Genomic DNA, 288,358 nt, shown 5'->3' with positions numbered 1-288,358 from the left:
TTCTCCTCCCACCTGCCTGGCCACACCTTCTTCATCTATTCCTCTCTGGCTTTTACTTCTCTTCAGCTTTTCCTTTAAATGTCAAGGTGCCTCTGGGCTCAAATCTTGAGGCCCTTTCTCTTCTATGTACACATGATGTTCCAGGATGATTAGTTACATCGATTTATACACCATCAAGAGGCTCTTCCCACTTAATGTCAGCAACTCTTACATGAAAACCCAGAACAAAAATGCCAACCAGGAGGCTCTTACCCATTATTTTCTTTTTTTTTAATTGTTGTTCAATTACAATTGTCCCCAGTTTTCCCCCATTACTCTCCCCCTTCCTACCTACCTCCCACTTCCCACATTCAATCCTTCTCCCTGCTGTTGTCTTTGTCCATGGGTCCTTTACACATGTTCTTTGACTTAACCCTTCCTCTTCTTTGCCCCATTATCACCCCCTTCCCATCTGGTTACTGTCAATTTGTTCTTTATTCCCATGTCTCTGGTTTTATTTTGCTTGCTTGTTTGTTTTGTTGATTAAGTTCCACTTATAAGTGAGATCATATGATATTTGTCTTTCACTACCTGGCTTATATCACTTAGCATAACACTCCCCAGTTCCATCCATGCTGTCACAAAGGATAGGAGTTCCTTCTTTCTTTCTGCTGCATAGTATTCCATTGTGTGAATGTACAACAGTTTTGTGATCTACTCATGTACTTGTGGGCACTTAGGCTGTTTTCAGCACTTGGCTATTGTAAATAGCACTGCTATGAACATTGGGGTGCAAAGATTCATTTGAATTGGTGTTCCAGGATTCTTAGGTTATAATCCCAACAGTGGAAATTGCTGGGTCAAAAGGCAGTTCCATTCTTAGTTTTCTGAGGAAATTCCATAGCAATTACTTTAAATAGAAAAAATACATTACATATCAATCTCAAACCCACAATTAACTTTCAAAGACACAATAAATTGATTATATCCCATTAATAAACTATCATGTTAAGATGCAAAATGTTTACACAGTGCCTCCTGATTCACAAACCATTAAAAATGTTGTTAACAGGTCCTTGCCTTGTCTTCAGTAGCATGACCTCTCTACAGTCTAAGTAACATACTCTACAAGTGAGGTATCCATTCGTTAACACTCAGAAAATTTCTAAATGCTTACCTGTGTGTATGTGTCTATCTCCCAGAGCCTTTCCTGTACCTCTGACATATCCCTACACTTGACTTAAATGTCCAACTACTCATGCTCTTGCTCCCCCTTCTGTCTCTTCCTTACACACAAAAATGCACACACAAGCCTACCTCTCTACTAGTCTTCCCGTTTTTAGCCAAAGTCACTACCACCATCCAAGATGTTTGAAGCAAATATTCTAGCTATATGATTCCTGATCCTCTTTTCCATCTACTGCCAATATCTAATCTATCAGTAAATCCTGTCTACTGTATTTGCAAAACACATCCCACATAAATCCCACTCTCTCTGCACTAGAACGTTATAATCTACATAGGGCCCAGCAACGGTTTTTGCCAGGCGGGGTTCCGAGGAAAGTCTCCAGACTTCTCTCCCTGTGTCACTCTTGCTCCTCAGCCACCTGTTTTCTATGAAGCCACCAGGGAATATAATCTACTTAGAACATTGCAAAAGCTTACCATTTTCCATAGGATAAAATATACACATTCCAAAATCTGAGTGGTATAGGAAGAGGTCCTGAGGTCTGTTCTCTCTGCATCTACATTCACCCACTAAAGGCCCCCAGAGGTGCTGCACCTTCCAAGAACCCCAAGACCCCATAGAACATACTGCGAAAACTCCTGATTTTTAAAATGTAATTAAAATGTTTAAAAATTATGATAAAAATAATAACATTTCCAACATCAAAACTATAAAGCAGAGGACCTCCAGCCAAGATGGAGGCATAGATAGATATACAGTGCCTCTTTGCACAACCAAAAGAAGGTCCACAACAAATTAAAAAACAAACAACCAACCAGAACTGACAGAAAATTGAACTGTATGGAAGTCCGACAATCAAGGAGTTAAAGAAGAAACATTCATTCAGACTGGTAGGAGGGGCGGAGATGGGCAGCCGGGGCTGAGAGGACTCACCGCAAGGCAGCAGTTAGAGGACTTGTGTGGGAGAGGCAGCAGCTGGCAGAGCAGGCGGTCCTACATTCACAAGTGGATAAACCTGGAAGAACAACTGGGGAGTGAGATAAAACTTGCAACCCAGGGTTCTGGCACAGGGAAATAAGGACTCAAAACCTCTGACTGAAAATACCTGTGGGGGTTGAGTTAGCAGGAGAAACCTTCCAGCCTCACAGGAGAGTTTGTTGGAGAGACCCACAGGGTTCTAGAATGCACACAAACCCAACCACACAGGGAATCAGCACTAGAAGGGCCCAAGTTGCTTGTGGGTAAAGGAGGAAGTGACTGAAAACCAGCAGAGAGGGAAACAAGTAGCACTGTTCCCTCTGAGAACCCTCTCCCACATACAGCATCACAGCATAGCAATCTAGGTTGCCCTGCCCTGGTGACTACTTAAGGCTTCACATAATAGGCACATCAAGACAAAGATTGGCCCAAATGAAAGAACAGATCAAAGCTCCAGAAAAAATACAACTAAGCAATGAAGAGATAGCCAACCTATCAGATGCATGGTTTAAAAGACTGTTAGTCAGGATGCTCACAGAATTGGCTGAGTACGGTCACAAAATATAGGGAAAAGTGAAGGCTATGAAAAGTGAAATAAAGGAAAATGTGCAGGGTACCAACAGCAACAATAAACTGGGACTCAAATCAACAGCTTGAACCAGAAGGAAGAAACATTTAACCACAACAGAAAGAAGGAACAATTCAAAACAGAAAGAATTCAAAAAAATTAGGACAGGCTTAGGAACCTCCAGGACAACTTTAAATGTTCCAACATCTGAATCACTGGGGTGCCAGAAGGAGAAGAAGAAGAGCAACAAATCGAAAACTTATTTGAACAAACAGTGAAGGAGAACTTCCTCAATCTGGCAAAGGAAATAGACTTCCAGGAAGTCCAGGAAGCTCAGATAGTCCTAAAGAAGTTGAACCCAAGGAATCATACATTAAGGCACATCATAATTACTTTACCCAATATTAAAGAGGAGAGAATCTTAAAAGCAGCAAGTTACCTACAAAGGAGTTCCCATATGACTATCAGCTGATTTCTCAGAAGAGACCTTGAAGGCAAGAAGGGGCTGGCAAGAAGTATTCCAAGTCATGAAACATAAGGACCTATATCCAAGATTACTCTATCCAGCAAAGCTATCATTTAGAATGGAAGGTCAGATAAAGTGACCTTCCCAGATAAGGTCAAGTTAAAAGAGTTCCTCATCACCAAGCCCTTATTATGTGAAATGTTAAAGGGACTTATCTAAGAAAAAGAAGAAAATCAAAACTATGAACAGTAAAAAAAACAAAAACAGAAACAAACTAAGCAAACAACTAGAACAGGAACAGAATCACAGAAATGGAGATCATATGACGGGTTATCAGCAGGGAAGGGGAGAATGGGGGAAAAGGTACAAGGAATAAGAAGCATAAATAGTAGGTATAAAATAGATAGGGGGAAGTTAAGAATAGTATAGGAAATGTAGAAGTCAAAGAATTTATATTAATGAGATGGACTTCTGGCCAAGATGGAGGTGTAGGTGGAAACACTGTGCTTCCTTGCACAACCAAAATTAAGGACAACAAAGATTTAGAAACAAAAGCCAGGTCAGACAGAAAATTGAATTGTATGGAACTCCAACAACCATTCATCCAGACTGGTAAGAGGGGCGGAGTCGGTGGCTGGTGGAGAGTGGTCAAGGCAGAAAAAAATGTTGGGTGGTAGACCTGGGTGTGCAGGCAGTGCAGGGCTAGAAGTCCCTGGGTGCAGGGAGGAAACGAGCAGACACAGTGAGGCACACAAGGCTGCTGGCTGATTGTGGTCACACATTGGTGTGCAGATAAACCAGGCAAAAATGGGCAGCAAGACAGACTGTGCAACCCAGGGCCCCAGCACCGGGAAATAAAACCTAAAAGTACCGATTGAAAACACTTGCAGGAGTTCAGGTACTGGGAGGGACTCCCAGCAGCACAGGAGAGTTCGTTGGAGAGACCCATAGGGCCCAAGAATGTACACAAGCCCACCCACCTTGGAACAAGCACCAGAAGTGCCAAATTTGCTTGTGGGAAGTGGTGGAAGGGACTGAAATACGAGGGGAGAAACTGCCATTGCCCCTCTCTGACCCCGCCCCCACATATAGCATCACAACCCAGCAACTGGGTTGCCCCACCCTGGTGAACACCTAAGGCTTCACCCCTTATACATAGTAGGCGTGGCCAGACCAAAAAATTATGGCTCAAACAGAAGAACAAATCAAAGCCCCAGAGCGAGCACTTTTAAGCAACCAAGAGATAGCCAACCTATTAGATGTATAGTTCAAAACAATGGTGATCAGGATGCTCAAAGAACTGGTTGATTTTGGTCGCAAATTAAATGAAAAAATGAGGGCTACACTAAATGAAATGAAGGAAAATGTATAGGGAACCAATAGTGATAGAAAGGAAACTGGGATGCAGATCAATGGAGTGGACCTGAAGGAAGAAAGAAAGAACCAACCAGAAAAGAATGAAGAAACAAGAATTCAAAAAAAAAAAATGAAGAGAGGCTTAGGAACCTCCAGGACATCTTTAAACGTTCCAACGCCTGAATTATAGGGGTACCAGAAGAGGAAGAGGAAGAGCAACAAGTGGAAAACTTATTTGAACAAATAATAAAGGAGAACTTCCCCAATCTGGCAAAAGAAATAGACTTCCAGGAAGTTCAGGAAGCTCAGAGTCCCAAAGAAGTTGGACCCAAGGAGGAACACACCAAGGCACACCATAATTACATTACTCAAGATTAAAATGAAGGAGAGAATCCTAGGAGCACCAAGAGGTAAGGAGACGGTAACCTACAAAGGAGTTCCCATCCGACTGTCAGCCGATTTCTCAAGAGACCTTGCAGGCAAGAAGAGGCTGGAAAGAAGTATTCAAAGTCATGAAACACAAGGACCTACATCCAAGGTTACTCTATCCAGCAAAGCTTTCATTTAGAATGGAAGGTCAGATAAAGTGCTTCCCAGATAAGGTCAAGTTAAAGTAGTTCATCATCAGCAAACCCTTATTATATGAAATGTTAAAGGGACTTATCTAAGAAAAAGAAGATAAAAATGTATAATAAAATGACAGCAAACTCACAATTATTAACAACCACACCTAAAACAAAAACAAACTAAGCAAACAACTAGAGCTGGAACAGAACCACAGAAATGAAGATCACATGGAGGGTTAGCCACAGGGGAGTGGGAGGAGGAGACAGAGGGGAGAAGGTACAGAGAAAAAGTAGCATAGACGGTGGGGAGAAAATAGACAGGGGAATAGCAAGAGTAGTGTGGGAAATGTAGAAGCTAAAGAATTATGACACATGGACATGAACTAAAGGGGGGGATGTGGGTGGGAGGGGGTGTGCAGAGTGCAGGGGAATGAAGGGGAGGAAATGGGACAACTGTAATGGTATAATCAATAAAATATATTATTTTTAAAGATTTTATTTATTTATCTTTGGAGGGGAAGGGAAGGAGAGAGGGAGAGAATATCAATGTATGGTTGCCTCTCGTGGGTCCTCTGCTAGGAACTGGCCTGCAACCCAGGCATGTGCCCTGACTGGGAATTAAACTATGATCCTTTGGTTCGCAGGCCCACACTCAATCCACTGAGCTACACCAACCAGGGCCAACGAAATATATTATTTTTAAAAAGAACATATATGTACAACCCATGGATATGAAGTAAGAGTGGGAATATGGGTAGGATAAAGGGTACAGGACAGAGGGGAATAAAGGGAGGAAAATGGGACAACTGTAATAGCCTAATCGATAAAATGTTTTTGAAAAACTGTAAAATACACTTGACTAAATCTAAAAAGAGGTATTTAAGAACTTCATAGAGAATATTGTTAAATTTAGGCAAATTTTAAAAAAGTTAAATGGAGACAGACAACATGATCACAGGTTAAAAGATCAAAAATGATGCCGGCATCAGCTCTCCCTAAATGAAGCTATATTTTAAAGGTAATTACAATGAAAATATCAACACGTTGTTTAAAAAATTTTTAAATTGATCTTAAAATCAATAGGAAACCTTGTCAGCAAGATAACTAAGATGATTTTGAAAAAGAAGGAGGAAGAGGACTTAGCACACAAATATCAGTGTGTTCATACCAGTACCACTATTAAAATACGAGGACAGAGGGAATGGCTAAATACTCAGTGTCTCTGAGCCCAGACACAGGCACAAAAGCACAGTGCATATGTGTGCATGTGTGACTGGGCACACGACAGGTAGCTGATCACCAATATTTAACAGATCATGGAACATGTTTTTTGTTTTTGTTTACCTATCAGCTAATTGACTAGCTAAAAAATAAATAGGAGAACATTACAATTCTGTTTATTTTGTCTCATCTCTACCACCCATACACTTTAAATGTCCTTCTTTAGAAGAAGGAGAACAAAATATCTAGGCAAGAGTAGAGCAGGCAGAAATTATAAGGGTAAAGACTAACTAAGAATAACTGCATATAGTTAGACTTGAGGGCTGCATGACTGGCTTTCAACTCCTCAAGGTGACTGTGGAGCTAGTCTGAAGCAGCACCTGGTTCCACGGAGGTTCCACAGACGAGGAGGTCGATGGAGGTCAGTTTTGTCTCAGTCAGTGTAGACAGCACTTTGTCGTAGCTGGAGGCCACATGGAGTTGTGGCAATAAGGGTTTGGAGTCAGAAAGAGCCAGGTTCACGTCACTGAGACTTGACCGTTTTGTCATTGAATTTAGAATGCAGCAAAACACAGCAATAAGAAGTATGGATTCTGGATCCTACTGTCTGTCTTCGAAACCATTCTGTAGCTCTAGGACCTTGAGTGAGTTGTTTAATTTCTCTGAGCCTCGGTTTCATCATCCATAAAATGGAGAAAATAAGAGTACCTACCTCATAAGGTGTTTGGAAAGATTAAATGGCCTCATATATCTAAAGCATATAGGAGAGCCCCTGGCCCACAGGAAGCCTTGAAAGTGGTAATAGTAACAGCAGCAGAACCTATTTTAAAGTGCTATGATGAGGGGTAAATTAAATGACATATAGCAAGCTTTGGGCACAGTGCCTAAAACATCCACAATGCCCTATAAAGCTTATTTTCTTTCTTCCCCTTAAGTTGTCTGCAGAAAGAACAAATGTCCCTCCAGAGGTGGTGAGTTCCCCATCAACAGAAGTGTTAAAGAAACAGTTGGTTAATCACATCTCCAGAATGTTACAGTGAAGTGTTTGAAACTAGGTAGAGACCAGGATTAGGCAATTCCTGAGCTCCCCTTCAAATTAGAGATTCCATGATTAAGTCGGAAACTTTTGGAAAGTCTGTCAAAGGGGAACTGTGGGTAACCCAAACTTTCCTGAAATTTCCAGCTCATTTTCCAGGATAAATGCAGCCCCCATCTCCCTACACAGCACACCAAATATTAACACACACACACGCACAAACACACGCATGTACACAGAGGCATCATTCATATGTTGTAACATGAATCTTTTCACCACAATGACCACAGTTGTCAGTGAAAGAAATACTCTTGTTCAGTCCAATGCACTTGGGTAGCCCAAATAAACAATAGTATAATACCCTGCATTTATCCAGCACCCTTTGGGGCAAGAGCTCACACTTTATACATATTTCTCGTTTATCATGGCCACATTCCTGGGAGACAGGCTGCCCCTCAGAGAGGCAATGGCCTTGGGCTTCTGCTTTCAAGCCTGGCTGGTGGAGAGTTGTTGCTTGCGGCATGTAAGACGTGCAGTACTTAAATGTCCTCCAGCCTTCTTGGGCCTGGCTAAGTGGCCTTTCATGACAGAGTTCTGAAGCCGTCTTGGGAGCCACACCACCTCTGGTCTCAGCTGTTTCTCATCACCGCTGGGAGTTCTATCACGTGGGTTAAAAACAGTCAGGCTCTCCTCAGAATCCTTGTGATGTGTTTCAGCAAGAGCGCCCCCTTGAGTGTGCTACAGTATCTGGACCAGCTCCAGAGCAATCTGCAGAAAGTTGGAGGGTTCTGTGAACTCCGGCTTGTGCCACTTCCTAGCTATGTGACCTTAGGGAAATTAATTAACTTTTCTTAGCTATCTGACCTAGAAAACAGGTCCTGTAAGACATGATTTGCTAGGCTACTATGACACTAACATGGAATAAAGCATGTAAAGTCCTGTGGGTCTGCGGTGAAACTTGAATTTAAAGTATCTATTATTTTATAGGCATCATCTTGCCTCTGGGTTACTGAGCTCACTGTTTCTACCCACCCAGTGTTATGGGCTGAACTGTGTTATCCCTAAATGTATGGGCTGAAATCCTAACACCCAGGACCTCAGAATGTGGCTATATACTTGTAGATGGGGTCTTGAAAGAAGTCATTAAGTTAAAATGAGGTCATTAGGGTAGGTCTTAATCTGATATGGCTGGTGTCCTTATGAGAAGAGAAGACTAGAACCCAGACACACACAGAGGGACAAACATGTGAGCATCCAGGGAAAAGATAACTGTCTATTGTGCAAACCGACAAGACAGGCCTCAGAAGAAATCAACCGTACCAACACCTTGATCTCCGACTTCTGACCTCCAGAACTATGGGACAATTTCTGTTGTTTAATCCACTCTGCCTGGGGTACTTTGCTATGGAAGCCCACACAGACTAATATATCCAGTTTGAGTCTACAACCATTAGCCCCAAACCTCAGGTCATAAGATCCCTTTGAAAGAGGAGGTAAATAATGTTCCAAGGTTCAGGAGGACATTTAAGGAAACAGAAGCTATTATTGTACACAGGAAACCCATTGGATAAGCCCCTTGGCAAGAAAGGAAAATCAAAGCCGAAAGATCACCAGATTTGAGTCAGAGGTCAGAGCGAGTCCCATCTCTACCAGGGTTTAGCTGTAGAAACTTTGATAGTCGTTTATCTCTACATGTTTTGATTTTGCTCAGGTAAATTCACCTATTTCCCACACCAGAACATATTTAACCACCTGGACCAAGTTAGTAACCTTTGCACATTCTGGGCATACCCCAGTTACTGGTTTGTTCTAGACAAATCATAAGTGTTCCTCAGATGTGTAGAACCGGCAGATTCTATTTGGAGTTATTCTTTTTAAAATTTTATTTAGTTATTTTTCAAGTACAGTTTTCTATTTCTCCCATCCAAGCCCACCCCGCCCCATGTGGAGTTATTCTTAATCCTTCACTTTTGAGTTAGATGAAGAGACAAATGTACATTCTGATGAATGTCGCTGTTATTACAGAAAAATAGATGCCATGGAATCACAATGAATGAAACATGAATGTTGGCATTTTCTACTCAGATGTCTTACAGGGAAGTAGACAATAAATAATGTTTTATTGAATAGCCAAATCTCATCATACCTGTTCTACATAGTTGGTGTAAAATGAATGTTGAATTGCATGATGTATGTAATTCTTGAGATACATTTTAGGTAAAAATAATTATTTCTGAAGGTAAAACAATATGTTTATGGATAATTAATAATAATCAACCTCACTAATCATACCCCCAAAACCATTGCTACCCTAACGACATCCATCTGTGTCAAGAGATCCTAAAACTACTCAAATTTTGTTCCTGTTCTACTTTTCTTTGCAAAGTACCCTCTGCTCTAACTTAGACAATGTATGAGTCTTTATGTTTTTCCTTAAGGTATCTATGTGACATTTCTTGTGTTGCTGTTTTCTTATTATAGTCAATTTCCTATCACATAATTTGTTAACTACTTTGTGAGTTTTAAGAATTGATTCATATGTTTTAACTGCTATGGGTTTCTGAGATGGAAATCCCAAAAAAATGGTTATGTTGTTATTTTGTCTTGACTCAATAAAAAATTGTCGGAAAAAAAGCACTCTTAGAGGGCACTTTTATGCCTTTGGAACCTCCTCACAAATGTACACACCAGCCTCATACAGTGGAAAGGTCTTGAGTTTGATACTCAAGGGGCTCCGGGTCCACATCCCACCCCGGCTACTGGGGCACTAAAGGGACTTGGGGCTGTTACTTTACATCCTCCCACTCAGTTCCCATTTTCTTAATTGGTTAGATGGAAAGGTCGTAGAATCAACCTCACAGAGCCCCTGTGGATGTAAAACTGCTGGCAAGGACGACTGTGAGGGTGGGGATTCTGTGGCTGATGAGGGTGGGTAACCCCCTCTCCACTCAAAAGCAGATCCATTCAGAGGAAACTGAAGGATGTTACTTAGCAGTCATGTTTCTCCCCACTAGACACAAGAGCAGTGACTGTCTGATTAAGTCCCTACCATACACATTAAGCACTCACAATACACTAGAGATAGTGGCTGCTCTCGGAACTTTGTAATTCAGCTGAGAAGAAGGCTTAGCAACTGGGCAGTATCTTCAAAGTTGTGTCAACTGTTCTAGGTAATGGGGTCCAAGCAGCAGCAAATAAAAATGGAAATACACACACGATGTACCCCTGCAGAGCTTACAGTTCAGTGGGGAGACAGACATGCACAGGGTAAATAGGTGAATGGAGAGCAAGTCCAGTGATGATGGGTGCTAAGGTGATAAAGTGAACAGGGTGCTGGGTATGGGTCATGGGTTGTCATTTTCTCTGGATTAGCCAGAGGTGCCACCAGAAAGATAGCATTTGTGTAAATATGTGCAGGAAACAATACGTCTTTAATCATATGTCACTTTCTCAGTGACAAGTTATAACAAGGGACAAATGCTGTAAGACACCACCAACAGTCTGAAGTCATACCAGGGAGCCTGGCAGGGGGTGTGTGCTCCCTTAACAGTGCCTAGGTGACGTTTCTTCATCTTCACCTGGAGAACAGCCAGTCTTTACAGGACCTGTCCTCTGTGCTCATCCAGTGGCCAGTACCACTGCGAATTAACAGTAACAAAGGTCTCTGAAGATTTGTGCCCATTTCATGGCCAAAAGACTACTACCTGAAACATTCGGTAGGCACAATTAGGGAGATAACATTGAATACATCAAGGCAATCCTTTTATATCATCACCATTGTAGTTACATGCAGATAAATACATCTGCATATAATTTGTTGGGAGATGAGGAGCCTGAAGAGATTTTGATGACCACCTAGCACAGTCGATCTCTCCAGGGGAAGTGAGCTGAGCGCTCACTGCAAAAGAGCTTAGATCAGCGCTCGGAAGCCAAGCACTATCTCTATGTTTCTCTCCGGAGAAAGTCCAGTGGCTTAGAAATCCCAATCTATAATACACCCAATCCTAGAGGGGAAAACATGAGACATGCTGGACTTCAGTGTCCCTCTTCCTTCCTTCCGCAGGGCCCAGGCCTGCAGGTTGGCCAGCTGTCTCTCTTGGGCCAGGAGGAGTGCGAGAAAGAACGAGTTATAAGAAATTTCCCCCTAGGGTTGGGTGGCCTGTGCAGGCTGGGCTCTCCACACAGCACGGCTGTGGTTTCTGCTAGCTCTGAAGATTGCCAGAATGCTCGCAGGGATTAAAAACAGGAACTCCAATGATCCACATAAACGGTATTTTCCTAATGGTAATATTCCGCGCATTTAAAGGACACAAGTCCTTGGATTGTGCAGGGAAACAGGACCTCTCCTGGTTCTTCCTTTCACGTCAATAACTCCACTCTGTGAGGCCTATGTCATCTTTTTTAATACCCACTCAGCCTGTGACATGTCAGCTTAGGCAGTTTGGGTGCTGAGAGTTTTGCCTTTACTGCCTGCCCCCAAGTGTGTGGGGCCATTCCATGTGTGACTGAACACCAGAAGAGTTTCAAAGATGCGGAGATAAATTTCTGATTAGTTGCAATATGTGTCCCAGTCTGAGAACTGTGTGTGCTGCGCTGCATACGGACAGTTCACTGGGAGTCTAGACAGCAGACATCCTGCAGGGCACTCTGGCAGATGCGTAAAGTGGAAAAACTTTGCTCCCTGCCCGCTGGCAGCTGAGCATCTAGCATGCAATTCAGATCAGAATAATTAGTTCTCCGATAGGAATAAAAGCCAGCAGAAAATTTCTGAAGGCCAGTTTGTATCAATGATCAAGAGCTTTTTAAAATATCCTTATACTATTAGAAATTTGTCCTATAGAAATTATTAGAGCTATATGTATAAACATATTCTTTGTACCACTATTCACATTATGGGAAAAAATGGGGGAAATTTTAAAATACTCAATTATAGGGAATAAGAAATAAATTTTAATGCAGCAATAACATGGATAATTACCCAGCCATTAAAAAATATGCTCTTCAAGACTGTCCAACATCAAAAAATTACTTACATGGTAAAGATGTGATATGAAAAAAATCAGGATACAAAATTATACATATATAGTAAGATTTCAGAATTTTGTCCTGACAAGTGTGTGCCTATACATTTATTGGAAATGACAGCAGGTATCCCTGGCTGGTGTCATCAGTGACATTCACTTGACTTTTGCATGGAAACGTTCTTTTACACTCAGTACTAAGCATCCTGTTATATCACATTATGCCACATCATCCATAGTGATGTCAGTCAGGGTTGGCATACTATGGCCCATGGTCCAAACCCACCCACCTTCTCTTTGGTAAACAAAGATTTATTGGAGTACAGTCATGCACATTTGTTTACATAGTGTCTATAACTGCTTTTGCACAACAGTAGAAGTTGAGTAACAGGGACAGAGATCACTCAGCCCTCAAAGCCTAAAACATTTCCTATATGGCCCTTATTTAAAGACTTTGCTGATCCCTGGTATAAATGTAAACCACTGATTCTCAGTAAGGGGGAGTTCACCCCCTAGGAATCATTTGTCAGTGTCTGGATATGTTTCTGGGCATCACAACTGGGAATGTCGGTGGTGCTATTGGCATCCAGTGGGCAGGAACCAGTGATGCTCCCCAATGCCCTGCAATGCACAACACAGCTCTACACAGTGAAGAACTGTCCATCTCAAAATGCCAGCAGGCCTGTGCCCCAGCAAATCTCATGGAGACATAGAGTTAACCACTCTAGTGTTCCTGCCAGATGACAGATTTGACCAGCCCATGCCTTTTGAGATCCTTTCATGAGATGAACATGTCATCTTTGTGGATGACAACTTAACTTCATTCTTTGTCATCCCTGTGCCTTTTTAAAAGATGTTTTGCTCATGCTTGTTGCCACTCCCTAAAGAGAGTTCTTTCTGACCTGAGAAAATCAAGTAACTTTGGGAATAGGGGATCACCGGAAATAAAACATTACTACTATAATGCATATACTCCTGTCTATACACTTAAAAAAGATAGAGTAAGCAACTATTTTAAAGATTGGAGATTCCTTTGAATGTGTTTGAGTCCCCGTCTTGTTCTAAAGAAACCTAAAACATATATTTTTAAAAGAGCACAGGGAAGCTAAAGCAATTGCTGGTGTATCAGCTCAGTCACTGTTGAAAAGGCAATATTCTATCTATTAGACTCAGTGCTCTTAATTTAAGATAGAAAAAATGGTTAATGTGAGTTGATAATTATGGATGCCAAACCTGGAAGAAAGTGATTATAAGTTCTGTTGGAGTCCAGCTCTTTCTACTTTTGTCTCCTAAGGACTATTCTGTATTTTGGATAATGTGCATGCAACCATCTCAGTCTCAATCTCCAAGAGCTGGCCAATCTTCTGGGAGATGGATTGAGTGCAAATCTGAAACAACTAAGACTACAGTAAGCAAGAGTTTCTTCACTAACACTCAGTACCTTCTGGTTCAAGGAGATCATAAGCCATGATGGTCTGGGGGAAGGCCCACAGCCACCACGCTCTGAGCTCTGTGCCCAAGGTAAGCCCAAGCGCAACACACACAATGCCCTCCTTTGCACAACAAAGATCATGACAACCATATTCATAGATTTGTGTGAAGAGACAATGACGTTTAGTTCGGTACATGGTAAGTTGTACGTGCTATGTAAGTATTAGCTATCTTTTATTGTTTTTCCTCTTAATGCTCGAAATGATTCTTGGGGGCAGCGTGACCAAATTTTTCCATGTATAATGTGCTGCTGTGTATAGTGTGCACCTGGGTTTGGGCTCAAACTTTCAGAAAAAATAATCTTCTATTTTAATTTTTAATTTAATTTTTATTTATTTATGTTTAGATACTTGTTGTTTGTATTATAAAGGAATCTCAGTATTTATTTTTGGACACATTATGGTACAAGAAATTTTGTGTAACAAATAATTACAAACATATGAACAGATACAAGGTATTTCAGGTACTATCCATGTATAATGCGCATCTTTATTTTTTCCTCAATTTTTTTGGCAAAAGTGCACATTGTACAGGGCAAAACACGGTACTAAACCAATATTTAAAATGCAGACACGGAGACCCTAAGAATTTAAGCAGCTTTCTAGGCTTCTCAGAGCTGATAAGCAATGAGGCCGACATGCTGATATTACCAGAATAGTTGCGGTGGCCCAACAAGATCGCCACCCTTGACGGACCGCTCACGGCATCACGTAGGCTTCCTTACCTCTCGTGTTTGACAGCTCGCCCATCCACGCACCCCTCTCTCGTCCACCTGTCAAAACCAAAATGGCAGCCTGGCCCATGGTGATCCCAATCCAGCGTGGCAGTCTTATGTTCTTAAAGTCTGCCCTGAGTTGAAATCATTTCACTCTTCGTGCCTTGCCCTCATTTCAAAGGCTTCGAAGGCCCCCATTTTTGGGTTACAAAAACAGTCCTAAAGAACAACTTCTGCCAAATCGCAAGTAATTGAGCAAATTATGCTTCCTAATCACCCATCTCTCTTTGCATCTCAGCCGTCAAACCCCTTCTCCTGACGTGCTTCGGGGGCCCCCAAGCTTTCCAGCCTCTTCTCTGGTGTCATTCTAATTGGCACTAATAGCTTCACCAAAATTCAGGCATCAAAAAGGTCCCACCAATCAGTTTATCCTTTGACCCTGAGCGCTGGCTTCTCCGTCAAGTTCAGGCATTGCTAATCCACCTAGCTGTTCCTTAGAACAGCTCTTTTTATCTGCACCTTTTCTTCTTCCACTAAGAGCTAAAATGATGACCAGCTGCATTCATTAAAGTGTCCCTGCCCCTCAGTGACCCATAAACCTGCCATGTGGGCCTGCGTCTGTGACTCCTCACGGCCCTTTGCAGTTTGTCTTCCCTTAGCATGACCTGCAAAGAGGAGAGGCATCCCCTGGGGCACCCTCCCCCCACCCCAGCCCTTTCTTCCTCACACCTGGAAGGTGAAAAGCCAGGCTCCTTTGCAGAGCCCTCAATTTCATCACCTTTGTTCCTGTCCCAGGGTGAAAGATCAGACAGGTGACAAGAGTGAGGTCACAGCCAGGGCTGTCAGAAAGTAGAAAACAGGGGACCTCAGAGGGGATGAGACCTAAGAGGATTTTTTTGTGTTGTGCCTGTTCAAACTAATCCTCTCAAAGCCATACCATAAACAAAGTGTCCTCTTTTTTGGAAAAAGAAAGGCGGTGAACACCTGAAAGGTATTTATGACTCCACCATTCTCTCCCTCAGCGCCATCAGCCTTCTCACGTGTCTGGAACACCCTTGTCTTCTCCCTCCAAGCTCAGAGCAGACCCAGGTCTTTGCCAGGAACAGGGAAGCATTTTCATCCCCCTGGACTCTCGCTGTAATGTCTGGCATCCTTTCTGAGAAACACTGCATGGTGGGATGCCTGAAAAGAGTACTTGTCTTTGTAATATTAATCCTTTGCAGTAAACCTTTGAGGTAAGGGAGGTGTTTTGACTTCCAACAGACATAATGAGTCACTGGCATCCCGTGTCCTGGGAGAGTTATTGGCAGCTCATGAACTGGAAAGACAATGAGAGGAATCAGGGTCTGAGCTGAAGCCCAGATGGCAGCCCCCTAATTTTGTCCGCACAATTGTGGAAGCAATTTTCCCGCTGGTTCTTCAAAAAGAAGAAAACTTGTAGTCAGATAAGATAGGTAAAAGGTGTGGAAGGTGTTCAAGGAAAAAGAAGACAGTGAGAAATGACAGGGAAATTCCTGGAGATCCTCCATGCCCACCCCACTGTGTCCCTGGAAAGAAGAAATATCGGGAAGTGGCGGTATTTAACTTTAGACTCAGAAAAGACTGGATTATCCACCTAATTTCACCACTGACTTGGGCGAATTGCAGAAATCTTCTGTGTGGCTTCTCTTCTCTGTCAACAGGCACTGACATCCTCTTAAACATGGCACTGAGATCTGTATGAGCCCATGTGAGGTTGTATTTAATTCCTTTCTCAAAACAGGCTCAAAGATGAGTACTCTTACAATCATCTTTCCATCACCCATGACATAACGGAATTGTACAGAAGCTAAAAAATGTCGCTAACCTGGTAGAGTAAGGTGTGGCCCTCTGCAGATAGACACTGTCACTCAAATCACTGCGAGCCCCTCTCTCTGCCTCCCAGCCTCTGAAGGTAAATCAGATAAAGGGGCTGAAAGAAGTAGAGAAGCTCCTGGGAATCAGCATTTGTTCTTTGATGTGAGGTCTCCACCTCTTTCCCGTATACTCTCTGCCTGCTTCACCCCTACTACTCTGAGCATGTCTTCCCTACGTAGCCTTTTATTAAAAGCCAAACTCTGAACTGGGATCCAGCTGATTCCTGGGAGGCTAGTACTGGCTATGAACTCAATTTTTATCTTTCCTTCTCAAGATACTTCTGCTTTATTTTTATTATTTCTAAGATTTTATTTATTGATTTTTAGAGAGAGGGGAAGGGAGGAGAGAGGGAAACATCAATGTGCCAGAGAAACATTGATTGCTTCCTGCACACCCCCAACTGGGGCTGGCCTACAACTCAACCATGTGCTCTGACTGGGAATTGAACTGGCAACCTTCTAGTTTATGGTACAACACCCATCCCACTGAGCCACACCAATCAGGGCAGTAGTTCTACTTTAATAGATAAGAGTTGAGACATTTATCCACAGAACTAGGTTAAAAATTAACCTATCTAATTGGAATGATTTAACTAATCTGATTAGATCCTCCAAACATTTCTTGAGAATGAACAGAAACCTGAGCATGACTCCTAAAGGCAAGGAACATACAGTCCAGTAGGGGCATGAGGCCTTCACAATAATCCACACACAGGTACAGACAGGTGAAAGCACTCACCTTAGAGAACAGAGAAATGGTAGATGGGAGTCCGAGGTAGGGAGACATGTAGAGAGGTTGTTCCTATAAATCAGGAAAGAGATGAAGCAATAGTAGTAGCGATGGGGTGTGGTGGAGTGATTTGAGAAATAATGAGAACTTGAATGTCAGGGAGAGAGAGTGAGAAGAAAGGCAGGGAGGGACAATGGATGCCACAAGGTGCTGGTTTACTAAACTGGACTCCCCGAGGTTAGGGCAAGGTTGAAGCTGCATTTGGGGCAAGGTGGAGACAGAGATGGCATGGAAGAAAGATGACATGGTGAGTGTGGCATGAGTCTGAGCAGTCACAGTGGGGTGTCTGGCCGCAGTGAGACATCTTAGTTTGGAGCTCCGGAGGAGGGTTGGGTTGAAGACAGAATAAGGGACCCATTAACAAACATGACTATTATTGGTTTGGCCCTTATAAACCCATTTGCTGGCACTTTCTAGGAATTAGCTGTCTGTTTTTGTGTACAGACTGGCTCCAAGGAATGGTTAACAAGAGGGCTTGTCAAACAAAGTGCTTTGCAAAATGAAGGTGCCATAGCAATGCTGGCAGAGCACCCCACTGTTGACAAGGACAGTTACATAAGCCTCCATGCTGGGGAGCCGCGTGCTAAGTCGGCTTTTCCCTGCTAAGTGCAAATCCCCTGAGGACTTCCTAGACAAAGCACATCATCCTGCTTGACATTCCACCGAAGACTTTTAGCAAATAGCAGTGCAATTGCCAAGTTGAGCTGTGACAGCCTCACTGAACTTGCTGGATTCTTGCTTGCCTTTTCTGCCAACTGTTCTTTTCTATAAATGCCTTAGCTTTATAAAATAATAAAGCTGGAACATCAGTAACAGTGATGCCTCATATCTGTGCTTACCATCTTCTAGGGCCTGTGCTCCACACTTAATGTGAGTTATCTGATTTAATCCTCACGAAAAAAACTAAAGGAAGTTGAAGTATCAGTAAGCTATTGCCACCACCATGCTGCGTAACAAATCACCCCAGAACTCAGTGACTTAAAACCATGTTCATTTATCATCCCATATCATTAGGTCAGCTGGGTTGCCTCTGTTGCTCTAGGCTGAGCTCCTCCGGGAAGTTCCCCACTCACTGCAGGTCTGGGATCAACTGCTGCATCATCTCCACAGTGCGTCCAGGCTGGAGGAACAGCAGGAACAGGTTCCCAGGATTAATGCCAGGCTTGGAACTGGACATTGGCCAGTGCACATAACATGCCCAAACTTCTGCCCACCATGCTACAGAAAAGAAGGGTCAAGAATTGGGGCCAGCCATTTCATCTGCCACAACTGACTGCCTTGATTTCTCCCATTTTACAGGTAAAGAATTCTGTGTATAGAAATGTTATGCTTAGTGCTTCATCCTTTCATTTATTCATTCATCTCCTTACTTTGTTTCTTTTATTAGAAACTATAATGTTCCAGGTAATATTGCCAAACTGCCAAGCCAGAAGTCCATGACACAGTCCCTGTCTTCAGGGCCCCCACAGTGCGTGGAGTGGGAGAGGCAAACTTGCAGGCTGATCACTGCAGCCCGGGGCAGCAGCTTCTCCAGCACGAGTCTTCACAGATGCTAGAGGGGAAAGGATAACTCCCTCTGCCTGGGAGATCTGGGAGGAGGAGGTGATGGAGATGCTGTCAGGACTGGGTCTTCGAGGAAGAAGAGCTATTTTTGGATAAAAGATGAAAATAAATAAGAGGTAAGCAAAGTATGTGTCCCATAATAAGGGGTCTAAGCAAATGAGAATCCATGGAGGTATAAGCAGAGGGACAGTGTTCTTGGTGCAGTGTAGTCTGAACTGGAGGAACAGCAGTGTAAGAAAGAGGGAGACAGTTAACAACAGCATAATGAAGTGAAGTTTCAACGAAGACACCAACTTTAGCACAAGGGCACACAGAGGAGTGGGCATGCAAACCCACACAACACAGGCGCACACAAATACACAGAGACACACATGGAAACACATGCATACACACAACCACAGACACACACTCGTGCACATCCACATGCACACACACTGGCCAACACTCTCAGCACAGATATTTTTGGAAGGAGAAGTGAATAAAAAAAACATGGAAGCAATTTTAGCCACTTTCTCTAATAGCTCACCTGATGGCCCTGTGGGATAGGATTTCAGCAGGGTGCCATACACAGTGAAATGCCCCCATGACCTTTGCCACTTGTCTCTTTCTCAGGTGTGTTTAACTCATCCACAGAAGCTTTCCTTACCCTCATCTCTGAATTCAGATTGGCAACTCTACTACCCCGAAGTGGTTGTGTCAAAAGGGTCATGCAGACTTTGGAGGCTGATGTGTCACTGTGAGGCACCCCATCAGGACACTGGGCCCAGCACTCATGAGTCCCAAATGTCAGTGTCGGGAGTCACAGCATTGGACAAGAGCAGAATGCACAACACCTAACTTTTCTGAGTGTGTCCTATGGGCCATGCGGGGTCCTCAGCATTTCACCTACATCATCCCAAACATTTCTTACAAACTCAGAAAATAGAAAAAAATCCAAAAGACAAAGTTTCAAATGCCTTTCCCCACCCCCACTCCAACCCCTGAAAAATAGCTACTGGCTACTAAGCATCCAATTGTGTCTGATTCTAAAGCCCCCAAAACTTTCACCAGACCAGACCATTCCCTCAGGCACCCTTTTTCTGAGCCTGAGTGTTTTGGTAAGCAGGAGTTTCACAGAAAACCAGGAGCTGCACAGAACCTGGCTTTGACTCTGCTTCATCACAGGTTTCATGAAGAGCCTGGGCACATTCCTAACTTCTATGCACTTCAGCTTCCTTCTATCTGAAGCAGAGGTCATTAGAGCCACCTTGGAGGTTACTGTGAGGACTAAATGAAGGGACATACAATAAATGTCCTCTGATTGGAGCAAGGCAAGCTGATTTGTGATTTGTGTGCACGGTCATTTACTCATGGATCTGTGCAAAGATGTGTGTGGATCAGGGGAAGTCTAGCTTCAGCCCTAATCCCAGGGGAGTTCGGGGATGTAAACTGTACCACAGAGTCTTTCCTGCCTTGAGGTAAGAAAGCAATTCTTTTGCATCCCTGCCACAACCAATCAGTATCCACTGGATGCTGAGCAAGAAGGGCTTAACACCCAGCCTCCTTTGGGCAACATGGCTTCAGTCACTGAAGGGTCATCACCCAGAGAAGGTTGCAGGTGTACACCATGAGCTGAAGCACCTATAGCATCTGGAAGATGAGCACACTAACCAATCTGGCTAAAGGGATCCTAGGGTACCAGGTAGGGTACCAAGAGCATCTGTTACAATCCACTCCTTGCAGCATCCCATTTGTTAAGTCTCACATCAGGTTCATTTCAACATGCCCCAGTAAACTCCGTGATTTGGTTGGACATCATATCTGGTGGTATGTGCCCCACAGTGAAACACAGAGAAGAAAGAGTGTAGTACAACAAAGTGATGTGACACTGTGACCCTGAGGTCAGTGCCTCTGGTTTCCAATATACTGGCCTCAAAATTGTGTTGCTCTCTTGCCTGCTCCATAACCTCAGCAACCTACTTTAAAGAGTGTGTTTTTTAGCCCTGGCTGGTATAGCTCAGTGGATTAAGTGGGGGCCTGTGAAGCGAAAGGTTGCTGGTTCCATTCCCAGTCAGGGCACATGCCTGGGTTGCAGGCCAGGTTCCCAGTAGGGGACACATGAGAGGCAACCACACATTGATGTTTCACTCCTACTCTTTCTCCTTCCCTTCCCCCCTCTCTAAAAATAAGTAAATAAAATAATTTTTTAAAAAAAGAGTGTGTTTTTTCATCTGTGGAATGAGGATATTAATTGTAGTGAGTTGAAGTATCCACCTGGAACCTGAGAATGTGAGCTTATTTGAGATGAGCATCTTTCAAATGTAATTAAATAAGGATCTGTGGGTGAAATCATCTTGGATTAGGGTGGCCCTAAAACAAATAATGACTGTCCTTTAAGACTCAGAGGAGGAAAAGACACTGAGATGCACCAGAGAAAGTATATGTGGAGATTAGAGTCCAACCACAGAGCCAGGAGTACCAGTGATCGCTGGCAGCCACCATCGGCATCTGGGAGAGAGACTCCGAACATCTTCTCCCTTGGGGCCTCCAGAAGGAACCAGCACTGCTAACACCAGGATTTTGGCCTTCTGACCTCCACAACTCTGAAATGATAAGTTTCTCTGTTTTAAAGCACCAGTGCATGATGGAACCAGTTACAGTAGGGAACTAATACAAGAACCATGTGAGATGGATGTGAGGATTAAATTAGTTAATGGAAGTCAAGTAAGTAAGACAGAGACTGGAGCATAGTAGTAATGTTTAAAGTGTTGGCTTTTATTGTAACCAATACAACTGTATGCAGACCAATACACCTAGCGGTTGTTAAATATTATTTATTGCCGACTGTGTAAGTCTATCGTACAACCAGAGTAGATTTGGGAACCCACACAAAATTTCAATCAGAAGGATGGTGCGCATAGACTTGGACTTGGAGGAATACTTCCAGCCTAACCAAGTCTCACAGTAGATCAAGCACAATGCTGTCCTCTTACAGCCGCTCACTGAATAAAGAGTCCTTCGAACAGAATTCTGAAAGTCCTCAGTTTAAATTCAGTTCCTTGACTAGAGAAGCAAGGTTCATGAGGGTCTGGGATGTCTCTATGGATATTCCCTGAAATAGAGTAGATTTAAGTATTTTGCTTTACTCTTTCCAAGAATGAAAGTCTGCACTGACTGCATGGGCAATGCCAAGCAAAAATACATTCTTGATAAACCAGCGTTTCCACGGTTTGACATTCTGCTCTTTGCGTGGTGGATTCTTGCAGAGATGGGAGGCTGAAGGAGGAGGAATTTTTGCAAAAAGGTTGAGGGAAATAAAGGTTTCCCTAGGACAGGATTCCTGCTTTAAAAAAAAATCCACCAAACAGCAATGCCCTTACCCTGTTTCTGAAGTGCTAGAGATTATTTAGGTAAACTCAGTTATTGGCAGTAATGAAGGTCTCAATTCAAAAACCTCTTTTGGGGAAAGTGATTCAGAGTGAGAAGTGCAATGTTTGATTTCTTCTCACTGTGAAATCCGGATTTTGCACGCCTATAATGTTCCCTTCTCGGGAAGCCTGGCAGGGCCCACACTGAAGTCCAGCCCCACCGGGCCTAATGCTGTGTCCTGTCATTTCGGGGTACTCCCCCCCACCTCTTCCTTCACCCGCCTTTCTCCCCTCAAGCTTTGCCTTTTAAGATGAATTGAAGGATTCTTCTTACCCTAGGATTTAGAGTCTCTTAATTCTGTTTTTGGATGTGTCCAGAGGCACTAGACCTTTTTTATTTTATTTTAATTTGTGTTTACCAAACCTGTATCGTGCACTCCATCGGGCAGTGGGCTCCTCTGGGCTCTTTCCAGAAAATTAAAAACATAAATTAAATATAAATGGCCAAAGCCACAGAACAAGCAAGACCTTCTTAGTGTCCACAGAGAGGAATTCTATTACCACCACTTGCTTTAGAGAAGAGGGAAGTTACCTGTAATTCTTGTTCTCTTGAAGGTGTGTATTTTATAATAGGCCCCCATTCACTACCCTACCTTCCCTGAGGAGTTCTTAGTTGCTTGATTTTTTTGGCTACAGAAGAACTGGCAGTGAGGGGTTAGCACATTCTTATGACCCCTGGGGTAGATACATTGCAGTTCTAGCAAGTGTTTATACTCTCTTTAACTGTGTTTCTGGATTTTAATTTTGCCTCGAGCTGTATGTTAAAAGAAGCCCTCTCTGATGAGAATAACACTAAGTTTAGGTAAAAATGCTTCTCTCAGGATGCCATGTCTTTATTAACAGAAATCCCCTATCCCCTTTAAAATAATTACAATAAAACATGTAAAGGAAATGTGGACATTTTTAAGACCCCAGGCTTCATCAGGTTTCTTCTCTATGATCTTGAACTTGAACCATGCAGTGTAATACATGTAAAGGTAACAGCTCAGCCTCTCTCTCTTCCCAAGACTAAAAACTTCTTGAAGCAGGAGTACCAATTCATTTCAACCCACTTGGCACCTCCTATTGATGGATAGTGGCTGGCTGTTGAGGAGGAGTCCAGGCCAGGTGCAGACACAGCAGGGAAGAGTGGAGTGATTGATTAATGATGTCTGCTTTGGTGGACGAGGAGGAAGTAGCCACACATGCGCCATGGACTTGCCATTTCTGGTAAGGACTGTGGCTTATTCATCTTTGTATCCCTGTGCCTAGCATGGTGCCTGACTCAGAGGGGTGCTCCATAAATATTTGTTGTACTGAATTGAACTAAACTTTCCACCCAATTCCATCTTTCTCTGAGTCAGAAGGACTGTGGTGATCAAGCCATCATCTGTGGGCAGGAAGCAACAGTGGTGAGATGTCCCCCTAAAGGCAGAGTTCTTAGGGAGCCAATAGTTCCAGGGACCCTATAATCTGTTCAATTACTCTGCCACAGACCAGCGTCCTTCTACTATATGAGACTTCCATGACTGTCAGCTCTTTGCTGTTGCCCTATTACCTCCCAAAGGAAAGAAATCACAGTCTCCATGTGCCCAGCTATAGTGGCGACCTGCTGGAACACATCTCTCGGTACCCCAACATGGCCCCACCTTGGTATGTGAACCCCTGACAACCAGGACTCTTTGGCAGATATGATCTACCCATTGGGACACACCCCTGCACTCATTATCCCACCTCCAACCTTGGGATGGCCTTTGTACCCTGTGCTTAAAACCAACTGCAAAGCTAACTGCAAAAGCACCCAATTTCTGAGCCCATCCAACAGCTCTTTTTTCTCCTAACTCCTCCCACCCCCATCCCCTCCACCATCACGTTTCCCTGACATTATTTCATGTATCCAATACCCTCACAATGGCACAATCTCCACCACATTTGGTGCCCCAGTGAAGTCAATTACAGTGGTACCTTGGTACTTGTCATTAATGCATCTGGAACTTGTGACAAGTGCTGAAACTGAGGAGTACCAAACTGTTCCCAAGCTACCTACCATGAGACTGATGCATTGACCTCTGTTTCATCACAAGAGAGGGACACCAATTGGTGAGCAAGCACTGAGTGCTGAAACATATTTTTGTCGTCAAAATGCAATGAGTCCAGGGTTTGACGAGTTCTGAAGATGACAAGTACTGAGGTATGACTGTATATATGTGGAGCTGAGAAGTCCTGGCTTAAGGATTTTTTCCAGTTTTACTGAAACATAATTAGCATGCATTGCTGCATAAGTTTAAGGCATACGGTACGATGCTTTGATTTACATGTTGTGAAATGATGACCACAATAGGTGTAGCTAACATCCATCATGTCATATAGGTACAATAAAAAGAAAAAAATTTAAATTTCTTTTTGTAATGAGAACTCTTAGGATATACATGCTTAATAACTTTCCCATGTATCATACAGCAGTTTTAACTATATCAACATACTGTACATTATATTCCCCAGTACTAACTTATCAGGTAGCTAGAAGGTTATATATCTATTCTTCCAACTATATTAATGGATCCTCACCACCATGCTTTTATTTTATATATGAGGCTACTGAAGTTGAGAGATGTTCATCCATTTGCCCATAAACAGATTCCCCACAAGTTATGACCCATAAGTCTTGGTCTCAGGCCTTCAACCCAGCCCCCATTCCATAGCACCAGTGTCCCCTTCCATGGTTGTCTCAGGGGAAGGTCAAAAATAGGGTCCTCCCCAACTGGGTGGGACTGTTCTCACTGGTGACTTTCTTTCCTGCTGCACTGATGTGACAGCAGTCACATGTGGAGTGTAGGACTCCACAGAGTTCCTGCCATCAGCACATCCTTTTCCACACTGAGCTCCTGTCCCCAGTCCCCTTCTAGAGGGGCAATTGAGGGGTCATCACATCACTAGGTCACAGGCAGGCTCGGCATGTCTGCCTCTGCAAACACACACCCAAACAAGCACCAGGAGAAGGACACCTCTGCCCACCCTGGTGTGAAGTGTTTGTGGGAAGAAAAGTAAATGTATCTGCCATGAGGAGGCAAGCTTTAGCTGTACCAGTTGGAGCAATGCTGGCCTTTTTCAAAGGCACTAATAGCCTAACACTTGGGCTTCTCAGCAGCTACTCAAAAACGGATATGAAGAGATGGCTTCTGAGAGGGACTGTCTAGAAGAAAGTTGCCCAACTTCACAAGAAGGGGAGATTACTCTCCAGCTACTTTTTACAAGATGATCTCTCCATTCTCCCTCTCCAAGCTTCCAGGCAGAGAGTATGATCTTCCCCTTGTCTTCTGTGGTTCCACATCAGAGTTCGAAGGACAGAGATTTCTTGGTCATCATGCAACAAAACCCCATTCAAACTTGCTTCACTTCACAAGAGCTGGGAGGTTGTTGGGATCATTGGACAAATAACAGTGATATTTGATGAGAAAATAAGAGCAGAAAATGAATGTAACTGGATCTCATAAACTGCTGAGGTCAGTATGAGGAAAATTTTAAGGATTGAGAACCCCGCTCTCTCCATCTTCCTCATTCTGTCGTCATATAGTTTGTCGCTATTGTTTGTGATTTTAAAATCTCTGCTTCTTGATCCTTGAACTATTCATCTCTCTCTGTCTACAGCTTATACATGACCATGAGGAAGGCACCCCTAGCTTACACATCCCACCAGTTAAGATATTCCATAGAGGTTGGCTAGAGTCATTGTGACTTATACAACGTTCACAGTTGAAAGAAATTGACAGACCCAGTGTTACTTCCCCATGGAATCCTCATCTACAGAGAAAGGAGATCAAAGACCACATACATGACAGTAGGAGTCAGCCCTGTGAGTGGGAGGTGGACACTTGTCATGGCACAGTCATTGGCTGTTGGCAACCTCAAAGATCTTAAAGATGTTTAGATAAAGCATCATATAACTTCAGAGCACAAAGGGGCTTCAGAAGCCTATCAGCCACCAGTAATGTCTCAAAAACTTACAAAGACCTAGCAAAGGGAGAGCCTCTTTGCCATAAAATGAGAAAATTAAGCCTGAGAGAGGCTTAAACTTTCTCGAGGTTATACTTTCTGGATAAAAAGCCATGAAAATTAAACCCGCCACCTTTCTTCCAGGAGTGCTTGCAGAGAATCTGCTACCTGGCTGAATGTTTCACTGCTTAATTTCTAGCCCTCACACTGCAGGCCTATAATTCTCATTTGCCAACACAGAGTAGAGCCATCCCTTTGGGAAGACACACACTTGTGAAATCACAGGGACTAATGAAATACAAGAGGATACTCTTCTTCAAGATGCCCCACCATAATTCACATCAGAATTCCCAGGTAGCCTGAATGCATAGTGCCTGCTTATAAGACTTACATAGAAAAAGAGATGATCAAGTACAAGACATCAGAATAGGGACATTTCACGTGTAATTCTAATATTTTAGCTTGTGTGGCAGCAGTACTCTTAACCATCTACCTAATTAGGATGGACCTGTTTCTAAGTCCTGTTAGGCTGTGTCTGGGGACCCGGGCATCCTCTATTCAGTGCATGTCTTGGAAAGGCATCATCTTTATGGCCCTCCTCCTTTTCCTCAGTTTGTGCTAAGCCCTCCACTTTCTGATTGCTATATTCTGTTAGGTTAAGCCCTTTAATCAGTGCTTGTGCCTGCCTAGGATCTAATCTGTCTTTTCAAAAACAATGTTTCATATCTCACTTCTGACCCATTTGTCTCTCCACTGTACGACCACCCTCCGAAGGAAGTCCAGATCCTGGGGTGTGCTTCATTCTCGCTGCCCATACCTACCACCAATGCCCAGCTATCCCTATTTAAAATGCAACTGAAAATTAAAGCCATTACAGAAGCTTTCCAAATGGGCAAATATTTGCCTCAATTATTCTATTTACAATTCCAAAAATATTTCTTCTGTTGAAGTCTGTGTACCAGAAGTGGCTCCAAAACCATTTTTAAGGGAGTTTTGACATCAATGAAACGTTATGCTGGCAGGACGAGTGAAGTGCTTGATTAATAAAGAGTCTCAGTGTTTTCAAACACATATTCCAAGCAGCCTCATTTGAAGAAAACCACAAGCGGAGAATGCTTTGCTGCTCACAGTCACAAGGGGGTTGTGTATTTCATTCCCGCTTACACAGTCCGCTTACTTTGGAGCTTGGGTAGGAAAGAAACATAGCCAGCAGAAATAGGGCTACATTCAGTGACCCTGCCCTTCCACCCACTGGCCTGATGGGAGAACATTTTTACCCCTCTTTGCTACTGTTTTCTTAGTTTTTAACCTTTTAGTACTTAATTCTCTAAAAGACCATCTTGAGAAAAGAGAGGGAGATAGCTGTTTAGGAACTCATTGTGCTGGCAGTTGGGGATCAGGAGATTCCTAATTTCAGAATTTCCAGGCGGCGCTGTTGGCATACTGTACAGAAACGTAATTGAGCATGTTCATGTTAATTACTTTGAAGTGCTTTCCTCTTTTCCAGTGCTTTACAAAAACACAGCAACTTAAATTGGGTCATTATTTCATATGTCCAAGATTCTACTCAGCTACTTAAGGTAGCCATGAAAATGCAATCAGAGAATTAATGAAAACTGAGTTTCTCTCCTCCTTAATAATGGCAAAAAAGCTAATTAAAAAATAAAAAGTTTAAATGAAAGAATATATTGGGAGTGTAATGACTAAAACAGGAGATTATAATAAATTTAAAAGCACAAAATATCTTTATTTTTTAAAGGCTGCATTACTGCTTAATCCCATTTGTGTGGACCTTGTTTTTCATGTCATTAATTAACAGGTTAAAAATGGCTAAAACAAAATGAAATACAAATTTAATTTTTTCACTGATTATCCAACATGCAGATTTAAATGGAGGAGGATTGACTAAATGCTCACTAACTCCCTTCTACTTTAAAATGCTATCATTCTGATATTTCTTACTAAACTTATTGGAATATGTCAGTTAATGAGATCATATAGGCCCCAAGTGCACATTTGTATGATACATGGTCTGTACATCACATTGTATGCTCACCACTCAAACTATCTCCTGTCACCACGTTTTTGTCTTCCTTCACCTTTTGCTGCCCCCTCAGCCACTCTCCTCTGATAATCACTGTGCTACTGTCCATGTCTAGGAATTGTGAAGATTTTTTAGTCAAAAGAATCATAGCTAATCCACCATTTCTCTATGTATATATCTCTATCTTACAAAACCACAGGGCACTAACATATTCCTCCAGAACCCTCCCAACATGCAGGATCTTGGTTCTTGATCGCCTGTCATTCTGCTTATCATGTCTAGACTACATTCTACTTTGCTTGATTCTGATCTTCTTTATTATATTTAATGCTGATACTCAATGTCATATTTCTGACTCTGATTTTAGTGTTTCTCCTTGACTATCATTTTGATTCTATTGCAGGCTTTTTTGATTCCCAGCAACCTACCAGATCTACAGCATCCACCCCAAATTCTGAAACCTCCTAACTTAACTCGATTGCTCTCACCTTGCCTTTTCTTCTCTGATCATCCTGATCTCATCCAAACTACAAATTTGACACATTCTCCCCAGTTTTACACAATTCCAAGTCTCTTCTTCTCAAATGTTCTTCCCATTTTATATCTTAACAATTTTATGCTAGTAGTTTTGTACACCTTGATAAAATGCATGTTTTTCTGGATAAAAATGTAAATTATCAAAACTTACACAAGAAGATTTAGAAAGTCTAAAGTGCCCAATAACCATTGGATAGTGGGAGTGGGAAATTGTAAAACACATTACTTGCAAAAAGCCTTCAATTTCAGGTAGTTTTATGTCCCTTTGCTTTCAAGGTAAAGTTACATATTATTTATACATCCTTTAAACTAAGTATAAAGAGAATCATTGCTAAATTTATTAAGCTAAACCAGAATAAGTATGATATAAAAACAGGAAAATGGGGGAAAAGATCAAAGTATAGGTACTGTCACTTCTAAATGTGATGCCAAATCCTTATAAAATTCCAGCAAATTTAGCTCAGAGCCCATAATAACATAACATTGTCAAGTATAGATTTCATGACCTTCCAGAAAAAGACATTTTAGTAAGCCAGGAATAAAAGGATGCTTCCTGAATATAATTTCCACCAACCAACCAAGAGCTTTCTCTTAAATATCAAACAAAAACCAAACCACAGTACCACCATTATGTGAATTTGTTCTAATGACCTACAAACTAAGAACTTAAATGATGTGTATATGTTCTGACACCAAAGTCTGAGCTTCTATATGATGTTTAGCCCTCAGAGGTGTCCATTTCTGGTTCTCAACTACTCAGCATCCTTCCCCACTTCTAACAGTAAATGCTTCGATTTTCCTTTAGAAAACCTCTCTCCTATCATACGCAATCCTGATGGGCATATCAATCCAGCTGCCCTGCCATCTTCCTGGTCAGGAAGTAGACATGCAGTCAGTCAATCAGAATCCCCTACCTTCTCTCTCTCTCTACCTCCCTCCAAGTCTGCAGAATTGGATCTTTAATAGAATGACCAATTGTGGTTAAATGTTTCAAACTGATTCACCCTGAAGTGTGTGGTCTCGGGAGCCTACGCTTTAATTCCTAGAGCTTGCTTATTCTTGTTCTTTGTAAGGCCTCATTTTAATGTGTCCTTTCAATTTTTGAGTCACCTTCAAATTCTTTAAAGAAATATCTTTTAAAAAACATTGGGCTAAAATGAACCAATGTATGTCCCATCCCTTGCAAAGAACATCAGCTGGTATATCTGTACTTCCAAACAACTAAGCTAGAACTCTGGGCTCATCTTTCTTTCCTTAACCCTCATAACCCCCCAGTCACCATATCCTGTGGGGTTTACTTACATGGTACACTTCATCTTCTTTTCTTTGCCTCTTCCCTTTCTGCTGCTGCCTTAGCTTAAAGCATCACTACTTGCTGCCTGAACTATTACGAGGGCTTCTAACCTGCATCTTTACCTGCTACAGTCTCTTCCTGCCTGATCCATCCCACCAACCATTGTCAGATTATTATTATTATGCTAGGAATATCTTTGATGATGTGACTACTCCATCCCAAATCCTTGACCTAGTTCACATATCAAACACAATGAAGTTCAAAATCCAAAAAGCAATTTGACAATTCTGAGCATACACATCTAACCTTAAACCTTCCTTTCCTTCCTGACATTTTACTCAAGTCAAATGAAATAATTGGTTCTTCTCTTCAAGACCCTATGCATTCATGTTCTTCAGCCTAAGCAAACTATCCTTTCTTTTCTCCATATCTTGCCACCCTCAGGCAGACAAATCTTACTTATATTTAAAAAACAGCTATAATCACCAGTTCCTTTGAAAATCTACCCAAAGAACTGAGAATCTCATCTGCTTCTTCTGCATACCAGTGCTTCACCCCTACCTATCTTGGCGCTCCTAGAGCTTTCTACCTGTTTCATTTAAATCTAAAAATGTTTTATCTTTCTGTCTAGACATAGGCTATGCCATGTGTCCTTTTTTTCAGGACAAGTAGGATAGGAAAAGTGGATGATTAAGCAGGAATGGGTGGCTAGAGCCAGACCAAGATATTTCCTAAACCCAGCTCATTAAACCTGGGAAGATAGATAGGGCGTGGTCACCGAGAATATTTCTGAGAAGGTACTGTATGCATGAAGTCTTCTTTGAGCATCGACCTCCATTTGCGAATTGTGTGGTCACAGCCCAGTGGCCAATGTGGTCAGCTGAAAGCACGCCCATGGCCACACATGTGTAACAAACTGCCAGGGATGAATGACAGCGGCGCCATTGTTGAAAGAAGCTAAATAGAAAGTGTTCATCATTCTTGAGACTTACACTTCTAAGCCTGCTTTGTTTTTTTTTTTTTTAGTGGATGACATATTTCAAACCTCCAAAAGGCCTTAATATCAAAGCTTCTAGAGAACAGTAGATTAGACACAGGGAGAACTCAGGCTTTAGAATCAGACAAACCTCAGTTGAACAACCTGTCCACCATATATTAGTAACGTGACTTATCGGTCTCTTCCTCTAACCATAAAATGGGTATAAACATAGTAACCAGGAAGTACCATTCTGAGCAACAAATGAGATCATGCATGTGGGGTGCATACCACAGTGCTTAGCAGTTTTATGTGTTTGTGTCAATAGGTGTCTTGCTACCAGACATATATTTAATCTCAACTTCTTTTTTTTATTGTGAGGTAAAGAGAATTTTGAAAAAAAATCATATCCAACTAGGATATGTTGGATAGCAGGCTAAGTGTATAATACATCAACATGTTATATTATATAAAATTAATATGTTATAAATATACTTTTTAAAATTATTTTATAGATGAGCAATAGGCTCAGAGATTAGGTAAATTGATCAAGCCCACATACCTACTAGACCATGGAACCAGATCATGGCCTGTCCATTCCAAATTCTGTTTTCTTAACCATTATATTTTATTCTTCCCACCTTAAAAAGTTTTCTCAGAAAGCCCTCTCAGAAGCCTACCAAACAGTCCCCTAGGAGTCCTCACATCTCAAATCAAAATCATGTGTTCCTTTCCCCATTTCTCCATGAGAAGTGCCCTTCAGGCCCTTGTGTGATGCTGTATGGCCAGGCCCCACCAGTCAGTTGTTGGTCCTCACCCTCCTCGACATTCAGCACTGGGCACCCTGCTCCCCATGTACCTATTTGCTCTGTTGTCTGCAGTGACACACACTCTGGCTCCTATGCCTCGCGGTAGAGCCAGGCATATCATATTTTCACAAGCCCAGTCCTAAGGTTGCACTGAAAGGAATATTGACCTGGAAGACTACAGAGCTGGTCCTTATTCTTACTTGATCCCTGAGCCCCTGAGTGGTTTTGGGCAACCTCCTCATTTCCTCCATGCCTCAATTTGCTCACTTCCAAATAAGGGAGATGGTCCAGAGAGTCTAAATTAGCTCCCACAGTCTATAATTCCAAGTTCATAAAAAGGACATTGAGAGGGAGAAATCTTGGCTGTCTGCCTTCGGGAAAAAATAATTAAGATATCACTTTGCAAAAGGAGTAAGTGAATTTCAACAGCATCGTGCCTGTCTCTGCCTGGAGCTGGCTGCCTCTCCAGGCTTGGGCTCCCTTTTGGACATTATAAATTATCCAAGGACATAGGCTAATTGACATAGTTGAGAGGAGTGGGACACAAACAGTCCCAGACTTGGAGAGGGAGACCTCTGCGGGGAGGTTAATAGAGCTGGAACAGCGCAGGCTTGAGGAAGGGCCGCTGAAGGGAGCCATCATTCTGCCGACACATCCATAAAAAGATATTGTGAGAAGGGCAAGGATCAGTCTTCTTATTAATCAGCAAGGGCAGAATGAGAATTAACAAGCTGTAAGCTGCAATGAGGAATATCAGGGAAAATGTTAGACCACTGGGAGCAGTTAGGCAATGGAACAGACTGCTAAGAGAAGCCATGAAATCACTCTAATTGGGGACATTCAAGGCAAAAAGCAGATACACATCTGTCACACAGGAGGGAACTCCGGAGAGAAAGTGAGGAGGTAGACTCCACAAACTTCAATGACCTCGGTGGAACCAGATGTCAACTGTAATAGCGGAGCACCGTCTGAGGTCCAGTGTGAAGCTGGAGGATGTGAGATGAGTGATGGGAGACAGGATGGAGATCAACATGGAGTGAGCATAATGGTTGAGACCGTGTTTTTGGAATTTTCATGAACTGGGTTCAAGCCTTGCAGAGTTTCCTTCTGAGATCCCATTTCTTCAGCTAAAAAATGGGGACCAAGATGACCATCTTGTAAAGGCTGTCATAAGGGTTAAATAAGGCCACTTAGCACACCATCAGGCATGTAGGAGATTCTAGGCAAATGATGTTTATGATGAAAGTAGGAGCTTGCTGGGACAGGAAGTGAGGAGAGGGCAGGCTCAGTCCCCAGCTTGCTCTAGTGGTTGGTCCTTGAACTCTGAGAAGGACAGGGACTCAGTGTCCGGAACTGGTGACACTCAACCACTGACTACATCTTTCTTGCAGAGGGTGTCAGTGTTAGGAGAAAGTCATTGTGAGGTTTGATGGGGACATATATGGAAAAGGTAGAATGCTTTTCTGAACTACCCATCTGTTGGGGACCTGGCTCCAGAACCTAGGAAAGAAGTTTGGTCTCACCCAAAGGACAGTGATTTTCTTCCTGTAACAGATGTTCTTGGTGCTTCGCAGCCCACTGCTGAGGTCACCAGAATGGTGGACAGATCTGCATGAACTTACACTCATGTTACAACAAAGTCCCACTTCTCAAGCCAATCTTTTCATTGTCTGCCTTAGGAAGGGCCTTTGCTAAAACTATGGTATCAGTAAACCTGTGCAAAAGTACATCCCAGAAGGGAAGATTTGTTAATGCCCCATAAGTAACCCTCAGACAACAGAAGATACAAAGCAATAAATAAGTACTTTGGGCAGAAATTCTTTGGGCAGAAATTCTGGGGTGCACTGACTCTCCAGAGGTCCTCATAGAAACAGTTCCCACTGTCTACATCAGAAACACTGCCCCTGTCAGCATTTTTTCCTGTTCTGACTCAGTCTCCCCACATTCACATTCCTGCTACCTGAGATTGCTTCCCAAATAAACTACTTGCACTCAAATCCCCGGGTCAGACTGTGCTTTGAAGGGAACCAGAATTAAGACAATATCTGGAGGGGACAATAATTCAAAAGATCATAATCTAGAGGCAGTCTTCAGCAGAACTTTATATATTAGGACTTGCCTTAATGATTACTCTAGAGGAAGTATGTGTCCATGACATTTAATTTGGACATACGTTGCCATCTATTTTTTATTAAGCATTGTCCCCTCAGATATGCCTTCATCCTCTCACAAGGCTAAAAGAAAAAATTAAAAAATTTAAATGTCTTCCATCTTTTTTTTTCATATTTTCCTGAACGTTTAATTACTATTTTTCTGGCCCAATCCACTGGGGCATCTGCCATCAAAAATATAAAGAGTATTTTAACTCAGAACTAGTTCTTGTTGAATTCCTCTCTGCTTCATGTGTATATATGTATTATCTTCCTCAGGAATACAAACAGAGATCATAGACACACACAACACACTACATCTTTCATTTAATTGGTTAGACTTGTGTGTTATGGTTGATCCTAGCTGCAAGGGAGGCAGAAAATTTATTTATTTGTTCATCCTTCTAGAATGGAGACAAGCTAAAAGGAGTAAAGACTGGGTATTTAATTAGTCAGTGAAAAAGATTTCCTATAGCTTGTCTTTTCAGATAAAAATTCTAATCCAAGGTTTTGCATAAATCAAAGGAGAAATTAAGTGTTATACAAGGAAACTGTTACCCATTAGGGATAATTCAAAACTCCCACACATATGAAAGTACAGAAATAATAATCATCACTTGTTTATTACTGTATACTGATACTGGAGATATAAAAATATAGTATTATATTCCCTCGTGGATCTCCCAGTGTATTAGATACATAAGGAAATTTCAGCCTATAGTATAAACAAACCAGTGTAGTACAGTGTGGACAATGCAGTGACTGTGGTGTGCACACATGCTGGGAGCAGGGAATTGGTGAGGGCGAACCCAACCCACTTCTCTTGATGGTTTTCTTGATTCCAAGAAATCTCCATGGGAGAGATGTACAAGGCCTTAATAGGTAAGTTTGCACTATAGATTGCTTGTTTCTATTGCTTAGTGTAGAAAGAAACCATTGCAGTTATAAGCAAGAGAATGGGATAATATGACCTACTGTTTAAAAAGAGCGTTCTGTTGGTTATGTGAAGAAAGAATGATTGGAGCACGGTAGTAGGGAAACTGGCTTCCAGGGCTCTGCAGTTGGTTGGGAGAGAAAGAAAGGTGGCAGGGTTTGGGGATGGAGCTTTGGAAAGAGTTAAAAGTGACTAAATTCAGAATATATTTTAGAGTCACTAAATACTTCTCAAATCAATGTAAATTAGAAGGAAGATAGAAAACAAGACACCTATTTTGTTTTTCAGCCAGAGTAACGGGAAACATGTATGCTTCAGGTACTAAGATAGAGAAGACTGCAAAAACATATTGGTCAGAAGGGAAAGTCTCTTTTGCTCATGGTAAGTGTGAGTTGCCCAGCAGTTAATGGAGGTGGGTTGTGAAGTAGTCTCATGCTCCGGGGAAAATCTGGAGCCCACGGAGAAGTACTGTCACTTCCTACATAAGAACTTCCATGATGCCTCCAGCCCTAGGTCTGATCTATAGTGCTCCTCACTGGGCTTCTTTCAAATGTCCAGCATGGCTCTTATTCAACTCTGCCATAGTTCTCTTTATCTGCCTTTCTCACCTGTCTGTAAACTTGTTGAGTTCAGTGACCACATTTTATTCATTTTGGCATTTCCATCACAGGATCAAGCATATAATAAGAGTGTCACCATATTTTTAGTAGTAAAAATATTTTTTTAAGAACAAATAAGCATCCCAGTCAAGTAGGAAAAGCACAGATGACTATAATCACCACCCACATCATCTGTATTTTACTAACGTTGAATGTGACAGGTTGAGAACTCACAATCTATCTTCTCATTTTAAGTATCTTGTTCTTGCCACTGCATAATGTATAATCAGGTCCATAATAAGTACAGAATTGACTACATTGGCTTGTTTTCACGAAGTCTAAAAAGAAGTATCTCATTTATTTAGTAAAATTTTCAGAGGTCTTGGATACGGCAGTATTATACCCATCCCTCGTTGTCGGAGCCAGCTGCCTACAGAAGCTGGCAGGTAAGCTTTATTAATATTTGATTAGGTTGGACTATTGAAGAAATATATGTCAGTACTGGGGGATATTATCACTTCCACTCCATTTTTATTATCATTTTTATTTTCTTAATGTTTAAGAATAAAAGGGCCAATAGCTTGGACTGTCTTTATGCATAACTTAAAAATGAAGCTGGAGTTTAGGCCACAAAATTTGATATATATCCCATATGACTCTTCTAAAAAAGAAATTTAAAATCTCCATATTCAAAATATTATAAAAGATATATTTAATTCAGCCAACTTTATTCAACATGGGATAATATGTTCAGGTAACAAACATTTTCTAAGTCTATATTAGGTGTTTAGGTGTTTATTATATTTCCCTTTTTATTCATATGTACTCTTAAAGCTTTATTATTTATAAGTGTGCTATGATTGTGACCAATAAATTATGTTATTTGCTTGGGATTTTCAAAGTTGTAACTTTACAGTCAACATCAATCTGTAGCCTGTTCCAGTTACACTCATTTGCAGTGATTAATTAACCTTGTAGAAAAGTTGACACCACCACTGGGAATAATTCTTTGTTATTTTTTGCCATGCTTTTTTTTGTATTAAACTACTTATGTTTATATCTCCTGAGGCCATATAATTTAATACTTGGTGATTTCAGAAAAGATTTAATTGGTGGAAAACCTTATATGTTATTGCTAATGTAAGAGGAAGGCTTAGAAAAAGGCAAATTAAGTTTAGAAATTATCATGCCACAGTGTTCAGTAATACCTACCATAACAGTCTGCATTTGTTTTTCAGATTATTTTTTCCCCAAAATAAAATGTAAGCGAACTCCATGGGGGAAAAGTGCTTTTGGGCCCCATACCTGAACAATGTCTGCTACAGAGCACTGTGCAATAAATTCTTTTTTCAATGAATGCCTGGCTCATTTAGTTAAAGGTTGTTTTTACAGTTGGGATGATCTTCCTGCTCTTGAAATTACCATCAGCTGGTCATTGAGGGGAGGTACTGATAGCCAGTTAAATCTGAGAGCACTCTCAAATGAGCAATGCAATTTGCAATTCTTAAAATGCTTTCACTTATTCAAGACTTGCAGAAACTTCATGTAGCAAGAAGAGTGTTCACACCTAAACTGGAAACACGTAGGTTTTATGTGGAACACACCAAGGCTGCATAAAATGACAAAGCTGGAATCTGCATAGGTCTGAATTCAAATTCCTGTTCTCCTCATTGCACCAGCTTTCGGGACTAGAGGATCCCACGGTAGAGTCCATGATCTCCTCTGCAGGATTAATAAACCCTGTTTGGAGGGGAGGGGCCTTGCAGAAGGTATGAAAGAGGTGAAGCTGCAGCAGAATGTTGAAGAATTAACAAACTGGGGAGTGATGGCAGGGAGCAGGGGCATTCTGGGCCCTGAACTGCAACCTGTGCTACTCTTCCAGCATTCTCCATGTCCTCACTCTGTCCTTTTGTCTAGTAGCCCTTACCACTGACCTGATACTACAGTGTATATATGTGTGTTTATTGACCACCTCCCCACTAGCATGCAAAAAGAGGCAGGTACTCTGTGTAAGTTAGTCAGCGCTGGTTCTCAACTCTTAGGAGCACCTCTGGCTCCTCCCAAACACTCAGTGAACACTTGAGGGGTGACTGAACACTGAGTAAAATGCATGTGCAGGGGCGGGGTACATATCACATGTACTTTGGGGAAACAACAAGCCATTCTGTCTACCCACTGGGTTGAAACAATGAGATCCTGATTGATCTTATTAATTTACAGGGAGATTTTTGTATAGTTCATCTTATTGGCACATGGTGAGGAAATCAGAAAAGGAATAGTTCTTAAGGCTGGAAATGAAGGAATTGACCAAGTTTGGGACAGACTTACTTAGCAGTCAAGGTATTTGGATAGATACTGTCATTGAAACATGTAGGTTCTATATGGAGCAAAACCAGTAGTCATGATAGGTTTTAAGTAGATGATGGACATGACCAGATAGACCTGTCTAAGCAGGGGTGTCTAACCTGTGGTCCACAGGCTACATGTGGCTCAGGATGGCTATGTATGTGGCCCACAGCAAAATCATAAATTTATTTAAAATGTTATGAAATTTTCTGTGATTATGCATTGCACTGTATATAAGGTATGGCCCAAGACAACTCTTCTTCTTCCAGTGTGGCCCAGAGACACCAAAAGGTTGGATATGCCTGCTGATGATTCATAGCAAATGGATTCAAAGGAAGAAGACTAGAAGCTGAATGATATCATAGAAGTCACCGCATCACCAGACAAGAGAAGGAATGTGCCAGAACCTGTGGAGGGGGAGGGGCCCTGACTCAGTCCCTCACAGTCTCTGAACTCCACCTGGACTGGACCAACTGGCTCTCTGGGAAGATATCAACTCTCCTTTTCTGCATTTTTCCAACCATGAAAGGACCCAGGATATATTCATTCTCTCACAGCTGAGACAGCTGTTGGCTTTACCTGAAAATGGAAGAGACGTGAAATGGAAGGAAATCGACCAAAACAGCCCAGCGCAGGCTTCTGCTCTGTCCAAAGCCAGGTCATCATTCCCAGGGGCTGGGAGAGCCACAGCCTTTTGAGCTCTGGCCCTTTCTCCACCCTCACCTTTTATTAATGTGCTTTGTCTTAAAAGTTGTTTTTCAACTGGGCTCTAGTTTTATACAAAACTGGTATAGACAGGTTTTTGTTTGTTTTAGAATTTGATACTATTCAGTAGAAAAACAATTGTTGGCATCTAATTATTACCAAAACAATGGCAAAAAAATTCTCTTACCAATAACATTGTTTTTACAGCATCTATTATCTGACTGGATAGCTACATAACTTTTTGTACAAATTAAGACACTTTTAAGAGGAAAAGAAACACTATAATTAGCTGGGGCAACAGGCATAGACCAGGACTGCCCCAGGCAAACCAGGCATACGTTACCCGGGATACAGCCCAAAACTCCTAGTACAGGCACTCTTTCTATTTCTCTCCCTGGGGGTGCATTTTGCAACAACTTTGTTGGGGATACTTCACCAGGAAAGCAGTGTGTAAGTCTAAATGTTCTTTAGTAAGATTTTATCTGCTGTAAACTTTTCTGCACTAAAAGTATTAGCCTTTTGTTCTTTCCAGCTATCAAATTTCCACTTCGTGTTTCTGAATGCCATAATAATGCTAGGAGGTAAACAGGGGTCAAGGTGAATATGTTCATTTTATAGATGAGAATATTGGGGCTCAGAGATATTAGATCAAAAGAGCAATGATGTAAAGTAGAAGGACCCCTAACCTTAAACTCACAAAGCACATCTTTGAGCTCAGGCCTATCACAGTTTACAGCAGCCTCACCCGAACACAAGTGCGGGCCACGAATGCTTGAACCCACGTAAAGCGAGAGTAATGTCCTAGAAACTCCTATAGCAAGCAGTTTAGCAGAATTCGTTTATACCTAGTGAAACAAATAAAAATAAAGCTTGTATTTTATAAGCCTGTCTTATTTTTTAATTTTTGTTTTTTTAGTAAGTCATGTTTATTTTATTTCACAAAAGCATCAGCCCATACCAAATTACATTTTTTAACTAAATTATTTCCTACAGCTTTTGAGAAACAGCAAGCTTTTCAGAGATCGGATAACCACTTCAACATTCTGGGTTTTAACTTCACATTTGAAAGTGAAGTGCCATTCCACCTCACAGTGCTGATGATACACTAAAAATAATAACCATAAGATAATAGCTAACATTTAATATGTCCTGAGAGTAGCAGTCCTTAAAACATGCTCAGTAACAGCCCCAGTGAATGGGAAGAAGCCCGACCAGAGATGGGAGACGAGACTGATCCCAGCCCCAGCCCCCTCCTATCTCCCTTTTCAAAGTAGGTTTGCTTTCCCCTCTCAACACATGAGGTTTGTGCTTTAAGAATGTTGCTAAGGAAAGGTGTTCATTGAAAATAGTGCAAGTTTTCACAAGAGTGTACAAAATGCTTTTGTACTTGTTATCTCATGTCTTCCTCATACCAGTCACGTGGAGTTGGTGTGGGCTCAGGATCTTACATAGGAAAGGAAACGCTGGCCAGCTTGAGTGGAGTCAGGATTTCAGTGGGTATGTGGGGGAGCCAACAGTAGCCCAGGGCTTGGGTCCTGAACCTGGGTTCTTCCTTCGGCCTGGCAACTATTAAAGAAGCCTAAAGTCTCTGCCTATGTTCTTTCCTTCTACTTCTCTTTGTAAAGTCTTGGTTCGTGAAAAGGGCCCTCAAAAAAAAGAGTTAAACCATCTCCAAAAGTACATACTATGCTCCAAAAATATCAAATGTATGCTTTCTAAACAGTAAGATCAGAAACATATCCCCACTTAGGTTTAATGTTGCATGTTATCTGGTAAATTGTGTCCTCTGAAAATTTACAGGTTCAAGTCCTAACACCCAGGACCCCAGAATATAACCAGACTTGGAGAGAGGGTCTTTAAGGAGATAATTAAATGTGGTCACTGAGGTGGGCCCTCATCCAGTACAGCTGGTGGAATTACCAAAAAGGAAAATTAGGACAGACCCCGAAAGAGGCGAATGATGTAAAACCACAGAGAGAAGAAAGATGGCCAAGCTCAAGCCAAGGCGGGAGGCCAGGTCAGAGCCTTCCCTCACAGCCCTGAGAAAGAGCCCATCCCGCGCACATCTTGATGTTGGACCGGACCCTCCAAAACTGTGAGAAAACACATTCTTGTTACGCAAGCCACCTAGTTTGTGGTACCTTGTCACGGCAGACCTAGAAAGGGATGTAGTGAGTGCATCACATCTGGAGCCACAGTGTATGGAAACACTTAGATTATTTTTATGGGTCAGGTAACAAAAACACACCATATTATTGCTTGTCCCATTATACTCGGGAAATGTTCTGCTTGCATTCCAAGGCAAGTGAGTCACAATCTTGAGCTTCTTCTTCTTTTTTTGTTCTTTTAAAACTCTGCATTTCTAGAAGAGTACTGAAGCCAGTGAGCAAGTGTTTTGTGATAATAAGAACAGAGCTCGTCCTCAAGACCAGCAAGTTAACCACATACAGAGGCAGAATGTCTGCAATCTGTAAGACCACTAGAAAGACATCTGTCCTCCTTGTCTGCCTTAATTTTGTTTTATCTGCAAAAGGGAGGACTCAAGAGGATGATCTCTGAGGCAATGTGCTATGAGTCTAAGAGTATTAAATCTGGGGCAAAAAATTCTAAATCCAGCCCTGACTCTGTCACTGTCTACCCATGTGATATCAGGAGATCCCGTAGCCCCTCTGCACTTTTATCTACTCTTCTGTAAAGTGTATATAATGCACTGAAATCATAACATGGCTATGAGGTAGGTCATGGTGATACAATGAAATATTAAAATACCTGGCATGTTGAAGAATCAACATACATATCAGTTTTATTTTCTAAAATGCTAGGCCTGTAAGCAGTTTGATTAGATCAGATAGTATCTCAAAACATGATTTGAACTAACTTCTAGAGAGCAAGCAAGAGTGCATGTATCTAGAAAAACCACTTCAGTTATTGTGTGTTTTATTTCTTACCAAGATATTTTAAAAGGCAAGAACGATGTCTTCTGGACATCACCATGATGTGCCAGAACATGATGTCAGTTAGTGTTGAAATAGGTCGTCATCTCCCCTAATAGCCCTCCTGCTGGCTGGGATGTCTTGGATATGTCAGAAGTGACTGTGCTTAATCCAACTTGCTAGTATTGGCCACCTCCTGTTCTTAGCTAATAACAACCCACTCTTAAGAAAAAGTTTAAAATGATGTTTTCATCAATTATAATATACACATAAAAATTGTCCCCAAATCTTCTGCTACTAGATACGAAGCCAGATGCTTTTAATTACAGATGAACAGATTGAAGGTCCTACAGATTCCCAGTGAAATAAGATCCAAGTAGATTCATAATACTCACAGCTGAGCCTTCGGGACTGTCTGGTAGAGTCGAAGGAGTGTATCTGCAGAAACCACAGTCATCCAGGACAGACTACTCCCTGGAGAAAGATGGAGATGGAGTTGAGTTATAAACTCAGAAAGAGTGAGAAGTTACTGAATAATCCATCAATCACTTGACCAATACTTACTGGGCATCTACCAGATACCCACCACCATGCTCCTAAGAGGGTGGAAGAAACTTACTTTTTTCCCCCCGGTCAAATACAATGAACACATTCATGGCCTCATGTGCAATCTGCTAGAAATAAAGGTGACTGTCACAGGAGTGCTTCCCTTCTGGAATGCACAGAGGGGATGTACAAGTCGTGTTCTATGTACAGGAAGGTCAATAGCAACATAGATGTTAAGCAATACTTTATGAAGAGCAAAGGCAGCGACTGAAAACTCATCCAAGAATCCTGCTGAAGGCCCTCTAGGAGCTCATAGCCAAAGCACAAGACCAAAACTCTAATCACCCAGCCCCAGTGGGATCCAAACTTTGGGATGTTACTTTTCACCGGCAGCAAGTAGAGAGTTTGTAGGAGGTCCAGAGTGTATTTACTTGGTTTTGGAGAAGCAGTGAGAGAAGAAAAGTGAGACAGAGAAACAGAGTAAAAGAATGGCAGAGAAATTTGAGAGGTTGTAGAGGAAGCCTAAAAAGGTTTTTGCTAACTTGAACAATTATTTTAGTTGTTTCTCTCCCATTGCCTGAGAATTAAAAAGGAGAGTCCATGACAGAAAAATAAGGCCTTTCCTCCTGTTCATGGTTGGAGGGAGGAAGGTAGGAGATAGGGAATGAGTTATACAGCTATTATAGTTTGCCAAGTGTAAGGTCCCCAAACAATGCTGATGCTGTAAATGATGGGGTACGTCTGAATGGGATCATGTGAGAAAAAACATTAAGCATGGAGCCTTCAAACAATAGCAGAGCCTCCCTTCGGAAGCCTAGACGACTGAGCCAATGACTATTAATTTACTCAACAAACACTTTTAAGCACCTTTACATATGTTCATTACATTAGACATTGATTTATAGATAGACGCAACCCCTAAATTCAAAAAGCACACACCCTCCAGCCAGGCTATATCCATAGACACACAACTGCAATATAACACGGTAATTGCTGTAAAGAGTAGACCTGCCAGGGATTAGGCAACTATAGAATAAACACCTGCTGAGCCCTTAGCCTGTTTTAAAAGGCTCCACAAAGACAGACCATGTGGATGGAGTCTTTGAAGAGGACAGAGTGCTGACTGAGCAAGTTGACTAAGTGGAAGGGGAGACAGTGACTTGGCCAAAAGGAAGGAAGCAGGGCAGGACATGCCACATCCTGAAAACCACTTACTTGTACATCTGTGGAGCTCCTACCACACTTGGGAATATAAGATCACACAACAGAGAAAGTCTCTGCTCTCATAGAGATTTCACTGTGGTTATGAACCACCGGGAGCTCAGATGAAAAACAAGTTAACAGAAGGTTAACTTGTTAACAGAAGGTGTCTTCAAGTTAACATGAAGAAGAATTTGGCCATGTAAAGACAAGGGTGGGAGTAGAGGAAGAATACACCCAAAAAAGAGAGCAACGAAGACAAACGCTTAAGGACCAGAACCAACCTGGAAGATTCAAGAAGAAGGTCAAAGGCCCACATGGCTGGAGCTTATGAATAGAGGGTGGCACAGAAGGAGAGATGATCAGAGAAACAGGAGTAACAAGATCACATAAGACCCACAAATGTTTGACATGCTGGCAGAGAGTGGAGAAGCTGGAAGAGCAGTCAGGGAGGATAATCATAGAGGGCCAACGAGGCTCTGCTGTGGAACTAGGACTTTCAGTCACTGTCTCAGTCCATTTGGGCAGCTACTCCAAGGTACAATAGACTGGAGGGCTTATAAGGAACAGATTTTTTTCAGTTCAGGAGGCTGCGAAGCCCAAGGTCAAGGCGTCAGCAGGGTCAGGATTTGGCAAGGGCCCATTCCTCATAGGTAGCAGTCTTCTCACTGTAACTTCATGTGGTGGAAGTGGTGAGCAACTGCTTTAGGGTTACTTTAATACAAGCACTCATCTCGTTGAATGATGACTTGCTCTCAGGACCTAATCACCTCCCCAAAGCCCCACCTCTTAATGCCACCACCTTGGAGGGTGGTGGATTTCAACCTCTAAGTTTAACAGGGACATAAGCATTCAATCCATTGCACCCACTGTGATCAGAAACTACTGCAAAGGAACAAGATTGGGGAAAAGTTTTAATTTCAGTTGTGTTAACCATCTGAGTAGACAAAAACACTCTTACCCAAACGCAAAGCAGCCTCTCAACATCTCAACAGTAGACACGTCTGTGAGCGACGTGGACAGCAGATGAGCTCTGGGGTGAAGTATCAATAAATTGTCTATGTGGGCCTGGAACCCAGGCTCCACGGTCATGCAGAGAGAGGCAAATTCACAAGCTGTTTTGTTTTTCCTCCCTTCACAAGCCCCTTGGACACAGAATGTCCTCTGTGAACCAGCCAGGAGAACGCAGTCCAGCTTTGCAGTGCGTGTAATCTGGAAAGCAAGGAAAGAAACATTTAAGCTGTTATTCAAACAAGTTTCATTCCAATTACTACTTTCCTCTCTGTCAAGATCAATTATTCTCACTTTTGACATGGCGGTGGCTCGCCGAGGTGATTGGGGGATCTGCCTCCGTATTTTTCTCCTGCTGTTTTCTTTTCTGGTTGCTTTTGGTTGTGGGTCGTTCTATAGCGTTGTTGATTTTCCCACTGCCGCCAGCGCCACAGAGTTGCTTTTACGTGGCCATAAAATAAAATGAATGTACACAGGAAAGGGGGCCTTGCTCCAAGTCAAGTGCTGGACAGCTTAGCTTAATATGCACTCAGCTTCACAAGCAGAGACCTGTTTACCCTCATTGCTTAAAGACACAGTCCCCGTTTGCTTTGTGACATCCCTTCTGCCAACACTGGGTCCCAGCCAGACGAGAACTGACAGGCCAGGTCCTTTATGCCTTGTGACCCTAGGAAAAACGCTAGTCCCCAGACTTTGATAGGCTAATTGCAGAGGCACACTGAGTTAATGACACCACAGCTGGGAGCCTGTCAGCACCTCTGTGACGCTATCAGCTAGCTGGGGCCATTGAGCCTTCATGACACAGGAGTGAAAAGAAAGATCTTAAGTATTTCCTACTATGTGGCTAGTAGGTTGCATCTGATCAATGTTCATGCAGCCATGTTGGATCCCTTTCTGTTTCATCACCTTGAGTTGCCTTGTGTTATTCTTTGCCCTGTCTTCTGAAAGTCAGGCAGGAATTTCAAAATGATGGCCCAGGTGCATGCTTTTGGTGATCACATTTTCTAAAAATGTATTCAGCTGCAGTTTAAAAACAGTTCTTAAATCACATATTCTTTCCTGTCTGTACCCTGATGAATACCAAGAAATTGAATTTAAAACGGGGTGAGGTGGTCTCAGGAAAGATATGGGAAGAGTCAAAGTGTGAGTTAAAGGTAGCCACACTCTGTTTTTATACTACAGCCAAACTGAATCTATTTCTGTTCTCTTCATATTTTCTGCTTTTTATCACATTCAAGCCTTTGCTCATAGGGTTCTTACATAGTTTTCTTAGTCATTTCTAGCTGCTATAACAAATTACCATAGACTGAGAGGCTTGAATAACAAACAGTTACATCTCCCAGTTCTGGAGGCTGGAAGTCCAAGATCAAGTTGCCAGTAGATCCAGTGTCTGGGGGAAGCCCACCTTCTGCTTTGCAGATGGCACTCTTGTCCTTGTACACTTTCATGACAGGCTACAGAGAGCTCTGGTGTCTTCATCCCCCTATAAAGGCATGAATGTCACTTATGAGGGCTCTACCTCATGACCTAATTACTTCCAAAAGGCCCCACCCCCAAACACCATACATTGGGAATAAGAGCTTCAACATATGAATTTAGGGGAACACAAACATTCAGGTAATAGTATTCTCCTCCATCATCTCAAACTTTATGTCCTTTTCATATACAGAATATATTCATTTCACCTTAAAAATCCCAGAAGTCTTAATTCATACTAGTGTCAAGTGTAAAGTTCAAAGTCTCATCTAAACTCTAAATATCATGTAAAACTGATATGGATGAGACTCCAGGTACTCTTCACCCTGAGGCAAAGTTCCTCTCTAGCTGTGAATCTGTGAAACCAAATAAGTCATATGCTTCCGAAACACAATGGCAGGACAGGCAAGGAACAGGCCTTCCTATTCCAAAAGGGGGAAGCTGGAAGTGAAAGAGAGTGATGAGTCTCAAGTAAGTCCCAAACCTAGCAAAGCGAACTCCATGACATCTTAAGGCTTGAGAATAATCCTCATTGGCTCAATACTCTGTTTTCCAGACCGACTGGGGTGGAGATCCTGCCTCCAGGACTCTGCCAGGTGAAGGTCCCACTTCACAGCCCCATGTAGCCTTCTGACCTGTTGAAATCAAAGTGATGACTCTCCCTTTTGAAATGTTGGAAGCAAATCTCTAACAATATCTGAATGCCTTTTGGGGTCATTCTTCCCTTGTCTTGAAGAATAGTGTAGGTCCATGGTTAAATATCTCTGTGGTGCTGTCCTGTAAAGTCCAAGTGCAAGAGCCTTCCTCAGCTCTTTCCTGTCTCCATCCCCTTCAGCTGAATCTGGTAGTGGCCTTGCCAGGATGGCCGATTAGGTCCCCAGTTCACACTGGCAGTAAAGCTCTTATCAAATGATAGGCCCATTATGTCCTCAGTGTTCTCTTCCAAACATGCTTTCTCATTTTTTTTTTTTTTTGTAATACAGACAGCCTGAGGAGTTTCCAAATATTTGGAGTTCTGGTTCTTTTTTTGGTTAGTAGTTCCATCTTCAATTCATGTCTCTCCTTTTGAATTTCACCAGAGCAGTCAGGAGGAACCAAGCAATTAAATCCTAATTGTACCATTTTCAAGTTCTACCTCCCATAAAACGCAAGAACGTAAACACAACTCAGCCAAAACATTTGCCACTTTACAACAAAGATCACCTTTTCTCCTTCGCCCAGTAGCACGTTCCTCATTTACATCTGAGACTTTGTCAGAATGACCTTTTCCATCCATATTTCTACCAATATTCTGTACGTGATCATTTGTTATTCCTTGAAGAATACATAAACAGAAGACACACAAATGTCTTAGGAAAACAGAAGCCTTCTCTTTACATAGTTCTTCTCTTGCCTTTCTGAGCTCTCCCAGAACCACCTTTAAAAGTTTCTTCATGAAATACTGGCTTTTTCTAGGATACACCTTAAAAGTTTTCCAGCCTTTACCCATCACTCAGTTCCAAAGCCGCTTCCACATGTTTACTATTTGTTATAGCAACACCCCACTCTCAGTACCAATTATTGCCTAGTCTGGTCCAGTTGTTATAACAAATACTAATGACTGATGGGCACAAACAACAAACGTGTATTTCTCGCAGCTTTGGAGACTGGAAGGTCTGAGATCAGGGAGCCAGAAAATTCAGTGTCTGATGAGAGCTCTCTTCCTGGTTTACAGACATTTACCTTGTTTCTGTACTTGCCATAGCAGTGAGACATGATCTCTCCTGAGACTCTTCTTATAAGGGCACCCATCCTATTTACGAAGGCTCCACCCTCATGACCTGATTACCTAGTAAAGGCCCCACCTCCAATACCATTACACTGGGCATTAGAACTTTAACATATGAGTGGTTTTTTTTTTGGGGGGGGGGACATATGTAGTCCATAGCAAAGAAATTAAAAGAATGTCCACAGGTTAGCTAAATTTTTTGTTTTCAAAAGAAGTTTCTTCCTGTACATATGCATATACACACATGTACATATGTATGCATATGCAGGCACATACAGATACATATTTCCTCTCCCACATACTTATTTAGTTTTATTAAATGTTATGGTTGATATCATGAGCTATGGACCATTAACAAACATGGGGATTTATAAAAAATTGAGTATATAATGTAAATGAACATCAAGCTTTTACTATATTAAACAAGCTATTTTCTGAAACTCTTCACTTGCCTAATTTCTTTGTACATCCATGAGTTGGCTGGATTTGAAACAACCACCAGAAATATCATAATGCATTTCAAGCTTAATATTTTAGAATTCTACTAAGAGAATACCTGAGACGCACAGTAACTCAAGGAAGCAAGAAATACAGACCTTTTTTATCTGTTGTACTTTAAGAAATAAAGACACTTAATGTGATCCTCTCTTCTCTGGGTCTTTTGAGGCAGTGATGTTGGCTTTTTTGTTCACTTCCCATCCCTCCATCTAGTACTTAGTGTATAATAACTGCTTAATAATTGCTTAATGTATTATGAAATTATCCCTCAACCAATTCATTGTGAAAGATCACAGCATCCTTTATCATCATAGATGCTCCTACATTTGGGGTTACCAAGCTTACAATGCTCTACTCTGTGTACATAGACACATACAATAATGGGTTCCTTTAGGGATACGCAAACATGTAAATATCATTATTTAAATTTTTAAATTTTTTTGTAAATTGCCAAAATCACTATCATTAGAAAAACAAGGACTCTCTTTGCTATTGTTAGATTTATCATATGGCTTTGAGTTTTTTATGAGTTACAGAAGGACCCCACAGTGGTTTGGTGCTTGCAGGCCCCTGAAGTTCTTATTCTGCCCTTCTCTCCATGCTCTTTTCTCATTAGCTCCTACTTTCTTCACCCTTTGAAATGGAGTTTTTGGACTCTTTTTGCCATCAAAACACCTGACCTGGACTCTTGTGATGCCTACTAAGAGCAGCTTTCACAGTCCAGAAAACTCTCTGTCCAAGCGTGACCATTCGCTCCTTCTGAGATGCCCACTGAGAAACCCAGAAGCTGGAGATTGTCTGATCCCATGTAAGAAGCAGCCCTCCACCCCCAGATGTGTTTATTTTTCCTTTAATCAATTAGTGAAGCAACACAGATTTACAGAAATGATGAGGGCCCTCTCCCAAAGCACCAGAAAAGTAAGGTTAGGGAAATCGAGAGGATCCCCTGGTGAGTCCCTGCAAAGTCTGAGACAGTCCTGGGCTTTCTCAACTCCGAGCTCCATACTCAGCGGCTTACCACACGGCCTTTCCAGTGAACTCTGTCTCATTGATATTGGACATTACAGGAAAAGATAATAACCAGTCTAACTGGCCTCCGTGGCCTGGGAAGGATGAATAAGGGTGTGAGCTGCTGTCTATCCACGTTGCAAGGACAATGAGCCCTGCACTGAAGATCTCAGATTCACAGAATCAAAGAGAGAGAATGGAACAAACCATCTCTATGTTCCCTTTCACTGGTGATTTCTATCCACCGGTGAACAAATCCTATAATTGGACCTTACTACTTTCTAAGGCTGCAACTTCACTTCTTTAATATTTTAATTGCTAGACATATCTTCTAAACTATAGCCAAAGTGAGCTCACATTGTTCATTGGTTTGCCCTGAATAGGTGCATAAGATCTCTTCAAATATTTGAAGATAGACGTTTTACAGTCATCATTCTTCTCTGTGCTACCTAACTCCGTTCCTCACCCTGTTCCAGCCCAGTTGCCACCTCATGGAAACTACTCCAGGTGGCCACTGATGACCTTCCGGGTCATGGAACCTGTGAAGAGGTTTCCTCTCCTTGGCATATCTGACTGGTGTAACTACTCCCTTTGAGGATATCTCTCTGACACAAGTTTTCCCCATTTTCCACCCACTGGGCTACACATGATTAGTCAGCCTCCTGCACTGTTCTTCTCTGCGTTAGTCACCCAGACAGTGCTGACGTTCCTCTGGGTTCCAGCCTCGACCTTGTCCTCTTCCCACTGCACGAGCTGCCCCTCAGCAAGTGCGTTCATGCCTAGGCCTCAACTCTCATGGAAACTCAGGTGATGCCCAACTTTCATTTCCTGTTTGAGCATCATAGGACCATCTGAAAGTCACACAAAAATGATACCCCAGAGTGTTCTCAAACTCAATCGCATGCAAAACTGAAATAACTGCCTTCCTCACAAACATGAATTTCTTTCTCCTCCTGCATTCCTCAAGGTATTCAAAGTCTCTGCCATCTCTCCTCAATGACACAGTGAAAAAGCCTAGAAGTTATCCTTCCCTAAGCCATACATCCAAGTTTTTCAAGCAAAGAAAGAGGAAAAGGGAGGTTTTTAAATCCAAGATTCTTAATTCCCAACCAAATGGCTATATATTTATTTATGTGTATTTCTTTTTTGTGTACTCAGGTAAATATATATAAAAAACAACTTTTCAAGAGCTCTTAGAGAACATTTAGTAGCATGTATGGAGACTAATTTCAGTGACAGATACAATATACATTTTCCCTCCATTCCATTTTATTGTATTTATGTAAGAATAGAGCTTTGATAGAGACTACAATTGGCCGTGAAGTCTATTTCTGTCGAGCAGAGGTGAGGCAACAAGGCAAAGTTCATAGCTGAGGCCAGGCACCGTTTGCCAGCAGCGAGCTTAAACAAGGAGAACTCTGACACTGGCAATAAGGGGGAACCTTTCCATGAATCGCTGCTTTATTGAAACGGTGCCCAGCAGATGCAGTTTAAGTGGAAAGGGAATTTCTGCTGCCGTTTATAGGATTGCGGGGGTCAAATGTCAAGCAGGGCCTTCTTAAAGGGGACTGGAAGAGCTTGCCTCTTCGATGTCAGCCCGCATATTTTCACTTGTGACAGACATTTAGGAATTAAATAATTCTGTTCAGGAAGGCATGATGTCTTTTACAGCCCGCGAGCCCAAGGGGCTGCCAGGGATGTGAACCTCAGAGTTTCCACAGCGTTTCTAAATATTTGCAGAGAGCCATTTCCTGCTGCAAGAATGACAAAAGTCTCGCTTGGAGATTAAACATTTTAGTGCTGGTCAGTTATTTCAGAAGAGTTGTACTTTGTTGAATTCCACAGTCAAATATGCTACAACAGCATTTTGGGCCTGGCAAGCTTGCCCAATCTAGGAAGTTCAAAATCGAGGTTGAATGCTTCACCCTGAGAGCTCGCGGCGAGGGTCGACAGCACAGTGGGCTTGTTACAGAAGAGGCCATTTTCTGGAAGCAAGTCCTGGAAATTGGGCATGAAATCCTCCATTCAGGAGAATACAGCCCGGTATTATCCTAAAGTGAGCATGATTAGGTGAACGCATTCAGATAGAATAACATTTCCTCCCCCACTCAGCCTCTTAACCTTCAGCCGCCTCTCAAATGATTTCATTATTCAGATTTATAAAATTTTACTTATTTGCCTCCTCTTGCTGCCAAAAGTTTGCAAACCGTTGCTAGGCTTTGCGAGATATTCTGAGCATGAATCCTCCAGTGTCTCGTTTTTTACACGAAATATCAAATACATTCACTCCCCAGAAGCGTAATAGAAGCCACCATTGATTAAATGTCTTCCATGTGTCCCACTCAATATGACACATTTTGCAGGCATTATCTTTTTTAATTTTCCTAAGAACTCTGTGAGGCAGGATTTATTTTAAATATTAGTCTAGTCTGCTATAGTCCAAAAAAATTCAAAACACAGATGAAGATGTCATTCAGCTTGTTCTCCAAATGAGTACCTTAAAACTCAGAGTAGTTAAATCACTTTATCAAGGGCACATGACTGAAGAGCAGCAGAAATGGGGATTTTACTCCAATGGATCCAAATCCAAAGGCCATTCTGTTTCCATCAAGCCATCAAAAGGCACTGTGCCCCTCAGCAAAGTGGTGGGTCACCCGCAGTAGAACTGAGGGTGGTAAGGCGGAGCAAGGCACGCAGTGAAGGACCTGCCAGATGGAAAATGCAGAACCAGGAGGGAGAAAATGTCATGAGTCACAGTGGGAATACTATTGGCATTTCTGGATGGGGATACTTTGTCACTGAGCAGGACTGTCCCCACCTTGAAGGATGTTGCTTAACACTGTCGATGGACAGTTAATGCCACTGTCAATGCTATTAATGCCAGTAGCACCCCCTGCGATTGTTACAAACCAAAACACCCTGTGTATTTACAAATGTCTTGTAAGGGGGTGGCACTGCCCACAACCGAGGAAGAGGAAACACAATCCTATAATTATAGATACCATTATTCTCATTTTACAGATAAGGAAACTCTAAGATCAAGTTCATACCTTTGAAATGAAAACTACCAGGGAATGATGCTAAATGTTATTCTCTTAATCCAATGATACCATTGTCCTAATCAGCTTGATATTTCTTTTCTTGCCAAGACCATAGTCTCTAACAGTTTGCAGATACACATGTAGATGATTTGCTTCCTAGAAAAGGACATGAATCTTGTACATTCTCCAGAGCACAGACAGCAAATACAAGGCCCATGGGCTGAATCCAGCCCTCCACCTTGTTTTATCTGGCACGGCACCTTGTTTCTACCCAGTGGCAGCACCAAGCTCTCACTTAACTGTTAAGTTGTAGTTACATTTATACAGTCCTAAAATTACATTTGGCCCTTTGAAGGCAACCAGGAGGCTGATGTAGCCCTGGGTGAAAATAAGGTTGACACCCCTGCTCCAGAGCATCCTTCCCATGTTGGATACTCAAATAATCTGCCTAATAACTTGATTTTTTATTTAATTGATTAAAGATAAAATCCTAATAAAAACAAACCAATCTTTGGACCATTTCTATTTAGGAGTCCAAACAGGAAAGGCTTTGTAAAATAGGTGATCTGGTAAATATAAATTTTATATTCGATATTAATTTAATATTGAGATTTAAGTTAGAAGGGAAAAGTGATCGTCTGGACAATGAGCTAAGATGGAGAACAAAGCAAAGCTCTGATGTTGGAAAGCCCTCAAAAAGTTATCACACCTAGTTCATGCTTCACTGGACCATGGGGTTCATGTTCTTTCCAAGGAGGAGAGTATCTTTTGGCCTCTACAGAGCCCTTGGGTTACACTGAGCAATTGCAGACATCTGCCTCCAACCAGCTTGGCCTCACCTTTATTCATTTTTGCCCTTGCACACAAGTGACAGAAAATGACCATGTCCCATCTTCCAAGTTTCCACCATAACACAATTCTGTTGAGCAGAGAAAACATGAGCTCTCAGTGAACTTATCACAAAGACAAAATCGAAATGTAGATTTTGAAATATGAGCCACATTTCATTAAGGCAAGAATAAGAAGGCTCACACCTTCTCCAGAACATTTAATGTAGACTACAAGCCACACTGCCTATCATCCAACTTTAATTCAGTCCTTAATTATCACCGAGACTGTAACTCCCAGACGTCTCTGCACATCCCTTCTCTGACAAAGTCCAACTCCTTTTTCTTCTCAACTGGCTGGCCTATATGCACCCACCACCACCACCCTAAACACATGATTTGCCCTTCTCTGTCCCACTTTTGCCTAGAATGCAGCTTTTATGTATGGCAGCTTCCAGCACTCCTGCCCCCAACCTCCTGTTGGGTATCTGCATTGGGTGGGCCAAGCAGAAAATCAGAGCATCAGTAGACGGAGCAGTGAGAGCATTTATTCTTCTCTGCAGTGTCTCTACTCCTTCTGGACCACAGTTCCCACAGGTATTTCTCCTGTCATGGGCTGGCTTTCACTGGCCTCCTCAGTTCTGTTTCCTCCACTTATTCCCTCAGACCTAGGGTTGCTAATGATTGCCTACTACTCCTAGTTTCTGGGTGTCTTGACTTCCCTTGCTTGTTCCTTCAACCTAGCCTGTACCTTAAACATGGTTCCCTTTCATTTAAATCTTCAAAGTTGAACCATTTGAGTGGAATTTGTTTTCCTATCAGGACTATGATTAATATGTTCTCCCTCCATTATTCTCTGTCATGCCTTGGCAGTCCCCACCTGCAACCAAGACTATCCTCTGGATCCCCGGCATCTTCCCAGATATTCACGCCATCACCTTATTTAGAGACCCGCCTGACTCTTTCCAAGTTCACTTTTTCTGTAGCATTCTCAAGTGGAGGGTCTCTTATCTCACACCTCATGCAGCTTAGGAGCAGGACTGACAGTCATCACCACATAGTACACACACTCACACACATGCACACACATGCACACACTCACCAGAAGAAAAGGAACCCCTATAGCTTACTAGGCTCACGCCATCTTGTTTTATCTCCATCCTTACAAAGTTGTTGCTGTTGTCTACGTATCTCCAAGTCATTTCTCATTTAATTATTAGGCTTCATAATTACTCACACATACATATTTTACATTGTATGTGTATATATATAAAAGATTATTTTGGTTATTTTTATACTTTCAGTTCTGCATTTGAGAAACACTGGCTCTGTAAAGTAGGTCTTTTCCATACCAAATATCTCATCATTCTATAAAAATTGAGAATTCCGTGGATGCATTTTTTCTGATCATCCCTTATCATTAGTTCATTTTCCAAGTCCCATGCCACTGAATATAAAAGACTGCTATCTCTTAGTAGTTTGTACTTAACTGTTCCATGCCTCAGTTTCCTCATATAGAGAATGAGGAGCTAACACTGCATACCTCATGAGGGTTTTGTGAAGATAAAACCAGATCATCTAAAGAAAGCACTTAGTAGTGTCTGGCATGAAGAAACATGTAAAATACAGTGCTCTTCTTATATTATCAATGTAAATCATGATAATCTCATACTGAATTGACTTAGAGAAAGCACAGTGCAGAGACTGTCATGTGCAGTGTGGGCCTGCAGAGTTCTTCTAAGAAGCTCCCATTATAGGAGAAGAAACACCCCAGTTGGTCATTGAATTGATACCCCATATAAGCTACCCAGAAGGCTTTAGCTAGACTTTTTATTTCATGATCATGACCTTTGACAAAGAATGTCCAAAATGCAAGCAAAGAAGCCAGAAGGAAATAGTTTTGTGGTCAGAATTGGAGTTTAAATAGAAATAAATGATATGCTATTAACGAGGTTCCATCTCTACCTCCAAGCTGCGCATTGGTTTAGCCTCACTGTATCTTCATTTCCAAGTCGACATAACAGCTTAAAAGTCTGGGCTCTGCAATCAAACTGTCAGAGACTGTCTCCTGGACCCACTGCCAAACAACTGTATGACTTGACTCAGTAAACCCTCTAAACCTCAGTTTTTTATATATAAAGTGAGCATGGCAACACACATAGTGGTTGAGAAGATTGCATGGGATATTTATGAAAGGCTTCACCCAGTAGCAGACACATTCAAAGTGCTCGACAAATATTTTGGCTGTCACTGTGATCCATCTCCCTCATGACAACTCTTTGAAACCTGGAGGCCGCTTCTCATTTATCTTAACGAGTCTAGACCCCCAAACATCCAATGCATGGTGAAGGTTCAATGGTAATTTGTTGACTAGCATTCTTGCTGATCACAGAGAACCCAATAAAGTCTTCAGTGTTCATGCGAAATTCAGAAAATCCTTTGGAGTTCATTGGTGTGCTCTTGCTAAAACATGGCTTCCTTGGTAGCAAAAGGGGAAAAGCCCATATTTTCAAAGGTTTCATGGACTGCCAAGGACTGTTATAAAACAATATTTTGATGAGTTATACAGTAAATGAATCAGAAACATATGAGCCTAATTTCCCTGAAAATACACGCGGATTTAAAAATGAAAGGAAAGGAACCTTGGCACACTTTGCTATGCCAAACCCCAAATGTTAGAAAAACATTTTAAGATGTTAGGATGCACAAATTCTAAATGTACCTCAATTCGATCATCCTTCAGTGGCCTGCTCCCACTGTACCTGTTGAATCTGGTGTGCCATACTCATAATGAGGAAAACCTAAAATAAGAAAAAAAAGCATGTTGGCATAAGACAGGGAGCCAGAAGTTCCAAGTCCAAGCCTGGCTTTGCCACTGATTATCTGTGGGACGCTGTGTTAATCACTTAGGCCTCCTGGACTTCAACTCAGGAAAATAGTCCATGACTGGGACACCTCACAGGGGTGCTGGGAGCTGTTGGAATGGAAGTTCAGGAAACAGTGATAAGCCTATGATGACAAGGACCAGACCAAAAAGCAAGAGGAAAACCTCAGGGTGGGACAAGAGTCCAGATGAGCCCAGATGCACTGTCACAGTGAAGCAGGCATGTGCACGATCAGCACAGAGCCAGCTGCAGAGAAACCCTTAGCAAGGCATCCGTGGTGAGTTATCTGAACTACCCTTGTCCATAGGTATCCTCAATTCTCTTGTATCTCCTGCCTTCCACCACAGCTGCAGAGCAAAACCCCACCACGCAGGGGGCTGGATACCTCAGATGCATGGCCCCCAACCTTAGCTAGACCCTCAGGGTTTTTTTCCATTTCTTTGTTTCCCTGTTTTTTTCCATTACATTAACTCAGAACTCATCAGTGAACTGAAACACTTCTACTAAAACCTCTCACTTGCAGTAACTATGGGGCCAAATGTATTAGCTAATCAATATGAATTTTTTTATTTGTGATTTCAAGGTGCTTTATTCTGCTGGAGGATTTATACAAGACAAATAACTAAAAGCAGGGCTGTAAGATATAAACATTAAAGATGTATATCTTAGCCAATTATACTACCATTGACATATACAGGGTGGAAAAGCTAAAGTATTTTGATTTAAGCAACATTTCTGGATATTTTGTCAAACTTTTTTTTCAGAAGAAAAGTAATGCTTCCTTTTTTCCTCTATATTTATTTTTGTCTATATCCACCTGTAGTAGTTAACTATTGTCATGCAACAAATTACCCCACAACTTAGTAGTTTTAAAGGACATGTAGAGTTTCAACTCAGGCGAGGCGCTCCTGAGTGTCTTCACTGGGTGGTGCTGGTGCAGGATAGTCACAATATAAGAGTCATGATGTCACTGGGACTGCAGTCAGGTGTAGTCTTGGGTGGTGGGGTGGGGCAGGGAGGAATCTACTGTCGAGCTCTCTCCCACAACCATTGGGATGTCTCAGTTCTTTGTCAGGCTGGAGGCCTCTCTTTTTCACCCTACAGGCCTCTCCAGAGGTCTCTTGAGTGTTCTCAGGACCTGGCAGCTGGCTTTCTCCAAAATCAGCGGTCACAGAAACAGAAAGGGAGCCACCTGAAAAAGGAGCCTTTTATAAAATAATCATCGAAGCAACATGCCGTCATTTCTTCACATGCTACCGGTCACCAGATCAGCGTTGATGTAATGGAGACCAGGCAACACTAGGGTGCAAGTATCAGGATGTGGGATTGCTGGAGCCGCCTCAAAGTGGCTCCCACCCCACCTGCACTCTCACCCAGCTGGGCGCTCCAGCTACCCCTCTCACCTGAGGTCTTGGCCTCTTTCTCTCAATCATCCCCCACGTTTGCCAAGTATTCCCTTCTCTGTGTCTCTCCTCTCTCAGCCTCAAAGCACACCTGTACTCAACCAGCCACAGGACAAACCTGTGGGGCCTCAAGAAGTTACCACAGCCAAGGCTCCCATTTTTTAAGAGAATAGGCTTACTAACCCACAAGTTTTAAGGCTTATGTCACTTGTTGAAGGCACTAGCTGGGCCACCATGTCTATAAGTGATTGAAGCACGGACTTCAGTCAATGGTAATGTATCAATGGTGGCTCATTAATTTTAACAAATACATCATATTAATGTCATATATTCATAATAGGAAAAAAGTCTCTATGGGAATTGTCTATTATCTTTGTAATGTTTCTGTATATATAAAACTGGGCAAACATTTTTTATAAGCCTTAGGATGTTCACTCTCATTGTAATAAGGGAATCATTTTTCAAATACAAAAATTTTCCAGATATTATGCTGGCAAATGTTTTTAAAAAGTAGAGAAATTCAGTGTTGATTAGAAAAATGGGTATTCACATTCTGAAAGGGTAAATTCAGACAACTCTGTTAGGGAGCACTTTGTATAATGTAACAGTTGAAAGAGGAACTCTCTTTGATTCAGCAACTTCATTTCCAGGTTTTATTCCTATGATGCTTATCACATGAGTGAGAAAATGTACAAGAATACTTCCTGCAACTAAATACTTATCAATATGAGATTAGTTCAGTAAACAGAGCTACACACATTTATCTAACATTATGTAGCCATTTACTTATGCACTTGGAAACATATTCATATCAAAGTTTTTACTAAAAATTTGCAGTGGGGGGCTTAGTGGAGGGAAAAGAGGGGGAAGGGGGGGACATCTGTAATAGTGTGGGCAATAAATTTTTTTAAATTTCCAGAGTAAAGTAGTATTTGTGTAAAGTGGTATTATTCTTTCTGTACAAAGATAGATAGATGATAGATAGATAGATAGATAGATAGATAGATAGATAGATAGATGTTAAAAGTATTAGAATTAGTGAAGAATGTGGTATATAGTATTATTATATTACTATCTTTATATTTTTCCTTTTTAAAATTGATTTTTATGAAGTATTATAAAACTATTTCATAGGTTAAAGGCACATAATTGTTTGTTTGTTTTTGATTTTGGGACTCCTAAGGAGTACCCTCCTGCTCCAAGTTTACCACCTGGGGAAAGAGGGTTCCAGAACCCAACCCCACTCTCTGAGTGTCGCCCTTTGAATCTCAACCAGCTGGTGGGCAAACAAAAATGCTGGCAATGTGAACAAAAGGAAACTGAGGTCTTAAGTGCTTAAACGACGTGACGAAGGCCATTCTATTCCTGAGAAGTGTCATCAGAATCCTAATGCGGACTCGTTTTATTCCAATACTACCTTTATGACCACCCAGCGTAGTTCCAGGAACAGGCAGAAATTGTTCAGATAGCTCCTCGGCCGTGTGCTAGCTGTGTGGATACTGAGCAACTTAAGTAATCTCTCAGCTATTTACCTTTATCATCTGTGAAACTGAGGCAATTATACCCGGTTTGCAAAATCATGTGACATAAAGACAATACTGCCAAAGAGCCTGGCCCAGAGGAGGTGCTTAGCAAACATTTCCTTGATAGACAGATGAGTGACTGTAGGGACAACATATTGTTAGCTAAATAGTATGATGCATAGTTTTGTCAACATATAAGCGAAGGAAGAGCGTCCTAATTATGAAACACGCTTTACAGGCATTTTTCTTCATGAGATACAGGGCAGGACTGTATACCTTTCACTCACTACTAAGTGGTTGTCCCTCTGTCGTTTGATTGCTCCCCAAAATCTTCATTTCTTTTCAAATGTATTTTGTCAACTATTTCTAGAGTTGCTTTTTTCTAGGGAAAAAATATCTTCCTCTACTTGCCAAAATAATAAATATAAATATGGGTAGTTAAAACTAACTTTAAAAAATGGTATTAAAATATTTTACCAATTTTATAACTAAACATAATGCATTAACAATCAGAAAGTTTTGGTATTAGGATTATGTCAGTATATAGTCTAGAAAAATATCTAAACCTAATCTAAAATATCTGAGAAATATCTTAAAAATCTAGAAAGTTCTGAAAGCAATACTACAGCCCAGACATTGATGCCTCTCATCGGCTGATTGAAATTAATATAAATTAAGAAAATACCTAAAATAAGAATTATTTTCTCATGTTTATCCAAGTATCTGCTTATTACATGCGTGTAGAATAGCATAAAGTCAATCTTCACAAATTTAAAAAAGCATGAGAAAATGTACTTTTTAATTCAATAACTGCCTCTGTAAGAAATAAGATTTATTTCTTACAAATGAGTAAACCCTATTCCAAGAAGGAACACAAAGCTGAGATATGAGAAACTGAATTAAAATTCCTCAGCATTTAAACTTCCCTGTGTGCAAGGCTGGATGGGGATGGGCTTGGGGCTCTGTGGTGGGAACCAGTGCTGGGGGTTTATCTGCAACAGTGATGGTTAAAACCCAGGACCTTTATGACCTGCTCAGTGGTAGGTTTACATTGAAGCTGTTATAAATTATTACAGAGGTGAAGCCAAGCCAAACAGTCCAACATAAATATATCTGCAGACACACTGGCTGCTATATATTCTAAACACTGTCGGTAAATGAATAAACAGAGCTTTCTAAATCATTTAAGAAAAATATATTTATTCATAAAATCAATTTTTATTTTTTATTTGAGCCCCTCCATTAAAAAAGACCCACTATATCTTGTTTTCTGGCCTCTGTAAACTTCATGGCCTCCCTTGCCGAGACGATGGCTGGAACGTCTTCCTTCTGTCGGTGACGCGCAAATGTTTTTCAGCTTGGACATTTGACTAACCTCTACCTGTTGAAATTGTTCCACTGCATTACACAAATTAAATAGGTGAGCCCCCCAATTTCAACAGACTGATTTTGCATCTGTGTAAAGGGACAAAGAAGTGTAATGTAACAGTCTGGTTTTCCTAGGGTGTGGGGAAATCAGCAAGATTGCTGGCTTGCCCGTGTGGGTGAATCACAGCCGACCAGAGCAGACCAAATTCTGTGGTCTGGTTTTATTTGCCTAGTCATATAACTCAGGGCTTTAAGTCTGCACATTGTTGACCAAAACATTAATTGTGGCAAAATAGTTTGTGTCTGTACTGAACGAGTAAAACCAGAGTGAGACACATGGAGTGACCATGAATTAGTTAAACAAGGCGGGGATGCTCCTAACCTCTGAAGGTGAAGTCATTGGGAGGTCTGGTGGGGGAGACAGCTCCAGCAGAAATCCGGGGGAGGGGGGAGGAGCAGGCTGGGGGCTGGGGGCTGGGGTCTGGGGACTGCCTGTTAAGGCTGCAGGGATTGGAAGTCAAAACTGTTCTGGTTAATAGTTTTTTTTCTTTGTGCTACCATATTCATCAATGTAATTGTCTTCTTTCTCATCTGAATTTTCTTATCTACTAAACAGAACCAGCTGGCAGTCGCTGACAGCCCACCTTGGGTAAGAATAATTTGCCTTCACTTTTCCCTTCAGTGAGAGGTGGTATCTATGAAAGTTTGATACAAATATTGGGCATGGGAGAAAGCCAAAATCAAAAATATAAAACTGGATGTCATGGGGTAGTTTCTAAGGATAATATGAATAGACACCTACTAAGACAAATGCATCTGAATTTAGCATGAAAGTCTTGGTGTAAAGATGAAGGTTATTGTTACTATTTCTTTTCTTCTGTCTACCCTAAGCATGATTCGGGATGTCCACTTTCAAACAGAAATGCCCTGGTCCCAGTGACATATTATCCTGATAAACATCGGAACATCAACGCACTAGTTTAAGTGCCTGTGAACAAGAGAAGGTTGTCTTTTTTGCAACGGCCCCAGCACTCCAAAGGGTGAACCTATTTACCAGGGCCCTGGTGATCATAACATCTGATTGCGCAGATTATAAAGAGCCCTTGATTGGTGGGAATAAACATATAGACCTCAGAATGTAACCAGCCAGGAGAGATTGTGTTTTAGCAGAAAGCGTTTTGAATTATAAGGGAGCCACTTTTCCTGAATTTGAAATAGAAATGAACATCTCTCTCACCTACAGAGGTTGGGAACAAGCCAGTTGTATTGTACTCGTTTCCTACAGCCACAGCAAAGTACCAAAAACCGGGTGCCTGAAAGTAACCAAATCCATCCCCCTAGCTTCTGGTGATGGTGAGAAATCCTTGGCCTTCCTAGGCTTGCAACTACCGTAGTACAACCCTTCCTCTGTGGTCACGTGGCCAGCGCTGCCTGGTGTGGCTCTGTCCTCCTCTTAGAAGAACACCAGTCACATTGGATGAAGGTCTCACCCTCCTCTGGTGTGATCTCTTCTGAACTAATTACAGTCACAGTGATCCAACTTTCAAATAAGGTTATATTCTGTGATACCAGGGATTAGGACTTCAGTATATCTTCTGATATAATTTAATTACAGCACTAATCTATTCACATAACGTGTTTCTGCCAATCTATAAAAATACTTGAGCCTTAAATGCTCCTTCCCAGTGGTTCTCAAAGTGTGGTCCCAGAGTCTGCAAGGCCCTTTCAAGGGACTTATAAGGCAAAAGCTATTTCAATAAGAGCATTGAGTTATTTGCCTCCTTTACACTTATTTTTTCATGATTGTACAGTGGATTTGCCAAATTCTTTATATGTGCTGATGTCATCACTTATGGCTGACAGGATGTGTGTTTGTGTATTATCATGTTTTCTAGAATTTTCTGATGTTGTAGTTTTAGAGAATAAATGTGTGCATTTTCAGAGATTAACTCAGGTCTTTTTCTCCTTAGTACATCTATTGTGCTCTTATTAACTTTCTTTCTGTATACCTTCTATAACTACTTCAACCCATTATTGTACAAATGTTGTTTGAAATGCCAAAATTTGTCTTGTACCTACAAAAATGCACAGCAAGAAATAAGTATAAACTAAAATGAAAAAGCCACTGAAGCATCCCACGTTGGCTAAAGAAGGCCCCTCAAAAGTTAAGAGCATAATAAAAACTGCAGAGCTGGTATTGCTGAATGCCTGCCGAATGAAAAGCCAGTAAAAGAATTGCAGCTCTCACATTTTCCCATGATGCAGCAACTTGTCAAATTGAAGGTGCAGTTGTGAATGCAAAGACTGAGTTAATATTTCAGCTGCAGAATTGAACCTCAGCTATTTTTTGCCCATTTTACAATTTGCAGGAAAATTTTTTAACTGAAGAAAAAAAAGGCCAGTCTTCCTTAAGAATGAAGCAATGCAAGTTATTAATTGTATTAGATCTCAAGTCTTCATTACAAGCCACGTTTTTATATTTTGTGTGGTGGAGCAAGGAGTGTGCAGAACACACACCTTCAGAGACTCGTGCAAGACAAACCCTTGTGTAGCTGCTTGAATTGCGAGCTTGAACCAGTGGTGTGGTTTTCTTTTTTTTCTACATGAAATGCCACTTTTATTTGAGAGAATGGCTGACAAACTATGTTTATTCAAACGTGGTTATATGACAAACATTTTCTCAGAAGTGAATGAAGTGAGGCAATCGATCTAATCAAGGAAGAAAAATGGCTGGGTCTGCTGTCAATGATAAAATCCCAGCCTAAAAGTGAAAATGAGAATTTTGAAGGCCTTGTAGCCTCCATCTTTAGATGGACAGATTCCCGATACTTAGATTTTTTTTCTGGTGAGACTGGTGGTGATATGTTAAAAAATCCAAATCTTAAATTAATTTAGAATACCTAAATAATTTAATGACCTAATGTTTTTTTTCCAAACCATTACATAATGTTACAAAGTCATATGTGGGTAAAGGATGCATTCAAAGATCAAGACAGACCAATGGATTTTGGTGTAACACAAAATAGAGTCCATCAGTATGGTTTCAGATTACATATTGCAACTGACCTTTTAGAAACTACCCATTTACCAAAGAAAAACACCTGTGATTATTTGAATTGCTAATTACAATGCCCTTTTTTAACTATATACCTATGACCTGTATAAAGCTGGTATTCTACAAATATTTCAACCAAAATAACTTATTACAATGACCAAGTGTAGGAGTAAGTAGGAGAGGAGATGTTTTCTATTAAACCAAACATTAAAAATGTTTTCAGAAATATGAAACAATGACACTTTCTCACTAAACAGATCTTGTTTTCAAATATAGTACTGTTTTCATAAAATTGTGTATGTTAGCATATTATAACTTATTTTTAAATAAACTAATAAACATTTATTTTTTCAGTTTACTTGTGCACATATATAATATAATAAATAAATATAAATAAACCTAAGTAAGTAACATCTCCTTGAGGTCCTCAATATTTTTAATACTAAAAGTAATCCTGAGCCCTGGCTGCTGTGGCTCAGTGGGTGGAGCACTGGCCTGAGAGCTGCAGAGCTGCCAGTTCAGTTCCTGGGCAGAGCACACGCCTGGGTTTTCAGACAGATCCCCAGCTGGGGACGATGGGATCTCACACGTCGATGTCTCTCTCCCTCACTTTCTCCCTGCCTTTCCCCCTCTCTAAAAATAAATAAAAATTTTTTAAAAATAGAGCTTTTGAGTTCAAAAAGTTTCAGAACTCCTGATGTAAACAATCACAGATAATCTTTCTTTACATTTTCCCTTGCTCTTTAAACCCAATTTGCTTTTATTCAGTTTCATATTTTTTATTTCAAAATCATAATTCTAAGCCCCTGCTAGTATAGTCCATCTGTGGGAGAACTACTGTCTCACTCCACAGCAAGTGATAGGTTAGGAGGAAAGGGAAGGTGAGGAACAAAAAGAGAAGAGAGGAGGGGAGGGGAAGGGAGGAATAGGATTTTCTTCCCTCCAAATTTCCCTGAAATCAGAAAACTAACGAGTTAATACCTGGGGAGGTAAGGAGCTTCCAGGACCCAGAACCAGCACTAAAGCAACATCTGTTCTCACCTACTGATGCTGTGCTCTACTTGCTGGGAAATATTTTTAATCATTCTGGCTCATAAAAGTGCTAGAAGGACTAACTAATACCACATGTAAAGGGCTAGCACAGTGCCTGGTGCATAATAAGGATGTTCAGTGAGGGTTAGATATAACTATTATAATAATGACTTCCTCACCCTGCTCCTAACTATCACTGTGTTCCTTGACCTAGCTCTTAAACAATGACTATATTCTGCCCTATCTTTTCACAAGAGGGTATCATCAGTCTGAAACTATGCTAGGAGGACTGAGACAATTCCAGAATATTCAAAAAAATGAGCCTAAACAAAGTGACCAGAGTATATGCATACCTTCTAAGCATTGGCTTTTGTTGGCCTTTGCCCATTGCAAAAGGAAAAAGCAAACTTGCAAAAACATCCTGGAGATACTTCTTGGTATTTGAGCTGAAGACAGAAAATATGAAAAGCCCTGTGTAAAGACCTGTCTCTGGTCAGAGACCTCTGGCCAGCAAAGACTGACCCCAATACCCTTCATAAAGCAAACAAGCCTCAGAAAATCTGGCTGCTTGCTGCCAAAGTGACTCAAATTCCAACAGTAGGAATTTGACTTATTACTAATACAATTTCCTTCGTGAGGAGATGCTGGACACAGAGAATCTCCCAACTAGGGGAATTCGGGTCCCCAATCCTTCCTATTTTACTTAAGCTGTAGGTGTATTTACACAAAAGTCTGGGCAGCATTAAACCGCAGCTAGTCAGAGAGGTCTTGGATGTCCAGGACTAACTCATCCTTCCCCACTTGAAAAGCATCTTTTGGCCCAAGAATTGGCCAAAGGAGTTTCCGGTTCATTTGGAATCCAGGTCTCTAACACAACATGGCTCTTTGCTTTTTCCCCCCCTACCTGTTTAACCAACAAGCAAGCTAAAACATTAAGTATTTTTCCACAGCTCTCCACAAATGCCAAATCCTGCTTCTGCTTACATATAAATGAGGCCTTAACAGTTTACAAAATGTTCTCTTACCAGTTTCTTCACTTCATCTTCACAGGAGCCCTGAAAGGGAGGTAGATGGAGGTTCCAGGTATAAAATGAAAACAACTGAATTTGGAATCAAAACAGCTGAGCTTACAAGTTCAACTGTGCTGTAACTATCTGTGTGATCTTGTATCAGTCCAATTTATGTCAAGCCTGAGACACAATATCTAATACAATAGGGGCTCAGACAAGATAGAGATCCATTTATCTCTCATATAACAGAGTCCAGAAGTAAGTGGTCTGAGGCAAGTGAGGTGACACCTTATATTTTATTGCACCACCATCCTTAACATGTGGCTTTCACTCATGCCTTAAGATGGTTGCTTGGAATTCATGCATGCTGTCCACATTCCAGCCACCAGAAAGAAAGAGAGGATGAAGAAGAAAGGGAAGAGAGGGTGTAAGACACTTGCCCTCCATTGGTTGGAACTTGGTCATGTGACCACACCTAACTGCAAGGGAGTCTGGGAAATGTAGTCTTACTTCAGTCCAAGTTTTCAACTAGAAATCACAAATTATATTGATAAGAAGTAATTTAATAAATGGATTTTGAAGGACAACGCAGTCTCAGCTACAACCCTAAGCTAGTTACATGGATTCTCTGAGCCTTTTTCGTCATCTGAGAAATACATAAAACCTTGCTTCATAGACTGGTTCTTCAGCAAGACTGAGGCATCTGACAGGTCACAGATCACCAGCTTTGGAACAGATGATGCCTAGGTCAGAGACTTTATTCTTATAATATGTGAGCTTCCAAGACACAAAATATGAATTAACCAGGAACCTGGGCAGGAGAATGGAGGTCCCAATGCCAAGCAGAGAGTCAGAAAAAAAAGTATTTATGGATGAGATGAAAATGCAGATAAAAGTAGCACTAAGGAGGTAAAATTAAACCAAAGATAATGTGACAAAGTGGGAAAAAGAAGGATAGAACTAAGTGATTGCGTAGAACTGCAACTATTTAGTAGTATTGATGTTTGTTTACATTGGATGCTTGTTAATAGGAGGGTGTTTCTGGGAGAATCAACCCAGTTTAAAAATGTAGTTTAGTGTAGGCAATGATAAGTATTATATGAGAAGGTCTGCAAAAAGATTTTGTGAAATATATAGTACCACTCAAATGAAATAAATAATAGTAGTATTTTGAAGAATTGAAGCTATCTTCTCACTTTTTTGGGATAGTACCTGCAAAAACCCCAGGTGTCCAAAATGAATATTTCTAATGATGAGAATTATAAGCCATCATAGGCCAGGGACCAAAGACGCCTGCCCCTCTGACTGAGAGCACAGTTTTCAGCTGCCCTCCAGTCCTAGGCAAGAGGATTGGAGCTCTAGACTGCAGATGAGGAGACCTGCTTCTCCTGACCTGGCTCCACTACGAACTAGCTTGGTGACTTTTGGATTTCACTGAGCTAAACTGAGCCTCTGAGTACCTAACCATGAAGTGAAGTGTGCTTGTCTAAGAGATAAAGTTCAGTTCAGATCCTGGATCCACGTATTAAATAAGTGTTAACAGTATAATTTCTACATGTCTCATGCTTTGCTAGAAGCTGATCAGCTATGGTGTAGCACCTAAATACAAAGCAGTATAAGGCTGTGATTAGGAGCATTAAATACAGAGGAAAACTAGAATCCCGGCTCTGCCACTTGTTGGGTGTGTGATTCTGGCCAAGTCACTGAACCTCTCTTGTGCTGCATTTTTCTCATCTCCAAAAGGAGGGTGATAGAAATATGTCATTCATAGGAAGGTTGATGCATGCAAAGTGTTTCTAGAACAGTTCCTGCATGTGCCAAGAATTCAATGTACATTCGCTAGTATTATCATTGATGTTCTTGTGCCATCAAAGCAACTGCCTAGTCTGCCCCTTGTAGTTCTTCTCTTTGGCATCAGCATTTAGATGCTTTGATAGATGCCATTTTGAACAACTACAGTAAGTCAAGCCATAGACAAGGACTTGGAAACCCACTGTGTGTTTCTCACAAATGGCCCCGAAACTGATGCTTTGTCCAAGCTCACATTGCTAACAAATTCTACACCTGAGATCCGAATGAGGCCTCTGTGGCCTTAAAGCTGTGTTCTTTCAAACTTCACCTATTTTATTTTATACATCCCTACCTGATCTTTGCTAATTATTTGTTTATTCCACCTCTGGTTAGAGGCAAAATTCCATGATAAAGGAACTCTGCCTAGTTCACTACTAGTTGTTACCTGCAGGCTAAGGCCCATGTTCTTTAGCACACCATCCAAGGCCTTTGTCATCTGATCCTTGTCTACCTCTCTAATGTTGTCCTTTTTCACTTGCCCTCAATGTGGTCTTGTTGATGTATTCCTTTCCACACTGAACTCTTCACAGCTATTTCAAAGGAGGATTCCCCTCCCATAACCATGTCTCTGACTTGCCCTATATTTTTCTGCCCCTGCTCACTCTTCCTCTGTTTGTGCTATGCAATCACTCAGGCTTCTTCTTTAAGACTCACCCCAAAAAGGGCACATTATGATTCTGAGAAAGAAAGTGCAGTAAGTGAAGGCTTCACTGAGACCCATTCTGATTGGATCTCTATTTATAGCATCTCTTTACTGCAGAATGGGGACAGGGTATGCATTTCCACCCTTTCCTACAAAGTGGAAGCTTTCCTCCAAATTTTCAACTTAAGTTTCATTCTTCAAAATACATTGACTTCAGATTCTGTGCCAAACTTACTTAGAGAGGTTGGCCCTGTGAAGGTTCAGTGTACACTGACCACATTCCTCAATATGTGCGATTATTCCAGTTTCCCAAAGGTAGCCTAGGTACTTACCAAGATCATTTGCTTTTGGAACCAGAGCTATAGATGCGATTGAATTTGGCAATTTGAAGCATACTAAAAAGCAGCTGAAGACCTTCTGCGCATCCTAATTCCTAGCTTGGTTCAGTTTTTTATTTCCTATTCAACTGCTCTTAAAAGCCTGAGTTCAGCTGCAGTGAATCTCTGGGGGCTGAGCTGTATACGTGTGCACATAACTATTATGTTCTAGTTTATGACACATTCACTTCAAATAGCCACATGTACCTGACCTCGTGTCCCTTTGGGGAGAATGGGATAACTGGGTTGTGTATTTGCGTTGTGTCCTGGAAATGAAATAGACAGGAGAAGGCAGTTTTCTCAGTCCTTGAAAAGTATGATTCTTTGAACTCTTGAAGAATGACAATTTTAAAACCCCCACATTAAGGTACCATCTTATCAGAACCCTGGGGAGGATTTTGTGAAAGAAGGTTTGCGTTTTAGTTTAAGGAATATTTGCACCAGCAAGACATATAAATGGATACTTGGTAAATAAAATCTAAGCTTTGTTGGTGCCGTAGGAAGAGCACAAAGATGAAGTTGGAACATAAAGATAAATTCCAGCTGTTACATGCTGTGAAACTTTGAGCAGATATGTTAAACTCCACTAAACCTCAGTTATTTCAGCTGTAAAGTGAGAATAGTAATAATTTTTGATGCCTAGAGGGATTATAATCACTAAAATACAGTATCTATGCTACTTGCCTTGGAAACTCGAGCCTTCGAGATGGCTGAAGATAGAAATATGAGGAGCTATAACAGAGAGAAGAAAGCCGGTACTGTGACCAGCAGACAGTCCAACTAAAGCTGAGTAGCACCCAAGCCCCTGGGTCCAGATCCCTGCTCTGACAGGCCAGTGACCTCATCATGACACTCCCAGAGGCATCGGTTTCAGAGAAACTAACCAAAATGCACAGAAGGTGGAGGTAGGTAACAGAATGCTACTACTGTAGCTGGAAATCTGAGCTTGAACCTTATCTTGAAACTGAGTTGGGAAGGAATATAGCAACTTTTCTAAAAATGTAAGCAGGTCCTTGTTGGCAGTTATTTTAAAACTTCAATTGAATTGTGGATAGGAACTAGAGAAAGCTGAGATCTCTACCAAAGGAAATGGAAAAGTGTATGAGTGGGGGGGGCGGTTAGGGAATAAGTAGAGAATGAGGAAGTGAGATAGCAGAAACAGTAATGCCGAGAATGGTATAGAAGACAAGGATATGTTATATTTAAAGTTATTTTCACTGACATAAAGTGCCATTCCCTCAAAACTTCAGGGAACATTTCCATGCCTACTCTGGCCTTACGTTGTACATTTTTGTGGTTACCAACAAAACAGGTTGAGTTTCCTGGATCAATGGCCTAGAAAAAATAAAGAAACAGTGACAAAATGATCAAAGACAGCGAATTCAAGCCAAAGATGAACCTGAGGATATAAGCGTGACCCCTTAATGCCATGATGAAGAACCCTCAGACATATTAGAAAGAGTATTACACTTTTCCGCCAAGATATAGAAAGGGGGATTGAGATGATTTTATGTAGAGATTAAGGGGTTGATGTAGATTATCACTTTAATGAGAAAAAAATGTTTCCTGGGAATGAGGTTATTTGAAGTCTTCCCGAGGGGCAGATTCCCTCTCTGCTATCACTCTCCTTGGGAATCTAAGTCTTCATTAGAAATTTATGTAGAAACTCAAACTATAGGAATGTAATAATCTTGGAAGATCTCCTCTAAGATAGCTCATGGATTTTTACAATATAAGGATAACCCTGGCAAATTAACAATGGCCCATCCAATTCTGTTCACCAAGGTGCCCTCTCCTCCAGAAAGTGCTGAAATATACTGACCATGTCCTTTTCAGCTTCCTTCTCTCGGGTGTGCCATTTTTATTCACTTGGCACCTTCTCCCTTTTTTCATTTTATTAATACCGTTGTCTATGACTCAACCCTGTCATGCTCATGTAGCCTGGACTCTGCTAGCTTCCACCATTGCTTGGGAACCACTGCTTGGGTAATTGCCACTCTTGCTTTTCAGGCTGCTCCTTTTAGGCCTGGCTAACTTCCTCCAGCACGCGCTGACTTTGTAGTTTAGCCTTTAGAGGGTGATTTTATTTTTCTTGTTCCCAAGTCCTTAGAAGATAACTTGCTATGGCTCTGAGTATGGAAAAGTAGTGTAATGAACTTGGCCCCTTGTTGATGTTTAATAAACATTAATCCCCCCTTTTTGTCTTTAGGGGATAGAAAATCATTGCAATCTATCAGTGAACAAGTATTTAATAAGTGCTGGAAGAGAATAGTAGGTTAATATCAGAGGCTGCCGTGTAAAATATGTTGGCAATGTCAGTTAAGAACTCTTATGTGTTTTACGTAGAAGACTAATAATGTGGATTGTAACTTGGTTCCAGTGGTATTGTTGAGATTGAACGAAAAGATTATTAACTACAATTGTAATGTATTGGTCACGAGAGTTTTTATTCTAAAGTTGTCTGGAAGCTAACATGTATAAACCCATGGAAATAAAGAATTGTCAAAACAGCTCCTGCCACTAATATAATATGTTCCTATGATATGTTTATCTTAATACATCCGTCTCCTGTACTAGTCTGTGAAATCTTTGAAGGCAGGATCTATGTCTAAATAACTTTTTATCACTAGCATCTGGCAGTGCCTGCTATACAATGGTACTCAATAGATGTTTATAGAATGTACAGTGAATACACAACTGATCTCTCTACTTAAGAAATTACCTTGCCAATGGAATAACTATATCCACTTTATCATATTACTATGCAAACTCTCAGGCCTCGGTCTGTATTTCTTATTTCTCTCCAGAGGCTAATATTTCTCCTCTTTGAGTTAGGACATTTTGTAAAGAAATGAGAAAATAAAATTTGGAAGTTGAGGTGGGCTGGAAGGTTTTCTTTGGGGTTTGGGACTTTTTAGTTTGTTTTATTTTGAGAAGACTACTTGGGATTTGAATACTAAAATATGTGCTGCTTATCAAAACAATTGCTCTAAAGTTGGAATGGAAAGAACAAAATAAGCAAAGATAATTGGCTAATAACAGAAGGCTAAGAGACTCAGAGAACCTCTACTTTACTTAGGCTCTTTACGCAGTGCATGTGGACACTGCCTGAGCATCTGTGTCCATAGGAGGAAATGACCACAGACCACCCTCATTAATTCATGAAAGAACTCTAAACAGCTAGCAAAGGACAGAGAATACAAAACAACACTTGGGTTCCCAGGTGGGGAAGATCAGAAGGGACACATGTATATTATGCGTGTACTTGGTGCCAGGTGTTGAGGTTAGGATCACTTCTCATGGCTCAGTTCAATGTTCTAGGAAGACATCATTATGATTCCCATTCTGAAGATACAGAAACTGGTATGTCCACAGTCTCATGCCTAGTTAAGTGGATGAGATGCTTACTTAGGTCTTTCTGGCTCAAAACTTCTGTATCTTTCCACTAAAACTATATTTCTCACATATTCCTGAGTTAAAGGAACATTTGATAAACAGTTTCAGGCCTCCTCCTGAAAATCTTGACTGATTAAGTTTGGGGTAGGGCTTAAGCATGTGAAATTATCACAATCACACCAGGTAGTTTTCAGAAATCAAGCAAGGTTTGGATATTCTCTACAGAGATATCCAAAGTGCCAAAATATCCCAGAATGTCAGAGAAGCTCAAGACAGTCAAGGAGCAAAGAGATTTTAAATATCTCCACCATTATGTCCCTCCCCTTCTATTATTTTGTCTATCTATTTCATTTAATGAACAATGGAAATCTATTCATATGTCAGCTCATCTTAAAGCACACCCTTTAATAGACTGACCCTTCCAAGACTCTCCTGTTCAAAAATTCTGTCATCAACACTAGAGGACACTTAGGCTGGTTGATCTCTAGACTGTTAGAAAGTCTAGGCAAAGAAGAGGGAGTCAAATGACTGCACATCAGAGTAGTTGAAAAGGACCTGGAAGTTCACTTTCCTAACTCTTCCTCCTCATCACTGTCTTGTTGTCTCTCTTTTTCTGTAATGTGTGTGGATAATCCATGAATTCCTATATCTTGACACAAAGCTCTGAAGTGCTTAAGAGTTCTTATTTATAAAGGGGAGGCTTCTAGGACCCTCTCTGTAAATAGGTTACTTTGAAGAAGTCAACTCTGAAGCCTCTGTTTGGGAAACATTTACTTTGATGCATCCCTAATGACAGAGGAAAAGTTATTTACGCCCTGGGGGGCTATGGAAGGAAAACCATAGGGTCCTAAAAAAATCATGAAATTTATTTAAAGTTTCCTATGTTTCTCAAAATGTCATGTGAACTTAGCTTTCTAACTTAAAATGTATCCACATTTGCTTTAATATAAATTTTTTATTTTCTCAGTACATCGAATAAAATTGGACTTCCACATATATATTGCATATGTATACTATATTAAATACATACATTTCTTATCCAAAGACTTTGCCATCCCATGTACAGATAAAGTGCACAGAATTCATCTACCACCATGCATAACACCTTAGGCTAAAGAAGTTTACTAGATTAGTTACCTTTCCCAAGACAAGGTGACCCAAGATGGGAATTCCTTAAATAGGAAGTGAGAAAGAAAATGAATGTGCATACAGGCTGATGCTGAGTGTTAAAGGAAAGCCACCCAATCTATTGACCAGTTAGTTGGAGAAGAGGCATCACTTGGAGTCAGACCCTGCTTCCCATGTCGCTTTCTCCCCATTCTGATCTGGTAGCCAAGCCAAATTTACCTTCCAGGTTATGTGTTGCTTCCACATACCCAGTCACCTCTAATCTTGTATTGACTTCATACAACTAACAAAGCAGATACTGTTACTCTCATTTACCAGGGAAAAAAATGAGGAACAGCCAGGCTAAGACTTCCCAGAATCACACAGATCATTCTAGTATATTTCTATCCTCCCACATTTATTCTATACCAAACAATATCTTAGGGACATTTTTATAAGTATAAGACATATTTAGTAAATTATGGCTGAATTGAATTTATTATCCCAGTTTAACAAGATTGTTAGTGCAAAGCTGAGATTTGCAGCTCAATCAATTCTGCCTTCCAGCCTTCTGGGTCTCGTGGCACTACAAAAGCCCCGGCTGTGTTACAAAATGCTAATGATAATTTGACTCATAATATTTGTGCACCTCCTCACAAACCAGCTTTCAAAGTATAAACACTGGGCTATGCACTGCCCAACTGAAAGAGTTCCTCCTGAGTTATCTCTGAAAAATCAAGAGATTATTTTTTTAAGTTCCAGAGGGCTAGACTGAAGTCAATATTTGTAAATATTAACTACTGTATTTTTTTTATTCTGACTAGTCCAATCTGATAACAAAGACTGCAAATTGGATTGGGGTCTGCGTTACATAAAACTTTCATTTACATGCAATGTGCTTTTTTAGCCAGAGTAGGTGGAGGTAATAGGCACATTTCAGCTACAGGCCTTGCCTCTTTATCATCCATCAGTCAAGGTGAAAAGCTCACTGAAACTCCAGTGAGATTGGATTTAACATAAACTTCCTGAGTTGAATTCCATTATTGCTAAAATAACTAGAAGGAAGTCATTTAAATATTTTCCAGAATGCTGATGTTGGGGCTTATTCAGCTTCGACTAGTAGAACTTTGAAAATAGTTCACCCTCCCTCAAAGTGTCAAGAATTGCTTAAATTTTATTTCTAGAAAGAACATTAAGGAAGTGTTATTTCAATCTTGCTGCTGATAAAAGATGCCCTGATAAACTTTAACTAAATGCTGCTTCAAATAACCAGGAATGGACACCATTACTTCCCAAGGTGCATCCTTCTAGTGTTGGATATAAACTTGCAGTGGAAGATACCAACTACAATGAAGTGAAAAGGAGGTGAGGGCACCCTGCAGCCCCTCCCCCAGAAAACAGATGTTGGTACGTCCCTCATATGCTCCTATAGTGAGGTTGATGTGGTCATGGAGAGACAGTGCACATGTCAAACATCTGTTAGAAATCTCATTCAGTTAAAAGAAAAACATGCAGTAACTTCTTAGTGTATTAAGATGGAAGTTATCAAATGTCCATTTCCAAGACACAGAGGAAAAGAAATATGGTATAGACAGTATTCTTAAGGAGTAATAACTGGTTATATGGAAAAGATTTCAACTTGGAAAAGGGATTAGTATATTACTTTAAGTTTTATGTAACTGATAAAATCGATGTAGTGCAGGAACTGGACATGAGGAAACCATGGGAAAGCCAAAAGTAAAAAGTTGTGTAAACTCATGGTCATTCACTTACCTAATCGCATTTCACTATTTGATATTTATGGAACACCTACTGTGTGCCAGACTCTGGGAGGTACCAGAGAACAGAGATGAATAAAATAGTCTGAGACCAAAGGAATTTGTAAGCTAGCAGATAAGACAAATAAATCAAGGATTCAGGTTTTTGATACTAAGTTTGATAGAAAAGGTTGTGTATGTAGTACCTCCTCCTATATGTATTACGGGATTTGGGCTAGGACTTCTTTGAGTTGCCTTACAGTTCTAAATCTAAAATTCCTAAAGGTCTGTGGGAAACTATATCACTAGTGTGAGGGGTTTTAAAATTCCATTTTAATTAAACACAAATAGCTTTAAAACACCTCTGAACAGCATTCTAGGGGTGAGTGAGAATGGGAAGAAGAGCAGTGTGTAAACTAATACTTTTAAGCACTTAATATTATCAGTCTTTATTATGCTGGGTATTTTACATTCAATATCTAATTTCAGCAAAAGAGAAATCACACTGAGCTAAGTATTATTATATTGATATTAAGGCTGAGAAAACTAAAGCTGAGTGGATTATACTACACACCTGAAATCATATACTAGTAGGTACCTGAGTGAGGTTTAACCCTTCTAAATTCCTAATGAAACTTCCTGCTGTGGCCATTCCCAGGCTTTGAAACCTGCATTTGGACTTCCACTTTTTCTGCATCCCTTGTCCACTTTCATCCGTGGGAACAATGACAATCTGTTTACATCTAATTTAACAAAGCCTTCAGCTCACACTCTAGAAACATATCTGTCAAGTTTTGGTGATACAAAGGTAAATAGGACATGGTTCTTCAAGAAGTTGAAGTGAAGGAGACAAACTATTAACGCAGAAACAGAGACCAGAGAAAATGTGGTGGGACAGACATTTAAATCAGGTGCTATTGTTTGATGAGCCATGACCTCCGTCTGTGATTGGGCAGTACTGCCCTCTCCATCCTCTTCTCTCTTCCCTCTCCCATGAACCCCACACACAGCCACAATGACACTTTCTCAGCTCCTGAACACCTCACGTGGCCTTTCTTCTGAGCCTTTACGTACCTTGTTTTCTCTCTGTATCCCAGTCCCCCTGCCCTCATCATTCCTTCCCATCCCAATGACACCCCGTCGCCTGCTTAACTCTTACTTGTCTTTCAGGGCAGGTCTCAACCTGTGACCTCTCCAGTCTGCAATAGATGCTTGTTTATTCTACCCATATTATCTTGGGCTAGGTATGGGGAAGCCAGATGCAGATAGAGAGAGAAACAGGAGGGAGTTCACAGTTTTGTGGCTCACAATTTCCAGCATGCCCTGCAGGGCACAAGGACAGCATCAAGGTCAGTCAGGAGGCAGAGGAGAAGGGAAACTGCACAAGCACCTGAACTGTGGTTTCTGTGGGCAGGAACAGGCAAGTACAATAAGCAGGCATAGGATTGGCTAGTTTGAAACACTTCAGCAGACTCTGGGCTGCATGGGTTGGCCCTCACTGCCTGGTACTTGACCTGAAGTAGAAGAGGGCAGCTGTATCCTGGCCCAGGGTGAGAGTACTGAGTAACTCAGGTGGTTGTGGGTGTGCACCTCATTAGCTTCTCAAGAAGGGGAACTGACTACCCAGCCAACAGGGCCTCAAAACTGGGTCAAGACAGCACTGAAAAAAAGTGGGAAGAAGGGTTTTCAGGAACTACTATAAAGGGCACATGAAGAAAACCAAGGGGGAGGGTGGAAGCAAGGCAAGGAGGTGGGTTTGGAGGGGGTGAGCGGGTAGGGTGGGGAGAAAATACAGACGACTGTAATTGAACAACAATAAAATAATTTAAATTAAAAAAACATAAAACTCAATTACACTGTGCCATCTCAGACACCGTGGACAACTCCTATCATAAAATGCATACTGTGTTATAGTTCCTTGCTGAGTTTCTTGTCTTAATCTTACTTGACTGTACCAGCTCTATGAAGGCAGGAACAACCCTGGAATTCAGCATTTAGGAGATCCCTGATACAGTCAAAAGAAATAATATTTAAGTCATGTTTGGAAGGATGAATGGGAGTTCCTCAGGATCAGGTGAATTGGGTGGAAAACCTAGAAAAAAGAGGAGGCCAAAGCTCGGAGATGTGCTAGCAAGTGTTCGTTTGGAAATGACAAGTGTTTTTAGGTTTTTAAGGGGTGTTTGAATGAGACTAGAGAAGATAACCTGAGGTCTGAGTAGGAAACACTTTGTGTGATCGGCTAAGGGACCTGGACTCTGTCCCATACAATGGGGAGTCATCAAGCCCCAGCAAAAGGACATGGATGCTCGAATGGTGACACCATAGGTTGCTTCTCAATATAGAAAAAAATTGTTTCTAAAAATCAAACATGGGTGGAGGGGGGCAAAGGGGGAGAAATTGAGACGACTGTAATAGCATGATCAATAAACTGTAATAAAGAATCAAGCCATAAAAGGCCCTGTGTTCTGCTGGCACACTTCTAGGTACACAAACGTCTACCTCTGTGTGCAGCCTCTACCTGCAGTTCGTGGCTGGGCCCATGATGACATACAGGGTTGTGTTGACGAAGCCCAAAACGAGCTACAAAGAAATCCCTCGTCTCTTGTTACCAGTAGATTCCACCTTGTTTTTCACTTTTTTTCCCAGGGTAGCAGGACTAGATGAGACAGAAATCTCTGGAAGTATGGATAATACATATTTCTAAGTAATATGTAATGCCTAATACATAATTGCTAAAGAGTAAAAAATCTGGTCTCTTGGCGAGTTAAATTTATCTAATGACGGTTCAACTATCTTTAAATTACCATTTAATAACTGTCCTGCTCTCTTATTAGGGAAAAACCATACATGGTGTGATACTGTACTATGGTTTATTATTTTTCTTCACATACAGACATGACACCATAACATTAAGAAGCCATGTCTTTGGCCATATTCAAATAAATAAAGTACACTAAAAGCCGCAATCTGTGAAGGATCGCAGGGTTTCCATAAGAAAATGAAAACGTAGATGCAGACATCAGATTTGCTCTGTTCCTTCACGAACCCTCTCCATGTGAGACACAAAGGGCCTTTGTGACGCACATGCTGTGCATCACGAATGGAGAGCCTGGCCAAAGAAAATATACAGTTACCAGAAGAATAAACCCAGGATGAAAATCACAGAGGTAGCATCAATAGACGTCGAATACACCATACGCCCCATCTGGTTAGAATCACATCATCAAAATTAGCGCTGGAGTAGACCTTCCAGGTCATCCCATCCGTCCCGTGCCAACACAACAATCATCTTTTGGACGACTAAGTCCAGGTCAATTTTATATGTCTCAAGAGACAAGAATTCCACAGATTTCATGGGCAAGATATTTCCCATATTTAAAGAGGCAAGTGTAGTCACAGTGCAGACTTTAGTCAGTAAATTAACTGTATGCAGCCTTTGAAACATGAGGGTTGGCTTTTTTAAAGATGTTTTTCCAGGAGAAGACAAGGAGCTTGGCACCCAGAGAATCATAAGTGAGATAGAAGTAAGAATCGCTGTAAGCAGTACCAAGATTTAAGAGAGTCTCAGAAGCAGGTTGAAGAACCTTCTAGAACCAATCCAAAGAAATTCTCTGTCAGTGTCCAAACCCTTTTCCACAGAGGGAACTGGAGTTTTGTGACTGGGGAACCAGCTAAGGTGTTAGAAGAAAAGCTGCTCAGAGTCGTAGGTCCTCCTCATCAATAATGGAGCGGTGGAGGGACAGAGGACAACTGCTTCAGGAGGTGGTGGAGGGACAGAGGACAACTGCTTCAGGAGATGGTGGAGGGACAGAGGACAACTGCATGTGAAGAGAAAGCCTATGTGAAGAGTTGAGAGGTGGAAATCTGAAGGTAGGATGGAAGACATGGCCTACGAAGCCGAGAGTGCACACATAGGGAGATAAGATCTAGTACAAACAGATGAGGATCAGAAGGAATGAGAGGCTCCTAAGTGATGACCTTTAAGAATCCTTTTAAAATTATTTTTAAATAATAAAATCATTTGTTTGAACCATTATGTGGCAGCTCAATATATATGACACCCACATAACAGATAGGAATGCCCACCCTTCTGAGTGAAACAAGAGATGGAATTGGATGAGGAGGAAACGCTGGAACCCTCATGCCCAAATCCACCTATTCCTATGGAGGACCTTGCTGTATTTCTCTGGAACCCCCCGGTATTGGTTTAATTACTAATTCTCGGCCATAGAGTTAATAATCAATTATGTTGCATATTCCATGGTGGGATCTGTCCAAAGAGAGGAGGTATGGTTCTTCAACAAATTCTACCCATGAAACTCAGAGCTCATTCTGTTTCACCCAATATTCTGTAATCTCACACATCTGCATAGCTGAGTGGTCCGTGCGAATTCCACAGTGATATGTGCCTCAGAAGAGCATGTGAAGAAGAGAGAATAGCCAAATTGGAAAACAAAGAGAGGAATTAGAAAAAAGAGGGCAGAATCAGTAACAGGACTATCAGGGATAAAATGGGATGGGATACTGATGGGGTAACCAGCATTGTTGTTTTCTTAAATCAAATGCACATACCATCCTTCTTTCTTGCTCACAGAAATAGGATGTTGTTCGAAGTGATACACCCTCTTCTACCCAGCCTGCTACCCAATTAAACCAGTCATAGTAATTCTATTCTCCTTGCCAGTAATTGACTTGGAAATGGGCATATGATGCCAGTGTGGGCAAAGGTGAGGTCTGGTAGGCCACTTCTGTGAAGAAGCTTCCTGCTCCTACAATGGAGTAGTTGGAGTCAGGTGGTCCCTCTTCTTTTCCTGGATAGTAAGTCTGGAAAAATGGGACAACAGCAGGCATCTTGTGATATGAGGGAATGTACTGAGTGGTAGGTAATGTTGACACCAATAGTCCTCAAGTTCTCGATGTCATGGTTGAATCGCTGAATTACCCAACCTTGGAACTGCCCTACCTCTGGGCTTCTCTTTGTGGGAAATATTCTCTTTATTTTCTTATTGCTTAGTTTGGTTGAGACAGGGTTTATTTTAGTGGCAAGCTAAGCATCCAGTTGATATCAAATGGAAAAAAGAAGCTTTCTAACCCAACTCAGAATCATTATCCCCTTAGGCTTTCCTATATACATTGTTTGGTATCTGTTACTAAATTGAAACCCTCTTAAAGCAGCAGACCAATATTTATTGGTAGGGAAAGACCAAAAATTATGATGAAACAGAAATGGGCTAATTTAGTGAGATGAAGTCAGAATTTCATCATAAAGTTTAAGTGAACAGTTTAAATATTTACACATATTAGACTGACATGACCCAAGTAGGAGAAATTAAAATCTTTGGAGAAACCAAGGAAAATAGATCAATGATGTCTCTGACCTCCTTGAGGGCATGCATTATGTTTTATCTATTGTTGGGTATCTAATCCTTAGCAACATGCCTGGAACATGGTATGTGCTCCATAAATACAAAATTAATTAAATGGAGACCAGAGATATAGTAATTAATATTTATTCTGTCTCATCCAAGTGTTGCTCAGTTGTTTCTGGTATATTTGAGTAGATGAGGCTCAGCTGATAACAGGAAGTAAGTCCAACTACAAGTTGGTGTTAAACATTATCTCAAATGTATCAGAGAATTTCAAGACAAAGACTATTCACTTAAATTAAAACTCATGTCCAGCTTCCTGAAATGGTAATAAGAATAATATTGCATAAATCTCAAACCTATGTGGATGAGTACCATAGCTCACAATGATTTGGCATAGCCTACTTTCTATGGTCTTTCCAACAGTCCTGGGCACAGAGTCTATGATTTCCAGACTCCCTGGCATGGCTAGGCCATGTGACTAAATTTTAGACAGATTGTAGGTGGACATAATCTGTGCCATCTCCATTATCACCCGTTGTCCTACAGGCTGGATGAAGATGCAGTGAAACTCCAGGGAGTGCCAGAGCCACAAGTTGTAAGGTGCCTGGGTCTCTAAATGACTGAAGTGAACAGAGAACACCAACCAGAAGTAACCTTATATAGAGATTAGTTTCATACATATTATGCCACCTCTTTGCTATACATTGATCTGTTATATATTATATATTATTAATCATTTGTTATATACTCTATATTATATGTCTATAGGATCTGTTATATATTATTGACCTGTTGTATATTATGTCATCTCTTTGTTACCACAGTATAGCCTACTTTAAATAATGCAACTTGTACACATCTACTTGGTTTATGAGTATGATACCAGCCTTGTCAAGATCTCAGAATGATAGAGTCATATTTTTTAAACCTGCAATAAAAATAGATATGCTTTGCAGTTCATAATGTCCTGACACACACTAACTTATATGGTCTTCCCCACAACCCCATCAGATAGGCAGAGTAAATATTATTATCCTTATTTCAAAGGTGAGAAAATGATCAATGATCAAAGAGATTAAACAAATGGTCCAAATCTACTGAGTGCTAGATTTAGAATGAAAGCATAAATCTTTTCATCCCAAATCCTTTGCTTTTCTTATTGTAAATATGCTGAATGTCTGCTCCTGTTAAAAACATTTTCTTGATTGATAGCTTTACTGTAGAAATTCCTCCAAGGGATTAGGGATTCTTTTAGAAAATTCAGTTCACTTAAATTCTATGTATAAAATCTAAATATGGAAAGATTTATAATCTCAGAATTTACCAGTGAGGCTGGCTCCCCCACAGGTTATTTTTCTTGGTAGAGTCTCAGTGTCCCAGACTTGGGCAGCCCCTCCAGGGGTTGTAGAGCCTGTTCTTCCCAAATAGAAGCTTCCCTGACCCACTCCTGCACATTGGTCAGACACCCTCTCCTTCGTCACCTCTAGTGATGGAGCACTCATGACTTCAGAATCTTCTCAGTCTGTTGTTAGGGTGACTAACTCCCCCTGGTTTTCCCAGGCCTTTTCTGGTTTTATAGCTGAAAGTCCCACGTCCCAAGCAAACTAGGCTGGTTGGTCAACCAACCATTGTTAAGCAGTAGAAATTATTAAGACCCACTTCAAACTGAAACAAAACCTGCCTTGCTATAACTTCTACCTAGTTTCCTTGTTTTTCCTTTCTTAGTAACTATTATTCAACCAAAATTTGTTTGATGATGATAAATGGGTTTACTTTGGTTTTCTCTACCTACCAAAGCCTGAGGTAAAACTGTATTCCCCAGCAACATCCTACCATAAACCAAAAGATTAAGAGATCATAGACCTAAACTTTTAACTTGGGCTTGACAGATGGAGTCTGATAACACTAGCAACAATCTATATCACCTTAATAAATTATTCTTCCTATAAGTCTATGGTGTGAGCCTTCTGAAATGGTTTTCCTGGTTCCTGAAATTCAGTTTTATAATAGTTTGATGACAATAGAAATAAATATATTCCTATTGTAATCCTTCATGGGTGAACAAAATTTATTAACAATAATTTATTCTTAAACAAATATTAGTTATTTTCTAACTGCGTGCTCTGGGGGGGAAATATATTGTCTTCTAAGGTTTCTGCATTGAGTTTAAACGCCTCTGAGAGTTGAACATTTTTTTTCTTGCTTTTCTTTTTCTTTTCTTTTTTAAATATGAGTGCACCACTTAACTCTTGGTGGGGGAAAGCAGTCTCCACATTACTGGGTACTTAGGGACCACCCAAACCAGGAAATTCATGTTTTATGGGTTTTTCCCCAAATCAAAGCAATGGGGTTATGGTCAACATCATCCTTTCCCTCCCACTGTACTTTCAGAGAGGCGCTTTGGCCTGTAACGTCTAACTATACTGGGTATCTTCAATAAATGAACAGTGATAAATAGCTGATATTAGTAACTAATGTTTATTGAGTTTTACTCTCTCCTAAGTTGTACTAATGAATTTGTGTTACATGTCTTCACAACAGGATAAGTCGAGTTTGATGGTACACATTTTACAGTTAAAAAGCATCAAATCCCAGAGAGGTTTAACATTTTGCAAGGTTGTCACCCAAGGCATTCCTGCCCTTTCCCACCTTAAACCCAAGCCAGGGGATACATGGTAATGTAGGGAGGCATTTTTAATTGCCACAACTGGGATGGTACTATTTACTTCCAGTATGTAGAGTCTGGTAAATGCCACTAAACATTCTACAATGTATAGGGGGGAAACTGTACAACAAAGAATTACATTACCCAAAATGTCAGCAATGTCAAGGTTGAGACCCTAAACTAGTCACAGGCAAACTGAGAATTCAAACCCAAGAACATGATTCCAGAATGCATGATCCATAGCTCCCCTCAAAATATGTTTAATATTATGTTTTCTCAAAATACTAACAATAATAGTAATAGTCTTCAACTCACAGTTTATAGGGTCCAAGTCATGGGACTGAGGACTTCTGGGTAGGCCATGGCAGAGTACCTGCATATATGCACCAGAGGGGCCAGTGAACGAATAGAGCCTGCCTGAGAGAATCTCAGGGGCCCAGTCCCTCATTGCAAGGTGTCAGTACCTAAAAGAATATTTTTAATGTCATCATTGGTTCACATTTTAGTGAGAGAAGCACATTGTAGAGATTGACAATACTAAAATCAAGCAAATCTGTGTGCTTAATAGTAAATTATTTTCCCTGGACATCTTTTGTACAATGAGCTGAGCCTGGTAAGATTATTCAAGTTGTAACTTGAGGTATGCTCCCAGCTTGTCATGGCTTTAGCAAAACCCAGGTCATCAGCTCCAGGCTATGTCCAAGGCAGAGAACAAACCACAGCCTCCTGTCCTGCTCCACTATTCCCCTAGCAGGTGCCAGTCATGTGCTCAGAGGCCCATAGAGAGGTCATGCCTTTCTGGAGCCAAAACAGACCAAGGACAGAGCAATCTTTCAGTGTGGTCCAAGGTCATCCTTTGGACTAGAGCTGACTTGTACAGCTGCAGTCTTGGCCTCTCAGCAGGAGAGGAAATCATGAGGGTCTTGGCAATTGCCCATGCTCAGTTAGTCATGGATCTCAAACGCCCCTTAGCATTTACATTAAGCCAGTAGAGCATTAGGGTAAGGCTCCAATGGGGGTGTAGAAACGAATGCTTGTCTGCTGTGCCAGACATTCAGCTCACATTCATCCCGCAAGTATTTTGTGAGTATCTCATTTCACAGTACACACACTGGTGACACCACCAAGATGCAAAGCCATTATTATGCTCTTGGAACTTTCACTCTATTAGTAAAATAACCCGTGAGACTCTTAAGAAAACAAACACAGTATTCATTTATTCACCAGACACTTGAAAAACATCTACTATGTGCAAAATTCTGAGCTAGATATAAAAAGAAAACATAGCTAAATATATGAGCCATCTCCTCAAAAAGCTCACAATGTAGTGAAAGAAGCAGGCAGATGATATGGTAAGAAGAGAAATGAAAGGCAAAGGTCAAGGGGAGGAAAAGGAAGAGGAGAGGACAGGAGAGGAAAGAAATTCAGATATAAACTCCTTGTTGGTTTACCTAAGAAAAATTACTGAGCTCTCTCAGGCTCAGTTTTCTCATCTGTGAAATAGTCACAATTGTACCTACTTTATAAAAATAAAAAACAAGTTTTTTTAAAGTGCTTGTTCTCAGGTTCAGTGATGCTCCAAAGAGATACCCCTGGCTTCTGCTGTGCCAGCTCTAAAGAATTCCAGGCTGGAAAAGCTCCTCCCATTTTTCCCACTAGGGAAAAGTTCTCCTCCCAACTCAGAAGAGCTATAGGGATCCAGACTCTGAGACCAGGAACTAGAAGAAAAGTGATTTGTCCCAGCCACGAGATAATCAAAAGGCACATGAGGACAGGTACAAAATATGGGCATTAGTTCTCTGGGAGTGCCCCAGTGTGTTCCTTAGGTGACAGGTTTGGAGAACATGTCCTGGGTTGATAGAATGTGGGCAGTGAACACTGTCTTCCTGGCTTTTAATCCTCAGTCCTGTCTGTGCATTATTATCACCTCTAGAGCTTGCCTATAAATGCAGATGCCAAGGCCCCAACCCAGACCAGTGAATCAGAATCTCTGCAGGTAGAGACCAGGAAGTCATATATTGAAAAAGTACTGCAGGTGATTCTGGTGCAAAGCCAGGTGTGAAATTACAGCAGTAGAGACTCGTGGAATTAAAGGGAGAAAAATAAATCATTTCATTTCTAGCTTAGGCTCCACAATATGCAAACATTACTCTAAGAGGACTCATATTTGAGCCTCATGAGAAGAGATCCTCTATTTGATGATAAGATTAGTAACCTATCTATCTATCTGGAGAGTGTAACACACCTATCCTCCCTCCAAGGGGTCCTATCTTGGGAACAGCACTGTTTTTTCTTCTCTTAACTTCCACATCCATTCACACACCAAATCTAGCCCATTGAACTTTTAACATTCTCTATCTTTCTTCTCATTCTCCTCTCTCCATTTATACTGCCTTAGTTCAAGCTGTCATTATCTATTATCGTCTAATTGTAGAAGCTTATTTCCTTATTTGATAAAAAGAAGTGATTAAAATGTTAAGGGGGGGAAAGAGAAAGATGAGAGCTAGCATGTAAAGTAACTACTACACATAAACTTTGTGCTGGAGTCTTCATGTGTCACCTAATTTTTATTCTCCCAACAATCTCATAAGTTCAGTTGTCACCTCAGATGACTCTCTAGAGGATAAGGTGAAATGGTCAATGGCTATTTCCAATGTCACATAGGTAGTAAGTAGCCAAGAAGGTTCTTAAATCCAATGTACTTCCTTCAGCCAAAAGCATTTCAGAGAGTTTCACAACCATTGCCATCCTTCCTAATGAATCATCTACATTCCAACAGCTTTACCTAAATTTCTTTTCCTTGTTCTTTTTGCCTGATGGACACAGAGACCAAGTGTTTTTTGTCATTCATCAATTACACTTTCATACATGTGAAGCCTGAAGACTTCTAATTTTCTAATTAATCAATCACTCATACACTGAATTTGGTTTCCATTGATTGAAAGGCCCCAGATTTCTGGCACGGTCCTTGGCACTGGGAGTGTCAGAAGAGAGAGAGATGACAAGTTCACCACCATTGGGACACTTGAGTCCAATAGAAGCATGACAAATGACAACCAGGCAAATTAGTTAAGTGCATTCTCTGAAGTCAAGTCCTGAACTAAATAGGAAGGCTGTGTGTGAAATGAGGCAATAGTCCAAGAGCCCTCTTAACCAACCAGGCGACCTCTTAGAGAAATAAACAGCACCCTTTTAACCATCCAGACAGGCTCATGGTTGAGCCTATTTATCTGTATCATCTACAAACAATATTTAACTTAATCTAACGCAGAACAGGAGCACAAACATTAAGGTCTGGGTCTGTAACCATTCTTCCAGCACTGCAATGTTTATGGGAACGTTCAAGGCCAAGAATGCGTGAGCTCTCAGCAGACATTGCCATTCTTGCTGGATGCCAGGTTCTCACTTACTCATAAAGCATGTGCTTCAGAAAATCTACATTATCCAGCTGTCCTTCAAGGGGGTGTCAAGTCCAGGGTTTGTTGTTCAGAGCTGAGCTGTGTGTCTTACTAGTTGCATAGTGTTAGGAAAGCCGCTTAGGTCACTCAGTTTCAGTTTGGCCAAAAAGTGAAAATGTGAGTTGAGCTGAATTTCTCAAAAGGGCTCTTTCAGCCTGGCAGCTCAAGAATTTCATTTGGATGAGTTTCCCTAAGAGAGAAGATGGGATCAGTGTTTCTTACCTGGGGAGATGCAGAAGTAGCTGAGAGGACAGAGCATCTTCATCCTCCCTCGATCTCTATGTCACCTGTGTGTGATTGCCACTGTCCCCCAATGCCAGTAAGAGTACATTGGCGCTTAGTGTTTCTTTGGACCATAAATAACTGCCATGTGCTCCTGCCCACTAACCTACCTGCTAGGGATCTCTCTTATGGATGGTACACCAAATTCCCAGGTATTGTACTGTCTGTGGGGCAGTGGGGAAAGGAGGATAGATATTACATAGTACTATGTCAAAACAGGGACCATGGAGTCTACCTCTGACATGCCAAAGAGGAATTTCAAGATAGGGACCAAGCAAGGAAGTGACTTAAATGATTTCCCCCAGTAGGTTTGGGTCTTCACAAACATGTGGGATATCTGCTGGCTTCAACTTCCCACAATTCATACCCTCTTCCTCCGGTAACAGCAACCTGGTTTTTTTCTTCAGGAACCTTTTTTCCCTTACCTACAATACATGTAGTTTTGGAGTGGGAATGTGAGCCAGGCTTCAAACAAACACATGGTGTATTCCCTGAATAAAGTAATTGTTTCAGCAATAGGTGGCCTTGCTGAGGTTTGGAAGAATCAGATTAAGATTGAAGAGAGAATTCTTCCCGTAGGACTACCCACAGCAAAGATAATGTAAGCCTGGAACTGTTGCAAATATCACATGCAAGCTTTAAAAAAAGAGTCAAAACAAAAGAGAGCAGAGCTCAGAGGTGAAGGAAATGGATGCTGATGATACAGCCTGAGTCCTTTGGTTCAGCCATGCCTAGGAGCACTTTCACATTTATGCAAGCCAGTGAAGTCCCTTTTCTGTTTAAGCCAACTTCCACCAGGTTATTACAGTTTGACCAGAGATCCATTGAATGCCAGCACCATGCCTTGCATTTGCTCACTAAAAAATTTCAGTAGGTGGTATGTCAAATTCGATGATCTCTAAAACAGCTGCCACTTCTATCATTCATTGGTATTTTTAAGCTAATGTGTCTAATAAAAGCAACATGGTAGAATGAACAGAAACTGTGAAATCAGACTGACCCGAGTTTGAATCCCAACTTATCCACGGCCTTGTTTCCAAAACCTAGTTATTTAGCCTCTCTGAGATTGCGTGTTTCTATAAGATGGGAGGTAACAATTGCAGATTGTATGTTTCTACAAAATGCAGAGTGATAATATGCCCCTTGAAGAGTCTCTTTCCAGGATTAAACTAAAACACTGAGCACTAAACACATCGCTTACCACATAACATGCAGTCAATGGGTGACTGCTGTCATTACTTTATTAGTTCATAAAACCAGAAGCCACATCTCAGAGTGTCTAATGTGAATGTAATAATGGTACTTCCTTGCAACATCAAAGCTCAATAGAGTTTACAAAATATTTTCTTACCCACTAGCTCATTCCTCCCACTCCCCAAGGCTCAGAAGTAGTGAAATTTGGTATGATAACCCCCTTTCAAAGCTCTTGCAGCCAGTAAGAAACAGAGACAGGACCAAAGTCCCAGCCTTTGGACCTCCAGCTCAGAGCTCTAACTTCCCCACCACACAGCCCACAGGCCTGCTGCCTGAACAGGCATCAGCTCTCAGGGTGTCAAGACTCCCTGAGCTGAGCACGTTACAGACTTACAGACTGATAAAGCTAGCAATGTCCCTGCAGATCCCAGTAATCTGTTTTCCCCCCAAAATTTTCACTCATACCATGTGTGAAAGCATGGGATGGAAGGTAAGAAAGCCCGGGGTTAGAATGCAACAATTTTGGGCTTTGTGACCACAAGCAAGTAAACAAAGTCTTGCTGAGTGGCAGTTTTCTTATCTGTAATATAGGGATCAGGAGACTGTCTACTTCCTCTGCTTATAAAGAGAATTAAATGGGCATCTTCTATAAAGCAATGACCACAACGACCATCACATGACAACCTGTCTGTGAAAGGCATAAATTATCAAATCATTGTCTTGATCATTATTATTATAAACCCACGATTCTGAGCCACCCGGGCTTTCTTCACTCTCACAATCTCTCTGAACTACAAACCACTGAGACTAGAAACTGAATCTCTGTGGACTCTGTACCCCAAAACCAATTCGTACTTACTGACTATCCCAATGAGTGATTGCAATACAAAGGCTTTCATTCAAAGAATTAGCCAAAGGAAAAAATTACATTTTGAGTTCTTACATGGGTTCCTCTCTCTCTCTTCCCTCCAGAATGGTGATATTATATAGTCATTATATCTCAAAACATTTCCCACGATTAAAGTAGAACACATAGGCATAATAAAACCTGCAGACAGCCTCTGCAACAAAACTAAATTATGTTATAACCAGTACCAAAATAGCAATGAGTGCTGCCAGGTCACCTACATCAGCAAGCTATCAAAGGGGCAGAAGCTTGAATTCCACATTCCAGTCTCCTCAAGCAGTTTCTCTTTTTGTGTTTTTTTCCCTCTATCTTTACCACTTTTTCCTTCACATACCTGCTTCAGATTCAGCTGAATCAGGAACAGAGGTGCCAGGCATTGGCCCCATTCTGGAGGATCTGGGCTTTTCTCCCTTGCTTGTGTTCTCCACTTGTGACTTGCATTAAATTCATTTGGGGATGAGGCACAAGAGGCCTTTTTGATTGAACAGTGAAAGCAGCCTATTAGAAATGTGAAATCATAATTTTCAGAGGTTTTGGGACTTTAAAAAAATGTGGACAGCTGTTGGCTAAAGAACTGAGCAAAGTTTAAGTCAGGAAAATACCCTGGGTAATGGAGCCAGAAAGCCTAAATCAGTGGTAAATACTGCTAAGCCATCATTACACACTAAATAGTTATTAGTCATTTCTCTATTTTTTTCACAGAAAGCTTAAGGGTCTGAATTCCAAAGCTTAGACTCCATTCTCTCTCACAAATCAAAAATCCCATTCCCTCCAATAACAGAAACATGCCCAGAGAACATTAAAGGTCAAGCTAAACCCGCAAAAGCAAAGCAGTGAAGATTTCAAAGACCCCAAGTGGAAAAATACAATTAAAAGTCACCAGTTGTTGCTGAACAGGAGAAAAGATTAAGAGTTTGATTTAAGGTCAGGAGCCCAAGGGGCAATGGCAGAGGGAAGCAGGATCCCTGAGCCAAACCATAAGCAAAGTAGCCTGGAAACACTCAGGTTTGGCGGGAGCCGTTCCCTTTCTGGCCCCCTCGTAGGCAAGCAATCGGGTCACAGTGCGGTTGCAACTCTAAGTTGCCCCTGTGGGGCCCATATTGGGCACAGAATGTAAGGACCTGGCTTCCAATGGATAGGCCTGGGCTGTGGACCTGGCTCTATCCCAACTCCACAGGGATTTTCCTGTATTACCCTGCACAAGTCACTCTCCCTGCCCTGCCCGAGTTTTATTTAATTCCTTCTAATAAGGCCAAGATTACCAGTAAGCCTGCATTTCTTAAGCCTGAGGGATGGCAAGAAGGCACCCCGGGACTGTAGGCCCAACTCCACACTATTCACACTTCCTGTTATACTTTTCAGCAGTGCCTGAAATACCACCATTCATTCTATATTTAATATAAGAACATTGTGTGAGTGCCTACTTTAAGCCAGACCCTGTCCTAGGCAGGGTAAGGGTATACAGGACTGAGTCAAACAGACGGATCCTACACAGAGGTTAGTTGAAGGAAAAATTGAATTACATGTACATACATACAAACTGAGAGTTCCTGTTAACTTAGAGAACATGGGAAAGCTTAGAAGTCTGAATGTGAGTTAAGGTCATCAGCAAAGCCACTGAGAAGGTGGTGATTCAGCTAAAACTTGAGTGGTAACTGGGAAGGCCCAGAAGCACACTGTTCTAGGCAGGAGATGAATAGGTCCAGCCTCTAAGCTAGAAAGGAGCTGGGTGTGGTCTGTGATCAAAAAAGAGAAAAAGAAATGGCTTTTCATGTTCTCTGCCCACTTTTTGATTAGAGTGGGGTTTTTTTGTTAGAGTTATATGAATTTCCCAAAAGAGACTCATAGAAAGAGAGACAAAGGGATGGTTGCCAGAGGGGAGGAGGTGGGAGATGGGCAAAAAGGGTGAGGGGGGATATAGAGAATAATGTGATAAGTTAGCACAATGACAGATGCTTCCTAGAATTTGTGGGGTGATCACAGTGTAAGACATAAAAATCTTAATTACTATATTGTACATCAGAAACTAATGTAACTAATATAAGATTGTATACCAACCACACTTAAATTTTTGAAAAACAAGAAGAGTAGGAAAGGAGGTTGCTGTGGATGGAGCAGAGTATGTGAGTGGAAAGGAGTGAAGATGAAGGTTGGAGTTCACCAAGGCGAGGTCACAAGGGACTCAGTAGGCCATGCTAGGGCACTGCATTTTGGTTTGTGCATAATGTGAAGCCATTAAAGGTTGTAAGCAAGAGGGGGGACATCATTTGCTTCATTATTAAAGTGACTCCAACTCCAGAAGTGTAGATAGAATGGTAGAAGGCACAGGAGGAAGCAGAGAGACCAGATACAATGTTTGCTCTCCTCCTTAGACTGTAAGATCCATGAGGACAAAGAATTGTGTCTGGTTTACTGACCAGTAGTGCCCTGATTCCTACATTGTGCCATGAAGTTAGTGAATCAGTTCTCATGAAGAATAATGGCAAAGCCTGACTTGAGAAAAGTCCTGTGTGCAGCATTTAAGAGGAGCTCGCTCAATAAATACTTACCAAATAAATGAAGAAATGAGTGAAGATCACTACACTCAAAAAAATCACAGTCATCTGGGTACAGTGGTGGAAGCAGAGAGTGAGAACAATGCAGAGCAATGCAGATATACTTGAAGGCAGAAAATAAAGGTCTTGACTTCTGGCCAAAATAGAGGCATGGATAGATGCACTATACCTCCTTGCACAACCAAACAAAGGACAACAACAAATTTAAAAATGAAAAACAACCAGAACTGACAGAAAATCAAACTGTATGGAAGTCTGACCACAAAGGAGTTAAAGAAGAAACATTCATCCAGACAAGGAGGAGGGGAAAAGACAGGCAACAGGGAGGAGAGAGGACTCACAGCAAGGCAGTGGCTGGCAGACTGGGTGAGGTGGGGGCTGGTGGAGTGGATGGTCCCACATTTCAATGGAGATAAACTGGGAGGAACAACTGGGTAGTGAGACAGACCTCACCACCCAGGATTCCAGCACAGGGAAATAAAGCCTCCAAACCTCTGATTGAAAAAATCTGTGGGGGTGGAGTGGGAGAAACTCCCAGCCTCACAGGAGAGTTTTTTGGAGAGGTCCACAGGGTCCTAGAATGTACACAAACTTACCCACCCAGGAATCAGCACCAGAAGGGCCCAAGTTGCTTGTGGGTAGAGGAGGAAGTGACTAAAAGCCGACTCAGAGCTGAGCAAGCGACACTGTTGCCTCTTGGACTCCTCCCCACAATGCAGCAACATGGGTTGCCCCGCTGTGGTGATGCCTAAGGTGGGGTGAATACCCTTACTACATAAGAGGTACACTGAGACAAAGAAAACATGGCCCAAATAAAAGAACAGATCAAACTCCAGAAAAAAATACAACTAAGCAATAAATAGCCAACTTATCAGATGCACAGTTCAAAACACTGATCATCAAAATGCTCACAGAATTGATTGAGTATGGTCACAAAATGGAGGAAAATGTGAAGGCTATGAAAAGTAAAATAAAAGAAAATGTACAAGAAACCAACAGTGACAGGAAGGAAATTGGGACTCAAATCAATGGTTTGGACCAGAAGGAAGAAATGAACATTTAACCAGAACAGAATGAAGAGAGAAGAATTCAAAAAAATTAGGACAGGCTTAGGAACCTCCAGGACAACTTTAAATGTTCCAACATCTGAATCACAGAGGTGCCAGAAGGAGGAGGGGAACAGCAAAAAATTGAAAACTTATTTGAACAAATAATGAAGGAGAACTTCCCCAATCTGGTAAACAAAATGGACTTCTAGGAAGTCCAGGAAGCTCAGAGAGTCCCAAAGAAGTTGGACCCAAGGAAGCACACACCAGGTCACATTCTCATTACATTACCCAATATTAAAGAGAAGAAGAGAATCTTAAAAGCAGTGAGAGAAGAGGAGACAGTTACATACAAAGGGGTTCCCATAAAACTATCAGCTATTTATCAAAAGAAACCTTACAGGCAAGAAGGGGCTGGAAAGAAGTATTCACATTCATGAAAGGCAAGGACCTACATCCAAGATTACTCTATGCAGCAAAGCTATCATTTAGAATGGAAAGATAGATAAAGTGCTTTCCAGATAAGGTCAAGTTCAAGGAGTTCACCATCACCAAGCCCTTATTATATGAAATGTTAAAGGCACTTATCTAAGAAAAAGAAGATCAAAACTATGAGCAGTAAAATGACAGCAAACTCACAACTATCAACAATGGAACCTTAAAAAACAAAACAATCTAAGCAAACAATTAGAACAGGAAGAGAATCACAGAAATGGAGATCACATGGAGGGTTATTAGCAGGGAAAAGGGGGTGGGGAATGGGGGGAAAGGTACAGGGAATAAGTAGCATAACTGGTAGGTAGAAAATAGACAGGGTGAGGTTAAGAATAGGAAATACAGAAGCCAAAGAACTTATATGTATGACCCATGGATATGAACTAAGGGGAGGGGAGGATGCAGGTGGGAGGGGGTATGCAGGGTGGAGGTGCATACGGGGGGGGGGGGTGGGACAACTGTAGTAGCATAATCAATAAAATATATTAGAAAGGAAATCAAGGTCTTATAAATAGAACAGAAAGAAAGGGAGTGAGGGAGAAAAGGGGGACAAAGAAGGTCAACACCCTCATTTATGGCTTGAGCAACAAGTTAACGTGGCAAAGGCATTTTCTGGGATTCGACAACTGGGAGAATAGGTAGATTAGATTATTGGCCTGTGGCCTGAATAAAATCCAGCCCAGTCACCCAACACCCATGCATGTTATAATAAATGGGTGCTGTGACTAACTTTTGGGGGTGGTTTGTTATGCAGCATTACTGTGGCCATAGCTGGGTGAGGCAGGAATCACAAGATTCAAAAGAAAATTATGAATTCAATGTTGGCAGGTCTAAATGTCATTGTTTAGGAATTTATACTGCGGTCTCATTAGCGTGGGCATGCTTGATTGAAGTACTGTCCACTGGTGATTGAACTCATTTCCTAGCCCTCCTCCCTTTCCTGAGGTGGGGCTAAAAGTTCTAACCCTTTATAATCACTTGGTTGGTTTTCCTGGCAATAGGTCCTCATTCTGAAGTTAGGTAATAATAAATTGTTTAATATTATTTTAGTAACAATGAGATGAAATGAAAATAAGTAATCCAGCAAAGGAATGGGACTCAGGAAAGAGGGTACAAATGGGGAACAAGGAAATGATTTGTGGGGTTTTTTTTACTTAATACTGACATTCAGTTTTTCCAAGAATGTACATATTTTACTTTTATGGTGCCATCAACCAAGACTGTGAGAAGAGGAGAAAGAACAGGAGTGTGTGTGGAAGGGGTGAATAAAGATTTCGGTTCAAATTTGTTGAGTCCTTTATTTGAAATCTTCAGATCAAACACAAGCTTTTAGTATAATCTCTCTGACAGTGGGATTATAGAAATACACTTACCACACAATGGGGGCTTTAGTGTACTCCCTTTGAAATTTGCATTTTTATTTTGGAAGAAATTTTCCATTCTAAGTTTTTATACTACCTACACTAGGTAGTATATCTACTTCTTTAACTTAAAGAAATTATGTTTAATAAAGCCAAAACACTGGCAAAGTTTCCATTGTTCATCATAAAAATTTTATTGTAATTCGTGTTTTCCAGTGTCTTCTCAAGTGCTTACATTAAGGAAACATTTTGTTCAAAGCATCAGAGCTCTTTGATTGGTAAGTTTCTTATGGTTCTTTAAAGTCATATATCATGAACTTGTCATTCAATTAATAGGCTCCTTCCTAAGAACCTCTTCATAAGCAGAGCAGCATGTGGTGATCCATTGGTCTTAAGCAAGGAAAATGCACAACACAGGGATCAGAATACAGAGCCAAACCTTGGCAGAGACAGAGAGGTCAGGATTAAAGGGGTGCATTTGGTGCTGATTAAAGAGCTGATAAGGCCAGGCTGGGAGAGTAATTGGATTGTTGAGACAGAGAGCAAAGGAAGTGAGATGAGAGATAATGACAAAAAGTCAGGCAATGCTCACATACGAAGATGAAGACTTGAGAAGATTAAAGCACAAAGAAGAAAGTGTAGTCGGAAGGAAAATAATGCAAACTCACTAAACTATGAATTACTTGAAGGCAGAGACTGTCACTACTCACTTGAAATTCTCTAATCTTCCTCTCTTTGGTACCATTACAAATGATCGGTGGAGAGTTATTAAATGAAACAGAAAGAATGCAGAATGGATGAAGAGGTACAGAAAACTTCTACTACATCCCAAAGGAAACAAGTGTAACTGAATAAAATTTGTAAGGTAGGACTATGTGCCCCAGCAGGCAGCAGTGTGGAGCTCTTCCTGCGCCGTGAGTGCTGAAAGGAGGTGTGAGACAATGAACGAGGAAATGAGGTGCAGGCTGGGGTGGCGTGAGGGGAAGAGAAAAGAGGACAGACAGAGGCAAGTCATGAACTTAATTTAGGAGCTTAGCATTTAGATTTCCATTGCTGGCCTCAAATCCAAAAATTACAATTACGTTTTTGCATTATATGAAGTACCATATGCAACCAAATGGCTCCAATACAAAGGCTCAGTGGGGACATTCCCAAGCCCTCTTAGTTTCTAGGGTCACACATCCTTTTAAAGGGTCATAATGCACTGTAGAATCTGTATCAAACTCCACAGTCCCTAGACAGAAATTGCTAGAGGTTTACCGATGTCTTAAGAAAACAACTCTACATTTATGACATTGAGCAGAAACAAGAACTAGGTCTGTTCTTTAGTTTAAGTGAAAGGATTTCGCAGAAACATGAAGTCACTGTTTTCCTTAGGTCATCCCACAGGACATGATGAATTATTAACATGGATATAATCATTTCACCTCCTAGGTGCTAAAGCCTATTTAAGTGTATGCAAGCAAAACCTGATTTCATTTCCCCCAGTTCTCTAAAATCTATGAGTGTGGATCAAGCTACAACCTACATTAACAGCTGAAAAATGGCAGAACAACAGGTCTGCATGAACCACAAACCTATTTTGTACATTTAGTTTCCAAGAGAAATGGGCTGATTTCTGACTATCGGTGAGGGTCCAGAGGATCTTCTGCTGGTCAGAATTCATCAATCTCTGTCTCATCAAGGCAAAGATACTTTCCTTCAGGTATAATTCATTCCCAGCCAGAGAGAATTTTCATAGCCTGCATCCTTCTGTGGGATTCTGTGGTCTCCCACTAGTTCTTGGGATCTATATCCATCTATACTGAGAGAGGCAGAAAGAGAGTGAGAACATCTCCCTTGTTCTTCCAGACTCCGACCATACAATCTTCTCCTTGGGGGAATGGGTATCAAAGCCAAGTGGTTGTCATTATTTGCATTAGCTATATTTTATAAAGTCACCACAAACACTGAAACAGTGAGTACTAAAACATTGCTCCTAGGAGAAATACAGGGTTAGGTTCCTCTGGAGACAGATTTGCATCCACCAATATATAACCTTGTTTAATTTGTGCACCTGTTCAAAGACACCTTATTTCACATATATTGTTGATTTATTAACACTAAATTCACAGCCAACATCCCTCTAACCCATGCCTGAATGAAGCTTGTCTAATACACGTATTTTCTCTGTAAGCCATAGCAGTCTTCTCTAGGAGAACTAGACAGTACTTCAGTGCTGCGCTTGGGGGCTGCTGAACAGCTAAAACAACACAAACAAAAGGTGCAAAAATGCAGTCTAAATAGACCATAAAGATGACCCTGGCTTACAGTCCGGGAGCTGGAACAGGGAGGCGGAGCCCCGCCTTGTCTCACTGCAGCTGGACATGTGTGTGGGAACGGATTTTTCACCACTCTGTGCATGCTCACCAATGACTGTGGACAAATCGTGAGTACTGATTGTGCTGTTACCATAAAATTTAGTGTGTAGGTCAAATTGCAAATACAGAATTTGTGACAATGAAGATTAATTGTAATTACAAAAAAAGGAACAAGCCAGTTCAACCTGCTGTTCAACCACTGCATGCTAGCACTGCCGTACCCTTTTTAGGTCATTACCCCAGGTAATTCTCCCCAGGATGCACCAAGGTGGGCGTGGTGCCCATCCCTGTAGCACAGGCAAGAAAACTACAGAATGAGAGGCCAAAGTGACTTACTGCTTCAGGGTAGCATCAGTATTCAGTCCTCAGCCATGTGACATGAGGTCCACACTCTCTGCTATATCCCCAGATGCAGAGCAAGTCCATGGGTCTTTTCTTCAACCTGGCCCACCCATCAGTGTATCTTCCTAAGTAAAATAGTCATAGTCCTGAGCTTGAATTAATTGGAACACTTCCTGATGGGACAGAATGAGACTAGAGCCAGTCTTCACTCATGTGTGAGGAGGTACACCAATATTATGAGTCTAATTATCATTAGCACTTTCTAACACAGCATGGGCTTTTGTAGAGACATGAGACAGAAGGTGGCAGGAAGAATGGAGCTGCAAATCTCAGCTTTGCATTCACAATCTTCTCACCAAATACAGATGGCAATTATATGTGCAAGGCACTGCTATCCAGGGAATGGTTACCTGGCCTATGAGTTAACCAACAGCTGCAAAAGTGATGAAAGACACTTACTCTGAAACCCCAAGCCCTCATATTCCCTTATTGAAGAGATTCAAGTTCAAGTGTTTTTACCAGTTCCACATCCATGAACACCTGGGGATCTCTGTGCCTTAGTGGTCATATCAGTCCAATGACAGAGGGAGCGACATGGTGCTGGGTGGAAAGGGTATGATCACCCTGACCACGGGGACCATGTCCTCACCACCACCTTCCATTGGACCCCCAAACCCCACTGCTCTAGATGTGGGATAGATAGGATTGCTCCATATCTCGAAATGGGAGCTAAATATTCCGAGAAATCGTGATGTGAGTGGTAAGGAACAAAGGTTAGACTAAAGGTAAGCCTGACCTGGTATTTTTGAACATGAGGGGGTTACGAAGGGATTTTGCATTTAATCCTCACCACATCCCTCCCAGAAAGGCATTACTACCCATATTTTTTGCCTAAGAGACCAAGGCCTTGAGAGGGTCAGTGATTTCCCTCCAGTCGCGGAGCTGATAGGCAGGAGAGCCAGGCCTGGAGTCACTGTTCCTGTGACCTTGGGCAGGATCTTCTTGCTGCCTCTGGACAGGTCAAGAAAAGAAGCAGAGCACCCCTGGCTTGTGGCACAGGACAAGCAAGGGCACGTGGGCCCCAGGCACTGCCACTGTGCCCAACTGCTGACTGCTCTTCGTTCCCTTGGCAGAATTCTCCGGACCCCTGCAAGGTGCCAGGGACAAAGCATACACAGCTTCTGGTGCTGTTGAGACACACTGAGCAAGACCCCTGAACTGAGATGAAAGGCGCAAGGAGAGACAAGGTGTTCGGAGAACAGTAACAGGAAGCCCTTGCTTGGCCTGGGAGTCTAGGCAAAGCTCACTGAGAATGTGACTCTGTGGCTGATCCCTAATGGTGGTGGCAGGAAGCGGCATGCAGGCAGAAGGAGGTAGAGATACAAAAGCCCTAAAGCAGAAAAGATGTTGAAAATCCAAGAAGCTAAAAATCCAGTGAGGGGAAAGAAGTGTGAAGAGGAAGTGGTAGAGATTGTGAGCCGGGACTGCAATAGTAAAGCCAGATGGTGAAGGGCCTCCTACTTCAAGGACCCAAAGGCCTCAGGACAACAGGCCAGCCAGGGGGCCTCCCAGCTGTCAGAGGCCCCCTGGGGGGAGGAAGGCAAGCCCACAAAACTCTTTAATCTCTCCACCCTGGGTCATTTCCTGCAGCTAGATGACTCAGTACAGTTCGCTTCTCCCCTGCGCAGGGCCTGGGTGCCAAGGTTTGGAGCAGGGGCTTGTTTTCCAGGTGCGGTCTCACCAGTGCCACATAAAGGGGGATTATTCCCCTTCCTGAAGCTTGACTCCCTACACAGGCCAGCCCAGCAGAGTCGCTTTCCTCACGGTCAGATCACATTACAAGCTAATATCTAATTTGTAAGCTCTGTATCACACCTTGGTTTCACAGCATTGTGGCCTCCAAGAGAATACTCCCTTCTTCCTCTTTCAAAACCAGCTGAGTGCCCCACGGTGAGAGGCCTGAATTGCTCTCTGACCACCAGGATGGAACTCCATCCCTTAGTTAATCTGTTGGGGGGGGGGGGGTCCTTCGTTTCTTTCTGCCATTACAAAGCTGCAGAGAGTTCAAAATAAAATGGAAAGTGTAATTCACAGACTGGAACTCCCATTCTAATGACAGCTTTCCCACTAACCATCGCTCCTGTCCTCAGTTTCTCCACCTGTAACCCAGACAGATGGCAACCAATTGGCACTCAGATCCCCTTTCAAAGTAACATTCTGTGCTTTGCTGTATGATCAGCGGCCTCTGATTATTGAGAAATTTTGAATCCTAAGAGTTAACATCACTGTAGTTACACTGCTGTATTTTTTAAAAGATTTTATTTATTTATTTTTAGAGAGAGGGGAAGGTAGGGAGAAAGAGAGGGAGAGAAACATCAGTGTATGGTTGCCTCTCATGCACTGCTCCCTGCTGGGGACCTGGCCTGCAACCCAGGCATGTGCCCTGACTGGGAATCTAACCAGGCAACCCTTTGGTTTGCAGGCTGGTGCTCAATCCACTGAGCTACACCATTAGGGTACATTGCTGTATTTTTTAAGTGTCATAATAACTAAGGCATTTCAGAGATGGGGCAGAGGACAGGTAAGAGTAAACAACATTTTTTTTTTTTACAAAATAGCATAATGGTCCAAATTCTCTCCACCCCACGTTCATGCCTGTAACCTGGCCATATGTCCCACTGTGGTCATGCTTTGGGGCAGTGTTATGTTGCTATGATACAAGCAGACTCAAAAACACTTGTATGATTGGGGCAGCTACTCTTGCCTTTTGCTCTATCCATGAGGAAGACATGCCCAGGCCAGCCCACTGGCCCCAGAAAAGAGGAAGGAACAAAGCCAACCTACAGATAGGTGAGCAAAGCTAGCCAAACTACAGACACAGGAGTGAGCCCAGCCTTGGCAGCCAAGCCCATCCTCGACGATCTGATCCCTGCGGATGAGCCAGAAATATTTGTTGTTGCACGCCATTAAGTTTGAGGGTAATTTGTTACACAGCACTATTTTAGCAGCGGATACAAATCCGAACCTACATGATTCACGTTTCTTTAGTCTACAGAAAAAGGGAATCGCCAACTGTCTCAGCCTCACATTCCTCTGTCTTCGTGTGTCCCCCATCCTCCCTCCTGTCTCAGAGAAAGGCATGTCCCCACTCTGAGCTAACACAAACCTTACCTCCTTGCCTTCTTCGTCCCAATCCCCTGTCTTCCCTCCTGCCCCCTGACATCTCCCCACCCATCATTTTATTCCTCAGAAGGGTCAGGGCACCTTAACATCTTTAAGGGAAACTTTTCTTAGAGAGGAGGCATGAGGAGAAGACCCCCTTGTCTGGAATCAGTCGGCTGTAACAACCCATTTTGTTTGGGGGATTTAAAAGAAAAGTGTCCATTCTCTGTAGTCCCCAGAGGAAAAGGAGATGGAGAAACATCCCAGAACTGATCTTGACTGGCTCTCCAGGAAGTGGCTCACACCCTGGAAAGGGGCCCAGGAGGAAAACTGAGTGCAAAGAGCAGCATCTGGGGGCTCAAGGGGCAAATATGGACCCTACTTACTGAGGCTTAGCATGGAGGGAGGAGCAGAGTCCTCCCTTAGAAATCACCACAGCCTCTACCAAATACCTACCCACCCCGCTCATGAGCCAGGCTGTGACAGAAGACAAAAGCCTCAAATATGGCAGAGGAGTTGCCCAGACTTGAACCTCCTGGGCCCACAATTAGCATCTAGAGATTCAACTCAGCAGAAGGGATTCAGCCCTTAAGTAGCTCTCTTTTATAGTAACTATGATTGATTCTTAGTGTGGAACAGTCTAAACAATAAAACCAAATGCATTCACTTTTATTTTTGCTATTCAAATTTAATTTGCTTTCAGAAATGTTAAATATACTTCTAGAACCTTCTTTAAATAACTTAACTTTGTTTTTCTTAGTTTGGGCCCAGGACTAGAGACTAGACCATCAGTATCCAGCTTTTATTTCTCTCCTTGTATTGGAGATCCTGCATATAAAAAATTAGAAATAAGGATACTGGTTTATAAGGGAGATATAGATATCCTGTGAAAGGTAACAGTCGCATAAACATTACATGACATTTATAATATGTAAGTCTATTGTAAATAATTATTTATTAACAGAAAGCATACGGTACGTGTGCATTAAAATGTGAGTGCATTTAAATAAAAGGGTTTCTAGGGGTCAGGCATTAATAGATTATAAACACCATCAGACAAGACACCCTGTCTCCTTTATTTATAACGATATATGCAGCAGTTTTCAGGATATATGCTCAAGTATTTATGCAATAGACAGATGGATAGAAAACGAGTGAATGAAACAGATAATTGAATTCCCACTATGTTCCAGATATGCTTCTAAGCTTAGGAAAATACATTAAATAATAAAAAATAAAACCTATGTCTTGAAAGCCTTCAATCATCCTTGCTCTGATCATTGCACAATTCAAGAATTAGTCTGCTTTGATTCATGTTGGCACAGGATATATATCCTTAGGTCACATGTGTCTTGAACTAGAGCAAAAGTACCTTTATGCCATTTCGACCAAGCCATTTTTGATAGAATGTTCTCCATAATCTATCACTGAGTTTGACCTTGGCATAATCATCTATCTGGGTGATTGCATCTCTCATTAGGGTGGTAGGTCTTTAAGAACTAGGACTACATTCTATTTTCTATCCATGGCATGCAGTAGGTGTTGGATATCCAGCAACTGAGATAAATATTTCAGCAACTGAGGAACTGAAGAAATTCAGCTGGGCTGAGGAGATTGGATCTGGTCCTCCCAGCCCTCAACCTGCCCCCAAAACCTCTCAACAAAATGCTAGATCCTAAATAAATAGATATCCAAATTCATAGAATGACAAATTAGATGAATGAATACCTCTCAAATTTAAATTTTTATTAGAATGGTCTCCCATTTCCGTCTTGATTTTTAAAATACAAAAATGAACAAAAGGGTCATAATCACATTCCTGCTAGACAATTCTTTCAAAATGTGCACACAGTCCTGTTTTTTAGAGTTCTGCACCAGAAAGGGACACTCCAAGGTAAATGTGCTGAGACCTTATAGCTAGGTTACAAACAGGAGGCAGACTGGGGTCTCCCTGGGGAAGGCATCCCTGGGGGCTCCCAACAAAGAGTGCCCCTCTTTCCCACCTGCCTTTCTCAGCAGCTACACATGCAATGAAGATACCGAGCAGAGGGAGAGAAACCAGCTTTATTACTACCAAAGGCCAGGTCTGAGAAATGGGACTTCCTCTCAATACAACCTCACTCACCCAGCCCCAGACCACCACACCAGAGTTGCGTCTCTATACACGAGTATCTATGCCTTGAGTGAGTTCTCTATGCAGAAATCTGGTTTCCCAGAGAGAACGAAGGAGAAAATGGACTGGGCTATGTGTGTTGGGTTTCTCTTTTAGTGATCAGCAGCGCCCTCAGGAGGACAGAGTGAAGCAATATGAGAGGCCAGGGTGTTACTCTCAGAGACATCTGTCCACACGGAAGGACACACACAAAGTGGGAGCAGCCTTCCTACCAATCAGATCTCAGTCCTCGAAGGAGCTGGGCATGGCCAAAGGGTTCACTTCCCACTGCTGAGCAGGGGTGAACTTGAGAACAAGGGTCCATGGGTGATCCAAAGTCAAAACCAGTGAAGAGTTTGTTGACAAGGAGGCTTAAAGCAAGCCCAACACTCTCCCAGATTGTCTATTGCTTCCCAGGCCAGCACTTCTACTCTCCCTTTCTCTCCCCTAAGCCCTGCCCACCATGTATTTCCACCATTTTTACCATCAAAACACTCTGATCTAAGTCATCCCCCCATTCCTTTCACAATCAATTTCACATTTCTGCAGAGTACAGCCATGCCTTTTTTTGTTTTAAGTGGCAGAAGCCCCTTCCTCCTTTTTTGGATATGCATGCATTAAGTGCAGGGCTCAATTTTCATGAACATCCTAATGAGCACTTAATTTACTGCACAGGCACATGGTGAAGAAAGGCGTATATATCTTCTTGTAGAGTTACATGCTGCCAGGACAACGGAAACCAAAAAGCCATTTCCAAACCTCCGTTTCCAAAGCAGCAGGTTGACTTTGATGAAAATACCACACATTGTAAAATGTGGGAGAGAAGGGGAGCTGAGGCCAGCAAAAATATTTTGTTCCCTCAGGTGAGTAAAATCTTAGATTACATGATTTTCATGAGTTCTAGACCGAGCTGGAGGTTATCCTAATTTGAACAAGCCATCATCTCTTCACACTGAAAATTGGCCCTTCATTGGAAAGCTCATGGCAGAACTACTGAGGATCTTTTTCCTTAACTGCCTTCCGGGGTCACATGTTTCAGGAAATCACTTGTGTAAGTTGCTTACATATTATATTAAATTAATTACTGTAATTAATTTAATTATGTATTATATTAAGTTATATTACATACTACACATTGCATTTATATTACATATTGCATATATGTTATATATAACCAAATATATATATAATATATGTTGGTTCTGTTTCCCTAAAGAACCCTAACACATCCATCAAACAAAACATGCGAGTACCTATGGGGTATAAATACCTGCCTCCCTCATCTTTTTCCTTAACATTTTTATTGAGATGTCATTTACACACTCTAAAATTCACTCCTTTAAAGGGTACAATTCAGCAATTTTTTTACTGTATCCTCTGAGTTATGCAACCACTGCCACAGTCCATTAGAATGTTTTTGTCATCCCCCAAGAAAGCATCAAACCCATTAGCAGTCACTCTCGCCCTCCCACTCCCTACCGCCAGCCCCTGGAAACCACTGACTTACCTCTACAGATCTGCCCATTCTGGACATTTCACATAAATGGAAGCACACAAGTGTGGGCTTCCTTGACTGGCTTCCTTCACTTAGGATAATGTTTCCAAGATTCATCCATGTTTTAGAGTTTATCAGTACTTTCCTCCATTTTATTGCTCAATAATATCTCATTGCATGTATAAAATATATTTTGTTTACCTAACTGATGTACAGTTAGGTTGTTTCCACATTTGGGTTATTATCAATAAAGTTGTTACAAATATTTGTGGGCAAGGCTTTGTGTAGATATAAATTTTCATGCCTTTTTCCCATATGCCTGCGAATAGAATTGCTGGGTCATTCTCCCTTATCTTTGAGCAAGAAGGAAAAAAAAAACAAACCATGGGGTGGAAGGAAAAGAGGAGAATTCATATAGTTAGCACAAGACCCACTGGGAATGTCATATGGGAGTATTTTGTTTCCTTTTGCTGCTGTAACAAATCACCACAAACCTAGGAGCTTAAAACAACCCTTTTTTATGTGTAGTTCTGACGTCCAAAGTGGATCAACAGGACTGCATTCTTTCTGGAGGTCCCAGGAAAGAATCTGTTTCCTTGCCTTTTTCGCTCCTTGAGGAAGCATTCTGTCTGACCCATGGCCCCTTCTCCATCTTCAAAGCTAGCACCTCCACATCTCAATCTCTCCCTCCCGCTCCCTCCTCCTCCCCCTCTTTCTTTCTACCCTCTCTGTTTCTGTCCTTGAATATGCTCTCTCTCCTCCCCTCCTCATTATAACCCCGGAATTACACTTGGAGCACCCACGTAATTCAGAATAATCTCCTCATCTCAAGATCTCTGACTTAATCCCATTTGCAAAGTCCCTTTGCCATTTAAAGTGACGTCATCCCAGATTCTTAGGGTTAGGATGTGGATTGTCTTATACCGCCTACCACAGAGAGACTGCCATAAATTGTGTTTCTTCTAATATCAGATACTATGGGGGTAGCATGTCCAGGGCAGTGATATTATAAACTTGAATTATCCACGCATAAAAATTAGAATTAATTTTGGTTTTATAAAATGAGAGAAACATGTTTTGCTATTTTCATTTAGACAAATATAAATCTTAGTGCTATGGAAGTGATTAATTAGAGTGGTTACATTAGTGGAGCCTTGCATTGTATTTCTAGGAGTCAAATCCTAGCCCTTCCATGTATCAGCTAAGTGGCTTTGGAGAGTTATTTAAATCTTTTGTGCCTTAGTTTTTTCATCCGTGCTATGGAGAATATAAAAATATTATTTCATAGACTTGCTTTAAGAATTAAATAAGATAATACCTGAAAAGTGCTTAGAACAGTGCCTGGAATGTAGTGGATATTAATGCATGTTTACTATTGTAAAATCATCAAAAATATTTTTTATTAAGAATCAGTCAGCCTAAAACCCTAGAAAGCACTAAAAGTGCATTTCTATAGGAGAGCTTAAGGGGTTTACCAGGAAAGTCTCCAGTTCTGGTTCTTTATGGAAGACTAGTTGTTTTCAGGTTTACAATTTCCAAGATTCTCTGAGTCAATCCAGCTGTCTCAGTGCTGAAATGTTTGAATATTTCTAGAGATCCTAAGCCCTGTAACAGGAAGTGAGGCTTGAGGCCTTTGTCTAATGTCACCTTGTGACTTTAATCCCACCAAACAGTACAACAGTCATAATCACAATATTATAGTTAACTTTTATTAAGCACCTACTATGTTCCAGGAACTATTCTAAGTATTTAGTAGTAGTAAATTCATTTTAATACTCACTTCAACCCAATGAGGTAGGTAGTAAAGTCCAGTTTATAGAGGAGGAAACTGAGGCCCAGAGTTTAAACATCTCGTTCAATGTTGCACAAGCTGGTAGAGAGCAAATCCAAGAGTCTAAGTCTCATCTCTTGGTGTCAGGTATGTGAATCTTCATACCCAGAAGGCCGTGAACATGGTAGCTGAGACCCAGCCATCTCTGAGGTCAGCCTGCCCATGTTCAAAGTCTGGCTCTGTGACCTGTGAGAGCTGGGTAACCTTAGGCAAACTGCTCAGCTCCTCCTGTCTCACCTGTAAATTGATGTTGGATGTAACATCTACCTCACGAGTCACAGTGAGGGGTAAACGAGACCCCATGTATGACATGGAGCACATCACCTCACCCACAGCACTGACCAGCAGGTGCTTCCATATTGTCATTGGGTTCTTTTGCAATCAATTCTACCTCGTACAGCTCTTCAGTGACATTAATTCTAGCAGCTCTGCTCAGTCACACTCCTGATATTTGCTTACAAACTCAAATTTAGTCCTCATAGACTTTCAGTGCATTTTCTCTCACCCATTCATTTATTAGCTGTCTTATTTCTTTAACGAACTGTTTTGAGCCTCCAGCATCAGCTGGATCCTGCGTGACAGGTTCTCGCATCTAATCCTTATAAACCACCCCCCATGCAAATGATATTACTGTCTCCATTTTTTTTGGATGAAGACATTGAGATTACAAGACACTAGATGACAGTGACAGAAAGTGCCATCCCAGGGTCAGGGAGGTCTTCTCCCGCCCAGCAGAATTCCCACCATCCTGATCTCTATTGGATTGTGGAATCAGCACAGACTGAGCGAACAGTGACCCTGGGTCTCTGCTTTGGCCAATTGCCAGCCATTGACCTCTAGTGGTGTATTTAATCTAAGTCTCAGTTTCCTCAGCTATAAAAGAGAAGTGATGATGTCTATCTTCCAGGTTGTTGTTTGAACAACAATATGTTGACATATCTTTATGGGATTAGGTATTCAACAAAAGGTTACTTTTTGTTGTTATCTATTTATCAATTTTTTGGTAAACTTTAGTCTGTTTTTTTCTTTTGTTGTTGTTGCCATAAGGTTAATTGAGGGGTTTTGGGATTTTTTATGGTTGTCCAAATACAATTTTCTCCATTTTCATCCCACCATGGTCCCCCACACCAACAGTTCCCACCTCCTACCCTGAACCTACCCCCTTTGGTTTTGTCCATATGTCCTTTACACATATTCCTTGATGACCCTTCCTCTATTTCCCCCCACTATCTTTCTTCCCCCTCCCCTCTAGTTACTGTCAGTTTGTTTTTTATTTCAGTGTTTCTGGTTATATTTTGTCTGTTCTTTCTAAAGTAACACTAATATGTTCTTTGTATCAACTGAATTTAGGGAACAATTTTCTTCTAAGCTTTTTTATTTATTTTAATATAAATGCTGAAAAGGTAACCTGGAAAATTTTACACATCTGTTACAACCCCCCTGGGAGTTATCTGGAAGAATGGATTTGACTCCAAAGCAGGTGGCTGGACAAGACATACTGGTCTGCATGAAGGGCTGGACTTCCTTCAAAAGCTCACAAGCTAAGGAAAAAAGTTCAAGGGAACTGTGAGAAAATAATTAATGACTTACAAACACTGCTTCTCATCCTCATGATAAAGTTTCTGTACAGAGCCATAAAGAGATGAATTCCACGTTATAAATTCTCCCTTGAAGGTCAAAGCACCAGTTGCCAATAGGCATGAAGCACAGATTGCACAGAATATCGACCAGGAATCAAAAGAAGTAGGCATTTCATTTTTCATCCACCTAGCACCTGTGTGGGGTGGATGTATTTCCCCCATGCCCAAGTTCACATGTTGAAGCCATAACCCACAGGGTCTCAGAAAGGGATCTTATTTGAGTATAGGGTCTTTGCCGATGTAATTAGTTAAGATGAGGTCATTAGGACAGATGCTAATCCAATAGAACAAGCCGTTTTCGAAGAAGAAAATTTCAACACGGACAAGCATGCAAGGAAAACATCATGTGAAGATGAAGACAGAGACTGGGGTGATGAGTCTACAGGCCAAGGAACAACAAAGATCACTGGCAAACCACCAGAAAAGAGAAAAAAGGCATGGAATGGATTTTTCTCACAGCTGTCAGAAGAACACTGGCAAGCCAGCCAGCACCTTGATCTTGGATGTCAAGCTTTCAGAACTGAGACAATAAATTACTGTTGTCTAACCCGCCCAGTTGTTGGTACCTTGTTATGGCAGCCTTAGCAAAGTAATGCAACAACGCACAGCAGGAATTGTTATTATTCCCACTTTTTTGGAAATGGATGCTTAGAAAGTTTGTTTGTCTCTCCCAAGGAATCACAGCTAGTGGCTGACAAAGTTGGTGGGACAGCTTTATTCCAGTTTCCACGCTCCAGGGCATTGTGGTCTTCCTGTTGCACCTTATTTCTAATCTTCATGAAGAGAAAAGATACCGTTCTTTATAATATTGCACTGGGTAGCTAACAGAAACCAAGCATGGCCTGTGCAATACTCATTCACCTAAACAAAGACTATCGACCTGCTACACTGAGAAATACCACAACACTTTAATAATAATAACAAACATTTAAACTGTACTTAATGGCACTTACTGGTGTGGGCTTAGGCTTTCCCAGGAACTCCCGTGAAGAGATGTTGGCACGCCAGAGGAGGAACACACACAAAGAGGCTGTGGGATCGGATTTGCCAAATGAGGCCATGGGCGTGTGGCCAGGCCAGCACTGCAACCAAAGTCTCCCAGTCCTCCATGTCACCTTCCTACCTTGAACACAGCCTTACCTGCCCCTTCTGCACCTGACGCATCTGCTTCTTACCTGGTAAACAGGAAAGTACTGGGCAGCCAGTCCACCCTGTTAGAAAAAGCACAGCTTTTGGGGTTGAACTCATGTAAGTTCAGTCTGTTACCTTGAGGCAGACACTCAGTCTCTTTAACTGGAAAGTACACTGTTGCCAGGATTAATAAGATAAGCTATTAAAAAAGTGTCCCATAGACAATCCAGCTAAATAAGTTGCATTGCACTATTCAAAAGAATATCTGGCTTAGTTCCAAACTTTCCAATTATTCAAGGTGTTATGTTGGGTTCATTTCACCTTCCTTTGCTCATCTCTTAACTCATGTATACCCAGGTTTTGTGTTGTATCAATTCAATAACCATTTCTAGAGTTTCATTTCTATGCAAATGTAAGAAATTAATCATAAAAAATGTGAAGAGATATAAAAGACCTCCAAATATAGAAGGAATTAAATATGTGCTTAGTGAATAAAAACTACTGTATACAATCCAACCCCCAAGATTAAAAAGAACCTGTCATGATGAACATAAATAAGATAGATTTCACCTAGGTCATATCTACATTGGTGAGAAAAGGAAGACAGAGTCCATTTATTCCAGAAAATTAGCAACCACAACCATCGCTTTGATTAATTAGAATATCTCTGTCTTAGTTTTAATTTTAACTAAAATCTAAAAGTTTTATTTTAAAAAAAACCCTCAGGGCAATTTCTTTTAAGTTAACTGTGAATTTAATTTTAAACCCTCTCATCCCCTCATTCAGTATTACTACAAATAAAACATGCTTTAAACACATGTTCCTATGCAAATATTTTTTATAGAAGCATATATGCATTCGTCTCGAAGGAATTCTAATAAACCTGTTGAAGACCATGTCTAATCTGGGTTTGATATCTGATAACTAGAGATGCTAGAAAGACATATCTCATAGTTTTCCTTTGGAAACCAACCTCCAATGATCATTGAGTGTTCAAAGTCAATACCTATTAATGCTTGTACATATGGTATTAATTCCACATTAATTCTGTCAAAAGTGATATCATAGTTAGAAGTTCCAAATGATGACATCACTAAAACAACTTGGTTTTCATGAGCTTGGGACCAGTCACTGCCAAAATCCAGTTCAATCTATTCATCCGTCTATTCTGACAAGTTCAGTTTAATTAGTTCATGGCCTCATAACGAACAAGAGACTGGCTTTCTGTCCAGTTGCCAGAGCCATTTCTATTCTCTTCAACTTAAGTGCCAAATGCTTACACTGCTTTGCCCAATTTATACCTTTGCCTATAATTACTGGTCCCCAAGGTGTGATTGTCCTTTCTCATAAGAGTTTGTGCAGCTGCCAACATGAAGTTGTAAATAAATTGTAATACCGTTGCTATGAGGTGTAAAAATCCCACAGCTCATATCCAGAGCCTTGTATAATAAACTCAAGTAAACATTCCATTTCCTGCGAATGATTGTGGTCTGTGACTAGATTTAGAAAACAGGGCACTAAGTCATCTTTCTTTAATGAGTCGTTGAAAACAAAGTCGTATCCCATGAAACCAAACCCTGTCCTTGACAAAAACAAATCACTTATTTGTAAAAGACCCTCCAAAGGGGGACCGATTGCTCCGCAGCTCATGATCTGAGTTCCATTTTTGTTGTTGCAGAGTGCTCGAACAATAGCAACCCCACTCTCCCCACAGCATCCATTGCCGATGGAGTCAAGAGGTTGGTTTTCCAACAAGGAACACTGTGTGCTTGCTGTAGGAAGAAAGAATGAGACAAATCAGATGTAGAGGGTCCAGTGTGATGGCTCGCTCTTCTACTTATTGTGACCTGGGTCATTCAAAACCTCTGTGCCTCAATTTCTTCACCAGTAACTGAAGGAGAAAGATGCCTACTTAAATGGGGTTGGTGTGATCATGAAATCAGGTAATTAAATGCAAAGCACCTAGCAGCAGCCCTCTCCAATAGTAGACAGCACAGAAATGGTAGTGTCTTCCTCCTTTTTCATTGGAATAGGCACAAAACCTTCATTTCTTAGTTTCCCAGGGACCAGCCTGCGCCTGCTAAGTGGAAAGAGCTACAACTAAGAAGAAAGGCACTTTTTTTGCCCTTAGCACTGCCCTTCCTAAAACCCTTGATAATGTTTTCTTTTTAAGTTGCCTCACTTGAGAAAAGTGCTCAGAACTGCCTAAATGATATCCTAACTACAAAGTCTAGAAATGTCTAAAATTCATCAAAACTATTAAAATTTCTCATTTTATTCTTGCTCATAAAATGTTTATTGATTATTTTTCTTGCTTAATTCTAACAGAATTTCAAAAAAGTAAATGCTTCCTGTAATATCCTGTAGAACTCAGAGAACCCATGGTTCAACTTTAACATTAAACAAAGCTTACATTTGAATTAATTAGGTCAAGAAGTAATTGAAGGTTAAGGTCATTGTATGCTCAGCAATAGGCCAGATCTTATAGTGGAAATTAAGGTCCATCAAGACTAACAATTCATTCTTGTATGTGGCAAAGACCATGCATGTGGCCAAATATACATGGTTTCTCCAACTACCTATATTTCCCAACCTTCCTTATAGTTAGCTTGGGGCCAGTGGACTAGTTCTGGTCAAGGGACCATAATCAGAAGTGACATATGTATTACCTCTAGTCAAAGGTGGTTGAGAGTCAGTGTCTCCATCTCTCTTGTTTCCAGCTATGGAGACCGTGGGAAACATGTACCAGATGACACTGTCCCAGGTAAGAACTTGATGCCAGTGGGAGATTAAATATTACATATTAACATTAAGTATGTGGGTGTCATTTGGCACCATCTTTTGTGTTAATATTTGTGTCTTTCTGTTAAATCACAGAGAGGTTCAAGAGAGGTTTTCCATAATTTTCCAGTCTTTAGCAGGTACTGCTCTCTCAGTCTCCTAGTGCTCCTTTGGGAATGACCTTGTCTGTTTCATCTGTACTTGAAGCTGGTAATATATAATTTTATTATCAGTAAATGACTACATGTTTAAAACCCAAGGCTGCACTGTGACTAAAGAGAGTGATTATCCTTCCTGCCTTGTGCACACCCTGCACCCTCTTCTTCAACCACCTAACTTAGATAATACAAAGGCTGTCCAGAAAAAGTTTGACCATTGTTAATTTAACAAGAATGGTTTATGCAACATTGATGTAATTCAGCAGCCAAGGACAGTGGACTGGAATTTGCTTGAGTGAACATTGATGACTTCACTGTACTAATCAATGGGGGCAGTAGATGCCACTGAGTGAGCATGTGCCCTGTGTGGCTGTCACATTCAAAATGACTGAGTGAGCAGAACAATGAATCTACATCAACTTTTGCATTAAGCTTGAACATTCCTCCACAGAAACTATTTAAATGATTCAGAAGGCCACAGCTATTCAGAAGGCCCAGCTATGGGCAACTGGTGACTGACAGCTTCTTCAGGACAACACACCCACTCATGCATCAAGTTTGGTGCAGAAGTTTTTGGCAAAACACCAAATTAATCGGGTGACTCAGCCCCCCTCTATCCCAGATTTGATGCCCTGTGACTTCTGGCTTTTCCAAAAACTAAAATCATGTTTGAAAGGGAACAGATTTCAGACCACTGATGAGGTTCAGGAAAATATGATGAGGCGGCTGATGATGATTGGGAGAAGTGTGTGAGATCCCAAGGTGCCTACTCTGAAGGGGACTGAGGAGTCATTGTCCTATGTACAATGTTTCTTGTATCTTGTGTCTTCTTCAATAAATGTCTCTATTTTTCATATTACATGGCTAGATGTAATACAAAAAATTCTAGACAGCCCTTGTATATTCAAAATTTCATGCAAGTATGTCTCCTGTCACTTAAAAAAAAAACTACTCTCCTACTCACGACTCTTCCACACACTTAGCTTTAAGACTCATTCAAGAAAAACCTGAGTCTTATTTGTAGCTACAGTAATGTAGCACTGGGCCCACTATATTGCAGGTACTCAGAAATATGTTTCTAAACAAAACAGAAATCCATGAAAAAAAAGATTTGGGGGTTGTTTGAACAAGAGGTACAAGTCTCAAAGTCTCAAAATTTTTGAGACTTTGAGTCTCAAAGTTTTTCCCAAAAATATATATAAAGTAAAAACTTGAAATGTTAAAAACATTTTAATTCTTTTTTTGATAATGGGGAAAAGATTAGTGTTATTAGATATTATCAATCCAGCCTGTGGAATACTGATGTTCTGTGGACATACTGATTGAGACCAATTGAATTAAACTACCCACAACCACACACTGCAGATAAAAGGGTAAAGTTTGGTAAACTTAACACAAACAAACAAATATGACCATATTACCACAACTCAGACCCAAAGCCCACTCCCGCCAAGGCACCCAGGCAAGAAAAGTAATACCAACCATGTACTAGGACCTCCTAGGATTCAATATCTATAAATCCAGTCTTTCTATTTTTACTTTTATTTTTCAATTATAGTTTACATTCAATATTATTTTGTTTTAGTTTCAGTTGTACAGGATAGTGACTAGACAATCATATACTTTACAAAGCAATCCCCTCAGTATTTCGAGGATATAAATCTCTTCTTTCCAACCACCAAAAAGGCTTTGCAACTTAGACATTATCATTCTTACTTGAGAAACATTTCTTAAAAAAACTAAAGCTTATAATGTGAAATAAATTACCCAGAGGTACAGAGCTAGTGAGTGGAGGAGCTATGATTTAAACTCATGTGTGTTTGATGTAAACCCCGTGTGCTTTCTCCACTACCTCATGTTGCAATAGTTTGGAGAGTAGAAAACTAACACAGAATTTGAAATTATCAAGCACTTGGACAGCGTCTGCACAGAGAGTCAAAAGTGAAATGTTTGGCAAAAATATGTTTTGATAGAATAGCATTTTAGAACCATGATACACAGAAAGATCAAGGAGGCCATTGCCCAGATGTACAGCTGAAGTCTCCAAAGGTTAGAGAGCTAGTTGAAAATCACATTACCCTCAATTTCTTACACACACTTTTACTAAGGTGTTCATTCAATAACTAACCATCAAGAATTTTTGACCAGGTATTCTTCTAGTCACTGGAAACACAGGGATAAAGCAGAAATGATCCCAGCCTTCAGGAATTTTGCAGTCTTTTAAAGTAGACAGGCCCATAAATATATAATGATAATACTGTGTAATATAATGCTCCTAGCAGGGCATTCCTTTGTATATTTCCCTTGGCTACTCTTAATGCCTTTTTAGGCCTCTGTTCTCCCACTTCCCACATCCCAGAGATCCGGGAATATCCAAAGTACTGACAATGTACATACAACCACCCCAAAGTTAGTCTCCTGCATCTAATTAGCCTAGCACTATTACAGTGCAATTTTGTATTATCTACCCTCTTCCTCCCCCTCCTCTTGGTAATTGCCTCTTTTCAAAAGCTTTGTTCCTGTCATAGGAGCCATCAGGTATTTCATGACCCTATCTAGACCTATTTCCTACTACAAATGCTGACTGAGTGTGGGCACCTGACTGAAACCAGGTCAGGAAGCTTCCCCAGGACTTTTGGTCTTGACACCAGAATGTCAATTTTAGCCCTTCTCCTGGGCAAATGATGTGCGATGTAGATTTCAGGAGCCATCAGTACCATGCGGTCCTCTTTTGGAAAAGGCCAATCTATAGGTAGAGTTCTCTATGTTTAATTGTCCAGTTGCCATCACCTGTTAGATATCTCACAGCTACTACAATGCAGTATGTCCAAAGTCAGACCCATACTATTGGCCCCACAATTGGACATTTGCTAGTGTTTATTGTTACAGTGGAATAATACTCTAGCCCACATACTTATGCAAGCCAGAAACTTAGGATTTATCTTAGGCCCCTCCCTTTCCATCAAACCTCATATTTTACCATTACCTGCTCCTACTATAATCATTCCTAAATAGTTCTTCTCTGTGTACACACTTCTCCATATATACCTCCATTAAGTCCAAGCTACATGAAGTTCCTAAATGACATACCTGTAGCTACTGTTTCTCTCCTACAATCTATTCTTCAGGAAGTGGTCATCTTTAATTAGTCCATTTGTGTGGCTAAAACCCTCCATCTTTCCTCATAATCCTTTGAATAAAGCAAAAGTCCTACGACGCTTTGGACTTTGTCTCATGTCACCCTCTTCATCACACTCAAGAGCACCCCTCTCAGTCATGACAGAACCTTTGCAAACGATGCTAACCCCTACTTCTCGGCTCAGTCATCTCTCCCTTGGGGGAATAGCTCTTCCTCCATAACCAGTCAAGTCTCTGGTTGTGAGCTCTTGTAGCACCTTGTATCTTTCAGGGAAGCAGAACAGCCTGTTCTCTGCTCAGGGAACCTTCCACAGCTGCAGTATTCCATTTACCTGTGTGATCGGTCTCCTCCACTAACCTCCCCAAGGTCAAGACCTGGTGGGTAGGGACCACTTTGCTTCCTCTCTCATTGTGTCCCTAGATTTTATCCTAGGGACCCACACAATACACTCCAAAATATATGTGGTATCAATGAACCCAAAATATTATCATGGGACCCTTAATTTATTCTACATTGTTTGTTCTGATGATCATAGAAAATTACAAGTATCAATATTTAAGAGAGCTTGAAAATGAAAACAAAATTTCCTTAAACAAGCCATTCTGTAAAGAGACATCTCTAGTACACTTTTAAAACTCCATGCAGTTCTTCCTCCAAATATTTGCTCTGTGACAATTCCTGATAAATCATGGGCTATTCCACTGAGCAGCAACATCAGGGATCCTCTCATGGATTCTACTCAACAGCCATGTGTGGAGAACCTAGCACTCCAAGCGTGGAGGACTCCAGGATGAATAAGCCTTGGCCCTCATCATCAGGAAATGATGATTATGCTCATAATCAGGGTTGCTCTAGCTGACCACTCCTCTAGGCCCTTCTCTCAGGTACCTGCTCCCATTTCAGCCAGGCTACTCAGCAACAGAAGTTAGAATTAAAAAGCACTGTTGGCAGGGATTCTTCCAGGTGGAATTCACCCAGCACTGGCAGAGTCTTTGTAAAACCAATATATATATATAAAATCTGGGTAATTTCTCCAAGCTTTCCTTAAAAAATAGAATTTTAAAATCATGGGTGAGCTACGTGCTGAATCCATAAGAACTAATATTGAGTTTCATAGACAAAATAAACAGTTCAAGTGACTCCTTATAACAAGTTGGTTGGCAAGGGACAAATGCTTACCTTTGCTATCAGATAAAGTGTGATGGATTAACCCTAACCCTACACCTGACTCACAACCATCTCTAACTACATCTGCACTGATACATATATGGAGGGATGGGTGGGTGAATGTATACAGGTTTTGTTAGGCATCACGGCCACACCAACTACAGGCAGTGCACTGGGAGGAAGGGGCAGAGACTTGGCCAGCAGGGTGCTTGGTGTGGTGAGAAAAGCAATGGACTGAAAGTCTGGACAGTTTCAGCTTAGTCTTGGCTTTGATGCTGATGTGATATGTGTGACCTTGGCAAAGCATTCAACTTCTGCACTCTTTAAGTTCCTCTTCACAAAATGAACAAGTTAAGACTCAGATCTCTAAATCCCTTCCCAGGTTGTACCTTCCAAGGCTTTCGAATCTCGGATACCAGCAATGTTCTGGTTATTCCATAATGAACGTGCCACACAATTCTTAACCCCATTACCAGGTAAAAATATATATGTAACTTGTAAATTTTATATTTTTCTAAAGATTATTCTAAACCAGCTTTGAAGTTGTCAGTGTTATGATACCACAAGGAATGTAGGGGAAAAGCCGAAGTCATGTCTTGGCCAAAAAAAATGCTCCTGATTACTAGACACCCAGCCCAGTATTGATAGTGAATGTGCCTGGGGCCAGAGACCAGGGCAAGTCCCCAAGCTGCCCTTCCATGCCACGGAAAGTCTGCCAGGAAACCACTGCGGAGCAGGCCGCTGATTCTCCATGAAAAGTAAGTGCCCCTCCCTGATAGAAGGGAACAGGTCCTTCCAGTTGGCTGCAAGCATTTCCTTTTCTAAATAGCTCGAAACCGAATTTGATACACAGTTGGTAGATTTTGGGGACAATTCCTGGAGTCCAGAGAATGTTGCCTTGGATAGCTGAAAAGCACTACAGTGAAAAAATCCAGTCTCCTTCCCGCTGGTAAAGGGCACACCTTAAGGCTACTCCGAATGGCCTTGTTTTTTAGGAAATGGTCCTGTCATTCAGGCTGAAGGACATGGCTGAGTGACTAATTATGTTTTCTTTTGCAAACTGCTCCACCAGCCATTATGCAAAAGCCTTAACGAGCTGTTTGGAGAGAGGGCATGCCACATACAGTCTTCTCTATGAAAAACTTCAGGGAGTTGAGTTGGCCAACAGCACCAGCTCCAATGCCATCCTCTCCAATGGGCCTTCACTGATGGAATTAATCTCTCATTCCTAAATATTATCAGCACTCATTGACTGTTCTCTTCATACATTTACATTTTTTAAAAAAACAAATAGTTAAGGGGAGAGAAGTCACGTGGATGTAGTGAGACAGGTCTCTATTCTTTATTTTAAGAGGAAATATGAGTATTATCCCACCACAGACAAAAATAGAAGCAGAACTATATAATCACAAACTGCAAACCTGATTTCAGATACCCTTGGTGGTTACATAAATTGGCAGACTGTTCTGTCACTTTTGAAAACTCCAGAACATGCAGTGTTGTGGTAGGTCCTTAGATCGATGTGGTTACACTGGAGAGGGGGCGGTGTGATGTCTGCCTCCATTTTTATCTTTATTTTAACCTGAAAACTACTTTCACTCTTTTTTTAAAACAGCTTTGTCGAGGCATATTTTAGATGTCTTAAAATCCACCCACTTTATGAGTATAATTCAGTGATTTCTAGTTAATTTACCAAGTGATACCATAAATTTTGTCCTCCAGTTAAATCCCCTGTGCTCAATTATAATCAACCCCATGCCTATCCCTAACCCCAAACAACCACTCATCTATTTCATGTCTCTACACATTTTCCTTTTCTGGACACTTCATATAAACAGAATCACATACTATGTGGTCCCTTGTGTCTGGCTTCTTTCACTTAGCATATCTAGCATAGCATTTTTGAGGTTCATCCATAAAGTAGCACATATCAGTAGCTGGGTGCTTTTTAGTCCACCACATGGAGATACCATATCTTATCTACCAATTCCCCACTTGCAGGGCATTAAGTTGATCCCAGTTTGTGGGCTACTGTGAATGAAGTTGTTATGAACGTTTGCATGCAAACCTGTATGTGGACATTTCCTTGGGGTAGATACCAGGAGTGAAATTTCAGGTCTACCCAATACTTTTATTCCATCTTCCCACACAAATTCATTCACTGGCTATACATGAATATCAGGAAGCCAGTCTGTATGAAAGGAGAATAAATGAGTGAAGGTTACTGTCTTGGGCAAAAAGTAAGGCATGTGCGTGGAAAGACGCGATGTCCTAAGGCGGTATCTCTCTGGAGGAGGGGGCGATGGGTTCAGTAGCAAAAACCCTAAGATTTCTGGATGAAGTAGCACTTGTGCTGAGTCCTTGAAGAGTAAGGCAGATTTGCACAGCCAGACCTTGCTGGTGCCGATCACTCTGTGATGAGTCCCCAGTGTGGAGCTTAGTTATACACCATGTGAGGGAGGCCCCTGGTCCTAATTAGAAGTCAGAGATTATGGGCTCCAGGCCCGACTCTGCCTCTCTCTTAGAGCACATCTAAACTTTCTCAGCCTCAGTTTTCTTCTTTAAAATAAGAATCATTTCTTTCCTCTTGATCCTTTGCTTCACTTACCTCTGACCTGCTACAGGGGAAAGAATTCCTTGAGGTACTGGGTCTGAGTGGGGGGAGGTTTTCTCTAAAAATCCCTAAACAATGTTTGTAGAAAGGCGCTGATATGGGAAATGTCTCAGAGGAAGGGGTCTTCCATGTTTAAGCCATGCCAGTGAGCTGAGCTGCTCTTTCAGAACACCTGCACGTGCCCCAAGGTCTAGACCAGGTTTATCTCTGGGATCTCTGCAGCATCAGTCTCCTCTTGGGTCATTTTAATGTAACCACTCCAGCCTCTCTGATTCTTTAATGTGTCAAGCCCTTGAATCTACAATTTCCTCTGATCCCAGAATCCAGAAATTTAGCTCCTTTTCATTGTTCGTATTTCACCTCTAAAGCCACCTGCTGATGGAGAAACCATGACATCAGCGTCCCAGCAGGAACTGACAAGGGCACTGAACACGTGTTAGCTAGAATTAACTATCACTATTTGTTACAGTACCATCGACACAGTAGCAGTTTGCTAGGGCTACTGTAACAAAGCACCGAACACTAGGAAGCTGAAACTAGGAGATTTATCAGCTCACAATTCTGGAGGGCGGGAATGAGGTGTCAGCCGGGTCGGCCCATGCTGAGGGCTGCAAGGGAAGGACCTGTCTCAGATCTGTCTCTGTGACACATCTTTCCACATCATCTTCCATCCAGGTGCATCCATCTATGAGTTCAAATTTCTGCTTTTTATGAGCTCATCAGTCCTGTCAGATCATGACTCACCACCCTCATGGCCACTTACCCACAACAAACACTGCTATTCAAATTGCTACCAAGTCAGGGTTGTTCCCAAAGGAAATTGTTCCTGGAGGAATGCAAATGGAGATTATCGCTCTAAGCAGAAGCAGCCAATTCCATTAGAGGCCTTGCTACATGGAGGAGGATGACTCATGTATTTGACTGACTTAGCAAACAGAATAAAAACAAAGACACTGAAATAGAGAACAAGTGGGCAGCGAGCGACCAGAGGGGAGAGGGAAGGGAATTTAAGGGGAAAAATGGGGATGGATTTTGAGGAAGAAGTATGAAAGACACAGGGATGAGGACTGGGGGCGGGGGGGAATGGGAGGGAGGTGGGGAGATGGGGCGGGGGGGGGTGTGATGGGAGAAATAAACAAAAAAAATGTACTTGAAAAAAAAATTAAATAGAAATTTAAAAAAAAGAAAGTTCTTGCCTGAGGCCTGTCACTTTCTCAATGCAGCCCCCAGTCCCCCGAGTCTGCCAGACCAAACTGGGGCCTCGGCAAGAAAACAGAACCTGCACAGGCCTCTCTTGTGTACTGTGTGAAGTCAAGAACACATTCAAACTTGAAACTAAGGGGGAAGGCAATGGTAGCACAGTTAATTTAAAGGAAAATCAAACTAAGCTCTTTCTCAAATGCTCGGGTCTGACCTGTACCATCTAAAAGAATTTGTTCTCTTTTTTTTTCTGACCAGTAAATAGAATGCAATTAAAAGAAGATGAGGATTTCGATTTTTTAATAATTAACAGAACCACTGAAGCTTAAATGATTACCTGCTTCCGGCGAGTTAAAAGAAGTGTTCACGTGCGATATTGGACATATCTCAGGGAAGTGTGCATTTTAAGGCTACATGTGGTGAGCCAGGCAGAACAAGACCTATTTGAAAGTCCAAGGAACTGGCAGGGAGATCCGGAGGCTTGGCCAAGATGCACAGGGCACTTAAGCAGGTACATATGGGCTGATCTGTGGACACTGGTCTCCTGACTCCTTGCCCACACCCTATCCCACAGATACTTCTTCGGTGGCCTAAAAAACGTGACAGGAGGGTACCTGGGGGAAAGGGCAGGTGCACCTTGTTTCAATAACAGTCTTTGTCACATCAAATATGTCTGGGCAAAGCCTCTTCTCAGGTCACCCAGGGGGTGAGGTAGGTAAACCTCCAATGCTCAAGCACCTATTACTACAACTCTAGGAATCTGAACAGCACCCTTGACTTTCTTTGCAACTTTCAAGGTTCACTACGTTTTTAAGTGCGTGCGTGGGTGTGCGCGCATGTGTATGCTTTAAATATCAACTAACAGAAAAATGATCATGGGTAAAAACAGTTCACGTAGAAGCCAAGGACAAGGTGAAGGTAATACACTCGATGGCAGTTACCAACCTCTCAGGTCAAAATGCTATCCAAACTTGAACTTCTTTGGCCCAGCAAGTTATAGAACATGTGAAATATCCATATGGAAAATGTGGAGGCATTTTGCAGAAAATTAGGATCTGGGCTCAAGAGAGATGAAAATTTCTTCAGAGCCTCTTGCCAACGCACCTCATCGAGAACACCTGGAAACAGACCAAAGCAGCCTGTCAGGCGGCCTCTGCCAGGGGATGAATTTTTTTACAAAATATGTTTGTCATTTATCTTGGTAATTACAATCCAAGACTGTAGTGCATTATGAACATTAGAAACCTGAAACGTTGGAGAGAAATAAAGAATAGGTTTCTTTTTTTCTAAGGTATATAATTTAAGAGTTGAGTGTCTTAAGATCCAATTTGCCGTGGCATCAAAGGCTGTCCACGTGGAAATGAGGAATCCGTTCCCAGCTCGTTCCAGGCGGAAGCTCAGTGGCTGCAGCATATCCTCAGATCCTTATTTCTTTTCTTCTTCTTCGGTTAGAGTTTTCTAGAAATTGTGCCGGGAGAAAGCTGCATAGCATCGATATTGATTGTAGGAAAGAGAAGGGATTCCAAATCACCTACCACCATATCCCAGCATTTCATCAAGGAAGTCAGTTTGTTTTCCTGAATCTCAGTGCCCCCAGTTAAGCAATCTAATTAGAGGAAAACCACAATTTCACTAGAGGACGGGTGCTGAGCTACGGTAGAAAGAAGCTAGTTCAGGCGGTAACTGCAAATGGAAGAAGAGACCACCACCCCACCCGCAGTGTGGAGCATTAATAGTACACCCCAAACCTCGGGACTGACAGAGGCTGTGCTGGGTGCATCCCCGCCTCGTGACAGCCACACGCGCCTTGGTGCCAATGTGGCCCCAGAAACCCACATGCTGTTCTTTCTGTTTTTGGAAGCAATGCTCTTATTGTTCCTGGATGTGAGACTCATCCCAGCTTCATTATCTCAGGTCAGACTCATCCAACAGTTACCTGTGTCAACAAATATTTATACATATAAATACGCACATTTGCATTGATGGCCTGAAATTTGACTAAATACTGATCAAACAAAGTGTTCAAATAGGGAGACGCTGTCCTGATTCCGAAGCTGAGGCATGTAAGCTTGTAAGTACTATCAGACCAATTTTCACAAGGCTGAAGTAATGAAACGGAAAAGTCCAGCGAGTGCCAGGCAGAGCCCCTGGTGCCGCAGATGTGAAAGGACAGGGTGGCCCTTTGGAAGACCCATCCCTATAGTCTTGCTAGACGACACACATTCTGCTAATGGGAAGGTGACACCTACCCTGGGGTATAGTCCCGAGGAAAGAGTGTTGTGAGGTTCAATGAGAGAGAATATACTGAACTCTTTTGTAGGCCTGGGGTCTGGGTCTCAGGTACAAATTTCTCTCTGTACCTCAGTTTCCACATGAGTAAAATGGGGGTCCCAACAGTTTTTAGTGGTGACACTGTGGTAAAGATTCAATTTAAACACTTCGCACACATGAGGCAGAAAATTATTATTACCAAAAATAAAGAACTTCTATTCACCTCTCCAGAATGGGCTCAGGTGTGCTGTTCTCCAGAAAGCCTTCCCCTAAACAGCCTCGGCAGGCACGACCCATCTCCATCTGTGGTCCTGCATCACCCCCGGCCTGCTATGGGCCAGCACTTGCTGCACTTTGTTGAAATCACCACGGTTGTGTGGGCCTCACCCCTTGCTTCTAACCTCTAGAGAGCAGAAACTGCATTTTATTCATCCTCACATGCTAAGGCTCAGGTGCAGGGCCTAAGACAAAGTAGTTGTTTAGTTACTGAATAAAGAGATCCTCAACACACACACGTTGAAAAAGCAGATATTGGGTCGAAGTGACAATGAATCAAATTGGACTCTACTGAGAAAACTGGAGGGATCCAAAAAGACTGGAATGATCACCTCAGTTCTAAAAGACCCCAGAGTGCCAAGACTGTGGCTGTGTGTTCTTGGCACACCCATTCTTTCCACACTCCACTGCTGCCCCGCCCAAAGAAATAGTAAAAGTAGGGCGTGGTTTCTGTGGTCAAACTAATTTAGAAAATGGATTGAGCCAAAAAGGAGAAAGGACTAATAGATGTGGACGGCAGCGTGGTAATTGTGAGGGGGAGGGGACTCTAAGGGGACTAAATGGTAATGGAAAAAATATAGTAAAAAATTAAAAAATACTAAGTTTCAAGCACATTGTTTTATTTTTATTTGATTTGTTTTTACCATGGGATTTCTCAGCCTAAGAGTCTGCAGAATGTCCCAGAGACATTTGGCCTTGATGCCATTTTGTTGGGAAACTAGCCCTTAAGGACGTGCCCTCTCCTGCAGGGACACACACCTGGGAGTCTGAGCAAGTCAGCAGGACAGCAGCTCTACCAGACACTATACAGATTTCCTGCCCTCAAAATCTAGGCAGGTTCCAAGAAGGAACCAGGGCCACAAGCTAATGCTTTCATAGGCATAATGGGCTAAGAACCATTAATAGTAATACAAGCAACATTGTGTGACCTGGGGGAAGGAAAGCATGCTAATTCCTTATGGAAGAACATGAAGAGTTTCTGTTGGAAGAAGAACAGGGCAAAGGAGCTAACATTTTTTGGCAATTCCTTGATTATTAACAACAGAAATAAGTTATGTTTAACTTGAGGAAAAAGATTTTGGAAATATAGGGAGTAGCACCCCAAATTGAAGGGAAAACTAAACAACCAGACTTTACAAAAAACCAGGACCTATGGTGGTTCCTGGAGATCCAGGAATGGAGTACTAATGACTTAAAGGAACATCATCATTAACAGGAAGGACTCCAAGTATGTTCTGTCTCAGAGTCCTTCTCCCAAGACTCAAATTCCAAGGAGAGAACCTCTAACTGACTGGTCTCACTTTGTTCACATGGCTACCTCTTGGCCGGCAGAGGTAGGTCACCTGAAATGACAGCCTCTTCATGGAGAAATGCAAAGTCCAATTGGAGCTATAACCCAAACAAGGGGGATGGATGTTGAGCAGCAGTCACAATGGCTGGCTGTTACATATGTTCTCCTCTCAGCAACTCTGTGGAGTCCAATGACTCCCATTTGATAAAAAGGAAGCGGGGGGCTCAGCACATCTAAGCAAGCAGCTCAAGAGATTTGAACTGCTGAGAACCCAGCAGTTCTCAGCTGCTGAGAACGTGTTGAGAACCCAACTGCATCACTATGATGATTTGCCCCTGGCAGCAACATCCATGCTTTTTCCACTACAGGCAAATTGAGCTGGGCCTTGAAACGTGCATTGGACTCCAAATGGCAGAGACATGAAGGGGAAGAGAGTGGGCAAGGAGCAAGTCATTTGCTGTGGTATGCATGTGATATTTGCAGCGTCCGCTTCAAGGAGAGAAGCAGTATCCTTTGTAAATGTTACAGCAAGGAAAAAAAACATGCTTGGAGTTTCCTCTGAGACTCGCAAACATTCTACTAAAGGGAAAGCAATCCAAGGCAACATTTGTTTAAATTAAAAATAACAATAAAAAGAAAAACTCGACATCTATTCCCAGCCAAAAGGTCGAGCATTTAATAACATTTAAATTCAGCTTTGATAAAAAAAAATGGATATTGTTTTGGATGGTTATATTTAAGCAATCCTTGTAAGCCTCAGAGGGAACTAAAAATGCCTTAATTGTTTCTTTGCTTTTACATACTCCGTTCTATGGGACCTTAGCTGCATCTGTCATCAAACTGCCAGTATTAAAAAAACACAGTGTGTTTCATACAGAGAAGAACCCCAAATACCTGAAAATACCTCCAAATGTTTGAAGAGCCAACTGAGCACTTTTTAAAAATGTATTTAATTTTTAGTTATACCTGGGTATCTGGGACATACCCTCAGGGCTTTGTTTTGTTTTATTCAAAACATGGCATTTTTTCCATTGAAATCCTCCCTAATTGACCTACTCATGAGGAGGGTAGCTGAGCATCTTCTAAAACACAAGGAGAGTTTATTCCCTGGACATTTTAAAATATAAAATCGTACAACAGGGAATAAAAAAACAGAGGGTATAGTGAATGGAAAGTAACATCTGGGAAACACACCATGCCAATAGAGGCACTAAGCCCCTTCCTTCCTTCCTTCCTTCCTTCCTGCCTTCCTTCCTTCCTTCCTTCCTTCCTTCCTTCCTTCCTTCCTTCCTTCCTTCCTTCCTTCGAAATGAAAATTCACTAAACTTTTCTATTCCAGTATCTCAGTGATTCGAAGGCCAGGACTGGGAGCACAGTGTTACTGCCCATCTCAACCACTAACATTGCCCTTTATAGAGAGGGAGATGGGAACTGGGAAACCATTTGCTGAAAGCCACATAATAATTAAGTGAGGGAACTGAGTATTAAGCCCAACAAAATAAGACACTAAAGTTCTTACCCTTTCAAAAGAGAATATGCATTTTTCTACAAGAGCTATGACCATGGGTCTACATTTCTTCTCCACCCTCATAATCTGCAGGATGAGCACAAAACAAGCGCAATCAGGGCTGTGCCTCTTGGTTTGAATTCCAGCTTTGCCTCAGTCTCTCAGCGACCAAGCTAACCTGTCAACACCGTGATTTAGTCATCATCCCAAGTCACGCCTGTCATAAGAATGCCACAAGCCACTACCTTCCCAGCATGTGGCAATTCCGAACCTCTGGAGGTTTATTCCCAGTCCTTCTCTCCCATTAACCCCAGATGTGTCACGGAGTTTTGCCAATTTCATTTGCAGAACTGTCCAGACTGCAAGCCATCGAGCCTTTCGCTGCGCAAACCCCTCTCCCTGGCTCAGTCCTGCCCTAATGGAGGGCACTTTTTCCCTTCCCTGCCCTGCCTCCCCACCCTCCAGCTCTGAGCATGATTAGGACAGGGCCCAGTCTGCTTTGCGTCTGTGTGCCCCACACCAAGCAGAGCCTGACACAGGGCATCGGCTCAGCAAATGTTGCCTAAATAGAAGAATAAATCAAGGATCGAGCACATTACCTATGATGATAGATGGTTAAACCCTCTGAAAGCAATAGCAGAGCAATGCGGTACAAGCGTATGAGAACGTTATTGACTCTGGCCTTCAACAGGCTTTTCTACTTACATGCCTTTTCTATTTCTGGCTGTTCTCTTTGCTCCAGACACATGTGTTCGTTTCCCTCGAGTTTACCTTTCCCTGCTTCCCTGCTATGTTGGCTCTCTCCTTGTACCTAGAGTGCATCCAAAACTAAAATTGGACATGTGTCCTGTGCACAGACCCTCTCAGCCTGGCCCCAGCTTTCCCATATAAACAATTCTACCCAATAAACCCTAAAGTCAAGGCAAAAATATGCTTACTAGTAGCTTTCCTTAGTAGTTTTTCCTTTGTGGGGTTGATACTTGTGGGTTTCTCACCTGCTAGTTCAGTCACCTCCACCAGAGACTTCTCTGACCTGCCTGTGTTGGTTTCTTCTATTAGGACTCTTAGTGTGGATGGTGTTATCAGTCCTGGCCCTTCAGAAAAAGGGAAGCTGAGCCAGAGGGTACGAGTGGTACTTCAATATAAGGAATTGGTGACAATGGCATTGGCTTAGAAGGGCGAACGGGACATAATGAGACCATCCAGAGGTTAGCAGCGGTGGGAAGCCACTTTCCCAGCTGGGCCACTGGGTCACACAGTGGCGGCTGTGGCACCAGAGGTCAGGTCTGCATCTGCCATCTTGCAGGAGCTGGGCCACGCAGGGAACCATGCCAATAAGGGAGACGCCACCGGCGATGTTTCCAGAAGCATGGGGGAAGGCAGAAAGCCTGGCATTCCCTTCCCCACTACCCATCTCCTGAAAGGGCTCTGCAGGCTGGTTGATGCGGGTGCCTGGCCTTGCAATGTGTGGAGCCTAATCGCTTAGGTGCAAAGCAGACTAGGAAGAGGATGTGCAATGGATCTGAATGAAAACAAGCAGAAAAGAGCCCATGTAGAGCATTGGTGGGTTTGTAGTTACTCACCCCCAGGACAGTGAGGCTCCTTCAGGCAGAAACCATGACTTAGTAACCAAGGATAATGTCTGCAGTGGAGAGGCTTTTTAAAAAGAATATGTTTATGAAGCAACAAGTGTTACAATGTTGTCAGATAATACAAAGGATCTTTCCATCTGTCGCTTGAACTGAACGTGATCCTGTGAAATCCTTAGCACTTGGCTTGCTAACCACAACCTCTCCCCTCCCACTTCCACCCTACTGTCCCTCCTCCCTTTTTAATGTTACCTTCCATGAAAGCAAAACTGGAATTATATTTACTTTAAATATTTTGCATGCATTTTTGTTTGATTACATAGCACTCATTTTGATTATATTATCTTGAGGAAATTGGCTCAAACTGCTAAGGGGATTTCATGCAAGGAAGTCAGGTGTCTGGTGGGATTCGGGAGCTGGGTTATCACATTGGGAAGAGGCAGGGTTGGGGCTGGGGGCTGGACAGCCATCCGGCCCCACTGCCTACCTCTCCTTCTCCGGCATCGGCTCCATCCTCACCTCTGAGTTCCACAACAGCAGGACCTCATGGAGGAGCTTCCTTCTCTCGCTCTGGCTTCCAGGCACCTGAAGAGATTCTAATCTCAGCTTTGATTCTAAAAGTCCTGGAGAAGCTGTAGAGCCATGGATGTGGCAAAGGCATCAGGCCATGTGGTATGCACCTGGCGTTGCTCATGAAAACTATCCCTGGGCAGCTGTTTTGACAAGTTCCCACAGCAGGTCGAAGTTGGAGACTGAAAAGATGTACAGACAGGAGCTGGATAAGTGGGATTTGAGAAGCTCTGCAGCCTGCACCTCCTCTTAGAGAGTCCAGGTGTGCGCTAGCATAGTGGAGCTCTGAGAAGCCCCGCCCATTAATTCAGCACTTGCCTAGTCTGTTGAGCACAGGCAATCTTCTCCTCAGCTCTTTAATGAATGTCTCCCCCAAGTATTTGAGACTCACTGTGCTAAACGTGGTTGGCTCTAGTAGTCTCTCTCACAGCCCCAATTCTGCACTGAATTTCCTCATACCGGTCCTTGAAATCAGCAAGGAGGGTTATCCCCCACCCTCGCCTTTCAGGTTTATATGCATGTTTAAATAATTAGTGTCCTGTCTATTGGATCAGGACAACGACCTGCAATCAAGGTTGAACCCCATGGCAGTGGAGATGTGAGCCGTCCACTAGTCCTCTTGATCCTGAGCCAATTTCTTCACCTCCTGGAGGAGGCCATAGACTTACATCAGAAAATAGAAACTCAGTAAGATAATAGATGCAAAACATCTAGCAAAGTACTTGACGAGCAGGAAGTCTTCAAGAAATAGGAGCTCTGTCCCATTCATCGTCCTAACGTTTGGGGAAGGGTAAGTTCTATCAAAGGAAGAATTGGTTGGGCTCTCTCTCTCTCTCTCTCTCTCTCTCTTCCTTTCCTTCCCTCTCAATATACAATAGATATATACACATCATTTAGAACTTCATTTCATTGAGTTCGAAACCAGCATGTCCTTCCCTTCTCTTCCCTCTTTATCCTCCTTCCTTTTTCTTTCTCTCTCTGATGACCTCTTCTCCCCCATTCTCCTACCCTTTACCTACTTGGCTCTCTCTGTGTTGCCTTCTTTCTCCTTCCCAAGACAGCACTCCTCTAAACTGCAAAACATTTGTGACACGAAAAAGAATGACCACCCATGGAGGGTGATCTTCAGGGACTCTCTACAGAAGATGGGATGAAGAATTCACCAACAGAGCAGAGCCAACCGTAGACGGCATCTGCAGTCCCGGACATTCTGGAGGCTTCCAGGTGAGGTGTCAAAGAGCCAGGAGGATGAGTCTCTGGATCCTTGTGATTTCATACCTGGAGCCACTCAGATGCTCAGAAAATCGGTCTGTCTGTCTCTCTCAGAGCGAGAACATAGCTGCATCTCAGTTGTCAGTTAACAGCTCAATATTCAGACCTTTTCTATGCAATATTATCTTTTTCTCCTCTTCCCTCAGCTTCTTTTTTTCTCATTTTTTAAAAAAGGAAATAGCCTCAGAAATGCTCATGTGTCTGAGTGTCTGTCTAAGAAGTGTCTCAGTATATACCACTAGGTTTATTATTAAAGTCTCTTCTTCTCTCCTTTTCCTTTGTTTTATTATATACAAATTAGCTTTTTAAAATCTGTGAAGAACCTACTACACACAAGGCAATACAATTAAATGTGATCATATTTTTCTTCTGGGCACCTCAAGGTATTTGGTATTAAACTGACAACACAGAAATATGGACAGAAAATCCCTACTTCTGCGGAGCCCGTGTCCCTAGAAAAGAGGAGACAGCCCCACAGACAACCATCTCTTACTGTGGAGAACGTAAATACATGGGCCTTGATTTCTGAAATCATCTGTCAGCACTGTTTCCATTCCCAACAACCACGACATGCTTCCTTTTAAACGGTGTCCTCGTGACAAACATTCCAGCCCTGCTCCACACAACAAGCATTTCTGAGAAGCCCACGTTGTATCTGAGACAGTGTTGGGCTCTTAGGAAAAATGAGTGAAACACAACAGAGGGGGACATATTTCACAAGAGGTCTGGACCCTGAGCCCTCAGAGGAATGAGAGAGCAATCCTGCCTCCTCACCTGTCCATGTTTGTCCCAAAGCTGAGCCGGGGTCCACCGGGTGGAGAGGGGCTGAAGCTCTCAGAGGCAGGCAAACAGCCAGAGGGGCCGAAAGATACCCCATCATCACCCCAGCTGACGAACGTGCTGTTCCTCTGACCTGATGCCCTGTCGTTCCACCGCATGTTCTCTCCGTCCTGTGGTTTACACATGTCCCCAACCCCCCTGAGGTAAGGCCACCTGCAAGCTGACTTGATATACACGCTGTCAATGCAGAAGACTTCATTAAAAGCCACCCCGTGTGTTTCTGCAGGCTCTGCCTGCTCATGTCTCTCAGCTGTGGAGACAGCACATTCCCTGTAAGAGCGGCCCCTTCACCCTGGCTCCTGGGTGGCGGCTGACCCACATTCTCTCACATCAGAGAGTAAATGTCTGTTGTGACAGACTCAGGATCTGGGGCATTTTGTTGTTCATACGGCGACACTGAACCATACAAATCCTACTTCCACAGAAAAATGTTTTATAGTTCTAAAATTTCTACATCATGTTACACATTAAGCTTAACACTAAAAGCTATCACTTCTGTAAGCAGCTGTCATTTTTTCTTTTTTTTCAATTTAAGCCTAAGTCAATGCTTCTATATCAACAACTGTGATTTTCCTGGTTTCTATAAAAAGAAAAGTATCCAAAAGATGCCTTTGAAGAAAGGCCTGTCTTGCACTCCTCTGTTCCACAACAGCTACACAGTTTTCATAAGTGTTGCACAGTTGAAAGATAGTGAGTAGAGACCACATAGTTTGGGGAAAGGCACCAAAAAAGAACTGAGTTCTGGGTCCCGTCAGTTCTGATGCTGAAAATAAGATACTGTGTTACCCAGGTCAAGGCCTCCTTGTCAGACGATGAAGGTGTTGAACAGCAAGTCTCTCAGGTCCTTTCCTTTTATAAAATTACTTTATTTTAGTTCTCTAAGCATATAAAAATACAGTGGACCCTAAGATGCAGAGGATTTTTTCACAGCTGGTTCATCATAGCCCTCTAGTTTCTGGCTCAGTACCGGGCATGGACTCTATATTTGCTAAATGAATGAATGAATGAATGAGTGAGTGGATGAAAGAAACATACTGAACGTTACTGTGAATGTAGTGATGGGCGTGGGTGATACAGAAGCCCACAGAATGGACACCCATCTAACTCAGCCCAGTATCAGAAAAGGCCTTTCACGTCTCCAAACGTTTGCCCCTCCGTCAGGAGCATTCCCAGAGTCCCACCCGAGAAGCAGCTATTTAGGGATTACCAAATATCAGTCCGGTGACATGTGTCCCCTTAAGCACTATATAAAAATGGTTCAGAGAAACTTAAGAGGAGCAGGAGGATAGTAAAGCCCGTGCTTCCATAAATTGGAAATAATGGAGAAAACAGAATTCTTCCAACAACCCCTCTGGAGACATCCCAAGAGATAGAAATTTAAAACGAGGAAAGTTGGGTTTTTTTTTTAAAGTCTGGGTGTGAGGCTTGATCACTCTGCACTGAATAAGGAGCCAGCTCTACCGTGTTTATAAACTGTGCACGTTGTTCTTTTAAAAAGGGCTGGGCAAGGGTCTCCGTCCTGTTTTGGAAATTTAGAATAAGAGATGAACTCCCTATGCCAGTGGTTTCAAGTACCATTATTTGACCATTTCTCTATTTATAACTCGTTCAAACTTATATAGCATATTACATTTAATTAATTGAGTGTTTATGCGTTAAAGAGTTATTTGCTTGTGACTATAGTGAAATTTCCAGGATTTATGACAGGAACATTTTAAACAGCAACATGTGTTTCCCTCCGATTTGTATAGCTTCATTCATTTTAATTTTTCCTGATGTTTTGCCTACCATATTATTAACTTCCCCAAAGCAATGAAATACCAGCTTGTCTTCTCGTGGCAGAGAAATGAGAAGAATAATTATGAACGTGGAAATCCCAGTGAAAACACACTTCTATTGAGAGAGGCGAGTGGTCCAAGAAGGAGGTCCCTGAATTTATGGAGACTGTGAATAAAAAAAAAATACAGCAAACACACAGGAAAACAGACACATTTTTTCATCCAGCATCTTGGATGCTCCCCATGCAGGGGGAAAAATTTTTCATATATATATTATGCTGAACAAGAATTTATTTTCACTGTAAGTTATAAAGTCTGAATAAATCATCAAAGTTTCAAGTGTGTGCCACACATAAACATTTAATCACTGCAAAGTGTTCTTTTCTAAATGTAAGCACAGTGTTTGATTTGTCCCTGGCTCTGGGAGGCACGTGGAGATGTGCTCCTCGCAATGCCTGGCCCCTTGAGACACAGGGTAACGAGGGCAAGGGCAGTGTGGGGCGGACTTCAGTGCTGGTCAGTGCAAAGATGGGGGGCAGCCTGGAAAGTCGATTCCAGCCAGGCTGTAGATCAGCAGTTATTTCACAAAGCGCTGGGCTGACAAGCCCACCACAGTCACTCATGCTTATTGTTCAACCAGGTGTTAGAGGGCCATCCGGGCCCAACCAGGATCTCGTGGAAAAATGAGGGGGGTGGGGAGGGAGGCAGAAGGCAGGGAGGACCAGGGCATGGGGACTGGCTGGGCTGCGAGGCAGCCTTCCCTCCCGTTGGAGACAGTGTTTGGATTGTGATGTCCTAGAGTCCCCATTGTTATTTCTCACAACATCACCGCCTGCTTCTGCACCCCGACCATCTGGGTGGCCGCTCATAAAAGGCAAAGAGAAAGCCCTGATTTCCATTCTTCCCGCAGAAGTGCTCTCTGCCCTCCCACTCTGATGTTTCACTTCTGTTTACATGACCCTTCAGTTGGTCACTAGCTCCCAATGTATCTTCACTAAGAGAAAGTTTAGGCTGGAAAATAACTCCCAGTCTCAGTGCTTCCCCCTAAAATCTGTGCTCCTCAACTTGAAGCTATTCTGATCTGTGTAAATGTGGGAAAAGAGGGGAAATTTGCAAAGTAAAGGTAACTAGCCCAGGGTAGATAGGTCATTCAGATGATGAGATTGGGATAGTGTACATTTTTTAAACAACTTTTTAGAATCATATGACACTTATTGTTAAAACTTTGTAAGTCTCAAAGCAAGATTTGGGGGTTTAAGGAACTCCTGGTTTTCAGTGGTTTATCTTTTATAATCATTTTAACTTATCTTAATTTTTATCTTAACTTTTATAATCATTTTCATTATTAAAAAAACCTCTTTGGAAATGATCCTAATTCACCTTACAATCACCTCATTGTTGGAACCAGTGCCAAAGCTTATGCGTAAGTCCACACCAAGTTCATGATCAAAACTGGCAATCCTGCGGAGGCAGAGGATGGGGCAGCGGTTGACCTCATTGCCACCCTGGCACCAGAGGTCAGAGAAAGAGTGGCAACATTCATCAAAAAAGAAAAATCCACTTTTATTCTAAACTTGATCATGTTCTGGTTTTGAGAAGCAACAGCCAGAGCAGGTCACACTGCAGAATTTCACCAAAAACTTGGAGGATTTTTCCAAAATTTTTATGCTAAGTAAGCAATTTTGCATACTCCAATGTGGTCATACCTAAATGACAAACATCATATTTTAGAGAACAAAATAGATTTTCTGTAATTGAGTATTATTATAAGATTAAAAGTTTGAATTTTTATAGCTTGCCTCCAAAATTTTATGCAAGAATCAGTCTAGTGATAAGCTGAAGATGACCTAGCTCCATGTCCCCATGTCTCAGAAAGCAAGGATCTAGTGAGGATCTCATGTTCCAAGTGTAAAATACCGTGGTGCAGGCAGCCTCTGAAGTGGTTCCCCTCAATGTCCTGCTGGCGTTCATCCTCCTAGGCTGCCTTTGTGTGGAGACTGAGGCTAGGGTCTCACTTCTGTCAACTAGCATGTGGTGAATGGGATGGAAGGTCACCTCCCAGAGTAGGATACAAAAACTATAACTGTCAGCTTGCTCCCCTTTTTTGTGACTTTCATGTTCTCTCTCCCCCCTCCTCTTCATCCTCCCACTCTGTCCCTCCCCCTTTATCTGCCTTTGAGCTCTTACTCTGGGGATGCACACTGCCATCTTTGAGGACTACGATAGATAGAGCCATGTGACAAGAAACTGATGTCTCTGGTGGACAGCCATCAAGACCTACAAACAGGTGTGTGAGCTGGGAAGCAAACCTCTGATCTTCCATCAGTCGCGTCTTGATATGCCTGCAGCCCAGCCAACCTATTGCCTCATCCTGTGAGAACTTCTGAGCCAGCCACACTTCACCCAGTCCACTCACCTGCAGAAGCCACGAGAAAACCAAGGTCCTTTTAAGCTGCTAAACTGGGGGATAATTTGTTATACAGCAACACACAGACAGTATAATAATCCTCTTTGCAACCTTAAGTTTCCCCCAATGTCATTGCTAAGGTATACTCTAAAACTCTAGCTGTTCAAATAAATCATTGATGAAGAACAACTAAAAACCCCAAATCACAGGTCACCTACCCATGGCTCATCGGCACAATCTTCCCCAAAGATGTAGGAAATCAACAAACCTCGGTATTCTTCACTCAGTCCTTCTCCTCTAGCACGCTGCATATAAACTGACTTCTTAGGTTTATTCTTTATTTTCTTTCTCTCCTGTTAGACTATAAGCTCCACTAGGTCAAGGGTTTCACCTTTTTCTTTTTCCATTCATATATCCCAACAACTAAGACCAGTGCCAGTCTCCTAGGAATTGCCCCATGAATGTTTCGTGAATAAATACTTTTGACACAGTTCAATGTAAAATTCAGTTCCCAACCACAAGCCATAAACCACACTGTTCTCCAATCATATCTTCCATCATCCAAAACTTCCCCAGCCCATTAATTCTACCTGGAGTGCCTGTGTCTTAGGTCACATTCCTCAGAAACACACTGTGAGAATGTGTTTGCAAGCACGTTACTAAGGAAGCATGCCCAAGAGAAACCAACGAGAGTGGGGGAAGTGTGACAGTGATGGAGAGGAAAGCCAGACAAGGGTGCGATTTCAGGTGGTCTCAGACAGAGTAACTTCAGCATGGGGAGCTCTTCCTTGTAAATCATGCTCTGAGTTCATCCCAATCCTAGGCAAGATTGTTGAGCTTTTCGACTTCCATAATAATTAGTCATCAACTCAGGGCTGCCCTAGGGAGGTGAACTCCCAGGTACTTCCAGCTGCCTTCAGTGTGGGGAGAGCCAAGGGCAGGCCTCCAAAGAGGAGACACCAGCACAGGCTGGGGAGGTATAGGAGCAATGAAGGTGGGCAAGGGGAGCGAAGAGCCAGCCCTGGGGCTCCAGGGAGATCTGGGAGGAGCCCCTGCAGCCCCCACAATGCCCATATTACTCCAAGATTGTTTTATTGAAATCCTATCCATCCTTTAAATAATTCTTTCTGTGCACACTATGCTAGAACCACACATGCAGCCTTGTTATTTCTCATTAACTTTCCCTTTCCTTCCCTAGATCATAAACCGCCTAAACAGAGATGGTACGTTAGAGGCATTTGTGTTGTAAATATTTCCAATACCATTGACCATCTCTAGACTATAAATTCCATGAAAGTGACGACCAGTGTTTTTTATCACCATATAGCCAGCAACTACGGCAGTGCCTGGTATACAGCAGGCACTGAGATAGTCTGCAGACTCAATACAAGAAGAGTGCCACAGGCTACAAAGTGCTTTCCTACCTATAATTCCACGTATCCTCAGAGAATACAGAGAGGTACGTAGCCTAGTTGTGACCACTTCATTTTTCCAAAAGAGAGACTAAGTGATAAGGATTTCCCAATGATGTGCTGAATCAATAAGCAGGCCCTGAGTGATGTCCCAGAAATAAATCTGATTTCAAATCCAACTTTCTTTCCCCTGAGCTATGCCAGTTGATTTATAAGCATATTGGACATTGAGATCAGTAAATAGACTCAATGTGTCCCAATCTTTTAACAAACCTACCTCAAGGTGATTGACTCACTATAGACCCATAAAAGCACACTTACTGAACACATAAAAGCTAATCAATTAGTGTTTGATCTTATTATATTCAGTCATAAGTAAAATGGAATGGAAATGCTTGGCTTAAATTGAAATAGATTGAGATCATTTACGTTAAGGGAATTCTCATGGTGTCTTTTACTCCCTGACTCCCCATAAGTCTGTGTGAATTTGGGGCTGAGTGTAGAAGTGGAGAGGAAGACTATGGGCAGATGGTGACTCTAAATTGTTGGCTGTGATTCATTAAGCTGTGTCAAGTACCAATAAACAGGTAAGACCTCCAGAACCCCGCATTGGAAAGCCGTCTCAAAGCACGTGGGCCTGCAGCTCTCAGCGGTCTGTTTACCTAGACTCTTCAGCACGGCTCCTCACACCCCTGACAGATCAACTGTCTGCCTCACTGCTCTGTCATTAGACATCAGGCAGGCAAGCCTCCAGACACTCTAGTTTATACTAAGCTGGGAAGGACTGACAGCAACTGCGAAAGCAGGGATGTGCCCATAGGACCTACCACGCACACTGGTGACCCTCTGGCTTAGTGCCCAGCCCAAGTAGGACTCACAAGAGGAGGAAAGCTCCATGGCTCCTCGGAGTCACTGTCAACCAGTGACAGATGAGAGTAAGAGGACAACTAGCCTAACCTCCTTGCCCCTCTGGTGGAACAACTCTGAAGTATATTTGACACTTCCTCCTAGAATTCTCCAAAGGGCATGAGCAGGGCTGCCTGTTGTAATCACCTGTCCAACAGCCTACCCTTCTTGGTTTCCCTGTCTTCCCTGCCTCCTTCCTTCTCCAAAACTGGTGCTCCCAAAATCATCTCCAAAATAAGCTACTCAAATCCTTGTCTCAGGAACTGCTTCTAGGAGAACCCACACCTGGCTTCTGTGACTCCATTCAGCAACATTGGTATTCTTAAAGCAGATAACCAGCTTGACAGCCCAGAGGGACACCAGTAATGAGGGCACTTTTATAAGTATGATAGTCATGTGGGGACCTAAACCGCCACAGCAGCGTCTCTGGTTGGTCACACCATCTCTCCATACAACAGCGGGCTGGCGTGGTGGGAGGAGCACTGGCCCGGGTGTCGGAAACCTGGTTCTCATGTTGTCATCGCCACGGCGGCGCGGCTCAGCCTTGTCATCTGCCCTGATCTCTGTGATCTTCATTTTTCTCATCTGGAAACTCGCAGCCCTGGGTTGTTTGATCCCTGGGGCCCTTTGGGGCTCCCACTCCCCGTGAATCCATGGAAGAGGATGAAGTGCATGGCACCTCTTTAAAGGTATGTTTCACAGGTAATTAATAAACAAGCAAGCTTTTCACACAGCACCAGCTCTAAGAGAGACTGTTTAATTAGGCACACGAGACGTTCCAATCTGTCTAGACAGCCTTCTCTTTTTCCCCAGGATACCTTCGGCCATGCTTGCTCTGACACTGTGACAAGGTGTCCTTTGGCTGCAGACAGCAGTTTTGCTGCATGATAATTCTAATGCCATGGAGTGAGACTTTCTGTAGTTATAATGCAGTTTGTCTTTCCGAGTGAAACTAACTGCAGAGAGTTACCCAAGAAATAGTCAAGAGAGACCGTTTGTACAACCAGAGTCACCAAAAAGTAGCTTCTGGCATAGCCCTTGTGCTACCTCTCCAACATTATTAGTGAGATTTTAAGTTACTACCCCTTTTCCCAACCTTGTCCTTGTGGAGTAAAATAAGCATTGAAAGAAATCTTCCAAGTAATTTAATTGACAGTTTTTTACTCCACCAAAAATAGCAATACACCCTCCCCCATTTCTGACAAAGACCTTAGAGCAGAGAAAGGGATTTCATGACACCAGATTCCTTAATACTCAGACTTGAGTCTTGTTGATAACCCTGGCAAACAGCTAGTGAAGTCCTTGATCTTCCAAGTGCAGTGGGCTTTCAACTTGTGTGGATAACAGTGACAGGCCTCGTCTGGTCTGAGGACTAGGGAAGAAGTACATGAAGTTGCTGCCAGCAGTTGAAGAGAATTTTCAAAGTGCAGCCATTGAATAGACAAGCACAACCCATTGAATGTGATAAAACAGTGCATTTGTGTCTCTTCTGGCCATTTTTCAAGCTTTTTCAGAGAGGGGAGATGAAAAACTGCCAGAAACTATCACTTTTTATTTCACGTGTGGAGTTCTACAGCTATATGAAGTCACGAAACACAATCTCAATTTAGTTCCAGCAAGTGTCTGCCCAAAGCCCTATTCACACTTCCATCGTCATTCAAGGCTGGACTTCTCCTCCCAGCCACCCCCACGAAAGGCCAGGTGGGCAGCTGTCCTTCCAGAAGGCATGTTTGGCCTCAGTCCTCTTGCTCCTACACTCACTAGCAGCTGCCCCACACCTCATAAATGTCAAAGAGGATGGGCTGCTGAGGAGAGAGGACCAGAAAGGGCAGTCTGGCTGGAGTGGGTGGCTTCACGCTCTCTGGACCTGGCAAATGCACAGCACTGAGTCTTTCCTGTGGATTCCTTGGAAGTTGTTTGGAAGCTTCTCTGCTGGCCCCTCCAACGACAACTCAGCTGACATGGGCAATGTCTCCCCTTCAGCGGGCTGGTCTCCAGACCTGAGGCTCCTCAGGGGTGAGGTCCACATCCATTGTGTCATTTGAGTTCAAATACACTTGCAATCAGCCACCTGGGCAGAACTTGAAATGGCTCCAGGACAGCTCTGTCACTGTCTGGTCCATGAAACATGATGTTGTACTTCTTGAAAAAGGGGACCAAAACCTTATCATTTCTCATACAGTTACCCATAAAAAGAGATAATCTGGCATATGAAAAATTATACTAAACAGTCAAAAGGAAGTAATTGTTAAAGGACTACCCTCCTACCATAAACATTTTTTAAAGATTTTACTTATTTATTTTTAGAGAGAGAGGGAGGGAAGGAGAAAGAAAGGAAGAGAGACATCAATGTGTGGTCGCCTCTCACGTGCCCCCTCCTGGGGACCTAGCCCACAACCCGGCCATGTGTCCTGACTGGGTATCGAGCTGGCAACCATTTGGTTTGCAGGCCAGCACTCAATCCACTGAGCTACACCAGCCAGGGCCATAAACTTTTAAAACTTGAAACACATGAGATAATTCAGACACTGAGCAACAGTCAATGGAAGGCTGGGCTGCTTGGGAGAGAAGAGCAGCACATGAGGAACGACTGACACCTGCACAGCTTCCTCCCTGGAAGAACTGTGTGGCCTGCACTGAAGGGAAGGAGCCCACGCAGAGCATCTTCTTGCAGAGCTGAGGGGGCAAAGAAGGAATAAACAGAGAAATAGAATGAGACCCTAAAATAGCCTAAGGGGTCTTCTTGAGCCCCAGGCCAATTAAAGGCTGCATGTTAAAGGGCAATTTTGTAAGGCATGGAATGTTACTTTCCTAGGGCTGCTATAACAAAGATCTTATTTTTAAAAAAAACCTAAATAAAAACCCTACACCTAAAAATAAAATTATAATATCTGAAGTGAAAAAATCAATAGAATGGTTTCATGACAAATTTGATACTTCCAGAGAAAATAGTAGTGACTCAAAGACCGGGCAAGAGAGACGACTCGAACTGAAGCACAAAAAAAGAAGTCTGAAAAATTGAGCTGCTCCTTGGTTGGTCAATGTCAAGTGGTCTAAGAAGTGTATAATTGGGGCCTCCACATGCGCGTGCAAACGCACACACAAACACCAACATGGAAAGAAATGGTAAGTCTATGGGTAAATATAAAATGCTTGTGTTCTTGTTTCTTAACTTATTTAAAAAATAATTGGCTTAAAATAAAAATAGCATATGAACAAGTAAAATGTATAGAAAATAGTAGAAAGGATAGGAAGCACAGAAGGAAATATAATTCTGTAAGGATCTCATGTAAAGAACAGAGTATTAATTCATAGCAGACAAAAAGAAAATAAATATCAAAATGATATATGAAACAATGTAAATAATAATGTAAATGGACTAAAAGCACCAATTAGTTGGCACAAATGCAAGACTGGATTTTTTTAAAAAGAGAAAAAGCAAGATACAAACAAATGCTGTATATTTTTAGATGCACTTTACATTGAGGGACAAGATACATTAAAGAATGAACAAGCACATACATGCCAATATTAATCATAGGAAAGCTAAATGTCTATCTCAATATCAGACAAAATAGTCATCAGGACAGAGCATTATCAGAAATAAAGAGAGATATTTTATTTTATTTATTTATTTTTAAATGAAGACATGGTCAATTCATTATGAAGGAAGAGCAACACTAAATACATATTTACCAAATAAGAAAACTTTATAACACATAAAGCAAAACTGAAAAACTAAAGGAACAAATAGAGAAACATAAAATAATTGCTAGCAATCATAAACACTACTGCATAGGTATTTGGTGCAAAAAGCAGACAAAAACTTAGAAATTATGTAGAAAATCTAAACAACACTATCAAGCCAAATTGGTCTTTTTGGTTATTTACAAATCAATACAAACACCAACTCCAGAATACACATTCTTTTCACCTGTCAATGGAATACTCACCAATACAAAGCGTGTATTAGACTATAAATATTCTCCAATAAATTTGAATGAATTGAAATCATACAGAACATATGCCCTAAATACAACAGAATTAATACAATATACAGATGATGCATCATAGATTTGCATATCTGAAACCTATATAATTTTATTAACCAATGCCACCCTAATAAATTCAATAAAAAATTTAAATAAATAAATACAACATAATTAAAATAATAAATCAATGCCAAAACTGAAAAATCTCTAAATACTTGAAAATTAAGAAACATGCTGCAAATTAACTGGGTCAAAGAAGAAATAGAAAACTAAGTTATAAAATACCTTGAACTGAAAGGTAATGAAGACATATCCAAACACGCATTGGGATGCAACAAAATCACTGCTTAAGGAAAATTTTATAGCCCCATATGCTTGTATTAGAAAAGAATAAAGGTTTAAAGTAAATAATCTAAGCTTCCTCCACAGAAGCTAGAGAAAGAAGAAGGCATTAAATCTGAAGTCAGTAGGAGAAAGAAACAAAATAAATGTAATAGAAAATAAACAAGTGTAGAGAAAACTCAATAAAACCAAACCTTAGTTCTTTAAAAAGTTCAATAATATTGATAAATCTTTACTTAAGCTAATCAGAAAAAAAGAAATAAAACACAAGTTGTCAGTATCTGGAATGAAAGGGGGCATAATACCATAGATCCTACAGGCCCAACAAAAAGTAGAAAATCTATATAGTATATATATTAATTAAGTTGAATCAGTAAATGAAAAGCATACAACAAAGAAAGTTTCAGAGCCAAATGGTGTCATTAGTAAATTCTATCAAGTTAGTAAAAATAATACCAATTTTGCATACTTATTATATGATCCCAGCATAATTATGATCCCAAAGCCATTCAGACATTAAAAGAAAATTAGTGACCTCTATGGCACATGAATATAAATAGAAAACACATTTTTTAAATGTTAGCCACTCAAATCCAGCAATATAGTAAAAGGACAATATATCATGATTAAGAGGAGTTCATCTGAGAAAGCAAGGTTGGTTTACAAATTCAATCCATGTGAAGCTTTTCACTTAGGAATTGGAATACTCATGCTACAGTCAATTAAGTTCTGGCAAAATACACAAAGCTAGTCAATAAGGTAAGAAAGTTTTCAATAACTTGCTCTGAAATAACTAGATACGGGTGGAATGTGTACACCCTTACCTCACACCATACATAAAAAAATAAATCAAAATAGATTATAAAACTAAAAGTAAATGCAAACTATGAACTACAGGAAACTATTTTTATAGCCTCGATGTAGGTAAAGATTTTCCCATTGGAACTCTGAAAGTACCATGTATTTAAAAAAAAAAAGGTAAATTGGACTTCATCAAAATTGGATTTCAATTCATCAAAAAATACCATTAAGAAAATGACTAGATGGGTCACACAATGAAAGAAAATATCGGCATCATAAAATGGACAAAGGGTTGTATCCAGAATATATAAAGAACAACTAAAACTCAAAAAATAAAAAGTCAAGTGAGCTATGTAGAGAGGACCAGGGTGGGTAGAAAGCAATTTGCATAGACATCTCACAAAGAAAGGTATATAACTGGCCAAAAAGTATATGACAAAATGTTCAACATTATTTACCATCAGAAAATGGAAATTAAAACCATATGGAGATACCACCACATACTTACAGAAATGGCTAAAATTTAGAAGACTGAACATACTGTGTTGAAGAGATAAGAAGCAACTGGAATTCTCATACATTGTGGGTGAGCATTGAAAATGGCACAACTGCTTTGGAAAATGATTTGCCAGTTTCTTATAAAGTTAAACATACCTCTGCCTATGTCCATGAATTCCACTTATCTGTATTTACTTAAGAGAAAACTTAGGATCTATGTCCACAAAAATATTTGCCCAAGAGTGTTTACAGTTCTTTATTCACAAAAGACAAAAACTGAAAAAAGAAATACAAATAACTCAACAAAAAACAAATTTCAGAGTATCCATCAACTAAACAAATTTCACTATATTTGTCTAATGAAATACTACTCAGTAATAAAAAGAACTAACTACTAACACAAGCAGCAATATGAACTAAATCTCAAAATGTTGCCCTAAGTGAAAGAACAAGTACAAAAGGCACATACTCTGGGGTTCGATCTACATGAAGGCAAAGCTAAACCAACAATGGAAAAAGAAATCAAAACAGTGGCTGAGTCAGAAGAGCAGGATGTGCAACAGTTAGCTAATGTGGGCATGCAAGAATTTCTAGAGGATGGTGATTCTGTATTTTACTGGGATGTGACATACAGATTATATGCATTTGATAAAACTGAATAAACTGTACACTTAAGATCTTTGCATTTTTTAATATGTTACACCTCAATAAAATATGACATCTTACTAATAAAAAAAAAGTACTAGAGTAATGCAAGTGTTGTAATAGAAATGATTGACAGGGTCAAAAGTGGCACCAAACAGGAAGCCATCAAACTCGATGGGGTAAGTCAAAAAAGTTGGAACCCTGACTGGTGTAGCTCAGTGGATTAAGTGCAAGCCTGCAAACCAAAGGGTTGTTGGTTTGATTCCCAGTCAGAGCACATGCCTAGCTGCAAGTCAGGTCTCCAGTGGGGGGGTGAGCATGAAAGGTAACCACAAATAGATGTCTCTCTCTCTCTCTTTCTCCTTCCCTTCCCCTCTCTCTAAAAATAAATAAATAAAATCTTTTTTTTTAAGTTGGGAAAAAAGAATGAGATCTGGGTCTTAAGTATCAGCAGGAGATTCTGCTAATACACAGTAAACACACCCTAGTCAGAGCAGTTGTTTGGAGTCCCAAAATGTCCTGGTGTGATTCAAGTTTGCAATGCATGAAAAGCAAGGTAGCTAGCTAGTAAACAGCTTGAACACTGAAGCCAACTGACAAAGTTCAATAGGAAAAGACTACTTACTTCAAATGGTTATTGTGAGGAAAGTTTGCTTTAATATACGTTAAACACTTAGAAAAATATCTGGTGCATAGTTAGCACTCACTAAACAAGAACTGTCATCATGACTTACAGTTTCCTGAAGAGAAAGAACTTTGACCATGAGTCTTGAAGGAGAAGATGGTGGTAGGAGTGGAGAACAATGGAGAGGATGGAAGACGGTTGCAACCTTTGATATATTTGGTCTTCATCTACATTTTCTGGCTCACGATCCCAAAGCCCTTGGAATTTCCTAAGTGATGAGAGCAACAAAGTGGTCTTTTGTTATGTTAATGAGGTGACTTTTGGACCCCACCTAAGTATGTGGGCTGCTTGCCAGGAGAAACAAGGCTGTGATTAAAGGGTTGGAACTTCCAGTCAGACCCCCTGACTCCTAGAGAGAGAAGAGGGGCTGGAGATTCAATCAACTGCCAATAGCCAGTGATTTAATAAAGCACACCTATGTCATAAAGCCTCCAAACACCCCCAAAAGCACAGGGTTTGAAGAGCTTCTAGGCTATTGAGCACATGGAGATTTGGAGAAAGTGGTGCTTGGACTGAGTGAGGAAGCTCAGTGACCTATCCCCATACCCAGCCCTGTGCATCTCTCCCACTTGGCTAGTCCATTTGGCTGTTAGCATGTGACCCTGTGACTTCTGCAGTCTGTTTAGCTATCTCACTAAGCTATGTCCTCCAGTCTAATATTGTCATTATTGATCAAAAGGTGGTATTTTGACCCCAATTTGCCTTTTCTTTCATCCTATCTCTCAACCCAGACAGAGAATCCAGAGCAGGGGTAGCAGGAAGCAGTATTTACTGCTCCTCCATGTTTCTTAAACCCCCATACTCCCTCCCAGCTTTCATTACTGTGTAATGGGTTATGAGATTTCTTCTGGATTGCACACCTCAAGCCAAACTTCTTTAAATGTCTAGAAGCCAAAAGATGGCTTCTAGGTAAATGAAGGTAACTTACTTAGAGGCAATGTCTTGTTCTTCTGAACCATTTCTTTCAAACTTTCTTACCCAATCAACTATAACATTCCTCCAGGAATCAGCTAAGCTAGAATTGCCTCTGCCTAGCCTGTCCTGGCCAATATACACAGTTCATTCCAGAGAGAGGAAACTGTCCAAGGCACCATGAGTTTGGAGGAGCTGATACCAAGATGATTCAAACAGAGAGATATTTAAAACAGACTCAACCTCACAGGGCCTTTCTGAGCTTATGCCACTCAAACCTGAACGATGCAATTTCTAATTTGTGTAGCCAGCTGGGAGACTCCCACAACATTACCGTGTCCTATCCTTCCCACCCTGAGAACTTATCCAGTTCTTGTACTGGAAGTAAAGACTACAGCTCCCTCAGTTCAGCTGCTGTTTGATATATTCTCCAAACCCATTCTTCAAGCTCTGCCAAGTTGAGTAAAATATTTCCACCACTGTCTCTGAGGCCATTATAGCCAATAGAGTAGGTCAGATATATATATATAATATATATATAGCCATTACAGCCTCTCTCTCTCTCTCTCTCTATATATATATATAAAATGGCATATATATATATATATGCCATTATAGCCAGTAGAGTAGGTTAGAGTAGAGTATATAACATATATATTATATATATTATTTACATATAATATATATTATATATATTATTTACATATAATATATATAAATAAAACTATATATAGTTTTATTTATATATATATATATATATTAGGCAAAGGTGTGCTGGGAAGGGAAAGGCAGCATCCAATCCAGACCTCAAGCTAAACAAGTGATTTTCTGGTGAGAAAACCTTTGAATGATACATTAAGAATACATAAGGGGTTGCCAGTCAAAAATGAAGAAAAGGAGGTTCCTGTTTGAGAGAATAACAGATACAAGGCAGAGAGGCATTAAATTACAAGGCCTCAAGTTAGTTACATTTGAAAAATATATAAGAAAATTTCATGAGTAGAGAGAACTGTACACATTAGCTTATCCTCTGTCATATGTAGTACTGAAAATGTGATATGAAGTAGTTTGGAAAGACACAGATGAAAAAAAAGATTTACTGATCAATCTAAAAAAGCCTATTGTTTTGTTGGGGCAAGTAATTACCATTTATAAAAATAATATTAAGAGAAACATAAAGAAAAGAAGAACAGGATAACCACACATAATCGAAACTTGAATTATCAGAATACTTTGGAAAATTGGATGATTTTATTAACTGAGATTCTTTTGATGAAATAATTGCCCCTTTTAAGCAATATTCTTGAAGCTTCTTCTTAAAAATTAATACAATCTCCTGTCTTAAATACATAAATCTCTTGCTAGTGCCACCCACTGAGTGAACACAGCTGAAAGGTGAGAAAGCCTGGAAAATAAGTTTTCAGGGGGAAAAAAATGAACAATAGATATGAGAACAAACTGGCGAGTGACCAGCATAACACCAATAAGGTGGGGGCTATTGTTAGCCTCTTAACCCAGATGAAGAAAGTGAGTCACACTGGAATAAAATACTCTGTCCAATAGCACAAGCATCAAACACAAGAGCCCAGGTTCTTACCTATTCTGCCACTCAGATAAGTAATGGAGTTCAATGGGAACATTAATTGAGCTGTGGTGGAGGGTGGGGACCAAAGTAAATACCTGGTTCCAAGAACAGGATTGCAGCTCAGATTTAAACTCAGAAAACTTGCATTCTCAGGAACTATCAAGTAACACAGTACCTGGTATACACAATGTAATAAATTAATCTATTGAATTAATAAATAGTTGATGGGCCTCTTAAATTGAAGAATATCTGGGATGGAGAATAAGTTGCAACCCCAAAACTAAGAGATGACCATCCTTCATCAAAGGGCTCTGTGCCTCTGCCTAAGAAGGAAGATTCTAGGGAGCAACTTATGTTTATCGAGCCCTTGTAGCATCGAGCACAAACATTCTGAGAAGTATCTCATTGATTCCACAATACCTAATGATATGGTAACTATTATTATCCCCATTATACAGATGAGGAAACTAAGGTTCCCAGAGTTAAGTAGTTTGCCCAAGGTCAGCCAGTGATGAGGAGCACCAACATTCAAACTCAAAGTTTTCTAATTCAGCTCAAGTCCTTTTCACCCCAGTTGGGATTAACCAAGGAACTAGGGTAGATAGAGACAGCAGAAGAGAAGGGAGAGGTTGCCCAGTGAAACCACTCACAAAGAACTGAGGAAGCAAGGGGCAGATGAGTGGGGCTAGAGGATGGCAGAAGCCTAGTCATGAAAGATGAAATTATTGGGAGGCCAACAAAAATTCTTTCCAAATTCTTTCTCGGCAAAGTCAATTCCACTTGTACTTTGATCTTTGACCTAGACCCATACAATTAATTCCACATCATATTTCTGCATATTGCTCTCCAAGGAGAATTGAATTTACACTTCCCCCCAATCCAAACCATAACAGTACTTAATTAGGTGATAATTTATGTAGTACTTAGCATGAACTTTTGGCACTTGCTGGAGAAAGCTGTACAAGTGTATACGTGTTATCACCTGACTACATCAAGTAACGGGGCCCAGGCATTGGTGAGGTGTCTTGGGCTTTACAAGGTATCAAATGACTTTTATAACCCTGTAGTACCTGGCTTTCCAGTAGGCAGAACTGTCTCTAGTGTGTATTAATATACTGAATATTATGCCCACATGCACTTAAAACTCTGATTCTGAGCACTTCAAAACAACAAGGAGCCTGGAAAATCGGAGAAACAGATGTTGGATGAATATTAAGCCTTCTCAGGTCCATCAACTTCAGGAAAATGGTTCAACAGAGAGGAATCGTTCAAAGCTACTTAATGGAAAGTAAACAGAACATTCCCTATTGGCAGACATAGTCTATAGTGATAAAGAGGCTCTGAACACTAGGCTCCAACCCTCATGCCCCAGCCTTGTGGATGAGACTGGCCCAGAACTGGCTCTTTCCCAGGAACCCATGAGAGCCTAGCATGTCATGACTGTGTGACCCCAAAACACTGAAGATGCTCATTTGTATAACACAAGTTGTCAAGAGAAGAGAAATCCTAAAAGATGGCAGACGCCTGAAGTTCAGTCAGTGTGCAGTCTTGGGCTCAAGCTGCTGGCAGATAGAACCAAGAAGAGCCTCTTCCAGTTGTCCCTAATTCTCATTATGCTCATGAACAAAAGAAGAAAGAAATTCAAAGGGAAGTTATTTTGTATCCAGGATACTGCATCACATCTGTCTTCTCTCTAAACCAAAATTAACTCAGAAAGAAAGTACAGCCACACACTAGTCCTGGTTTGTTGACTCTGGGAAGAAGGAGATGGAGAAAACATAGAACAAGGTCTGTGTTTCATTCTGAGCACCAACAGGCCTATGACCCTAGCAAACTAGATAAGACATCTCATGTATAAGAACCTAGGATAGAAGGAAATCCACAAAGATGAGTCATGATCCCCATACATGGCTGATAACTGTTCCCAGCAATTGCAGATTACTCCTTAAGTGCATTGCCTTTCTGAGTCAGGTCCAGGATGTTGTCCTTGAGCCCATGTTCTACCTGAGGCCTTGCTCCAAATTCATGGATTGAGCCCTCGATTTGTTTCCTGCAGCTCTGATCCTCTGCAGGTTCTAAAGATTACGGAGTGAGCACTGGTCCTACCCTCTCCGCCCACCCTCATACCCGCTTGGCTGCCTTGCTGAGCCCACCTCATCCCTGCACAGGCTTCTCAGCTTTTTGTTTCTGCAGCCCTTACAGAAGCAGGGCTGTAATCAAAATAAAAGCAAAGAGAAGCTTACGAAATTCAACTATGAGATTAAAATTAAAAATAAACCTTCTTTCCCCTTCCAGATATATCCCAGTCAAAAATAGAAGTAGTATGTTTTCTAGACACTATTCTTACACAAATACTACAAATCCAGCGTGGCTTTAAAATAGGGTTAAAATCAACTTTATAACAGTTTCACAAACCATATGCCTGTTCTTTCTCCAAGAATTATTTTAACATTGAAAATAAGTAAAACATTGCTGTAAGTGCTGAGAGGAAAACATAAATGAATAATAGGTGTTGTCTTTATAGAGTTTATGAGCCAGCATAAGAATTAAGATACAAGTGCTGTAGGTCCCACAAATCTTGAATCATAGATAGTAGGACCTCTGAGCTGGAAGGTTTTGGGAATATAAACCAGGCTAACAGCCCACCTTGCTTCTGCCTGTGCACCTCCAAGGACAGAGGACTCATGACTTGTTATTCAAATCCTTTCATCTCTGAATATCTCTGAATGCTCTGGACCATTTTCACATTAAATTAAAATATATTCATTTGGGACTTCTGCCAATAGCTTTACACTGGAATCTCATAGGAAAATCCAGGAATTCTTTACTAGTAGTGTTGAGCATCAGTTATTTAAAACTGAATATCTCCTCTCCACCCATGTAAAATTCTTGTCTTCTTCAGACATGACATCTCTAATTCCTTGAGGCATTATTATGTTTTTACTTTTGTCTATTCATAATTATTCTGTTCACTTTTCTCTTCTGTTCATCTTGCCTATACTTTTAAGAATATAGAATGATACCAATATATGAGATGTGGTTTAATCATAGAAGACTCAAGTCCTCACCTTTCTTTTCCTAAGTACTATTTTTAGTGGTATAACATTCAATTTTTTTGACAGCCACATCATACACTTAGAGCTCACAGCAAATTTAATCCTGAGTGTCAATGTGATAGCATGAGTCATTTATCTAAATGGTTGGTTTGGGGAAGCAAGCCATTTACCACAAAATAATTTGTGTTGCATTCACTGTTCCAGTTTGTCTTACTAATCCTGGATTCCCATTCTGTCATTCAACCTTCTAATTTAGCATATAGCTTCATTCCGGTCTTGTGAACCTGTGTGTTTAGCAGACTTCCTACTGCTGATATAAATGTTAGGGAGGACTGGGCTAAGGACAGAGCTCTCCATGGTTTACCCTCTCCGTACCACCTGCACCTCCACCATCCTTATACAAGCTACCATCATAGATCAACAAGACTCATGTAAAAGTATGGCTTAACCCTTCTGTCTGCCTTGACCCTTGCTAAACACTACAGCCAGAGAGATTGTGTTAATGCTAACCAGATCATCGACTCTTTAGTTATCAACTTTCTAATGGTCTCCTGTCTCAATTTCAATAAGAGTTGAAGCCCTTTCAGTGGCTGACAAAGTGCACTATTCAATCTCCTCCCACCTCACCTCCTACCACCCTCACCCTCACGCATGCTGCTGAACCAGACTGGGCTCTTTGCTGATCTGCAGACACACCAGGCGAGCTCTGGCCTGGAGGGCTTTGCACTTGCACTTCCTTCTGGTCCTTCCATCAGCTACCCCATGGCTCACTCCCTTACCAGTCAAGTCACTTCAGGGTCAACTGCTCATTATAGACTACCCTGCCAAACCTAAAGCCACTCTGTCCTGGCACACCTCTCCCTGTGCCCTACTTCACTTCCCCCTATAGCCCATATCTCTATCATCTTTGACATAAAATCAAATTCACATATTCTTCATGGTTATTATCATCTATATTAAAATATGGAATATTGAGGTATGTTTTTAGAGTTACCTCTCCAGGTATCCTGTGGCACTTGACATATATAGGCATTCAACACATATTTGCTGAATGAATGAATGAATGATCCTCCAGTGAGATGACATAGTAACTGATTTGAGTTGATAGGATTCAGTATTCATTCGTTTAGGAAGTGGGGAAGTACACTTAAGGTTGGCACGAAGGAGGAGAGTCTCAAAGCAGGGTCTCAAAGCACTTTCTCAGGCTCCAAGTTGCATCTATATTCCTAAGCCATGCAGGTAGCTTGCCTCTCATTAGCTCTCCTATCTTGGCTGAAATGACCACCCTCCACCCTCAGCGCCAACCCATGAAAGCTTCAGACACAGACGTCCATTATGGGCTATCACCAGTACCCCCAAATCCCACCCACAGACTTAGAGCCTAACTTTCTCTCAATGGCCTCATTAACCAGGCAGCACCTTGGAGAAGGCAAATGAAAAGCCTCAGGCAAACTTGTCCTGTGCTTTCACTGAAATTTTATTTGTACATCAATTAAACCATAGACCTAGAACCCCACAAGGAACAAAGGCAGCCTTATTTTCTACGCTTTCAGAAGTAGTGTCAATGGAAGTCTTTGTGCTGTCTCCCCAAAAGGTTTTGGAAGCCTAGAGATGCCACTACACCTCTGAGCCCCCATTAAGAGCTAGAAACTCATTTAACGTGTGAGTTATGAGCAGGAAACCCATAATCAGGCATCTGGGGTTCAAGTCCCAGATTCACCACTGTCTAGAAAGACAATGCAAGACAGGAAGCTCAGTGCCCCTGAACCTTGATATCATCATATAAAATTAGAAGGCAATGATGATAGCTACCTTACAGATGGTTGAAATTATAGGTGATGTTGCCTGGGACATAGCACTCACTGAACACTAGCTAGTACTTTTATGTATTAACTTTAGATTTAATAGCTCCTTTAAAAATGAATATATCCTCTATCTTGGGCACTGGGATGGGTTTGGGAATTACAAAGAAAATGAGTCATTGCTTGTACCCCAAGGAGTTCGGAGTCTAGATGGGTAAATATCAGCCGGGATCTGAGCAGGAAGCAGACGGCATGCTCAGGAGGATTCATGAGTAGCCTTTAAAGTACGGACTATTTACAGAGGTGTGGTCAGGGCTGAAGAAACCAAATGGGATGTTGAAGTATCCAGAGACCAGCAACAGAAAGAAGCTATAACCACACATAGGCCTGAAAAGGAAAGAGAGGGAATGGTGCTACTGGAGTGAGCCCAGCTGAGCTCAGAGCCCTGAAAGAGGGGTGGTCTGACATTGCCAGACGCATGCTGAGTGAGAGAAACCAAGGCATCCACCTCCATCTCTTTCATCTCTCCTGTATTCTCTCTGTACTTACCATTGGCTGAACTCAATCAGAAGGCAGCAAGCAAAGGGGCCTGGGTGGAGCAGCTCTCAGAGCCTACCTTCTGGTGCAGGGAAGAGGGAAAAGAGGTGAGAGTATACAAGTATAGGGAATGGTGAATAACTAGTATGAGGAACAAACCACATTTACTATATACCAGCAGTTGTGCTAATTGCTTTGTATTTATCACCTCTTCTAATCAACAAAACTGGGAGTATGGTATGCGGTTTTTCCACCCTTTTTGTAAGAGGAAGCTGAGAGACTCCAGGAGACCAAATGTCTTTTTTCAAGTCTGTGCTGCCTAGTCTAGTCTTGCTGTTGGTCATAGACTGGCACACTTTCCATCAGGCTTCAGGGTCCCCTTCACATATTCAGCAAATATGTACTGAGTTCTTCAGCAGAGGTGGTAGCACTCCCCACATATCAGATCTTCTCCATGCACATTTCCCCTTGCACAGCTAGCTGTAGCGATAGGCTGGTTATGATCAATGAAACCTAAGTAAAGTTACATGCATCTTTCCAGGTGGGGACCATAAGAAGACCATGCATAAATATTGAGTCTCTCTCTTTCTTCCACTGACATAGCACAAAGGAGGCTATGAATTTCACATCTTATGGCTAGATGTTCAAGCCTCCTTCAGCCCCTGACCATAAGTGACTATGTAGAGAAGCACCTGCTGCTGTCATTCATAGTACATTAACAAAGATAAGAAATAAACTGTTAAGTTACCAAACTGTGGGGGTTGGGCTGTTACTCATAATTTTCTAGTTCTTCTGACTAATACATATGTTGATTTCATGCTGACCTCTTTGTGGATGCAGGGAGGGTAAGGATAAATAATGGTCCCACTGTTCCTGGATTTGCACTCAAGGCCACCTAAAATCTGCACACAACGATGGGTGGATAAGGGAGAGCTTATTCTGCATGGAGCAAAAGGAATAATGGATACAGTGCTTTAGCTGTCCTGAAGGATTAATGGAACTTCATCAGAAGGTAAGGGACAGGGGTGTGTTTTCTGGAGGAGAAATAGCATTGCAAATTCAGCAGCAGACACTTGCAGCATCAGGTGGTGAGAAGTTGAAAGACTCCCCCACCCATGAATGGGATCCGAAAGTATACAAGTTTCTTCTATGATTGGGTCAAGATGACCAAAGCACAGTCTAGAAAGGGAACTGGTAAAATGGGGGAAACTCACAATAAAATAAAATAGAGAAACTAGCTGTTAAAGAGCTGCATCAATCTGAATAGTACAGGAAAACCAAATACCTATGTTTTCTCATCTGGGAATCTAGAAATTAAAGGTGGGACATGAGTGTGTTGACTCCACAAGCTGGTTCAGTGTTTGCTGTCAGCAGCAGCAGTGACAGTGGTGGCCACAGCAGCTTTTCCTTCAGCAGCAAGAACAGAGCCCAGTAGTAACTGAATGCTGATCTGTGTGCTGTGTGTCAGAGTAATTTGTGTGCATTATTACTGATTAGTTTATTTAACAAGCTAGATGCCCAGCACCATTCTAACTGCCTTACAAAGTATTGTCACTCGATCTTCATAAACACCCTAAAAGATAGGTACTTCTTTTTATCACTATTATTACCCCTCTTTTGCAGATGAACAAAGTATGACACAGGGGTTGGATAACCTACCCAAGGCCACACAGCTGGGAAGCAGCAGCTTCCCAGGCAGTGTGACCAGGCAGTGTGACTGCAGGCCCCGGGCTGTCTTCAGAATGCTATTTTCCAGTGTCATTCAGTCTTAAGCTGAGAGGCATTTTATGGTTCTTGTTATTATTATTCTCTCCTTTGACAGGTGAACAAATGGGTCCAGAGAGCAATGCCTCTGCCAGCATGCCATGGCTAGGTTATACCGGAGCCCAGGTATGAGCCAGACCTACAGGCTCCAGGACCCACGCCTTTGTGTGGCCCTTCCAGTGGGTGTTTGTCTTTTGGGGTTTTGAGCAAATTGCACAAAATCTCATGGTCCTAGGTCTACTTCCAAAAGGCTTGGCTTCCTGAAGTGACTGTTTCAGGTCATGACAATTCATGAATCAACAAACGGCCATTGAAGACCTGCTGTACAAGAGTTGCGAGTGAGAAGAATACAGGCTGCAGAATCAGCCGCTCCTGACTCCAGGATCTTTCATTTGGCTCGAAGCAAATCACACCTACATAGTAACACAAGGCCAGTTAGGACAGAGCAGAGGATAGCAGAAAGCAAGGAACTAAATTTCACAAAGGGCTCTGGGATGAGAATAGGAGACTGCATCAGGTCACAGCCCAAGGGAAGGATTTTGACACTTGGAGAAGAGATCATGGGGTCACTTTGGTTCTGAATCCAGGGTAGAAGAGGAATAGGCCAGGACTGGTTGAAATGATGGGGCATAAGAAACACCGTGGGTTTGGAGTTCTCAGAATTCCAAGCAAAGGAATAGCACCATGTTCCGTGATAAGTAAGTCAATCTGTTAAGGAGATAGAGCCTCAATCCAAGGGGACTTGAGATAGACAAGAGTGTGAGGTCACCAAGCTGCTCACAGTCCCTTGGAAACACTGCCTGGTGGAGAATTCACACAGCGTCTGTCATTTGGCCATCAGAGGGGCTTATTGGTAACCAGCACACTGGCCTGAAGGAGCAAGAGGGAAACCGAGGCAAAGAACAGAGTGAGGCTTCGAGGAGAGAGGAATGAGCAAGGAGAAAGAGAGAACTTAGAGCTGAGACAAAGCCCGGTCTATCTGCTTATGATCAACCAACCAAAATTTAACCTTATAAGAAAGTTGCTCTCAAAATTCAAGTTGGTGTTATTGAATTGTTCCATTACCATCAAGACTGTTTTCATTTTCAAGCATGTGTGTGGTCGCCTCACATTGAAGAATTATTCATGGCCAGGGAAAACACCCCCACAATCATTTTCTAGGGCATCTGTGCCCTTGTGCAGGCTGCCACAATGTTTTAATTGAATTGGATTGAATTTCAATGGAAAGGGTAGGAGTAGTACATTTTCAAGAACTAATAATTCTGCAGTTTTGTAGGTGGGGAGTACCTTTTTGGCACAAATAGGCAGAACGCATCTGCATTTCTCTACAGCAGGCATTCTCGTTTGGAACAAGACCAGGACTATCAAAAGTGCATGCTGTTTCTGAGTCCCTCAGAGGACCCTGGAGGAAATGTGCCTACAAAGGGTCCACCTGGAGAGGAGAGGCCCCCCAGGCAAGTTTGCCAGGTGAGGGTCTGTGGGAATAGCAGAAGATGGTGGTTCAGCTTCACTAAGTTTTTGGTCTCCTGGCCAGCTTCTCACTTCATTCCTGGGTCATTCCTTTCTACTGGATCTACCCACTTGCCTAGAGTTGATCACAGAGAGGGTCAAGGCCATGGCCTTCACAGGGCACACAAAGATAATCCCAATGCAGCATCCACCAGCAGAAAGAGTGCAGAGTTCTAGGGGTTTCTGCATTCCTGCCCCATGGAACCTAGAATAAGTCATTTCATGTCTTTGTACCTCGGTTTCTTCTTCTGTGTTATGTCCAGATATCTTCGTAGCTCTGAAATCCTATGATCTAGGGGCTCTCTGTGTGGCATTCAGGTCTCACCACAATTTACCTGCCCCACACTCCAACATCATGTGGCTGCTCCTGCCTTCCCTCTCCCATCCATTGATTTTTTTTCAGTCTTTGTTTGCCACAAACTTCCACTGCACTTTCTAACCTTGAAGTGGGGGTGGAGGGAGATTGCACCATGGTGAGAGCCCTTTAAGTGTTGTCTTGCACAGTAGGGCAGCTCCAGTGCCTAGGAACAACACTGACACTTGGGATTTAAGGATTCACAGGGAGATCTACTCTCTGAGTCAGGGTTTCTTAAACATGGCGTCTGCACCTGCTTGAAGATAATGAAAGCTGAAGTAAAGCCTCTTCCCAAAATGATACACATACAAAACTGATGAGGCATGCCATGCAGCCCCAAACCATGATGTTCAAAGGGCATAGTTGACTGTTACAGGATGCCCAGACCATTCTTATCATCAGAGACGCAGAGACTTTAAACTTGAGGCGAGTGTGGAAGCTAGATATGACAATGTCTCTACTGTGGACACCTGCCATCTGGGGGGGGGGGTCCTGCTTCTGTTTCTTTGGGAATTGGTTTTCCCCTGCTCAGTGTGTTTCTGGAAGGTCTGTTAATTATGTGACTTTAGCTTCCCAGCCCAGCCATGGGAGGCACAGCCAAGATTCATCAATAATGATGGGTCCTGGGGTGAATAAAAGTTGAGCTATGTAGAATAGGATTAGTGGATGGATTTTATAGGTGATGCAGAAGAGAAAGTCACATTTTTTTTTCTCTGTGATTACCATTAGTATGCTTGGACCAATCAACAATGACCTTCACTGCCGTGAGGGAAAGACCGAGTCTGACTGTGGGGTCAGTGCCCAGAAGCAGAGCCAGAAGGTGAAGGGACAGTCTCTCCAATCTCATTGGCACCCCTCAGTGCAGCCATGATATTTCACCTTTGTGACTCTACAATCAGCATCACCTCAATGGTTACTATTTGTTTAAAGTAATTTCAGGGGCTTCTGCTACTTGTAAGCAAAAGAGTCCAGTCTGATATAAGAGCTCTGACCACATTTGGCAGACATGCCTAGTCTGGCAGGGCTGATGCTAGTGTGGTAATGCAAAACCAGAGGAAAAAAAGAAGACAGGCAGAAGTCTGGGTTGACAAAATGACATAACCAGACCACAACCTGATTCACAGGTGCCATGGCAGGTGGGCTGGACAGGAGACTGAGCCAGAAGGGAGGCCCAGCAGCCTTGGCAGAGCCTGAAGGTCTAACCTCACAGTAAAAGCAACAGCCACCGGGTAAGGCATTGGACTTGGGGCTGTCCATGCACCATCTCATTTAATTATTGCCATAAAACTTAAAGCATTATGTGTATGCATATGTCCACTGTGAGGTACATATACCACATATATATATAAAATATTTTATGCAGATATAAATTATATATCCCCATTGTGATGTGTACATTATATATATCATGTGTATGATGTATACTATGTATGATATATATCACAATAGAAGAAGAAGTTTATGTCTGATGGCATTCATTTTTCTTGAGCTGCAGGGCTTGGGGGACATGGTAGCAAGTTGAAGAAAATTGGTGCAGAAACTGAAGCTAACTGCATCTTTCAATGTGGCCCCTGGGCAGACTTAGCTGGGGAAGTACGCTGGACCAAAGAGTGGGGAGAACAAGGCTGGGTGGTAACTGCATACAGTGCTGCCCCCTCCATCCCCTCCTCTGCCAGAACCCACCTAGGCCAAGTGCACAGGGACTCAACAGCAATGTTGGTGCTGCCCTCAGAAAGCTTATAGCTTAGACTATTTGGGCTTCAAGCCCAAACACTTTTATGATGTCTTTTAAATTGTTGTCTTGAATAATTTCTTAATTTTTTAATTGTGTGTCTGGTGTAGAAGGAATTTTATTCACCAGTGTGCCACTGACTGTATGACCCTACATACTTCTCATCATTTCAATAAATGACAAAGGTCCAGAGGGCACAAGTCCTGTGTTGAGCACAACTCCACATCTCCACGGGGCACTACGATGCTTGCGAGGCATTCAGTAGATATTTGCTGGAAGGCGCTAGTTTTTTCCACCCCTCTATTGTAAAAATAGGGCAGGAGAAAATTCTTTTATTGTACTAAATTATTTGTAGCAGTGAGTTTTACTCTAAAGAAATCAACAAACCCCTATTACTCTAGGCCTATGGCCAGGTCTTTAAAATATTTTTGTTATAGTAATATTTTTCTAACTATATTTTCTATATTAAGATTTAACCTTAATTTGTTCATTTACTACAACTCAAGTCAACCAATTATAGGGCTGGAAGGAACCAATCAGAAGGAACACAAGGAATCAGACCATTTACTCTGAAACTGTATGCCTAGATGTAATAGGTACTACACACACTCACACCCACACATACACAAGGTGGAGGTGTGGGAGAACTCAAGACACAAATGTATTACTTGTTCCCCCTGGTGATTCACAATGTGCCTTAACATGTGAAACATGATGAGCAGTCCCAAAGTAAAGGAACTGATCTAACTTTGGTCACTCAGCATTTCCCAGTAAACAGAGATGACAAAAGTTCTGCAGGCAGAACTCAGTTTGGGAAACTCAGACATGGCATATCCTTGTCATTAGAGTGACAGGGAAGCTGGAGACAATGTGGGACAGAGCAACACACACCGCCCTTAAAATTAAATGACCTGACACTGGATTCCCACTCAGCCACTGAGGAGCTACTGTATGATGCAGGCAATAAGAGAGAGCCTGTGTTCTCTCTCAACAAAAACTTCATGGGCACCTACTATGTGTCACACACTGTTTAATCACTTGGGATATATTAGTGGACATAAAAGGACCAATATATCTATAATGAAATAGGAAAAAATACTGGCACCTTAGTGGCTTAAGAGGAGAGTTTTGAAACATCTGTTATATTGTTAGCTCTTAGTAACTATAAGAAATACTTCAATTTTTAAAAGGAGTAATGATTGTATTCTATAGAAGTCAAGCTGGCACTGGTGTCTCCGGACACTTACAGTGCCATAGTGATCTCCCTGGTTTATTGTTCTGTCTCCTAGATCTTTTCTACCAAAAGCTGCAAATCACTGTACCAGTATTCAGTTATTTGGGAAAAAAAGAAGACTTATTACACTTCTTAATGAGCCAAGAGAACATTATAATGAAGAAACGTGATTCAAAGAATGACCTTCAATGAGGAAGAATCTCGGAGATATCAGAGGCAAAGGGAGAAATTCGGAAAAGCAATGTGACTTTAAGGAAGAAAAGATGATAATAACTCTCCAGACTAAACTGTTTTCCTAAACCCCAAAATACTGAAGTTCCAGCTGATGCCCAAACACCTGTACCTCAGTAAAGCTCCTCAAGGACCCAACAATGACTCCAGATCCAACATGTCACTGGCCCTTGAAAACCCTTTCTTCCTTTTACATTCTCCACTGTGTAGATGGAACAGTACACACTGAAACCATTTGCTCCAGAAAACCGGGCCTGCTCTGCGTTCTTTCACATTTGTCCTTCACTGGCACCAGTAACAAAGGAGAATTAAGGTCTGTGGCATGTGAGCCACTTTGGAAAACAGCTTGGTAGTTCCTCAAGATGTCAAACACAGAGTTCACACATGGGAAAGGAAATGAAGACCAAGATGAGAAAAGCAAAGCCTGTTTCTTCAGAGTGTGCAAAGGAGTCAGCCACCATCCTCTGTGTTTTGGCAGAGACTCAAAGGCAGGCAAAGAACTGAGAGAGCTTCATAATGAGAAAGGGAAGATTTCGGAGGCATGCTGATTGGCGCATGTGACATGGGACGGCTGGAGGTGGGACATCCTATATGATTGGTGTGGGTGAATATTTGGCTTCCTCTGGTTGGTCCTATGTTGGGAACCGAGACAAAAATTAGGGAGGCTGTTGGTTATTAATCAAGTCCTGCTTGTTTGGGGTCTATTACTTCAGCAGTTCTTATCAACTTTCTGGATTGTCACTAAGGATAGTAATCTGGCTTCCTGCAAGTCTGACTTACAGCAGGCTGGCTCCCTGGGTTGGGTACCACAGATAAGGAGATGGGATTCCTGAGCGGGTTGTTGCAGGGTGTGGGTCTGGGTTCTGTTGTTATGTGTGATCTGGCTAGTTTCCATTTGTATTTCTAGCCTCTCACACACAACTCAGCAGTTCTACGTATTTACCCAAGAGAAAGTACAATGCAAGTCCACACAAAAACTTGTACTCAAATGTTTATATTAGCATTATTTACAATAGCTAAAATAAAAATGGAAGCAATTTGGATGCCCAGCAACTGATGAATGGACAAAGTATGGTATAGCCATGAATCTGAATATTATTTGGCAATAAAAACAATTGTATTGCTGATAACATGCCATGGTTTGGACAAACTTAGAAAATGTTATGGTGAGTGAAAGAAGCCAGACACAAAAGGCCACATGTTGTGTGATTCCATTTACATGAAATTTCTAGGACAGGAAATCCATGGAAATGAAAATTAGATCAGTGGTTGCCAGGGGCTGGAGAAGAGGGGATGGGGGTGACCACTAAAAATCATGGGGCTTCTTTGGAGTGTGATTAAAATAGGCTGAAATCAGATAGCAGTGAGGGTTGTACAACTCTGTGAAGAGACTAAAAACCACTGAATTGTTCACCTTAAAAGGATGAGTTTTATGGCATCTGATTATTGAGATAAATAAAGTATATTTTATCTCAATAAAGCTGCTATTTTAGAGAATCGGTGACTTATGCATATGCTTCATAGCTTCCAAGGGTCTGTCATTAGCTTTGCCAAGTGTGTAATTAGGTCAAGTGCCCAAAATTCAATAAGCCCATTGCCTCCTGTCCTTGCCTTAGAAGCAGACTAGGTGGAGGAATTATTAGCTGGATTTCAGAAACTGTTTGACTTTTTGCCCCAAGTCCTAGAAATCACTTGTATAGGATAAATAAATAAAGACACAGAAAGTCTTTTAAAGTTAAACAACAGCAACACAGGAACTTAAGAGAAAGAATTCCATTATAAACTGTGATAATTTATCAAGTCCTCAAATTCTTCTAAATAAAGTAATGGGCCTATTAGTGATGCAGAGATAAAAGGATGAGGTCAGAGGCAAAGCCCGCAATCCCCAAATCTGATATTCGTGCTAAAAGCACTTGTGTGCAAAATTGCCGTAAACTTCAAATTAATTCACAGCATTAATTTCCAAGTGTTCTGAGCCAGGCGGAGTCCAAGACACAGACTTTTGTTGGGAGGCTTAGCCAGCTGGACTCAACTCCTTGTTTCATTTTAATTTATTTAAGCTGCCAATATTTTCTTTTAAAGAAAGGGAGAGAGAATTTTGATTAGTTATCTTAAAAAGATTTATTCATCTAAGAAGTTGACATTTTGGCTGTTTGGAATTCTCTGTTCTCACTTCTGGCGGAGTTCTATACTCAAGCTGTGGTAATATTTGCCTGGGGCTAGGGGAGACAGGGACATAGACCATCTTTCAAGAAGATTTTTGGGGGTTACAATGGAAATAAAGTACACAAACCCTCTTCTTCTAGGAGCTTATTGACAAAACAAGAATGAAAATATACCAGAGCAAAACCAAAATAAAATATCCTCAGTATGCTAACAGTAACCATGCAATATATTAACAGATTTAGTATATTGTGATTAGTATAATTATTACTTAAATAATTGTAATTGTTGTTACAATGATAACAGATGACATTAACCTTCATTTATTGAGCACTTACTATGTGTCAGGTACTCTTCTAACACTTTCTAACTGTGGATTCATTTAGCGCATGAAGGATATATTTTATTATTCTCACTGTGCAGATAAGGAAATGAAGGTAAAGTGAGTTTATAACTGGCCAGGGTCATAGACTTAGGAAGTATTTTCCCAATACCTGCAGCAGTTGCCAAAACTCATTTCCGTTTGCTCTGCTTGAGACATTAATTTATGGACACATTAATTGCAATGGGATTTTTGGTTCAAAAGTCAAGCCATTTGCAATTTAGAAGTGGTTTATATAATTAATGGTATTTAATGAGGAATCTCTGAAGCTCTAGAAACTGCAGAGAAAAACCCTAATTTGATTGATGGGCAAATGGGTATCTGGGAGGGGGTGTCCGCATTCATTCATTTGTTCACTTATTTATTCATTTAGATCATTTCTGAGCCCCTAAAATGTACACCAACACAAACAGGCGGAAAATATGATGAAAAGGACATTCCAGTAGGAGAGATTAACTGAATCTTTTAATAACTCCAAACTAATAAAAATAAAAAACTAACACTACCCAGACATTATATATTAAAAGTATGTTAACATGTCATATGTTTATTGCATATAAAGTACTTTAAAATAAGGGGAACCCCAAATGTTTCTTAACTATTTGCTTACAACAGCCAGAACACATTGCAAATTTTCAATGAGTGTGTCAAGTATTAATTCACAGGTTGCACTGAGACCTGTTCCAAGCATATTGCACATTTCAATTCATTCCATCCTCACACCAGCCCAATGACCGGAGTCCTACAATCAAAGCCATGTTACCAGAGAAGAAACTGAGGCACAAAGAGATGAAGCAACTTGCCCAAAGTCACACAACTGGGAATGACAGCACTCTCTGTGGAGCTTCATGTGCTAAAGTGTGATGTCACGTAATGCCATGCGGGTTGATACAAGGTGCAGACAGATGGACCCGCACCCTCCTGAAAGCAGTCAGGAAGGTCTTCCAGGGGGAGGCCATGTCTTGCTTTTCTTTCAAGATGTTTGAGCATCTTTTTCAGATGCCCCTGAACAGACCTGTTGGAGGGAAAATAGGTCAAGGCACACACATCAGACCTTGATGGTCACAAGCTCAGGATTGTAGCCAATCCAGTGTCTCTCCATAGTTTCACCTTAATTAGGAAGGATTTGGGGTGAAGCTTAATCTGTCGTCTCATGTGACATTTTTATCGCCTGCTTAACATTTCAAATGAAACATTTTATTGCATTTGATGTTAGTTAAACACTTAACATGTACTCCTCATGGTTACAATTCGCAATGTGTTCTGACTATATTAAGCAAATATTTAAGAAACATTTGGGCTGTTTTTCCATTTTTAAGTATTTAATCTGTAATAAACATATAGCATGTTAAAAATACATTTCATGTCCAGTATGTGTTAAGTGTTAAGAGTATATTTTTGAACTGCCTTATTTGAGCCCGTCAGACTTTCCATTACAACTCCCTAATTTAAGGGGGTTTTAAAACAGTCATAAAAACCTCTTCATGCTGATATTTTGGGTAAAATATCTCTGCTTTCAGAAGTCTTTTTAGGGGTTTGTTTTTTATTATTAACACGTTTAAAGAAAAATTGACTTTGTAAAATGGGATGTAAAACAAAGATCTTTCTCATAGGACTTGAGTGTGACTCTTCTCTGTGCTTTTAAAATAATCCACATACTAAAGGCACCTTATAGAAAGTCACAGAGCTTACCCCAAAATTTAGGAGAGAAAATAAAACATGGCTGAGGTGAGCACTATCTATGTGTTCCAGACTTTATATTCAAGTTCAGAATGAAAGGTGTGAAATAAGGCTGTGGACACCTCCCTCATGATCCCGGAAAACTTTATAAGCATGTAATGATGCAGCCATGTTAGTTTAGTATATTAGAGTTTACAGGTGGATTCCACATCCCTTCCCTGACCTGCCCTCTGGTATGCTGGGAGGTGACAAGGTCCATGTCATAACTACTCCCATCTTGTAGATAGATGAGCAATGTTTGGGGAGAAGTTGAGTGATTTGTTCTAAGTCACACAGCCAGTTATTAGGGAAACCAGGTTTTACACACAGATCCCTTTGCTTATCACACATTACTTACACCCACAGGTTGCAAGAGTGTGAGCCCATGTGTGACTTGGTGCTTCCATCTAATTATTTTTTTATTCTGGGGAAAATCTTAAGTAAGTAAAATTCAATTCACTGCGATAGCTACGTAACTTAATTTTTCCAATTTTACATGCCATTTTTACAGTCAAAATCACATCAAGAAATGTTTCTCCCCCTGTTCAAGTCATAGCCTGCGACCTAACTGGGCGCCATCGTCCCATTGCACAGCCAATAGTCTTCTAACTAACTACATCCACAAGTGGTCATAAGACTGTATGTATCCATCTCACCCATTTAGTTTATAGATTATCGGAAAGCCAGGGCTTGTCTTACTTGTCTTTGTGCCTTCCTCTACTCTACCCTTAGCAGACCAACAGCTCGCACATTCTAGGGGTTACATACATGTCTGCCCATGGAAGCAATCAACAGAACTTCACAGAGACCACACTGACACCTGTGCTCTTCCATGGAGTATTAGGGATGGAGGCACCTTGTTACCCACCCATCGTTTGCTTGATTCACCAGTTCCCCACAACTACACGATAGAAAGATTCTGTGAACAGAAGAGTTTGGGGAATGCTCCACCCACAGAAAAGAAATGTCATGAGAACTCCCTGAGTGTAGTGCTGGCCTCCGTGGTGCTTCCTCGTTGGAGCAGTTCAACCATGGGAAGTCCCGCCCTGTGGGCCAGGTGGAGACTGGCTCCGTGCAGGGCAGGGTCTGCGTGGTGTCGTCCAGCTCATCCTGGGCTCAGGCTTCTTTGGCCCTCACATTAATGATCCCTCAACTTTTAGCAGCACTTACAGTAGTATTTTGGCTCGTATGTGTCATATTCCTTATTTTTTTTAATTTCTTTGTTCCAAACTTAAATGAGTATGAGAAATGCTATTTATTTTTGGTATCCTTAAGCTTCAACAGAGAAAAAAAGTTGCCTAAAGCCTTCTGCTGTCAATTGCTTTTCTTTCAAACCCATCTTCCTTCCAAGTGTACCAAAAATATCCTCAGGCCTTCAGAGTAATTATATTTATGATCATTCATTTTTTCATTAGTCTAGAGCAAATATTGTGGGAACTCAAGAAAGACGATGGTCCAAAATCAACCTCAGGTTTGGAATTGTAAGAAAGAACCACAGATGAAAATGGAATTGGAATCAAGTGAACCCTGGATACTCTCTCTAATGAGAGCTCTGTACAGGAACCACACATTATACTGTCTCAATACACAACCTTAAGAAGTTAGGAGGGCTGGACCTCCAGTCATACCTAGGAGACCTTAGCTGCAGAGGCAAGGAATGCTTTAGGGCCCAAGAAGAAAAAAAAATATCAAGGGGCATCGACAACAGTGTGGAATGTGGGAATGTTGATTTCCAATTTAGACATAATGTCAAATAGTAAAAATGTCCTAACTTCATTCATTGACTGGAAAAATATTTACCGAGTGCCTGTTATATGCCAAAGCCTATTAAAGACATTATTATAGATGTGGCACAAGCTACAGACAAAACACCCTGCCTTCATGAAGCTTTCCATCTAATGGAAAGAGATACATAATAAGAATTAAAATAGTAAGGTACACGAATGTTAGAAATTCTGCATGCTATGAGAAAAATAAAGCAGAGAAGGGGTATAGAGGACACAGGGTTATTCTACAAGGAGGAGACCACAACTTTAAATGGGTGACTAGAGCCCTGACACATGGCTCAGTTGATTGGGTGTTGACCTGCAAAGTGAAGGGTCATCGGTTTGATTCCTGGTGAGGGCACATGGCAGGTTCAGTCCCAGTAGAGGCAACCAATTCATGTTTCTCTTCTATAACGATGTTTCTCTCCCTCTCTTTCTTCCTCCCTAATTCCCCTCCCCCAAAAAGCCCCAAACAAATAGGTGTCAAGAAGAAAACCAATTGAAGGCATGATGCTTAAATAGGCATTTAGAGGAGACACAGATAACTGAATTAGAAAGCGCTCTGAGAAAGGAGGAGGAAGATACAGATGTCAGCAGAAAAAGTACACTTGACATGCTTGGTAAGTAGAAGGGGGATGTTGTAGCCAGCTCATGCATCATAACAGGTACCATAAACTGGGTGCTTCCAACAATCAAAATAATGACATTCATTTATACTTGAAGACTGTGCTACTAAATTATTTTAATGTCCATTCATTTTAATGGGAAAGTTATGATGCAGTCTATAACAACTCAAGATACCCAAGCCATTTTTACAGATAAAAAAAGAAAACTTGAAAGAAGTACATAAAAATATAATTTAAAATGTTTATATGAGCAATAAGCAGTAATTTGGAAGTAAATAAATGCAGCTATAGTTAACACGCAAAGGATAGCTTACTGGACTCACGGAAGGAGGAAGAGAGGTCACGACAGTGAATGGGGATGGTGGACAAGACCCCGACCAGGGTGCCAGTCTCTAGAAAGTGCGCCCTTCTTGGGGCATTGTTTCCTTCTTAATTTTTCTGTCTTTTAGTGGTGTTATATTCAAACTGCTCTTAAAAATAAACTTACATAGCAGAGGAAAACCTTTAGGGCAAAATAAAGGATAAATTTGAAGTTTCTGAAGAAACACTTGTGAATCGAACATGCACACTGCAGACAGGACTTGCAGAAGGCGTGACCTCCTTCCCACTCACAAACGCTTCATGTTCCTGTAAACAGGAAGCGTGATTCTAATTTTTCTACCTCCCAGTCTCTGCTAGAGACTATTAGATTGAGTCTATTGTTGAGCATGCGTTTGCCTGAAATAGAATGTGGCAATATCACTCCATGTTTGCTTTCTTTGTTTTTAAGTGAAAATTTTTATATAAAAAATGAAGTCATATAGAAAGTGAAATTCTTTATCAAGCTTTTATAGTATAAACACACCAAAGGTGGGACTGAATATCCAGAATCTGATCCCTTCTTGTGCCTCCTCCACTGACACCGTTTTCTGTCACCTGGATTGTCACAGTGGTTTCTGCTCAATACTAGTAACTACATCATGGCCCCCTCTGCTCAGAACCCTCCTCAGGGGGGCCCAAATCACTCCATACACACCAAAGTCCTTATAGTGAGTTGCAAGGCCTGCAAGATTTTGCCTCTGCCATTTCTAAGAGTTCTTCCAACTCCGTCCTCCTTGCTCACACCTCCTGGCCCTGCTGGCTCCCTTGTAGCATTTCAAACACAGTCAGAACACTTGTACCACAGGCCATTGGCATTTGCTGTTGGCATTGGCACTCTTGCTGATGTGCTCATTGCCCAGGTGCCTACATGGCCCATTCCTCATCTTTCTCACCCTTTATTCAAATACCTTTTTAGTGAGGACAACTGCTATGGTCTGAACATTTGTGTCCCCCCAAAAAAACTCATATGTTGAAATGCTAATGCCTCATGTGACAATGTTGTTAGGGGGTGGGGACTTTGAGAGGTGCTTAGGTCATGAGGGTGGAGCCCTCATACATGAGATTAGCACCCTTATAATAGAGACCCCATAGGACTCCTTGACTTTCCTCCAAGACTGCAGGTGCCATTGTAAGGGTCCCTCTCCAGCTTCTGCCAAACCTCACTGTTGCTTGACTGATGTCACCTTTGGTACATGTTGGACACTCAAACCTTTTCCTTCCAAAATTTCTAAAGGAAACTGAAGCAAGCCCTCTCCCTTTTCGGCTTCTCCCTCAGCCTGTCCATGATACGTCAACATGTTCTTCAGTGTGAGTGGAGATTCAGAGGGTGAAGACTGTGGGTGCTCTCAGCAAGCCCCGGGCAGCATCTCCGTCCTCACCGCTGGCTCTTGTCCCCCTGCCAGCACAGGCTTTCCCCTACTGTTTGAAAACTTACATTTTCCTTCTTGCCTTCCCCACACAATGCCTACAGGCAAATAAAGCTCAGATACGCAGACTTGGTTTTTTAATGTAAATGGAAATTTGGGGGATTTTTTAAAAATCTCTCTCCATGAAAAAGTAGGCTGTAAGGACTATTATCTTTCTACTTAGCTTTTTAAAAATATAGTATGAAACTCAAAATTGAGCAATGAATTCTTTGTTTCAGTTGGTAGCCACAATCTCCCCAAAGCAATGAATGGCATTGATTCATTGCCTGGAGGGGATTGCTAGGCAACATAGTTTATGGAGGAGAAAAAATACCTTGTTTTAATATATTTTTGAAAATATTATCCCTGCTACAGGCATAGGAAAGTATACCTGAAAATGGGGAACAACAAAATCCCAGAGAGGCAGACATAGAAAGTTTGAACGATGGCTAATGCCAGTGGGGTGACCGTGGACGATAAAGAAAATACTGAAAATGCAGAAAATACAGAAGGAGGCATATGTAATGGAGGAAAAGTCCGAAAAAGTGGAATTCATAATGCAGTTTGTGGTTTTTTTGATCCCCCCCCAAAAAAACCAGAAACCAGAAATCCCAAAATAATCTGCTCCACTGTAGTATGGAGGGAGCACGGGACACTCTGTGGACGCAAGAAGGTAGAAGAAGGCGCTGTCAGTATAAAATGCATTTCTCCAAGGAACTTGGAGTGCTTGAGAAAGGAGTACAATTATAGAGAATCGGTAATTAAGAAACATCCAAGACCAGATAGAATCTTAGAAATACGGAAACCTCTGGAACCAATGACATCTTTTCCTCTTGCTTGACCGCACAGTTTAGGAATGTCATCACACATGCAATGGGAAAAGTATTTCATCCTCATACCTAGTCTATACAATGTTAACTCTGTATTGTCTCAGCTTATGTTTCATCTTTTAACACGAGTGCTTTGGGGACACATCAGGCCCCTCTAGGACAGCCAACATGGATGGTTCTTGAACCTCTACAGGTACCACAACAGACGTGAGCATAGCACTATGCACTTGAATAGCACTATGCACTTGAACACAAGAAAATTTTTATCTGTGATTGGATTCTTAGTGCCTAGTTGAGTGCTTACCAAATAGAAGATACTTAGTAAATGCTTGATGGAGAAATCACATCCTTTGGAAGTCTATATAAAAAAAAAAGCTTACACACGCTAAAGAAATAAACTCCTAGCACTTCAGTTTTTGAAGAAACTTTAAGATTCATCTGGAGATATCCTGCTACCTAGTTTTGGAGACAAGGAAACTGGTGCTAAGAGTAATTAGCAGATGTGCACAGGATCTCCCAGGAAAGTAGTGACAGAACTGGGACCCACGTCCTTGAGTCTTCTGTTCATGGTCTTTTCCTGCTTTATTTTATTCTAAAATGTAGGTTTGTTATTCAAATATGGCAAGGCCAACAGCTGTGGAGACAGCTGCCCTTGAAAAGACAGTTTGTTCTCCCACAGATTCCCAGAGGAGGGGCAGCCATGGCCTGGGGTTCCCACTGGGAAGCACCTGGACCAGTCTGGAGGCAGAGGCAGAGGAACAGGAAAGACAGGGGATGCAGAGTAAACACGCGTAGGATTGGCTGCTTGGGATCATTTCAGGGGGCTCTTGGATGCAGGGGTGGCCCTAGTTGGCTGGTAACTAGCCTTGTGTTGACTGGGGCAGGATGGTGTGGCCTGGAGTGTGAAGGCCACTTAGGGGAATGGGTTGGAGATACAGGCTTGCGTATGAAAGTTATGTATCCAAGGGAGTTATTTGCTATCTCTAAGAACTTGTTAACCCTGTGAGGGGCAGTCCTTGCAGAGTCAGCGAGGCCCCACATGACAAAGCATCAAAATATGGAAATGAAAAGACAGTCTCAATCTACTTAGCACCCAGAGATCTTAAGTCTTCATTGTGCAAAAAATTTAGCTTGGACTTGGTGGATTTGCCTACCTTCTCTCCAATACCGTGCAAAAAAGTAATTAGAAAAAGGGAGCTCCCACCTGAAGTTCTTAAGGATTCTAGGTCCTCGGAGCTATGAAAAATGGCTTTTGGATCATAATCTAGACAATCTTTTCTGATTATTTATCTAAAACTAAAAGCAGGAAATGATTCATTTGATTTCTGCCAATCCTGGAGTGTTGCCACTTTCAGCTCAGGAAGAGCCGGCTTCCCTTGGCAGTCCTCACTTGTAGGATGATGAATGAAGTTCTATGTTTGGTGCTAGCTAAAATTTTATAGGGTCTAAAAAAGCAATTTATACATGCTTCAGGAGGTGACCATATTTTTTCTTTTTTAGATAGCTCTTAGTCACAGCAGGGCACTCAATATACATATATCACATTGAGAGGTCGTTTTACAGGAGTGAAAGTTTGTTCTGTGTGTTGATAAACACGTTCTTGGCTTCTAAAGCCTTATATATGCTCAGAGTCCAGCAAATAGGCATTACCTGAATTCTGAACTTTCCCAATTATTTTCATGCCTCAAGAACTCATGACCCCCCATGGGATATTGTGCAAAAAAGAAATAGTCAGACTAACAAAACATGTCCTTGGTTCCAAGAGTCACATTGTTATTCACAAACAGGTAAGGCCAGTCTTCTTCTCTTGAAAAGCCCAGGCATGGTTGAATGGTTTTGCCTGCTACCCAACCTGTTGATTAAGTCATCAAGGCTCCAAAAGCCAACTCAAACAACAGTGGCCAAACCAACTACCCACTATTAAGTGATGAGCACTCTAAACACTTGAGCCCACCATGCCTCATTCATATTGAGTTTTGTTGAGAGTTTTCAATTTCTTTTTTTCTGTCATATATATGGTTTGAAAATTCTGAGCAGTGATCTCTTACTCAGTCCAGTAGCAAGACATTATCAGGGTGTCCAACCTGCAGCCCACGGGCTGCATGCAGCCCAGGATGGCTATGTATATGGCCCAACACAAAATTGTAAATTTATAATCTCAAAACATTATGAGATTTTTTGTGATTACATGTCACATTGTATTTAATGTGTGGCCCAAGACAATTCTTCTTCTTCCAGTGTGGCCCAGAGACGCCAAAAGGTTAGACACCCCTGCCTAGATTGTCTCCCTGGCATCTATTGTGACAATGGTTTCATTATGTTTCTTCCCTTTGCTGTTTGCATTCATGCACTGCAAAGTACTGTCAGAGAAGACTGTGGGCAGAGAGTTGAGGGCCACTCTGCCACACACTGGCTGAGAAGCTTCAGAGAAGTCACTTCACCTCTCACAGTTCTCAACTATAATATTAGTAACATAATATTTACCCCTTGTTTAGAAGCATTATGTAATAATATGAGGAAGGCTTATTTTTAGTAAAACTATAATCCATAACACATGTACTTAGAGAAGTATTTTAATGAATGAAAAGGGTTATTAGAAGTTCATCAAACTTATGTACTTTTCTTCTGGACTCCCAACCATTCCCCATTGCTCAGCCCTTCTTAGAGTTCATTGTGGCCATACTACTAATGTATTACTTAAAATAATACTAACTTACAACTAAGTTCTAGATAATCAACTGTGACAGTAAGCGGCATGCTTACTTCCAGGTCTTCCTATAAAAAGTTTCCTCGAAGATCCTCCAGGCTTTCATCCCCAAGCCAACAGAGCCACAAGATAGCAGGGGCCTGGGCCTCTGGATTGTCACTGGGAGAAGAGGCATGCTCAATCAGAAATACCACTTGAACTCTACATGAGGAAAAACTAAAATTTTATTGTGTTAACCTATGGATAGTTAGAGGGTTCTCCATTATTGTACATAACAACACATCAACTACTATATGGTAGCTTTTTAAATGCATGTATGAAATATTTTAAAATGTAGCCAGAATGATATGTTATCAGTATGTCTGCAGGGATGGGATTTCAAGTATATATTCTTATTTTCTTAGTCCTCTGTTTATTTTGGATTTTTCAAATCTTTTCTAAGGAACCTGTATTGATTTAATAACTTAAAAAAAACAAAGTGGAATGCCATAAAGTATAAAAGAAAATGGCCTCCTTAATCTGGTCATATTCTTGGCAGGTATAGTCTCATTTCATATTCAATAAACAAATGTGATATGTACATCTACCTGGTGCCATGCACTGTGCTACCTGCTGAGATACTAAGATTAATAACATGTAATTCCAAGGGGACCTCAGAATACCTGCAGCATGTTAAGGGTCATGGCATGCAGCAATAAAGCCAGGGACTCTGGAAAAACACAGAACGGGGCCTGAACCCAAAGTCATGCAATTCAGACAAGACTTCCCAGGAGGGATGGCTGCCCATAGTTGTAAACAGAATGAGGTGGGAAAAAGCATACGAGGTGGCACAACACTAAGAAATAGCATGATGGATACTGAGCAGTTAGCCCAGCCTAAATTTGTACCCAAAGTTTTTAGACCCACAGTTTGATTTATTTTTTCCACTGTGCTTAGTATAATGTCCAATATATAGTAAGCATATAATTTAAAATGGATATTTCTGCCAAGTGGTTATCCAGGCTCTTGTTCCATTTCACCCCATCTCCAAGCAGCTCTGGACACAGAAAAGTCTTCCTTGTATTAGGCTAACCAAAACCCCAGTTGTACCAGAGAGCAAATTTGCATAAGAGAACAAACTGGTGTCTAAAGAGTTGAGGATTCAAGAGAGTGACACATGGAGAGGGGAATTTAGAACAACGAGCTATACTTGGTTCTTAATTACAAATGACCAATATTTTGCCTTTCACAAGAGATTCCATAAAGAACTGAACCTGAGTGTGTCTGTGTCACCACACATTCGAGACACTCAACAAGGACCTGATGTGTTTATCTCATTATTTCTTCCACAGCTCCTTGGGCTCTGCTTAAGTCAGAAGATCTCAGTGATGCAGATAAGGGGACCAAGATTAGACCAAGACGACTCAGTCAGTCAGTGAAGCAGCCAGGGTCCAAGCCCTGTTTCCCCGCCCTATTCCATGTGCCACCTGAGAGCCTTCCCCCAGGGCACCATACTACTGTTCTATGGGAAACTTCTCCTGACATTGCTGTGCTACCTGGACTATCTGGTTGGAGCAGAAATGAGCAAGCTGCAGGGCCATGGCTGCAAAGCCATTGCTGACAAAGCTTGTCTTCCTCTGGCTTGCTGATTAACAAGGCAACCCTGAACTTCCACTCCAAGGTGAGTGATGGTGGAATTCAGGCACTGCAACAAGGCCAACAGGGAAGGTAAGTTGGGAAAGAAACACAGGGAAAGGCCTCTCGAGGCAAAAGGCCAGTTACAAGAGCCTAGAAAGTGTTCTTCCTACTACAACCATGAAGCAGGGCTTGTTCCTGGCGAGGTCAGAAAGGCCATCTTCATGAGGCTCCTAAAGCATCTCAAATTCAACTTCCAAGGACATGACACTTCCAAGAACCATAACCAGGCCTGGCTGGTCAAGTGGCTCCAGCTGTGAAAGCAGGAGCTGAATGGGGATGGGGAGCCAGGCAGGCTCCATGTTCTTGATGGGCTCTGGCTCCAGTACTTCCTGAACCAGAAGACCTAGTCCCCCTTCTCGCCTTGCCCCGTTCCTCCAATGTGCCCTCCTATTTGGCATAAAACTTCTCTCCATTTCATGGCCCAGCTGTACTTGCTGGCTGGGAAAATTTAGTCAGAGTTAAGAGACATGAGGCTGCCAAGACATTCTAGAAGAAACACCTTCCACACCAAGACTGGAAAGCCCAGAGTGTCTGAGAATGCACAGCTCAGCAATCACCAAGCAAGGCAAGCACTTGTGTCTGTGAGGGTTTTTGTTTTTGTTTTTGTTTTTGCTTAATCCCTTCACCTTTTCCACCCAACCCCTAACACCCCTCCCCTCTGACAGCTGCCAGTCCATTCTCTGTATCTGTGACTCTGTTTTTATTTAGTTTGTCTGTTTATTGTGTTCATTAGATTCCACATATAAGTGAAATCATATGGTATTTGTCTTTCTCTGACTAGCTTATTTCACTCAGCATAATACTCTCCAGGTCTGTCCATTGACACAACAGCATGGTGATTACCAGACGAGAAGGGCAGTGGGAGGCAGTAGAAGAGGCTAAAGGAGGAATAAAGGGTGTTGGAAGGAGACTTGACATGGGGTGGTGAACACACAATACGATATGCAGATGATTATTAAAGAAGAATTACAATTATTTTAAAGCAAGTAAATGGTAGTGGTAAAAAAAGAAGTCTTACTATTTACAATAGGTATTTTATCTAGATTTTTTTAAAAACCTATGACAAAATATAGTATTTTCATTACAACATGTCTGTTTCTTTAAGCACCATATTTTATTTTGCCATAAAAAAGACAAATTCTTGCAAAGTGTGCTTGAGTCCCTAAAGACTTCCATATTCACTATTTTGTTTGATTTTTAATACATAGGCAGGCAAAGCAAGTGTTATTATCTTCATTATATAGGTGAATAAACTGAAGCTGGAAAAAAATAAATGACATGATTTTAATCAATATTCCTTTGTTTTTACAACATGTCATGGCTTGAACTGTGTGCTCCCCAAAAAAGATATGTTGAAGTCCTAACCTCCAGTATATCAGGGTATACCCTTATTTGGAAATAGGCCCCATACAGATGTGATTAGTTAAGATGAGGTCACACTAGAGCATGGTGGGTGCCTAATCCAATAGGACTGGCCTCCTTATAAAAAGAATGCCACGGGACACTCAGGGAGAAGACAGCATATGAAGACCGAGGCAGAGATCAAAGTGATGCTGCCACAGCCGATGAAAGCCTGGAAGGGGCATCATGCCAGCAATGCCTGAGGGCCCTCTCCATTCTTGCCCACACTCGTTATTGTCTGTCTTTGATGCTGGCCATCCTCATGTAAGTAAGGCGGGATCTCATTTTGGTTTTGATTTGCAATTCCCTAATGGCTAATGAGGTTGGGCACCTTTTTATGTCCTTATTGAGTATCTGTGTATCTTCCTGGGAGAAATGTCTACTCAGACCCTTGGCCCATTTTTCAACTTGGTAGTTGTGTTTTTCTTGTTAAGTTCTATAAAGATGTTGAAAATTATCTTCAAGCTGACATGCTATAAATCATTATTTCTATTAAACTAAAATGTGTGTCAAAATCATGATTCGGAAAAAAAAAAAAAAAGAGTTGTGACTTTGCCCTAGAGGCTTCAGAGGGAGGTTGCCCCATCTGGATTTCGGCCTTCTGGCCCCAGAACTGGGAGAGAATGAATGGCGGGGAAGGAGCCAGAGGAGTCGTGGCCACGGAAACGAAGAGGAAGGATTTTCAACCCTGTCAAACATCACAACTTTAGTCGGAGAAGATGAAAACTTGAGAACCTGGCCTTTGCATTGAGGGATTAGGAGTCTGGCAAGGACCTCTGCGAGGGGAGTGTTTTGTGGGGTGAGAAGAGTTTGCCTCATTGGAAGTGACTAAGGGCAAGTGAGATGTAAAGCAGTGGAAACACTCAATGAATGCTGACTCCTCTTCTGAGGAGTCCAGCTTCAAGAGGAAGAGGCGGGGCCATCCACAGGAAAATGAAGAGAAAAGGTGCAGTGGCAGCATCTGAATATGGGTGGAATTTGAACGTTAGTCTAAGGGTGCAGGATTGGAGGGAAGATGTGGAGGGAGACGCAGGGCAGATGGCACTGCTGACCCAGAACTCCCCGGGAGAACATGTGGGAGCCCAGTTTCCAGCAGAGATATAGGGCCAGGACCAAGTTGTGAGCACCTGACCTGGACAATGCAGAAGGGCCCTGTACTTCTTCATCTAAAGCCCCACAGGTGAAGTCTTCAAGTCCTTAATAAATTTATCTTTGATCTTCCATTTCCAAGTAAATAAATGGGCCCCAGAGTCAGGTGGCATCTTGAGGTGAGACCTGACCCCAGTCATTACTCATAGTATAAATGCATGAATGAATAAATTAAAATGCTACTATAGGAAAAGAATAAAAAGAAAAAAAACACTTGAATTATCTCTTTACCACCCTGCACGCAAGCAGGTTTCCAAACAGTTCCATATTCTCAACAATGCCAGAAACTCACTTCGTTTTTAAAGAGGCCAAATTCTCTTTTTCCTGGTAATGCTTTAAAGAATATTTTTAACTAATAAATTATAATGTACATTGGGTTCTTGCACTCATACATTAGATGTTCCATAACTATCCTGAGGTTCTGTTGACAGATTGATTGATCCTGGATTTCCATGGGTCGAGCCCCCTTCCTATCTCTGGAGCCATTGCCTAACCTGCTGCCCCAGGTGGTAGAGAGTGCAGGCTTTCCCCTTCTTGCCCAAAGCAAGGAGAAGAAAGCTCACGTAGCTCAGAAGAGGCCTTCTGCAGCCAAGGACTCTAATCTCCCTGCCCCCTGCTTTGCCCGGCGGACTCCTCCATGAGATCACTAACCTGCCTTCTGTCTGCACTGCTTGAATTATTACTCCCTTTGCAGTGATTTGCGGGAGTGGAGGACATTCATGGACACAGGGGGATTCTCACTTCAAATAAAGCATATCTTCTCTCAATTACAAATGGAAAAAAGGAAGGGGAGCACATGTGTGAGGGAACCTGATGGCAGGGACTCAAGTCTCAGAGTGCCGGCCCCCAGCTCCGGGGATGAGTCATGCATACTGAGCTCAGGAGCTGAACAGACTCCAACACCTTCCCCATGGACAGCCCCTCCATCTTAATGAAAGTCTCCTATGTTCCCAAATTGACAGGGTGAGGGGCCACTCATTAGAGGCGGCCTGGGTGGGTGTGCTGGGCAAGCACAATCCAATTACAGGAACCCCTGTGCCTGAAACGTGATCTGGACCGGCTGGGAAGGCCCCCTGCTGCTGGCACCTGCTTGGACTCCTCTCTTTCCCTTCCTTCCTCCTGCCAGCAGAGCCAAAGAATTAAGCCGTCCCTCCGGCAAGCTTGGCAGTAGGGAGGCCTGCCATGAAGTCACGTCCCACAACCTTCCCAGGGCAGCCCTGGTGTGAGAGCAGCCTCTGGAAGAAACTTCAGCAGTACATTAGTTCTACTGACAGAGAGCCAGGAAATGGGTCAAGGCTACATCAGTTCTTAGATTCATGCCCCTGGCAGTGCTGGCTGCATTCCCTCGTAAGTCAGGTCATCTCAGGGTCCAAGCGGACACTGGAAGGAGTGCTGTGTTTCGTTTAAAATATTGAAGCACCGAGAGGTTGTGTAACTTACCAAAGTCACACAGCAAGTGACTAATGGCCTGAATTCAAACTCAGGTATTTTCCAAAAGCAGGTTCTTTCCAGTTTAGACTAGAGGCTCAGAACCTCACATCCTTAAAGAAGCTTCAGGGATTCCTGAAACAATCAAGCACTTTGTACTGCACCACCCCCTGAGAATTTTTTTAATTACATTTTTAAAATAATTTTTAATATTTTAGTCACAAATAGCACAACTTCTTTATCTATTTTTAATTGAGATTCCTTATCACATTTCCTCCCAAAAAAGTGAATGATATCGCACTGAACTCTGACATCCAGTGCATTTGAAGAAAACAAAGTGAAACATTTGTTTTAAGATCCTTGCACTAACTTAGAATTAGCCACCAATACAGCAAAATATAGGGTCTGGCACAAATAACACCCCTTTTTTATTACAAAATTTTTATTACAAAATCATAAGCATGTAATTCTGTAACATAACAATATCACACTGAAGCATACCATATGACATCTTAAGTGAAATATTCACATTAAAATTATAAATTATTACACCAATATTATTACCCTATGGACCACACTCAAGCAGGTGTTTCTCCTGCTGGACCCTGTATAAGAGCATGATTGGTTAGGGTACAGGAACTGGGAATGTGCCCCACCCAGAAGTATAGGGGGCAGGGTGCCCCCAGCATCCACTCAGGTCAGAGCAGGGTTGGCTCTGAGGTCTCACAGTCTCAGGTAGAAGAGTGGTGCCCTGCCCAAGGTCATACGTCTTCTGCAGGTGCAGCTCCCATCCAACCACTGGCCTGTGCAAGGTCACAGCCACCTTAGCGGGACAGCTTAAAGGGCTAGCCCAGCACCAGACCCCTGAGGGATCTATTCAGACCTTTTTTCCTGCAACTGCATCTCAGCCCGACTTCTTCTGCTCAGTCCTCGACCCCCAAACCCCCTCACACTCCCAGGAAATCATCCACATGAAAACCATGAGTCTCGGTCTATTCCTGAAAACCCCTCCTAAGACAGGTGGGTGCACCTCTGTCACTTGGGACTGTGAGACCTGTCACTGAAGAACTATTCTTAAGTGGAAATAATTTTTACAAGTACAACATACAGTGATTTATATATAGCTAAAAATATGTAGTCAAGTACATTACTTAATAATGTACATCTCTCCATAGATGTGTATAGATATTACAAATGTTCACTTTTCTTTAAATTATCATGTTATAGCCTTCAAATAGATTTGCAAACAGTATTCTAATTTTTAAAGCTGAAAAAATTACTTTTTACTAAAAACAAGCATCATTACCTGGGTAGTGTCTTGTTAGCATCAGAAACCACACCTGAGAAAATGCCGCTCTTCGATCCCTTATTACACCACTGCCAATCACCTGTGGCGCCTGCACAAGGCGACAGGGAGATAAGCTCTATTCCAACGCAGATGGCCCATGTCACTGATAAAGCGTCAACATTCAGAAAGGGAAACATATGGAGAGGGCAGTGGCACTTCTGTCCTTGGAAGGACGAGAGGTATCAAGTCAATGTGACAAGCTGTTAAAACTGAATGGTGGATAATGGGTGTCAGAGTCTCTGTTGGACTAATTTTGTAACTAAAATATGTAATGTTTAAGTGTTTGTATTCACTTCCAAGCAGGATACCAGCACTGGACCAATAGCCATAAAACAGTTACCTGATGGTTGGTCCCACCATTGACATGACACCCATCACCCAAGTCACTAGTCACCTTCTCTTGTCACCTCAGTGTTTTGAAGATTACGGAAAGTGCGGAATCACAAAGTCAGAATTATGAGTTGTCCCAGGGACAGAGATGCAGTCTGTCTCTTATGGCTATTCTTCCTTTCTTCCCTGGGCACAGAAATCCTGAGCATCCCAGGTTACAGACCACCTGCAACAGATGCACGTTCCACCAATCCCATGGCTAAGTGTGGCCCTGGACCACGTTTTGACCAATAAGATGTGTGTAGCTTCCTGCAGGTGTCCCCAGGGTGAAGAGACAGCTCCTTCTCTGTCCTTCCTCTTTCCTGCTGGTTAGAAGGGGAATGTGGTGCTGACGTTGCCTTTGTGGATAACAAAGACCATCCTTTGTGCACCAACCTAGAGACTGGGAAGTGGCAAGATGGACTCCTGGAGCCTGGTCACCCTGGTGCCACCAGCCCCAGCCCCAGTACTCTGCTACCTAAGAAAGACTGGTCTATCCTCATAAAATCTCCAGGTTCAGGAAACTTGAAGTGATCTGTCCCAGGCAGATGAACCCAGTCACAATAAAAACAGTCACTAAAATCCCATCATTTCCAGATAGGGCCACACTTAACTTACTTCTGAGAGATGACATAGCTTTACTTTTAAAACCCCCAAAGAGGTGGAAATTACACAGGCATGCTAAGTAAGGCACTTTACCACCATGAAGTGAACTTTCTTCATGATGCCAACCAATCAGGAGCTCAGGAGGTCATCACACAGTCACAGGAATGATGATTTGCTTGCATCCAGACATACAGAATATAGTAATGCAGACATTAATAAAACTGCTTATATTATCATCTTGATTCATTATTTCTTTTTACTATACAGACCAGTTTTTCACACCAGATCATAAAATGCTTGAGAATATAGCTAGATAACAGGGTTTTATACATGATGAATGTTTAGGAAATATTTTTAGATTACTTATTAAAGTTCTGTTGATATTGTACAGTTCATAATTTAATAAGTAAACCTGAAGGGTTTTTTTTCCATAAATGTCCAGCTCAAAGGATGAAGCAACTGAATCAGGTAATTAAAATTAAAAAATTACTCATTTTCATGAGGAGAAAGACAATGACAGAATTTTAGCAACATTTCAATATCATGGAATCCCTCCTCACTTCTCCCCACCTTTGGCCAGAGAGTAAGAAAAGAAGCAAAATTTAGTCTTCAAGTAAAGATTGCAGACTGAACACACATTTAGCATCACCTTATCTGAAAAGCTTGGTAAAACAACAGTAAAAGAATGTTTCAAGGTATAAATCACCAAGGACAAAGAGAACTGGGAAGGACATAGTAGCCACAGAACATTGGGAGCTGGAGAACAGAAGAATGACTAATAACTGGCTTAGAAGACACCAGATTGCATAGCCAATTTGAACCACATAATGTTCAGGAATTGGCACCCTCAGCACCCATGGAGATGGGCATAAACCTGGAGGTGAAAATGTGTAGGTAGGTTGAAAATCTCTTTACAAAGCCATTGGGTCTCCAAATCCTCTCCACTTCTCCAATTCTGGCAGCAAATGCAGGTTTAGTCTCTCGGAAAGGTTAAGCACAGAGTACATCAGGGGACCAGGGGACACCACACGAAGTGTAAGTTTGATGCACAGAAAGCAAGGTGATGTGAAAGCTTTCGTTCTAGTTATTAGTATCTCCTAAGCTCTCGGGTCTCTACAAGTCAAGCTTTTATTCTTCAGTCAGGACACTAGAAGACAATTCTCCAAGGAATCTGAGAAGCCCAAGAAAAGTTATATAAAGCTACTCATATCAGAGATCCCCAGGCAAAAAAGCCCAGCCATGGCACCTAATACTGAGGACCAGGGCCAGGAGCCCAGCTATAAGTCTCAGACTAACTCCAAAAATTAATGAAGTATCAGATCTCTCAAGAGAGACTCTCCAAGTTGGATGACATGTAGAAATGACTTCAAATTATGCCGGGAAAGTGATTTGCCAACAGTGATGCTTCATTTTATATATAAATCGGGGCCATGTGTTATCAAGATTTTTGGCCAAATACTATTCTGGGTGTTTCTGTGAGGGTGTTGTTGGATGACAGTGACATTTCAATCCGTAGACTAAATGAAGCTTATTGCTTTTCCTAATGTGGGTGGGCTTTATCCAATCAGTTGAAGGCCCAAAGAGAACAAAAGAGCTGACCCTCTGCTGATCAAGAGAAAACTTCCCCACTTTCAGATCTGGACATTGGCTTTTCTTCTACCCTTAGACTCAAATTAAAATGGCTCTTCCTCAGCTGTGAGCCTAATGAACTTCAGGCAAGAACTACATCATTGGCCCTGGCTGGTGTAGCTCAATGGATTGAGTGCAGGCCTGTAAACCAAAGGATTGCGGTTCAATTCCGAGTCAGGGCACATCCCTGGGTTGTGGGCCAGTTCTCATCGGGAGACACACAAGAGGCAACCATACATTGATATTCCTCTCCCTCACTCCTTCCCTTCCCCTCTAAAGATAAGTAAATAAAATCTTTTTTTTAAAGAACTTCATAATTGGCTCTGCTGGTTCTCAGGCTTGGACCAAACCATTGGCTTTCCCAGCTCTCCGGCTTGCCAACTCACCCTAAGGTCTTGGGACTTGCCAACTTTCCTAATTGTGTGAGCCAATTCCTTATAACCAATCTATCTATCTATCTACCTATCTACACATCTTACTGTTTCTCTTCCCCTAGAGAACTCTGACTAATACACCAACTTTGGCAGTGAAATATCAGTGCAGTGTGAATCGAGAATAATGACATGTCAGATACAAAAACAAAACAAAACACCAGTTAACTCTTTTTCTCCCTTTTTCAGAAAACTAGAAAAGCAGGCCCTCTACCACAGACACTGGAAACAGAAACAAAGGAGACTAGGGTGTCCCTAGAATGAGGGACTGGGAGGATCCTAGTGGCAATTCTAGAATGTTACTAGTCTACTAGACTAAAACAAAAGGCTCCAATAGAAATGTCTTCCAGGTGATAAAAATTAAATGCTAAATTTATCTGAGTGTATTGAGAGGGGAATCAGCAAATTGGTAGAGGACTTGGGGAAGAGTTAGTAATAAAGTATATTAACAAACAAAATTAAAAGTTCTGCAGTAGAGTGGAAGTGTTTACAATATGCCGCATTGCTCAAGTATTTTGTTTGAACAAAATTTTGCAGCATTTGAACAAACACTGCATTTTGTTTGAACTAAACTTATTGCCTATATTCAAACTTTTTTTGCCAAGAATAATGGCAATTTCATAGACTTCAACCTGATATAATAGATAATTGTAGGAGGGGATGGTAAAAAGTATACAAGTTGGCCAAGGGGAGACATGAAAAAGAGCTATGTCTTTGTCTTCCATCACAGGAAATCAGTCAGTGAGGTCTAAAACTGACAAATCCAGAAACAGTAGGGTAAGCATGTTGCCTAGACACATGGAGGCAAATGAGTAAAGAAAAAACGAAAATGAGGAGAGCTGTCGTGGGAGTGAGGTCCAGTAGATGGGTGGGGAAGAATGTCACCATTCTTGTCCTATGGGACTATTTGAATATTCAAACTAAATTCCTCGCATAACTGTTGTCAAAATTAAACTTAAAGCCAAAACAACTAAACCAGGAGTCAGGGAAAAATACAAACCCTGTTCTTAATGCTGTAACAAAAACAGTTAGAGCTCTTAGGCTTGGTGGATCCGAGGAGAGTTCAAGTCAACAGACTTCCGGTTGGTCAGAGAATCAACTAGATGAGTTCACATCAATTTTTTCCCATGACACCTTTTTTGAACACTCAAAAGACACCGTGCCTATCAAGAGGCACAGGTGTATACATCCAAGCAGAACTTTTACCAAGAAGTATAGTCTGTGATGGTTAAGAAAATAGTCATAGTTAATAATTAAATCAAAATGAAAACCTGAGCTAGGCTAAACAGTAATGGAGAATGGTAAAGGATCAATAAGAAACAAATCATAATTTTACAAAAGTATATTTTTTCCTGTATATTTTGTTTTAAACTTGTTGTCCTACTTAACTGTATTGTTTGTACTAGTGTTATAATTTCTGTGCTTAGCTCCTCTCATTATTATATTTTAAGAAAAAGCACGAGTGTGGAAATACTCTTATTTATTTCCCCATTGACTGAAATTCTGATACCTCCATGGATTCATATTATAGAACAAAAACTAGTGGCCCACCTAAGAAAAGAGAGTTTTTCCAAATTATACATAAAATGTTCAGCAAAAATAAGTTTTCTCTTGAATAGAATAGCAAATGCAAACCTAAAAAGGATAAAAAATGCTATCAACACAAGAGTGCCTCTGTAAATGCAATATAGTAGTTAATTAATCTACAGGAAGTATTTTCACCTTGAGAAGAATGTTTTCAGGGAAATAGTAGAGGCTGGTGACCAGATGCAGAAAGCTGTGGAATATGTCAGAAATGAGGACTTCTCAATACCAGTTGTAGATAACTCTAAGAAATTTAACTATATGAAATAAACAAAATAAGACAGTAGCAGGAAGACATAGGATCAAGAAAGTTTGTTTTTCTGATTTTATTTAAGATGAATTGCCTTTTGGATATGTTTGAAAACTCATAAAGAAAGATCAGCTAGTGGGAGAAATGAGATTCAAAATCCAGTCCATTTGAGTTCAAGTAGGCCATACTCATAAACTCCACGCCTTTGTACCTCACACATGACAATTACCCCAAAAAGGCATTCAATTTCAGGAGTAAGGAAAAATTAGAAAGAAAGATACCCATACATAGTATTTGTCAAGTATCCAACTAAATCATTTCTAAAAAGCTCGATCTGAAGGAGAGAAAAGTGAGATGAGAACTGATCATCAATGGGAGTAAAAGACAGAACACTGTAGTTGAAAAATAATTAAATTTTTAAATATCAAAAAAAAAAGAACTGATCATAAGTGCACACAAAAGGCTGTAGAGACAAGACAGATATGCAGAGAAATGTTCCTGCCAGCCCTTCAAGCATCCCTGTCTTCATAGCAAGAATGCACATGTGTACTTAACATAGCAGACCCCTTTGGTATAGGTTACATTCCCACAACAAAGGGGAAGTCAGTGCAGACAAAAGCTATTAAGGCATCCAGCGGACTCATTCACTTTTGCGTTTCTGAGCCATTTCTTGGCCTCTGCTGAAGGTGCCCCTGAGACATCTCAACCAACACAATGAAAGGTGAAACTACACACAGCAGGTTTGTTAAACCAGGCTAGCACATTCAGAAGGAAATATCACCCCCAAATAGCATTGCCATTAGCAAACAATATAATATTTATTAAGCACTCAACTGCCTGGAGTACCCTCTTGTAACCAGTAAAGCATTAGGAGTTAAAGGCCATAGGAAACATGAATTTTCCTTTTGTAAATGAAAACAGTGAGTTCTTTATAGTTTTTCATAAGCTGAAGTAGTACATGGTCTCTCAGAGAGTTATCATTTTCCACATCACCTCAACACCGAGTCATGCAAGTCCCCAGGGCCCTCGGGAAATGTCACTCTGATTTTTCTATCCTTCGGGTCTTCCTCCAAATCTAAACACAACTCCTCTTCCAGGTGGTGAAAACAGTTGGAAGTAAGTGATGTTGAGGTTATTCATAGGTGGAAGGTTCTATTTCCAGAACATTTAGAGACAGTAGTCAGCCCTCCCAGCACCTGGGAGGTACCTAATCAACACTGGCTGCAGTTATGAATGAGTACCTGGGTGAACAAATGAATGAATAGCATACCACTGAGAATAGAGTGAGGATGAATGTAGAAGAAAGATAAAATCACAATGGAAATCAGGACATCTGGGTTCCAGCCAGGTCAACTCAGAAGAGTCGAGGAACTTGAACTTGCTTCCTTGTTGCTATCCAACTATACAGGCAGGCCAAATGTGTGCCACACACTCTACTCCCTTGGAGCTTTCGACCCAGGGCTGATGACAGAAGGTGGAAACCTGTTCCAGCTCCCTCATCTACTGGGCTGTGGATACCTCCACCTGGATTCTCCCAGGTACTTTCAAACTTAACCTCCAAAATTAAATTCATTATTGCCCCCTCTTTCTTAATGTTTCCAGTCTTCAGTGTTGGATGCACCACTCACTCACCCATCCCGTCAGAAAATCAGGACTCATTCTTGACCTGCCCCTTCCTCTCCCTCTGTGTTCATTCATTCCGTTCTTTAAATGCTCTTATGCCTTCAGCCAGTCTTTCTCCACCTTCACAACCGGGGACATCAGCTTGTCTTACATGGATTATTGCAGCAAACCCTGCCTTTTTATTCTGCTTCCTGCATTGCTCATTCTACCACCCTCCGCCCACTCTTTCCACTCTACTTCTCACTCCTCCTTCGTTACAGAAGAGGTACTCACCTCTTTGCCAGGTCCTCTGAGGCCAGCCTCCAAGCCTCACCACTGCCCATTGGACTTCACAACTGGTGCTCTAGTAAATACTGCATGGTTTGTTGCTGCTCAGTCCCATAGGGTTTTTGGTTTTTTGCCCAAAAATGTTATTTTCTTTGTTGAAGTACATCCCTCTTCTCCCGGATACATCTCCATTCTTCAGGATTAACAGGATTCATTTTCCTCTGGGAAGATGTCCTTAACCTGCACCCAAGGCTGTACTGGGTTGTCCCTCCTCTATACCCACAGAGCATTTTAAGTATCAAATTGAAATTATCTCTTTCTTCAACCTGACCATAAAATTTGCAAAGCTAGGGGACTGTAAGTGGCTTACTCCAATATCCACAGCATCTATACTAATACACCCAGCACATACTAAGAAGCCAATAAATGTTTCTTCAGCAGAAATAAATGATGTCTGGTCATGTCCTAGAAGTAATGCAGTGCACAGTTAGGGGCTGTGGGGGTTATCCTGTGGGCTTTGGGAAGTAGACAGTATGGTCCAAGCAGTGTTCTAGGATGTCATTTCAGTGGCAGGGAAGAAGTGAGTCTGCCTTAGAGATGGCATTTTATTCTACCTGTTTTTCCTTTTATGACTATTATCTCTGTGTGTAATTTGGTACTTATTTGTCTTTATTGTCTTTTCACTCCTGCCTCCCAGTGGCCAGCAAATCTCATTTCTGTGCACAGACTATCCAATACCCAGCATGATGTCTACGACAATCCATGGGCAAGACTTTAGGGTAGAGAAAAAGGCATGTAAAATTACTCAAGTTTTTAGCTTGGGTAACAGTGGACAGTAAGAGCATTTATGACTGCCTGCAACACATTTTAAAATACATCAAGAAATAATAATATGAATTGATTGATGGATAGACAGAGAGATAAACAGAGGCATGATAAAGGACATGGAGAGAATCATTAATGATAGTGTAGGTGGTAATTACGCTGGCATCCACTGTGAAATTCTCTCAACTTTTCAGTATGTCTATAAATTTTTGTGATAGAGATTTGGGATCAGAAACATATTTATGATAAATATAAACTGTTCTCAAATGGAAATGAAGGATGATGAGAACAAGACCAGGGAATGATTCATTTTCTCTGCTAGTTCTAGAAACAATGCCCACTCATGCACAATCCCAGCTGCCACATCCATAAATATGTCAGTGAACCATGTGTACCTTTATCTGCTTCTGATTCAAATGCTTCATAAGTTAAAACACCCTATTTCCAATCACACTGGTAATCCTGAGTTTATTGTATTCACAAAACAGGGTAGAAAGCATGTCCCTGTTGAATCCTCTTATTATTCTTGAAACAGGAAGTTGAGCTTCCCCACCTGCTAATGAAACGAGAAACCTTCTCCCCACCCCCAAAAGGGCTGAAAAAAAGAGGGGCTTTCAATTAGGAGAACTCTTTTGCAAACCTACAAAATACTTTTCTTCTTTCCTAGTACTTGGCAAGAGCATCAGCTCACCCTAAAAATGCTGAAAATTACCTGGGAAAACTTCACGATTGCTCATTAAGAGAAAAATCACATCAGTTGTAAAAAGAGGTGGTTATGTTTTTGTGTTCCAATCTTCTTGATATTTTCGATTTTTAAGAGCTTTCTTCCAAAAATACAACCTAAGTCAATGTACCTATTCTCCCAGTGCCGAAACATGGGCACTTCTCATAACTTTGCAAAGAGAAGGCGGTTGTTTGCTTGGCCCAAGGTGTACACTGACTCTTTCATGCAAGTACATCTTTCTACTCCTGTGGCCAAGTACTTTTCTGTTATTTCCCTGTGTTTGTTCAAGTGGTGAGGAAATATGAAATGTCACACGTTCTCAGCCGAGACCAGACAGTAATCATCAACATATGGAAGCAGTCGTGGCTCAGAGAGCCAGCGTTCTCCCTGCAGGAGTGCTTCTGCCCCACCCAGGCCACTCATTGGTTACAGACCTGGGTAGGTAAGATGAGGTTACCTGTCGGTTCATCTCCCCACTTTCCACATTATCGTAATCTTTCATGGGCATGCGTCCTAAGCAACTAATTCCAGGCTCCCTCAGAAGTGGCAGTGGGGATCCTTTAGCCGTCCTCTGGAGCAGGGAGGCATCGCTGGGACACCCTGAGTGCCTCAGAAGATGCCCACACTACTTGCAAATGGATGTTTATCAATCCAACAAGCACACATCAAAAGGCTGCTTTGTTCTACATGAGATAGTCCCTTACAATACAATGTACTAATTGCAGCCATGGGAAATATATGTATACTAAGTACAGTGCCATTCAAAAAATTGTCTGACTAACTATATCTGGGGGTTAAATGGAACTATGTCACAAAGGCTTCAAGGAGAGGTGACATTGACTCTGTCCTACATAAGAAGACATCTTTCCCACATATGCTACAGGTGAGGGGCATTCAAAGCTGCAGAACACAGACAGGATGTCTGCCCTAATGAAATATTTCTCAACAGGGAATAGGAAGAATACAAGAGGCCAGTGCTCTTTCTAAAGGGGCTGGGAGGGATGGTGCACAAAGGGGCAGAAGGATAGCGGAGTGAGGCACACAGGGGAGTGAGGAACTGCTCGTTGGGGGAGCCTGGCAGCCCCTTCCTTTGCCCACGCACTTATTAAACCAATATTCAGGCTGAGGCAAAGGCACTAGAAATGCAGGGTTGAACAAGTCTGGTGGGATCAGCCTTCATGAAGTTTATGTTGGACGTTGAGGACAATATTCATCACTGAAAGTCTTCACATTTCATAGAAACGAAGCCCTTATGAAGAAGTTGGTTGCTTCCTTTATTAACAGAACAATTTTGATAGATTTCTTATAGGTGACTGAGACCTTCCAGGCAAGTGGAAGAGGCAGAGTAGCATAGATTAAGGAGTCTGAAAATCCCACCAAGGCTTAAAGTCACTGTCAGGAAAGAGTGAAAACAAAGAGATACTTCCCACATGCTGCTCACATCAAAAGCCGTATGAAATATTTAAACAAATAGAAAATTACAGAAAATAATGACACTTTTGTACCATCACCCAGACTGAACACATCTGAAAATATGCTTCATTGGCTATCACAAAGGCAAATGTTGCAGAGAGAGTTAAAATTCCCTTTATATTTCTCCCTTAGCCTCTTACCCTCAAACCCGCTCCAGATATTCCCACTGCCCTGCTGTTGGCCTTGGTCCTTCTTACCCATTATACAAATAAGAGGTGGATTTATTTATTTTTAAGTAGCATTGCTTTCTGTAGTTTGTGAAATTTAAAATAATATTATCACACTGTATATTCCACTCTGCAACTGACTTTTATGTCAGTTTTAAAATTAACCTTTTGAAACTTTTATAGATTTTATCTATCTACTTTTTAGAGAGGGGAAAGGAAGGAAGAAAGAGAGGAGGAGGCACATCAGTTTGAGAGAGGAACATCGGTTGATTGCTTCTCATACACCTTAGTGGGGGATAGAACCCTCAACCCAGGTATGTGCCCTAACCAGGCATCAAACTGGTGACCTTTGCTTTGTGGGACTATGCCAACCAACTAAGCCACGCTAGTCAGGGTAGGATATTTTTTTATTTTTATTTTTATTTTTAATATATTTTATTTATTATATCATTACAGTTGTTCTATTTCCCCTCTTCATTCCCCTCCACCCTGCACACCCCTCCCCCACTATTCCCCCCTTTAGTTTATGACCACGTGTCTCAAGTTCCTTGGATTCTATATTTCCCATACTATTCTTGCCCTCCCCCTATCTATTTTTTACCTACCATCTATGCTACTTATTTTCTGTACCTTCTCCCCCCTTCTCCTTCTCCCACTCCCCTGTTGCTAACCCTCCATGTGATCTTCATTTCTATGGTTCGCTCCTGATCTAGCTGTCCTCTTAGTTTGCTTTTGTTTTAGGTGTGGTTGTTAATAACTGTGAGTTGGCTGTCCTTTCACTGTTCATCTTTTTTATCTTCTTTTTCTTAGATAGGTCCCTTTAACAGGAAATTCAGGAAGCTCAGAGAGGCCCAAAGAAGTTGGACCTGAGAAGGAACACACCTAGGCACCTCATAATTACATTAGCCAAGACTAAAATGAAGGAGAGAATCCTAGAAGTAGCAAGAGATAAGGGGACAGTCACCTACAAAGGAGTCCCCATCAGACTGTCAGCGGACTTCTCAAAAGAGACCTTACAGGCAAGAAGGGGCTGGGAAGAAGTATTCCAAGTCATGAAATCCAAAGACCTACATCCAAGATTGATCTATCCAGCAAAGCTTTCATTTAGAATGGAAGGGCAGATAAAGTGCTTCTCAGATAAGATCAAATTTAAGGAGTTTATCATCACCAAGCCCTTATTTTTTTATTTTTAAGAGATTTTACTTACTTATTTATTTTTATAGAGAGAGGAAGGGAGTGAGAAAGAAGAGAGAAATATCAATTGGTTGCCTCTTGCACTGCCCCAACTGGGGACATGGCCCACAACCCAGGCATGTGCTCTGACCAGGAATTGAACTAGGGAACTCACAGTTTATGGGATAATACCCAACCCACTGAGCCATACAAAGTCACAGCAAGGAGTGGGATTTTTAAGTGTTATTCGAGACAATAACTCCTACTTTTTTATATTTTCCATTTATCATTTATATTAGGGTTCTCCAGAGAAACAGAACCAATCAAAAATATATAACGATATATGTAAGAAGATATTTATTATAGGAACTGGCTCACATAATTATGAACTCCCGAGATCTGCCACCAGCAAACTGAAGAACCATGGAGGCTAATGGTGTAATTCAGGCCGATGTGAAGGCCTGAGCCCTGGGGAACTGGGGGGGAAAGTCCTGGCCTGCGTCTGAAGGCCGAGAACCAGGAGCACCCCTGTCTGAGGACAGGGGAAGATGGGTGTCTCAACTTAAGAAGAGGGAGAGAAATGGCCCTTCCTCCTCCTCTTTGTTCTATTGCAGCTCTGGGTGGGTTGAGAAAGGCCCACCCACACTGGGGACAGCCTTCTGCTTTACTCAGTTTACCCATTCAAATGCTAATTGCTTCTGGAAACACCTCACAGACACGCTCAGAAATAATGTTTTACCAGCTACCTGGACATTCCTTACCTCGGTCAAGTTGACACATGAAATTAACCATCACATTATTCGATTCTTTATTTGGTCTCATTTTTTGCATTCTCCGAGATGTCTACATTCTTATTTCACTGCTGCTTTACAATATACAAATTATGTTTTTATTCCAGTATTTAATATCAAAATTTCATAATTTTCTAAAAAGTCTATAATTATTCACTAATTTTCCTCCCCATAAACAAGAAAAGAATATCATCATGTTTTAAACCATTCTTTTAAAGCCTAATATTGATCTTCTTTTGTATTATCTAGACATTGTTTTATATTTTTAAGTTATTTTTACCTTTATTGAATATACTATGGTACTTTTTAAATTCTATGTTCCCTATTTTGCTTATATCTATTCCTTCATCCTGGACTTATTTTTCTTAATTTTTTTGAAATACATCCTTCATCGGTACTATCAGTAAAAGCTATGAATGGTAAATGATCTTAATCTTTGTCTGAATTTTTTAAATTTAAGCCTCCCTTTATAATGACAGCTTACTTGGGTATAAAATTATAAATTGACAGTTATTTTCTCTCATCACCTTGGAGATATCATTCCATTGCCAGTAGCATCTATTCTGATCAAGAGAAATTACTGTCAGGACATTTTTCATTATTTTGTTAGTTTACTTCTTTTCTCTGTTACCTTTAAAATTGCTCTTTTTAAACTTTATATTCTTCCATTTTACAATGATAATTTAGATTTAGATTTATGTTTATTTATCTACTTAGTTCTGCTGTCTTTTCTTCAACTCTGGGGAATCCTCAGTCACTAGAGCTTCAAAAATCTCTTCTCTACCATTTTCATAATTTTTATTCCTTTATAGCTCCTTCTGAATTTAGATAAATTACTTAGTATTGTCATCCAGTTTACTAATTGTTTCTCAGCCTTGCCCAGTCTGGGGTATATTCCAGCTGTTGGGTGTTTTAGATTTACGATTATATTTTGATTTTCCAATTTACTTCAGAAAATATTTTTAATGTACACATGTTCTTGGTTCACTAATAGCCTGATTTTGTTCATATTTTCCTCTACGTATCCCTGCTCATCCCTCACATATTTTCTGCGAGTCTTTTTAGATATTCTGAAAATGTGTACAGATTTTGCAGTCCTCCAGTTCCCTGAAACCCAAAGCAGTTTGTTCTCCTTGCCATTTTGAAACATAAATAGGATTTGTGGAGAAATTATGCAAACTTTCCCTGGAAAATAAAAAGATTTCTAAAAAACCCACAGGCAAACTTTTGAAAAGCCAAAATCAACCAGCTCCATTTTACATGGAGAACTTTCTACACCTCACCGTAAAATCATGTGGATGATTAAATCCACTAAAGCTTAAGAAAATCAACCTACCACACTTCACCAAGGAATATTCATACAAACACATGTGTGTATATACATATATATACATATGTGTGTATGTGAATGTCTACAACACATGAACAAGAATAGCATCTTCATGCAACTGAAGAAATAAATTGATGAGTGAGAGAATTTAAAGAATAATTATTTTTAGATAATTGGCACTTACTCTCTAAAAGTAAACACAACTTATATTTTTCCCAACACAACTTGCTCTCAAGACCCTGTGAATTTGAAATACTATCCTTGGAATGCCGCCTTCTATTTTGATTAACCGCCTGAGTCTCTGCACAAATCCCCCCACCTCTGTCTGGCATCCTCTGACTCTTGGCCTGCCTTCATTGCTCGCCTCCATCAGAACAAGTACTGGAATTTTTTCTTCACAGGTCCGGCCTCCATCAACCTGAGAGTCATCGAGGAGCAAGGATCAAGTGTCTTTATCTCTGAAACCCAGCCTAGCCTCATGCTGGATACATGATAGAATGCAATGCAATTCTGATGAATAAATAAATGACTGAGCAAACAAACGAACCAATAGATGGAACCCATGACTAGAACCACTCTGCAACATCTTTTCAATCACAGCATGAAGCAATAAATAACTTCTGCTCTACCAAAAGAGTCCTCTGCTCACACAGTCTAAAAGGGCTTCTGCAAAAGCACTGCTAACTTTCAGTGTGAATGCCATGGTCCTTCCAAAATTAAAATAGGCACCCCTCCCCGGACAAAAATCTCAGCCATTTTACACAAGCAAATAAACACTCGAATGACATGTTTTTCTATTAAAAACTCATGGGCCTTAAATTTCTTTTTAATCACAGGCTTTAGTATTATTACACGTGTTCCATTAACAGGCATATCCAATGAATTCCCTTTCATAAACACTAGTAAGTTCAGTGCAAACCAGCCAGGTGATTAATTTATAATTCTTGACACATTAGGGAGGTGTGTTGGAGGTAAGAGGTAGCAAGCGAGTCCTAGGATGGACTGCCTTTCATGCCAACGCCATGGACACACACAGAGAAGGGCACATGCAGACACCTGAGCCCACGCACACACACACACATGCCACCCATGAACACCCACTGTGCTGAACTGGCATTGGATTTGAACTTGACAGACCAATGCCTGAAGGCAAATAACTGAGCCTAAACTGTTGCAGGTTCCTTTTCCCATAAAAATAATAATAACGAATAAAAATCACTGGAGCTTGGCCAGAGCCTAGTGCAGCATGATTTCTAAATTCAGCATCCTCTTTCCCCACACACATGCTCCCCGCTTGCGGCACCACCTCCTTCACACCTTCTTAGTCAGGTTACTGTACCCGGAGTAAAAGGTCATTCAATATCTCCTTCAATCCCCAACCCCTAAAGCTTTCACCCTAATCCTCAGAGGTGGAGATTTACTCCGCAGGAAGGAAAAGAACTTCACACTGGAACTGAGCAGCCGATAACTTTGCTGTGTGATTTTTAGGAGACTCAGTGCCCCTCTCTGTGCTCCGTGAGTAAATTTCCAAATGAGTCAGTGATGTTGGCTGTGACGGCTTCTTTTCCTTCCCCCCTGTTTTTATGTAGCAGTTTAGATACTGGACTCTGAAGCCAGACGAATAGGGTTCAAATATCAGCCTTTTATTTGTCTGCTAAATAGCGATGATGATTGTTATGATAATAAATACTGTTTCATAGGGTGACAGTGAGTATTAAATGATATATCCTATGCAAATGTGTACAGAAGGGCCTGGAAAGCCCTATATAAAGAATAGCTGGTTTGTACAAATTTAAAAATGACTTCCAAAGTCCATACCACTAACACTTTCTATCTCATTTCTATATTTCAGAATAAGAGTGCAATAAACAAAATTCCAAGAGTTAACATTTATTCCTGGTCTCAGGAAGGGACAGTTGTTCTGCCTAATCCCTAAAAGCTGTGACGCTTGGACCTTGCAGAGCAATTAGGCCTGTGAGTGCTGCCGGCGCAGCTGGGAAGACGAGGACAGGAACGGGAGGAGAGCCACGGTCAGGACTCAAGTGCGCTGGCAACGCCAGGGGAACTCACACAGAGCCTTGGCCACACAGCTGCTGGCAGCATCCAGCCCTCTTCATCTCTCAATTTCATGGTCACCAAAAATCACACATAAAAAGCCCAGTGACTAAATGAATATGGAAACTGAATGGCTTTAAAAACCCCGAGATGTGGTCAGTCTGGGTCACCTGCAAGTCGTGCTGTGGCATCCCAGAAGGATGGAGGGCTGGTCCTGCAACCTTTGCTGGGACGTGGAAAAGGGAAGAAAACATTATTTCAACCTCCGGAGCTTTCGATGCAGAAACCTTCACAGGATCTAAGTCCAGGACAGAAAAACAAACAGAGTTCAAATTACTCAATCTTCCAATATCCTAGTTCAGAAGGAGATTTCCTCCTAAATGAGTCACTGGAAACTGCTCTTTAAAAAGCAGGTATTTATTTTTCTCTTATAAAAGTTTGAATAAATTGCTTAGTAATAACAAGGGAAAAAATAACAGTGATGTAAACTAAGGTGAGAGGATTAAACAGCAGCTGGTAATCCTTGATCTGTGCATTCACCTCCTTCTTTATTCCTCACCTACCCAGAGCACCGTCCCGGGAGCCCACAGTGTCCGCTGAAGAGCTGTGTGTCCTGAGAAATTTCTTAGCCACTCTGGGCCTACGTCACCACATCTTCAATGAGGACATTACGGCCATTTTTCCCTCTGTTTGATGGTTTTAGGCCGTCATGCACCAGCTCCCACCCTCCGTCACTGGGTTTCCAGTGATGTGCTTAACACCCTCACACATCCAGCTTCTCACATGTCTTCCTCAGAATGGCCAAGTGATGCCAGCAGGTGCCCTCAGAAGCAGGCAGATGAGCCAGGGCTCAGTCAAGGTGGAATGAAAAGGGGGGCTGAGAGGATGCCAAGCTGTGACACCACCCTCTGAAAACTACAGCTTACCCATAGGCCTGTAACAGGGTGAACCCTAGTTTAAATCATGGCCTTCGGTGACTAATACTCTATCAATACTAGTTCATCAGCTGGAACACATGTACCACACTAATGTAAGAAGTTAGTATTAGCAAAACTGGAGTGGGGGGTAGAGGTGGTATATGGCAACTTTCTGTACTTTCTGCTTTGTTTATCTGTAAACTTAAAACTTCCCTAAATATAGTTAATCAAAAATTTTTAAATACAGGTATCCCCATCTCTAGTGCACTTAATAAGGTATCTTGTCTTAGTCAGCTGGGGTTTCTATCACAAGTCACCACAGATGGGGGCGCTTTCACAACTTATCTCTCACAGTGCTGGACAATGGAGGTCCAAAATCGGGGTGCACTTGGTCAGGGCCTGGTGCCTGCCCTCTTCCAACTTTTCTTTGTATCCTCGTATGGCCGCCTCTTTGGCCTCTTCTTTTCTGGGCACTAAATCCCTCTATGAGATTCACAATATGATTATCTTTCAAAGCCCCCACCTCCTATACTGTCACATTGAGAGTTAGATTTTTAGCACATGAATTTGGAGGCACAAAAACATTCAGTCCATAACACTATCTTATCCACAATGCTTTTTAAAATTTTTTATTGTTGACATTATTATAGATGTCCCCATTCCCTCCCCATCTTTGCCCACCCTTACCTAGTCCCTGCCCTCCTTCCCTCTGGCCATCACCACACTGTCATCTGTGTCTATGCATCATGTACATATGTTCTTCAGCTAAATCTCACTTCACCTTTTTTTATCCAGTCCCTCCTCCCTTCTGACAGCTGTCAGTCTGTTCCATGTGTCCATGCCTCTCCTATTTTGCTCATCTGTTTATTTTTTTCATTAGATTCCACATATAAGTAAAATCATTTTGTCACTTCCATGTCACTCAGAGCTGTCTGATATAGCATTATTATACTTATATTGATGTTTATCATTGGTCCCCATCCCATTTCTGACATTAGAATGCAGAGTTCCTGTGTCTTTTGTTTACTGATATATTCCCCAGAATTGCCTAATATATGTGTATAACTGACAATCAGTAAACACTTTCTGAATGAAGGAAGGAATGAATGAATGAATGAATGAATGAAGAACTTGAGTAGCCTAACATTCTTTGGCAGATTAAGTGGAAGAAAAAGAACCCAGTGGGGCAGGAAATAACCCTTAATTGCAAAGGAAAAGGGTGGCAAAAGTTTAAGTTGGCGACTACTCTTCCCCCAAAGCTAATCAACTCTCCCTTTCCACACTCCACACCATGAAATCAGCAAGAAGTTAATGGGAAATATCAGTCACCTAAAGCCAACTGAACAGCCAAAGTCAATGGCCAGAGGCACAAATTACCAAAAGATGGCAACTTGGGCAAATTTTGGCCATGTTTCCAGATGAGGATCTGGCAACTGAGATGGTGGTTCCTACCTGCCCTGGATTCCCAGAAACCCGTGCACATGGGGAAGGACAGGAGCGCTGCTGCTGAGAGAAAGCATAGTGCAAGATCACACGTTGAGGGCTTACACGGGAAAGGCAGTGCTCTCAACGCTCAACGTGAATTGACAACTGAGGCATGCAATCCTCACAGCATCCCTGGGAAAGAGAAGCACTGTTACCCGCACTGTAGCTGAGACAATGTCAGATGCTCACCTCACAGCTGTATTTTCTTCCAACACACAAGAAGGGCACGTTTCCCACCACCACTTCCCTTGATTCAAAAAAGGACCCAGTGCCTGGATTCTGGCTGATGGGAGGTGGGCAGAAAGGATGCAGCTACTTTCAGGTGTGGCTCCTCACCTGCATGCACAGTCTTCCACACTCTCCCTCATCAGACAGTGAAGTAAGAGAGTGTAAGTGTGTCAAGCCACTGAGAACTCTCTGCTACAGCAACTGGCATTAATTATGGGCCAATACAACTATTTTGCAGAGAGAAAACTGAGGCACAGCTTTAGGAACTTCCCCAGTTGGCATTGGAGCTAATGTTTAAACTCAGGCAGCCAGTCTGAACCCATGAGCTTAATCCACTCTAAGTGTAGGCTCTGGGAGGTGGAGGGTGGCAGGGGTGCAGGCAAAGTCACTTTATTCAGTGACATTCTCTGACACCAGGGAAGTCACAAAGCCGACATCAGGAAAAGTCTCACACTTCCAAGAACTGTGGGCAGGCAGAGCAAGCAGGTTTTATAGAATGAGGCCGCCCAGGCATTCTGTGTCTACATACAAGGAACATACTTAATTTTGATACAGATGGTATAAGGCATTTTCTGTTCATTAACTGCCTCGATATAAATTTATGGTAAGAATACTTGTCTTGTATTTCATATAGTCCCAGAAGTACTAGGAAAGGGGATTTAAGCCACCCAGCAACACTGCATGAAACTAATTAACTGGCAGAATTCATAAATGCTTACTACATCGTGGTATTACACACAGAAGAAAAGAAGGTGGTAGAAAAGGACAGAGGAAAATGTCTGTGGAAAAACGGAAGTAAACACTGGCTCATACTCAGTCTGTGCCAAGCAGCCGAGAAGGAGTGTCTGTGTACCTAACTCCATTCTGTCATTCTGACAACACCGTGAAAGGTGCATCATTACCCCTACTGTATAGATGAGGAAACTGAGGGTCAGGGAGGCAAGAAACTTCCCAAGAATCTCTAACTCATGTGGAATAGAAAAGAAAAATCAAGATCAGTGTTGACTGATTAGAGTCCAGGCTTTGGCACAACAATCTCTGGCACCACAATGAAGCTGTTTTTAACTGAAACACATTGTGACAGGAAGTAATCTTGTTGGTTATTGGGATGTGTAATTTTTTCCTTGACATCCCATGACAAATGCTATGAGGCAAAATAAATAATAAATACTATGGTATAAAGCCAGTATATCTTATGTTACATGATAAGGAAATATGAAAGAGAAAAGATACTATATATATACATAAATATTTATAAAACAATAAGGAAGAAATGCACACGACAATTACAGTTGTTACCTCTGTGACTGGTCGTGTGGTCATAGCTGGTGTGTATAACTGCCTACTTTCAGGACCCATTCCATTTCCCTCTGCCCTCAGCAAGCCCCTCAGCTGGTCACCTGGTGAAGTGACCTAAACCTTTATTCCTGAAGCGTCCAGGCCATCAGTAGTGCTGCCTTTGGGGCCTTTGTATACCAGACATACTCTTCCCTACCTCCATTGGGGAGTCACAGTCCCTTTTCCCTTTGGTAGTCCAGATCAGTCACTCCGGCCAGCACAGTAATTCCCCCTTTGCCTCTTGATTAAGTTAGAAGGAACCCAAAGTGACTGGGTAGCAGTCTCTGCTTCCTTATCAATGGAGTCACCATTGTGTCTCCCGGTAGAAGCATTTCTCTCTCTGGAACTAAGATGTCTAGGCCAGGAGAACTAAGGGTCATGGGAACAGGAAGCACACATTTTGCCAGTGGGTCACTAGAGGTCATAGTAAGTGGTCCACTCCCATTTCTACCCCTTGATTCCTGGACCCGTGAATCCTGGCTATGGCTGAAACAGCACCATATGTTAGATGCTGATTCAGAAATAGACATCCTGCTGGAGAGCCTTCCAAAGCCCTAAAGATATTGGCACCTTATTGGCACTGCAGTTGTGTCTTCAAAATGCTGTCCTACCACGTTGTCAAACCAGCTTATTCAGGATAGTGAGGTCCATGGTATGGCCAGTGAATTCCATGATCATGGGCCCACTACTCTTTCTTTTGCTTGGAAGTACATCCATTAATCAGAAGTAGTGCCATGTGGAATACTACGGCCGTGATTATGGCATTCTGCAAGTTCAGGAGTGGTTTTTGCAAAAGCATTGAGTGCAGAGAAGGCAAATCTACAGCCAGAGTAAGTGTCTATTCCAGTAAGAACAAAATGCTGTGCCCTCCATGACAAAAGGGGTCCAAGCTCATCAACCCGCCACCAGGAAGCTGGTAATCACCCTGGGCAATGGTACCATGCTAGGAACTCTGTTGTCTCTTCTGCCATCAGATCAGGAACTCAGTGCTGATCACAGCCAGGTCAGCCTTGGTGAATAAAATTGTGTCACCAAGACCAGGCATAACCTCCATCTCTGCCACCATGGCAACATGTTCACGAGTCCACTGGGAGATAAGAAGAGTGACCAGGGAAAGAGGCTGATGGTGTTCATAGAACAGGTCATCTTCACCACTGGTTTATTAAAGTCCTCTGCTGAGGTCACTTTTAGGTGAGCCTTCTTATGGGACATGAACATCTTTACAGTTTTTGCCTAGTCACAGAGGTGTCTCCACAGATATATTCTCCAAGTGCCCTTGTCACCAATTCTTTAATCATGTTCAAACCAAGTCCCTGACCATCACGTCAAACCATTGTCCATAACCCATGCACTGGCATACAGTCACACATCTGGCCCTTTCTCCTTCCAAGCAGGGTGAACCAGAGGGGAGCTGCTCAAAGTCCTGCCCATGGGGAGGACATTCCTTCACCACTCTCTTTCAGGAATGTCCCAGAGAGGGGCTACAGCTGCCTCTGTCCAGGTTTAAGGGCCTGCATATCATCTAGAACCTTCTGGTCCTAGAAGATTTGGTAAACCAAATCTTCTCTTCCTCTGTCCACGGGTCACAGGGAATTCTCTGTGTGGCCACAGGTGCAGGCTAGGAGAGAGAAGGCAGTGTACCGGCATGGGCACCGTGAACTCTGGGCCACTGCTCCCTGAAATAACTGACCTGTGCTTTCAGGGTCTGCTCAGATCCACTCGTGTCTATACCACTTTTGTTGGATGGTGCAGTGTGGGCTGTGCACCCACAAATTTGTGACTTACTGGGTCAGATAACACCCAAATCATGACTGGCAGCTCAGGTTGAATAGTAACTTGGTAGACTATGATTAAGCACTCAGTAGTGAGCCAAGAACTATTTCTCAAAAAGAGAGTAGTTATCTGTGGAAGCAGGGCTTTGCTCCAAAATCCTACAGGCCTGTGCTGTGACTAACCTATAGGGGCCGCCAAAGGCTCCAAACAACCTACAACCTCCCTATCTGCCAGCACTGGAGCTGCCAGATTATACGGACCAAGCGACAGAGCACAGCAGCCCACACCTGCCACAGAGCCTTCTGTTAGTCTGGGCCCCACCCCAAACTAGAAGTTTTTCAGGTCACTTGGTAAATGGACTGGAGGTACACACCCAAATGAGGAATATGTTGCCCCCAGAATTCAAATAGACTCACAGGGCATCGTGCCTATTTTTTCACTGTCAGATGGTGGATCAGCTGCAACAACTTATCTTTTATCTTAGAGGAAATATCTTGAGATGCCCCACACCACCAAATCTCTAGAAATTTCACTGAGATAGAAGGCCAAGAATTTGTGTCAGATTTACTTCCCACTCTCTAACAGCAAATGTCTTGCCAATCAGTCTGGAATAGTAGCTACTTCTTGCTCCCTGGGTCCCATCAGTACAGCATCATCCATACAATGAGCCACTGTGGTATTTGTGGGAGGGAACAGTGATCAAAATGCTGTGAACTAAATGATGACACAGAGCTGGAGAGGTAATACATCCCTGAGGTAGGAAAGTGACAGTGTGTTGCTGGCCTTGACAGCTGAAAGCAAGCTGCTTCTCGTGGTCTTGATTAACAGGCAGTGAGGAAGAAGCACTAGTCAGGTCCATTGCTGCATACCGGACCTCAGGGAATGTGCTAATTTGCTCAGGCAATGAAACCACATCTGGTACAGCAGCTGTGATTGGCATCACCATCTGGTCAAGTTTACGATAATCCACTGTCATTCTACAAGATCCATCTGTCCTCTGCACTGGACAAACAGGTGAGTCAAAGGGGGATTTGGTGGGAACTATCACCCTGCATCTTTCTGGTTCCTGGTGGTGGCACTAATCTGCTCAGTCCCTGTGAAAATTTGGTTATGCTTTTGGTTTGCTATTTTCCTGGATGGAGGCAGTTTCAGTACCTTCCACTTCCTGCCATAATAGCCTTCACTGCACAGGTCATGAGACCCAGGTGGGGATTCCTCCAGTTGCTGAGTTTATCTATTCCAACTGTGCACTCAGAACTGGAGAAATAGCTGGAGGACCCACTGGACCCACTATAAGATGGGTCTGAGCTAAAACCCCATTGGTCTCCTGACCTTCATAGGCCCCTACTCTGACTAGTAAGTCTAGGACAAGTGTCAGTTCAAAGCCTGTGTTCAGTAGTTCCTGAAAGTTCTGATTATTCCTTTTTCCCTGATGTGCACTTATCCTGGTTAAAAGTCACAGCCTTACGGCTGAGGGAAAGACTAACAATATACATTTTGGGTAGTATACTGGGATCCTTCCTCAAGAGGGTTTGGTCCCCCTTTCATCCAAGGGGTTTGGGGTCTGTAAACCAGCTCAAGGCCATGACTTTGTTTTTATGACTCAAGTTCAACTTTTATTCACTTGACCTAGAACTTTTCTGCTTATGCAAATCAAGTAAGAATTTGATGGGCTTCCTACCTCTTTCACTTATATACAGAAGCACCATGATCAAGTTTCCAATGCCATTGGTCTGCTCAAGTCAGAGTACTTTGATTGCTGATTTGACTCTGCTGTCCCTTATGGTGACATAGCTCTTCCAAGATGCCAGGGCTCACCTCACACATTCATATCTTCATGTCCTGGTCAACGCTACATCTTCTGAATCCTCCTGGTAAGGATGAGTAGGTCTTCAATCTCCCTAAGCCTTTGAATTCTTCCACCCACACTGAACAAGCAAGGTCATCATTTCTAACTCGCCCACTATGTACCCCATTTTCATGTCTGTGTTTCATCTAAGCAGCCAACCAAACTGTTAGAGCCCTTCCTAATTCCCTGAGCTACAACACTAAGTACAGAATCTCTGCTTAGTTGGCCCATACCAATACGTCCAGCCTAATCCAGCTTTAGGAACCTTCCACCATGATCCCATACCCTTAACCTCTGTTCCCACACACTCTCCCATGTTTATGTCTATATACCTTAGAAAACTCAAGTCACTGCTTATAAGTGCATCATGCCTCCTTACAGGTAACACTTTGCACCTCAACTTTAGGCCTAGAAACAAAGAGGGGTGTTGGGATGGGTCCTAAGAAGAGCAGCACTGTCTTGCATAGCAACTGCCCCAGGGGAGGCCTTGAGTGGGGGTTTAATGCGCATTGCCTCAGGAAACCTTCCCCTTCAGGTTAGAATGGAGAGGCCCCTCCCACAGGAAATGGACAGGTCACTGCCCCTGGGATGGGGAGGCCTCTTCCACTGACAAAAAATACTCATTAGAATTTAGCACTGTACTACCCTCAGCTTCATCAGGGGCTTCCCACATGTCCCCATCCCAGCTTACAGGACCCCATTCTGTCCCAGTCCATGCTGAGAAGTCAACTTTCCTTTTAATCCAGCTGACTGCAGGATGAGGTCGGGCATTTATTTTTCATAAACCTCAGCCCTGTGACTGCAGGAGTTAAGGGTGTCCTTCACAGCATACACAGAAGCTCTTGAGTCACTCAGCAGCACTGGAGCTGGGAATCTGAATCCCTGGCCTCATCCTTTTCTTTCATCACTTGGTCCAGCAACATTAGGGGCAACTGGCCAACTCCACTGCATTCATGAGTTTTCTACAAATGTTTGAACATATCACATACACGGTCGCCCAGATCCCTGCTTCTTATAAGCAGGTGTTAAGGAGTATCCAATGCAGATGTTTTGCATGTCTCTATTGACAGATCATGCCATGGACTATCAGTGCTTTTTACTGCTGGAAACAGTCATTACCATCTCTCAATCCAATCAGCTTCAAGAGCCAATTCCAGAAATCCAAGAACCAATTCAGAAAATGCATCCTGAACATTCTGTTCCTTGAATCTCTCTTATCTGTATTAGTCAGGGTTCTCCAGAGATTTATTATAAGAAATAGGCTCATATGGTTATGGAGGCTAAGAAGACCAGACCCAGGAGAGCAAATGGTATAGTTTCACTACAAGTCAAATGATCTGAGTACCAGGAGACAAAATGGCGTAAGTTACAGTCCAGGGCCAATTCCAAAGGCAGGAGAACACTGATGTCCCAGATCAAAGACAGACAGAGAGAGAGAATGCCCCCTTACTTTGCCTTTTGTCCTGTTCAAGTTTTCAATGGCTTGGGTGAGAACCCATGCACACTGAGGAGGGCAGTTTGCCTCACTCAGTCTACCAATGCAAATGCTAATTTGAAGGTCTAGAAAAACCTTCACAGACACACCCAGAACAATGTTTAACCAAAAATCTGGACACCCCCTGACTCAGTCAAGTCAAGTCGAGACATAAAATTAACCATCGCAATTCCCGACACATAGCAGAATGTCGAGACATAAAGACATTTGAGGAAGCCTCTGTGACACTCTATACCTTGCTCTCGTGTTCAATACCCACTGACTAGACCCTCTGGTTCCCAATGTACCCTCCCCATGACTTCAAATTTTCTTCTATAATACCTGAGATTTCATCATACGTACAGTTGTCCACAGTTAATGTCCTGAATAGGTTCTGCGACTTTAAGCAAAACAGTATATAATGAGAGCAATTTTACCACAGGCTCATTGGTACAAACAAGGGTTAAGTTCCTACATCAGATTATACCAAATGACAGTAAATGAAATGATGTTATTCAGGGACCTTCTGTACTATGACTGAACCAGAGCAATGTAAGCATAACAAAAGCCACAACTGGTGGGAGCTTTCTATATGCCAATACTGTATTAAAAGTGTTACTGGTTTGTTATCTCATTCATTGTCCCAACAACCTAATTAAGACAGTGTAATAATTAGCCCTCATTTAACAGCTAGGGAAATTGAACCTCAAATATATAAACTAGAATACCAAATACTCTAAAACCCAAGAGTTAATTTCAGAGCCAGCATAGTTAATCTCTCCATTAGGATGTCTCCTAATAAGTCCTCCAGGTGAAGAAAGGGTGAAGGTGGACGCAGAGAGGTCAGCTCCATGGCCAGAATGTTTTATGATTAGACTGTGAGTCTTAGAATAGAAGTGAAAGTTCTAGAGTTGAAGAGTACTAGAAAGAGACCATTCTCCACCTGAAAACAGAGAGATGAGATAGGAAATCCTAGTTCTAATAACAGAGGAAGATATTGAGGCCCTGATGAGGGGTGGAGAGAGGGAGGAATGCAGGAGAGCCCTGCAGAGAGGGCAGTGGTGTTGTCTTCAGCACTGAGCTGGGCAGAAGCAGGAGTCTCCCTGGATGGTTGCTCTCATCAGCAGAACCGGCTGAGTGTTTCCTACCCACTTGTGTCCTTCACTCACGTGGCTACACTACCCACCTGTGGCATGCAGCGTTCTTCTCTGCATTTTGTAGGTGAAGAAACATGAGTTGGTAGGGAAGTTAAGGAACTGTCCGAGATTCAGTGGATAAAAAGTAATTGTTTTAAGCAAGACATTAAATCTTGTATGGTGCTGTTCTGAAGAAAGTGGTGTGAAATTTTGTATTTCAACACCCAAATCTAATGGTTTTTCTCATCTGGGGATTCGGGGCACTGACTTCCATCTCTGAGTGATCAGCTCCCTTGCTGCAGATGGTTGCTGGTGGCCCTGGTGTGGAAGAGCTGCAGAATCCTGGGCTGGGGTCCTGGACAGCATGGGCATCACAGCAGGGACCACAGGGTAGGATGTGCTGGCAACAACCTTGGAAAGCAGTAGGGCAGGGGTGTCAAACTCATTTTCTCCGGGGGCCACAATAGCCTCACAGTTGCCTTCAAAGGGCCAAATATAGAGTTCCTGGTCCCCAGTTAAGGAGTAAGTACATGTATACAGTCCTAAAATCACATTCAGCCCTATGAAGTCAACCATCTCTAACCCCATCATGGGGCCCCACCTCATAACCTCCTCTAATCTGAGTCAACACTCAAAGGCCCCAACTCCTAATCCATCACACTGGACAGCAGAGTGGTAATGTGTGAATCTGAGGCATACAAACATTCAGTCCATAACAGTGGGGACTCTGCAGGGGTCAGAATTCTGGTAACAACAGCAGCACCTCATGTGCAGATGTGTGTATGTGTGTGCTTGTTCACACGTACGCAGTGCTGCTCAGTAAAGAACATTCACGTCCAGTATCTGACTGGGGTGCAAGCTGGGAGGGGCAGGGCAGGAGTTATCATCAAATGTCAGGAAAGAGAGAACAGAGGCTGACTCAGGTGACAGGAGCCACCCGAGGCCTCCCAGATAGAGGATGTATCAGAGTTAAGATGCAAACTCCAGCTAGCTCTTTTTCCCTAGTTCAAAAATACTTTCCCCAGAGCTGGAATCTGAGAAATTGGTGCGAAAAGGGAGAACTGGAAGTGGGGAGGCAGAAATAGGGAGGGAAAGAGGTGCGGGAGAATGTATTTGCAGTTACCGGCTCAGACTCTGGCCACTGATGTCTACCAAGGGGCAGCGTGTTCCTTAAGTGCTTGGGTCAGCTCTAGCCCCGCCCCATCACTATGGGCAGCGCAGCCGCGTTTACAATGCTTAGGATGCTGTGGGGCGGGCACACCGGTTGCCTCAGTGAGACAGCGACGCCCTTTCCCTTTGGATTCTTTTCTTGGTGCTCATCATGAATGATGAAGAAACCAGGATATTCGCAAAGCTCTTGATCCCCAAGGCCAATGCACTTTTCTGAGAGGCAAGGATGGTGGAGTTGGGGGGAAGGGGACCGGTGCAGCCCCACTTCTGATACTGGCTCCTCCACTTCCAGATAAATGGGTAAAGCTGAGTGAGTCTTGGTGTCCTGATCTGGAAAATGGGGGAAGGGGTAAGAGGTGGGAATAAATGAGATAATTCAACCTATGTTTTGTCACGTGTTTGCTGTAGTGCTGGGCACCCCGCTTCCCCGCCAGGTCGCAAGAATCTAGCTGTGCACAGCACAGGCATGAGCACTGTCCTCCTGGAGCTGACCAGGTGGGAAGGTGGGCAGACTGTCCTGTGAGCACGTCCAATAAATGTCACCACTGAAGGAAGGTCAAGGAACCAGCAAAGAAGCATTGAGTTGTTTCCACTCCTTATGCTCCCTCGCCCAGCCTTGCTCTCCTCTTCCTGTTAAGGACAGCTAGAATAAACAAAACGAAAAAGGACAGCAGAATCTCTTTAGATTTCACATTTAGGACAATGAGGAGAACTTAAAGTACTGGCAAAGGCCCATTCGGCCAGCACATAACTCTGCCTTTCGACTTTGTATTTGAGTTAAGAACCCTATGGCCCTCCTTCCTCCACCTCCAACACACAGATTAATGACTAATTCCCCCAAAGGAAAATACCTGTCTGTGAGATGCCACTGTTTCAGCAAAGGGTCAGACGGTGAATATTTTAGGTTCTGTGGACCAAGGGGTGACATTGAGGCTATTGTGGAGGCGCTGATGTCACAAGAGAAAAAAGTATTTTCCCACAAATTTTTTGTTGTTAAAACTCAAAATATCAGGAAAACTTGAACACTTTTTTGGTAATATTTGTGTGAGAAGAATGTAATTCTTTTTCAAGAGATAACATTTGGCGTCACTGGCATTCATAGTTGGTGTTCCCTGTTATTAAATTCAAAACCCATTGCAAACTTTCATCTGTGAGTGCTCATCTATAACGACATTTTAAACATTTCATCTTGGTAAGTGTACTCTTCACCTGATTTGTCTTTTTTAACCATTTAAAAATGTATAAACCATCTTCAGCTCATAGTGCAGGCAAACACAGAGAGGAGGCACCCTGACCCCACTCCCACCCCCACCCCAAAGTTTGCCAACCTCTGCAATGTACCTGCAGGGCCTGTCCTGTCAGCCAGACTCCTAGTCACTGTCACTTCCTGGTCAGAACACTGCCGCTTCCACCCTCAGTTCCAGGAGCTGTTCCTTTCTAAGTAAGTTAATAAGCAGCTTTTTCCATTTAGAAAGAAGGAAGGAAGTGGGGAAAGAGGGAGGAAGGGAGGGAGAGAGGGAGGAAGGAAGGAAGGAAGGAAGGAAGGAAGGAAGGAAGGAAGGAAGGAAGGAAGGAAGGAAGGAAGGAAGGAAGGAAGGAAGATTTTTAAAGGCCTGTGATATTGTAAACACTGTGCTAATTTTATACATACTATTTCATTTAATCCTAATAACCCTACAAAAATGTGTTATTACCCCATTGTATAAATGAGGAAAGTAAAGCTCAGGGATGGTAAACCACTGGCCCCCAGTGAAGCACCAGCAAATGAGTGTCAGGGACCAGCTCCCCACTCAGGCCCCGTTAACTCAGAAGCCAGGTCCTTTCCACCTTTACCTGCTTCCTCGGAACCTGCCAGATCTCCAGCACCAAAGGTAGGCGTCCTCCTGCCTCTGCCCTCGGGTTTGTTGGTTTGTTTGTTTGTTTGTTTGTTTGTTTTGGAGATTTACATCGATAAGGCTGTTTCTGAAAAAGCCATACCTGGGCTCATCCAATATTTTTCTGCAAAACCAGGAGAAAAGGACATTTTCAAGTTCAAGCAGCGTCCTGGCACTGGGAAGTGTTTGAAAAGAAAGGGCTCTTTGTGGCCGGTGTTGCACCATGGACGTAATCTCATTTTCAGCTAATCAATTCATATACAGTAAAAAGCCTAATGTGATCCCTCATTAGCCGAGGGCCATAAAGAAGCTGGTTCCGAGGCCGCACTAAATCCCAAAATGGCTGGCACCTCCTGCTTGGCGATTATCAAATTGGCTGACATTAATCATTTTTAATGGCCAATCTGTGTTTTCTTTATTATTATTTTAGAAAGAAAAAAAGGTGGGGGGGAGCCTTGTCTGATTACTGGTGTAAAAGAAAACAAGCAGGTTTAGTAAAATCTTATTTAGAAAAAAAAACTTGGCGAGAACTCGAGGGGTGGAAGGAGGGAGCTGAATCACTTTGTCGGGTATTTAGCTGTGACCAGCTAAGCAGACCGTCCAGAGGAGGCCTTTCAGCAGAGGCCTGCAGGGGGCGCCCGTCAATGGCCCCTTTATTTGTGAAAGATGGATTATTTTAAATAAATTACAGAGCACTTTCGTTGAATAAACAGCGCCTCTGTGGCTGTGGTGAGCTACACACGCTTAATTGCGACCCAGAAAATCCTGAATGACTCTTGAGCCAAGATCTGGCTCTTCATGTCTCCGATAGGACCTGAGTCTTCAGGACAGGCCCAGACGGTTTCAGGCTGAAAAGCAGTATCATAAAGAAAAAAAATTTAAAAAAAAACAGTGAGCCTCACCGTGAGTATATACTTATGACATTTCAGAAAACCACAGAGATGGAGGATTCCCAAATCTGCACAAGGAGGCCTCAGAAGTGAGGCATCTGCTGTGTCATTTTTATTTGCGTTTGATATGTTAAACGCCCTCCGTGCTTATGGAGTGGAAGCCCATTCAAACATGGCAAACGTTCTTTGACCAAAGCGAGAGGACCCTGACCTGCCTTAGCTCCTCCCCAACACATACCCACCTTTCCCTGTAGACCCGTTTACTGTCCTCTTTTGGGCCAAAAGATGTATTGTGAGAACTGCACCTAAATGGAGATTTTTAAATCCCTTTTTAAGGATCACAGCACAATCTCACCTTGTTTTAGAAACAGGTTAAAGTGATTTATTATGTGAGGACCCAGAGTGACTACAGGCAGGAGTCGGGCTAATGCTGGAAGCAGGAAAGGGCATTTGAGCCCTTTGCAAGCAGCCCAGTCTTGGGCAGGGAGCCTGAATACAAGGGATGATGAAGAGCTCGGGTACAAGCCAGTCAAGTCCACAGAACAGGTACCCTATGTCTTGTGGGAGGCATGGGTATTAATTTCGACAGCCGGTATTACAGAAAGTAAAATGACTCTCATTTGCTAATATCCCCCAAATTGAATTGCAACGAGCAAGCAGCTACCAGTTTGCCTTGATGAACAGCCATCAGGGAAAGAAAAAAAATATGGATATAGTCAAGCCTCACAAAAATCATAGAATCTGGGCTTTCTCTTGAGAATTTCAACACATACTACTTTAATAAGGGACTTACCACCCTCCCCCAAATGTAGCTGTGAAATTCTTCCCCAAAGGTGACACAATTAATTGCATTTGCAGTTAACACAATTAAAGTACAGCTGAAAGCCTGGCTTGCACCTAATAAATCTCAAATGTTAAGAGGGATAATGGAGTTGATAAATCGTTGGCTTGTACCACCTGAGAAAGTACATAAAAGCCCAAGATCGTGGGAAAGGATGAGCAATTAATTAATGATGGACAAGAAATTGGCCCGGCCACCTTAATGTAGATGTCACAACTATTTTGTGACCTCTTCTTATTCAATTTTGCATAGAGTTGTAAAGACTGCTTTAAAGATGTCAAATTTGAACTTGCTGTCAAGTAGCTCCCCCAGGAGATACCTGCCAGCTCCCCACACTCCATATTCCCATCATGAGATCCTAATCTTTCCTCCAAAACTCCATAGGATTCAATAAGTTAATAATAAGACCTATACCAAAAGAACTTATAATAAGGCAGGGAAGTAGGACATATACAAAAGGAAAATGAATTATTCCAAAAAGGTCTCAGTTGGAAAACCTAGCATCTGCAAAATGGGTGTAATCAAGGAAAAGTTACTTAAATTCCCTGAGAATTAGATTCCTCATATAAAAGTGAGGAGAGTACTACCCGATTCAAAATTCATACTGTTAGGCAGAAACAATACAGTGAAATATGCAAGAGTAGGTACACAATAAATATCTGGATTTTTAAAAAAGAGTATGTGCCATAGAGGTAGATGAAAGTGTGTGGGGTCACTGAAACAGAGTCCTGTTCAGAGGTCCAGGGAGCTGGAAATGATGTCGCAACAACAGCTCGCTTCCAGGTCATAGAAGATATCAAAGGCTGAACTGTGGGCTTTGTTCTGAGAGCAAAGAGGAGACTTGGGTGGATTTTGGACTTGACAGTGAGTAGTATTATCACAGGACTGGCATTGTACAGACAGGAAAGGAGACTGTGGAGTGGGTGCAGAGATACAGGTGTTTGTTTGCAATTGTGTGAAGATGAAGGTGAGAACCAGATGGGGTTGCATTTTCAATATGATTAAAAATGAGAGAACAAGAAGCAACAGAAAGCAAAAAACAGAGGAAAGTCAGATCTGAATTTGAAATCAGAGGCCTAGGGGGTTGGGAAAATTCATTTATTCACTCACTTACAGATTGATTTAAAACACATTTAATGAGGACCAATTATTGCCAGATATTGTGCTACAGAAAATAAACAAAGAAGAGCTTGCATTCTAAACAGCCTGATGGTCATACAAATAAATGAACACATCTTAGATCTTATAATCAGGACATACATAACAGCACACGAAGTGAATGAATGCAAGTGTGGTAATGCTGAACTCTGGGAAGTCAGGACGAGCCCCCCGGAAGTAGGTAAGGTGATGTTGGTGCTGGACCTAAGAGTTTCCCCAGATGGAGAAAAAAGGAAGAGCATCCAGGCAGGAGGAACAGCAGGTACGAGAACATGAAGATATATACCTGATTGTTATTTTGGGGAAGTTGGATTTTAAGTTGTAAGTTATACGGTCAGGAAAATGAAGCCGGAGAAGTTAGTGGAGGCTAAATCGTGAAAATTCTTGTGCACCATGACAAACAGTTTAAATTTTATTCCACAACCCACACAGAAGCCAAAAGAAGCTTTCAGTATCCTGAGCAGGCTGCTGTTATCAACACAAATAGGGCCTTCAGATGGAGAACTAATATCAAAAGAAAGATGTTGGTTTTGATTTCGAACATGTTGAATTGGAGGGGCCACCAGGTCACTCACATGGACATGTTCAGTATGTAGTTGTGAAAGTAACTCTAGCCTGTGGGGAAGTAGCCAGGTTGAAAGATGAACCTTGAAGTTGCTTCATAAATGTGACTGGTAAACATGTTGGAATGGCTAAGGTGAGGGGGGAAGATGCAGAGGGAAAAGAAGAAAATCTCAAACTGAATTATGTAAGCCCTATACTCAAGAAGAAGGAAGGCAAGCCAGACGACAAATGGTGTGAAGAGAATCAGCACAACCGAGTGGGAGGGAAGCCCAGGAGGACGGGAAACCAGTGGACTCAGAAAATCAAAGGAGAAAGACAGGGGCTAATAGAAGGAGCTGAAACCACCTACGGTTGGACAGAACCTGCAGGATGCTGAGCTTGGCAGTGGGAGAGACTGCAAAAAAGGGAGCACACCAACTAGAAAACACACTCCTTCCCTCCAAAAACTCAGTATTTATTGAGAAAAGCAAGGTTAGTCTCCTTTTTAAAAAATAACAAGTAATTAAAGACAAGATACAACTCACTCTGTAGTATGTGGTACCTTTCTTAAAAGCTATATAAAATCTGAGAAGGGCAGGTTTTAATATCAGGAAAAGTTCATGGATGAATTTGACTGGCCTTGGCCTTGAAGGACAGGAAAGAACTGACTGGGGAAACAAAATTACAATATACCATTCTATCAGGAGGAAATTCCTGAGCTAAGGCCAAGAGTCAGGAATGTGCGGTGTTTAGAGAGGACAGCTTGGAACCCAAACTGTCGGGTAGAGAGTCTGAATTTGGAAAAAGTAGGAAACAAGATAGGATAGGTTGGAATGGGCTAGACTATGAAGGGCCTTGAAAGTCAGGTAGAGAAATTTGTGTTTGTCGACTCAGCCTTCAGTAGGAGCAGACAGATGAGCACATACCTTTAGTTCCACCCGATCTGAGCCAGTTCATGAGAAGCCATTCATTTACTTGTTCACTAGTCTGTTCAGCAGGTGATGAGCTAGATGCCACAGATGCCAAGACCATGAAGGCTCAAAATATCCGAACAATCACACCATTCTTACATCCACCATAATTTGAGTGTCAAGTGTTAAGACACTGTACCAGGACTCGGGTACAGGCCAGTCTGCCATCAGAAAGATCTCGTCTAACTGAGCTTCTTCTCTGAACATGCCATAGATTTTTATTATAACCAAAACCTGGCTTTACCTTGAGGACACTGCTTCTGATAACCCATCACTGGTGACTCTCCCAAGCTCTCTGGGGCTGGAGTAGGAGGGAGGAAGTGCCCCATCTCTTCCTATTGCCACTTCCAACCATTGTCTCCTCTTCCTCCCTGAAATTCCACTGTCCCCTGGAAACGCAGGCCAATGGCCCACACCACTCAACTGTCTCTTCTCAGCAGTCCTTTGGAGACCCCTGGGACTACTTTCCCATTTCTTTCTGACACTAGCTTCTGGATTACTGTCTCTCTTGCCAGTATTACTGTCATATGTTGGCAGTGATCCTCACAAATGATCCTTCAAATGATCTGTCCCCTCACTTACCTGGCCACTTTCCTTCCAAGAATCTTGTCTTCCGCCACCTCAGTGCACTTGAAAGCCCATCAGAACCAATTACTGTGCTCCTCCCTAATCTCAACCTCAGCTGCCCCCTGTGCTCCTCTCCCACAGCCCTCAGCTCACTTTCTCTGGTGATTCTTCTCTGTCTCCTAGGTTCCCTTCTCATCTGACTTGATTCCACAAACTTTTGCAGGAGCCCTCAACCTCCTTGTTTCTCCTCCACTGTGCTCACCTAGAAAATCCCAAATCTCGATGAGGTTGAATTCTGCTTCTCGACTTGGACACATGAATGAGCTACAGAAAAACACAAGCCATAGTGATGGACCTCACAATAAATGTATGATAGCCATTCTCAAATATGTTTTTAAAGCTTCCTAGCAAGTCTACAACATTTCTGTCTGACATCCATTTCAATCTCCCGGACAACCTACCCTGCCTGCTTCTTGCTTCTGAAATCCCCAAACGCTCTCTCAAATGGTAATCTTGTAAATCAGATATCAGTAAGATTCAAGGTAAGAGTCATCCTGAGGAAAAATTCCTCTCCAGCTGTGAATTTGTGAAAGCAGGAAGGTTATATGCTTCCAAAATACTACAGGAGGACAGATATAGGGGAGAGATTCCCACTCTAAAAGGGAGAAATTGGGAGGAAAAAGGGAATGACAGGTTCCAAGCAAATCTAAAACCTAACAAAACAAATACGTTTTAAGAATAATCCTCTCTGACTCAGTGTTCTGCCTTCTGGACCCACTGAAGTGGTGGTCCCACCTTCAGGACCCACTTGGGCAGTGACCCTACCCTAGTGACTATTAGACAGAGGTCTCACCTCCACAACTCCAGGCAACTGCTGTCTGGCCTGCAGAAACCAAGGAGGCAGCCATGATCATCTGAATCACCCTTGGGACCATCCTTCCCTTGGTTGGAAGAATGAGGCATGGCTGCAGGCCAATAGTGCTTGCTACAGTTCTGTCATGTAGAATCTAAGACATCCAAGAGCCTTGCTTCATTTCACACTGTCTCCCTTCCATTCCCCTTGGCAGTGCTTATGCAGGGGTGGCGAGCCCTGTGGTTCACACCCACGCTAGTCTTTTTATAAATGACTGTTCAGTTCAGCCACATCCTTGGTGTCCTCTGAAATATGGGCAGGCTGAGACTTTCCCAAATCTCTGACTGTGGGTCCTTTTTACTTAACAGTTCCTTCTCCAGCTCCTTCCTCTCCTCTCACATTTTACCATAGCAGTCAGAAGGAGCCAGGCAGCTCCTTCAACACTTTGCTTAGAAACCTCCTTGGCTGAATATCCAATTTCATCTCTTACAAGTCCTGCCTTCCACAGAAATTAGGCATAAACACAATTCAGCCAAGTTCCTTGTCACTTTATAACATGGATCGCTTTTTCCTTGTTATAAACATGTCCAACAACATGTTCTTCACCTCCCTCTAAGATTTCTCCCGAATGGCCTTCATCACCCATGTCCCCACCAACTCTGTTCATGACATTCCTTAAGAAGACGCCAACTTCCTCTGAAATTCTCCTCTTTCCTTTCCAAACCCTCACCAGAATCTTCTTTAATAATCACTGTATGGCAATCTTGAGTTTTTTTAAGCATGCACTTTAAAACTTCTTCAGCTTCTACTCATTACTAAGTTTCGAAGTCACAATTACACTTTCAGGTATTTATACAGCAGCATACACTTCTTGGTACCAATTACTGTCTTAGTCAGCTGAGACTGCTGTAACAAATGCCATAGACTGAATGGTTTATACCACAGACATTTATTTCTCACAGTTCTGGGGGTTGGGAAGTACCAGATCAAGGTGCTGCCAGATTCAGTTTTTGGTGCGGGCTCTCCTCCTGGTTTGTAGACCACCACCTTCTTACTGTTTGTTCACATGGCCTTTTCTTGATGTGTGCATATTGTGCAAGAATCTATCTTCATCTTCTGAGGGTGCGAATCCAGCTCTCATGACCTCATCTAAGGCTAAACACCTCCCCAAAGCACTAGTTTCAAACACCATCGTATTGAGAGTTAGGGCTTCAACATGAATTTGAAAGGGACATAAACATGAAGTATATAATATCTCAGGTCTTATTTCACTGATAAAATAAATGCGATCAAAAAAGAACTTCTACACACCTTGTCCTGATCCATCTGCTGGTATGTGAGCAGATGGATCTGCTGGTATATGAGCCCAAATATTCTGCTTCCTCCACTCTTTACAAGAATGATTTGACTATACTCCTAGCTAAGGTTAGGCTAAGCTTGGGACAATCACCCAGGGCTCTAGTGGTACAGAGCATTTCCTCCAGGAGGTGAGATGGGAAGAACAGGAGGATTTTCAGTGGGGGGAAGAGAGTGCCCACACACAGACATGCTGAGCTTGTTTTGGAAGCTGTGGGGAGTCAGTGTGACTAGAGTGTGTCTGGATAGACAAGCAGGTCTGTGTGGTGAAGAGTGGACATAATCTGGGCAAAATGGGGGATGCACCAGCATCAGAGTCAAACTGCCTTTATTTTAAGCCACAGCTCTCACACGTACAGCTGGCCAGTCTAGCAGTTTTTTCTTCCCTTGAAGAATGGAAGCTGTGTTAGTCTTGGTCACTCAGATTCCTTTATTCCCAACACAGCACTTGGAAATCTAGCAAAAATGTTAAAGAACATAGAATGGTATCTAAAGTAACCACTCTGGGTTGGACCCCTGGTGCCAGCCTTTATGAGCTGCACAACCTGAAGCAAACTATTACTTGTCTAAGCTCTGGTTCTCCCATCCACAAGCAGGACCAACCCTTCATCTATAGGGTTAAAGAATGGAATTGGATAGTCTGTGTAAGATAGTACCACAGTGCCTAACACATAGTAGGTACTATGTGTTAGGCACTATTTATTGATACTATTTATTGATATTGTGTTTTATTTCAGAGCTCTTTAATTATATTTTTTCACCAAGTGATCATCAATCTATTTCCTATAACACAGCTTTTATAAGCCCTACCTCTACAAGTTTTTGGGACAAATGCATTATATGTAAATAAGCTGAGCTTGTCACATAATAGATTCTTTTTCATCCTGCTTTTCCTATCATATTTACAACTTAGCCAAAGAGCAGTGGCTAAATCAGCTGCATGTGGGTGGCAGACTCTTGCTCTGTCCCCTCCATGAAAAACAAACCTCTCCTTTAGGAGGGTCCCCGCTGTTTGCTCTTGCTTTCTTCTTTCCCTTTGCTGTGCTGTCTGAACACTCAGCCTCCAGTAGGGGTCCTGCCTTCAGCTCCACTCCAGACTCTAAGATTACTGTTTTCGTTTCTCCAACTGCTTGGTGACCGGGATGTGGCCCTCAGGGTAAGGGAGCCCGGGAGAGGGTGTGACCAGCGGGGATCCCATTAAAATAAAGAGCAGTCACGCAGGCCAGGCTACTTGGCTCCTTCCCTCCTGGTCTTGCCACCCCACCCCCAAATATGATCATAACAGCACAGAGCTATAAAGTTGCTTTTCATAGCACACATCGCCCAGCTCCCTAACAAGGTCCTGACTGTCAAGAAGAAAAGGAGGACATTGTAAGGAGGGGATTAAAGGAAGGAGTGGTGGGGCAATGAAGAGAGGCAGTGTGGTATAGTGGAGAGGTCCCCAACCTGTAAAGGTCCTGACCCAGTGACTGTTGCTGAATTCTGCAGCCAGCCAGCATACTCTCTGAGTGGAGGGTAGTCCCCCCATCTGGGCCTTGGTTTCTCCACTTGTGAAATGAGGGCCTGGGTCTAGATGGTCTTAATGTGTTTTCCAGCCTTTGGATGCTGGAAAGGGCTGCTTGACACCAAGCAAAAGAGGAGGATGTGAATGCCTGCTCGCTTCACAACCTCAGACATGACTAAGCTTTAAACCAGCCCTGGGATTTGAGCTCTGACATGAAGACACCAAGTCACAAGTCAAGGATTTTGACCCGTAGACATCTGGGCCATCTCAGTCTGCCTTGGCTGTCATTGAAACACTCAGGCTGTTCTGGGGCTTATTCACTGCACAGCACCAGCCCCTCAAAGATGTAAGTAAGCATATGCTAACACAGTGTAGGTGCTTAATAAATATTCATTGAATGAATGAATGAATGAATGAATACATGGAGCAGGTGGAGGCTAGACCCTTTTAGTCATTTATTATTCATTTACTCACTACTTATTGAGTGATTATTATGTGCAAGAACCTGGACATACATTAGAGAACAAACCAGACACAAACTCTGCCCTCCAGGAGTTTACATTCTCATAGGAAGACACAGAAGATATAGGAAAAAATTATAGCTTTGCCATATGGTGGCAAGCACTAGAGGAAATGTAAAGGAGAGCAAGAGGATAGGGAATTAGAAAGGCCAAGGTATCATTTTATATAGTGTGACCATAGTGGAACTCCTAAATAAGGTGGCATTTGAGCAGAGACCTAAAAGAAGTTAAGGAAACCACAGCAACATTTGAAGAAACCACTTGCCAGGTCAAAATGGCAGTAAATGCAAAATCCCTGAGGCAGGAGTCCTCTTGGTGCATTTAAGAAACAGCATGGAGATGTGTGTGGTTGGAGCCCAGTGAGCAAGGGAGGAACCCATAGGTGATGGTGTCAGAGGGCCCCTGGTGGGTGCAGATCATGATGGGAATTTGACTTGAACTCTAAGAAACACTGGCATCCAGGAGGAAGGTTTGGAACCAAGAAGAGGCAGGATGTGATATATTTTAAAAGGTAGAATTTTGCTGTAAGAAGTGGCCAAAGTGAAGCGAAGAGTATCAGAGGGGAGATCAACTAGGGAAATGTGAAATGACAGAGGAAAGAAATGATAGGGACTTCGGCCATCACAGTGAGGCAGGGGTACAAGAATGGAGCAGACTTAGGACACAGATTGAAGACCGGGTCAGTTCAGAGCATCTATTCTGTACAACCCGCCTCTAAAACGTGTTGCTAACATTCTTCTCCAACTAGGTCATGAGTTCCTTAAAGCTGAGGGTTCTGTGTCATATTTCTGTATAGTGACCAAACCCTTCACACATTTCCTTAACCTAGACTCCTGATAGACCTCTGTCAATTTCACTCAGTATTTATGAAGCACCATGCTCCAAATTCATCTCCTACCCTGCATGACCGAACATCACATGCTTAGTTCATAGTGAACTCTCCCAGCTCCCCAAGACAAGTAGCTTCCACTTCTATACCCCAGAACACACAGCTGGGAGGGTCAGTAGAGTGGGACAGGAGGTTAAAGCAGCACTTGTTTTCTTTTTTAATGGTGGGAAAGAAATAAATATGTTTAAATATTGATAGGAAGTACTGTCCAAAAAGATGTTGAAGAAACCATCAGGAGAGGTGTAAAAGTCCTGAGAGAACTGGATGAGAAAACAGTAAAGAGGGAAGGAGAGGCAAGGATGCATGCCAATCTATAAGTTTCACAATAGAAAATGGAAGGAATATCTGATGACTGCTTTTGTGTGTGCTGAGCATGAGAATATAGGTAGAAAGAGAGAGGAATGTTTAAAAGATCTATTAGAGAACAGACAAGAAACTTGAAAAGTGAAGCAGAATGTAGTATTTGGGCAGCACTGAGGTCTTTGTTGCGGTCCATGTGCACTGATTTATAGTGACTTTGATCTGTAGGCTCCAACTCATTTGACCTTGAAGAAGTTCAGCAGGCAGGGTTAGTTTGTGATGTGTGTGTGTGACAAAAAGACAGCAGAGCTATGGCAGTAAAGTTGAAAGAGTTGCTGAAGTGATGAGCAGTAGAATCTATATGACAAGGGAGGAGAGTAAAGGTAACAGGAGCAGATGGTGTAAAACAAAGAAGAAGGTCAATGACTTGGAGGTCCCAGTGGAAGAACCAGAAAGCAATAGTAAACAAGCAAGGGAGTCAGAAGAAGAAGGCTGTGGTCAGAGAGTGGGAAGTGTGAATTTTATGGCTTCCGAAGTGGGGCAGTTCCAGAAAATGACCAAGTCCAGAATGAAGCCACAAGAGTGGACAGATGAAACAGCTTGAAGGAGAAGCCACTAGAGGTGAGAAGAACAAGGAACTGAGAAAACAAGGAGTTGACATGCATGTCAACACAGAAGACCTCCAGAGGAGTGGCAGGGAAGTAGAGAAATGTGGGGACAGATGCCAACTCATGCAAAGTGAAGGGGTGTGTCCAGGGAGTGAGCTAATGGCAGTTATATGAAAGGGCCAAAGAGGGTGCTGGTGTATCAGAAGGTGCACCAAAGAGGCAGAAATCCTGTTTGCAAATGCCTCGTTTAGCCTGCACAGTCAAAAAGGGATTCCGCAGCCCTGGACCCTGTGAGGAGCCACGGTTTAAGAAGTGTTGGTGGAGATGTGTGAACATGTTAGCATGTGTGGATGCAAAATCAAAAACTAATCATACTCAAGCCAGAGGAAAGAAAACTTCTGAGTCACCTACATCAAAAACCAAAATATTTTACTGGTCTTCAGACCAGAAGGATCTAGTAGGTAATGTTTAAGTGTCAACTTTGGGCATAGAGCTGGTATATAATCTGAATTCAACTTTAACAGTAGACAAACTAGATAGACTGTTAGATTTTGTGGTTCATGCATGAAATGATAAGAGGCCAATTAGCTGGTAAACATTGCCACAATCACTACACTGAGAATTCAGACAAGAAATTGAGGGTTGGCTGGAGAAGATGGGGGTGCTTCTCGAGGGGATTATATTAATCTGAGCTTTGAGGGCATCTAGACTGTGTAGACATGAAGGGGGTGGGGAAGAGATTTGAGGCACAGTGAAGACTATCACCATATGTGTCCCTGAGCTACCAACTAACAAAAATCCTTAAAGGAGTTAATGAAGTTCCCAGAAGCTTGGCTTAGAGTCCCATAAATCTCATAGAAACCTCAAGATTGATCTGAGAACCTTGAGGACTGATCCATATAAGAGTTCAGACTTTGTTGGAAGGAATGGAAAGCCATGGGTGATTTTTGGAGCAGATGTGTGTTAGCATCAGACCTATTTTTCTAGAAGATCTGTCTGGCAGCAGTCGGTGAGGGGCACAAGGAAAGAATTACAACCAGGAGACCATTTATAAGGCCACTGTGGTTAGCCAAGAGAGAGACTCAGAAGCCTAAATAGGGAAGAGAGTAATGGAAATGCAGACAATAGAGAAGACAGAAGATATCTCTACAGAGGTAGACACAACAGGACTTGAAAGGCAAAATAAATACAAATAATCACTACAAAGCCTGCTTACACACTCTTGGTCAAGCGCTATTGATCATTACTCAGAGGCTCTAAGGGATTAGGGTCAACACAAAGATCTCTGACTCCAACTAAAACAACTCTGCTGTTTGTGTGTTAAAGAAGAAAATCAGACACCAAAAAGGGAAATTAACCTTTCCCTCACAGAAGTCATAAACAGCATCCAAATGTGGCAGAGAATAAAACCACCGGCCATGTGTTTAAAAGAAATACGATATCATTGGCTAACAGATCCGAGACCCAACCAGGAAACAGGCCCCAGTATTAAAATTCTAGTACACGAGGGTTTTGGAAAATAAAAAATAAACACAATGAGGTAGAAAGACTCTATCTAAATGGATGAGGCAAGGAGAGGTAGGCTCTGTTGAGCCAGAGCAGAGAAGTCAGCTGGGACAGAGGTGACAGAAACTGGGAAAGAGCCACCAGGGGAAAGGTTATTGGCCACCAACAAGCAATGGCCACAAAAAGGACTCAAAATTGCTGCTTCAGACAGAAGCAGGAAAACAAGGCTAAGATCAGTCAGGGAGCCTCATTTCCTAGAAGTGCCCCCCTCCTGTGCTGCTGCCTGTGACCACCCCACACACACAGATTCTCTGCTCTGCTTAGGAAGCTCTGTGCCACCCAGGGCAAGTGACAAAAATCCCCTGTGATCTCCAGACTTGTTATCTCTATAATGTGGACAGTCATTTCCATTTCATGAAACTGGACATTAAGTCATAAGACATGTGAGTGACTAGAAGGCTTGTCAAAATTGACTTTGTTTTTTAATGTATTGAAAACAATTGGAATGAGAGTGACTCCCATTTGACATTAGAGCTAGCAAATGGCCCTTGTAACTGGCCTTTTTATCCAGGGGTTGGGCGGGGGTTGTCATGTAAATGAAGAGCAAAGGAACCTGAGCAGCAGGGTGCCTCTGGTGGTGTAACTGTTGCTACTACAAATCGCTCCTCCCCCTGTTGAGCCATAATAAGATTTTTTAGAGCAAAGACCCCATATTCATTTTCTTTACATCTCAACTCATACCTAGGACAATGCCAAACACACAATAGACACTAAGTATGTGTTGAATGAAGGGAGTGTTTATCCAGTTGTTACAGCAAACTCTACAAGGTTGGGAGTCCTATGTCCATTCTCAGCACTCAGAAGAAGGCCTAACCTGGGACAGAGACACTCAGCAACTGTCCCTTGACTAAAGAAATGAGCACAGCTCAACGCTACTCAGCACCACACATGTGACTATCAGAAAGGTTTTCCTTAACTCTCTGGTGCGGTTAGAAGAGACACAATGCTATGGCCCAAATGTGTATATCTGTGTGATTATCATGCAATGTGTAAGCATGTTGCACATGCACTGCACCCATGCATATTCACCTATAGTCCTTGACCCCCAGGCATGAAGGTCAGTGGCATATTCACCCATTGGCTTTATTTTATCACCATTTGAATAGCAGAAATCATGAAGTTCCAGAGAACCAAACAATTAATGGAAAAAAGACTTTGTGTACACAGCAGGCTCCATGCTAAGTACCACACAGGTATCCTACTGTGGGGAACGTCCAACAACCTTGTGAAGACTGTGTGTTGCATTTATTATCTCCAGTCTGTGAAGACTCACAGAGCTGCAATTTGCCTGGAGTCACACGGCCCTGCCGCTGACCTGGAGTCTGTCATACCTCGCTGCCTGGATCGGAAAACCACTTTGGAGGTGCACTTCCCAGGCTTCCCTGTGACAGAGGATAGCCATAATGACCGTTTTCTTTGGCCCTGTCCTTTTTCTTTGCTCTCCTCTGCCTCCAGCCCACCCAATTTGTTGTTGTCCCAGCAAATGTGGGTGCACAGAGACCTCAAAGCTTTTGAGTCACAATAGACTGCAGAGGGCCTGGCTGGGAGCCACTGGAGGGGAAGCTACAGGTAGGATCCTGTTTCAACCATTGGCCAAGTAAATAAGCTCAGGCTGGTGCAGATCATGAACTGCTCCCCAGTCATTTCCTCAATGACTTGCTAAATTCCCTCGCATCCTTCCAGAAAGTAGCACTCTCTGCGAGCCCTGTGACTCTGTCCTACAGCCCATGCTGATAGCATCAGGACTCCTGACCTGAAGCCAGATCCCAGGCCCCAGCCCTCGGTGAGCAGACCTGGGTGTCTCCAAGGTGACTGAGGCACACGGGGTCACACGAAGGCCTTAGTCGGCCTGGAGTTGGCAGCCAAGACCCTTATGGAGGGCCCTGAGATGTGCTACAGGGACAAAGACCCAGTGCGTCTGTTGCAAAGCAGAGGAAACTGTTCCAGTGCAATCTCCAATGGAGAAGGCAAGTAAGTGCAGGATGCTGGGTTGGAGCAGGAACAGGGGTCTCACCATGGTGTCCCACTAGAACCTACTGTCCAGACACTGTCCCAGAATCCCTGTAGCTCCTCAGAGCAGAGTTGAAATCCTCTTATCTGATCCACAAAGCCCATCTCCTTCAGGGACAAAGAACAAAGACATAGAGAGGTCAGGAGATCTAGCCCAGGTCCCACACTAGCAAGCACTGGGACCAGAGTGCCCAGCTGATGCTCAGGCCACTGCAGGACATGGCCTCAGCTTCAGGGGGACAATATTCTCTCCTTGCTGGCTAATTTTGTTTGGTCTCTTTTCAGTCATCACGGGCAACAGTTGTCTAAAGGCATTTTCTTCCCATCTGAAGAGACCTGCATTTGCAGCCAGAGGAAAAAATGTCCTTGAATACGTGCTCCAAAGGAGGGATGAGGCAAAGCTGGTAGACTCTCACTGTGGCATCCTGTAGAAGCAACAAAACACAACCCCTTCCCTTCAAAATAAAAGATAGGAGGTTTATATGAGAGATTTTCTTGGTCGGGAAAACCATCCCTCCTGAGTCCCCAAGTATCCGTGGGCTCCTGTTTCCCTCAAACTATCCCCCTGTGATGGTCCCATGAAGACACCCAAGTGACCTGCTCCAGTGGCTGCAATCCTTCCAACCGCCAGAGCATGTGGTTGTCTGCTTTTGTCCCTTCCGCTACTGTGACCCCCTTATGTGGAGGAGTGGGGTTCCGTGTATCATTGCAGCACTTTACAGAGCACGTTTTCACAAATATCTGAATGAGTGTCTTGCATAACACTGAGTTTCACCGATATGCTGCCCACTCTGCAGTCACACTTTCTTTTATCTCACTGAAAAGAAGTCTAGAGTCCTATCGGTCCCAAATTCAAGTCCTAGTGCTGCCTCCTCCTAGCCGTGTGGCCTCAGCCAGGCCACTTCTCCTCTCTCCTCCTACCCTGGAGAGTGACTCTCATTCAAAGCACAGTTATAGTAACCTGCAGGGTCATTGCGAAGATGAGAGGTCATGCATTCACCCTGCCTGACTCATGGGAGGGATTTAAGAAATGGCAGCTGGGTTGTTGTTTTTTCCTACTAGATAAGTTCTTGTTCACAATTATGTCACCAGCAACTAGCACAGTGCTCCGTAACAGTGGCTTAACAAAGCGACAGACTGGAAGAATGAACAAAGAACTAAGGAACAAAATGTTCACATTGTAAGACCTGCAATGTCATCAAACGTCACCTCCCACCCGATCAGAGTGTTTCCTGAAGGGTGGCCACTTGGCCTTCAGTGCAGCAAGCTTACCAGCTCCCTGCTGCCCACGCTGGGGAAGCTTATAATCAGAACGGCAGCCTGGTGTTGGACAGGAATGTTACATGGTTCACCATCCACCCAGCATTGTTCGTTCAGACCTCCTCCACTGAGCAGCACGTAGTAGGTGCTCATTCTTTCCTCCCCTGAACAGACATTTGTTTTTGGCCTTGTTTACTGGGCCAGGCTAGAGTCAGGCTGAATATTTAGAGGCAGCCCTGTCATTGTGAGGCTTACATTACAGCCAGCCAGACATTAAACAACCAAGTGGATAACTAAATATTTCACAGCAATTCTATTATAACAAGCACATTGAAGGAGAAGTACTGGATGCCACAGAGGGAGGGTAACTTGGAACCTTAGCACCGTGGAAGGTGGGCCAGAGATTTGATTGAAGAAGTGTTGGGAGGGAAGGATGGGAGGAGCAGGGGCAAGAGAACTTTTTAACAGACCAGGAAAGTCACCTCTTAATCCTTCCTGAAAAACCCCATTTATGTTAACGCTCTTTGTCACAAATCAACGATTATTCATAGATTCATGGAATATCAACAAACCGAGGTTCAAGCCCTGAGCCTGTTATTTACACCTTTGGCAAGTGACTCCGCTCACCTAAACTCAAATTCCTCACCGGTAACATGAGGAGGGAAACAGCAGCTACTGTTTGGGGTTGCTAGGGAAGTAAAATGCAAGGGTAGTCTACGGTCACTTAGTTCAGTGTCATCATGTGGTGCACAGTCCTTATTCTTATTAGAATTCATGTCTCACTGCTTCACGTTCGGGTGAGGAAGTACAAGTTCAGGGCACTTAGAGATGTGACCAAGGTCACTCCGCTGACTGAAAGTTGAAGGCAGAGAGGACACTCAGCCACAGGTCTCCCTCAGCCAATCCTCCCCGCAAAAAATAACATTATTTCACATATTTTTTAACTCTCAGAATCGGAAATAAAGGTTCCATATAAACTAACACTAGCACTTGCCTTGTGGTGCAGCGAGTGATGGTCACATGGAGATTTCAGAGTGTGAAATCTAGGCTTGGAAATGTTAGAGACTTTACTCTTTCTATAAGTAACTCACAGGTCTTTAGGGGGCAGTGTTGTGGGTCCAGGACAGTTCTAGAAGCTGAGTGGGACACAAAGAATAAGACAGGCCTTTTTCCTCAGAGGTTTATCATCTAGTGGAATTTCCCCCACAAAAGGACAAAACACAGATTCTTGTAGGATGGAAGACTTAATTTAAGACTTGAAGGGAATATTTCCAAACATTCTCAGAAGCCACGGCTCAGATATTTCTGGTCACTGCTTTACAGGAAAACCTCTACTTTTGACAAACTACTCACCTTAGAACTCATCTGTATTACTGACACCAACAAAGTAATTTCCACATCGATATTAGAAGCATTTCGTCTTCAGTACTTCAGGACATTGACCAAGACGGGAAAGTAATTCCTCTCAACTTAATAATAACCTAGTAATAGAAACTAATTATAGGTAGGTCGAGAAACAGGCATTCTGAACCAAATAAATGCCTTCATGTTAGCCAGACTTCCTGAGACTATCACACACTAAAATCTATTCATCGGCCTTTCCATAAACAGTTCTTGAGCACCTACTAATAATAGTTGACCTTAATGAGTGCCTACCATGCTCAGGCTCTTATGTCAACTTCATGACAACCCTGTGAGGCAGGAACTATTATTTTCCCCATTTGACAGATAAGAAAACTGAGTCACAGAGGGCTCAAGTAATTTCCCCAAGGCCACTCAGCTGGGAAGTGGGGGTGTCAGGCTGCTCCCAGGGAGGATGGGGCTGGTCCCTGCTCTCAGCCACCATGCCACATTGCTCCTAGGAAGGTGCTCTCTGGGGGCTGCGAGAGGGCAGTCTTCCCCTGAGCCTTACCTTCCCACTAAAATACCCACTCACACTTGAGGAGGCTTCTCTTCAAAACTGGATGCTGGCAAAGCCTTCTGGACTCTTGTCCATGTCGACTCTTGTTCGTGTTGTCTATCCCAGCATTCCCCACAAAAAAATTCCCCTCTCTACCAACCAGGTCCATCTCTGTCTTTCCCCATTGCCCACCTAGATTCCCACCTCACAGCCCTGTCTTTGTCTTTCCAGCTCCCACAATGCTCTCCTTACCCCATCCTTCAAAATCCTGCCTCATCTTCTCAGCAATATGTCCCTCCCCAAATTCCCACTGCAGTGGGAAGTGAAGTCCCCCCTTCTGTTCTCATTCATCCTTAAGTATTTGTTACATCATGGCTCCTTGGTCTACATTACAGCTACAGTAAATTTTAATAATAATGATACCTACATTCATTGAGCATGCCCTTTATGCTAAGGGTTTTGCACATATTATATCTATCCTAAGAGGTAAAAAATTTTGTGTCTATGTTGTAGATGAAGAATCCAAGAATCAGAAAGGGTGAAATATAAGCCAAACAAATGCCCCTCATTAGAATTCCAGCTCTTCTAACTCTAACCGAGCCTTCCCTTACTCAATGTAGCACTGAATGAGGACAATATTCTGCTTTATTATTAGACATTATATTTAAAACAGTAGTTCAGTTTGTACACAACCTCTAAGTGCCTTGCAAAATATCTATAGAGAGTTTCACAGAATATATACAGATTGGGTTTTGTTTAATCTCCATTATTGGACTTGGAGTTTGCAGCTTTATTTTTAAAACTAGAAGGAACAGAGCCATGAAAAATGTAGATTTTTTTCTCTTTATTTTGGAGCATTTCCTTATAATAACTTTCTAGGAGTAGTGTTATTCTTGACACTACTGTCAAGAAGTGTCAAGAGTAGTATATTCTTGACTGTGTCAAGGCATATATTACATGACTCATCATCCACATTACTGACACGCAAAGTCACGCACCGACACACCTGCTGCTACCAATGCAGACGTCAGCCAGGCCAGGGCACCTGCCAGTGAAGGGCATGAGCATTTTGCTCTCTTATAATGAATGAAGCTATACTATACATTGTCTATTAATCTACCTGCTGTAAATGACTGCATCTGGTCTTTTGTGTGTATGCTACTTAGTATTCTGATTGTGTTTTCTCACTCATTAGTAGCAGTTCTTCAAGACATGTTATAAATCCTGTGCTGGGCAAACTGTCTGTACTAGACCTAAATCCATTCAGCTAATCACAGTCCAATACTTGGATCACCTGCAATGTGTCTACCAAGCTGGCACTGGGGATACCCAAGTGAAAAAGACGCAGCTTCAAGAAACCCAGAGACACCAAGACTGGGTTTAATGTTGGCCCTGTGGGATAAACCGAATTCTAAGAACAAGATGCTTCTACTCAAAGTGAGGAGATGAAACCTGAAAAGGGTTGTGATTTGAAAGTGGTGGGGTGGGGTAGCCAGGAAATGTTCTAGGGCTTCCAAAGTGGTGGACAATGGAGAGACCCAGGGCATCTTCATGGAAGGTGCAAGGTTTGAGCTGGGCCTGCAGGACAGACAGTAGGATTTGGGGAGATGCAGAAAGGGTTTCTGGCTAAGAACCTTATGGATGAAAGCCCAGAGCTCACATCACAGCTGCACAGACAAGCTTGAGAAGCAGAGGGTGGCAGGGGCCCCTGGCAAATGTTTTCTGCATAAGGACCCACAAGAAATCTGTTTGTTCACTGAGATGTCTGGACACTGTCATAGGGGTCCCCAAGAACAAGGCCATTCAGATGAAAGTGGACATCCCTTTTCCAGAAGTTTCTCCCTGTGAAGACAGCTAAGCAGACTTATGTTTCACCAGCCAGTGAGGGACCTATTATACTCTGAGCTTCATGTTGTTTGCTCAGTGAGTATATTTTCTTCTCCAAGGCCTGGCTGCTTAGGCTTTGGAACTGAAAGAAAAATTTCCTGAGTCATATCCTTACACAGATATGAGGATAAACTGCAACATCTGCAAAGTACTTCGAGGAGTGGCGCAAGTCACAAAGATGCTCAAATTGCTTCCCAGTTGAAAAGCACCAGTCACTTACCCATGGTCTGAAAGCCAGCAGAGGTTCCCTACCAGACTGGATCGATTCAGTCAATAATTTTGATACTTGCTTCTAAGTGTTTAAATGACTACTTGGGCATTCCTTAAACCCAGTCTGACAGTCCCCTCTCAGCACCAGGAGAGAATGAGTCTTCATTGTCCTACAACCCTAGTGCTGATTGGAAGAGATCTTAGACACAGGAAAATGGCTCAGTACCCACAGTGATGGGCACCAAATGTTTATCCAATAGCGATGATGGTGAATTTTTCTGGAATTAATGGGGAAATTGTTCTCAACCTACTAAAACAGGGTTCCAGAGAGGCTAACACAGACCCTTAAGATCATAGAAGACCAGTCCTCCATAGAATGCTCAATGACTGGCCTAAAGGACTCCAGATCCAGAGCCACAAGATTCCTCACCCATCACCTGGTCACCAGGCAGGACACAGAGGCAAGTGCTGCAAAGGCATAATGGCACCTGCTCAGCCTCCGACTCTAGTCCAACTCTAGACCTGTGGACACAGTGATAAACCTGATGATGGAGCCCCCATCCCTAACCTGCTCTGTACCAGCTACCCTGGCCTCTTTTGCTGTTCCTCAAACACACCTTCCACCTACAGGCCTTGGCACTAGCTGTTGCCCTCACCTGAAATGCTCTTTCCCTAGACATCCACGTGCTTCCTTCCTCCACTACATTCTGGTCTCTGCTTCAGAACTGCCTTCTCCAAACAGGCTTCCCTGACCACCTTATATAAAACAGCAGCCCTTCAGCCTACCCTTAGCATGCTGGACTTTCTTCCTAGCTAACTACCTACTATACTAACTACCTAACTACCTTCCTTATAACTACCTAACATACAACAATGGTAAGCACCATAACACCAGGGATCAGCCTTGTCTGTCTTCTGCTATTTGCTAAGCATCTAGAACAGAGCCTGGCACACAGTAAATTTCCCTTAATTATTTATTGAGTAAATCAATCCAGTTTTCACAAGAGCTCCAAGGATTTCCATAAGGCTAGTCCTTGAACCCCACTCTGTCAGCTGCTAGCCTTAGATCCTCGAGACAAATTTTACCCCTTCATGTCTCTGTTTCCCCCCTTCTGGCCACTGTGTTCTGCTCCACTCTGTCTTGTTGGCTGCCTCTATCAGGCCTGGGGCCCCAGAGGAGAACTGAGCCCCATTATAGATCCCAGGAGAAGATGGCACTCTGATCTCCACACTTCTCAGAAAACTACACATCGGAGAGTTTGGTGGCTTTCCCAGTGTCACACAAGGCTATGTGGGTAGCCCCTGAAACAAAGGACACAGGTTTCCTGTCTCCCACTGAATTGTTCTGCCTAACACACCATCCTTTCTCCCTTGACTGCAAATTTTACCAAATGTAATAAGAAAGGCATGAGTACTGCTAACAGGAAAGGGAACTTTTGTAAAGGAGGCAGACAGAATTAAGGGGGAAGGCCATGAATTGAACAAGGAAGAAATGCAAGGCCTTGCCATCACAACCAATTGCAGAACGGACGCCCTATTCACAGAGAAGTTCAGGTGGCCCCAATCTTTGCAGCTCCTGGACAGTCTGTCCAAGACCTTGCCAATCCCAGGGCGCCTTAGGCAAACCACAGTGACTGTGGCCAGCAGAACCAACCACATCCGACCTGACATGGGGCTGAACACGTACAGCAGGACTGAAAGAAAGAACGCCAAGGGGGTCCGGGAAGGAAAAAGGCCCCAGAGCAGAGGGAGGCCAGAGAGAAATTAGCCAAGAGTGTGACGGACACAAGCAAACAATAGATACAAAACCTGGCAGGGGGAAAATGGCAAAGAAAAGCAAGTTGGTGAAAAATAAACACAGTCAAAAAACACAACAAAACATTTTTTTAAAGTTTATTTTACCTAGAATTAATGACAGGAAAACCCCATAAACGTGGCGCAAGATGTTTAATGCCCCATTGAATGCCAACATTATGCCATTCATCTGTCCTTGCAGGTGTATTATTTCTAGTCCCCACGATGAAAAGCAAAGTTGCTTTCCACATCTTTTATAGTACTTAAAAATACATATTTCCAGGGCTTTATTGCCAAAAGCCCTGCTTTCTTCCAGAACCCACAATAACTAATCATGTTACTGCCACCAAGTCTAGAAATTGGAATTAATACTTGGTGGGAGGCTTTGCTTCCATCCTATGAGTGATCTTTGCTTTAACAACCCTTAGAGTTAGTGATTTCTCCTAAATATTTATTTCTCCCTGAGGGAAACATTTCTCTAAGAACTTTCTCTCTGCCCTAAATATTCATAATTCTCAATCTGTTTTTCTTCTATTTGTCCACTTAAAGTTTTTACTGGAATCAATTTTATTAATTTCCTTCTGAAAATTAGCAAGTCAGAGTAAATCACAGGGAGGTTTTCCCTCTTGACCATGTGAATCAGCTCCTTCCACCTTCTTGGTTTTTCTTTTAACACTAGGTCACCGAGGTCTAGATTTGCTCTAGTTTTTTCTCCAGAATATCTCTTCAAATGAAAGAATAAAATAAAATAAAACCTTTTAAAAGAAGAGAGAAAGAGGAAATAAAGAAGGAGGGGCAGAGGAGGGAGGAAGAAAAAATGTAAACTGAACTTAAAAATGATTGCAACTTAACCATCGCAATCAACAGCTATGCCTCCATCATCCCTCCGACTGGTGCCCACTGTAAGATTTGGAAGACTTCCTTCACAGTACAAGGGGTTATCTGGCATTGCCTCAGTATCTTTCTGATTCACCACCAGATTGACTGCTGTGCAGGAACTTCTGATACTGACACCTTCCTCAACAATCCCTGGTCAAATGATTGGAGTAACTAGACCACAGTCAAAATCATGTTCCAAAGCCATCTGCAGCCACCAGGTCTCTGGTACCTGAGTTCTCAAGTTCGGGTAGGTCACTTAAGCTTTCTGCTCCTCCTCTGCAGCATGAAGGTGCTAGACCAGACCTTCTCCAAGAGTGTTTGAAACTGTCATATTCGGTGTGCACACTGCTTCTGAAATCAATGATTTCCAGTTGACTTTTTGAGAACACAATATTCATCAATCATCCTGGGACTCTACCTCCCAATTTAATAACTAATACAAATAAAATGAAATTTTAAAATAAATCCTTCCCAAGCCCTAAAATCTGTGTCCAGAGCCTCAAACCCAGAGGTTCAACAAGAGGCACTCTGCAGCCTTGGTTCTGCTCGCTGGCCAAGCTGGTGGCAGCTGGCTTCTTAACTGACTTTTACTGCTTGTTTTCACAACAACCTTGAGACCCCTTGGAGTAAATAGCAAGGGCAAAGCATATTATCCAATTTGCAGTTAGGAAATCCAGCGTTCAGGCTGTGAGGAAAGGCCAGCTCCTTAATCCAGCCTGGTGATGGGGAAGGAGTCACCAGGAGGTTAAGGGACTTATGCAATTGGACCAAGCGGGCCAGCGACAGGCTTCAGGATGTGGAGCCCTCGCCTTTCCACTCCACTGTTCAGTCCTCCCAGCCGGCCACCCTTCTTCCCTGAATGCCTTTTAATCCAGCATGATCCACAAATAAAGGAAATTGTGGTTTTCACATCATGATCGAGCTTATTTTTCTGCTGTGAATAATAAAAGCAGGGTAACCCCCTCGTAGCTTCAGAATGCTCCCCTTCCAGCCCTCAGTGTTTATCCCTCCAGCTTTCGACAGTTTTTCTTTCGAGATGTCAGTTTTTAACGCGTTTGCATAATTCTGCATTTTATTTCAGGATTCGCTGTCATAACCATTCATTTCCCCCGAACCGGCTAAGTTGTTGAAAAAGAAAACGGTGTTCGGAGGCCAGTCCAATCCTACAATTTAAAAGCTGGCAGGATCCGTCTTCCTTTTCTCCCTGAGGAGGATTAATTTGCTTCTTTTTTATTCTCCAAGTTTTATGATTCCAAATAAAGGATATAATGGTGCCATTGAGAGTTGGGGAAATGTGGAAGATAAATAGTCTATGTGGGAACTGCTTAAAATGAGAATGGAAGTTTTGGGGAGGGGGTGGGCGTGGAGACGGTTTTTATCATGTGAGTGTGGCCTATTAATGATAAAGGAAATTTCCTCCTTCTAATGAGTCTTGCTTTATAGACTGAAGTGAGGGCAAATGGTTCCATTTGTGTCATAAATGTAAAGAAGCTGAAATCGTACTCCCAAGAATGTAATATGTTTAATTTTGAAGCTGGGGGAGCAGCCGTTAAAATGTATGTTTTTTCTGGGACCTGCAACATGGAGTCTGGGCTTTTCATCTTGATTTCATTGCCTGAACGTTGACACGTTTAGAAACATGCTAAAATCATCTGCGGGAAACTAATGGACTGAGGGAAATAATGTGAATAAATTTGCAGGGGGTAGAGCAAGTTAACCCCAATCAACTCCCAATTTATAGGGCCATCGGTGGGATGACCCATTCATACCACAGCCACAAGGGCCTGGCTCATCCTCAAGAACTCTTCTTAAGAGCCCTTTAGAATGTTACAGAATAAACTGGGCAGATGGTACTGACTTCCAGGAGCTAATAATTCAGGTCACTGCAGTAGATATTTAATTGACTAGACCCTGCATGCAAAGCACCATGGAGAAAGGGGGCCCATGAGGCCCAGTCCTCGTCCTCATGCAGCTCAAGGGCAGTGGGAAAGGAAGAGCATGTCTCTACAGTCACACTTGGAGTCTCAGACCCCAGAGCAGATTCCTTCTGCTACATTTCAAGTGGCCCCCACAAGACAAGAGACACAACACTGATTTGATACACATCTGATCACATCACACTTTTGCTTACACACTCTTTTGGCTTCCCCTCCTTCCCCTCTTGAATTAAATCCAGTCTCTTAATCATGACCTTCAGAACTCAAATGCTCTTGACCCTCCCTAGTTCTCCTACATGCCCCTGGCTCATGTCCTTCCTGCCTCCCAGGGCTCCTGGTGTTTTGCAAGCAACCTAGACTTGATCCGGCCCTTGACTTCCTCTCCAAATAGACCATCTGCCTCCAAACCAGCTGCCCCCTCGACTGGCTCAGCTCAGGACTCTGTCTTCAGTGAGACCTGCCCTGACCATCACCACTCTTTCCCATCCCCCTGCCTTGCTTCCTTCATAGCATCATCTTCATTAATTGATTTCCTTATTTATGACCGGTGGCATGTATCCATCCTCTTCATTGATTTTAGAGTTTATCATCTTCATGCATTGCCTTCATTAACTGATTTCCTTATTTATTTGTCTCTTCTTGTCCTGGTCCAGAATATCAACTTCATAAGAGCGAGCAGTTTCCCGAGTATCTACTGCAGTGTCCCCCATACCAGGGCAATGACAGGCCCTCTGTTAAAATTAGGGGATTCAATCAATCAATTAATGAAAACAAAAGATCAAAGACAGGTCTTTTGTGTGGGGTGGGGTATGGGGAGCAGTGAACAAGACCCAGAGGTGAAGTTCAGGTGGGGCAAGCTGCTGGGTGCTTACAGGGGGCTTCCAGAAACATGGCTCAGGAGGCAGGCTGTACCTTGAAGCTACAATTCACTCTCCCAGCTCTCAGAGGCTTGGCCCCTAGCAATCAAAGTTCAAGATGGTAAACAATGTGGGGTCTCTGCCTAACTCCCATACCCCTCAAAATTTACACTGTTGATAAAGTGCGTGCATCTCATCATTATTTTCCTTATGCATCTGATAAATATTTGCTGAAAAACTCCCTCCAGCAACAGATCCCCAGTCTCTGGTGCCAGGTTTTACAATATTCTCATGGGGGAAAGAGACCTTTGACATGAATAGAAAGCCCTGAAAAGAACTACTTGTTTCTAAGCAGGAGCTAGAGAGGCTATAACTTTAAAATGTGTGGTTTCTGTCCTCTGCGTCATGGGGGACGGGCCCATCTCTAAGTGTATCCAAAAATGTCAGCTGTCACATTTCAGGGCAGACATCCAGCCCCAGCTGCCCGGCAAAGGTGGGCATGTTATCAGAAGGCCATCACGGAGCACTTAATGGACCTCCACTCCTAAATAAACATGGCGGGGGGATGCGGGGTGCAGCCTTACATCCTGGTTGTTTGTGTGTTCCTGTCACACCAGTCAATTTCATTGGCTTGTGACTTTACATTTACTTCCTGGAATATGACATTGCACAGATCTGCCTTCGTGGGCACTGGTGGCTAAAATGGGAACAGTTTAATGAATCACAAGTCAGATCCTGTATATAAAGTCCACATCACAAGGCAATGGCCAGAGCTCTGCTCAGCACAGGAGGATTGATCTCCCCTGGGTTAGACCATGACCCCACACTCCCTTGCCCTTCTTGCACACCAATAACAACATTATCTCATTCTCTAAAGGGCCCGTGAGGTCTTCTCCGAGGCCCTTTAAATCTGGAGCCAGATTATTCTCCAAGTGTCAAAATGACTTTTTAATTGCACTGGTCACAGTTAGGCGCCACCTAAACTCTTTCAGGGGGAAGGGGACCTTTTCACAAAGACAGGCTGGCTTGGGAGGAATGTGTGATCATTGTCCTCGACACCCAAGTCTAAATGTCAGCCCAAGGTCCCAGGTTGGTGCTGTCTCGGTCCCTCAGCCAAACGAGCTCGGAGGGATGGGTGCCCTGAGAAAGCCTGCATTTGGAGCATCCCTCCCGGAAGTCCTCCCCAGTTATACATCTTTTGTTGGCGGACGTCCTTGTGCCTCCTCCACTTGTTAAATAAAACTACACCTATTTGGGTTTATCTGTCATTACATCTTAAGGCAAATAAATCTGTCCAAGTTTAAGTAACAAAAGGGGTGAATCAGTCCGCTAACATCCTTCAAATCCAGGGAGCCGGGTCCATGAGAATCTTTAAGATGTCCCTCACTTCTCTTCCTTCTGTCTGTTGCCACATCCCCATTCCAGCCCCACAGAATGGCTGTAACCACTCCTCAGAGGGTCTTCCACAGACATGTTAGACACACCCTGCACCATCCAGTCTCTTTACTTGTGTCCAGGCAGGAAAGGAGGCCTCCACCCTGTACCCGACTGCCTTTAGACTCTCTCCTAACAGGGTGGAAGAAGGCCCCCCCTTCTGGTGAAATCTTGCATGCCAAGACCTGCAGCTTTAGGCCTTGGAGTGACAGGGTCTTTGATTTCCCTGGATGAGCTCTGCCTGGGACTGCCCTTTCTCTCCGAGGAAGGCAGGCAAAGCCCACCAAAGAGGCGACGCTGCCTGGGTACAGGAGTCCCCCACCCCACCGCCCCAGAGCTTCACTTCTTGTGGTTTCAGCTACCCGTAGTCAACCATGGTCCAAAAATGTTAAATGGAAAATTCCAGAAATAAACCATTCCTAAGGTTTAAGTTGTGTGCTTAAAACTTCACTCCTAAGGAGTGAACTCCTGCATCATGCTGCTCCGTCCCACCCAGGCCCTGAATCACCCCTTTGCCCAGTGTGTCCACCCAGGCTGTATGTATAGTATAACACGGTATTTGGAGAGAGGGCTAGAGAGGGCACATTTATATACTTATTACAGTATATGGGTGTAATACAGTATATGTCCCCTTGGTACTGAGCAGACACCACTCACTTCCAGCCAGTTCATACCAAACAGGAAAAGAAAAATTAAAGAAGCCCCTAACTCATTTTTAGGAGAAGTCTCCCGATTGTTCTATTTTATTATCTTGTTGTTATCTCTCACTGTGCCTTATTCATAACAAACTTTATCATGGTATGTATGAGTAGGAAAAATAGTATGTACAGACAGAGTTCAATACTATCCATGGTTTCAGGCATCCCCTGGGGGTCTGGAACTTATTCCCCATCGGTAAGGGGCAGCGTATGACTGTAGAAGAAACTCAAGGTTCCTCCTCCCATTTGTTACCTGAAACACAGCCTTCAAGCCTATGTCTCTTTATCCCTGTTTCTAAGAGAGCAGCATTTCTCTATTTACAACAAAAACAAGTGTATAAGCACATACTGCATGACACTGACCCACAGAAGGGTGGGGATTTGGGTGAACTAGAGAGCACTGTCCCCTTGGTACTGAGCAGACACCACTCACTTCCAGCCAGTTCATACCAAACAGGAAAAGAAAAATTAAAGAAGCCCCTAAACTCATTTTTAGGAGAAGTCTCCCAATGGATAGTTATTAATTCAAATCTAAAAACAAACAAAAGCTAGTCTGGGTCAGTGCACAGCTTCTGCCTCAGACAGGTGACATGCAGGTATACATTTGAGTGAACATTTCCTAAAGTATATTTAATAATGTTACAGGTATCTTAGGTGTTCTAGGTCCCCTGTTCCTATGAGTTTAGAAAACAGTGGTCTAAATAGTGTGACACAAATTTCTCAGGTCAATCTTTAATCATTACCAATGTCCATTGTGAATTTCTGAGAGGGTCGTCTCGGAGGCAAGGTCCCCCCAGGGTCCATGACTGCCAGACCCTTTTCCAGGACCATCCCAAGGGACCACAGAGCAAGCCTGGGGGTGCTGGCCTAGGGTAAGGGATCACGGAAGCTGCCCACACTGCTCAAAGTGCCGACCACAGGCCAAAGGCACAGAAGAAACGTCAATCATCCATACGAAGCCCAGCCTGGCTCCCTGAGGTGTGGGACAAAGCCCTTTCTAGTGATAACATGTTCATTAGCTGGGCCTTGCACAGCTCTCTCCTTCAGGAGCCTCACAGTGTGACCCTGGTAGGACTCTTCTTCCTGAACATCAGGTGTGGGGGAAAGCAGGCCTCTTTCAGCCACACTTTCAGTCTGGGAGGAAGATAGAAGTAAAGACAGAAAAAGGCAGAAAGGCCATATGATTGCTTCAACCAAGGTCTGTACAGAGTGCTACATGAGTAATGGAGAAGCACCCAACCTTGAGGATCGGACAGGACTTCACGAGCTTGCCAGACGGCGAGGGTGACTGTTCCAGGCAGAGATGCATCACTCACCAGCAACTCTTGCGCCCGCATGGGGATATATACTTGGCAATGTCTGGATACATTTTTTAATTGTCACACAGAGGAGAGACTTGCTACTGGCATGGACTGGGCAGAGGCCAGGGATGCTGCTGAATAGCCTACAACACAGAGAGCAACCCCAGCGACCAGGATGTACCCATCCCAAGTGTCAACAGTGTGAAGGCAGAAAAGTCCTGCCATAGGCAAAGCATAGAGGTGGGAAGACAGGTTATCCTGGGGGTCTGCGAGCATCTGATAATGCCTATCGGGGCTCACAGGGACCTGTCTATGTCTTCCACCATGTCCAGGTGAGAAACTCCTCAAAGGCACCGACTTGCCCTATGGATGTGTATATTTACAGAACCTAGACTATGGTTAGTACAAGATGAGAGACTAAAATACATTCCCCAAGGGAAAGTGGTGATAGAATAATGCAGAGGACACAGGTAGACTCAGTTCCCAGGGCAACCTAACAGAGTACCATAACTTGATGGCTGAAAATGACAGGAATTATTCTCCTGTAGTTCTAGAGACCAGAAGTCTGAAATGAAGGTGTTGGCAGGCTGTGTTCCTTCTGGAGGCTCCGATGCAGAATCCTTCCCTGTCTCGTCTGGAGACTCCAGGTGTTCCTTGGCTTGCCTGATCTCTGCCTCTGTCTTTCCATGGGTCTGCACTTGGCCTTCTCCTCTGTGTCTGTCCCTCCTCTCCTTTCTCTAGTGACATGGTTCACTAGATTCAGGACCCATTCGGTTAGGCCAGGATGATGTCATCTTGAGATCTTTAACTTAATTACATCTGCAAAGACCCTTTCCCCAAATAAGGTCTCAGGCACAGGTGCTGGGAGTTAAGGTTGAACATGGTTTCTTTCTGGAGTTGGAGGGATGCTATTCAAGACACTACAACAGGGCCTATGCACCTGGAAAGACAAGGAAGACATGCATAGAAAGAAGAAAAAAAAAGAATCCTCCACCTGGGTCATAATCTCTAAAAGTTGGCCACTCCTAATTCTCACTTCAATGAGGCAGCAAGATAAAGTGTTAGGAGCAGTTGGTTTTGAAATGCAAACTATCTATGTACAGAATATATGAGTACAAAATATGTACAACGCTAAAAGAGCCAGTTTAGGAAAAAGCTCAGGGGAGTCAACAGAAACTCCACCTAATCCACATGGTAGCTCTAGATTTCAAGGCTCTGAAATCTGCCCCGGGCAAAGGTGCCCTCTGTGCTGTTGGTGGAGAGCTTCATTTTCCTGGGAGTAGAGAGTAAAACTTGAAACTCTCTCTAAGAAGCTCTAGATGCCACAAAGCAGCTCAGTCTGAGCCCAGTCCCCAAAATAAGGAACACTGGGCCTCTGTTTTAAAATTGGCTCTGTCACCATAAATTACCCCACTTCTTGTCTTGACACAACCTCGAAGGGCTGCCGTTGAGACACGGTTGCATCAAAGCTGTGTTGGTGTGAGAGGGCCATATTTTCAAATGACAGATCCAAGAAGAAAGGCCTTGGTACTTTAAATGAATATATTCTTTTAAAGGTGAAAATGACTCCTGGAATATCCCATCATCCAACAGTCTCAATGAACCTCACGTAACCCATTCTCCGCAGGTCCGAAGGCCTGTTCCCGGGCGAAGCACACACATCCTGCCACCATCTTGGAAAGCGAATTGAAACAAGTGCCACAGAGAGCAGGGACCAAGGGTGCCTTTGAAAGTGACTCCAAGGTCACATTTCCAAAGCAAGCACAATTCCCGAGGAGGGAAGATGAATGGCCGACTGAACCTAGCTCCCTTCACACCTCTCACTGGTGCACAGGGGACTCTCCCATTTAATACGAAGGCTCTGGATCTCGGCCCCTCTGAGAGACAGGACGTTGGGCGGGAAGGTTTTCCACTCTGAATGGCTTTCAATGTAATAATACTTAATACAGCTTTTTGAAACAGTTTCCTCTTCTTCTGAATATTTTCATGGGACTGTAACCCATTTGTACATAAAATTGGTTGAAAGTGACATGTTGAAAAGTCCAGCAAACACTGCAGCGCGCTCTGTTTTCAAGGAGCATAAAATTGGCTCTGTCTGACACCTCGAGCGCGCTTGTGAAAACAGAATGTCACATCTCAAAGGGTTATTCTTGATCGTTTAAAAAAAACAAAATAAAATAAACAGACCTCTCGGCAAACAGCCCCTTTGTACTCTGGTTTCCATGGAAACGCTGGCAATTGTACTTTTTACGGTATGGTCTTTTTCACTCGGTTTTTAGAAGTCTGGTTTAGGCAGCTGACTTAGTGACCCTCAAAATCCAGGAAATCATCTTCAGCAAGGCAGTGCATGATGTTGTGATAGATCTGAAAGATGTAGTTGAAGAAAAGAAGATGCCTAATTGTGGTACAAGTTGGAGGAAGTGGTCCTCGTTTTGTCCTGAACAACACTGTGAAGATAACCCATTTTATCTAGTGTTCCTATTTTGAAAAGTTCTGGATTTAGAAGGCCAAACACATGCTATTTAGAATCTTCTTTACAGAGTACCCAATAATATATGTCAATAATCCACTCTCCAGAAGGTGGAGCTTAATTTCCCCCCTTTGAGAATGACTGGACTTAAGAGACTCACTTGCAAAGAAGAGAGTGTGGAGAGTGATGAATGGCAAGTTTTAGTGAAAGAGCCTGGTGGACACTGCCTTGACCAAATGATGAATGTTGGTACCCCCAATGATAAGTCATGTTGACCTCCCATTCTCCCAGACATGACTTAATTAGAAGGGTACTTCGCCTCTGTAGAATTCTTCCCCAAACACAAAAACCCAATCCAATCAGGGGAGGGAGAAAAGAAAAGCACCAGACAAGCCCCAACCAAGGGACATTCTACAAACACTTGACCAGTAATCATCAAAGCCATCAACATCATAGCAAACAAGGGAAGTAAGAGGCTATCACAGATCAGAGGAGACAGAGACATGGTGAGAAAGTAAAATCAGTTTCTTGGATTTGACCTTGTTATATGAAAAAAAGACATTATGTGAAAACTAGTGAATTTCAAATAAAGTCTGCAGTTGAGTGAATAATATTGTATGAATTACTCAGTTTTAACAGATGTGCCATGCTTACCTGTTAGGGACAGGGGAAAGGATAAGGAGTGAATGGGAACTCTCTGTGCTATTTATGACTTTCCTATAAACGTAAAATTATTTCAAAAGTAAAAAAGCATATCTTAAAAATAAAATAAATTTGCACATTTTTAAGGCTAAATAAAAGGGCCATACAAAAATAAGCATAAGTGCCATTCTACAAATACCATATAATCTCACCTATAACAGGAATCTAATGAACAAAATAAACCAGCAAGCAAAATCAAACCAGACACATAGAAATATGGAACAGACTGATAACCACCAGAGGGGAGGGGCAAGAGGGATAACGGTGGGAAGAAGAGGAAGGGACTAGTAATAGAACATGTATAAATACCCATGAAAAGGAACAACGGTGTGGGGATTGACTGTGGGAGTGGGGAGTGGCCTGGGTGGAGGAGGGCAAAGAGGGGAAAATTGGGACAACTCTAATAGAATAACAATAAAAAATTTTAAGTGCCCTTCTTTTGTGTGATGAGGTCACATTCCAAGAAGACATACTGAGACAGGATTGGACAAGCAGAAAATACAGATAAGGCAGAGATAGTTTAGACAAAGGTCTAAATTCTAAAGAAACATCGGTGTGGAGAAGGATCTGAAATCAATACGCAGACTGTTTCCCACTGCTCGAGACATGTGTCCTCACACCGTGACTGGAGCCATGATCTTTGAGAAAGCTCTGTAAAAATGCACATTCCTGGGGCCCCCCTTCTTGATTCTAAATCAACAGATATGAGGTTGAAGACACCTTTGCCTCTCTGTAGTAAAACACAGACTCTGCAAGAAGACTCAGCAGAGTCTTTCTCTTCCCATTACCTTGGCTGTAAAGGACTTGGACCAGAAGTGACTCAACATTACTGTGATGATTAATTTTATATGTCAACTGAACTGGGCTTCGGGACACCCAGATAGTTAATGAAAACTTATTCTATGTGTCTGGGAAATTATCTCTGAATAGCATTAACCTTTGAATTGTAAATTGGGTAAAACAGATTGCCTTCCCTAATGTGGGTGGACCTCATTCAATCAGTGGAAGGCCTCAAGAGAACATAAAAGCTGACTCTTCCCAGCCCAAAAGAGGGAATTCCTCCTGCTGACTGCCTTCAAGCTGAGACATAGTTTTTTCCTGCCTTCTGACTAACTGAGAGATGGCGTTTTCCTGGGTTGGGAGCCTACCAGCCTTCAGCCTGAAACTACACCATCAGCTTTTTGGGGGCTCCAGTACCCAACTCCAATCTTGGGACTTGTCATCCTCCATAACCACACAAGCCGATTCCTTATAATAAATAACTTTACATCTACATACACATACATCCTATTGGATCTGTTCCTCTGGAGAACCCTGACTAACACAATAACTTCCAAGGCTAAGCACTAAGAGACCTACATACAGCATCTTTGTTTATGTATTCAGAGGGCTCCTTCTTGTTACCCAGCCACCATGATGTGAGGAAGCCAAAGCAGTTTCACGGAGAGGCCCCCAGAGATGGAGAGCTGAGACCCCACAGCACATCCAGGTACACTGCCAGCCAACAGCTGGCCCACCTGCCTGTTGTGATGGTCAGCCCCCTGATGGTTCCAGCTCCAGGAAAGCCTCTCACTGTCTGCAGCCCAGACAATGCTGTGTGAAACAGAGGAACTGCTCAGGTGAACCTGATTATTTCACATGATCATGAGAAGTAATAGGTGGGGTTATTCTCACAGAGACCAACCTGAACTCACTCCTGGAAGGACTTGATCAGGAGACACGGACAGAGACAGAAGTCAGGATGAAGGCAACAAAAACAGATCCACGTGATGGGTGGCATCCTGTACTGGGAGAATCTATTTAAAAATACTGTTTATGTAGTTTACTTTGGCTTAAAAGAATATTACATATGCCAGATAGGTAAAAATACAAAGAAGCCAAACTCTAACTTCTCAGAACGAGATAAGTTACAAACAGTTTTTCTTTTTCTTTTTTTAATTTATTTATCTTTAGAGGGGAAGGAGAGAGGGAGAGAAACATCAATGTATGGTTGCCTTTCGTGTGTCCCCTGCTGGGAACTGGCCTGCAACCCAGGCATGTGCCCTGACTGGGAATCGAACTGACAAACAATTTTTCTAAACAAAAGATAGCTCTCTTCCTCAAGAAAAATTCTGTCACCGCCTTGTAAGAAAAAAATAAAATAATTTCCCACCTCTATTTATCATCCTTTTGAATTCAATGAGTTTGTTTATTCCCAGTTAGCATAGGGGGGAAGCATGTTAGAGGGCAATGTTAACTTTTTGTTTATTAATGATATCAAAACTTTGTAATGCTTTTTGAAATCTTTCCCCCTCTGCTATTTGCATTTACATTTAGCATGGTTTTGACATGTAGAAATTTTAGATAGGTCGTCAAATTAGCATTCTTTTATATTTGCCATTCTTCCCATTGTTTTTGTGCTCAAAACAGTATTACACATCTGGAGATCAGAGAGTTGTCTATATTTCCTAACAGTTTTCCAAGGTCTTATAAACTGATAAACAGATAAGCCCATCTGGAAGATATGGAAGGCCCGTTCCACCCCAGGGAGCCTGTGTCCCTGATCGTAAAGGCCCATTTCAAATGCTCATTTCTTTGAATCCATTATGCTGTAGAAAAACAGTCTCAAATTTTAAAATAACATTGAAAGATAAAAATTACATAATTTATACCCACAGCAAGCCTGCTTTACAGAGTACAATTTAAAACTAAAATGACCTCATAAAAGTATCCATTAAGTAAAATATTTGAAAGCCCAAATATTTTTTCCATATGAAAAGAATACCTGATTTACTACCCACTAGCTGTGTGAACTTGAACAAGGTCCTAACTTCCCTGAGCCTTGGTGTCTACCTCTACACAACAGTAATAGTAACACCTGTCTTGAAAGGTTCATAAGAGTAGAGATAAGTATATACAGAACTCATTGCTGGGCCTCAAGTATCAGCTACTGAAAATTTAGAGTATAAATCATTTTCTCCTCCATCCTACTTTGAAGAGTGGACAGACTGAAACATAGACACTTACAATGCTGCACTTGACCTATTTATGCCTGGCCTGTCTCCCACCCCCAGACTAACAGTTCTTAATGGCTGGCCTGTGTGTGACTTTATTTCTGTAGCCTTAGTTCCCCTTATAGCACCTAAAGTAGGCCCTGGGATCATGTGTTGACTAATTACATGCCTTTAAAGTAGTATATAAAAATACAAATAAGTACAAGAGAATATTATCAACACTAAATACTGAATGTAAAAATAGGGAACCTCAGACATGAAGAACACAACACTAAGCTTTAGAGTAATTCCTGAACACCCAAAGGACAAGATCTACAGATGTGATTAGGAGAAGCTGAAAAGTCTGGGTTGTGGATAAACGTGTATTGATATGACAGTGTTCATAGGCTTCCCCTTGCCTGCCACTCCCCTCCCCGCCCGTCCTGAGGAGGAATGGGCCCAGCCTGACCCACCTCAAGGCTATAGGGTGCAGAATGGGGGGCTGGAGGGACAACAATGAGGCAGACTTAGAGGGAGGTTAGGACTATGTTCAAAGTAAAGGCTGGGACTGGTTGGTAGTAGAAAGGGGAAATATTCAAACACACTCCAGAGTAGAGAGAAGAGTATAATGGATCCCCATGCACTGATCGCCCAACTACAATGACCCATATTCTATGGATTTTATTTTATGTAATCCTCACCACTACCCTATTTTTGGCTGAAGCACTTAAAAGTAAACCCAAGACACCAGAAAACACATGAGCACACATCTCTGCTGATAAGGGTAGAACACAATTTCATCAAACTTAACAAAACTAATGTCTTACATCATGTATACCTCAGTCCATATTTATATTTTTGTGTTTTTTAAACATTTTATTTATTTATTTACTCATTCATTCATTCATTTTTATTTTTAGAGAGAGGGGAAGGGAAGGAGAGAGGGAGAGAAAGTTCAATGTGTGGTTGCATCTTACAGGGGACCCTGCTGGGGACCTGGCCTGCAAACCAGGCATGTGCCCTGACTGGGAATTGAACCAGCCACCTTTTGTTTCTCAATCCACTGAGCCACAGCAGCCAGGGCTATTTCAGTCCATATTTAAAGTTCCCAATTATTTGTAACGTGGAAAAAAAAAGGTTTCCTCATGAGGGAGAAGTGTTTTGAAGAATGAGACATTTTGAAGACTTTGAGATATGAGAAAACTAGAAAGCTGTGAAATGATAGTATGGAACATATTGCTGAGCATATGTCTAGCCATCACAGAGAATGAAACAAAAGTTATTTAATTCATGAGAAAAAAATCAAGACCGGTAGTAGGTTGAATGGTGGTCCCTCCACCCAAAAATATCTGTGTCCAAATCCTTAATTATCTTATTTGGAAAAAGGGTTTTCACAGACGTAATTAAAATTATGGTTCTTGAGATGAGAAGATTGTCCTGGGCCACTCAGGTCCTTATCTAATGACAAGCATCCTGATAAGATGAATACAGAAGAAGAAGACACACAGAGATGGTGTTGTGAAGTCAGAGCAGAGAGGTAGGTGGCCACAAGACAAGAATGCTAACAGCACCAGAGGCAGGAGGAAAAAAAATTGATTATTTCCTCCAGCCTCCAGAGGATTATGGCCCTATGGAGACCCTGATTTCAGACTTCTGGTCTCCAGATTGTGTGAGAATAAATTTCGATTGTTTTGAGTGACCAAGTTTGTGATAATTTGTTACAGCCACTGTGGAAAGCTGATATAAACAGAGAGGAAAATGTGGTCAAGACAAAGAAAGAAGACAAAGACTGAGCTTTCCATGACTGAAATTGAATAGTTCAGTGACAGATGGGAAGTAGAGTCCCAGGTAGGAATGAAGGAGAAAGAAGAGTCTAGACAAGCAGGGAAAGCCCACGTCACGAGAAGTCTTCAGGGCCACAAGGGGGAGTTTGGACTTAACCCAAGGAGAACAACAAGCCACTGAAGAGGCCATTCCACAGGAGACACAGGAAGAGCTCTGAACAGATGCCTCCAGAGGAACGAGGAATAACAGATAAAAGCCAAGAGTGTCCATCCTCCAGCTGATCCCTCATTGATTCCCTCACTGAATCAAAAGCACTAAGGGAAAAACAGCATACAGGCTGCTGAGGAAGGCAGATTTAATAAGCAATCCCATCAATCAATGCACAACTACAGACTGACAGATGCCCTGAGAAAGAGGAACTCAGTTCTGTGAGTTTCGTGCCTGTCCTAAACCAAGGTGTGAGAAGGGCTTCGCTGTACTCAGAAATGAGCAAGAACCAGTGTACACCCGGCATTTACTGCTTATCACAATGTGGGCACCACATTTCAATTTTTTTCTTCTATATAGAAGAAAAAGAGTGTGATATTGTGACTTATAATAAAAAGTGTGTATTTTATCTTTGTGCCCGTTTCTGCCATTGAGCTCCTAAAACCATGGGAATTTCCTAAGTGATGAGAGCAAAAAAAGGGGTGTTTTGTTTGGTTAATGAGGTGACTTTTGGACAATACCAAAGGCCAGGCCCAGGTTGCCAGGAGAACCAACCATGTAATTAGAGGGTTAGAACTATCATTGCCACTCCCCTGACCTCCCGAGAGGGGAGACAGGTTGGAGGCTGAATCAATCCCCAATGGCCAATGATTCAATCAATTGTGCCTATAAAATGAAACCTTCATCAAACCCAAAAATGACAGGTATGGAGAGCTTCCAGGTTGAACCAGAACTCATCCACATGCCACCTTGCCAGTCCTCAGACTCCAGGAGTACAGAAGCACCTTTGTTTGGGATCTTGCCCTGTATATCTCTTCATCTGGTTGTAGATTTGTGTGTGTGTGTGTGTGTGTGTGTGTGTGTGTTTAATATCCTTTGCAATAAATCGGTAATCTGGTGAGCCAATGGGTTTCCTACATTCTCTAGCACATCAGTTAAACCCAATGAGGGGCTCATGGCAATTTCTGATGTATAGACACTCAGTCGGAAGAACAGGTGACTTGCAATTGACATTTCAGTGGAGGGCAGTCTTGAGGGACTGAGCCCTTAACTGTTGCCATTTCCGGGTAGACAGCATCAGAATTGAGCTGAACTGTAGGACACCCAGCTGTGTGAGAATTGTTTGGTGGTATGGAAAAATGCCCACACCCACACTGGAATCAGATGCAAAACCTTTTGGGGGATGATGGGAGGACCTCTGTGTAGCAAAAAAAAGAATGCTTTTTTAACCACTTTTCTATTTTTAAACCATCCTGCTGTGTGCCCTTCTACTTAGTAAGCTCTGTGCTGATATTGTTGTTGTTGAACGGTATCATACTTTTCTATAAATTGGAAAATTCGAGGTTTAAGTTCACCCAGAAACTTTATTTTCCAACTATCAACTAGTAAGTGCCAGGCCTGTCACAATAACAATATTAAAAGTTTGGTCACCATTCAACAAATTTGACCCTGAAGACAAGTAAAATGGGGAAAGTCTTCCATATTGAAATAATCTGGCCCCGCTATTCTTATGATTTGAGGTACCAGGTAATTTTCCATGTAGATTTGGCCTAGAAATACAAAGAAAAAGTTCAAACAGGGACATGGTGTCTCTTTGGCCTAACCCTGAGGGATGTTTGCCTTAACCATACGTTTTTTTATTGTCCAGTTAAGTTTTGAGTAATTCAGCTGATGGGATTTTCAGCCCTGCCCATGGGCTGTGACTCATTCCACCTTCAAATTAACAGCTCTTTTGGAAAATGTTTTTTCATGACTAGGCCAAACTTTCCATGGCTTAATTTTATCCCTTTCTTCCCAGAGAAACTCTTTGAACAAGTCCAAAGATCCCACACTTCAGAGGAAGCTTTATTCCCAGCCGTGGCCAACGCCCGAGGAACCCATCACTTTCTACGTTCCTTAGCACCTTCCTCTCTGCTTATCAACTCTTCCTCCCTTGCTCACCTAGATTTACAGTCCAATTATTGAGATTAAAAGTTATGGGCAAAATGCAGAGAAGAGCCAGTCAGGATGCCTGGATTCTCTCTGCTCCTCTAAGAACAGTAACATTTTAGCCAAACTGCTTTCTGTCTTAACTTCTTCACCTGAACTAAATGACTTTATACAACTTTCTACCTACAAAACTGAAGAACTCAATCCATTCAGATCAATGTGAAACATAGAAAATTTTGTCTACAAGATTGAAGTAACAGGTATGGCATAATATAGGGCTGGCTGAGAACACTGGGATGCCCATATAAGAAAGATGCATGCACCGTGTATTAGTCAGCTATTTTCTCAATAACACTGCATAACAAGCCAGCTGTAAAGTAAGTGGCTACCATCCATAAGCATGTATTTTCATGCTTGTGGCTTCCACAGGTCAGCTAGGGCAACTCTACTTTGAGCCGTGGGTAAGACGGGCTTGGCTGAAAGCCACAGATAAAATTCAGGCCTACTCCACATGCCTCTCATCCTCATGGGGCATGCTCTTATCATGGTGATTACTGGAGCCAAGAGCCCATTCATACTACACAAACACATTTCAGGTCACTGCTGTATTCCATCCTCTAGCATTTCATTGACCAAAATATACCACATGGGCAAGCTTGAAATCAAAGCTAGGAAGTATACTCTGCCCACAGTGGAAGGGGAAGAGTGAATATTACTGAAAAATCATTCAAACCATCACATACAACTTTCCTTCTCCCATCACATTTTTGACATGGGGTGGGTGTGTGTGTGTGTACATGGCCTTTATATACACACACACTTTTTTTTACACACACATACACTTGGTGCACTTGAAGATCAAAGAAGACCAGTTTCTGGAATGCATATTTTGGGAGGAAAAGAAAATATTTAAGAGGTAATTTACCTATTTTACAATCTTCATGAGACCAAAAGGAAACCCTTCTGCAACTATGAATAATTATGTAATAAAAGTGAGACCCTGATGAGTTCAGATTATGTGCCAGACACTATTCCAGGTTCTTTTCCTTCATGATTTCATTTCATTGAACTATTATTTAAACATTCCAGCTTGATATTTTACCACATACAGAATACCCTGAACAAAATTAATCCTGAAAAAAAATACCTTTCCAATTCAAAAATGTTAGTCTAAAAGCATTTCTTTTTTTAAATATATTTTATTAATTATGCCATTACAGTTGTTCTATTTCCCCCTTCATTCCCCTCCACCCTGCACACCCCTCCCCCACCATTCCCCCCTTTAGTTTATGACCACGTGTCTCAAGTTCTTTATTTTATTTTTTTAATTTTTATTTAGTTATTTTTCAAGTACATTTTTGTCTATTTCTTCCATCCCAGCCCCCCCACCCTGTCTCCCCCCTCTCTCCCATCTCAAGTTCTTTAGATTCTATATTTCCCATACTATTCTTGCCCTCCCCCCTATCTATTTTCTACCTACCATCTATGCTACTTATTTTCTGTACCTTCTTCCCCCTTCTCCTTCTCCCACTCCCCTGTTGCTAACCCTCCATGAGCTCTTCATTTCTATGGCTCTGCTCCTGATCTAGCTGTCCTCTTAGTTTGCTTTTGTTTTAGGTGTGGTTCCTAATAACTGTGAGTTTGCTGTCCTTTCACTGTTCATCTTTTTTATCTTCTTTTTCTTAGATAAGTCCCCTTAACATTTCATATAATAAGGGCTTGGTGATGATGAACTCCTTGAATTTGATTTTATCTGAGAAGAACTTTATCTGCCCTTCCATTCTAAATGAAAGCTTTGCTGGATAGAGCAATCTTGGATGTAGGTCTTTGGATTTCATGACTTGGAATATCTTTCCAGCCCCTCTTGCCTGCAAGGTCTCTTTTGAGAAATCCACTGACAGTCTGATGGGAATTCCTTTGTAAGTGACTGTCCCCTTATCTCTTGCTGCTTCTAGGATTCTCTCCTTCATTTTAATCTTGGCTAATATAATTATGATGTGCCTTGGTGTGTTCCTTCTTGGGTCCAACTTCTTTGGGACTCTCTGAGCTTCCTGGATTTCCTGGAAGTTTATTTCCTTTGCCAGATTGGGGAAGTTCTCCTTTATTATTTGTTCAAATAAGTTTTCCACTTGTGACTGTTCCTCTTCCCCTTCTGGTACCCCTATAATTTGGATGTTGGAATGTTTAAAGATGTCCTGAAGGTTCCTAAGCCTCTCCTCCTTTTTTTGAATTCTTGTTTCTTCATCCTTTTCTGTTTGGTCATTTTTTTTCCTCTTTCTGGTCCACTCCTTTGATTTGAGTCCCAGTTTCCTTTCCATCACTATTGGTTTCCTGTGTATTTCCCTTCATTTCAATTAGTTTAGCCTTCATATGTTCCTCTAATTTGTGACTAAAATCAACCAGTTCTGTGAGCATCCTGATCACCAGTGTTTTGAACTGTGCATCTGAAAGTTTAGCTATTTCTTCATTGCTTAGATTTATCGGCTCTGGGGCTCTGAGTTGTTCTTGAGCCATATTTTAATCTGTTTCTGCCTGTTACGTATGAGGAGTGGAGCCTTAGTTGTTCACCAGGGCAGGGCCACCCAGGTCGCTGGGTTGTGAGGCTGTATGTGGGGGTGGGGTCAGAGAGGGACAATGGCGGTTCCCTCTGCTGCTTCGCTTCCTGCCTCTTCCTGCTGCTGGGGCCTGTGTGGTCCGTCTCACTGCTAGCTCCTTCACCGATTTATCTGCGCACGAATGTGTGACCGTGATCAGACCTCAGTGGGTCCAATGCCTTGTGCTCTCAGTGGGTCCGCCCGCTTCTACACACATGGGATCTGCCCACGGCTGCTGGCACACCTGGGTTGCATGCCCGGGTCAGTCCAGTGGATCTTTCCTGCCCAACCCTGCTCTGCTGCTGGCTCTGCCCCTCTTACCTGTTTGGCTGAAGGGTTTGTTGTTGTCAGACTTCCGTGTAGTTCAATTTTCTGTGGTTTGGTTGCGTTTTTGTTGCTAAAATTTTGTTGTTTTTAAACTTGGTTGTTCAAGAAGGCTCAGTGCTTCCACCTACACCTCCATCTTGGTGGAAGTCTGAAAGCATTTCTTCATTGTTGGACCAGTTTAATCAGTATTTACTAAATGTCTCTGTCTCACTTTTCCCAACAAAGCCTAAATTAAAGTGTTATCACCCATATGGTACAGCTCAGAAAAGTGAAGATTAGAAAAGCACAGTGTGTTTGCTAAAGGTAAAGAAGCAGAAATGTGAACCACAATATATCTTGATACCCAAACCGATGAGCAGACAACAATGAGGACTTTGTCTTGTTTCCTGGGCTTACTTCTACCCTTCCCTCTAGACTCACCTTCTCCATAAAGCCTTCCCCAAATTCAGATGGAATCTATGCACATCCTGCCCATCAGGTCAATACCAATTAGCTGTCATTCACAGAACCATGTCCTGGGACCAGAGGTCAGGTTCAGCCTGCGGTTACTCAGAGGCTAATCTATCAAGGCACCAAGTCAAACAGCAGACACAGTAGCCAGGAAGGGAGACAGCATCTCAATCCAGGAAATATAAGAGGGTTTACAGAATCAAAGAATCAATGACCAGTTGCCAGGTTAAAAGTTAAGAGTCAGAGAATAAAATAGGAACTCAGGGACAAGACAGGAGTGCTCAGACAATTCAAGAAGTATTATTTCTTTTGTGTGATTCCTATCTAGCCAGAGCTAGATACTGCTTCCCTTCTGTTTCTATGGCAACTGGGCAAACTTTTATTAGAGCACTTACTTCACATCTTTACAATCGTTCATACAGCAGCCAATCCCACTGGTCTGTGAATTATTTGAGAGCAACAATTCTGTCACCTTCTCTTCTGTATCACCAGCACCAAATACAGGTGCTTAGACCTTCAGGGAAGGGAAGGAGAGAGAAAATAAAAAGGCAACAAGAGAGGAAGTGAGGGAAGGAGGGAGAGAAAGGAGGGAAGGGAAGACAACAGAAGGGAAGGGGAGGAGGAGAGGGGAATGTGCTTCCCAAGGTTAACATGGTTAAAGTCTTGATTTCTGCCACTGTCCAGCCACAGACCAGCCCTTCTTCAGTGTTCTCCATATTTGACAAGGGTACCATTGACGACCTTCTCCATGGACCAAAGCCTAGGCCCAACCTCTTATTTTTGTCTTTCCCTCACCCCTCACCTCCGATTCATCCTCATGGTCATCAGCCTCCTTGGTACAAAGCAGATCCAACCTTCCCACCGCAGTCAGCACTCATCCTCCTCCGAGTTCCCACTGACCTTTTCCAGCAGGATTCTAGCTGGCCTTCCTGCTCCCTCACCGGCCTTCCTGCTCCCTCGCCAGCCTTCCTACAAAAGCCATAGAGAATTGTTGTAAGTATAAGTCAGAATACATTCAATTTGCTGATTAAAATCCTCCAACAATGTCCCATGCACCCTAGTCCAAAGTCAAAGTCCTTACTGTCATCTGCAGGGCCCCATGTGATCTAAGCCTGCCTACCCCTCTGATCTCACCTCCCTCCTCCCCACCTGGAACACGGGTGCTGGCCACCCTGCCTTCATTGTCTCCCTTGTCATGTCACACTTTCCAGCTGAAGGACTGGGGCCTGACAATCTCTGTCTTTGCACAGCTGTCTTGCACACTCAGTGTCTGCTTCTCTGTGAGGGAAGCCCTAGTGAAAGTAGACACAAAAAGACACCCACACCTGCCACGCACAAACCATGCTCATGCATGCACACACAAGACATAAATACACATATACACACTCGTTGGTATGCGTATACACACATGCACACATGTGTGTACAGTCTCACACGCACATATACAAGTGTAAGTCATCATAAACATAAAGTTATGAGTCAGCTGTACAACTCCAGTCTGGTTACAACTAAAAATGTGGCGTTTTAATCGTCCTACAAAAATATGCATTCTTTATTGTAATTTCTCCAGTTCTATGTATCAGCCAAAACTGTTTTTGTTGACAAGCTAGGATAACCTTAGAGAAAAGGGGCATTTTTCACATTTTCAAAAGCGCTCCGGAGAGCGGTGTTTTAAGCCGCATGCTGAGACTACATTTAGCTCCGAGGCCCCTCCCAGAAATTAGAGCATGACGCAACTCACTGTGACAGCCTGAGTCTCAGAGCACCTGAGGAACAGGGCTCATGTCAGGCACCTGAGAGTTACACGACACTGTGTGATTCTTATAAATGTTACAGGTCTTCTGGAGCCCATGAATTGCCTCCATTTAAACTCAAAAGCCCCATGACACAGTTCCCAGGCCTGTAAAGCCTGTGATACTGCCGTAATAACTCCCCTGGCAAGAAATAAGCTTCACTTCCTGCAGCCTATAAAGGACCTGCCTGACCTTTAATATCATCAGAGGTCACGTGTGCCAGGGAAAGCCCTGGCCTGGGGCCTGAGACCTGAGGTAGGGGCCTCCAGACCTGTGGCTCTGCCTGGCAGCCTGGTGAACCCCACTGGCATGCCTGCTCCTCGGGTCGCAACCCTGCATGCTCTCTTTTTCTCATCTCTGGGGAGGACATACAACTACCTGCCCCACAGGTTTTGGCCCACATCAGTGGGAATCTATTCTGAGCCAATTGCTGTATGATTTGGTCTGGACCTTGGAGGATACAGAGACCATGGGAGAAGCAAAGCCAAAGCAGGCAGTTATAATACACAGGGTGGGGCAAAAGGAGGTTTACAGTTGTGAGCACACGAAACAGTTTATTCTTCTGTTAGTTACTTATTTCTTATTATTGTGTTATTATTATTATTAACCTACTTTTGCCTGCCCCTGTACTATGGTATAGGGTCTATGGGATCTGTAAGAGGCTTGGCATATGGAAGGTGCTCAGCAAATATTAACCTTCCCTAGAGATTTATGGATTCATAGAATTTATCCAGTTTGGGGTGACTCTATGACCCAGTTGACCTCGGCAAAGCTGCTTTAGAGCTGTTGTCTTTCTTTCAGCACTCAAAGTACACCAGACAAGACAGCAAAGTATCTGGTCGTTTCTGCATGGAAGGATTGACTCGCCACACTGGCATACCCACCCTGACCCTCATGGCCATTACTAAAACTCCAGAGAAATTCTGCAGTCCACAGCCCCTTCTGATCTTCAAGCGCACCAGCCTGGGCCCGCTGTCGCTGTGGGACCTGGTCAACAGGAACACCCTCTTCTGTTTTCTGAAATCACCCAGGTCACAGATAATGAGCTGTGTGTATGCAAGTGGTAATCTCTGACAGCGAACTGACCAAATTGTGGTGACTTTTATTATTTACCTAGATTTATAGCAATCTTTGCATCCCTGCAGATTCAGTGATTAGCAATTATTTGAAGGCTAGTAAGTAGGCAAATGGACCTTTAGCATAAATGTGCATTCCACATCACATATACTCCAGCATCAGATATTTACCAGACACTCCAGTAAAAACGAGAATGCAGCAGATACTGGCAGGTTTGTCTTAGCAGCAAAGCCTAATGTAAGGCACGGTGGGGCAGGACAAGCGAACAAAGAAGGAAGTTACTAGCTCTGCAGATGGCATTATCACTCTGCCTCACAGATAAGGAACCAGAGACTCCTCAAGCTGACTCAGTACGACAGTCCTCTGATGTGTCCATGTGGCTAGGCTGCCATCCCATTGTTCCATCAACCATAACCTTGGGGTTGCTGGGAAGGTATTTTGCAGAAGTGATGAAAGTGCCTAAGCAGTTGACTTTAAGTAAGGGAGATTGCCCTAGACAATCAGTTGTCAGGCCGTAGGAGCAGAGCTGAGAAGACACCCTGCCTATGGACCTCAGTGTCCTCTCTTGTGTGGGAATGCTGGCCTGCCCATCCTGACGGCCCACCCATACCGAAGGCCCACCCGGCAGGGTTCAGACCTGCCTAGGTAGCCCCTCAACTATGGAAGTGAATTCCTCTCAATCAGTATCTTAATATAGCCTCTTGCTTTTCCTGATTCTCCACGTGAATTGTGACTAATACACCAAATGAGATAAGATATCCCTTCTGTGAGCAGATTACAGAAGATTCTGGCTTGTGTCTCCCTAGTAGACTCCCCCCTGCTGATTTCGATAAAGCAAGCTGCCATATACATGGTGCCCTATGGAGAGACCTAGCTGACAAAGAACAAGAAGTGGCCTTCAACTGAAAGTCCAGCAGGGAGCAGAGGTCCTAAGTCCAATGATCTGCAAAGAACTGCATCATGCCAACAACCACAAGAGCTTGGAACTGAGTTTTCACCCAGTTGAGTTTTCAGAGGAGACCCCAGCCCTGGACACTTTGAGTACAGCGTCATGAGACACCCTGAGGACCCAGTAGGTCATTCCTGACTTTCCGACCCACAGATACTATGAGCTAATAAATACACATCATTTTAAAACCACTAACTGATGATTTGTTACACAGCAATAGATAACTAATACACCCTTTCAAAGCACAGTCAGCCCTGCAGCCAGTGATGGTTCTAAACACAAGCCTGATGATGTCCTTCCTGTGATTCAGACCCTTCCTTCAATGTCATAGGAAGCAAAAAGGTAGCATCCATCCAATGTCTACTAAGTGTTGATGCTTTCATATGCATAACATTGAATCCATATAGTGTAACCCAATAAAGTTAAGGTTATTAACCCCATTCTGCAGATAAGAAAAATGGAGGACTGAGTAACTTCTTTAAGATTATAGAGCTAGAAAATGACTAAGTCAGAACTGAGACCAAAAATGTCTGGCTTCAACACTCTATCTGGTATCTACAATGCTTCCACAAAACCCAAAGTGCCCTGGTGCAGAATGAGGAGGGAAAAACTAGACAGACTGGAGCAGGTGAGCCTGAAAGCCTGTGAGAAGGGGGAAGTTTAGTGAAATAAGGGAGAGCAGAAAATTGGAACGTTTCTGCAGTGTCTGACCCTGCAGAGTTTTATTGATCTCTTTGGAAAAATGAAGTTCAGCAAAAATAAGCTTATTATTCATTCCCAGGCTCAAAACTCTGATGGATCTTAAGTGTTTGAAACTTAAAAGATAAAATTCCAGAGTCCATGGGTTTCTTATCGTTGGGCTACACTGTTGGGCAACTATCTATCTGACAGAGAGTTTTCTAATTTAGAAACACAGGATCTTATCCTATTCCACGTCAGCTTAAAGTGTCCCTTTGTAGCAAAAGTGCACCCACCTCACCATTCAATGCCAGCAAAAACTTAAGCCTCCTAGAAGTACCCCATTAATCTTGTAAATGCCCCACATACCACAAGCTGCATCAGCCTTTAAAAACCAAAAGGGCAGAGGGGAAGGGCTCACAGAAAGCTCACAAGAATGCTGAGGTGTTACAGGCATGTTCTGGGACAGGAGCCCTTTGATAAATTGCGCCTGAGTCTCTAAGAGAGGGAAGCGCCAAGAAGTCAACCTCTTCCTCCCCTCAGATTTATGAATCTTCCAGTGCAAAACAAAAGCATCACTTCGTCAAGATCAAAGCTCCGAGAGGTGAGAAGAAAAGCGAGAAGACCAGAGATTCCCCTGGGATGGAAGTATGTCTGTTTTATGTAACATACATGGTCTGCATTCTAGAAGGCACACTGCATAAGAAACCCACTTTAAAGTCCCCATAAAATAAATACTTTCGTTGCATTAAGAACACAAAAAGATGGATATGCTCCTTGCTTGGAATGTATAAAGCAAAGGTTAAAAGTTCCCCCGTGTTTTCTGCTTATGGAAAATAACTTTTGACTCATCAGCCCAGAGTCCAGATTTTTCTTGGAAGAATGGAACATGGAGACTGAGACTATTAGCAATAGTTCAGCTGCCCTGGCTGTTGTGTCCAGGTACTTATTGTGTAAGGGCGTTTCTGGTGGTTGAAGAAAGGGCAGGCCCCAAACGCTGACTTGAAAGATAATTACTACACCAGAGTGCTTTAATAGTTTGCAGAACTCTGCGATATATGTTCTTAGATGATGCACTGCCTAAATCACACTTGATGCACAGATCCGCTGATATTCCCTATTTAGGAGTTGCTATCTGGGATGATGTGATTAACGGAAAGCTATTAGGCAATGCTGTGATTATGGAAAAAGAACAAAGCCTGAGAGAAACCAACGACTCAGTTCTAAGAAGAAGAAAAAAACAACAAAAAGGAAATAAAAATTTCAAAGGCCTGTGTGTCCCATGACACACATTGCAGCCAAATGCAAAGATGTGCAAAGGGTTGCTCAGTGTCTTTTTCATAACACCTCGTTCCTCAGCATTTGCAGACTTCGCAAAGGCTGGGCAAGAACAAAAAGGAGCTGCAGGATCCGAAAGATGGGAGTCAAAAGGCATTGCTTTCAATCTGGACCCACCCCTTCTCTTACTCATTTGTAAAATGGGACTGACATTATTTGTGTTGTCAAATCCTTCTTCATTCAACTAGTCATCCATTTCTTCAGTCACTGTCATGTCCATGGCTCGGGGCACCAACATGAATATGAATGTACCAGGGGCCTTGCTCTTAGAGTGTGCCCAGTCAAGGAGGCGAGATGAGACATGTACATGAAAAACAACATTCTCAATGACAGTGAAGAAATGACCAAGCAGAAGAAATGATATTGGGAGCTGCCAAAAATTTAGAAACAAACTTGCAACTTTTTATGTCACAAAAGCTTAGCCTGTCTTTTCTGTTCTAACCCATTCATGGTACCACCTGCCTTCCTTACTCTTATTTTCTTTCTGCTGAATTCTCCCCTCCATTTTAAGTTTCTTTTCACTAGCGAGCTTGTCTAACCTTTGTAAATCCTTTCTTGAACAAAGGCTCTTGTATGTGAAGAAGTACGGGCTTGCTGGCCTCGGAGAAGCCTTTACCAACATGTGCTGGACTGTTAACTGCTCTACCATGTCGGGAAAACATCGTTCTTATGGTGATGGTGACCTTCATGCAAAATGTTTCTATTAGCATCAACATGGAATGAAGATTTATAGAAGTCTTTATACAAGATCTAACAGTGGTCCTAAGCTACAATAAAATGATGTACATGTGCTCAGGGCTCAGAAAATGGATGCCACGCACCAGCTGTCTGGCTGAGGCCCTGGCTGGGGCTCAGCCTCTCCCTGTGCAGTTGACCTAAATGCTCACCAGGTGAGCCTGCTTCTCTAGACACCGATGTCCCCTCAGCACAGAACCTCAGGCCCAGTCTTCAGGCTCTGGTCTGCCTACTATTCTGAGACAAGGACCTGTCAGAAACTTCTCCCTGGGCAAGAGGTCAGGAAGGAGGGGATAGAGGAACACATGCCCCCAACGACTCAAGGGTGAGTCAACCTCACGCTGGCCCCTGAGCCCAAAATCCTGTCCTCGCTCTGCCTCTCTGAAGATTATTCGTCTTCCAAGTCCAGATGTCACATCCTCCGTGAGGCCTCCTGCCAGCTCCTTCCTCCAGCCTCCATCACACAAGCTCTGTGCTTCCCTTGCTGCCCATGCCCCCCCACCTCCACCAGCTGCTAGAAGCGGGGACTGTTCAAAGCCCTCCTTCCTCACCTCCAGAGACCCTTCCCCAGGGACTAGTATGGTGCCCACAACTGGTTCAGTGAATGCTTATTAAATCACCTCCCCCACTCCAGTTTTCTTCTTCTGTCTTAAGATGACTTGGATAACAACTAACACCACCAAAACTCTTCCAGAGCAGGTATCATCAAATATGGTCAACGGCATATTTGGTCAACGGCAATGTGTCATCTTTGGCCTTGTGTCAGAACAAAGGGCCACAGCACCACCTTTCATTTTTGACCACAATGAGGACAAAATAGCACAGGATGGCACCAGTGGGTCTGAGTTCAGGTCCCCGTTCTGTAATTTAGAATTTATGCGAGACTGCAAGTCCCCGAACCTCTCTGACTCCGACTTGTCACCGTAAAACTAGACTAGGAAGGCCCCACGGGCAGGATCACAGAGGAGATGCGGGGAGAGTGAGGTAGGCGCCGGCCCCGAGCACAGCGGTCACTCAGCCGATGTGGCTGGCTCCCCCGTCCCCTCCTTGAGGAAACCGAACTAATCCCATCTTCCTTTCCAAAATATAGGAAGAGAATTGAGCCATGTCAGAAAGAGCAAGCTGGTTTGTATAAAGACCCATTGCTGCTCACGGAGGTGTAACTGAATAATTCATGTTTGCACCCAAAGCAATTAAATGGCCAAGCCCCACAGACATCCATCTAGGCCTTAGACATGGGAATTTATATTAAAAGTTTAGTGTGCTCAAGATTCATAATTCTAAAACTAAATGAGATTGAGCTAATGATGAAAAGCCTACTATTTTTTAAAAGTCAGGCTTTGAATATTTTTCTTAACAGAGAATTACTGTATCTCTCTCTGTATATATGTGTGTGTGTGTGTGTATGTATATATATATGACTTGAACCATCTGCTCCATTTTTAAAAATTAAAAAAAGACATTACGAAAAGAGGTCCAATCATAATTGGCAGTAAGAAAAATTGCATTCCTCCTGCCCTTCACTCAGGCATAGAGCCATCAAAGTGTTATGCCATAAAATTTAATTTTTGAATTTTGAATGATTTACAGTGGAACAGAACTTATAAATCAGAACAGCAACTATTGCTATGAATAGAGATGTATGTTTTTCCAAAACGTCCGAATTAAATACTTAGAAACACACTAAAAGACCTGCACAGTTGTCCAAAGGCAGCCATAATTGAAGCTAATCATTAGCATTTGGACAGACAGAAACTTACTGACACCTAGGGACCTCCACCTCCTTAAGATGAAGTGAGCACGTGGTCATCAGATCTTTCAGACGCAGTTCCTCAGGGCAGTATATTACAGCACTGCAGCCTTGTCTACTAGGTGTGCAAACCTTTTCTCATGTCTTTGATGTTCTTAAAATTGCTAGGATCCCCAGAGTACCTACGTGCTAACGAAGAGGCCCTCCCTCTCTTTCACATTCCAACAGCCAATCCAACAGTGTGTCCTCTGCACTTTGCCACTTCTGTCCATCTCCCCGTTCACCTCTCCCCACCTCTTACTAGGGTCACTGCCACAGCCTCCTAATTTCCTGCCTGCCTCCAGTCTGGGAAGAGTGTAGGAGTCACCTGCTAAAAACATGATTCAAGGACTTCCACCAAGATGGAGGCATAGGTGGATGTGCCGTGCCTTCTCACACAACCAAGTTTAGAGACAACTAAATATTAGCAACAGAAAACACAGCCAGAACACGGAAAATTGAACTTTTCGGAAGTCCGTTAACAACAAATTCTTCAGCCTGACCTGTAAGGGGCGAAACCAGCCGCAGGTGAAGGGTTGCACGGGAGGACTCGGTCAGATGGACTCAGGCGCGGAATCCAGATGCGCAGAATCCCGGAATCCAGGCGCAGGGCTGGACCTAGTGAGCGACTGAGCGAGCCACCAGGCGAGCGACCGTGGAGGAGGAGGAGACAGCGGGGAAGCGGTGCTTCGTGTTGACTGTGGTTGCCCATTTGTGCGCCAGCGGACAGGTGAGGGAGTGGGTGGTTGGACCGGGCCGGCCAGGGGGTCCCCGTGGCCAGCGGCAGTAGAGGGAGCCTCCATTTCCCCGCTCTGACCACGCCCCCACATACAGCGTCACAACCCAGCGACCTGGGAGTCCAAGGCGCCGCTTCTCACACTTAAAGGGCCAGAACAGACCAAAAATGTCACAAGTTCTCAAAATCCCTGAGCCCATAGACCTAAGCGATGAAGAAATAGCAAAACTCTCAGACGCACAGTTTAAAACACTGGTCATCAGGATCCTCACAGAACTGGTTGATTATAGCCACAAATTAGACAAATATATGAAGGCGAAACTAATTGAAATGAATGGAATTGCACAGGACACCAATAGCAATGAAAAGGAAACTGGGACTCAAATCAATGGAGTGGACCAGAAGAAAGCAAATAATGGCCAAACAGAAAAGAGTCAGGAAGCAAGAATTCAAAGAAATGAAGAGAGTCTTAGGAACCTCCAGGACATCTTTAAACACTCCAACATCCGAATTATAGGGGTACCAGAAGGGGGAAAGGCACAGCCACCAGTTGAAAAATTATTTGAACAAATAATAAAGGAGAATTTCCCCAATCTGCCAAAGGAAATAGACTTCCAGGAAATCCAGGAAGCTCAGAGAGTCCCAAAGAAGTTGGACCCAAGAAGGAACACACCAAGGCACATCATAATTACATTAGCCAAAATTAAAATGAAGGAGAGAATCCTAGAAGCAGCAAGAGATAAGGGGACAGTCACCTACAAAGGAGTCCCCATCAGACTGTCAGCAGATTTCTCAAAAGAGACCTTACAGGCAAGAAGGGGCTGGAAAGAGGTATTCCAAGTCATGAAAACCAAAGACCTACAATCAAGATTGCTCTATCCAGCAAAACTTTCATTTAGAATGGAAGGACAGATAAGGTGCTTCTCAGATAAGATCAAATTCAAGGAGTTCATCATCACCAAGCCCTTATTATATGAAATGTTAAAGGGACTTATCTAAGTAAAAGAAGTTAAAGAAACATGAACAGTGAAAGGACAGCAAACTCACAGTTATTAACAACCACACCTAAAACGAAAGCAAACTAAAAGGACAGCTAGATCAGGAGTGGAAACATAGAAATGAAGATCTCAAGGAGGGTTAGCAACAGGGGAGTGGGAGGAGGAGATGGGGGGAGAAGGTACAGAAAATAAGTAGCATAGACAGTAGATAGAAAATAGATGGGGGGCAAGAATAGCATGGGAAATATAGAATCTAAAGGACTTGAGACACATGGTCATAAACTAAAGGGAGGGTAATGGTGGGGATGGGGGGGTAGGGTGGAGGGGAATGAAGGGGGGAATAGAACAACTGTAACAGCATAATCAATAAAAAATTTTTTAAAAAAAGAATCAACCAATGAATGCAAAAAAATAAATAAATAAATAAAATAAAGCAGAACTCAAAAAATAAAATAAAATAAAATAAAAAATAAAAACATGATTCACAGTGTGGCAGTCCCTTTCTTAAGAATCCCCAATGGGGGACTTCCGCCAAGATGGAGGTTTAGGTGGATGTGCCGTGCCTCCTCACACAACCAAGTTTAGGGACAACTAAATATTAGCATCAGAAAACACAACCAGAACACGGAAAACTGAACTTTTCGGAAGTCCGCTAACAACAAATTCTTCGGCCCTACCGGTAAGGGGCGAAACCGGCGTCGGGTGAGGAGTTACAAAGGAGGGCTCGATCGACCCGGGCGCGGAATCCAGACGCGCAAATCCAGTCGCACGGGTTCCAAACCCAGGATTGGACCTAGTGAGGGACCGAGCGGCCCACCGGGTGAGCGACTACGGAGGACACAGTGGGGAGGCAGTGGCAGCGAGTTGACTGTGGTTGCCTGGTTGCACGCGGGTGAGGGAGTGAGCGGTTGGACCCGCGGCGGCGGCGCCATTTCCCCACTCTGACCACGCCCCCACATACAGCGTCACAACCCAGCGACCTGGGAATCCAAGGCGCCGCTCCTCCCACTTAAAGGGCCAGAACAGACCAAAAATGTCGCAGGGAGACCTCAAAGCCCCAGAGATAAATCTAAGTGACGAAGAAATAGCAAATCTCTGAGACGCACAGTTTAAAACACTGGTCATCAGCTTCCCTCACAGATCTGGTGGACTATAGCCACAAATTAGAGAAACATATGAAGGCTAAATTAAGGGAAATGAATGGAATTCCACAGGAAACCCATAGAGATGAAAAAAAAACTGGGACTCAAATCAATGGAGTGGACCAGAAGGAAGAAGAAAAAAATCATCAAACAGAAAGGAATGAAGAAATAAGAATTCAGAAAAATGAGGGAGAAGCTTAGGAACCTCCAGGACATCTATAAACGCTCCAATATCCGAATTATAGGGGTACCAGAAGGGGGAAAGACGCAACCACCAGTGGAAAAACTATTTGAACAAATAATAAAAGAAAATTTCCCCAATCTGGCAAAGGAAATAGATTTCCAAGAAATCCAAGAAGCCCAGAGAGTACCAAAGAAGTTGGACTCAAGAAGAAACACACCAAGGCATATCATAATTACATTAGCCAAAATTAAAATGAAGGAAAGAATCCTGGAAGCAGCAAGAGGTAAGGAGACAATCACCTACAAAGGAGTCCCCATCAGGCTGTCAGCAGAGTTCTCAAAAGAGACCTTACAGGCAAGAAGGGGCTGGAAAGAAATATTCCAAGTCATGAGATCTAAAGACCTACAACCAAGATTGCTCTACCCAGCAAAACTTTCATTTAGAACGGAAGGACAGATAAGGTGCTTCTCAGATAAGACCAAATTCAAGGAGTTCATCATCACCAAGCCCTTATTATATGAAATGTTAAAGGGACTTATCTAAGAAAAAGAAGTTAAAGAAACATGAACAGTGAAAGGACAACAAACTCACAGTTATTAACAACCACACCTAAAACGAAAGCAAACTAAAAGGACAGCTAGATCAGGAGTGGAAACATAGAAATGAAGATCTCAAGGAGGGTTAGCAACAGGGGGAGTGGGAGGGAGGAGACGGGGGGAGAAGGTACAGAAAACAAGTAGCATAGACAGTAGATAGAAAATAGATGGGGGGCAAGAATAGTATGGGAAATATAGAACCTAAAGGACTTGAGACACATGGACATAAACTAAAGGGGGGTAATGGTGGGGTTGGGGGGCAGGGTGGAGGGGAATGAAGGGGGGAATAGAACAACTGTAACAGCATAATCAATTCAAAAAATAAATAAATAAATTTATAAAAAGAAAAAAAAAAGAATCCCCAATGGCTTCCCATTGCCCTTCACATAAAAGCTGACCTTCCCACAGTGGGTCTGCCCATGCACAGCCCACATCCAGCATTCAGCCTCCCTGTACTGATTCTCCCCATTCTGCAAACATGCCACTTTGTACAGACTCCATGATGCCCAACTTCTGAAAAATTCTGGATGGACAGGTAGAGATGGAATGAATTACATGTTGCATGCCAAAAATACAGGAAGAAGAAAAGACCAGTGCATGTAACAATGCCTTTATCTCTGATAGATGGGACTTTATGTAATTTTATATTCCTCTACACTTGGCTGTATATTATTAAAATATTGGAATTAAACATATTTTAGATCAAAAAAGGAAAAAAATCAAACATAACCTGTAAGCCTCCAGAGGGCAAAAGTAGGACTCTTAGGTGTGAACACAAGACATGAAGATTCAGGTCTTTAACTCCCTGCTGAGCAGGGGAAAGAGAAGTCTTTCATTCACATTTTTATCATACCTGGAAGTCCTTCCCTAAGACTGACCAATCAAAACACTGGTTGAACAGCTGTGCTCTGCTCGCTCTCCCCTAAAAAGAGGACAAAGGGCACCAGCAGCCACTGTGGACCATGGAGATAAGGCACAGCCCAGGGTCAGAATTAGGGAGCAAGTCTGCAGTCACATGGGTCATCTGGCAACTGGTAAAATTAAAACCACGTAAAAACTGGAATGTCCCATACTGGATATAAGCTCTATTAAGGCAGGGATCATATCTACCCATCTTATCCATTCATCAAATATTGGCTGGGTGCCCACTTCATGCGAGTACTGTTTTCAGTGTTCGCAGCTTGGCCCTGGACTCATGAGATTGCATTTGGATGAGCAGAGAAAAAATTAACAAATTATAAGTGATAGTTGAGAGTCATAAGAAAAGAGAATAAGAAAAGAAGAACAGGTGGAGAAAGAGGAAGGGGCTTCTTTAGAAACTACGCCCAGAAATGCTTCTAGGAGTCTACGCTAGAGCTGACACGGGAATGATGGGAAGGAGCCAGCCCAGGACACTGCCTTTCAGGCAGGAGGATAGTGGGGCCAAAGCTCAGAGGAAGAAATGACCTCGGGGTATGAGAAGAACAGAAGTAAAGCCAGTGCGGCTGGAGCATGGAGGGAGAGGAGGAGCGGTAAAGGTAGGAGATGAGATGAAGAGCCTTATGAAAGGACTAGATTATGGAAAGTTTTACCTGTCGTGGTAAGGAGTTCATCTATTTTCTAAGTGCATGAAAAGTCATTGGGATATTTGAAGCAAGGGGATGATTTCATCTACCCTTGGAAACCCCACCCTGCCTGTGGTGCACTAGAGGACCCAGGAAAAGACCAGGTAGGAGGCAGTAGCCGAAATCATTAAGTCTTGGGATAATATGAACCATGGAGAGGAGGGGAAAGGAATAGTATCCAGGCTAGAGATGGAGCTGACAGGGTCAGTGATGGACAACATCGTAGAGATACTGAGAGTCAGGAAAAACAGGAGTCAAGGATGACTCCCAGGTGTGGAACTACCCAGCCGCCTCTGGCCCTAACATGATGAGCACCTGATTTTTGGAGTGGATGGATGGATCCAAGGACAGATGGATGAACAGATGGTAGAAGGATGGTGAGAAGTGGAGCCTAGACCAATGCTAGGTGTGTAAAGTTCAGGAGCGAGACAGCAGCCATTTTCCCCAATCCTGAGGCCCTGCCAGGCATCCCCAGGGGTCTTTGCAGGGACAGCAGCAGTGGGACTCCAGAGCAGATGGACTCCAGAGCAGCCAGTGAAGTTTTAGAAACATTAGAGTCAGGCAGACCTGTATTTGAGACCCAGCTCAGACCCTCACGTGCCTAGTATCCTTGCATCATTTGCTCACTTCTGAGCCTCAGTTTCTTTATCTACAAAATGGGAATAGTGGCATCAGCCTCACAGCCCTGCCTCTGCTGTGCGTGGCCTGTGTGACCATGGGTGAACCACTGAAGCACTCCGAGCCTCAGTTTGGGAACACAGAACCATTACTACCTCCCTCACAGGACAACAGTACACTGAAGTAAAAAGCAAACAAAAGATACACTGGTGCAGGAGTGCTTTTCACCTCGACAGGACAACGTGTACTGAGCACAGCTCCTCCATCAACATGAGTCAGCAGGACCAAGTAGGGGAGAGGGACCCCCATGACCAAGCCAACCTCCAGACTTGCCTAGAGACACAGTCCCCTTTCACCAAGTCCCACGCAGCCATGAGATCTGACTGTGGTGGCTCCAACAGCAGCAGGGCCATGTCCATCCCTCGGATCTCTGTTGGGATGCGAAAGGTTTAAGAGACCAGAAAGGAGAGGTTAGGGAGCGCCCTGATCTCCGGTGCAGCCTGCAGGAAGAGCACTGCATTGTGGGCGCTCCATCAGTAATTGAGGATGACGGGCTGGATAAATGTATTTATAGCTGCAAAACCCAGAGCTTTCTGGCTTGCTCCCCAACCTGCTCTAAATGCCCCACACCTGAGGCCCATTGGGCAGGCAGGCAGAGGGAAGGGGAGGGACCAGAGAGCAGAGGGCCGGAGGACCGGGTATAAATCCCGACCAGACTTCCTTCTCTAAACCCAGGAAATACCAGTCAATTTATATCTCATCATCCTAACCCTGCAGGTCTGGTTAATGGTTTGACCCATGTATTCTTTCCTTTTCCAAAATCTTGTCCCGTTCCCTCTTAACGTGATTTACTCTACTTACTGCAGCTGCTGACTTTGGCAGCTTTTCCCGCTCTCAACCGACCACTGCATGCGAGCGAGCGATCCCGAATGACTCCCACTGCTGCAAGGGTGAGATTGCGCCTGGCTTGCGTTTGCTGGCTGCGAGCTCCAGAGAGGGCTGCTCTCAGAGCTCAGGCTGCAAACACACCTCCCCCCAACCACCGGCCCCGCCCCTTTTCACTTTCATCACCCAGGCGCACTTTGGGGCACAGCATGAAAAGCCAGGCTAAAAGGGGCTTGTATTTTTACACCAGATTTGACTTAGCTGTTTTATCTGGACGTGAACCTGAGCAGGGAGACAAGGGGGAGAGAGAGAGGGGCTTTATGAACTCAAAACCAAAATAGACCGTTTAAGCAGGGCTGAGTGAAGTCACCGAATGTGCCGTGGAAAATACTTTCAAGGCATTTTATAAATTTTGCACCCAAAAAAATGCCTTGGCCAAGTCGGACTAGCAGCTCTCGGATATTCAAATCCTCCATTTTTCCATGACTTTCCTTATGGCTTAGGGACTTAAGAAAACAATGAGATCGTGTCCCGAAAAGTTGCATGAGCACGGCATGAAAGCTCAATTTCCTGCAAATGAGCCACACACATTATAGGCTCTGGGAAGAAAGTGACCTTTTCAGAATTCTCTCTCCTTCTTCCTAGGTTTCTCTTCTTTCTCCCCTTCTTCCTCTTCTCGCTGTTGCCATTAGCATCCGTCAACCACATCACCAGTGGTTTGTGCCTCCTGCCAAGGCTCCTGGTTCTCCTCCCGCGTCTCCAGGGGCCCATTGTCCATCTAGAAACCTAACTGAGCATCTTCATTGGTTTTCCTGAGGATTCCACTCAACCCCACAGTGTCAGGAGATTGACAGATTTGACTGGTTTGCTGTGGGTACCTCCTGTCCCTGCTCTCACACCCCGATCATGGTGGGCACCACCCCTGGAGTCCCCAGTACCCCAGTACTTGTGTCCTGTCTCCTGGTCTTTGCCCCTCCTTGGACCACGCCCTGCTCTTCCTTGGCCCCTCATTCTTACTTCTGCCCACTGAAGTCCTCCCCCTCCCGCAGGCCTGCTGAGTGCCACCTCCCCTACCCTGGACGACCACCCCCACCCACCTCTGACTTTACTGAACCCTTCCTCGGCTTCTTTTCCCCCAGAACTACAAACTACGTGGTGTTCTTTCCAGCTTAGCCAACCCTGTAGGCCCCTCCCAGATAAGCACACCCACTCTGGGCCTTCATAGCTGTGTGATCTTGGGCAAATAACTTAAATTCCTGAGATTCAGTTTTGTCTGCTGCAAAATACAAAGAATATCTTTATCTCACAGTGTTGTATGAAGAGGAAATGTAAGAAATGTATGTGAAGTTCTTAACACAGTGACCCTATATTTCAATGGCTCAACCAATATAAACTGTTGGTTTATGACCATATCATATAAGTATTGGAGTCTAACCATGTTTTTCTAATACAGCACAAGCTTCTGAATAGCAGGATGAATGTGCAGTCTGCCCTTGTGTCTGTCTCTCACCGCCCCAGCTAGAAACGACTGGACATATAAATGGGCCGAGCTGTGTGCTTGTTGCTTTATAGGTTTGTGATGGTCAGTTTTATGTGCCAAGTTGGCTAGACTATTGTCCCCAAACAGCCCACCAAGCACTAAGCGAGGTGTTGCCGGTAAGGTATTTTGTAGTGGTGAGTGACACGCATAATCAGTTGCCTTTAAACTTGGGAGACTAACCTAATAATCTTGGTGGGCCCGATGCAGTCGGCAGAAGGAGCTTCAGAGCAGAGGCTGACACCGTCCAGGAGAGGAAAGGCCACCTGTGCGGTGCAGCATCAGCTACTGCCTGCAGGTTCCAGTGTGTCCTCCCGGGGCCTGCCCTGTGGAGGTCAGTCAGACTTGCCTAGCCAGCCCCCAAATAGCAGGAGCCAATTCCTTGCAGCATATATATATATATATATATGCACAGCAGGTCCTTGAATAGTATTGTTTCATTCAACATCATTTCACTTTAACATTGATGAGATGCTGTAGCAACTTAACTCTTGTTTATGTCAATCAGCCTTTGACAAAATGTTTTCTTATATGCCATTTCACTTAAAGTCACAGAACCTATCAACAAGGGATAAGTTTTTCACTGAGGACTTGGGGTACATACCCTACTGGTTAGATTCCTCTGGTGGAACCCCAACTGATACAGTGGTAGCACATTTTAATATCATGTCAGTGGTGCTTATGTAGTATCAGAGATATGATGGTTAATTTTCTGTGTCAATTTGGCTAAGCCACAGTGCCCACATATTCGGTCAAACATTATTCTGGGTGTTTCTGTGAGATTAACATTTAAATTGGTAGACTTTGAGGAAAGCAGGTTGCCTCTCATCATGTGGGTGGGCCCCCTCCAATGGGTTGAAGGCCTGGCTAGAGTCCAGATGAACCTCCCTGAGCAAGAGGGGATTCTACCAGTAGGTGACCTTCAGACTTGAACTGTGTTACCAGCCCCTCCCTGGGACCCCAGCCTGTGGCCCATCCTGCAGATTTTGCACTTCCTAGAGTCCACAATTGTGTGAGCCAACTCATTAAAATAAATCATTTTTCTACATATACACACCTCATTGGTTCTGCTTCTCTGTAGAACCCCACCTACTGCAGAGAATCAAAAAGGGTATTGTTACTGAAACTGCTATCATTACTGGTACAAGTATTAGTACAAGTATTAGCGCTGGAGCTGGTTTAGTACTAGTATCAACTGTATGAGGATTGGGATTGAAATTAGCATCTCATTAGACACCTGACACCACTTAGTATCAAAGGCAAGTGCCTTTGAACTGCAAATGCCAGGTCCTTCCCACTGCCCCTCCTCTCGCCCAAGTCTAGGGGCTCACACCTGGAAGGTATTCAAGAAATATTTACCCAGCCAGAGTTAAGCAAACTGGAAGACGAAGACGTGCAAAATCCCATTTCCTATGGCATGAAAAACTTAAGGAGATGGACAGTTCAGAGACGTTCCTCCACCTCTGAGTGTTTTCACGAGTCCAAAGAAAATCTATGAAAATAGTTTCCACTGAAGCAAAGAAAAGTCCATGAAGCAGGAACATGTTATAGATGAGAGTCATCCCACCGATGTGCTGTAGGTCAAGTATTAAGAGGATAAATGTTCTATGCAGGAAACATCTGAATTATGTGCATTATGGATGGACTTCCCGGTTGGTGGACAATTGTGACCAGCATGAATGACGGCTGTTGTCAACCACCAGCAACAAATAGCCCCAGGAGACCCTGCCTGTGATAACAGGGAAGGAGACACCCCCTTCATCTTCAGTTTCACTTTCCCAGTCTGGGAGTCTTTCAAGTCAGAAACTTCCTCTTTGTGTCAACAAGGTCTGGGTGAATGTTTAATTTATTATACACCAGCTGAGGGCCCAGGAGAAAACATGGGGGTGATTTTTTGCATGACATGAATACATCTCAACTATCAAATTAATTTGGAAATGCAGTGTAAAGACAAACTGCGTCATGATGGATGTTAGCCCTGGTCATGGACAAATGAGTCTCCTCCTTTTGAGACTCATTTTGAGAGAGAAGTAAACCAGTGGTCCCGAAGCGTGCTCTGCACATCAGGCCTGGGCCTTCACTCAGTTGATGAATTCCCTCCTTCCCTCAGCACAAAGTGGGACAGGCTGTTACAAGGCCTGCCAGCCCTCATTGGTTGTCCCACCACCAGGAGCACCACACTCCTCATTCTCCACTTCTTCGCCTCGGCTACACACAGCTCAGAAGAATCACGCTGCCCTGGCTGATGGACTCGGTTGGTTGGAGCGTCATCTGTACACCAAGAAGTTTGCAGGTTGGATCCCCAGTCGGGGCACAAATGGGAGGCGGCCAATAGATGTTTCTCCCTCATCTTGATGTATCTCTCTCCCAACCCCCATCTCTCTCATCAATAAACGTATTCTATGGGTGAGGATTGGAAAAAAAAAAAAGAATCAGATCCTGGTTTTAAAGCATGGCTGCACTCAAAATTCATCTGAGATTAAATGGGCAAGACTTATCAAATAAAAGTGCAGGAAGATCAGTTAAATTCAAATTTCAGAAAACAGTGAATATTATATCTTGAAAGAAATATTTTTGCATAAGTATGTCCATGAAATGTTTGTGACACATTCATTTTAAAATGTTTTCTCTGTTTAGCAACAATGCAAAGGTCCCTGGATGTTCTGTATTTTACCTGGCAACACCGTCCAAAAGCTTCAGCCCTGCCCTGCCTCCCCCAGAGACCCCACCTTAACTGCTCCAAGGCGTTCCCCTCCCGCCTGCTCATGCCCTGCCTCACACTGCCATGCTCCTGTCCCCTTGACCTCCCCTTCCTGCCCCTCCAGGCACCTGGTACCCACTTTGAGCCCCTGTTCACACCTAATGCCCGTGGGACAGGATGTTCAGTGAGATGACTGGCGTTTTGTTGCTGCTGCCATGAAACATTCAGGAAGGATGAGCACTGTGTGTACTTGGTCCTCGTACTTTTCCCTCTCCCTCCAAGAGCAGCTGAGCAGTTGTGTCCCCTAACTTCAGGGGTCCGGCCAGTTCTGAAGGGGCTTGTGGCGCTGAGGTCCTTCTGTCTTCGGGGGCGGTCTTCCCCTCCAGACCCCTGTAGCCAGCTGTCCCTGTGAGCGCAGGGGGGTGGGGTGAGCACCTTGGAAGGGGTAGTGTCACCTAGACAGTGGGACAGAGGGCAGGGGGGCCCACTGGAAAGAAATTATCTGTGAAAAGGGCCCCAAGTGGCCTTCCTGCTTCAGGCCTTACCTTTGACATGTGCCACATGCCTTTGAAATGAAATCACACGGTTTCTCAGCCCAGACTCCTCCTGGGGCTTCCACTTACGCCAAATAAAAGTGGGGTTCACTTGGCCCCAACACAGCTCCCCCATCTCCACATCGGGCTCCCAGCTGCTTGCCGCCAGCACACACCGGTCATCTTCCCTCTCACCGTCTGCGTGTCCGGTTCCCCTGGTTGGAACCCTCTTGTGCTACTCACCAGGCTGCTGTATCTCCTGCTCTGCCTTCATGCAAAATGCGAGGCCCACCCTGACCTCCCTCCCACACCCCGTCCCTCTGTCCCTTGTCCCTGCTTTTCTTTCTCTGTAACACCAAACTCTTCCCAGCTTTGATACAATTCATTTATTTTATTTGTTCTCTCTCTCTCTCTCTCTCTCTCTCTCTCTCTCTCTCTCTCTCTCGCACCCTGCCCCTGAGCATCCTGTGAGCAGGGGTTTCTGTCTGTTTCACTTCTTTTTTTTTAAGACAAAGCTTTTTTTAAAGATTATTTATTTATTTATTTACTTTTAGAGAGAGAGGAAGGGAGGGAGAAAGAGAGAGAGAAACATCAGTGTGTGGTTGCCTCTTGTGTACCCCCCGCTAGGAACCTGGCCTGCGACCCAGTCATGTGCCCTGACTGGGAATCGAACTGGCAACCCTTTAGTTCAAAAGTCGGTGCTCAACCCACTGAGCCACACCAGCCAGGGCTCCATTCTACTTCTTTATCCCCAACACAAAGGACAGTGCCTGGTCCATAGCAGGCACTCAAGGAATGTTGGAGAAGGAGGAAAGGGAGGGTGGGCGGGAGGGAGGAAGGGGAGTGGAAGGAAGACAGGGTGGGAAAAGCGAAGGGAGCTGAGCGTGCCAGAGCAGTGAGAATGCAAAGACCCTCCTTCCTGGTCCCAGGGGAGGTGGCAAGGCCTTTGAGGCGCGTAGGTCTCTAGACACAGGTATGCCCAGGGCTGAGCTGATTGCTAAATCCAAGTGTGCCACTGAGTCAGCAAAGCCTCCAGGTGTGCGGGAACCATACAGTGCATTAGAGGTAACCATGAGGTCCACCAGGTCTCCCCAGCTTGCGTGCTCCAGACGGTCTGAGCAAACAATCGCTCAGATGCCCAGAAAGGACACCTGGGATATTGTTGGAGTCTGGGGAAGGAAAAGCAGAGACATAAACACGAGCAGGTGAGACTGAATTTTCCCGCCAGCTTGCACGATGGGGGCTTGGAGTCAGGTAAGGGCTGCGTTAGAGAAACCAGAGATACACTAGCCCTTGGAAAACCTACTAGTGAAGTTTCTACTGGCTAAATTATATAGGTAGTACAAATAGTATGGTTACATAAACAGTGACAATAGTGTAGTCCTGTCCCATTCGCTAGAGGAGTGACCCTAGGAAGTCACCTCTCTGAGCAGGAAGTGTCTCGTCAGTAAAGCGGGACCATTGCACCTTCTCTGGTTACACTCCGTGTCCTGAAGTCACAGAGGGGTGTTTCGTGATGGTGCAAATGCCCATCAGGAGTCAGTAGGGGGCTCTTTTCTCGTGTCACTCAGGAACCGAGGCCAACGGGACTGGGTTCAAACATCTGGCAGCCATGCCAGAGGGAACACGAGCTCCAGAGGGCCTCTCGGTGGCAGTCAAGGGCCCTGCCCCAGAAGTGGCATGCGTCATTTCATTTAGCTTGAAGTTTGTGGGTCAGAACTAATCACTAGACCTCACCCAACAGCCAGGAGATCAAGGAGTGCAGTGACGCCCTGGGCCCAGAGAGTAAGAGCAGGGAAGATTTGGGGAAACATCCCGGAGGGCCCCAAAGGACACGTGTGAGGCTGAGATGAGGTAATATACCCATCCCGGTGCCTGGCAGGTAAAACACACACCACAAACGAAAACCATGGTTGGATCCTCAGTGTTGGGGGAAGGCAGAGACGCCCCTCACCTTGGGCCCAAACCTTAGCTCAGAGCCTAACTGGCTTCTCTGTAATGAACGTTGCTGATTGAATTCACTGAACTCTCACTAGGCCTCACCTAAAAGACAGTTCTTGCCTCCACAGAGGTCAGAGACATACACTTCCATAATTTCAGCATAGTTCCCTTCCCACATCCACCCAAGCCTCCAGCATCGATATTCGTTTAGTACCTTCCACGTGCTAAAAAAAAGCACAATTCCAGGCCTTGGGGATACAGAGTGAAGCAGACAGACAGTCCCTGACCTCAGACAGACAGTCCCTTACCTTCTAAGGGAGGATGAGGGGGCAGAGAGAAAGCTCTTGGTCAAATATTTAATATCCTGTGTTACTATTGTCAGGTGCTGGAGCTGTGAAGAAGACAGCACATGGGACAATGCAGCAGGGAGCGAATCCCGAGTGACGGACAAGAGGCAAGCGTCAGTTTAGGCCATCCAGGAGGAGATCCGGGACCCAAGCAGTGGGACCAGCAGGTGCAGAGGGCCAGAGCCTGGGGAGAAAAGGCTGGGTCAGGAATCAGAAGCCAAATCAGTGTGACCCACCTGAGTTTACAAGGCATGGCCTCCAGCATGAAGGAATCCAAGAGGCAGACGTGGTCTTGTAGCCCAGGGGAAGGAGCTGAGATTTCCTGTGAATGTCAGCAGAGAGCAAAGGCAGACTAGGTGGGGCACAATTTGGGAATCAATGGCGCTTTAGCCAACCTAAGTTGGAGATGCCCACAGTCACCACACAGCAGCAGTTGATCAACAAATCTGCAGCCCAGGAGAGGGGTTCAGACCAGACACACAAAACTCGGAGTTGTTAACCTGTGACATCAGAATACGGGACCTTTTCAGAGTTGCCTGGCCTCTCTGTCCAAAAAGTCAAGGTGGCTTAAATCAAATAACGAAAGAGATGTTGCCTTTGACAAGAATTCTTTGGGCAGGTCACTGCCACACTGGGCGCTACTGTCTCAAATAGTAACTGTAGGACTTTACAGCAGAAACTTGAGAGAGGAAGAGTGCGGTCTGAGTGTCGAAGACGTGTGAATCTGAAACAGAGAAATTTAGTAATCTCCAGATGAATGGTATCAGTTGTAGTAATCTAGGTTTTGCTACTTGATATTTGGACAACACCCAATTATCTGTGGTTTAAAGCAGCAGAGATGTACATTTCGATTACACTGTATGTTCACCAAGAATCAGCAGAGGGCTTTGTTCATCAGAGCCTCTGGGGACCAGCTAATGGCGCAGCCACCACCTCAGGTAGCCAGTTCCCAGTAAGAGAGCTAAGGACACTCTCACACCGCAGTGGAACACTCCAACCCAGAAGAGATACAGGTCTCTTCCCCTGACAATGCAAGGCCCCTCCACTCACAAAAAGGCCAGAAAGCCTGACCCTCCCTTGTGCCCATTTTCCAGCATTTCAGCCTCTTGCCCCTCTCACCACCATCTTTTATGGGAGACAACCCTGGAAACTTTCAGGAGGGGGCAACTGGCAGAAACAATGCATGCTTATCAGATTCACAACATCCTTTGATTCTCACAACAACCCTACCAACCAGTCCACATCCTTCCCGTGTTGCAGGGACAGACATGGCAGCATGGAGTCACTCAGTGGCATGTTGAAGGTCCCACAGCGAGTGCACAGGGGCATCCAGAGTGCAGACCGGCACAAATACAAAGCCACCCTTATTCTGCCCACAACACACACTACCACTTATAGCCCTGCTTTCCCTTTAAAATGAGGTGGCATTTTCATTTTAGATCCGCCCAGGCCAAACCCAAGGAGGGGAGGGAATACTTAGCAAGAGGAGAAGAATACGTGCAGCGGATGTTCAGTGGGTTCAGTTTTCCTTCCTCGCCTTTGTCTTCTGTGAGTCGATGGAGAAAGGAAGGAGAGTAGAATGCAGGGCAGACAAGAGGCCTGAGCCGGTGCTGGGAGAGCTGATGCTTATTTTTGAAGATGCTACAGAGAACCAGAGCTGTGTGGACCAGCCCAGTCTGAAACTCTTGTTTCCCAGAGTTGATTCCTGATGCCCCACTGAAAGTTTTCGCTCATCCCTGGTGTGACTTGTAAAAATATGCATGAGAGAGGTCAGGAAATGATTACGTACTCCACTTCCAAATGGCCCCAGTAGGCAGCCTGCTATATTTTTGGTTAGGAGGGGTTGTCCGGTCATGGTTCAAGTTCCCGCAGGCTGAGACTGCCTTCCCATGAAGCAGGGCATGAGTCCAGCTTTCATCTACTACGCAGAAGCGTCTGTGTTGTCTCAGGGATCTATTTTAAACTTTATAAATTCAGTGCGTTCAATTGATCATATTTATTTATGAAATATTTTCTGTCACCTGGTTACAATTCATCAGTGCCCCCAACCTGAGTCCCAAGAGAAAGTCTGAAGCACTTGGCCTGTGCCACCTGGGGTGTATTCTGCTCTTTCATTTGAAAAAAGGCCCCATCGCTCTAGGTTTGAGGATGCCAAACTCTAAAACAAAAGCTCCCAATCGGGGCAAATCATTGGCTAGAGAGAGACAGTGTAGGAGAGAGAAACACTGGGCTGTAAAGCTTCAGCTAACAAGCAGTTTAGGTTTCCCTTTTATTACCTAGCCTAAAGAACTACAAGCAGGTCCTTTTAGTCCCAAAATACGCACCAGAAAATTGTGGCAAGAAAATGACTGACCGGACCTCTCAGCTAAGGCACCTGTCTGTCCACGGTCCACAAGGCCACTTGGGAGAGGTGTCTGCCCTCTGAGCCGAGAGAAATGGTCTGTGCTTAGGAAAACCAGCCCGTGTCTCCCTGGTGGCCACGCTGCACAGAGGTCATATCTGACTGGTGAAATCGGAGTGTCCTTGGCTCTAATGAGGTGACGCTGGGTGGCTCTTAGATGGCCCATGGGTGGGAACCGGGCACCAGAAAGACCAGGCCATGATCAGAGGCTTCATAGTTTCAGCCCTATCCCATCCCCCATTCTCCAGGGAGAGGGGCTGGAAATGGACTTAATGATTGATCATGCGTACATGAGGGAGCCTCAAAAAAACCCCGGAAGTGCAGCTTTGGAGAGCCTCTGGGCTGGCGAACAGGTGGAGGTGCTGGGAGAACCACGCCAGGAGAGGGTGTGGAAGCCCCGCCCCTTCCCACACACCTTGACCTGCGCATCTCTTCCATGGGATGTTCATCCGTACCCTTTATCGTTTTATAGTGAGCTAGTAAACAGTAAGTAAACTGCTTCCCAAGAGGAAATAATCCAGGCTTAGCAGGAAAATGCAATTTATACAGGGTGGGATAAAAGTAGATTTACACTTGTGAGTGTGGACACACATACACAAGCCTCAGGATCCATCCATCTTACAAAAAGATAGGCCAGAAACTCAATCTCCCATTTCACAGATTAAGAAACGAAGATAGGGAACTCTTAACTAGGTGTCGAAAAGGCATTCAGACAGAACCAGAAGTCAAGAATGTAACTCAGTCATTGTCATTATCCCTTAGCAACCAAGCTGAAAGCCATGTTCAAAACGAGGGAGGGGATTCTAGTAGAATCAGTAATACATGGTCTTCATCTAGTTAACTGTGAAAAAGAACTTGGGACTTTAAAAAATTATAAGGTGATTTTTTTTTCCTCTGAATACAGTGGCAAGAATGTCAATCAGAAGACACAAGCCCCTTGGAGCTTCTCATCTCACCAGGCCAATATTTGCACAGGTTCCCCTCGTCACTGCCCACGGATAGATGCCTTGGTCAGCCCCCACCAGGAGGCAAGAACACAAGCAGGGAGAAAAGAGAGCAGAAAGAGCACAGGCTCCTGTAGGGAGACACGGAAGCCACTCTGAGTGCATGCGACCTGAGGGCTCACAGCGATGGAGCACTGCAATTGGAGCCTGGGACACCTTGCTGCTCCATCCTGGGCCTTGCAGAGCTGGCCCTTCATCTGTCCCCTGCAAGTCACGGATGCTCCTGTCTCTGCGTGAGACGTTCTGTCTCCCCAGAACAAAGTGCTCACTCTCACAGGGTCCCTGGCTCTGCCCTGCGTGTAACCACATATGCTCCGATTTCAGATCCTGGTTTTTGCTGGTGTAACACTTTATACTTTTAACTGTGAGAAATCAACATACTTAAAAATAGATTTAAAATAAATTACTTCCTAAACAATAACTCAAGAGAAACAATGCCCTAAGTAAAGGCACTTCTAAATAGTCCTCCAGTTGTTTTTTTTCCTCCAAAGGACAGAAGGGATTAACTCTAGCTACTCTTAAAGGAGGTTTAGTTGAGATGTGCAATTGATGGGTGAAGTAAAACTAAACATACTTACTCTGTGTTAGTCTCAGTTCCTGGCACTGTATCAAGAAAATTGATAACCACCCTTTTATCTACTCTTCATGGCAATCCCATGAGAACATTCTTACTGTCCCCTGTTTGCAGATGGAAATCAGAGAGACAAGTGACACACCAGGGCCAGGCCAGGGTAAGAGGCACCTAAGTGCAGAGGTTCGGGAGCCGCTCGCTCTCGGGCTTGTGCAAGTGCAGGGCCATCACCAGAGTGTGAGTGCCACCTTAAATTCACATCCTCATTTCCTCCTGCCTCCCCTTGGCCCTGTCACACACGGCACAGCAGTAGCATCCCTGGGATTCCAACCCAAGTCCTCTGGGCCCGAAGGCCTCCTCATACCAGCCAACCTGCTGTAGACACAAGCCGCTCTACCTGTGAGAGTTTGCTCCACAAGACTCCGCACAAACAGCCACGAGAGCTGAGATCGCAGGTCACTAGAGTGGCTTCAGCCACGGGAACCCAGGAGAGTGGAGTGGAGGCGCGGCAGGTACATACACGTGTGCACTCACACGCCAGCTCTCCCCTGCGATGAGAGAACCAACTTACAATCCTGGAACCATAGGGTGATCCAGTATTCTGAAAGGGAAAACCATTTTGTAACTGTCCCCAGTGTGAAACATGTGAGCACACAGAATCTGCCCCATCTATTTTAAACCTAAGCTATTGACTGATTTGTTCTGGGACTGAGAATATAGTGTATATTTTTCATCCATGTAAAAACCAAAAGCAAAGTTATAATCAAACCCCATGACCACCTTCCCAGCCTCAACTCTGCTCTGCTCCTGGCTTCAGCCATCAAAGGTACAGTTGCTTACCAGGGGTGGAATCAACACTTTTCTTTTCTTTTCTTTTTTATTTTATTGTTGTTCAAGTACAGTTGTCTGCCTTTTGCCCCCCACCAATCGCCCCCACCAAAGCCATCCATACCTCCCTCCCCTGCTTCCACCCCCGCCCCTTGGTTTTGTTCATGTGTCCTTTGTAGTTGTTCCTAAAAACCCTTCCCCTTTTTCCCCACTATCCCCTCCCACCTCCCCTCTGGTTACTGTCAGTTTGTTCTTAATTTCAATGTCTCTGGTTATAGTTTGCTTGCTTGTTTGTTTTGTTCATTAGGTTCCACTTAAAGATGAGATCATATGGTATTTTTCTTTCACTGCCTGTCTTATTTCACTTAGTATTATGTTCTCCAGTTCCATCCATGCTGTCATGAAGGGTAAGAGTTAACTTCTTTCTTTCTGCTGCGTAGTTTTCTATCACGTAAATGTACCATAGTTTTTTTATCCACTCATTTACTGATGGGCACTTAGGTTGCTCCCAGCACTAGGCTATTGTAAATTGTGCCTCTATGAACATTGGGATGCATAGGTTCTTTTGGATTGGTGTTTCAGGGTTCTTAGGGTATAATCCCAGCAGTGGAATTGCCAGGTCAAAAGGCCATTCCATTTTTAGTTTTCTCAGGAAATTCCGTTCTTGAGAGCACCGAGCTCCACTGCCATGAAGGTCGCCATCCCGTCCACCGGCTGTGAGAGGCAGGACAGCACAGGCCGCCCTCTGGTGGAAGGCCCCCTCCCCCGCCCTGCTGGTGGTGGGGAGGACGCATGGGAATTCTACAACGTCTGAGTTTCTCAAAATTACCCCAATTATGAGGGACATTACCCCAAATGGCTCTTTTCCCTTGCTAGCCATGATTTCCCATTGTAATTTTCATCTTCATCTGAAAAGCATTTTTTACCAAAAATAAAATGGTAAATTTAGTTTGAAAACTGGCATCAGCCAGGTGTTGGACGTGTGGCCTATTGGTCCGAACTGAGTTAATCTCACACACGTCTGTCAGAAGCCACTGACCCCAAGATGGTCAGAGGTTGTGGGGAGACGCTAACAGGGGAAGAAGGGGAAACTCAGGCTTTGTCGGATACGCCACACAATGGGGTATCTTCCAACAGAGAAGCGCCAGAGAGTTAGTTAGCGAGGCAAAACTGACAGGAAACAGGCTCTTAAGTTTCTAATATTTTCAGCTTAGTCAAAGAATATGATGAAATCATGTTTCAATGAGGGTTTCCATTCCAAGTGTGGTATTTCCATCTTCCCCGGCAAAGGAACAGAGAATGCTGGGATTTGCATGTAAGGTGATGCTTCATCACTCAAATGTGGGATGTCATCATTTTGGATCAATGTTCAAACAAACCAAGATGTTCTCTTGAGTTAGTTAAGGGCGTGGCCTCTGGGCCATACTGGCTCTAACTCTCCTTAACTGTGTGACCTTGGATAAATTATCTACATTGTAGTGTCTCAGTTTCACCATCTTTAAAATGAGGATCATGACAGGATTTCACAACAGCATCGTTCTCAAGGAGTTAAAGAAAAGTATGACACCGATTTAGAATGTGTAGTTTCCAAAGCCTTTTCTAACTCCTTAGGCAGGGGACTGACAGGTTTGGTAAAAGTGGTTCAAAAAACATCTGAGAAATTGAGATTTTTCTAGACACTTTGAAAGAATATCAGAATAAGATTGCTGGATTAGACATGAAACTGGCAAATGTCCTACAAGCAATAGATGCATAACCTTTGGAGTCAGGTCTCTTCCTCCAGAAAGAAAACATTTGCATCTCTACCAGACGAAACCTACAGGTTGACAGGTAACTTGAAGAGCCCAGGCCCTATTCAATGAGAAATAGTCAGTAAAACAAAGGTACCTGCTAGAACTGTACCCCCCCCCATACAGCAGACACTAGCCTCATGTGGCTATTTAGATTTAAGTTCATTAAAAATAAGTAAAATTGAAAATTCGGTTTCTCATCACTGATATTGTTTTAAGTGCTCGGTAGCTAGATGCAGATAGAGGCCACTGTAGGGGAGGGAGCAGAACAGGTGACTCCCGTCGCAGCTAGTGCTCCGCAGACGGCAGTGCCCACGGAACTCCTGGGCGGGAGTATTAGCTTCCGTGGGTGCCTAAACAAGTCAGAACAAACTAGTGGCTTAAATCAACACAAACATATTATCTCGGGGTTTGATAAGTCAGAAGTAGCTTAGCTCAATTGTTTCTCTGTTCCAGGTTTCCCAAGGCCAAAGTCAAGGTGTCAGGCAGCTGGGCTCTCATTGGGAGGCTGTGGGAAGATTCCACTTCAAGTTCCTTTGGTTGAGTGTAGGTCTAAGGTCCCTTTTTTTTTTTTTTTTTTTTTTTTTTTTTTTTGCTGTCAGCAGGGAGCTGACAGCTCCTAGATGCCGGTCTTGCTCCTAGATGCTGCTTGCATTCCTTCTCCTGCTTTCCCCGTGGTCCTCTCCAGCAATGTCCGCCAACTCCCCCTCCCCCCTCGAATGCCTTTGACTCTCCTGTTGCATCCCTTGGATTGACAACAGCTGGAGACCGTTCTCTGTTTATTAAGGGTTCCAAAGATTAGATTTTGCCCACCCGCACAATCCAGTATAATCTCTCAACCTTGAATTCTATAATCTACATTACTACTGCAAAGTCCCTTCTACAACGTAACAAATTCACAGGATCCAGGGATGAGGGTGTGGATATCCTTGATCTGCTTACCACAGCGGGCTTGTTTGACAGTGTTGAGTGTGACCTCAAGAGAATGTGCAGTCCTCTCTTTGCCTTAATTCCAAGCATTGGGTAATTTTTCTTAATGATTTCCCAGCTATTGTGAAGATTAAAGGTATAAATCTGCCTAAAGTGCTTAGAACAGGGCCAGGGGCAGAGTAAGTGCTACAGAAGTGTACCATTCATCTTTCTGTGCCTCAGTTTCCTCAACTATTAGAACTGAGTAGCACTGTGTCTTCAGTGTGAGGTTGCCGTAAGGATTAAAGACTAACCCCTATCAGAACTGACAGTGTCTACACAGAGAGAGGCTCACAATGCTATTGGTCTCAGTGGAGGAACAAAAGCAGCTGTGTTGACAAACTGTAGTCCAGCCTCCTTCAGGCAGAGGAAGACAGGTCCAGCCCCTCCCCCTCCACCCTCCACTCCCCTGCATTTCAGGGATGGCAACTGAACCCTCAGAGGCCCACTGAGGACCGCTCAGGGTGAGCCGCACCCTCCCTTGACGAGCTGTCTGTCTCAAGCAAAATGCCCCATACTTCCTCCCACGGAGCACATGGAACAGGGGGTCTGCAGGAGTGTAGGCCAGAGGAAACACAGGGAATGGAGCCTCCTGGACCAGCACGTGTGGGTTCCCAAACCCCACCAAAAACAAAAAGGCCACCGAGGTTTAAAGTTCTCCCCTGGGCAGCCTTTGGTGATTGAAAAACAAATGTAAAGGGCAGATCTTATTGGCTTGTTGATAAGTGCTGAACTCCAGATCTTCAGGCCTTGATCTTGTCTTGTCTACAAGGCCTGTTCTGCCTCCCCTGAGGGTACCCTCCCTGCTGTTCCCCACAAGGACTTCTGGTGGCAGTAATTCTGTCACTTCCTGTTGGTTGAAGGTACAAATCTCATGAGGGTCCTGGACACAAGGATGTGAGAAATGTGCCCTTCTTTTCTAGAATTCAGTGTAATTTCTACCTGAGCGCCCATTTCTGCCATGAGGCCCATGTCGGTCAATATAGGGTTTCCACCCCTCGTGGCCTTGTGTTTTAGGCACAGTGTGAGGTCAACGCAGAACCAAGGCTACTGGAAGGTCCATGGGGCTGGGAGGATGGCTAGGCTGCTGGTCTTCAACTGCCACCTAGCGACACCCCCGTGGCTGGTGTGTCCAGCATCCAGTATGGCCCTCAGCAGCTGGTTCCTGCAGGACACCCTTAGACCCCTCACAGGTTCTGCCATGGGAGGAACTTTCCTCTAAGTCAGTTCTATTGTGTGTGCACAGAAGTATTTTGTAATTGCTCAGCCACGCGGGTGGCACTAGGACCCATCAGAGCCATCCCAGTCCCATCTGCACAGGTACCTTGCCGCCAAATACACTTGGCTCATGACGAATTCTCTGGAAATAATCTCCCACCAGCACAGGTACACAGATGCACACAGCCCTCAACACCTCTCACTTCTTCTCCAATCCGGGCACAGCCAGTCCAGCCTGCTTCCCCAGCCCAGAGAGCTGAGTCTCCCAGACTGGTCACATGGATAATCACTTAAAACTAATTACTCACTTGTGTCACAGAGATGGCCCCCAAACATCTGGTTCCTATAAGCCTCCCCTCCTCCCCATACCTCACCCTGAAATGTTCTACCAAATGTTGCAGGAAAAAATACAACTTTCTGGGCAGCATCGCGGCTGGTCGATGACCCAGCTCCGCAGGCTGACGTCCGGGACAAATCGGAGAAGGTCTGATTTCAGTGTGGTCGTTTTCCATGATTCAGGGCTGAATTCTCCCACTCCCTCCCTCTCCATCACCCCAAGAGAAGAATGTCGGCCTGAAATCAGGGGGCTGTCCCAGAGCTTTGTGGTACTGTACACTTTCCCTGTGATGCTCCATTTATTCACTGGTTTATTTAGTAAACCTTTATTAGGGTTCCCAGTGCATGCCACTGTTAAGCCCAGGGTGACGAACAGTAGAAATTTCAGAGATTATAGAGAAAAGGAAACCCTTGTGCACTGTTGGTGGGACTGCCAATTTGTGCAGCCACTATGAAAAATAGTATGGAGATTCCTCAAAAAAACTGAAAACATATCCACCGTACGACCCAGCAATTCCGCTTCTCGACATTTATCCAAAGAAGTAAGTTAAAAATGTATATGCACCCCTGTGTTCAGGGCAGCGTAATTTACAATAGCCAAGATAGGCAAGCAACCTAGGTGTCCATCAGCTGTGGTAATACATACAATGGAATATTACTCGACTGTATTAAAAAGAATGGAATCTTACTATTTGCGAAAGTATGCATAGACCTACAGGGCATTTTGCTAAGTAAAATAAGTCAGACAGAGAAAGACAAATGCCAGATGATTTCAATTATATGTGGGATCTACAGAACAATATAAATGAACAGACAAACAGAAACAGACTCATAGATTCAAAAAAAAACAGACTGATGGATGTCAGAGGGGAGGGTGTTAGGAGGCTGGATGAGAAAGGTGAAGGGATTGAGAAGTACAGGCTGGTAGTTACAGAATGGTCACGGGAATGTGAAGTGCAATATGTACGGGGAATACGGTCAATGCTATTGTAATAACTACGTATGGTATCAGGCGAATGCTGGATATAACAGGGGGATCACTTTGTAAAGCATGTAAAACATGATTATCTAACCAGCACTCTGTACACCTAAAACCAATACAAAATAATACTGGGTATAAACTGTGATTGAAAAAAAACCTAAAAATTAAAATAAATAAATGGGTAAAAATGATGGGGTGTGCACACACTGGAATATTATGCAGCAATAAAAAAGAATGAAAATCTTGCCACGTGTGACAACATGGATGGACCTAAAGGCCATTATGCTGAGTGATATTGGTCAGACAGAGAAAGACAGATACTGAATGGTTTCGCTTACCTGTGAACTACAAAAACAAAGCAAATGAATAAACAAAACAAAACAAAAACACACTCATCTCAACAGAGGCCAAAGGGATGGCTATCAACCAATGTCACCCCAATAAATTCAATTAAAAAGAAAAAATAAAAAATAAATAGAATTTTAAAAAGGAGAATGGATACAGGGGGGGGAGGATGGAGGGAAGGGGTGAAAAAGATAAAGTAGAATATAGTCAATCAGTGATATTGTGATAAATTTGCACGGTGACAGATGATTACTAGAATTAGTGGGGTGATCACACTGTAAGGTATAAAAATGTTGAAATATTATATACCTAAAACTAATACTATTGTATACCAACCAACTATACTTGAATTTAAAAAATTCAATTTCAGAGAAAGTGTAAAACATGACCTACTACAACCTGTCTTGCTAGAGCACAGTCCTGGAGAAGGGAGGCGACATCCACGGCCACAGGACCACTGTAGCCGCCCAGCCTACACTGGACCCAGCACTGCTGACCACAGGCATCCATGGGGAAACTGAGGCCTGCGACTTGCAGGCACAGCAACTCCATTCATAGCAGCAAAGAGGTCCTTGTTACTGACCTGGTGGCTATTCCAGAAACTCAAGAGCACCTACCATGCTGAGATCTAAGACTTGTTGGCATCTGCCCATCAGGCATGGCTTGAAAAACCCCTCAATATTGGGGACGCCCGCGCCTCTTTCCTTCATTTTAATTTGATGGGGCTTCCCTAAATCTCTGAAGGTCCATCCTCCCTGCATCGATTTGCCCTCCAGACCCGAAGTGCTGGCCCCTCCCATTGCCCTGGCTCACATTCACCACTCCTCTCCTCAAGCACCATGGCAACAGCTTTCTGGCCGATCTCTGATCTTCCGTTCACCACTGCCACTGGAGTGCTCTTTACAAAATGCAGACCTGATAGGACACATGTCCCACCCATTCTGCCTAAGTCCTCATGGCTTCCTCCAGTTAGAGGTAATTTTGAAGAACTTCATTGACAAGAGCTTCCATGATCCAGCACCAACTGACATTTCTGGTCTCATCTTCCAGTGATCCCTATGCTTCTCCCCCCACACCTGGCCCAACGACCCAAGAAGACCAAAAACCATACTCTTCTCCACAACCACCACCCTCTTTTGTGTTTTCATACTCTTCCACATACCCAGAAAGCCTTTCTCCCGCCCCTCCACCTCACATCTCAAAGTCACCTCCACCCAATTCAGTTGTCACCACTTAAGCTCACTATTCACCATTGCCCTGGGAAAGTGAATTGTGACTCCCTCTAGTCCTGTAATACTTCACCCAGTTGCTGTCACATTGTGCATTGTGTGCTGAACTAAATTATATGTGAGAGAGAGAGAGAAGAAAAATGGAAAGGCAGAGACACTCCAAACTCAAGCTCACCAAACACTTTCTTCCCTTCATTTCCACCCTCTACCTGCATCTGATGGCAACACTTCCACTTGTATTCACCGGGCCATTTCTCAACTTTAGGGAATTCCAGGTGAAGGGGTTGGAGCAATATTTGCAGTGCAAGGCAGAACTTCTTTTCCCTACATACTCCCATTAAAGCCATCAATAAATTAGATTAGTGGTTTTGACATTTTTCTGCCTACTTGCTGACCTAAGCCACTAAATAGAGCCTCTATAGTCCTTTCTTATAGCCCATCTCAGTGTTTATAAGGTGGTAGAGGTTGTGGGACTTACCTGTCGCTGGGCCAAGGTCAGGGGGAGCAAAGCACAGCTTTATTAGACTTTGGAAAAGTTCCTAATGGGAGACTCCTTCTCACATATATCGTTGTAGTTGGTAAAATACCTTCCAGCCCTGCTGAAAGGGTGGGCCCTGGCCAGTAACCCTCACCTAATACATCAACATAAATCTTATTCCTATCACCTTTTATTCCCTACTCTTTCTCTCCATGGCTGGGCTGTATGAGGTCACCAGGAAATTGTTAGTGTTCCCTTCCCCCAGGACCAAGGAATACACTTCACGTTTTAGTTCCTGCTGCTCAGATTCATTACAGGTGGGGGTTGGGGGTTAATGGGAGTGTTATGGCAGAATCAGAGGCTCCTAGAACCACGGGTATGTTAAAACATCATCTCTGAGTTTCTCATTTTACAGCAGAGGAAGCAGGAGGTCTATAGGGGAATAAGCCCTCTTTTGTTATAAACAGAAGTACAAGGTCTGTCCGGAAAAAATCCAACCATTGTTAACATAATGAGAACGGTTTGCATGACATCCATGTAACCTGGCAGCCAAGGAGGGCGGACTGGAATGCACACATGTGAACAATGATGACTGCACTGTACTAGTCAGTAGGGGCAGTAGATGCCACTGAGTTAGCATGTGTACTGTGTGGCTAACATATTCAAAATGACTGAGCAAGTAAAAACGAATCTGCATCAAATTTTGCACTAAGCTTGAACATTTTTCTGCGGAAAATGCTGATGAGTCAGGAGGCTGCAGCTATGGGCAGCTGCTGATTTGGCAACTTCATCATGGTAATTCACTGGCTCATGTATCACTTGCCGTGCAGAGACTTTTGACAAAACATCAAATCACCAATGTGACTCGGCTCCCCTACAGCCCAGATTTGGCACCCTGCAGCTTCTGGCTTCCCCAAAACTAAAATCACCACCTTTGAAAGGGAAGAGATTTCAGACCATTAATGAGATTCAGGAAAATGTGACAAGCAGCTGATGGTGATTCCAACAAAGGATTTTTGCAGTGTTTTGAACAGTGGAAGAGATGCTGGGAGAACTGTGTGAGGTCCCAAGGTACCTACTTTGAAAGGGACTGAGGTATCTAGTTACACAGCTCAGGCACCCACCCCACAGACTGATGCCTGCAGGAGTCTTTAGCACAGGACCCAATGACGACAGAGTTCACTCAAAAGCATGACCTCATCCTCTAACATGAAAACCAGTTACATGTTTCTTAGATAACAAATCAATGCTGTATACATACAAAAATAACCAGCTTCTAGCTCCTCCTTGCTAAGAAACAAACACTTGCAGGGTATAACTTTTTCAGTCCTTTTCCTTTCAACCTATTTGTGTCTCTGAATTTAAGCATTTTACTTGTAGACAGCATGTATGGATATGCTGGATACAAAAAGTTGGGTAACTTTTTAATCTAGTCTGTCCATCTCTGCCTTTTCATTGAAATGTTTAGTACATTTATATTTAATGAAATCACTGATAAGTTAGGATTTATAACTCCTATTTTGCTATTTGTTTTTTGTATATCTCATGTCTTTTTTTTTCTTTAAATCATTTTATTTTTGTGTGTGTGTTAAATGGGCATTTTATTTTGGTCTGATATTTAAATTCCCTTGTTTCTTTCATTATTTTTCCGGTATTTTCTTAGTGGTTTCCCCAGCGATTGCAGTGTATTTTTAATTTGTCACAATCTAGCTCAGATTAGCACCAACTTAATTTCAACAGTATACAAAGCTTTGCTTTTCTGTAACACCATTCCCTCACCCCTTCTTTGCATTGCTGTCATACAAATTATATCTTCATATACTGTATGCCCATCAAAACAGATTTATAGTTATTGCTTTATGCAGTTGTGTTTTAAGTCAGGCAGGAAAAAATTACAAACAAATTATCTATTTACATTAACTAATGTCATTCCAATAAATTTAATTTAAGAATATACAGTGATACTGTGTTTTATACTCTCCTATGTAGTTCCTTTGATGTTCTGTATTTCTTATGCAGATTCTAGTTACTCTCATATGTCTTTTATTTCATTCCAAAGGATTCCTTGAGTAGTTTTAATAAGGAGAATATGCTCTTTTTTTTTTTTTACCCTGGGATATCTTAATTTCACCTCATTTTTGAAGCATAGTTGTATGAGATCAAGGATTATTGGTTAATGCCATTGTTTAGTACCTTAAATATGGAAACCCACTGTCTTCTGGGCTCCATGGTTTCTGTTGAAAAATTAGCTGTTAATCTTTTTGAGAGTTACTTGTACACTGTCAATCACTTCTCTCTTACTGCCTTCAAGACTCTCTTTTTGGGCCCTGGCTGGTGTGGTTCAGTGCATTGAGTGCTGGCCTGTCAACCAAAGAGTTTCTGGTTTGATTCCCAGTCAGGGAACGTTCCTGGGTTATGGACCAGGTCCCCAGTGTGGGATGTATGAGAGGCAACAACACACTGATGTTTCTCTCCCTCGCTTTCTCCTTCCCTTCCCCTCTAACTAAAAATGAAAATAAATTAAAAATCTAAAAAAAGATTACCTCAGATTTTTTTTATACTTCAATTTGTAGTACATACGTTAAGTGTTCGTGTGTAATTGATTATATAAAAAAAAAGATTACCTTTTTGTCTTTGATTAGAATATGTAGACGTGTACATGTCCTCAACTTTAGTCTATTTGGAAGTTACTAGTCTTCTTAGATGGGCACATTAAACTTTTTCATCATATTTGAGAAGTTTTCAGCCTTTATTTCCTCAAATTTTCTTTCTCCCTCTCTCCTTACCCCACCCCACTTTTCTGAGACTCCCATTCTGTGAAAATCCCACAGATCTCGCAGGCTCTGCCCATTTCTTTTCTTCTTTCTTTCTGTTCCTCAAACTGGATCATTGCAATTACCCATTTTCAAGTTTGCTGAAAGTTTCCCCTTGCATGCTTAAATCTAATGTTGAAACCCTGTAGTAAGTTGTTCATTTTACTTATTGTAATTTCCAACTCCAGAATTTGTATTTGGTTCCTTACTATAATTTTTATCTATTTATTGACATTATCAATTTCACAGGACATCATTTTCATGCTTTCTTTTAGTTATTTAGATATGTTTTCCTTCAGATTTTAGAACATTTCAAATGGGTTATTTAAAGTATTTGCCTAGTAAGTTTAACATCTAGGCTTCCTTGGTTTTTAGTGATGGCTTTTTCTTTACATAATTTCATGCTTCTTTGCATACCTCATACATATTTGTCAAAACTGAGCATTTTAAATAATGCAGCAATTCTAAAAATCAGATTCTTCCTCTACCCTCCAACCAGGTTTTTTGTTGTTGCTCTTTGATTTTGTTGCTATTGTCTGCTTAATGACTTTGCTGAACTATTTCTGTGAAGTCTGGATTACTTGACATGTGTCAACTCTGAATTCTCTGCTTTCTTAGCTTAGTAGTCAGCTAATAGTTACACAAACATTTCCTTAAATTCTTGGAACCAATACATCTCCCAGGGTTAGCCAGTGGGTTCTGGGTGAATGCGGACCATGCCTCCAGTGATCAGCTATTCAGCTAAAACCCTTGTCTTAGCTTTCAGTTCCCCCAAGAAGGGCCTCAAAGTCAGCCGCTGATGAGAGTTCAGAGCCTTCTCAGTTCTTTTCCGAGAACTCCCACAGGCCAAAGCATGCGTGTGGGCTTCTAAATTATCAGATCTATGTCAAAGTTCTTCAAAGCTCCACATGGAGATCTTATTCCCCAGCTTTTACTTTTTTGTTGTTGTTATTGTTAGACTATTATTTGCCCCAGTTTCTTATCCACTCTCTCAGGCAGCCATGATATTAAGCAATCGACTCTCATTGTTTTCAACAAGGTGCCTATAAAATAATGACTTTTCACACATGGTGGGCTCTGAATCAGTTACATGAGGACAGCCTGAAGATCAAGGTCTTCCAGGAAACCACCAGACGGGTCAGCTAATGGCAATTCTATAGAAACAGAGCTTCAGAACAGTCCCAGTCCCCTTCTTCTCCTCCTGGCACATGGCAGGCTGCTAGTTTTCACTGTGATCAGTGGCTGCTGATGTTCAAGGTTACCATGGAGCGAGAGATAAGGGGATGGGAATTGGGAAAATTAAAACTCCATTGTTTATACCAGCTTTTCATACTAATATTCAGCTGGTTTTCTTAAATAAATGCTCCCTGGATTGCTTCAAGCCTTTGGTTACTTTCCTCTGTTTTGAGAGCATTGATTCCAACAATTTCTGTAAATGTTTTCACTGCTTTTATAAGGGAAAGACTCTTCGGAGGTTCTAACTCATCATTTGCACTGAGGTCTAACCCAGATTCATTGCAAATCAATGTTTCTTTGCTCTGTTTGACCCATTTCAGTTTCTGGCTGTTCTGTTCCTGCTCCTTTCCATTCCTGTTTCCTCATCCCCCACTTTCAATCAAAACATTTTTTTCTCCTACCTCAGTCCTTAAAATATTTCCTCACTGCCACTGCCATTGGATTTACTCAGGGTTTTATCCTCTCTCACCCAAATCACTACAACAGTGTCCAAACCGGTCCCTTTGCAGCATGTCTTATTCTCTCCGAATCCATGCACCATCCATAGCTAGACTGACCATTTTAAAACATAAATCTGACTGTGCCTTCCCTCGCTCATGCTCTTCCATAGATCCATATCACCTCAGTGACAAAGTCCAGTCATCATCATATCAGGACATACAAGGGCCTCTTGATCTGACCCTGAATTTCCCCTCTGCCCTTGTGGCTCTTACCTCAGCCATATAAAAATATGAAATTCCATCTAAGTCCTGCAGCCTCTCCATAGTGTTCCTGTCCCCTGTTCTCCTAATGAAGTCATTCATGCATCCATTCAATACATATTTTCTAAATACTATGTGTCAGGCTCTATGGAAGGCAGAGGAGAAAAAGTAAACAAGACAGAAAAGTCCCTTTCCCTGCGGATGTCACATCAAAACAAGAAACTACCAACAATCAAGTAAATTAATAAACAAACTCGATAATCACAGGATGCTGTAACTGCAGAAAAGAGATTAAAGGGGGCAGTAGTTATCCTTAAGTGGTGTGAGAAGAAAAGCTCTCTCTAAAAAAGAAACATTTGGGCTGAGATCTAAAGCATGTCGAGGAGCCAATAAGGCCTGAGAGGAAAGAGATTCTAAGTGCAAAAGCCCTGAGACCAAAATAAAACCCATTAGAAATTAAAATAGAGAAAAATTGTCCCAGAAACCTCCACACATTCCAGTGAACACACACACACATGTGCACACTTAACTGAGGTTCCTCAAGTGAGTAATTGCTGAATGGACCAGCTGACAGATGGGAAATCCTTGCACGGAGCTGTGACAAGGGGAAGTCTGTGGGAAAAGGTGGTGTTATTTAGCTGGCCCACCCCTGCTGTGTGAGTCCAAAGTTTCCCTTGGATGCATTCCCACCTGAACTTCCACCCTATGAAGCTAAAAGGGCCTTTAACATTCGTGTTTTATACAAAGAAAGAGAGGAGGATTAAGTAGCAGCTGCTTAGGGTTGAATGTAGAGAAGAAACACATATACACTTGGTTGTAAAATGACTATATTTTTAAAAGAAACTTAAAACCCTCCATCCATGCTTCTCAGAATTGTGATCCAGTTAAGGAGTGTTGGGTAAGCAAAGGCCTTGAAGGGAAATGGCAGGAGGAATGAGAAAGTGTTCCACAAATAGGGCGAGAGGGGTGTTGACTGAGAAGGTGATAGACGCTTGCAACTGAGTATCCAGCCCACAAACACAGGCCTGTGGAGGATTTCTCATCCAAGGCGAAGCACAGCCTGATGGTCCTGGAAAACTGTTCCTGTAGCAAGCACTCGCTGTGCTCATTTATTTAATAAGTAACTATTGCGTGTCTACAACATGTGAGCCCCTTCTCTGGGTCTAAAGATACATGAGCGAAACAAATAAAGACCCCTGTGAAGAAAATGAGACAATAAGTAAATAACTAGGTGGACTACAGAATGTGTCAGGAGTTAATGAGTGCTGGAGAGGAAAACTCACGCAGGAATAGGAATTACCAAGGGCAGAGAGGTTCTGCTTCCAGCCAAGAGGGAATAACAGGAACCAGATTTACCCTTCCACTGACTGAAAACAACTAGAAAACCTGGACAACATATATAAAATAATGGTTTTCAAGTCATTGGGTGTCAGGGGATAAATGAGAGATGGGAGACAAGAAACAAGCCATCAAAAACTGTTAGCTTACTGCCTGGAGGGAGTTTCCAGGCTGGAGGGCCGGGAGGAGGAACACAGGTAGAGCCCTGCCTGACTCCCTGATCTTGGAAGATGGGGAGACCAAGGCAGCTGAAGTTTCCAGGAAAGAGTACCAGAGGGGACAGCGCTGTCCAGAGGGAAAACCCTGGAGGTCTTCCAAGGGTCCGTTTCAAGTAGTTAGCAGAGTACTGATCAGTATACGCAGGTGAGGGAGCTACCTGAGGCTGGGAAAATAATATGGTGAAAGGGAGCCTGCAGTGTTCCAGGTATAGCAAGGTGCCTGATGTGGCTAAGGTGGTCCAGGGGAGAATAGTAACAGATAAAATCAGGGAGCTAATGGGGTGAGAGCGGCTCAGGTTGGGGCTTGTAAACCACTGGAAGGACTTTGGGTTTTGCTCCAAGGGAAAGGGGGACCATGGGAGGGTTTTGAATGGAGGGGTGGTGTGATCCATGTTTTAATTTTTAAAAATCAGAGAATAAGTAGTATAGATGGTAGGTAGAAAATAAACAGGGGGAGAGTAAGAATAGTATGGGAAAAAGTAGAAGCCAAAGAACTTATATGTATGACACATGGACATGAACTGAAGGGGGGGAATGTGGGTGGGAGGGGGTGTACAGGGTAGAGGGGAGTGAAGAGGGGAAATGGGACAACTGTAATGGCATAAGCAATGAAGTATATTTTAAAAGAAAAGTAAAGAATCACTCTGTATTTGAGTGGGCAGTAGGTTTTAGGGGCAAGGGCGAAGGCAGTGGAGCCCTCTGGAGGCTGGTCTTGTAATCCAGGCGTGAGTCCCCTGTGGTCAGGACCATGGTACAGCAGTGAAGGCTGGGAGGCTTATTAATGGGTTTATTCCAGGAAGTCAGACTGTCTTTATATCAGAACATCTTTCAAACAGTCTCCACTTTGCTATCATTCTGTTTGATCCATACAACAGATGTCACAAGCCAACATAGACCTTTCTCCAAGCAAAGCCACCATGCTGTCTCTTCTCTGTTTGTTTTCCTGGGACCAGGGTGTAAACATCTGAGACTTCCGTTGGGTTTGGCATGTTGAATAGAAATAATCATTGTCTTTGCCTACTTCAGTCTGATGCTAAAGTAACTGAGGAAAAATTGGTGTTCTGTGTGGTCTAAACTTGTCTTTTAGAGTTCTTTCATTGCAATGTGACCCTTTTTGTAGTTATTCCTTGTGCATGATTCCCCTTTAGAAACGTCATTAGGAGGAGTGGTAGAATTTGAGATAGGATTCAGTTATTCCTGGTTCCACTCACCAGCTGCCATAATAGTACTCCAGGTCCCCGCGTGACTTCTAACAGGATGCTATTAATATGATGCATCACATCAAAGAACTAACTGAATAAAAACCCTGTATCAATTTTAACAAATTCTTGAATTATTTACAACAAAATTCAAAAGCCATTATTGTTTATTTTAAATCTTGGTAAAAGTGAATAAAAAACTATTTTTTAATGTAACAAAGAA

Source organism: Artibeus jamaicensis, unplaced genomic scaffold, assembly GCF_021234435.1.
Source record: "Artibeus jamaicensis isolate MK-2021 breed Jamaican fruit bat unplaced genomic scaffold, CSHL_Jam_final contig_76, whole genome shotgun sequence".
Classification (NCBI taxonomy): Eukaryota; Metazoa; Chordata; class Mammalia; order Chiroptera; family Phyllostomidae; genus Artibeus; species Artibeus jamaicensis.
The sequence above is the reverse complement of the archived record's forward strand: the minus strand, read 5'-3'. Positions refer to the sequence as shown.